Source organism: Falco rusticolus, chromosome 13 (genome assembly GCF_015220075.1).
Source record: "Falco rusticolus isolate bFalRus1 chromosome 13, bFalRus1.pri, whole genome shotgun sequence".
Taxonomy (NCBI): Eukaryota; Metazoa; Chordata; class Aves; order Falconiformes; family Falconidae; genus Falco; species Falco rusticolus.
In genome coordinates, this window is record NC_051199.1 from 6,863,423 (window position 1) to 7,129,020 (window position 265,598).

General features: G+C 47.5%; 7 protein-coding genes and 4 long non-coding RNA genes across 37 annotated transcripts; 8 read left to right on the plus strand and 3 right to left on the minus strand.

The window, feature by feature from the left end:
* Window positions 1-438: 438 nt before the first annotated feature.
* On the plus strand, window positions 439-7,472 carry LOC119156414. Of its 2 annotated transcripts, none has more exons than XR_005107127.1 (5): window positions 439-1,496; window positions 1,982-2,114; window positions 2,876-3,042; window positions 3,498-3,934; window positions 4,347-7,472. It is a non-coding gene; the product is annotated as an uncharacterized LOC119156414 (long non-coding RNA). The 2 variants fall into 2 exon arrangements; XR_005107128.1 differs by having other exon boundaries at window positions 7,292-7,472.
* Window positions 7,473-9,838: 2,366 nt separating this feature from the next.
* On the plus strand, window positions 9,839-57,162 carry ST6GAL1 (ST6 beta-galactoside alpha-2,6-sialyltransferase 1). Of its 12 annotated transcripts, XM_037406669.1 has the most exons (9): window positions 9,839-9,957; window positions 24,433-24,593; window positions 27,338-27,438; window positions 40,980-41,106; window positions 42,243-42,923; window positions 46,698-46,795; window positions 51,936-52,037; window positions 53,206-53,380; window positions 55,643-56,006. In XM_037406669.1, the coding sequence occupies exons 5-9, from the start codon at window positions 42,293-42,295 to the stop codon at window positions 55,882-55,884; spliced, it is 1,248 nt and encodes a 415-aa protein (XP_037262566.1). In that variant the 5' UTR covers window positions 9,839-9,957; window positions 24,433-24,593; window positions 27,338-27,438; window positions 40,980-41,106; window positions 42,243-42,292; the 3' UTR covers window positions 55,885-56,006. The 12 variants fall into 12 exon arrangements, with proteins under 12 accessions (XP_037262566.1, XP_037262561.1, XP_037262563.1 ...); XM_037406664.1 differs by lacking the exon at window positions 27,338-27,438 and having other exon boundaries at window positions 55,643-57,162; XM_037406666.1 differs by lacking the exons at window positions 9,839-9,957; window positions 27,338-27,438 and adding an exon at window positions 10,481-10,501.
* LOC119156629 lies at window positions 56,575-69,999 on the minus strand. Its single transcript, XR_005107251.1, has 2 exons — window positions 68,523-69,999; window positions 56,575-66,780 (listed from the first exon to the last, which is right to left on the minus strand). It is a non-coding gene; the product is annotated as an uncharacterized LOC119156629 (long non-coding RNA).
* Window positions 70,000-77,162: 7,163 nt separating this feature from the next.
* Window positions 77,163-82,645, minus strand: LOC119156630. Its single transcript, XR_005107252.1, has 2 exons — window positions 81,992-82,645; window positions 77,163-80,111 (listed from the first exon to the last, which is right to left on the minus strand). It is a non-coding gene; the product is annotated as an uncharacterized LOC119156630 (long non-coding RNA).
* Window positions 82,646-83,161: 516 nt separating this feature from the next.
* Window positions 83,162-118,599, plus strand: LOC119156628. Of its 12 annotated transcripts, XR_005107242.1 has the most exons (10): window positions 83,162-83,175; window positions 83,466-83,471; window positions 92,534-101,756; window positions 102,522-102,679; window positions 103,957-104,076; window positions 111,707-111,775; window positions 111,905-113,727; window positions 114,141-114,348; window positions 114,896-115,056; window positions 117,406-118,599. It is a non-coding gene; the product is annotated as an uncharacterized LOC119156628 (long non-coding RNA). The 12 variants fall into 12 exon arrangements; XR_005107239.1 differs by lacking the exons at window positions 83,162-83,175; window positions 83,466-83,471 and adding an exon at window positions 84,105-85,188 and having other exon boundaries at window positions 85,555-101,756; XR_005107247.1 differs by lacking the exons at window positions 83,162-83,175; window positions 83,466-83,471 and adding an exon at window positions 84,827-85,188 and having other exon boundaries at window positions 98,638-101,756.
* A 9,647-nt stretch (window positions 118,600-128,246) lies between these two features.
* Window positions 128,247-129,431, plus strand: LOC119156863 (G-protein coupled receptor 35-like). Its single transcript, XM_037407262.1, has 2 exons — window positions 128,247-128,272; window positions 128,477-129,431. The coding sequence occupies exons 1-2, from the start codon at window positions 128,247-128,249 to the stop codon at window positions 129,429-129,431; spliced, it is 981 nt and encodes a 326-aa protein (XP_037263159.1).
* A 1,930-nt stretch (window positions 129,432-131,361) lies between these two features.
* On the plus strand, window positions 131,362-137,340 carry LOC119156627 (G-protein coupled receptor 35-like). Its single transcript, XM_037406677.1, has 2 exons — window positions 131,362-131,661; window positions 133,342-137,340. Exon 2 carries the CDS (start codon window positions 133,354-133,356, stop codon window positions 134,302-134,304), a length of 951 nt encoding a protein of 316 aa, XP_037262574.1. The 5' UTR covers window positions 131,362-131,661; window positions 133,342-133,353; the 3' UTR covers window positions 134,305-137,340.
* A 4,012-nt stretch (window positions 137,341-141,352) lies between these two features.
* Window positions 141,353-144,671, plus strand: LOC119156814 (G-protein coupled receptor 35-like). Its single transcript, XM_037407153.1, has 2 exons — window positions 141,353-141,624; window positions 142,987-144,671. Exon 2 carries the CDS (start codon window positions 143,013-143,015, stop codon window positions 143,946-143,948), a length of 936 nt encoding a protein of 311 aa, XP_037263050.1. The 5' UTR covers window positions 141,353-141,624; window positions 142,987-143,012; the 3' UTR covers window positions 143,949-144,671.
* Window positions 144,672-171,388: 26,717 nt separating this feature from the next.
* Window positions 171,389-173,016, plus strand: GPR55 (G protein-coupled receptor 55). The gene has a single exon (XM_037407267.1). It carries the CDS (start codon window positions 171,389-171,391, stop codon window positions 172,310-172,312), a length of 924 nt encoding a protein of 307 aa, XP_037263164.1. The 3' UTR covers window positions 172,313-173,016.
* A 25,874-nt stretch (window positions 173,017-198,890) lies between these two features.
* LOC119156915 (lysophosphatidic acid receptor 6-like) lies at window positions 198,891-200,686 on the plus strand. The gene is made up of 2 exons (XM_037407348.1): window positions 198,891-198,945; window positions 199,615-200,686. Exons 1-2 carry the CDS (start codon window positions 198,898-198,900, stop codon window positions 200,563-200,565), a joined length of 999 nt encoding a protein of 332 aa, XP_037263245.1. The 5' UTR covers window positions 198,891-198,897; the 3' UTR covers window positions 200,566-200,686.
* A 16,791-nt stretch (window positions 200,687-217,477) lies between these two features.
* On the minus strand, window positions 217,478-243,255 carry ITM2C (integral membrane protein 2C). 4 transcript variants are annotated; one of them, XR_005107323.1, is made up of 7 exons: window positions 242,792-242,948; window positions 227,668-227,805; window positions 225,589-225,777; window positions 225,168-225,278; window positions 221,162-221,312; window positions 219,227-219,863; window positions 217,478-219,049 (listed from the first exon to the last, which is right to left on the minus strand). XR_005107323.1 is itself a non-coding variant. In XM_037407425.1 (6 exons), the coding sequence occupies exons 2-6, from the start codon at window positions 227,740-227,742 to the stop codon at window positions 219,772-219,774; spliced, it is 618 nt and encodes a 205-aa protein (XP_037263322.1). In that variant the 5' UTR covers window positions 227,743-227,805; window positions 243,165-243,255; the 3' UTR covers window positions 217,478-219,771. The 4 variants fall into 4 exon arrangements, 3 of the variants coding, with proteins under 3 accessions (XP_037263322.1, XP_037263320.1, XP_037263321.1); XM_037407425.1 differs by lacking the exon at window positions 242,792-242,948 and adding an exon at window positions 243,165-243,255 and having other exon boundaries at window positions 217,478-219,863; XM_037407423.1 differs by having other exon boundaries at window positions 217,478-219,863.
* Window positions 243,256-265,598: the final 22,343 nt, after the last annotated feature.

Below are 265,598 nucleotides of genomic sequence, written 5' to 3' on the forward strand. Positions count from 1 at the left end.
CCTTATAACATACTTTTCAAATATTTTATTTGGGTTACTTTGATCAGTTCACCTGCTGATGTTTCAAAAGGGAAGCAATGGGTATCTGCTGGGTCTGTGCTGCACCAGTTGTGTGGCATTAGTGGAGCCCCACTTCTGAGAGGGGGGGTAAAAATCTGTCTGGATGTGCTGCTCTTCCTTTCCCCACGCTGTTTTTGTCACCTTCTCTTCCCCAATTTTTTTCTGAGAAACACAGCAGTCATACAGTAACTAGTACTATTGGGTGAGTCCATTGTAAACATGGTGAAGGACAGCTACTTCTCTGAAAAAAAATGCCTGCTGTGAATTTTAAAGAGAGAAAATTTTCATTATCCTTGTCATATAAGTGGCAATGCTGGGGAATTTTCTGGGAGCAGCAGGCAGGAGGGGCAGCCCCTTGCAGCAAAGAGAAGCCTGTTCCTGCTGGTGTAAGAGAACAACAGGTCCTGGCTGCTCCCAATGGCACCAGCCAGGGAGGTTGCAAGACCCAAACTGGCTGGTGATGCTGTGATGCTGAAATGCTGTTGAGGCTAATGCTGTATGCCTTCTGCTGCTGGTAGAGGCTGGAAAGGAGCAGCCATCGGCTTGGGGGATGCTACTGCCTTGTGCAAATCCACTGCCGTTTGTCCTGCGCTCGTAATTGGCACCGTGCAGGCAGCGAACCCCGCAGGGCAGGTGGGTCTGTGTGTGCTGAGGTTTCTTTCCTACCACCAGGCTGGGGCTGCAACATGGCTGTGGCCACAGGGCACTTCTTCTCAGAGATGCAGGAGTCGTGTGGTTGCCAGTCCCTGGAGCAACAACTGACTTCTCCCCTTGGAGCGTTTGGGAAATGAGCCCCCAAAAAGGGTAGCTTGATGTTAAATTATAGCAATGGACTGGCAAGCTGTCCTGACAACCTCCATGCTGTGCTTCTAGTAGAAGAATTCTAGCTGTTGTATTAAATCATGAGGCTGTGGGGCTCAGGGTGAGCATGGTTTCCCTCCCGGTCCCCAGTTTGTCATATCAGGGCTCGTTTGGACTAAATTCTGCCGTGTTGCTACAAGTGCAGGCAAGTGTGACAAGCACGGGTGTCCTGGCGAGTCCTGTTGGATACCTTGCCTTCCCTACTCTACCTTCTCAGCTGAGGTTTCAAAGTCCTTGTCATCTTATGCATAGCATCGGTGCAGGACATGCTGTCATCAGCATTTCCAGCACCCTTACAACAACCTCTTCTTGCACTTTTTTGGGAAACCAACATCAAGACTGAACATGAAAGAATGTAATTCATTGATCTTAAAATCCCCTGAATAGCAGACTCCAGAATCTGAATGGAGTAAACTTGAGTTTCCAACATACCATCATAAAATGAGAGACCAAGGACCTCACGCTACCCCACCAGTTCTCGCGAAATCTTAAAAAGGCAAGATCTATGGCATATTGCTGTGTTGAGCTGGGACTGCGGCTGAACTTCTCGCAAATATGAAGGTGGATCAACACAGGTAAGGGCTGTAAAATCTGTCCACATTTGGAACTTGAAAATGCAGCTATTTAGTTTGCAGATCAGTTCAGGATCTCAAGGTGTAAGCATGTTAAGGATGCAGGTATATGTGCAATAGTAAAACTATATCCAGGAGAGCCAAGGGGGAATTGCTAACTTCTCATGTGAACAGCACACGGCAAACTCATCCTGCTGCCTCCCTGCTAGGGCTGGTGGAAGAGCCATACCCTCTCCAGGGCAGCATTGCACAACATCATGTAGCTGATTTCTTCAGAAAGAGATTTTACACTTTCACAAACTGAAAGCACTGTTCTGGATTTAAAGGAAAGAAGGGGTCGTAGGGTAACCTAGATTTTGTAGAAGCAGGCAGGAATAGCATACATTTGGACATTTTAAAGTCAGTTGGCTTGTCATGAGTTTGCTCAAAAGGAAGGTAAGCAATTGTTTCTTTTCTTAAAGCTTGTCTAATACATCCTTTAATTTCAGCCCTGCTGTAGCACATCAGGCAACTCAACCAGTCAGCATGAGAACACCCTACAGAAGTATGCGAGCCTGCGCAACGCCCTTCATCGCTGGCACTCTGCTATGGACAGGGAACGGGGAGAGCCGATGCTCTCTGGTAAGCAGAGCCAAAATCTCTGGTCCAACCCAAAGCACTCCTGCCATACCCGGTGATTGCATGGTGGGTACAAAAACACTCTGTGGTCCAGATGAACCTGGAAATGGTGGTTTCTGCTGAGGCTGCTTTTCTCTGTTCACTGTGTGCTGAGTTTTGATGTCTCTTCAAAGGTTTCTCAGACTTACTGGGTGGAGTTTAGCTCAGGTGAGCTCCTAATTCTTCAGCTCTGCGCATACATACACCAGGTAGAGCATGAAGTAGCTGTGCTGGATCCACTGTTTCTTAATTCTGTGCTGGGCTGGAACACCTCCTCTACAGGAGGAGGCTTGTAGAGCCTTCTTGCATTTGTCCGTGACTCTGAGGAGTTGTATGTCTTGATGAGATCTGCTTGAAAATGTTTTGTTGTTAACAAAGTATTTTGCTGAGGATGTTCCCCCTCTCCGCCCCCCAAAAAAACCAAACACCTTAAGAAAAATATTTTTATTAAATTCCATCAAGGAAAACACTTCAAATTGAGTGGTTTCCATGTGGAGTTCTTGGTTTTCATCACAACATTATGTTACCACTAATGGCAGGTGCTGACAGGATCAGCTGCGGTGTCTGATGTTATTTTCAGGTGCCTGACTCTGGGTGCCTTATAATGAAATGGTTTAGTGCACACAGTCTAATTACTATAGACTGACAATCAAACATCGTGACTCAGCCAGCTCCGGACCAAGCACATTTGCTTTTTGAGCCATGTGGTTTGTTTGCATTTACAGGGGACAAGAGAACAAAATCAAAACTCGCCTGTAAAAGCTTCTGGCTCAGAATATTCCTCTGGAAAAGAAAAAAAATGATGCTGCAAAACTTCTGGCATGGTCACGGGGCCCTGATGTACTTTCATCTCTGACCCACGATGGTTTGCAGTACAGAGAGGAGAAGCAAGGTTTGGTGTGTTACTATTTTGGGGGGGTGGTGTGTGTGTGTGATTTACCTTGGTGGGGAAGACTGTTGCCTTCCACCTTGCAAAAAAAACCCCCATAAAACCAAACACTAAGGAAGACCAGAGCCTGTGAAAGCTCTTCACTTAGTTCAGTGCAAAGTCAGGCAGATTTGGGCTGATTTTGCACAGAAGCAAACTGAGGGCTGCTCTCCGGGCTGGCCCAGATGGGCAGTGGTGGGTGCAGGCAGGCTACCGGCAGCTACTTCTGCAGCAATTGCCTGAGCATGGCCTGCTGCAGCAGGGAGCAGCATGGGTGACTGCAAAAATAACTATGTTATTGGTCAAAGTCTGGATTATTGTAGGAAAAGTGAATTTTGGGGCTAGCTTCAACCAAAGTCTGACTGGGGACCGCTGACGGTCACATCTCGGGTGTGACAGCTGTACTCCCATGTTTGCAGAGTGAAGGGCAGCTCTTCTGCAGGCAGGAAATCTTTAAAGGATGGCCACCAACTTCTGCTGACCCAAAGGAACGAATACTGACCATGTAGCAGCTGCAGGCAACCACACTCTTCATGCTAGCCTGAAAAAACAAGCATCCATGAGAAGTAGAACAGAGCTCTGCAAGGAGGAGGCCCTTGCCCGTGAGCCTGGGCTGGGGAATGCAGCTCTCATCCAAGGAAATTCCTTTTGCTCATCCTTGACCTCCCAGACTGTTGGCTGCGATCCAAGGAAGACATCCTCCTCCTCCTCCTCCTCCTCCTGAACACTGATGAGGCTGTGGTACACCTCACCTCCGGGAAGTCTGAGTTTGTGAAAATTACTAGTCCTCCCCCATTCCTTTCTGCTCGTAACAGCTACGCATGGGAAAACCCAATTACCGCCTGCTGCTGCCTTGGTAGGTTTATGGCCTGCAGGGTAGGTGGCACTGCACTTTCTTGTAGAACTATGATATTGCTTTAGATGTTTAAGAGGTAATTTAAAGACATTTCAGTCGCATTTTGAACTTAACCAGTCTACAAATGGTTTTTTGGAGGACAGCAGCTTCTGTAGCAATAGGAAGGACCGCAAGTTCCCCTGTTGAACTTGTGTAACCTGTGTGGTCCTTTTCTACAGAAAAGGAGTTCCTTGTTTACTTACTTAGATAGGCTAACTTACCTTTTTTTTTTTTTTTTTTTAACATAAGGTAATAAGGGGTGGGGGGAAAATAATTCATATAATCTGGTTCTGATAAGCTTTAAAGTATATTAATTCCTCTCTTTTCTAAGTAATGCCTAATGCCATTTTCTCCCCCATGTTATACTTGCAAGGAGCTGAAGACATCAGCAGCATACACCGTTGTGTTAGGATGCTGATCACAGGAATCATTCTAGGTGTTAATTGTTGAGACTTGAACCTTCTCTCCAGCGTGAAGAAAACAAGGAAAATGCTACCTGCAGTTGGTTAGTCCCTATTTTTTAGCTTGGCTGGAACATAACACCAAAGGCAGTGGTGTGATTTTTCTCATCTGCATGTTGCTGTGCATCACGATCTGGCTTTGGAGCAACCTCTGCCTGTGCCAGCTGGAAGAGCGCGGGGCTGGGCTACCTGTGTCTGTGTGTACTCCGCTCCACCCCACTGCTGTGCCTACAGGATAGCTGAAAATTATAATCACGGACCCGTGAGGTTCTACAACAGAATACATGGGGTTGTGCCATGCCCAGGGCATGGCGTGGGACCCTGGAGGCAGAGGACCAATGTGGTCAGTAACCATGACCAAAGCCAAATCCGAGCAAGCCCAGCTCCTGTGAGCTGCCACGCTGGGCTTTGCTCATACCAGTCACTAGGGCCAGATCTTGCAAAGAAATCCAGCACCCTGCCAGACCCCGGTAAAACTCGGTGTCTGGACAGAGTGAATGCTGCCTTTAATACATTCTGATACTTCTCCCCCATGCTTTGATTCCTTCTGCCATGCACAGAAGCGAACCTGGACCACTCCCCACAGCAGGGCTGGCAGCAGGTGGCTGAGCAGGGGTGCATCCCCGATGCGCTACATCCCAGCTCAGGATCCGGCCCCTCTCTGTCCTCTGATAGATGAAAGGAAGATACAAGTTCACAGGCTGCTGTACCCATCCTCAGCTCTGTATTGTGCAGATAGAAACTGGAGGAGAAAACATGGCCCGTAGGCTGCTGGGATTCCTGCTAATCCTTTCACAGGCAGAATCCTGGCTTCGAGTAAGATGTTGCTTTCTTCCATGTGTGGCAACTCAGTGACACAGAGTTTTCCAGCAAAAAAAATGGAACCGCCTTTTTTAGCTCAGGCTGTGTGTGGACTTGCATTAGTAACGTTGTCTGGAACTGCAATCTGAGGCAATTGAACCTGCCTAATTGTTGCTGTGTGTATATGCTGCATGCGTGCCAGTGGGAATTACACATCCTCCCTTCTCGGTGCTGTTGCTGCCTGGGGTCTGCCATTTCCCTACCAGTTAAATGTGCCATATTTTTATTGAATAGCAACGTCCCAACACTAAAAGATAAATACAACATGGGCATAATGAATCATGGGCTCTGTTAGACTTCTCCAGCCCCAGGAGACTGTCTGGAGCCAGCCAAGGGATGAAACACCATGGCCCAACTCCTGTTTTTCTTCACTTTTGCCTGGAAAGGGCACCCACGGGAATTCAGAAAACAAGACTCATCCTGCCTGAGCAAGAATCCAGAATCCTGAACAGGCCAGGAGGAGGAACATGCCTGGGAGGGCAAGGGTCTGGGTGGCATCGTGCTCTGCTCTGCCCACCACCCCTCTCCAGACTGGGGGCTGGCTGCTGCCCCTGCCCAGGGAGGTCTGGCACGGGGCTGGTCGGCCACTGGTTTTACCAAAAAAGCCTCAGTGAGTGCAGCACGTGGCAGGCTGGGCACAGGCTGGTAACAGCTGCCCGCTGTGAGAAGAGCAATGAAATGGAGAATATGGGTAGAGGTGCACGTGTAGGCACCATGCAACCCCTCCCTCTGCTCAGGGCAGGCCAGGCTTCAGGGCAGACATCGGAAATAAAGCCTGACTGGGGAGGAACCAGAGGTGGGCAGCAGGGAGGGCTTGGGAACGTGACCTGTGAGGGCAGACTGAGCGAACTGGCTTTGGTAATCCAGAGGAAGGAAGGCTAGGGAGATTAGTTCAGCCTTTAAGTATATATAAAACTACCACAGAGTAAGGCAGTAAATCGGTCTCCCACTGGGGACAGGGGAAAAATAACAATAATAGTTTTGAAAAGACCTTGAGAGAAACTTTCCAACTGCAGTATAAACAAGCCCTGAAAAGGATACTGGTTGGGGTATCTTCACCAACAGACGTTTTTAAGATCAGAATGCAAGTCAGTTGTCAAGAATGCAGGTTTGGGCAGCAAGGATGGACAATGTGGGGGTTCGGGGTTGTCTTTAATTTCAATATTTTTTGCTCAGTTGGTTTCACTGTGCTGAAGCCAGAAGCTTCAGGAGAAAATTTCTGTCATTGCACGCAGTGAAAGTGTCCATGCACATCCCAAGTGTTATGGGACTTCTGCGCCACTGGTCTGCGCAGCACGTGTGGTTTCCCTGCAATTCAAGGTCAGTTAGGTTAGGACACTGAGGAAGTGGCAACTTTTTGTCATAAAGCTATTAAAGCTTTAATCAAAGAGTTAAGGAATTTAAGAGATGATGAAATAGTTTTTTCATGCAAAAGCCACTCAAACCTACCTTTACAGGCTGCTCAATAAAGGAGTCTTTGAGGAAGATTCCTTTTAACAGCCCCATAAAAGCATTATTTATCATTCCCAAACTTATAATATTATAAGGCAGGGAGCACAAATACTAATCTCTTTACTGAGCACTTGTCTGTAACATTTCTAGTAACGCACAGGTGAGTGTGCCCCCTCCCTCCCGAGACAGTCATGACCAGAAGTTGCATGAATATAGATAACCATGGGGGCAAAGCTGTCTGCCAGCAACCTACAGACCTGCCTGCTTCTTTCCCCTAAAGCCACCAAGGGCACTGGGCACTGAACCCAGTGGAGAATCGGTCACGCTGGGACGTGCAGCAGCAGCTGCAATGCTGGGGGTGGTACAAGAGTCCCTGAAACGGGTCTGGGATGTGGCTGGGACAGGGCAGGAACAGGCTAGTAGGACAAAAGCCTTCTTTTTATGCTGTTCCTCTTTCAAGGCCGCCCATCTCTTCAGAGTGACAAATGGAGAGGAGTGACTATGACTCCCAGCTCTTACCCTTTAACTGCTTGTTCGTCTGCAGCGTAGGAAAAAATTACTTGGATGAAGATGCTGACGCCGGCTTTGTTCCCCAGAAAGAAGCACTGCCGGAAGGTAGGAGTCATGAGCCTGAAAAAGCCAGCACAGCTCAGCACATCCTTCTGGAATTTGGATGCTCTCCCTCACTCCCCCTGTGGTCTCCTCTGCTGCTTGCCCGGGGGCATGGCAAGGCAAGTGGGTGAGGTTCACCCCGAAGAGGCTCCCAGGCTTTCAGTTATCTGCAGGTTTTTGTTAAGAGTTTCCAAAGGTAGGGGAAGGTTTCCCTCCACCATAGGTGGTCCCTCTTTCGGCACCGTCATGGTCTGAAACCTCGTCACAGCAAGAAGGTAGGGATGAACAGTGTCAGGAGGCGAGGGAAGTGCTCACAGTGGTTTGGGGATTTCTGTACCATCCAGGCAAGTAAACTTGCGAAGTTATGCTCCTTCCTGCAAGCAGCGCAGCATGAGGGGAATCTGAGATGGAGCCCAGGACCCGTGAGAAGGGGACCTCTGCAGGAGGGGAGTGGGTGGAGGGAGAGGCAGAACGTGACCCAGCGTGTTACTGACCTGCAGCCCGCGAGGGAGAGTGCAGGAGGCTTTTGTCCAGCTCCTTGCATTGACAGCAGGTTCCTACTTCCACACAGTCTTAGTGCAAAAAAGACAGGGAAGATGCTCGGTGAAGGATCTCAGCCCAGGCCAAGACCTTTCTGAGCAAACATCCACATAAACATACCACAATTAGTGGTAAATGTGGGCTGGCCAGCTGCCCATCTCACTCACGTCCCTACTCAAAAGCCATGGGAACTCATCTGCCTTCAGGTTCAGCACAGTGTAAGGTTTAACCAGCTTTTAAATGCTGGGAAGTGCCCTAAACCGCTTTGCCTAATGCAGTTAAGCGCCTGCCTGCCGTGAAAGCCCAGCTCCAGTGCCCATGCTCCAACAGCATGCTCAGCCAAGGGTCCTGAAGGGCACGGGGTGCTGTACAGAAACCTGGCCAGGACCTGCATTCTGCAATAGCTCTGCAGGTTGTTTCTCCTCAGGAGGGTTATTTCAAATTATTTTATGTGTCCTTGCAGATGTTCCATCTCTGACGTAAGAGGGCCCTTGGGAAGACCTTACTCTGGTGGGAGGGGAGAGGTCTTGCATGCGAACATCACCTTGCTGCTGAAATGGGAGTAACGCAGAGTGAGATGCTGAGGTTGGACACAGACTTGGAGGATGTGATCCCAGAGCACAAGCTGACCCATTTTGAGGTGGAAAAATACAAATACATCCCAGAAACAGCTTGCTTGCTCTTTCCAGTTGAGCAGGGGAAGCCAAGGTAGGTACTGGGTAGGTACGTGTCCCACAGCCCCACTGCCCCCCCATGGGGAATGGTGCTGATTTAAGCAGGACCCTTGTTCTGCTTTGCATGGGCGGGTCTCTCCTGTTCCAGAGCTCAAGCTTTTATGATGACAATAATCATATTAGCTTGCCTGGAGCCTAATTAGCACAGAAATTGGCAAAATGTATTTGCACACACTGAGCCCTGCTCTTGCGTGGATATATAACAGAAATAGAAGAGCTTGAACGTGGTTAAAGCCTGAGGCTAGTTGAAGCCACAAAGTAGCTGTGACAGCTGCACATGTGGGGTGCGGGGGCTGGCCCCCAGGGAGCCGTGGGGTGCAGGCTCCCCCGCTGCAGCCCTCAGGTGGGGTGCTGGGGAGGCTGCCGGCCTCTTCCTAGAGCACCATCACTGTGGCTGCATCGCATCCGCAATAAGCCTGTTGTAACTGAGATGGGTGGATGGATGGATGGATGGATGGATGGATGGCAGTGTCACTGGAGCAGGGCTCTGCATTTGTAACAGGGGTACGGTCGCTTTTGGGGTGTTCCCAGGGAAAGCTCCCTAAAGGCAGGTGGGCAGGGGGGCGCTCTCAGTGCTCCCACCCCAGGCTTTCTGCAAGGGGATGGGGAAACTTTCTCCCAGCCCCGAGCAGGACACCAAGTGAGACCCCCCAGCCCCGAGCAGGACCCTGAGCAGGACCCCCAGCCCCAAGCAGGACCCTAAGTTGGGACCCCCAGCCCTGAGCGGGACCCTGAGCGGGACCCCCCAGCCGCGAGTGGGACCCTGAGCGGACCCTCAGCCCCGAGCATGACCCCGAGCGATACCCCCAGCCCCGAGAAGGTCCCCAGCCCCCAGCGGGACCGGCCACAGCCGTGCTCCCGCCCGCGCTTCAGCCCCGCGAAGCGCTGCCCGGGCTCCGCGGGGGGGGAAGGCGGCTCTGGGGCAGCTGCCGGTCTCGGCAGCCTCGCCACGGCGGGAGGAGGAGGGTGATGCTGAGGAGGATGCTGAGGATGCTGCTGTGCCGCGCCGCTGCCCCGCTCTGCATGGCCCGTCCTTTCCAGGAAAGGCCGCCGTCCTGAGCGTCTGCCCAGGCTTCACCGGTGCCAGCCCCCCCGCCGGACCCGCTCACCGCCCGCGGCCCGGCCTGTGCCCGGCGGCGGCAGCGGGGCTGGCGGCGGCACCTCCCCAGCGCGGCGGCCCCGGCCCCGGCCCCGCCGCCCCGCCTCAGCGCAGCGCCGCGCGGGGGAGCGGCGCTTAAATGCCTCGGTCGTGGCGGCGGCAACAAAGGCGGGCGGCGGCGCCGGGCGGCGGCGAGCGAGCGGTGGCGGCGGCGAGTGACCGAGGGTGAGTGCCCGCCTGCCCGGGTGCGCGGCGGGCCGGGGCGCAGGTGCCGCGGGAGGGCGGGGGGGCCGCGCCCAGCCCACCCCGGGGGGTCGTCGCGCCGGGCCCGGGGGGTCACCCCAGCGCGGAGGGGGGACCCACGCGTGGCGGGCGGCCGCGAGTGACCGCCGCCTTGACTGACAAGTGCCAGCTCCGCCGCGGCGGAACTTTATTATCGCGGCGGCGGGGCTGGGTTTGCCCTGCCGGGCCGCACGCACCAACTCCCAGGCGGTGGCTGGTTGTGGCCGGGGCTGTGCCCCCCGCCCCGTCTCGGCCGGCCCCTGCTCCGCGGGGGGGGACGGTCCCCGGGGGGCATCCCGGGCCATCGAGGGGGGTCGGCGGGCCGTGAAATCCGCAGCGGGTGCCCCCAGCCCCTTCCCCTCCTCGCTGTGCTTGCGGGGGGGGGCAGCGGCACACGCGGGGAGCGGTGTCAGGAGCGCTGTGCTGGGTGTTCGTACCCCTGCACGGCCGGTTCCAGGTGTGTTGTAGCCACCTCGCACCGTTCCAGGTGTGTTGTGCGCTGCCATGTGCGGGGTTCGCTGCGGGGGGGGGCCCGCTGTGCTTGCGGGCAGCCGGACGGTGCGGGGGGCGCAGGCTGCTGCTGCCCGGTGCTGAGCCCCTGGGCGCTTGCTGCAGCCACAGCATCAAAACAAAAAACACCCGAGAGGGGAAAAGGTGCCACAGGGGGCGGCTGGTTGTAGCAGATTTTCTTGGCTGTGAGGGAGCGAGAAACCAGAGCTGCCTATTAATGTGCGAGGAATTAATCTAACTTGCAGCGTGCACTCGGTCCTTGGCGGCACGCTCGCCAGACTGCGCTTCCCTCAAATGTTTCTAGCTAACGGGATTTTTGAACCCTCCTGACACAACTGTGGAATGATTTCCCTGAGCTGGGATAACCTTAAATATTGTGGGAGCTCCATGATGCATGCCCTGCTGCTCGCAGGGGGGTGGTGGGTGGAAGGAGCCCCCTGTGATGCTGTGGTGGAACAGGGCTGCCTTCTGTCCTGGCCTTTGCTGTGAGACCTGGTTGTCGGCCGTGGTCGTGCCTCTCGGGGAGTTGTTCTTATCTGTTGGGGTCCAGGACACGGTAAGGGAACAAGCACACGTCCTTTGTGCTTGGTAACCCTGCCCTTTTGCCTGGGTCACTGGGTCAGGGAAGGCTTTAGTAAAGCTTTGAGTAAGTGAGGAGTTCAGCTGCAAGTGATGCTGAACGTTCCCTGGGAGGAAGAATATCCCCGGGAAAAATCTTCCCTAGAAGGCCCCTGGGACAGAGGCCAAGAGCGTCTAATGAGGCAAACTTTTCCTATTAGCTGCGGCTTCTTGCTGTTGGAGAGCGAGGGGCCGGAGCCGGCGACAGGCATGGGGACCTCAGAGGGCAGGCAGCCCATCTCCAGGTCTCCTCTGCTCTGGGCAGCCGCTCTCCTCACCTCAGGATAAGCCGCTGCTTTGGAGGTGATGCAGTTGCTGAGTCTAGGCAAGTCATCCGTTTTCTTCTAGTTCAGCTGATAAGTGGCTTTGCTGCTGGAGGGGATGGTGCCGCAGAGGCGAGCAGCTCCACGGTGCCCAGTGGGTGCGTGCCTGGGAGGCTCCAGCACAGCCACCACTGGTGCTGGGACAGGGCAGCCGTGCAGGGCTGCAGCTTGGCTCCAGATAAATCTATCGCCTGGCTTGCTTTCCTTCATTTTATGGTGGCTTCCCTTAGGTTGGCGAAATACCGTGGAAGGAGCTCTGTTCTGGGCTGGGTTCGTATGCAGCAGTGTTGACTTAGTGTGGGCTTTGTGGGCACATGCTGAGGACCTCTGCCTAAGCGTGCAGCTCTGGCAAAAGTGGTGGCCGGCCTGCAAATGGAGGTGGACACCCCGTGCAGTGAGCTGCCACATTGTCAGCAGTGCTGTGATGCTCAGCTGGGCATGCATGCAGCTCTTGCAGACAGCAAACGTGAGGTTAAATTTCCAAAAACAGAAGGCATACATCAGCATCTGTAGCTTAATTCTTGTGCAAACCAATATTTGTTGATGAGGCGCTGATAAGCAGGCTGCTGGCTCTGGTGGCTACTGTTTGTTTGCAAATACTCTGTCTCTTGGTTAAAACCGAACTGCATAAATGGAGGTGCATCGTTGTTCACAGAGACTTAGTTTTTGAGGGACAAAATAGGCAAGTACTTAAGTCTGGATTTGAAGCGATGGCTGGCCGAGTCCTCTGTTGCAGCAGCTGGAATTGCATGGGAGGAATTAGAGCTGCTAGTATGAGGTGGCCAGGGGTGGTGTAATGAGTGGCAAAGCAGATGCAGCCAGCAGCGTTGCATATCTTTATCTCTGTCCTTGAGACTGGTGCAGGAGGAACTCGGCTGCAGAAGCAGATTACTGTATATTCAGAGGCTTATTTCCTTGCCTGCCTCAGTCAGAGGACAGACGGCTTGCTGAAGGGCAGCGCTCTGCCAAAGGTAGTGCGTGCACGACACCACCCGTGCAGGCATCTCAACCACAGGCACCTGGGAGCACGCGTCCTCTCCCCACTCCTGCGTTGCTCCAGGCTGGAGGAAGCGGAGGATGATAATGGGTGCTGGCCAAAATCCCTGTCAGGCTGTCCTGCCCTTTGCTCTCAGGCCGGCTGGCACGGAGGAGATGTTTGAACTCAAGTTCTTCCACCTCCTGTGCTTCTCCTGACCTGCTCGATCTGTTGCACTGGCAGCTTTTGGAAGGGCAGCACTGGTGCAGCAGAGCCGTGGTCCAACTCCTGTTCCACATGTGGGAGAGGCTCAGCAGCATGCGCAGCCCTCAGGGGGCAAGATGTCATTTTCCCTGTTCTCAACTCGACATTTGTAAAGATCATGATAAAAGATGTGACAGAATCATTTTGAATGATCCTTTACAAAATGCATGGACCTTTTCTATAGCCCTTGGATTTTCCTAGAGTAATGTAAATCACAATTCTGCACAGGATTAGCAATCAAAGAGCATTATGAATCAATCTGATACTTTGTCTTTGCCTTCTTAGATTGCTGACCTAAATATTACAGCTTTTGCTGTAACTGCTTTGGTTGAGGACAGGCTTTGTCTCTGAGTGCAAGATGGGCCAGCTGCTGGAGATCTTTGTGTTTGGAGAATGTTTTCATTGTGGTTATGCAGAGATTGAGTAGAACTCCTGGTGACTTCAGATGTGTTTGAAGTCTGTGCTGCTTGGCTGGTAACTTGTCTACGAAGAGTGAAATGTAAGTGGTTCCTTTGAATGTTCTTTTAACTACAATTGTGCTGATTAAAAAACTAGAAGATGAAATGAGATGCTTTCAGTGTGAAGTGCTCTTAGATGTCTAGCCAGCAGGAATCATTGTTATCAGACGCTCAAATTACTTGCGTGATTAAAAACCTTAGAAAAACTTACCTATTTGAGCCACTTGCTTATAGGTAGAAATCAAGGTTTGTCACCTTTCTGAAATGCTGCAGTTCAGCCTTTAGTGAGATGTGAACCCAAAGCTTCCCCGCTAAAATCTCGCACTGAGGTTCCTGGTGGTACTGATGCAAGTGCACGTCTGCTTGTTCCACTGGCAGGTGAGTTTTCCTTCTAATTCCTGGTGGAACAGGGTGGATGATAAAAAGGAGGGTCCAGAACTGGGTCGGTGAAGCAGTGACTTGCTGTTTTAAACCCATTCCTACCTGTCAAGATTTCAGCTGTGCAAGATAGATCCCTTGGTCTGAAGGATGCTGGGAGGCAATGAGAAGCACGCGTAGTGGCGTGCCTGGGCTTCCCAGTAGACTGTATGTGTGCTGCTGGGTGTATTCACTGGTGTCAGGGCCGCCAAAGGTCCTTTCAAGTGGAACGTGTGTACAGCAGCATGTTCACCTGCAGATCTTGGGTATGAGAACTTGCTCCTGTGAGCTGCTAGGAGCTCATCTGTGAAGCTTGCCGGCAGGACCAAGCACCCCTGTGCCAGGTAGGAGGTCTGTCCTCTAGTTTTTTTGTCTGGCTGGGTCCCAAGTGGACTATTTGCCTGGCTGGGTTTTGCCAGTCCTTCAGCAGCATTTAGAAGCTGCCTGCTGAGTTTCAGCCCTGGGTGCGTGGCTGGGGGTGTCTCTGAACTTACAGCTCTGGCAGCAAGTCGTCAGATGATCTTAACTATTTGCTCGTGATCTGTTGCTCCCAAGTTACTGCAACCTCTGTGCTCAAAGGTTGCACAGAAAGCTGCAGCACAGCATCATGCTTATCATTTCTTTTTTTCCCTAATAGCTCAAAACCGGTTTGTGAGATCTTTATTTAAAATAGAAACATTGCACAGAATATCCCTTTGACCAACGGGATGCTGAAGGGCAGGGAGGCCTCTGCTTTTTCACATTTATGCCTGGGCCCCAGCTGCCTCTGCCGGGGAACGGAACGTCTGCACAGGCAGAAAAGGAGAGCTCTTTGCCAGACTGTGCTAACATTTCTGTGTGCTCCTGACGGGTGTTTCCTCCGGGAGCTGGCAGCTACTGAAAATTTAACTGAGCAAAGCTGCTTGCTGGTACATACCTCTGTGCTGCTGGAGGAAGCAGAGAACTTAAACGCGTCCAGCACAGGATGCCAATCCGTCTGCCTGGACGCTGCATACTGATTTTCGTTCAGTAGCTCCCATGGTGCTGGCAGCCACGTCTGTCATGGAGCCCAGGCTTGTGCCTGGGATTCCTGGGGCTGGGAGAAGCTAGAAAGAAGCTAATGCTCCCCTCATAAATATTGCATCCCTTCCCGCTTATGAGGGAGAAGCAGTTTGCATTTTCAGCTGTAAAATTTTGCAGAAAAATAGTTGTTGATGGTGGTGATTAATATTTTTTGGTTTGATCTGCGTTATGGCTTGCCCTTTATATCTTTGTAATACAGCATTTGCTGATCAGAAAATCAAAGGGGTTCAAACCAGCCTGGCCGCGTTCACTAGATTTTCTGCAAATACCCTGCGTGTGCCAGCGGAGCCCCTAGTCTGTGGGGAGGGTGCGTTGGCACTTGATGGGATGACAACAGAATTTATTAGCAGCATCTTGCAGCAATGATAGCTACTTTCTAAAATTGGTCTCCTGGGGGCTGAAGGAGTCCATGGTCATGGGTTCCCCCTGCAGATGACTACTCTCAAAGAGCTGCTTTTTATCTTGAAATAACACTTAACTCCTCACTACCAGAGTAATGGTTTTTTGGTTTGCTAAATTTGTACAGCAGAATCCTTGGCCAGTGCTGCGAGCAGAGGGTAATTTAGAGCTCCCTGTGCCTTCTGGGCAGAGTGGCTCAGGCACAGAACATCTCGGAAGCAATTAGTTTGTATTTTAAACAAATAAATAAAAATCTTCTCTGTTGCTCAGAGAAGATACCCTCATGCTATGAGTTGCATTGCCCTAGCAAGACGAAAATTTGAGCGTGATCCCTTGATTAGTTTAAGTTGGGGATGTTACATTTGGTTGGGGTTTGAGGGTTTTTTCCTTCCCCCAAGGTATAGGTGTGTATAACTTGATTTTACTTTGGTCCAGGGGTGGATAATCACTGTGCTATTATATTTATATAATATTTGTATATTTGTAACTATATATGCTATATATGAGGCTTGATTGTCCCTATAATCCAACTGTAATCCTGCACTCAGTTGTGCATGCAAGAGGTCTTTAAGGAAATTAGAGATTTGGGATGTACAAGGATTATAACTGTTGGGATCAAACTATATTTTTTGGTTTATGTACATTTTTATATAAATTTATGTTAATACTCCACCTAGCTCTTATGTCTCCAGCAGAGATCTGGTGTAAAGAATTGTCAGGCAGTTGGGTGCTTTGTGAGTGAGGTGTGCTAGCAGAACTGGAGCGAGATGGAAACACGTGTGTTCTGGCTTCTCTGTGCTGATTGTTCGTGGGCGAGTCTGATGGAAATACTGTGTATGTTTGATGAGAGCCTGGGTCTGGAAGGTGCTGGATGGATTTTGCTGTCATCCAGATAATGGTGTCTGTGAATTTGAAGTTTGTTTCCTATTAACAGTTCTTGCAATCTTGAAATTCACTTTTCACAAATACTTATGGCTGTGAAGGACTGGAGCTTTCCTGGGAAGATCATAATCGAGCGACCAGTTGCACCTTCACAAATTCCTTCCGGAGCATGATATCATATTTTATGGAGTCTGTAACTCTGCTTAGGAAGCTGCCTTGGATCTTTCTTAATGTTGTGAAGGAGAACCTCCTCTCCAGTAAGTGACGTGCTATGAGGCCCGCCAACAAGTGCTTCAGGGGCAGGTTTTAGTGGAACAAGTGATGGGATTCAGGCTGAAGGAGTTGGGAGCAGAGATGAAGGAAGTAGCCCCAAGGATGTGTTGGATCCCCTGGAGGCAGGGGGATTCTTGAAGGCAAAATGGGGTTGATAGAAACAAATGTCGCTTGTGCCTGCAACGTGAAAGGGTATTTGAGAGGTGAGAGAGTGCCCAGCTGGAAAAAAAGCTGGGCAATGCTGGAAGGGTGCTTTAATTCAAGAATGACTTGTGTGATGGGTTAGTCAGGCTTTCCACTCATGATACAAAGCGGGGACTGAGGGGTCATTGGCATTTTCAGGCTCTTCAAACTTAATTTAACGTACATTTCAAGAACAGCTGTCTCGAATCTGGCAAAATGAGCAGCTCACCTGTGGATTGAGGAGTTTGAAAAAGTGCTGGAGGCTTCGTGCTGAGCTGTGCTGAGTGCAGGGATCACTGCTGCGTGACGCCGAGCCGGCGGCAAGGCTGCCTGCTTTAACAGAGGGGTCTGAAAAGTGCAGGGAGGTGGGAGAGCTGCGTGGAAGGGATCTCGCTTTATTTAGATTTATCTGCTGTTTTTCAGAGCAGTCGCTACTTGCTGTCTTCTGTTTTATTCTTCTACAGCGTGGGTGTGGACTGGGAATATTTTAGGTCCTGTGGACGTGGCTCAGCAATTTCAAGCATGGTTAGAGGTGTCTTTTCAAAAATCGAGGGGAATGCCTGCAAGCCTGCACCTGGGGTAGAAATCAAGTTCATTTTCCAGTGTGGTATAACTCCCTTCTGCCTTTCCTCTCTCCATTTTGGAAACTTACTATCACTTTGTAAATCACTTTGCAAAACACCTGTCTCTTTCAGACGGACAACATTAATGCATTTCAATGCACTATGTGTTCTAAGGTTGAGAAATTTTCGTAGTTGTTAGGGAGTGCAATCAGATAAATTTTATCAGATGTTCATGGACTGTTTAATTGGCTGGATAGATAATCATATATTGCAATCTAAGGAGAAAAATTCAGAAGGTTAAAGATTAGTTGTAAGATTTGATGTCAGGAATGGTGTTAAATTGCAGCATGGACACTGTTAATTAATTTTAGTTTAGTTCATGCTGGAAGTGAATGGAAATGAAGGAAATTTAAGCTTACCGTAGCTACATGTGTGAGGGTGTACCAAGGTCATTAATGCATGTTAACTCATACTTTTAAAATTCATGCCTGCCATTAATTTGGCTTGATTTTTCCCATCTGTCTCCATGCAGACAACGTTCTGGAAGCCTAACTTTTTTTAGCAGTATTGCAGAAATGCCTTCCCCCCCCTTCCTTCTTTTGCAACCGCCAAGTTGAGATTTTTACGCTGGGTGAGGACAGCGAGTAAAACCCTGCAGGTAATATTTCCAGTACTCAGTTTTGCACCTAAACGTCATCTGGCTGTTGCCGGCACTTCACATGTGTGGAGCGTTCTCAGGCGTGAACGCGGTGCCCTGCCACGCGTGCGCCGCGCGGGTCGGTGGGTGGCTGCCGCAGCCAGGGCAGGAAGGGAGTTGCTCTAACGTGGCCGCTGCTGCTCACAGCTCAGCTCCACCGTTGGCAGGTTTTAAGCCAAGTCTTAGACCACCCACCTGCTGGAGCCAGTACCGGGCAGCGCTCTTGCTTTCGCAGCACCTCCGCAGTGATCTGGTCAGTGGCAGAGCTGATAAAATTGCTGCTGTCAGGAGGTCTCAGGTCTTTCTTCCCAGCTTCCACCCATGTGGGTCACCCCTGGTTGCTGTAACTCTCCTCGTCTGGAAGAAAATAAACCTGAGGTGTGATTAAACGCTGCACAGGTCTCCCGGTAAGCGGAGGGAGCAGCTGCATGCTGCCAGCCCCCCCGCATTCCCTCGGTGTGCAGCCCCACCATGTGCCGTGCTTCACTGGCTGGTGCCAGCAGCTGTGGGATGGTGACAATGACTCTTGGAGAACGTGGCCCACCATTTCGCCATAAGATCACTTGTCAGGTTTTCGGTAACCGCAGGCGTGCTTCTGGTGGGGTTTTCGTGGCTAGCTATTTCCTCACTGGCTGTTTTTTTTTAAAGTGAAAACATCAGGCTGGGCAAAACGGTAGTCATGTCCTGCTTCTCCCATCTGATGCTGCCCCGTGGGCTAGTGCGTTAATGGTGTGGTGTTGGCAATCTTGCAGCCATTTCAAAGCATTGCCTTAGATGGGCAGCCTGAAGAGCATCTTGCAGGCATGCCCAAGTATCGGACCTACACACCTTTTCCTCTTGGGCCCGATGCACTGGCTGACCTTATGCTCCAAGAACCCTTCATCCTCCTTCCAGTATCGCTCCTTCTAGCCCCTCTCAGCCCCTGCCAGATTCCTAAGCAGCCATCTTCTAGAGAGCTTTGGGTCTTTCTGGTCTGTGAGCGTCTCTGAGCACACACACACACACACCCCCCACACACACCCCTTTGCTTCCTTTTTTAGGTTTCACGAAAACAAACTCGGGAAGTGGGGAGAAAAAAAAAACAACCCCTAGAACTCCTCCAAACGTCTGGATATATTCTGCCTTGCTTCCTTATTTTTCTCCAACTGAATTAGCTGTTGGGTGTTATCAGTAGTTCTAATGAAAAATTTATAGCTGGTTACCAGACTAGGAGCTGTGTGTTTGTGTCAAAAAGTAGGTGTGTGCAGGGGCAGATGAGCTGCAAAAACTACTCCCTTAAAACAAGCCTGGGGAAAAGGTACTTTGGTCTGCTCGCTGAAAAAGAGCAATTCTTCAGCTCTGGTTGGGGAGGAGGGATCAAGGAAGCTGAGCTTATCTCAGGCAAGATGGTTTTGACATGGAAATGTTCATGCTTGCAGTACCTTGTCCGGGGAAAGTGGTGAGGAACTTTGGAAAACAGGTAGGTGTGGAAAAAAGGATCCTGCTGGCGTATTGCCTGGTGATGCTGCTGCCAGCTGGAGAGATTGGGGTTAGCCATAATTCGCACAGGTAGTCATTCTGATGGCCATGGTGTAGCTCCTGCTTGAACCATGGCTGTTTGTGTGGCTTGGCCGTTTCTCTGTTACTGCACGGTGGCCTGGTGAAGGGTAGGAAGCAAAGTCCTGCTTGAACTTGCCTCTCACAGATAAGCTCCTAGCTCTGTTCATGTGAAGGCAGTGTGACAGCAGGGGATTTCTTGCTAGAATATCCTGATAATGTCACAGTTTGGGTGTGCCTTTCCCCCAGTGCAAGGTCAAGACAGCAATCGCTAACTGGATTTTCAGTTCCTTGGGTTTAGCCCTGAGGGGTGTAACCCCTTGCCCAGGTAGCACAGGTTGAGGTTGGGCAGCTGCAATTGCATCATGCCCAGATGCTCCAGCCGTTGCCTCAGTGCTCTCTGAGCCACCCCTGGGGGAAGGAATGCCGGTTGGGCTGCTGCTGTGGCTTCTGAGGGTTGAGTTTGTCCAGTGTTCACAAAGACCTGTTGCTCTGAGACGATGCTCGTTAGGCTGCCTAAGCACAAGCTGCCAAACTTACGTCTGTAACTGGAATTAATTGCAGCAGTCCGCAGTAGCCCTAGCCTTGTCCTAGAATTCACTTTAATAAATGGGAGAGGGTCTTTCATTAAAGTGGAAGGGACATCTGTATTCCCCTAGAAACTCCTGCCCTCTACTCCTCTAGCTTCAGCAGTGGTTGGTGTCTGAAGTCTTTTCTCCTGCAGTGTCGTGAAGCAGTTGAACTGAGCAAGGGTGAACGGTAGCTTCTTGAACTGGAGCATCAAAACCAAGCAAAGCTACGTCCCATGAAAATGAACGCAGGTGGTGGAATTCCTGTATATTCATGCCTTTGATTATTTTTTTGTTGTTGTTGTGATTATTTATAAGAAGGTTCCATTTGTAGCAGAGGTGGTATTCAGTAGCATCAGCCACGTCAATAATTTATATAGACATGCAACGGTTTACACTGTGGTAATGGCAGGCTTATCAAGCATTACTGTGCCCATGTAGAATTGTTAAGCCGTCAACCTGGACCTCAGTAGCAGCAGGAAAAGGCTGCAAAACCAGGCTCTCAGAAGGCAGGATAGCATTTCAAGTGACTTACACAGCCCAGATTTGGCTTGTGTGGGCACTATGGCTTCTGATTGTGTGGTTTCACAGCTGCTTCTTGGCTTGATGCTTGCCTTGCTCCTTCTGCAAAACGGATGTGTCTTTGTGGTTGTTTTTTCTTTTTTTTTTTTCTTTTTCTTTTTGCTGCTCTGAAACTATGCGTTGCTTGTTGTGCACTTAAACCTTGCCCCAAGGACAGAAACGTAAGTTCTCTAGTATGCTTTTCTGTGGTGCTCCTCATAAATGTCTGAGCATCTGCAGTTTGCAATGCGTTTGTTGGAAGCATCTCCGTATAGATGAGGACCCGAGGCATGCACAGCGTACCCAGCAGATCTGGGTGCTCTTCTGTCGGAGATTTCCAGGGCTTTACTTCTCTTAATAATTTCTGATGTCTGTGAAATGCAAGTCTGGTGCTGAGGACTCAGCCTATGTGCAGACTTGATGATGGGTCTGACCTTGTGGCAAGGGGCTGGTAGTAAGAGATGTGAAAAAGTTAAGATGTTTCTTAGGTTTCATAACAGTTCTAACAGAAGCAAGGAAGGAATCACTCGGTCAGCTTTGATTTGCCTCGTCATGGTGCTTTATTTGGCCTTTGTGCTTATTTACTACACTTTTTTTTTTTTTTTTTTTTAATTTAGTGGCGTTAAAAAACCCCCTAACAGGTAGAACCTAGCATCAGTGCTGTCATTCAGCTTGCACTTCTGCTGCGTGAAGGAGGTATGCTGTGACAAAATGAGGTGCAGGATGATGTCTTTTCTCTGCGTGTGTTTTGTGATGTGTGGGGAGAGGAGAGGGGCCATTCTGCCAGGAGCTGGGCTCCTGCATCCACCATGTGTACTACTGCTGCTTGGGTGATCAGCAGCGTGGTGATGAGACATGTCCTCTCTGTGGACCATCAGTGGAGAGGACAGATTGGTGTGGAGAGGGTTTGTTGGATGGCTGGCACTAATGACCTGGGGAACCGCGGGCTCTCAGTGGCCTGAGGGGCAAGTAATTGCTCCAGCCATTGCCTCTTTCAGGCTTGTTCCCAGCCCACCTCCAGGTCCTTGCCTTAGCCGTCTCCACGGACTGGTGCTGGCCTGAAGCTCCTCAGCATCTCGTTCCACTTCTTGACTTCACATCCCACCCCACTGCACGAGGGTAGACCTGCTGTATCCAGGCTCCTTCGATCCTCACATCTTCATCTCCGCTGGCTGACAGGGACCAGAGGGTGCAGCCGTCTCTGCTGGTGGTGGCGTGCGTTTGTGTCCTTGCTTCCAGGCAGGACACCCTGCGGCAGGGTGCCTCGCTGCCCTCCCGGCTGTGACAGCACCCGCTCCAAGCCATGGATGAGAGGGAGCTGCTGTTCTGCTCGGCCCGGGGCGCTCCGGGATGGTGCATGTGGTTTAATGATTTTCTATTTAACCCTAATTAACTCTACAGGCATGCTTTGATTATTATGTTGTAGAAGAGTGTGTGTGGCAAGATGTCTAATTTTGGGAATGAATATGCATTAACAATAAGCAATAAACAATCCATTTCTTTTACAAGAACACAGATGGTGGGGTGTTTTCCTCTGCCAGAGCAACCATCAGGCAGTTGGTTGTGTGCAGCTGGGTAAGGTGGGAAGGAGAAATAATTTCTCACTTGTAGAAAGAATGTAAGCCAGAAGCTTGTGCCAGCGGGAGGGCTGCTGAACATCAGCAGAGGCTTGCTGCCTCCTCTCGCCTCCTGGTCCTGCAGCCTGTGATTACTGGCTAACTGTTAGCGCACGTACCTGCCACGCTGGAGCCTGGGTGTTACTGCGGTGTTAATTCATTCCCTTCAGGCAGAGAAACTCACCTGGGTTGGTACCCGGTATCTTTCCATACAGATCCTCTGTCTGAGGAGGGAAGAAGAATAATTAATAGTAAACTAATGGTAATTTTTGCAACACTGTGTGGTGTGAGGGGCTAATTTTGGGTCCTTACTTCACCTTGGCATCTTCCAAGGTGTCTTCTCTTCCGGTAACTCTGCTAGTATTCCTGGTGGCACGAATGCTTGTCCTGTAGAAATGCTGTGTTGATGAACTTGTCACACTCAGGCGTGGGCAGAAGGCAAGGGGGCCTGACCATTCTGTGTTTGTGGCTTGTGGGACAAGTGCTGAGGACTGGAGGGATGCTGAGCGATGCTGCCCATCCCGCAGCTGGTGGCTCTCAGCACCCAGCACGGGCTCTGTGCACATCTGGAAAGCACCAGGATGCCAGAGGTGCTCCTGAGCCGGCAGTCTTGCAGTCCTGCTGTGGTGAGGGGCACACATCCCCTTGATCCTCTTACCCTGTGGAGATGCTGGGGAATATTTCTGAGCGTTGTGACCTGTTAGTGGGAGGGAGTGGGCAGACAGCCTGACCGCTGTGCCTCCTCTCCCAGCTCCGTGGCTGCCACAGCAGAAGCTGCGTGCCTCCCAGGGCATCTCTGGGTTTGCTTTTCAGTCGTGTATATCGGCAGACTTGGGCAGGGAGCGGGGAGCCAGAGGCTGATTGTTGGACGTTTTTAAAAGCAGCGTCCCTGAAGAAGTGCTGCATGGCTGGACAAGTGGCGTGCAGGGCTTGCTTGGTCACCTGTGGCCCTCTGCATCCCTTTTCTCTCCTGTTTGCATCGTTCCCTCACTCACACATGCCTTTCTGCAGGCCACAAAGCCTGGTGTCAGCGCAGCCTGCAGCAAGGGGATCCTGCTGCTGTGCTGCACTTGCTGGCCGGGGATTTCCTAGCCCGGCATGTAAATGTGCTGGGGCTCGGGCTCACCATTACTCATCCAGCCTTTCTGTACTGCATTACAGCTCCCCGGTGCTCTGCCCATCCGTATTTCCTTGCTGGCTGTCACTGCTTGCTGTGTTAGCTCACCCCTCACTGGGTGAGGTGGCTGTCGAAGGTGCAGCGATGCTGAGGTGCCGCTGCTGGCTGGGAGAAGCGGAGAACGTTATTTCTCAGTCGAGCAGCCAGCTCTGGCTGTTTTCCTTCCCTTTGACCTTACCCTCAAGTGTCGTTCTAGTTTCATTATTTCTCACCCAGCAAGAACCTGCACCAGCCAGTGCTGGTGGGACCTCAGCGCTTGTGGTAAGGCATTGCATGCCAGTGTGTCTCTGCACCGAGCAGCACCCCTCTTTCTTTCCATCTTCCTCTCTTGCTTTTTACCTCTTCCCCTCACCGCCCCCCACCTTCCTCATTACACAAACTTTGCAGAGCCCAGGCTTGGCTTTTTCCCACTGCTTTCCCTCGGCTGCTGCGGTATGTTGCAGTAGGTCCTCGGATGGTTCAAGCTGGCAGTAATTTGGGATATTGGCATATTAGGACTTCTCCTTAAGCTGTGAGCACTTGGATTCCCTGCCGGGTGCAAAAAGCTGAGCTGCTGGACTCAGGGGTGAAACATATGCCAGGCCATGCACATACACTGGAAACTTGCCCAGGACAGGATAATTATGGGAGGCGGTGTTTTTTGAGCAGACCGTGTGCTCTCACTTGCTGAACAGTCTTGTGATTAGTATCTTATTAAAGAGGATTTTAGGACACGTGCTGTAGCTACACTGAGTTTCTTTTAGAAGGTGGGGAGAGGTTAGGAAAATAAACTCTACAAAGGCTCTTTTGTGTTTCCAGGAGGGGTCATCACATAAGTGCAGTGCATCACTGCTCTCATGCATCAGTGTGGGTGGTGGGGTTTGCTATTAATGGTTCAGTGGCAGAGGGATCTGCAAGAGGGGCTTTGCGCATACATTTGTACAGGCTGTGTTGCTGAGATCTCCTTAGGGATCCAGAACTCCAGTGCTGAGGGTGAATTCTTCTGCCCTGATCTCCATATTACCAGCTCTCCCTGATCCTGGCTCCTGGTGTTAGACTCTGGGGATTTCTGCAGCCAGGAGGTCTTCACAAGCAGATTTTGCCTTAAAAATCGGGCTCTGTGCGCTGTTTTGCTCAAGCACAACTTATGTTTAAAGGTGTTGACAGCTCAGTTGCTGGTCTCACCAAAGTCACCCTTGCCTGTGCTGTGGGCGCAGCAGCATTTGCAAGTGCGGAGTGTTTCCGTGTCACTGCTGACTTGCAGTGGGGTCCTGGCTGGGGGCTGTAGTCCCCGGTCTGGTGGTTTCTGATCAGTCTGATGTGGCTGTCTAACATCTCCTTACTTTCTTTCCTAGGTTAGAGAACACAATTAAAAGGGAGATGGGAGCATGAAGATGCAGAGCACGAACGTGCTCCCTGTGGTGGCATCTCCTACAGCTCTTACCTGGCAATCTACTTCTGCCTTGAAGGGTTTGACAGGAACTGCTGTGGACAGCGAAGGAACCTGGAGATGAAGGTGACGACCATGGCTCTTCCTTTCTTTTCACTGTCCCTCTTTTCCCTTTCACATGCCTGCGGCAAGAGCGTGGCTGCTGTCAGCGTGACGAGGCCACATGCATTCAGAGGTGCTGCTGGTTTTGCACTGGGGCTGTCTCATGTTCCATGCAGAGTTGGGAGGATGGTGAAGAAAACAGGAAGGGTTCTCTGTCATTCCCCTTGCAACTATCCTATATTTCTCCTTTAAAGAAAAGGAAAACATTTATTCTGCTTCTTGTGGGAGCCCTTGTAGGTGTTGATGTGTATCGGTTGTGCTCCAGAGAGACATGTCAAAGATCCAGTGATTATTCTGACTTACATAAAATTAATATAAGGTGTGTGCTGGGGCTCACTTCGGTTAGAGCTTTCCACAGAAATCCTCTGGGGATATTGCTGGTGGTGCTAGCTTAGTTAGCTGACTGCTTTCACAGCTGACCTTGGAACGTGCCTGAAGTGCTTTTATTGTTGGTACCACTACTTTTCTTTTCTGTCACTCTTCCCCACCAGCATCTTGCTCCTTATTGCAGCACTGCAAGCCTTCGGCTCCTGCCTCCTGGGAGGATGAGCTAGTCCAAAAGACCCATATCATGTATTGAATATTCACAGAGCTCTGCGCTTCAGCTTTGGACCTTATCAGTCCAATAGTTGCGTGAATGCTGCTACTGATTGGCATACAAATAGCATACACCATAAGGTTTTCATCGTGCAAGGCAAGACTCCTGGGCAGCCTGAGCCATTGCAGTGACTGGGGAAGGTGGTGATGCTGGGACCCCCACCTTTTCTCTTGTGCATGGGAAAGCTAACTCGGTAGGGGGCATTTTTAGAGGTGACTGCAAATAAAGGTTTTGGGTTTACACCTGTTTTCACGTGTGAAAAAGTTTTGGGACGACCTTGTTGTATAGCTGTTTCTTTGAATCCTCAGCTTGCTGGCATCAAGAGTGCTAGATGTCGTTCCTCACTTGCTCCTCTGCTGGAAGCATGCTCATCTCCTCTTCCTCTGCTTAAAACCTGAATCTTTAATATGGAAAATGTGCCACCCTTTCTTCCTTTCTGGCCAGGGAACGCTTCTCCCTCCCAGTGTTGTATTACCTTTAGCATTGCAAACTGAAACGCTTGGGCTAAGGTGGTGGAGCTCCAGCAGCCTGCCTACCCAGGAGGCTGCTGGATTTCCATCCCCAAAGAGGGCAGAGAGCCGCCAAAACTTGCGTGGATGTCAGAACGGAGCGATACGGGGCCTGGGGAGCACTGGCAGGAGTGGCAGCGCACTGCTGGAGGTAGGTGAGTGGGAAAGAGAGAGTGTGGCACGTTGCCTTGGGCATCTTTGGCAGCTGCTCTTTTGATGGGGAAAGAAGGAAATTAAGCTTCAAACAGCTCAAGTTCTGGCTGGGTGGGATTTGGGTATAGAACAGAGGATCATAAAAGCGAGTTAGCCGTGGAGCTCTGCCCTGTAAAATGTCTTTCTGTTTTTTTTTCCCCCTGCTTGGCAAGCAGGAGGCTTTTTTAGTTTTGTTTTTCTTCCTTGTTCCTCTGTGGAAATGCTTTGCTGGCCAGACAAAGACACGTCCTGGGGTGTGCCCCCAGATGGGCTGGTGAGATAGCAGGATCTTGTGCAGACACGGGAGCCGCCGACGCTCGGACACGTGGACGTGCGGGCAGCCCTGGTGCCTGTGCACGGTGCAGATGGGCAGCGGTGCCCGCTGCTGTTCTGGCGGTCCCTCGGTTTGGTGTCGGTCTTTGGGCCAGCCAAAGGCCAAGGCCAGGCCAACCTCTCAAGCACAGATACCCTTTTAGTGCAGAGATAATCCTTCTCTTACCGTGCTTTGGGAGCACTGAACTGAAGAGTTCCTTCCATATGGACCAGGACATCTTTAGCCCCTCCTGAAACACTCAGGTGTGTTCTGTTGAACAGCCGAACCCAGTCCCCTGTTACTAAACACCATTTCAGACGAGGCAGCCTGGTTAGGCCTGGCTCGTAATATGCAGAGCCTGCTGGGGGAGTTGAACGTTTGAAAACAAGCAAAGTGATGCATTTGGTTCATAATACCTGTGTCTTGGCCTGCCCAACCCTCTGGTCAGCAGTTGCGCTGTTTAATGTGTTAGTAGCTGAAATGGTAAAGGGCCTTTTCTTTTTCCTCCTTTGGGTGCATCTGAAATAGGGAAGTAAAACCAAAAATAGGCACCCGCCACCCCCCCTTCACCCCCCCCAGGGCTCGGTGTAGCTGTGTGGGAGCCTGTGACCCCTGCCGGCGTGTGTCGGGGCAGAGCCTGCGCGTTGGGGAGAGGGGCTGGTGACGCTTTAGGGCTAGATGTCAAAGGCAGAGGGTGAGAAGGACAGGGCTGTGCTTCGGTGTGTTGCATCCAGGTTTAGCAATCGTTCTCTAAGGTGCTTGTCCAGACCAGTGGAGCATGCCCGCTAAACCTTGGATCACATACTAAAATACAGTTCCCTTTAATGATAATAACATGATGCATATATAATTATATTGTGTAAGATTAACAGTGTAATTAGTTCCGTGCACTCGATGCTGAAGTGGGGTGCCAGCCCATGTGCTTGTTTTCGCTGCAGTTTTGCATGTGCTTTAGAGGAGACTCTGTCAGCACTTTGTCAGTTTGGGGCAGCTTTGTCGGGATTGCACGGTGTGGTTGTTGGTGTGTGTGGCTCTGGCTGCTCCGCTGTCAGCCTCTTTCTGTATACTGAGGCTTCTACCATCTTACATGCACGAGGTCCCTGCTGCAGTACACTATGGCAGAAGACACCCGTCTCGGACATTGCTTTGCACTTGAAGCATCCTGTGGGACTCATGCATCAACTCTGAAACGTCCTGGTGAGCAGAGGACGTGAGCCTGGAACAGGCACTGCATGTATGGAGTCTGGGAGGGATGGGGAAAAAGCTGACCAAAAAGGCAGATAATGATTTCCAGCCGGGAAGGTTTGTGGAGGGTGGGAGGAGGGCTGGGGTGGGGATGTGGATCTCATCAAGGCAGGAGGGCAGCTGCCTCGGCTGTGCTGTGGGGAAGGGCCACGGAAGCTAAGGCAGCCCCTCGTGTGGTGCCGGTGCTGGAAGGGGTGTGAGGGGCCTTGGGGAGGATTTCCCAGGAGGAAGAGGAGAGTCCTGGAGATGCAGGCACAGTAGGAAGGCACCCAGTTCCTCACGGGTAGCGCATATGTCCATCTCCAGCCCTCCTCCCTGCCTCCGCACAGTGCTTGGCATCCTTGGTCTCTTAAAACAGCTCTGCTAAGCACGGCTGCAGCCAGAGGAGCGGTTTTGCTAAGCACTAACCGCCAGCGCTGCTGTGCGAGCGTTTGATCTGGCAGTGCAGGGCCCGGTGGTTTTATCTCCCCAGGCAGCACCGTGCCCCGGCGGAGTCGGAGGGTTCAGGGGAGCCAGGGCCTCTAGGCAGGCGCGTGGGAAATTTCCGCTCCGCTTCCCTGCCCTCACACGAATCGTTTTTCACCTCTTGGGGCTGTAATCTGCCGAGATCTCTGATCGAGCTGTGATGTTCGGTCAGCTTTTAAAGACCTCCCCAGAAGGGCAGGGGAAGTTGGCTGCAAGTGTGCTCGTTTCTGAAGTGCTGCTGCTCCGTCCTGTTTGAGATTGCTACAGGTAAAGTCTCAACGCAGATCCAGACAAGATAAGGCTTTATAAGCAGCCCAGAGCGAGAGGAACCTAATAACTGGGGCAGGCTTACAATTTTTAGCCCTGTACTTCGGGGGGAAAGAAATTGAAAATTGTTGTTCCTGGCAGACTTCAGAAAATACTCATCAGACTGATGCATTTGTTTTGTTTTAACTGGTGGTTTCTATCTTTAATACTTCCGAAGGAGGAAGAAATGTTCAGAGAAGATAACTTGTAAGAGGAATTTCCCTTGGTGACATACAACTCTGGCCCATATCCAAGTTAGACAGCTTACACAAAAGCTTTTATTTCAGCAATATCAATTTTTACTGCGTCATGAATGCATTATTTCCTAGTGCAAAAATAGGTGGGGATAGGTATGTAAGTATGTAAATATACGTACTTGTTATATATCCTAGAGAGAGGTATGCATTTCAGTGGAAGTAGAATAACCTTAGCTAAACTGGCCTGATTCTTGAAAATTAAAAAACAAACAAAAAGACCACTGAAATACAAATTAATAATCCCAGAATAGTGTGAGGGGGCTTTGCTAGGCTTCTCCGTCATTTTCCTTTGCTTTGTATTGGCGTGTTGTGTCTCCTCGTATGTGAGAGGAGATGCTCTAACCGGCATACCCAGGGCTGGGGGATTCGCTGCCACTTCAGCCTCAGGGGCTACTGGTGTGATGGCCCAAGGATGGAAAAAACCCATGTTGGGAGATGGCCAGGACCACGTAGCTGCAGATGCCAATGCAAGCTCAAAGCACGGTGTGGGAACAGCCGAGCTCCCATCCTCAGAAGCCGGAGGGGGAGATTGCGGAAAGCAGCGTGAGGTACCCCGCTGGTGAGGGTCCCTTTGGCAAGAAGAGGGGGGGAGGAGGAGATGAGGGGTCACCTAGGATCTACGGTGGCATTCCCAAATATGAAACTTAAAAACTTGTCCCTTAAAAGCACACTGGAGTAGAAGTAGGCAGATTTGTTTAAATAAAATGAATGAGTAACTTTGAACATAAAGCTTGATCTGAGCCGGATCAAAAGTCAGCTTTGTTTAAAGTTCAGTCACCTTTTTAGTTTAGTCACCTAGGGTTAGGGTTAGCATTTCCACTTTGAGCTTGGGTCAGATGTTGAGCAGCAAGAAGTGGTGGCCTTGTACTAGAGACGTGACTAGACCTGTGACCGCCCTTGCGGTCTTGAGCACCGTGCAGGATGTCACGGCGTGTGAGACCACTGCTGTGTGGAGACACCCCAATCTAGAGCGGTTAGGCACGGTGTATGTCCCCATCCTGCGCACCCTGGCAAGTGGAACATCTCGGCTGGATTTTACCAGGCTCCTTGTCGGCACAGGAGCATGTCTGCTGCTGGGATGTGCATGGTTTTGGCCCTTGTACTCACCCATGCAGTCTATCAAGGCATGTTATCGTAAGAGGAGGTGACTGTGAGTAGCGTTGGCTGCACAGCCTCATCTCGGAGACGAGTTCTGTGATGTTCTGCCCCTTCTGCCTGGTTTGTGAAGGTTTGTTGCAACCAAGCATCGAGTGTTTGATGCTGCGGCAGGTTTCCTTCTGTGGGGCTGGGAGAGGCACTCTGGCCGCCTGCGTCTGGGCTGTTGGGATGTTGCTTGAAAGAATTGGGTGGATTTTTGGATTAGGCTTCCTGAGTGAGAGCGGTGCAGTGTAGATTTGGTTAACGTGGAAGTTGAGGGCATCTGCTTCAGTGATGTCCCTTGGGTCTGGTTGAGGGCATCTGCTTCAGTGATGTCCCTTGGGTCTGGTTGAGGGCATCTGCTTCAGTGATGTCCCTTGGGTCTGGTTGAGGGCACCTGCTTCAGTGATGTCCCTTGAGTCAGGGTTGCACCACCAAAGCTGACCTGCTTGTTGCCCCTGCATGGACTGTGTTTCCATCCATACTGGGAAACAGTTTCTGATCGGAGAGGGCTGGAGTCCTGTGAAACCCAACCAAAAGAAGCTTTCCAAGCCAAGAGTGGTCTAACATCTAGTGCTTGCAGCAGTTCCTTGGGTTACTACATTTCCCAGAAGCAGGACACCAACAGAAGCCATAAGGAGCACCTCCTCCCACCCTCCTGCTTTTTCACAGGCGCTTTTTTTGAGCTTCGGTTTAGGATTTACTTAGTGGAGAAGATGAAGTTGGGGTTGGCACTGCTGCAAAATGGCTGACCTGAGGGCAGAGCTGACCGATACAGCGAAATGCTGGAAGAGCTCCAATATTTGAACAGAACCGATCGGTGATGTTATAAAAAGAAAAACTGCAGTACAGATAAATTTGGGGTCTTCTTGGGGCATGAACTCTGCAAATCAATGCTGTTGTATGTGTGCTCAGCTCAGGGCCCTCCAGCTCTTATGGGCTAGGAGCTGGCTCCATTTTTAGCAGATACGTTTAGAAAACAGGGTGGGGGCGAGGAGTGGAGCGTTGTAGCAGGTAATAAAAATTATTGGTGGTTAAGAAGGGTGTATGTCATGCCTAGCATGGATGGCTTCGGAAGAGGCCCAAGTTCTGTGTTTGTAGGGAGTTTCCTTCGTGAAAGAAGAAGTCTGGGCTCTTTGTGGCTAGGTGGCCCTGGGTGGATGGGGAGAGGGCTGTGTGCTCGTGGGCAGGAGTCGAGCCAGTAACATCCTCCTCCCATATCTCTCCCAACATTTCATCCATTCTTCCAGTGAAGTGCTGGCTGGTCCTGGGTGGAGGTAGGGATCTTTCGTTGCTCTAGGAGGCTGGAGAGCTTTTTGAGGTCAAACAAGAGCTCTCTAAGGCTGCTGAAGCGTATTTTGCTAAAAGCAGTATGAGAGCCAGTGCGGAATGGAGGAGACACAAAAATGTCTGGGGCCTCCTTTACTGCTTTAGGAAGTAACTTATGTTTTTGTTGGAATTATCTGTCTAGATCTCTTCCTCCGTGCTGTAAGTTGCTACCTGGCTTTGATGAAAAACACATTTGTGCTGAGATTCATAGGTTGTCTCTTTTCCCCCATCCCCCCTCTGCTTTCTCTGCTACCCCGTTTTGTTTTGTGCACCTGGTTGTGCCCTCTGCAGCGAGCCCTGCACACCCAGCCAGCCTGCCAGCGTGCGAGGCTTGCACGCCCAGCTGGTCTGCCGTCGTGCAGTGTGCGAGGCTTGCACGCCCAGCTGGTCTGCCGTCGTGCGCCGTGCGAGGCTTGCACGCCCAGCATGCGCTGTCAGCACGGCTGTGCCCGCAGCGCCTTCAGGGTTGCGCACGGGGGGCGGCTGGCTGTGTTTCCCCCCTGTGCTATGCACACCCAGGGAAGATGGGCCAGCGTTGGTGACACTCTGGGAAAGCGATGTCCTGTGGATTTCAGGAACTGTTGCTGCTGCGAGTAGTGACTGAGTTATTCCCGTCTGCTTGTGCCAGTAAGGCAGTGCCAGGGGTTGGCAGGATGGGCTGGCATTCTTTGTAGTGGAGGCACAGACTTGTGTGTGTGTGAAGTTTTTGTGGCCTTAAGTACCCGAGGGCAGGTGTGTGGTCCAGATCCATCCAGTTGCCAGCTGCCACCGGACTTATTTCCAAAGTGCCGACCGTAGGAAGCCAGTGATGTGTTTAGGGACAGGAGCTGGGTGGTGCTTCCCAGGCTCTACACCTGGCTCTCTGCAAGAGGGACAGGCAGGCTAAAAACGTGCAGAGTAGGAGATACATAGAGTGGAGAGACACTAAAATGACCTTTGTTGCCTTTTTGGCCTCTCTGAAGCCAAGTAAAATTTAAACATGTTTCAGTTTCACAGGCATGGTGCCTTCCTCCTTCCAGCAACTGCGTAGACTTGTTGTGCCTCAGATCACTCAATATCATTCCCATAGCCACATTGATCCATCACCGGGGTGCTGTCAGGGTGTGTAAGCGGGGAAGAAAAAAGGAATTCTTTTGGGCAGGTTGTTCCTGGCGCCACAGAGCTGCCAGCTACATAGCACGCTGTCTTGGGGAACTTGGAGCTGGAGCTGGCACTAGACTGGGCCAGGTCCTCCATCCCCCCGGGGAGTGGGCATCGCACGCCGTCTTGAGAGGCTCCTGGTGCTCCTGCAAAGCGTTCTCCGTGCTGGATCCTTAAGCAGAGGGCATACTCTTGGGTTTGAGTAGGAGGTACCATTAAACGTGGTTTTCGTTCAGAAGAATCGGGGGGGGGGGGGGGGGGGGGGGATGCTGAAGGAAGAAAATAGCAAGGAGGCTCTAAAGGCTTCATCAGGAAAGTTTCATTAATGTTTTCCATTTTTATAAATAGATACGTGAAACTTTGAGGGGGGAGGAGTGTCTTAAGCTCTTTAAATGTCTTTTAAATATATCTAGGCGCCCGGATTTGTGCTATACATTCATGTTGCCTTTGACTTAGAAAATTTAATTTTATTCAGGCAAGGTCACTCCCCTGGTGGTGTTCTTGTGGGCTTATGGATGGCAGACACATTTGAAATGATGCTACAAGGGGATAGTGTTACCAGATGAATAAAAGGGACTTGTGTTTAAAAAACAGAGCAGCAGCACTTGCTGTTACGAATGTCTGAAGTCCAGCCCTGCCACGAGCTCCCTGCGCGAGGACGTGGCTCATTGACGTGCCTTGGCAAAACGTATGTTTGACATCTGCTCCTGCAAATACTTTTAACTTCCGAGAACCTGGCTGCTGCCTCAACAAGGAGCGATGTTCGGGACTGGGGGTATACGGATGGCTGCGTATCTGCTACCTCGGCTGCGCCGCAGCCTGACACTGAACTTGAGCCGGGGCTTCATCAACAACGGGGGCTGCATTGTGCCTGGCTTTCTTCTGGCCATTTCAGTCTTGGTTTAACCGGTGGAACAGATGGTGCTTGGCAGAAGTGTTATCAATTTAGCTTACCCAGCACAATGGCTATGGAGAGCGAAAGCAAGCATTTTTAGTTAGTGGAAAAACATCTGATTGTTGTAATGTGGTTTTTTTCAACCTCATTTTCTATCAGAAACAAAGCGGTTAACTGCATTTTTGATGTTTCCATTTGTCTTCTGTGCCTCAAGTTCCTCACATAGAAAGGAACTGTTTTGATTTTTGCCAGGTAAGTAATTGAAGTGCTTGTTAAGTAATTTTTCTTATGATTTCCCTGGAAGTCATTTGCGTTGATGGGCTCTAATGGGTGTCCTTTCAGATATTTTCTTTATTGCCATTGGGATGTGCCTTTTTTCCTCAGTTCTTGATACTTTTTGATGAACACTCTTGACATCTGTATGTTTCTCTTCTGTTAGAATGTATGGCTTTCTTAGTGAAAACCAGTTTATTTTAAATGCAATGCAAGAAGTGTTTTGCTTAACATAGAGGGGTTTGAATAGTGCTTTCTGAAGTCAGTGGCCAGAATTCCTGTTTTACTTTTGCTCTCCAGTGAAGTTGGCACGGTGGAGTGCTGCTGTTGAGTGCCAGCCCTGCCATCCTCAACAGGGATGAGCTCTGGGTGTGAAGAGGAAAACCAAACCTCTGTAGTGCTGCTGGACAGAAAGCTAGTGATGGTGGATGCACAGTTCTGCAGGTTTATTTCAATGTCCTAGGTTAAGTTGCATTAAATCCTTTTCTGAGCAAGCTGTGAAGAGTTACTGCCTTGCCCTTGAGGAGACGGAAGGACATCGCACCCACCTGCAGAAGGCTGGTGTCAGAGAAATATTATCCTGAAGGGTAGCGTAGCTGCAGCTGGCACAAAGTGTATTTATTGTCCTGGGGCCACGGAATACCAATTACGTGTCTTGGCGCACAGTGATATTTGCAGAGGCATTAGGTGTTGACCTGCCACATGCTGCTAATTTAAAATAAAGAAGCACTCCCCTCTCATTCTGAAAGATAAATGTCATAGAGAAACACATGATTGGGGGGAACAAAGAAGTGGATTGTTGGATTTGAATGTGTAATGTTCCATGTAAAGTAAGTTGTCTTAAATGAGTGATTGCATCCTAGTCTTTAAAGCTGGGGCAGTGGAATTTTTGCTGTTGGCTTCAGTGTGGGAATGGCTATGGTAAAGCTGACTGATAATGAAAATCTCATTTGTAATTTCATGACTCTGGGGGGTGTGGGTATGGGAGCGGAAGCAGTGCTTTTGGGAATTGGTGCTGTTCATGCATGGTATGATACGCTTTCTATAATTTCTTCAATTTGAACATGAAACTGGCAATATTTAAAAGTGCCAAGGCTTGTTACCAGCAGCGGTCTCCAAATACGTTACTGAGCAGGGCCGCCACAGGCACATGCCCATCACAAACTGGCTTCTGGGTTGAACTGCTCCCTGAAAGCTCTTGGGTGGCTGGTGGACCACGTCCGAGCAGGAGTGTGCTGCCAGAGCCCAGCGCTCCCCCGGGGCACGCTAGCACCCCGTGCAGATGGGGTCTCTTCCCTGTCCATTACTATTAACAAGGAATATTCAGCAGCTGTCTGCCTGTGGGCTGGGAAGTGAGGTTTTGTAATGGAGAGGTGCCAGTCCCACCAGCGGAGAGCTTGGTCCTGTTCCAGAGTCTGTAAACACACCATCCCTCTGGGCAAGGAACCTACCAAGCAAGAAACATGTATATGGCATTCTTCACCGTGCCTTGATAATTATTTTTCCCCCCTGTCCTAAAAGTTAAATTGTCCTTCCATCTTCACGCAGCTGCAAAGGACTCTGAGGTAGCTCCTTTTTCCCTTGGCCAACAAGGTCAGGGACTGTTACTGCTGGGCCAGGGTGATGGGTAGAGCTTGTGGCTTTGCAGAAGGAGAAGATAGGGGGTTTGGGTGTTAACTGCTTTCCTGACAGTGCTGGAGCGAAGGGCGGTGATGTGATACACATGTCCGAGCTGAAGGTCGTCCCTCTGTGGATGCTGATCTTTGAACAGGTTGACAAAGGGACAGGAGGAGCATCCCTTTGGCAGTCACCAGCTCTTAGAGCAGCATGGCAGTTTGTTGAATCCCTGCCTTCCTCTGGTACGTTGGTTTGTGCCTGGACAGGAGCACCGCAGCAGCTGGAGGCTCCCTGCCTGGCGGAGCTGTGGGTGCTGCTGGGCACGCTGCTTCTTGCTGCAGCGGTAGCTGCTGGCGTGTCCGTAACTGCACCGGTCACCTGGTTCAGATGCTCTGGAGTGGCTTTGTCATCCTGTCTGCTGAGCTCCAACAGCTCCAAACATGCACGTCATTTCAGACCGTGCCCTGGTATGGGCTGGTGCATGGCCAGAGCTGTGCGAGCGTCCTGCTGGGATGGTGGGAGCTGGAGATGGGAAGCCACAACGGTGTGGGTCACCTCTTGCCCTGGGTCTCGGTGGCCTGTGGTGACTCTGTGGTTCTGCAGGTGCCTGGTGGAGCATCTGTGGCGAGTGAAAGAAAAACTGCTGCTTTTTAATTAGGGCAGAGGGGAAGCGCTGTGCTGCTGTGCAGAGCCACCCTCCAAAAACAACACGAGACCTCAGAAAAGGGGGGGAATAAAGGGCTGACACAGCCAGAAACGAAAGCTTCTGCCTTTATTAAATCTCAGTGTTTGTTGACACGTAAAACTGAAATGAAACACATGCTTAAACTTTCCCCTGTGCCTCCCCCCAAACTCTGCCTTTCCTATTCTCCTGGAGGATTTTTTTCAGCTGTGACAGCAGCATATTTTTTCTGGCGCATGCAGAGTTTTTCAGTGCAGGCAGGACTAATGGAATGATTTATTTCATTAGCAAGTGAATTGTATAGCTCCTCAATGCCTCATCTGAAATTTAACCATGTTCTTCACTTAAAATGCTTCTTTTCCTCATTTTCCACCTAACAAAAAAAAAATGGAGAACGAGGAATTTTTCTGTTTGGTGGCATTGGAAGCACTTACGTAAATGTATGGCTCAACAGATGTTTTATTTTTACAGCACAGTGATGTCTTGGAAAAAAACCCCCAAGAATTGCTAGAAGCGAGTCTTCCCTGTTTATATGTTTACAAAACCGAATACACAGTGTTGAATTAACAGGCCAGGCTAAATAAAGTATTAGAGAGATCTGCTGAAACTTTGCTCCCGAGGGACAATCTTTAGCTTCACAGATGTATTATCACCTTTCATCTAGTGTATCAAATATATGAAAAATACCACTTCTTCGTTTGCAAAATGATGTGATCTTAGTTGGTTTAATACTATAAAGGCTTTTGATTATTATTTTTTTTCCAGGACAGGAATAGGGAATTTTAAGAGCAGATGTGGTTTCAAGGTTACTTCTTGTATTGCATTTTTTTTTCTCCTCCTCAATTTCCTTGGGTATTTTATTTTATTTTGAATGGAAGAATTCCTGCCCTACATCTCCATGTCTTTCCTCTTTCAGTATCCCCTTTTTCACACACTTTCATGTGAACTTATTCTGCCTCTCCTGCTGGCCACTATTCTCTTCATGGGTGCTTTACAGAAGGTGCTGGGTGGAGGAAGGGGTTAGTACCAAGAATGTACAAAATAGGAATAAAAAGGTGCAGTTGAAGTATAAAATGTTCGTATGGGGGTGCATAAAAACATATCAAAAATACACCAGCAAAAGCTGGGAGCAAAGCTGTACTGCTTTGTATTTAGGCATGGCACAGTTGTGGGTGCAGATGGAAATGCATAAATGAAGGAAGCCTGGAAAGAAACGTAAATGCTCTAAGTTTAAATATGAAATTGTTATCACATTACCCAAAAAAAGACTGAGGAACAACTTGCTGAATTAAAAAGCTTTTGTGCATGCAGCCGAGGCAAGAAAACCGCAGGTGAATGATGCTGGTGTGTGAGCAGGGGGACCAAGGAGAGGCTTAGCAGAACAGGTGGAAGTGATCCCTGCATGTGCCCGTCCTCAGGGATTGCATCTCTCAAACCATCGTTTAAATTAAATTAAAGGTGTTATTTGACATGATTGCATTTCAGAGGGACTCTGGTGGGATCTGTGGCTTCAGACCAGTAAACATAATAAAAATAAAACTAACACCTGCATCAGTAAGAACTGATGGAGGAGTCTCATCAACTGTTTGCAGAAGAGTCGTGTTTCAAGTCTCTGTGCCTCTTTCCTCTTCTCTCATTTTCAGAAGGTAGCAAACCTGGAGAGAGGGGAACAGCACGCTCGGAATTTTCAAGGGTTTGGTGAGGTTGCTTCCCAAGAGTCTCAGAAAAAAACAAAACCTATGCTGTCATGGGGTGAGAAGGTTTCTGTCCTGGATTAGTGACTGCCTAGTGGGTAGGAAACCAAGCGGTCGGGTTTCACAACACCACAGAAGTCCCACGGGGATTTGCTCCAAGATCTCTGCTGTTGAACAGTGATAACGGATCCGTGAAGGCTAGGAGGAAGGGCCAGGTGTGGGGTTTTGCTGGCTTCGTTTGCAGAGGGCTGCGGGGACCAGAGGAAACACCAAGCAGCTGCAGGGGGATCCGGTGGTCCTGGGTGGCCGGGCAGCACAGCAGCAAAGGAAGCCCGTGCTAGCGGGGTAAGATAACGCTCTTTTGTCATATTTTATTCCTGCCCTCTGCCCTGTGCTGGGGGCAGCTCAGTGAGTCAGTCCTGCTTGCAAAATATCCAGAAGTCATTACCAGCAGCCTAGAGCTCAGGGCTTAGTGATGGTCAAGGAGGGAAACAGAAGTGGAGGAGGTTTTGGAAGGAGAACGAAGCCAGCCCTGTTATATTGCTGCTGGGCCACGTGTCCCGCGGTGTGCAGCTGGGTGTCCCGGTGTGCCGGCCTCGAGGGATGTTTGTGTGCTGCTGATGGTGCTGGGGATGGTGACCAGGAGAGTCGGAGGTGCGGAAAAGCTGCTGTGCAAGGAGGGATTGGAACAAGCGGGACTCCGCCTGGAAAAGCAGCGAGTGGGGTAAAGGGGGGTGTTAGATGGTGCAGCCATGAAATGACCGTGCGGAGGGTGAAGGCAGAAGGATTAGTGTCAGTACGGTCGGGTTTGCGGTGTTGAAGCGGGGAGAGGAGGGGTTATCTTTGCAAGGTAAGCGGTTGCAGAATTCATTGCCTCAGGCTGCTTGGGAAATGCAAGTGGTTTCAAGAAGCAATTAAACAAATGTGCAGAGGATGGGCATTGGTACAGCTGGTGGCGCAACTTTTGTGGAATCTGTGTACATTTACTGAAAGATAAATGTATTCATACATTTGTCTGTATTTATGCAGTTTCTCTGCTGTCAGTCACTGTAGGAGACAGGTAAAGGGTTGACAGGCTTTCAGTTTAATGAGGTGAAGACCCTGTTGTTAGTGGGTTTAGGGTAAATCTGGTGGGTTGTGGAAATGGGGGTTGCCTGGTGTTCCCTGCCAGGGCACTGCTGGCTGTAGCTCCCCGGGACAACAGCATTGCCCAGGACGTGAGCAGCCACAGGGCTTTTGTGCTCTGCTGTACTTCGGTGGTTAAGACCCGAGTCCAGCGAGATACTCGGACACCAGAGGTTAAGTGTAAGAGCGTTTGGGCAGGGTATAATTCCCTGACTGCCTTGAAGATGCTTCATCACACGCCTGTTCTCTGCACAGGATTAATTTACCCCCAGAGGACCGGCTGTGTGGGCTTAGCCTGCCAGCGCTGCACCGCGCAGCCGCCTCGGGCTCGAGGTTTCAGGAAGGCAGAAGCTATTTGTTTAAGTGTTTTCATAGGTTGGGGGAAATTTTTTTTTTTTCTGTCCTTTCTTAGTACTCATAGCTGACGCCTTGTGCTTCGTGTAGATAAGTTTCTGTCACCTCTGAAGAGCCCGTTTGTACTAGCTGCTGCGATACAGGAGTGCACGCAAGTGACTTATCTAAAGGCACGGGAAGAGAGCAGCGCTTGTGGGCTATCCTAGCGTGCCTGGAAGAGCAGCTGCCTTCCTGCTCCGCAGAAAAGGTTCCATGGCAGAATGCTTGAGAGGGACCTCATGTCAGGACGCTACTTGTGCAAATAAAATCATATCACGTGAAGGAGTACTAATAACTGAACTGAACTGCGGTGAATCCACAGTGAACAAAAGGTACCTTGGAATGTTGTGGCTCTGCTAAAATATCCTGGCTTGCAGAACCTACTTTGCCAGCTCACAAACCAAAGCAAAATAACTGCTCACGTTGCAGCAGTGTGCACAGTCATCAAAGGCAGGGATTGTGTTGTGCTGAGTGCTAAAGGTGAGTTTTCCAGGTTCCTTTGCATGGCCCGGGGAGGAGAGGAGGGACTGTGACTCGGTGGGCATCCCCCGCTGTGCAGCACTGGGAGGAGTGTCTCTGCAGGAGCCTGCAGTGACCCGTAAGGTTGTTCCACCACGATGAACCCGCTGCTCCTCTGGATTATCTTAGCCCTGGGAAACAAAGGCTGCCAGCGCTGAGACATGCCTGCTATCGTCTACACCTGGAAACCCTTCAGGAGACATGGCAGAGCCCGCAGCAAAGAGCCGGGCTCGGCAGGGCGGCCGGGGCACCTCCCGTGGCTGCAGGCTCCGTCCTGCCCACGCAGAACATCTCGGTTGAGTTCCCTGGATGCCAGACACTTCCTCTTGTGTAAAGAAGTAGAGCGTGAACAGTGGGGTTGGGTGCTGCATGAAGTGTGGTCGGAGGGAGGTGGCTCCGAGTGTTGTCCTAAGCTGGCCCTTAAGTCTATTTTGGTGTTTCTCGATTTGGAAAACGTTGCTGTCCAAGTGTGTGCCTGCAGAGGCTGGGCAGCGCGGGGGCTGGCTCGGGGTGCTTTCCCCTTTAGCAGATGCTTTTGCAGGCTCCTGCCTTGGCATGGCTCCTGCTGTTCCTGCGGGCACCCAGCAGACGGGGAGCGGGCGGCCGTGGGGGTCTCCAGCTGCAGGGTGGGGGGGTGGGGGGGGCAGGGGGGAGCAGGACAGAGGCCACAGCAGAGGAGGAACTGCAATGGCGAACAGCTGCTCCTGGCAGAAGAGAGCACAACGATGTCCCGCATCCCCTCCTGACACCCCCCCCTTCCCCAGACGGCTGTACCTCTCCATCTGAAACTGTACTTACTGGCCAAAAAGGCACCAGTGTGCTGTACTAGTGCCGGCGTTTCCAGCAAGTGAAAAGTGAGGTGGTCTGCTGAGGCAGGGGAAATTATTTCAGTAAAAGGTACAGTTGCTTGTGCTTCTTGAATCTTGTTGTTGTTTAAGAACTGGAAGGAAGACGGTGTTTGCTTTTCATTTGTGGGGTGCTCTGTAAGAAATAAAGTTGAATTCCTTAGTAGAGTTAAAAGAAAATGTAAGTAGTCAGCAGTAGGATGCTTTAATAATTTAGTATTTAATCCTGTGAAGGGTAGCATTTGTAATGTAGCTTATGCGGCATCGTACCGACTCAGAGCTCCTGCAAAAGCGGGAATTGTATAACACTGTGAAATCCCTTTTTCTTGCTGCATTTCCTTGGTAGAGGGAAACTGTAGAGTCTAAAATAGCTTTGTCTATTTTGTGAAGACCTGTGGATGAAGACACATGTTATAAAGCAACTTTTCATACAACTCGCTTGCTCCAAAAAAGCGGAGTCTTCTCTGCCACTGCGTTCGAGGAAGATCGTGTGAATTTCCCAAGAATAGGCAGGAAAACATTTCCCTAGGGAAAGTTAGCTTTTTCTTTCCTTTCCCTTGTAAAGCATCAGCACTGGGGTTTTTCCTTCACCGTATTACGAGTGTATCCACTGCTCAGATCCTTCTCCCCGGGGAAGGCTGTCGGTCGGGTGGGAGCACAGAGCAGGCAGCTGCCAGCCAGCTCCTCCTTCAGCTGAGAGTAGATTTCAGACCAAGAAGGGAGATGCCCATTCTGAGTGGGCATTTAAGCATTTAAAAGACTTATGTATAGTGGGTGGGGGTTTTATCTTGTTTGTTTGTTTGTTTGTTTTTGCAGGTGTTTCTTGAACTCTTCAGTGCATCACAGAACTGTTGTATTTTGGGATATCCTGCTTAAACCCTCGGAAGAATATCTGCCGACAGCCAAAAATGACTTGAGTTGGAGAGCCGCTGCTTTATCACAGGTAGGGAGCCTGTTGGTGGCTCAGTACCTTCTCGGTGCCACAGCTTAGCACCGCTTGCTTTCAGCACGTTGCTCAAGGAGGCAGGTGCTGCTAGTGCCTCTCTAGGGTGGGTAGTGATCCGCGTGTGTTTGTCTCCCGAGGAGAACTGGGACATCCACCTGGTGTCTCCATGCTGCTCCCACGTTTTTGGAGGCATCCCGGAGCAGCCATGTAGGGAAAGGAGCAGCTGCTGCCCTGCCTCCTGTGGTCCTGCGTGCCGCTCGCAAGGTGTTTCTGCCTCAGCATGTGTTTCCTACGCCAGCCCCTTGTGCTGCCTGGGTTGAGCTGCCCTTTGGGCACTCCTGCTATCGAATTGCCCCCTTTAGTAACCTGATGGGAGCTGGAGGGTGTCCACTGATATGAGGTAGTGCAGAAGAGGACGGGTAGTGCTGTACAACATGGTGTTGGCTTGGCTTTCTGCAGGGGTAACATACCTTGAGTAATGTTTATCAAAGTGCATTTATGAACCCAAACATGCCTCAAACCCTGCTGTGGGTGAAGTGGCTCCCAGCAGCTGTGAATGAGGTTTGATGCTGGGAATACCCCCAGCCCACTGCAGTCACCATGTGTCAGTACCAGGCTGTACTCCTGGTGTTCGTGAACTCACAGGTCTTTTTTTTTTTTTTCTTTTCATTTTTTTTTCCCCCACAGTTACATGATTTATTATGTGCTTCACTAGCGCTTGTGCCTACGGTCAAGTAGAAGCTCAATTCTGGAAATGCTAGTGGTAGGATTTGGATGTTGGCTGGGATGGGAGATGAGGGAAAGCAAGGTGGAGACTTGCCCTGCTGCTGGTGTGATGCTGGCAGCATTAAACTTGACTGTCACTTATGGAAGGGAATAGGCAAAAGGTTTGAGCGGCAGTGGCCTCAGACCACAGTTACGTAGCCTGTGGTGGCTAACAGCCAGCTCAGATCTTACCGTTTGGGGTGTGAGGTGGTGGACTTTGAAAGGAGATCTTCAAACAGCCTGAATTGTTCAGATTACTCCTATGTTCTCCCTCTCCCCTCTGATTGCCCACACACTGATATTTATAAATTTATATATACTCATGCCTGTGCATGCAGCCCTGACTGAGATGTGTTCCTCTCTCCTAGGACCAGCTCCCTGCCCCGTGTTCAGGTCCCATTTGGATGCACCGTACACTATGGTTCACATCAATGTGTTGAAAAAATTAATGTGTGTTCTTGTGGTGGTACTGGTAGCACTGACAGTTTGCCTGTGGAGAGAGACGAGAAGAAGCTACTACATTTCTTTCAAGACTGGGAACGATGATTTGCAGGTTCACAGGACTCTGGAAAAATGGAACCCACTTAAATCCCAGGGCTTTTTCCGTGAAGCAGCTGGTGAACTGGGTGAGATGCCCAAAGTGTGGTTTGGTAACCACAACAAAGTAAAAAGCAGCACCTCTGGAATGGCTGAAAAATCCAAGAAAGCAGCAGACAGCGTGAAGGTATGGGATAAGGACAGTTCATCCAGAAATCTCATACCCAGGCTGCAGAAGGTCAGAATGAACTACCTGTCCATGAACAAGTACAACGTGACTTACACCGGCAAGAGGAATGCTGCTAAACTCAGTCCAGAGAAGCTGCTCTGCCAGCTACGGGACAGAGTGAATGTGACCATGATACAGGGATCGGATGGTCCTTTTGGCACCTCTGAATGGCAGCAATACCTACCAGGGAAAAGCCTCAATGAAACAGTGGGCAGCCTGGGTCGCTGTGCTGTCGTCTCCTCAGCAGGATCTCTGAAATCATCTCATTTGGGACAAGAGATAGGTTGGTATCGTTCTATTAGCATAGTGTTAAATAACATTGGGTTATAACTTACGCTGAATACAAGTAACCTGCTGCCATGCTTTTGCCGGTAAGTCTCTGGTGTGGTCACAAAGATGTTTAAAGTAAATTTAAATATTATTCTTAAACTTCTGCTAAAGTTAGTGAACATTACAGCATGGGAGGAGATGGGAGCAATGATCAGATTCGCCCGTCCTCTCTGAGCGCGCACACCGTGCGGTGTAGGCTGCACTGTGCTGCCCTAGAGCGCCGTGTCTGTGAGCCTTGGACCTTGGGCAGAGCAAACCAGGCCAGCCCCAGGGGAGTGGAGGCGTTGGAGGGAGCTGAGAGGACACGGTGTATGTGCAATTAGTTCCGTTCAATTTATTCTATTCAATTATTTCTTCTATTCAATTATTCTACTCCTTTCAATTTTCACGATCACGTTGGCATCACTAGTGTAGCACTAACACTGAGTACCAGAGTGTGGTCTTGGTTCCTGAAGTGTTTGCTTATTGAGAGGGTTTGGGGTGGGTTGGGTAATGCCAGTGTGCTCATTGCAGTGTTAACAGTCAGAAAATTTTCGGTCAGAAAGACTTCTTCAGGGAAGAAGTAAAAGAAGACAGTGATGGGGACACCAGACACAGCCCTAAGCAATCTTCTGCAGTTGACCGGGGGCCTGGGCACAGGCAGTCTTCAAGGTCCCATCCAGCCTTTAGTGATGCTGTAATCCCTGCTCATGGCTTTCCAAAAGTGGCACCGCTTCATTCTGAGCCATAAGGCAGTGGCTGAGTTTGAGTGGCCCAGAAGACCGCAGAAAAACTTTACAGGGCTTTATTTTACTTCTTTAGACGACATTTGGTTACGCTTTGTAAAGTCTTACCTGGCTGTATTTGTCTTGAGGTTATTGCATTAATTAATAAATGCTGAAGCACTGATCTCATGCTGTGGGTTATAAAGCAGCATGTTGTGATACCAGAGCATTGTGTGTCTTTTAAGAAAGCAGCATGCAGGGGAAACCAGCTCACCGGGCTTCAACTCGGGTTTTTGTGCCTGGCAGAAAATTCTCCTGTGCCTGTAGCTCCCTCAGCTTTCTTCATTAATTGTGGTTTGAGGCTCACTTAAAATTCACACTTCGCTAATGCCCAGGAGTTTTCTCTCCAGTGGAAATTGTTTGCAGGATTTGGTGTGTTCCTGAGCTGTCTGTTGGATCAGGTCCCTTTGGCCTAAGCTGCAAGGAGCCTTCGTCCTCTGAAACAAGTAGATGGATAGCTTTTAATATATTATTTAGGGACAGGAACTTGGGCAAAGCTTTCAGAGTTCTAGTCCCTGGATGCTTGCAGGAGGGTCAGGGTTTTGTTCTGGTTCTTGCTCAGAAGTTCTCCCCTGAACTCCTGTGTGCTCCACAGGGCAGGTAGGCAGGTGCTAGGATGAGGTTGAACACTGGAGTGTGTTTAAAAGCTACGAAAAGTGCGATGAACACAATAGTGGTGGTATGAACCAGGACAGCATCGCCTCTGGTAAAAATTACAGGTGGGAGCTGGTTGATGTGTTTCCACCTCTTGGGAGTGTTTGAGGCCAGGTGGGGCAAGACGTGGGAAGCTGATTCTGATTTTTTCCTTGGAGTACCTGTCTTGGCTTCTTCAGGTGCCTCTTAAAGTTCAGTAGCTAAAGGTTTCCACAGCAGTGCCCTTCTGTTGGAACACCCTCCCCCGCCACAGCTTGTGTCCAACGGTGTCCCCGTTAGGCTCCAGCATATTGACAAAACCACTCGCTCCTCTGCGAGGAGACCCTCTGGAGAGCTGAGGGCGATGGCAGTGGTGTAACGTGGTCCATGCCCGGGTTGGATTCGGTGCGGGAGCAGAGAAGCAGCGCCATGGGCAGCGCTCCGGCTGTGGCGCAGCTGGGAGGACGTCAGAGGTGGGAAGCCATTCCATCATTCTGGTGGCCGGGCTCTGAGCTTGTCCCCAAAGCCGAGGCACTGCCGTTAACCCCTGGTGGTGTCCCCGGTGATGTTCCTCACGCCTGAGTTGCAGACTTCAACCTTCCTGCTCAAGCAGTCACCTCTGCTAGCGACTCCGCAGCATCTGGGGCACTTGCAGCCTTGAAACGTCTGGGGTGAATATCGAGGGATTTGGGAGAATTCCATGTATTTATGTACATCTTTTTTCCCACTTCTGACCTGATGTATTTCCATGTCAGAAAAGCTGTGGTTTTGTTGGAGGAAGGTGCCAAAAAGGTACTAAATCTGACAGGCCTACAATGAATCATTTGTGTAGATAAGCACAATGGGTCACTCAATTTCCAGGAAATATTTGTTCCGTGTAATCAAATGAGCAGTTAGTCAATGGACAGGAGGCTGGCAGAGCAGAACAGGGAGAAGCTTGTAAACAAGCAGCTCATATCTTACAGGGCTCTCGGTGTTGTTGGAGGTTACGAATTGCCAGAATCAGAGTTCTGTGATACGAGAAGTAACAAGTGCAGCCCAACCACCTGGAAAAAGTGCTTCAGAGAACCAGCTACTCTGCCTGTGCAGTCATCAGATGCCCTTTTTGAAAGCAAATTTAGGGCATCATAACACTTGATGTCTGCCTGAAGTTAGTTGTATGGGGAAATTATAACCCTGTACTACATTGATGCAAGGTAGGATGTGGAGGTGAGGGGCTGTAGTGGTAACTACAGAGCTGCTTCTGGGCGTGGATGTGGTTTTTTGGGAAACATCACCTTTCTGGGTTTTGTGTGCTGATTTGAAAGGGCTCTAAACAGTATCTACTTGTCTATGAGAATGAAGTAGCTGAGAAAAGAGTCTTCACTGCCAGTGATTACTGATCCTCCAGCACTGCTTGTGAGAACACCTGTGTTTTCCAGAAAATGATCTTGAAAAGACCTGGTTCTGGACCAGGAGAGCCCTTCTGCCCTGGCAGGGGACTCAGCAGTTCCCCATGGACCCCGGCTGCAGATGCCATGAGCTTTGGTTGTGTGGCCTCAGCTCAAAGGCAAGGAAGGTGGTCCTGCTCCTCTAACAGCACCTCTGATCACATTAAAGGTTTCCTGACCAAATCTAGCAGGTAGGTATGGAGGAGCAGGGGTGCCAGGGTGACAGGCACAAACACCCCCTGTGCCGCAGCAGCAGCCTGGCTCTGTGGCATTACAGCCGCCTGGGCAGCTGGACCAAGGCAGAGGAGGGTGCTGGAGGAATGCTGTGCTATCTTAAGAGATGATGCCAGCAGGGGAAAATGCACTGAATCTCAAGGCATATAACAAGCCTTGCCTGTTAAATGCACAGCAGTGGTTTTATTTCTGTAACGTGGGAGGTACGCTGGCAGGCTGAAGTCAGCTTTGCTTTCCCCTGTGGTTATTACACATGTTTCTCTGGCTGGTCAACTGCCAGGCTGCAAGAGGACACTGGCTGGCCATTATTTCCTAGTTACTTCATTTGCAGCCAGCCACATGGTAAATTAATTGTGTACTGGTCTGTCTGCTGGTAAAGTGGAAAGAAAAAGAGGGAGGGTGATGCTGTGCTCCTCTGTGCGGAGCAAATGCTCTGAGAGGGCTGCTCTCTCAGCCTGCCAGTTTAAGAAGTGGATTTTTAAAAATGTATTGATCATAAAGTTAGACTAACAACTTCTGCCACAGAATCTGGCTTGGTACTTCTCACTGTTACATGGAAGGCTAGAAACAGCCAGTTTGTATAGAAGTGCAAGTGAATAACCTAGTACACGTTTCTTCCATCGCTCAGTTGTCAGCTCACAGGCTTTCACTCCCTTTTGCTTTCAGACACCCACGATGCCGTCTTGCGATTCAACGGGGCTCCTATCAGCGGCTTTCAAGAAGATGTGGGGCAAAAGACCACAATTCGTCTTGTGAACTCCCAGGTAGGTCTGGCGAACACGTGCCAAGCGTGGCAGAGCTGCGTGCTGCCCCTGCACCCCGGGCAGCTGGGAGGCAGGCTGAAACAACAGCATCCGCGGGGCTTCTGGGTTCATCTGCTGCTGGGACGTCTTTGAAATGAAGTTGGGGAGAACAGGGCTTTCCATCTGATTTCTCCTGTCCTTAGCAGATAGCTGCAGGATGGGAGCGTCTTTCCTTGTAAGAGGGGACAGTTGGTCATGAGGTTGCCGCAGTTAAACTAGCATGTGCTATCGGACCTGCCATAGCCTGCTGGCGGTGTACAGCGGGCACAAGGTGATCTGATTTTTGTCTTGGCTTGAAATGTCTTTGTTGGAGAAGGAAGGCTGGCTGCTTGCTTGCTGCTGTGCTTTGGGAGCACAAGGCAGGAACGACACCACGGCTCAGCTAATGCTCAGCAAACAGGGGTGTGCCAAGAGATGAGCTGTGCCCCAGAGATGGGTGTGAAGAATGAAGGAAGTTTATTTGGCTTTTAATAAAGGAACAATACTTCTTTTCTGCCCAGCGATGACAGACTGTAGACAACGTGTTAACCAGGGCTGTTAAATGGCTGAAGGCACTTTTAGAGCTGTAGCCTGTGTGCAGCCAGGAGGGGTGTGGGCTCTGGTGGGGGAGCCGTAGGGTCCAGGACCTCATTGCAGAGCACGGCAGAAAGCACCTTCAATGCAAGGCATTGTGTACAGAGTTACATTTTTCCCGACTCTTCAAGAGCTCTTTCTAGGTATGAGGCTGTCCTTCTGCTCAATTTCTTTGGACTTCAGTAGGCTTTGAAGCAGACTCTCGGTGGTTAGGGCCATGTCTAACAACATGCTAGCAGGGTTAGTGTGCCACCCATTCAGGAGCAGAGTGAGACCTGCAGAAGAGACCATCACTGCCTTAGCTATGTCTGAGACTGTGCCTTCTTCCACATAGCTGTTGCCCTTCGTGTTTGCCCATCTCAGTGCAGGGTGGAGTTCAAGTGCAGACATGCAAAGAAAAGAGGATATCACAGCAGCATGTGCTGGGGAGGGGATGGAGTGGGGCAGTAGAATACTGAATAGGCCAAGAGTCGCTGAATGAAAGACCTGGTGCAGCAGTGCAGCACAGGGTGTGAGCACCCAGGAAGAGGAGGAGGAGGCTGTAGGCACATCAGGGCTGAGGGGGAGAGCGGAGAAGAGATGGGGGACTGAAGTGTAGCTTTTGTACTCCAGAACCAAAAAAGGCCATTCCCTTTCCTCACCCCAAAACTAAGATTTTACAGGCGCAGAGTTTTCTCATCTGTTCCTCTGTGAGGAGTCCATACATGCTGCCCTGTAACAAGGTTTGAAGTTTCTCAAAGCAGCAGCAGGAGTTTGGCCATCCCCTTCAAAGGCAAGACACGTAGCTAGCTTGTAACCAGTTTCTCTAGTTTGTTTTGTGTGTCTTTTGAATTATGTTCTTGCTTCTTGTGCAAATGCTGTTTCTACCTCCTCCTGCTCTTGGGTCTCACCTTGTCCCCTTGCTACTGTGCTCTGTTCTCTGCTCGCTGCATCTAGGTTCCTCTGCGTTAAACCACCAGTCAGATGTGGGTCAGTTTGTCCTTTCTGAACCTGTCTGGTTTTAGCAGATGTATCTGGCTGCTGACATCTTTTTTCCTCTGTCCTCTTTGACCTCTCTGGGTTTTTTTTAATCTGTCCCTTCCATATGCATTTTTACTATGCCAGATAGGTGCTATCGCTTAAGAAAACTTTCTCTGGAGGATGTGCTCATTGCCAAACTTACTGTGATATGAAGTCGTTTACCAGCAAAAACATGTACATGACCCATGTGATACCAGGGTTACCCGCACAGGGAGGAGGCTAACTCTGTGATTGTACAGCTGTAGTACAGCAGTAATAACTCTCCATGTGGATGCTCTTGTTTTGGACCAAGTGTAGTTGTCGTCACGTTGTTACAGCGCTGCTGTTCTCCATGCAGATCAGCCTGTAGCCATGGGTGATGTTTTTCATCTGCCACCATCCCCTCTGAAAGGAGACACCAGCTTAGAAAACTTCAATTACAGGGAGAGCAAAATTGTTGGGAGCTTTTAGAGCCTCAGGTTAACTCAAAATGCAGCATTGACCTAGCTGCTGAAAGGGCAAAAGATGCTCTCATGTGAATAGCACAGGAGTCTCTCTTTTGGAGTTTCTAAGGTGAAGAGCTCTAATTGTGGTCCCTGTTATCTTCAGGGATCACTAGATTGAGAGCCTGGTTTTCTTCTGTGGTTTTATTTGCACTTTTAATGGTGCTGTTCTAGCCACGGCAACATCATTTGAACCTTCTTGTTGGTGGGGTTGCCTGATGGCACGTTGTTTTTCCGTGCTGCAGCAGCTGTGCCGTGCCTTGCAGAGCTCTCACAGGCATCAGGTGCTACTGGACAAGCTGCAATCTGTTCTTGGTCTGTTGGGCTTTTCTTTTGTTAGAAGTGGTCACTGGGAACCAGGATGGGATGGTGGCTTGGCTGCTCTTATTTTGGCTCTTGCCAAATATGAAGGAAATGGGATCTCCTGAATCTAGTCTGCCAAAACAAGTCTGTATTGAATAGTATCTCTTCGGCATGTGTGGCCGGTGGCCCTAAGTTGTTTAATAATTATTTTAAGCTATTTTTCTGTAATTTGCTGACCAGTCTTTAGCACATATCTGGGGATGGATGCTTTCAACAGTAGAGTGGGCTATCTTGTACGTGGGTGTACAGGGAAAGATTTGCTACTGGCAGGAAGGGGAGAAATTTGGGATCCTCGCTAGGATAGGCTTGTAGGTCCCCAGGCTCGGAAGTTGTTCTCAATAAAGAAATTCTTTTAACACTGCCTTGCTTATTTTTTTAAACCTTCACTAGGTCATCAGTATTGCTTCCTTTAATGGCATGTTTTCCTGCAGCCTTACCCAAGGCATCAATTTGCCCTGGGAAAGCAGTCACGTCTTGCAAAAATAAGGGCTGAACAGCGTGCAGGGGGAGTGCCAATGTCATTGTGTAGGACAGAGCTCCTTTCTAGGAGAACTGACCAAGGACCAGAGTACCTCCTTCCTCCCAGCCCTTGTTTACAGTTCTTGGCTGGCTCCTGGCTGTCACGGAGAGCGCAGTCTGCTTTGGCTGCCTTTGCTGTTATTGCCACTAATGAGTCTGCAGGGAGGAAGGGAAAGGAGATAGCACATCGGTGGAATAGAGTAATATTGTGATGGGAAAGGGGAGCGTGTTTAGATTACCAGGGCATTGACTGTGGTAGTCGGAGAGAAGGAACTTGTTTTGATGCGGTCAGTAAACATACCAGGAGGTTAGGGGCTGTATTAGCAAGATGCTTGCTAAACAGTGAATTGGTTAAAGGACAAATAAACTAGGAAATCAATAGATCAGTTGACTAATTAGGATGAAAAAGCTGGGCAAGAAAAAGAAGTCATGTAGCAATTCAAGGGAATTTAGCTGCTTGGAAAGACTGGGTCGCTACTGGACAGATCAGGTAGGTGAGATCTGGGGAGCCAGGTTCCTCCAGCAGGCAGGTTAAGTGACTGATAGATAATTAGTAGTGCCAAGAGCCAGCTCCGTGGGGTGGGGGGGATAGAAACAGCAAACTCCTTGTGGCTGTGGAGGGGCTCCCCCCAGGCTGCTTATCCCTTGGTGGCTTCTGTGCCTGTCACAGCTCTCTCCAGGGGTTTGTGTGCCTCTGCCAACTCACATGGCTTTGCTTGGCTGACCTTTGCTTTTTCTGATGCACAGCCTCTCTCCAAAGCTCCTTTCACGTGTTTCACATCAGAAAAGTGCCTGAAAGATTTCTAGCCTTTAAATAGAAACACTGAAATGAAAATGAAGGCCCTGTGCCTGTCCCGTGGCAGCGCTCCATCCCGCTTGTCCCTGGCGAGGGGTGGCTGGTGCCAGCAGCCGTGCCCCCTCCCTGCCGCCGCAATCCTGGAGCTCAGGCTGGAGTTCACACCTGCAGCACCGCATGCTCCTGCTAACAAGTGCCCTAGATGTCGTAGCTCCTCCGAGGAAATGAAAGCAGGCAGTACATATGGTCCAAGCCAGAGCCTAAACCCGTGGAGTTAAGAACAGATGTGAGGGAACCCTTCTCGCTTTTGGAATAATTCACCTCTGGGCTGGCCAGTGTCCTTGTGCTCTGGTTGGGGGGATGGCCAGCGAGGCTGGGGGCAGCTGGGATACTCGAGGATAAATTGGCTAGCTCTTAACTAGATCCGTGGAGAAAATCGAGACAAATGGGAGCTGCTTTTTATGGTCATGCTTTTCTGCAGCAGATGCTTACAAGCTGTCCCTGTGGTGGTTATGCCTTTGGGTGGGGAGGACAGGAGAGCAATCCCTGTCTTGTGTGATCCTGCCTGTTTGCTTTTTGCTGCAGACCTGGGTTCCCCTCGGGTGTCACAAGCTGTGGCGGTGGTGTGCAGGCTGCAGCGGCCACCCTCTCTGTGTGAACCACTGGGTTGTGTTCACTTGGGAAAGCCTCTGGTGGAGCCGCCTCTCCCCACTGGTGCTGCCTGCAGCCCCCGTGCCTTGCTGTTGGGGTGCTTCCCTTCCCGTGGCCGCTCCCAGGAGATGCAGAGCTCCCTTGCCCGAGCTGCAGCCCCCCGCTCTGGGGAGGCGAGGGGGGCTCTGGGGGGGCTGGGCACGCCGTGCTGTCCTGCCTTTTGCACTGGTGGTCCCGCAGCAGGGCGGCGGGGCGCTGAGCCCTGGCTGCTGACTCCATGCTGCTCGGGAGAAATCACCCCCGTGCAGATGTTTTTTGCATCAAGTGACGTTTCTTGATAAAGCCAACCGTGTGTTTGCGTTGGGCTCCTCCTGGACTGTCCTGGTGACTGGTGGCAGTGACTAATGTTCTCACATGCTTCTGGTAGCTGGGGCGATGGTATCCTACGTACCAGGGGGTCGCTCTGCAGGTCCTGTCCTTGTTTTATTATTGAAGATGGATAGAGGAAGCCTTGCAACGGCAGTTTTCCTTGTGAGCCTCCGCTGCATCCTCCGCTGGTAGATAGGGCGTCACTTGGGGGTCGTGTCCCTGCCTGCATGCGGTGGCTGTGGCTGTAGTCCCCTGTGGTTTAGTGCTTGGCTGCCTGCTAAATCTGACAGCATGCTGTACGTTATTGTATTTCTTGTTGTTATTCAAGCTTGTCACTGTTGAGGAGCAGCAGTTCCTGAGGGAAGCACTGTATAACACTGGAATCTTAATTGTCTGGGATCCAGCACCATATCATGCAGAAATTCATGAGGTAAGGCTGAGTTTTCTGTAAGTAAAATCAGATTCATATGCTTCAAAGTGTGTCAGCCCACTTCCTCTTAATGCGGGCAATCACTCATCTTTAAGGCCATTTTTCTTTGATATCATGGATGTATCTGTACGTGCTTCTGAGAGTATCCTGTGCGCGGGTGCTCCTAGGCAGACCCTTGCCTGTTCCTGATGCCGGTGAGGGCCTCCGACCAGGTGTAACAGGTCACCACCTTTACTGTCCCCTGGGCTGGTGCTGCAGTGAGGAGGTCACTGCTGGCTGCAGCAGCTGTCATCTCATCAGAGGGTGACCTCCTCTTCCTGACAGTCGCTGTAAGATTTGCGGATGGTTGATGCTTGCGTATTTCAAGCCCCAGTCAGACATGAGATACACTTGATGCATTATGAACGGATTGGGAAACCCTCTGAAGATCTTAGCAAATGTCTCCTCTCCGCATCAGCTAGACTTTCACTTGTGGGTGTTGCAGTCCTTCTAGCATTCTCTTTTCATTCTGAGTACAAAAGAGTGTTATTTGATGGGTGATGAGCTTTGGAAGCGCAGGGTGAAAGCAGGTAGAAGTGAATAGTCCATTCTTAGCTTTTATTTTAAGCTCTGCCTGTAACTGAGAGGTCTTTGCATTCCTTTCTCTGGGCTGCATTTCCTATTTTCTCACTGATGTTTATTTTTGTGTTTTGTCCCACACCTCCAGGAGACATGAGGGTGTATGTACAGCGTGTTCAGGAGTCAGTAAAACCAGGATGGGATATTCTTAGCATGGGAAAAAAAACTTCAAAATAATTTTAAGAAAACATAAACCATTCCTAAGTGTTTTTACTGGAAGGGAAAGCTTTAGGATGCAAATCAGTTCAGCCTGGTTTGGGAGGCAGTGCCTGCAGAACTGGATGCTCCTCTCCAGCGTGGAGAGGGTTCAGGGCCTGTAATGTTTAAGACTGAGCTCTCAATGTCATCTGCTCTTGGGAGGTGCAGAATGAAATTATGCAAGATGCTGATTTCATTTAATGGTCCTTCACTGAGATCTGGGTTTTCCTTGCTCTGTGCACCAAGTCAAGTCATTCATCCTCGTTTCCTGTTGGTTATAGGAAACAGTGGGCTAGGAGTAAAAACAGTGGGCTAGGAGTAAAAAATCTGACTTCTTGTTTCCATTTTGCAGTGGTACAGAAAACCAGACTACAACTTTTTTGAAAGCTATAAGTCATACCGTAGTGCACATCCAGAGCAGCCTTTCTATATTCTGAATCCAAAAATGCAGTGGCAACTTTGGGATATTCTGCAGGAGAATTCTCTGGAGCATATTCAACCTAATCCGCCATCATCAGGAATGCTTGGTAAGATAATTGCCCTCTGAACTTCTCTTTCAGTTTGCAGGCAGGAACTCCCCAGGATGCCTTTTTTTTCAAAGGCAACTACAAATTTATGGTGCTTATCAGAGTTATTTTTACAGTGTTTGTCTTATGCCAGAATTTAAGCTTCCTGTCTTTAAAGTAGCAGCTCGGTTGTGTTAAAGTAAGCAGTTTGCAGCATCGCTCTGAAACAGCAGTTACAAACATGGCCTGGTTCCATGTGAAAACAGAAGAGCAGATTGCAACACTGAGATGGTCTCGAGAATTCCTAGCTTCTAGCACCAAAGCGGTTCCCATAGGGTGCAAGAGGAAGGGTACAGCTCCTGCAGCCTCACAGCTTGTCAGGCAGATAAATCTGGTTACTGCAGATGAAATCTAAGTGCCTGCCTGTTTATGCTTTCCATATATAAATATGGAAATGTGTGTGTATATATATATATATATATATATATATATATGGAAAAATATATACAGCTAAAGACTTACTGGGGGGCTGGGGCTGGTCAGACTCATTAGTTGCCTTGAAAAGTTCAGTGATATTACTCCTTATTCAGCATGCTCACGTCTTGTTTGTCAGCATGCTAAATCCAGCCTGCTGGCGAAGAGGCTCGTTTTACATTCTGCTGTTGCAAAGCTTTTCCTTCTTACTGGAGAGCAGATCTCATGACCAGCTGAATAAAAGGGAGTGAACTTCTTGGGAAGTTCACATGTATTTGAAATCACAGCGTTAGACGTGTGGTCATCTTTGCCACATGGATGTCCAGCTTGCTGTGCTTCAGCCCCTCCTCTGCTCCCATCGCTGCTGGGACACAGGCACCCTTCTACCTCCGTGTAAACAGAGCCACTTCTTATTTCTGCTGGTTGGGTGTCTAGTTTTCTTCCAGAACCTTGCTCTCACCTAGCACCTATGGCATCACTGCTGGGATATATGTGCAGAACAGCTGTGTAACAGCATAGTCGATGACTTCAGCAGCAAAATCGCTGTTCACTGGAGCTGGGGGCTTGAAGGCAGGCGCCGGGCTGTGTCAGACAGCAAATTCCTCTGTCACTTAACTTTGGGCCATGTTACATGCTTTGTAAAACAAGCCACCTTGCCAGGCTCAGGGGCACTGACACGTTCCAGCTGGCAGCTCTGGGTTTCCTGGAAGGCCTAAACACGAATGGAAACTGTCATTCGAAAAGGTGGATGGAAATGTGTTTAGAATGCACCTTAGTTAAACAAGTGGTTTCATGGACGGGTTCTTCTAATGTTTTGCAAACTGTGTTCATCATGTCACAGTCCCTCATGTCTCAGGTACTGCATGAGTTTTTGGTGCTGTTATACCTTTCCCTAGTATATTTTTGCTATTTCTTGCACTAAAAGAAAAGTAGCCAATACCCTGTGGCTTCTGATCTGGCCAGAAGGGTGGTCTGTGCCCGGCACTGGCCGTTGTGTCCCCTGGTGTTCGTGTCCCTCGTGTCGGGACACAGGAGGGCAGCACCACTCTGCTGCGGGGCGGCGGGGGTGGGGGTGGGCCTCCATACCCTCGGCACCCCCAGGGGCAGTGGGGGAGAGGGGCAAGGTCTCATCGCTGCTTACCCGAGCAGGTTTGAGATGGGCTGCTTGGATCACCTGGATCATAGAACACGGAGGTTGGTAATGACCTCTGAGATCATCAAGTCCAGCTGCTAAGCCAGGGCTGCTGAGCAACCACTACACCACGTCCCTAAGAATGGCACCTACATGTTTTTTTAAACACCTCCAGGGATGGCAACTCCACCACCTCCTTGGGCAGCCTGTTCCAGTGCTTGACCACCCTTTTAGCGAAAAAAGTTTTCCTAATCCCCAATCTAAACCTCCCCTGGTGCAACCTGAGGCTGTTTCCTCTTGTCCTGTTGCTTCTCATCTGGGAGCAGAGCCCGACCCCCCTTCCCCGCAGCCCCTGTCAGGTAGCTGTAGGGAGCAGTACTTGCAATGCACGTTGGCAGACACCTACGTTTCCACAAAGGTTGTGGAGAATGGTGGCACTCCTAGAAACTGGCCATTCGACATGGCTGTCACTGCAAACAGCCTGCTGTGATCCAGTCAATCATACCTTGTGCAAGAAAGGGCTTCAGAACACAGCCCCATCTGGCCAGGCGTGTTTTCTCCCTGCCTCGTCTAAATATTCAGCCAGGAAACCCTTTCCCTTGGAGCTGGCTGCTCCTTGCTGACCACCCGTCTCGCTGGAATGTTTCATCGGTGCTCTGGTTTTTTTCCCTCCCTAGGCATCGTGATCATGATGACGCTCTGCGATGAGGTGGACGTGTACGAATTTCTCCCTTCCAAACGGCAGACGGACATTTGCCACTATTACCAGAAGTTTCACGACCGTGCGTGTACCATGGGAGCTTACCACCCCCTCCTGTTTGAGAAAAACTTGGTGAAACATATAAACCAGGGCACAGATGAGGACATCTATACTCACGGGAAAGTTACTTTGCCCGGCTTCCGAAAGGTGCATTGCTAGCGGACCAGTTTTTAGCGTGTTTAGGGATTTTTTTCTTGACCGTCAAAGCACTTTTTAAATCAGGGTTGTCAGATTTGTTAGGTCTAAGCACTGGCATGTTTTGATAGCTCTTCATCTTGCAGCACTTGCTCTTAAGACTTGATTGCCTAACTTCTCCCACCTGTAAGGCAGCGTTAATACAGTGCGGTACGTCCACGCGGTGTCTGCATGAGCCACTGCAATAAATTTACTCCCGCTGGAGCCAGGCTCGTGCAGCAGGTGGATATCTCTGTCTTCATCTCAGCTGGTGATAGTGTATGGGAGATGCAGGAGATGCTTTCTGAGCAGAGATTGCATGAGTCACGATCGAATGCCAAATACTGTTGGGTTTGCTTCAGAGGGGTTATGACAGCCGAGAACCTGGTCCATTGAGAAACTGGAAAAATAATTTAAAACTTGTTCCCATAGTCCTAGGAGCTCTTTGGACCAGGGCTGATTTATGGAAACAGTCGAAGCTGTGTACTGATAAGCTAAACTCCTAGTCTACAATATTTGATTTTATAAACACTTTGAAAGGAAGTTGCCATGGTTATTGTATAAATTGTAAGACTTTTGAAACCATTCAGATGGTATTTTTGGCAAAGGAAGAGGGAGGCAACTCACAACTTGGTGATTCTTGCAAGACTTTTTAATCTTCTTACCTTTTTCTGGTTTTTTTAATAGCTTAAAATAAATTTTAGTGAACATTTACTTCTACAGTACAGTGCTGTGCTTGGTACAGAAGAAGCCTTATTTCAAAAATGTTTTGGGGAAGATGCTCTGAGACACAAATGCTCCCGTTTGGGAGTACTCACTGGAAGTCGGTACCTCTTTCCAGCTCTCTGCTGATCTACTTTTGCAACTGTTGGCAAATTACTTGCAGGCTCGTCTCCAGTAACAGAAATACCACATAGCTGCTGCTAGATGAGTTCCGCTTCTCCGCCAGCTACCTGAGGTGATCTCTCAGCTGCTGTGTGCTTTTTCTGAACAGGTGGGGGGCAGACGCATTGCTTCCGTGCTTCAGGAGCGGTGGGGAGGGAGAGCATGCTCTGCTTCTTGTACTCAAACGCAGACGGAATTGAGGAGGCACCTTCTTTCTGCTCGGGGACTCCCCCGTGGCAGCATGGTGGTAGTAGCAGCTCTGCAGCCTCTGTGTGTTGGTGAGAACACCTTCCCTGTCCTCTTCTGTACTGATGTGTTTCATGATGTCTGTAAAGAAAGCTTTTTCTTCTCCTGTTTTGAATAAATCCTGTGAAGTCATTGGCCTGTTCCTGCCTTGGTGAAAGCGGTATAAATGTTGCTCGGTGACCCTGCGGACTTGTACCAGCCTTGCATCAGCGCAGGCAGAGGTGGGAGGGAGCTGCTCACCAGCTGGTTTCACTGAGCCCACCACTCTTGTCCCATCTGGGTGAGGGGGCCGCTGCAGGGCTGTTCTCAGCTCTCAGGCTGGCTTTCTGCACGCCCGTCTGTTGGGATGGATTGGATCTGTCAGTGTTAATGAATTGTATTTGCAGTGTGTATTCTGCAATTGTATTTGTGATTTGTGTTTGTATTCTGCAGCGCTCCTGCAAGAAGAAGATGTCAGACGGGCTCCCCAGGGTCTTTCAGAGCCCTCGGTTACATGTGGGCAATAGTGTTGCACTGGGCATGGAATTTCAAACAGTATGCTAACAGTTTTAGCTAGATCCAACGTGTGATCCATTTGCAATCTAAAGAGAGTCTTACATGACAGGAATTATGACAGAGCTTAAAATAGGCCAGTGTTAACTCTTTTTTTTTTTTCCTCCTTGGCTGCATAGATCCAAATCTAATATACATCACAAGTGATGACAAGTCTGGTGTTTGGAAGAGCCAAGTTTAAGTTAGTGGGCAGTAATAGCTAGACTGTAACAAAAGCCTTATCCCTCCTGCAGTTGCTGTTCCCAGAGTATGAACGGCTTTCTACCCATGTGGAAAGCAGGAAGAGGGCAACAACCGCCCTTTACAGTGAGCCACTGAAGGGCCAGATGCTGGGAAAGATGTTCTGTAATGGTATGGGAAGGGTGTGGGGCAAGGTCAGCAAGTCTGGGGAGGAGGAGAAGGAAGGGGTTATTTTAGGTTTTGATGTAGGAAAGACCACCACAATCAAAAGGAGAGATATTTCTGTTTATTGGTTAGAAAGACTCTTCCTTAGCTGTAACTTCATAGCTCCTCCCTGCAGTATAAACTAACTTACAGCATTGCAGAAGCTCTGGTCTTTGAAGTGCTGAAAGGGATGGCAATTTTAGCTTCATTTCGGAGAGACACAGTCCTGAATTGTCTTCACTTCAAGTTCAACCTTTGCATTATCCAGTATTCCACCTATTTCTGCAGCTGTGCTGGTTAATTGGCAAAAAGTGTATTTTAGTATGACAGTGGACTGGTCGATAGGCTGTCAGGGTACCTCGTTTCTAAGTGTGGGCTCTTGGGAGCACATACTGGTCCTGTCTTGCCATTTTGAAAGCCTAGCTGATCCAGATTGTAAAAATAGCTTTTTAAAGACCTAGAATTGCAAAACCAGAGAGAGTTTCTGGAGGAAATAGCAACCTTTGATAGGACTTGTGGCAATAAAATATTATAGGTTATTTAGAGAAGGCAGTAGAGACCGATTTGTGATGTTAAGGAAGTGAAAGGGGTTTTCTCCACGCTATGAATATACCCGTCTTACAAAAGAGCCTGGTCTTAAATGTTTTAACATGCAATATGGGGCAAAGATTGTTCTGCTTTCCAGCTGGAAACCATTCCTTCCTCTTTGCCTTCAGGTGTACTGGAGAGCCAGGGGCGGGGGTGTGGAGGGGGGTCTGGTAAGATCAGAGCCCCAAGGAGGGAAGCGCAGCTGTCAGGGCCTCATGGTTGGATGAGGAAATATCTGGGCAACGCAGAAGCCATGACAGTATGTTACTGGCAGAGGAATGTTGGACTTCATTGTCTTTGAAGGAGAGCTTTCATTGTCTGGGCTGACAAGATGGCCTGTGGGTTGGTTGTTTGGCTTTCACTGAAGAAAAAAAAAAAAAAAAAGATCCAGAAATCCAAATGGTATGCACCTGAGTCAACACACCCTTCCTCACCTCCCCAGAAAGAATAGAGTGGTTGGGTGGGAGCTAGATCTGACAAGACACTAGTATAAAAAACCCCAAAGAAATCCATGCTGGCACTTCCTGGAGAGAAGGACGAGCCACCCCAGCCACGTATTCCTTTTGTTCTCTGTGCACGCACCCAGCTGAAGGTATGGGTACAAGACTGGTGGCTTAGTCTTCTCTGTTGTGTACCACGAAGTCTGATGCTCTTGCTCAGCACTGTGGATATTTCTTTTCAATTATGAATTGTACCAGCCTGGCAGGGGAGCACGTTCACATGCTTCAGGTGACAATACAAGGCACAGTGCAGAAGCATCAAGCTTCATCTTGGCACAGATAATTTGTGTGCATGGCCATATATGTATCTTAGCTCCTAGGAAATGCTTCAGAAACCATATGTCATGGAAATTCCCTGGTGCATTTATAGGGGAAGGTGGGAAAGAGCTTGTGGTGGGGGTTTGGGCGTGTTATTGGGTGTCCTGAGAAGAGAAGCTGCCTGCAGCCATCGTACTCAGCACAGCATCACCTGGAGCTAATGAGCTCGCTGGGGAATGGTGGGAGTGAGCTGTGACCCAGCTGGCTTTGTGCCTCGCCTGAGGTGAGAAGGAGCCACAGGTCAGGACTGTTTCCTGAAGGCAGAACTTGCAAGGAAGAGGATGTGCTGGTTTTTAAAACACGGATGAAGGAAGACTGGTATGTAGCCCTCTCTGCTCTGTAAGCAAGTAGCTTCTCTTTTTGTGCTAAATTCGGTGAGCTGCTTGGCAGCCTTGTCTTGTGAAAGGTATGGAAAATGGGTTCAGTATGAAAGACTGGGACTAGTCACCCTGATAACGTGACGGAGATCTGGCATCTCCTGGCAGTGGTAATGCACAGCTCAGGTCATGCACAGCTTGCCTGCTGTTCTGGAGCTGGGTGTGGAGGGATCCTTTTGGGGGGATTGTGTTAGAGGGTTGCAAACTCAGCAGCCTCATGCTATCTCCACTGAAAAAGGAAGGAGCCCTTGTATGGGCCAGCTTTCACACTCCCTGTTTCATCCAAGTCCTGTGAACTGCCTTCCTCCTCTAGAGAAGCAGCCTCTGCTGCTCTTTATCCTGCAGGATGCTGGCTCTGTGCTCGGGTGGCTCTCGGGCCGCAGTCCCACTGCTCCCACAGGGAGAGCTCTGCAGCTCGCAAGTATATCGTTCCTTCGCCTATTTGCTTTTCTGAGTGTGTGTGCTGGCAGGCATCCCTCTGCCTGCAGGCAGCCTGCGTCCAGTGGCAGGGCAGGCACTGCTGCCTGTGTCTGGGAGAGGCTGAGGTGATGCCCTGGGGTGTTTGTGTCAGCCTGTTTGCTTGCCTACAGCTATCTTTGCCATTTCACGTGTGATGAAGGGAGAATTTCATGTCAATTGCATCTTTTGACAGCCAGCTCAGGCTTGAAGCTTAGCACTCTACCCATAATTTCTGTTCAATGCACAATGAACAAAACTAATTTGGAAAGAAAATGTAAGCAATGAGTATTTGGAAAAAACCAACCACCCACACCTCCGTTCAAGGTATGTTTTGGGAAGATACATGGGTGCTTGCAAAGGCAGAATGGAAGGTGAACAGGGAAAAACTGACCCTGGAAATGGTTTGGGAAAGCACGTATCTAGTGCAGTTTGATCCAAATAACTATCTGAAAGTCAGAGAAGGGGAGGAGCAGAGGGAGTCGACTGAAAGCGGTTTGGTTTGGTGTGAGTAACTTCTGGCAGAAACCAGATCTTAAACAGAAACAGATACTTCCCCAAACGCCCTGAGCTCGCCTTCCTGCCTCCGTGCCAGCGCTGAGCATGCTGCTGGGCTTGAAGGTCAGCGTGCACTGAACGCTGCGCTCCTGGGAGCAAAACCAGCTTGAATGTCTTTATTTCCATTCATGCAAATGTCTTGCGGTGTTTTTCCTGCCTGGCCCTGGCCTCCTTTACAAATCCAGCAGCAAGCACTTCCACAAGCCGACGCCGTTACAACCTGTGGGCAGCCCCTTTGCAGTAGATGCCGGTGGCTGTTCTGCATGTCAGAAAAAGTTACAATCGGATCAAGTTACGATTTTAGTGTGTGGATGCGTACTTTTCAGTTTCAAGGAGTTGTAAAACCTTGTGTGGGTTTGCGAAGCCCCTGTGGCGGAGGGTGGTTTGCTGTAATAGACCACCAGGAGCGTTCAGCATCTCCGTCTGGGCTGGTCGCTCCGTGAGCAGGGCAGCAGCTGCCTCCACGTCCTCTCTGAGGAGGTGGCTTTGGGAGGATTCCTGGAGTTACGGCTGTCGGCTCGTCAAAGAGAAGGTGACGCTTCTCAGCGGTGTGAATGGGTGTGTTGGGGAAGGACGGGTGGCTGCACTGTGCCGGTGGTGGTCCCCTCCCCGCCGCGGCTGTGCCTGCCTTGTGGCATTGGGGTGAATGGGGGGAGTCACCCCCTTCAGTGCAGGGGCCACAGATGTGGTCAGGAGCGGTGTTAATCTTTCTGCATGTCCCCTTGTATCAATGCAGACCTCAGAAGGAGGGTCCTTGTAACGAGGTGATTAAATCAGCCAAGGTTGTGCTAATCCTGCTGCAGAAGAGCATCCTGGTGTGTGGTGGTACCCATGCCAAGCCTTAGCAATTCACGCAGAGCCCTTGACTTACCTTGTGCTGCTCTGGTGATGCTGAAGTGCCCTGGGCCACTTCAGTTCTGTAAACCTAACCTGCCAGAATGTGCCATGTCTGAGTCCTTCTCTGATGCTGAAAGACTAATCTCTGACATTGAAAAACTAAAACAAAAGGCAGGGTCCTGGCTGGTGGAAGTGGTACTAGCATTTGTAGCACTTATTTCCATTCTGAAAAAAAAAATAAAATCAGGAATATGTGTGAAAATAGGTTGTATTTGTGAAAAGCCAGTTGCAGGTATGTCCAGCAACATAAAAATAGGAGAACTGAATTGCACGTTCACCGTGTGGTTTATATATCACAGAATCAGTCTTATTTATGGTGTCTGAAGTGTTACATAAACACAAACCTTAACGAGTATGCAGAGGAGGAACTTTGCTTGGCTGAATATTCCACGCCTATTCAGAAATGCTGAATAGCTGCAATACTGCTTAAAATACTTCTCAAAAATGGAATGGAGCCAGACCTTTAACTGGGATAAATCAGTGGAGTATCCTGCGTTCAAGGAAGCTGTAACTCGTTTTCATGAACTGAGAATCTGTTTCCTCTCTTGGTTGCCTGGTTTTTCCTTGGGTATCTTCATAGACATTATCTATTTGATTCTTTCTTGGTTTATCAAAGATAGATGAAAGGCCCACATTTCTTAAGAAAATGTGTGTGAGGGGGCATTTGCAATTGAGTTGAGGAAGAAGGCTGAGCGAGGAGTTAAAAAAGCTGGACCTTCTGTGTCTGGGTCAAACTGCAAAGCAATTTGTTGGTAGGGAAATGGAGTGTTTTACGTAATTTAGAAAGTGCTGTCCTGTCCCAGCTGCCAGTTCAAGGCTCTTCGTAAGGGCTGGGTGAACTGGGACTCAAGCTGAAGAACTTAACGAAACGGTGAAGAAAACTTACTGGTCTGTTAGGGCTGAGATGTTCAAAGCAGTTATGACAAGAAGGAATTAATCTTGCTAAGTCGGACTGTCGTGGCAGATAATTGAGCCTGCCCAGGCTAATTGTGACCAACTGTTTAGATAAATGCTTTCCTTATTTTTAATGATGAAGAGTTCTAATTTGCATAAATGAGGTAGGAGGTCTCTTATTCAAATTCTAGGCATTGTTTGGTTAGGAAGATGGGTGAGTGACTTGGCCAAGGCAGTAGCGATTTGGCATTCCTGCTTTGGAGTGGCGTGAGGCAGCGCTATGGATAAGCTGTGTACCCTGTGTGTTCAGCTGCTGTCCAGCTGTGCAGGTCCACAGCTGCTCCAGGGGTGCCAGGCGTGCGGAGTGCTTTTTCTGCCCCGTGATTTCAAGCCTTTCATAGTCTTCCTCAATAAGCTTTGAAGCTTGAGCTGTCTTTGCACGCACCTCACCCCATCGCCTCTGAGGTTCCATCCTGAGCTGTCCCTGTGCCCCAGGGTTGAGCACAGTGCCTCTTGGTCTGAACCATTTTGGTCCTGCCACCAAGTGGAGGTGACAGCTGTAGCCAGGAGTGGCTGCTTTGCACGCCATGATCCGACTGCAGATACTGGTGTGGGATGCCAACAAAAAGCCGCAAAACAGGTACGTCTTCATAAATGAAGCTTACCCGGTCACTGTTGGATTGACTTCTCATTGACCCTACCCAGGTTCTTCTGGGGCACGGGTGCTGGGTGGGGACGGCTGGCTGGGTGCTCTGTGCAACCTGTATTACAACAGTGCCAGCCTCTGGGTGTCTTTTTCTCACGACCCTGAAACTCAAGCACATCCCCTCTGTGCCAGCCCAGTAAACCCATGTCCTCCCTCGCTGTGTCCCACACAAAGGGAAGGCTGTCTCTCCAGACGTCAGTTCTCAAGATGTTTAAAGCAAACAAGGGCAGAGCGAGGGAATGTGGGTGCATCTGGGGTACGTAAGGACACCTGCAGCTGGAAGCTGGTCTGGGGTGAGGGTTTGGTGTGCTAGGCTTCATGGTGATGGTTTCATCCAGCTCTGTGTGCCAGTCTCTTGCCTCCCGACATCCTCCTGCCTGCGTGCCCCACAGCGGTGCCCTGAAGGAATTCTCATTTACTCTGTTTTAATGCTAAGCTTTTATTTAATACTGAAATGAATGATAGTGCTGTAATACAGCATTGTCACGTGTGGCAGAGGATGGAAAAAAAATAAATGGTCTGCGTGAAGAAGGAAGTGGTATGTCAAGTAACCAGCTATTTTCATCGCTGTTTGACATAAAACGGACAATAGAGGAAACTGCCTAAGTTAAATTCATTTTCAGTTCTGTTATAAAGCTACTAATATTAAAAGGAAGCTTGTGTTGCCCCCTGCTTCCCCTCCCATTCTGACTGCCCCCTGTCACCCTAAGTGTGTGAATGGCCACGCTGCCTCCCACAGCCCCTGCAGGTCCCTGGGGACTCACCATGGCGGGGCTGTGCTGCACCCCGCAGCGCCTTTCCCTGCCCTGGAGGGTCTCTGGGGAGTTGGACAGGGATGGTGATGGTTGTGAGTGTGTTTCTGCTTTATGAAACCTGTATGCTTGTAGCGGTCTCATCCCATCATCGCTCGCTATCCATCCTATCTCGCAAGCAGATGGTTTCTGTCGAGCTGGATTTGGTATTTCCATAGCCTCAGCTTTAGGTGGGTGCTTCATTCAGTAGTCTTCCAGCGTAAGCAGTAAAGGATCTTTGGAAAAGCTGATACACAAATTAATAGCAGCTGAGCTGCTACCATCACCTGAAGTCATGCTTTGTTTTTGTGAAGGGCAATTTGCCAGCATACCCCTCTGTTAGCCAAGGTCTTACATTTCCCCCTGTGCCCAGCTGTAACTGAGTGGATGGTCACAAGGGAGATGCTCAGAGGAAAAACAATAAATAAATACAGAAAAGTTCTAGAAGTGGGTCCAGGAAAGGTCGGCCTCATGGTTTGCTGAAGCAGATGAACCTGAGGTAATGCAGCGAGATCATTAAAGGGTGGTAAGAGGGATGTGACCGTAAATGGATTTTAAAGTACTGAGGAAGAGGTACCAGGACTGCACAACAAATATACGTGGGACCACATGCACCGCGCTGCTTTCGGTACAAGGAAACTGTGCCAGGGCAGATTGTTTTGCATCTCCGGTACAAACGATACGGAGGTGAATACAGCTGTTTCTGCCAAGTATTTTAGTACAAAAGCCCCATAAGGCAGAACCATCATTAGCTTAATCACCCCAAACTCCCCAAAGCTATTGGGAACACCTGAGTATCCTGCTTGAGTTTTTCAGTTGTGAAGTTGCATTTCAGAGGTTCTCTGTGCATCAGCAACTACCAGAAATGTTTTATATTTTTCTTCCATGGGGGGCTGAGGCTGCAGGGGTTTCTCAGTACAAGGCTGAGGATTGCAGTGCTTGTGGAAGCACCATGGGTTGGTAAAATCTATTTGACCCTATGCACCGGAGAGACTGGGAGTCACATAGAGTTTGCTTGCTCAAAGGGTGCTCTGGAGAGTCCCTCCTCACCGCTTGCTGAGCTTCCCTCAAGTTAAATATTTCCTCTATGTTTATTTGCTAATGTACCTTTTGCTTTGATGCATGAAGACAGTGATCTGGCAGAACCAAATACAGCGGTTTCCAAGAGCACAGCCCTTAAAAAGAGATCTTCCTTTGAAGTTGGAAGGTGGTTATTCCATGGAGGGCAGCGCTTGGCACTTGTTCATTTGTCAAACCATAATAAAAGCTTAATGATCAGCAGGGAAAAAAACTGGAAAATGGCATATTCAGTAAGAATGGGAAGAGCTGTGAAGTAACTTTCAGGAAAGCTTTTATTTGTTAAAAAAAGAAGAAGGAAAAGAAAAAAGTCCCCCATCTTGTCAGCCATATATCTAACAGGCAAAGTACTTGGCATGCAACTCCATCACTTGGTACTCAGTCCCAGCAGGCAGTCATGAGTGTCCTCATGTTTTGCTGCAGTATTAATGTTTTAAGGTCCTCTACTGAAGCAAATACACGGGTGCTCATCAGAAATCCTGTAGTCCAGAAACCGTCTCCATTTGCAAGCCTGAGCAAGCCCTTGCCTGGTGCAGAACCTGGAGCTGTTCCCCTTGCGTGGCTGATGGTGAGCACCCAGCGCTCCACCAGCGGAGTGCCAGAAGTGAATTTGTGCCAGTGTGCTGGGTTGCTTCTCAGCCAGATATATGCTGTTCAGTGTGATTTAAGGAGTCTGTTCTTGTACTGTTGGGACTCTGCAGGCTTTTAGTGCCATATGAGATGTGTTTGTTGTGTATACATACACATATATATACACACACACACGTACACATAAACTTGCACAAGGGGAAGAAGCAAAGGTGCAGAGTGAAGCAATGGTGTTTTAATCAAGAATGGCTGTGAGGGGCACTCCCGGCTCTGGGGATAACTTTTGGGGTCTGAAGGGCTCTGCTCTCGTACATGCTTCCTGAGCACAAGTTTACCCATAATATTGCCATATGTGGCCAGATTGCCCTTCTGTATTGTACTTGTGATACCTGTTAGTCTGGTGTGTGCTTATATTTTAATTCTGAAGTTGGGAAAGGTCATGAATCTGCGCTGGTAACAGATGACTGCCGGTGTGCTACATGCAGACCCGCACGCTGGAGGGCTGTCCCGGGCTGAGGGTCTCTGTTTGTTATGGCAGTGTGTTGTCGATGCAGGAGAATTTCTATTTTTGCCATGTGTAGCCTCCTTTTCTTGTCTTTTGGGAGAGGATGGAAGTCTCCAGGTACTTTCCTCGTACGTACATTGCAGATTCAGTATTTCCAACAGTACAGCAAGATCCATTAAGAGGATGGAGCACAAGCTGGAATTTGGGTAGTGGAAATGTTTGCATGTGCTCCGAAGTGTGAGCAGGTGTAATCAGGGGGTATTTTCACACTTACACTAAAGGACATGCGTAAATGAAAATCGGTTTCTTTCATTCAGCTACAATTTAATGAATTTTGCCTGCCTTAATTGAGTTCCCAAGGTCAGTGCTTTCAGGCATTCAGGTTGTCGTAGGTTGGCTGATGCTTTCGCTACTGCTTCAAAGACTGCTTAATTTTGTAGCATGTTGAAGTAATTAAAGTCACTGGTGTAGTCTAAAACAAGCTTTCTAATGCCTATTACCACAGCTGTTCCTCAGTTTCTCTCTCAGGATTAGTAATTTGATGCTTTTAGATATCTGGCTGGAAGAAAAGAGCAAAAAATAAAGCCTAAATATATCAATTTGGATAAAACCACAGCCCTCCCCACCCCACCCCCACCCGCAAATAGATACGTCCCACAGAGAAAAAATAGTATTTAAAAATATATATTTTAATTAAAGCAGCTTTCGGTATGCATCATGAACTTGCACAATTGCAACTTTCTCATTAGAAAACTAAGGAATGAAGTATTTAAAACGAAGAGTCACTTGCATTGTTTGAGATTTGAAATTTTTTTTGTTTGAGATTTTATTGAGCCTTGAAAAATGTGGAGCCTGATGGTTTTTTCCTCCAAAGTCATTTGGCATCACCTCAGAACAGCAGTTGTACTGGTTTGGGGAATATCCCCAGGTCATTAGTTCTGGTTTGGACACCAGAAGGGCTGTGTCCCCGACTGCCTCGACGTACGTGGAGTCAGCCAGGGGTGGTGCTGCACTGGTGGGTGAGCTGGACCATAGGTGGTGGGAAGAAATAACACATGAAGGATTGCTCTGTGTCCCCCTGCAGGCTTCGGTGTGAGGAGGGGTTGCAGCTGGGAAGGGGTTGCCCCCAGCCCCACCAGCCCCTTCTCCCCAGTGCCACTGGGCAGGTGGATGGGGCAGCTGCTGGGGCAGCTGGGGCAGTGGTACCAGGTGGGGGGGGGTCTCCTCTTCCTGGCTACGAGCATATGGGAGATACGCTGCTGGGCAGGGTCAGGAGTCTCATACTCCTATCTATTTTTAATAAATTGGGAGAAAATTTACACCATTTTAGTATTCATCTCAGCCATTTAAATATGTGACTCCCCCCCTCATGCATGTATTTTTTTTGTCTAATTATAATTTTCTGACATACTTTCTTCCTGGAAGCCAAAGTTATTAGCGTTTATCCTCCCAGGACTGAATGCCTCAGTTAATCTCTGAGTCATTCTTCCAATTACACATTAATTTATCCAGTATTGCTCTTCGCTGCTAGGAGCAGTAATGAGAAACACACCAGTCTCGGACTGAAATTTGCTGAAGGGAAGGAGTAACAAGTCTGTGGTGTATCTTTGGGGGATGACTCGGTGAGAGGTATACTGAAACACACAGAGTGTTTGGGAAGGCAATTGGGGGAAGTGTGATGACTGATTTACTCCATGGAGCTTTGCAGTATGCAAGTGGGTGAGGAGGAACTCCTCAGGGGTTTGGTGCCTGCATGTCTTCTCCCCCTCGCTTTCCCTCCTGACTCTTGGGATGCCAGCTTCTAAATTAGCCTCAGCTTTCTCCCTGCTAACCCATTCAGGAGAAGATACGGATTGCTGAAGGCATCTAGTGCTCTGGTTTGCAGATCGACCACAAACTTGCGAAAGAAATGACTTGTCATCTGGGCAGCTTGAGATCACTCTTCCCCAGGTTTTCTTGGGGGGTGGGGGAAAGGCAAAAAAGCAAATACTTAGCTGTTTATGTTATTCAAAATAGAAAATGCTCTTAAAGTTATTCTTGAAAGATGCAGGTGGAAAAAATGGAGGCTGAAATGCTTCAGCTGTTTTCACTGCAGTGCAGCCTGCAGTGTCTGTAGCCCAAGCCTTGGACTGACGGGCATAAAGACCTGTTTGAGCAACGGAGCCAGTTGTCCTGAAGAAGCCGGTGGGGAACCTGTATGACCGAAACATGGGGAAATGGTATTTACACTGGTGCTGTCTGCAAGACAGAGAAATCGCGTGAGTCAGTAAGTCGGTATCTGAAAGGCATCGGCACACAAACCTGCTGTGCAGTCGGGGCTGTCGGTGAAAAGCCGTAAGCTGAAACCCCTTTGGGGTGATGTGAGCTGCAGCGAGGACGCTCCCACAGCGTGGTTGTGCATCACCCAAAGGCAGAGCTGACATCTGACCTACGGAGCTGCTCATGACAAGCTAATGCTTTAAGGAGCTGTAGTGTTGCTTGCCTGGATCTCGCGGTTGATCTGTAACTGAAGCTCTGCCTTGACAGATGGGTCAGACCTGGACTCCTGACGGGGGGGGGGTGGGTCCCTTCATGGGGTGCACGTGTTGGAGCGAGGCACAGCCTTGCAGAGCATGTTAGCTGCCGTGACCACTTCACTCTTCCGATCTGTTCCAGCAAGTCTGGATGGATTTTCTCTATGCCCCATGTCTTAATTACTTTGTTGTTATCTGGAAGCAAATTCTGAGAAGCACAACTAAAATAAACATCCCCTCTCTCTTCTTGGAAACGCAGACGCCTGTTTGTTGGGCATGTCTATGACCTCCCAGGTTAATGAGCAACTTTCTGATGCAGTGTGGGGGTAAACCTCTCCTCTGGTTTGGTGTCAGATGGAAAGTTCAGTAGATAGAGGCATTTCCCACTCAGAAATGTAGACGGTGATAAAAGCCTTGATAGAGATGCCTGCCTTTGGGGGAGCATGTGCGGCACGGTACCGCAGTGTGGGGGTTCGGCCAGGGATGGGGTCACTCCAGGAGCAGTGACCTGGTGATGCTGCTGAGCTGGTTTGTGACACCAAATCAGGAACCAGTGCTTCTGGTTTCATTAGCAGTGACAGGCTCAGCTAGAGATATTTTGGCACTGAAAAGCCTGTCTTATAAACCTTATTTGCAGTGATTTATTAGTGTGTCCTTTTTCTTTTTTAATGGACAGTCCTTTTTAAAAATTTTTCTTTTAATAGATGAGTCGACTCATCTATTTAGGCAAATTATATTAAACAATATGTAGAAATAAGATTGCATGGAGCTCTTACTGTTGCTTTGATTAATCAATCTTCCTTTGTTCCATAAACATATTTTTATTCTGTCATCTTCTGTGCTTTTATGCAAAGTGAAATTATTTTATGATAAAGTGCTGTGCTATGTTAGATAATTCTGACAATAAAGAAAGCTTGGACTGTTAGTCCTCCTAACTGCATACTCTCAAACGTTCTTGTTTTCCCTAGACCTTACATGTCTTATGATACTCTTTTGAGATGTATCTTACATATGTTCGATAGAATAACCCACTAAATTATAAAAGATGTGGTGTTTGTGCTGCATTTGTACAGATCCAGCTATCGAATGCAACGGGGGTCACAATTGCCCTCCTTTTTCATGCTGTGTAGTAAAAGAAACACGACTTTCATTTAGTACGGCGAGAGATAATAGGCTTCAACTCGATCATAAAAAGACTTTTCCACTGAGAATTAGCTGCACTGAAGGAAAGGGTGGGAAATTACGTGGATAACAAGAATATATTAAGACCTGAATAATTTTATTCCAAACCTTTTTTACTCCCTTTTGCTTCAGGAAGAACAGGAGTGCCTGGTAAACAGGAATTAAGAAGGAACTTCCTATAGGGTTATCTCGTGTGGTGATGGCTCCCTACAGGGTTTCTCCTGCCTTTTCCTGGAATTGTTAAATTAAATCTGCCTCCAGATGAAATCAGCACTACCGAGTGCCTTGCTGCTCTTGAGGAATGTGGCAAGTCAAGTGCCAGGCTTTTAATACTGTACCTGAGCCCAAACCTGAGCCCGCTGGGTGGAGAAGTCCCGCTCCCGTCGAGATGAGCGGGGTCTCTGGAAGCCAGGCACGGGTGGGGCAGTCTGGTGGGCAACATCCTTTCATATTCGGAGCCTAAGCCCAACAGTAAGTTTTAGAATAAGCCTTAATAAAAAAATCCTTCCTATTTTCTGCTTCAGCAGGTGTTGATCAGATGAGGCTGTATTTGCCATTATATGTAGTAGATTAACCTTGTGGTTGTATTCTGGTATCTATAACTGAACGTGTTCCCATGTTTGGATTAAACCAGTTTTATCTGAATTTACCACAGTTGACTGGCAAATAGAGTGGCTTTGGCTTGTAATTGCTTTAACGCTGCAGTTCCACTCATTTTTAAAGAGAGTTGTTCTTAACTGGTTGAAGGAAAGCAACAGCTTTTGTTATATTCATTAATCACATGCTTGTTAAAATCCAGGGAGCCTCTCTAGTAACAGCACAGCGCTAGTTATATTTCAGTTATTCCTAGGATTGTTAACAAGGGGAGAGAACATGAAAGTCTTGCAGCATTTGCATTGTCACCAAGCTCAAAATAAGCATTGATGAAATTTAACGTGACCCTTTTTCGGTGCTTTTGTTGTAGTCCGTAGATAGTTACCTTCAGCCACCTTTCATTTCCCCCCAAGCACAGCTTATTTAGAGGCGTTGCAAACAGCTAAGCCCTTGTTCTCAAAGATCACATAAGGAGAAATCCTTTAAGATTTTTTTCCTTCCTATTTTTCAGCCTGTGATAGGTTTTCATGGGTGTCTTAAATCCTGCTGTAAGAGTTTGCAGCAGTTTAAAGTCTAATAAACTGCTTCCTAACTGCCTCCTGGGGTGTTTGGACACAGCTTTAACAGCATCCCCAAAAAGTTAAATAGTACCAGGGATGATTTTACCAGCTCAGGAGCAAAGTAATTATAAAAGCCTCGTATAAGATGTGATCATCCTATTGGGAGGAATGACTCAAACCTCAGTTTCAAAAAAACCTAAAAGTCTCATCTTTATTTATACTAAAGGTGAAGTGGTTGTTATGAGACATTTTCTACTGCTGGATTGAAAGGAACAGTTTTGTTATTTACCAAATTTACAAATGAGTTATCTTGGCTTTTTCTTTTCTGTTTTCCTCTACCTCATTTGTATTTCAGTTGCTAGATGGCCCTTTTGAGACTAAAACCATGATTGACATTGGGGCTTTTTGCCATGGAAGATCCTGATGTGACTAGAGAATACCTGCTATCCCCCATGTGATGCACAAAGGGGTCCTTACTCGGACCCCTACGCATCATGTTTGTGGCTGAGTTGGGTACTCAGCCGCATCCCAAGCGCGATGCCGCTGCTGGCGGTGCTGTGGCAGGGTGCTGCGGGAGCGAGGACCCTCAGCTGATGGAAGGGGTCTCTGGGGAGTGGCTGTGGAGAGCTTGTGGTAGGTCTCCCCACGGAAAAAGATTGTGAAACATTCTGCTGAGATTATTTGAGATCACAGTGGCTTTCACGCTAATTTTAAACTTTAAGATGTTTCTCATGGACTGTTCATAGTTGGGTTGGCTCTTCAAAGGTCCGCAGGGACAACTTCAGGCCTGAGAACTTCACCCAGGGAGGCTGGCCAGGAACCCAAGTCTTTCATCTTTTTTATAGTCAAACGTACAGCTCGCTAAACAGGCTGGATCCTGCACAGGCTTAATGCAGCTTAGCTCAGACTGCCCATACTGGTGCTGAGGGAACGGCTCAAAGCCTTCAAGTGAAGCCTTGTATGTGTGTGAGGCTGGGGCCAGAGGTACCGAGAAACTCCAGAACCCCAAAATCTGTACCTTTTGAAAACTAGGCCACTGGGTTATTTCCCAAGTGAAGATCTCCAGCTGGCACACTCCTGACAGGTTAGGAGGAGGCCACATACATCCTCAAGGACCAACTTTTTTTGGAGAAGTCAGTTTCTGTACCTGACCTGCTCGTTACACAATTGTTTCTGCCCTGGTTTCTGTTATGCTGAAAAACGTGCAACGTGGCTGGATCTGAGGTTTTGAAGCTTAAGGGTGAGAGTTAAATCCCTCTTCTCGGTAGCACGTATGCAGTGGTTCCATACTGGAAGCAAACGCCTCTGCATGGTGAGGATCAACATCAATGGGCACAAATAAACACGAAGGACCAGGCAGCCCGTTCTGGAAGGTTGTTATGGAAGAACTTGTGCAGGAAAACCTCAGGTTACTGGCTGCATTTGGGTTATGTAGATGTGCAAGACGGCATCTTTTTCCTCTCTGTAGGAGTCACTGCAGTTTGATGTGAATGAGTTACCAAACCCAGGCAGGTCCCCAAAGCCAAGGCATGTAAATTGGTTCATATAATGCTTGTATAAATCTATTTCCAGTTCTCGGGATGAAATGGGATTGTGTGCACTTTCACTTTAATCCTGTTGTATCTTTTATTTTACATCTTTCTTTTAATAGATACTGAAATCCTTGCTCCATTGGGCATCTAGTTTGGGCTGTGTAACTGTGTCAGCCGATGATTTAGAGTGAGTGAAACAGGACCCTCTGTATTCATTCCTCCCGTGTCTCCTTTGAAAGGATGTTTTTCTTCTGGGATCACAGTGACTGCTGCTAGAACTTGTTGGTGGCTGGCACTTAGTGCATTTTTACTACCTTTAGATCATAAGTGTGACACTTGAATGAACCCTCATTAGTGGAGCTTTTTGCAATGTCTTTGCCTTCAGAAGCACTCCAGGCTCTTAAAGCTTGTACGTGGGAGGTACTTTGCAAGGGTCTGTTAGGCATGAGCAGTAGGCTTGGATTTATTTGATGAAGACATGGTTATGGTGTGTAATGCTGGCTGCTCTGGGACAGAAGGCAATAAGAAGTCTCATCTTTTAGCAGCATCATATGTGACATGGCAAATGTGCTGCCATTAGGACGTAGCAGCAAGCATCCTTTGAGCTTGTTAAGCTCTTTGGCTTCCATCAACAAATTTGAGGTGGTGCCTGGTAAAGGCGTTTGAGGTCTGGAGCATCTGGAGAGGCTGGGGAGGCCACTTGGCAGCAGGGGCTCTCCTGGAACACATGTGCCAGTGCCGTCACTGGTGTGTGGCTGGTGGGGGTACATGGTGCTGGAGCCAGTTCAGAGCTGTGGGGGCAGGCACTTCCCTGACTCCCCCAGCCCTCTGCTCACAGTGGTCCCGCTTCCAGGCATCTCCTTGGTGCTGCCCTGCAGCTTCTGTTGAATAACAAACCCGAATAAATACAGTGGTGTTCACCTCATGGGAGGCATAGGAAAGAGCTGGCAGGAGCAGAGGTCCGTGATGGATGCATGCCCTTTGATAGCCCGCGATGCATCCAGAGCTGTGGTGCATTTTGTGGATTAAGGAGTGGATGCCAGGGCTGGACCCAGGCATTGGCAGGGCAGGGATGGACTCTGGCTTTTTGTTGACAACCCAGTGTTCACTCTTTGGAGGCCTTTTGGCTACACGATGATATTCACGAAAGCTGATCTGAATTAACTTTCATAAAGCAGGTTGTTTAACTTGCTTTAAACCCTCATGGGGACTTGGATTTCAAACAGCCTCACTTTACTGTAATTTACTTCACATTAATTATATCTTAAAGCAGAGTAAAGACCACTTCCTTGGAATTAAAGCAACTTAATGCAGACTGGCCAGTGAATTTTAGATCTGTACCTCCTAGCTAGCTCGGACCGATCCCCCTCTGTGTCTCTGAGCAGGCAGCTCCAGCACCCCGGTGCCCCGTAACATGGCACTCCTCTCCCAAGCAGAAGCAGCTTTTAAATGAAGGACTTTGATGGCCTAAAACTGCCTCACCTCTATTTTTATCCCTGCTGGAAATAACCTTCCTCCCTGCTGAGGAACATACATCGGACGTTACAATTAAAACCACCATTGTAATTAAAAACTATCTACAAGACACCCTCTGCTCTGCTTAAAATTGGAAAATTCTGTGGAAAGACCTGGAGAAGCTCTTGGTCTCTGTTATCTCAGTGACAAGTTTCACTGGCAGCCTCAAGGCTGCTGCAAATGTGTTCTTTTTATGTTTAAATCACAACTGATAGCTTACATACAGTTTACACAAGAGACGGGGGATCCACGCTTATCTACCTGTTGCCAAAGCGCATAAAACTAATAACGTATTTTAAAGCAAAATGATGTGTGAACACTGTGGCTAGAGCAAGAGCATTTGATGCTGCTTCCTCGCTGCTTCTATAGAAAGATGATAAAAATTCTGCAAGGAAACTTAGGGGGAAGAAAAAGGTGCTGTGCAAAAGTCAGCCATGGCCTGTGAGTCTGCTGGTGTTCGGTGGTTTTGAAAACAAGGCTTTTTTATTCGTGTTATGAAAAGCAAAGGGGCCACCTGGTATATTCCCTCTGCTCTGGTTGCCAAACCAGCACAAAAAAATGACAAAACCCTTTACGGGCTGGTTAAGGTGCTGGTGTCGTTCTGCTGTAATTTGTCCATCTGCTATCAAGCGCGCTTCTAGTTTGATAGGAAAAAACCCACTAAACTCAGAAACATTTCCTGGGGGCTGGGTGTTCTTTCATCTGCCAGCCGTGTGACCAAAAAAGCGCTGCTTTTTTTGGGTGATGTCCCCTAAGGCCTGGAGGAGAAACTAGCCATCTATCCCACGCAGGAGACAAATAAAATCGGTCACTATAGCAACTGAAGTAAATGTTAATCATGCTAAATATAGTTCTCCCCTGGCGCTGCGCTGTGTAAAAATAACTTGCACGTTGGGTCCCCACCTTTCAGGGTGCTGTGCTGCCGGATTCCAGCCCTGACCATGGCTGGCCTGCTGCATGATGAATGAGACCCTGCGGGATGACTCCAGGCTGAGAGCTGGCTGTTCCCTCCTGCAGGTGACTAGTAACCCCGAATGTCCTGGGGAGTTACCCCCCTGCCTCTCCTGCAGGTCGTCCTCCTCCCGAAGGACTTCTGCTTGTTCTGCTTCTAATATGGGTCTTTTTAAAGCGCAGCTTGTATTTATGTTTAATTCGCAGTGAGGGAGGGGGTGGCTGAGAACCCATCTGCTTAAAACTAGGTGTCAGGCTATGAAGCAAGCCCTCATAGCTGGGGAGAAAATTCCCATCGGCTGAAGAGACTTTAGCTCGGACACCGTGTTTCTTCCTGAAATGGGGCCAACGCTCCTTCTGGATATTGCAGGAGAGAGTATTTGAAAACTCTTCCAAAGTGCAATGTGATGTATGCCTCTGGTGGGTGACAGCCGACGTGTCCCATGGGTCAGCGCGAGGCTCCTCCGCGTGCACGCTGCCAGCATGGTGCCTGTGCGGCAGGTACCTGCTGTAATCCTGCTGCATCCTTTGGTGTGCTTGCCCGATGCTTCGAACTGTTTGAAATTAATTTGCTGTCTTGTATCAGTTTAGCGTGACCCTAAACCCGATTCTTGGATTTGCACACGAATACTATGCGGAGTCTCTCCTGGGATGTCCTAGGGGTTTACAAGGGCTTCTGTGTGCAGTGAAATGCCTGTTTTCAAAGCTAGGTGGCTTTTCCTTATCACCAAAAAAAAAAAAAAAAAAAAAAAAAAAGATGCTAGGAATGAATTTTGAGTCATTTAGCTATTTTTTTCAGGTGTCAAAAGTGCTGAAGAGCAGGCAAGAGAAGGCTGAACGCTTGCCTGCTTGCTGAATGCCCCACAGTACTGCTGGTTACACTGCTACAATGCTTAGTTTTGAAAAAATTCCGGTAAATTGTTATGAAACGATCAACTCCTTTAATGACAACCATTGCAGATAGCAAATTTACTTGCTGAAATTGAATGATGAGCTGCCCATAAATATCAGAACGTATAGGGCTGTATACTTGTTGAAACAAATGGGAGCTGTATCCATTCGAATCTCACCCCAGTTTTGGAGGTGTAAGTTATAATCTGGGGGGTTGGTTTGTGTTTGTGTTGTTTTGCTTGTGGTGTTTTTTGTGGTTTTGGTTTTGTGGGGTTTGGGGGGGGTTGGTTGTTTTTTTCTTAAATAAAATTGATATCACCTGGATTGTATCATCCAGCAAAATGGTTGAAGTATCCCAAAAGCAACTACAGGGCAGCACAAATAAAGCACAGCCACCGTCTCCCCGGTGTCGTGTGTCGGGAACGGTAGGAAGGCTACGGCAGGGAATTATGTGAAGGCTTGGGTGCACAGAGCTGGGCTGCTGCTGGGTTTCTCGTGCTGCTTCACCATAAAACCATCATACCCAGCAGCGCGGGTGCTGGGCACAGCCTGCAGCCGCCCAGTTAAACCGCTCGGATCGGCAGTGTTGAAAGCCCAGCACGGCCCTTCCCGTGTGCTTGAAAACCACGAAGGGCAAAGCAAACGTGCTTAAAAAAGTTTGTATGGTCACTGGACTATGGGCTTAATGCATTTTCTGCTGAAGGGGCGTGTGCAGAAAAAAAACTTCCAGTAGCTCTTGGAACAAAACCCCCTTGGACCTGCTGTTAGCCTGGATTGCCCCTGCCTGTGCTAACTAGCCATTAAGCCCAGTGCCATCCGTTCCATAGCCATGGCACTGCCTCCTCCTATTGCAAGGCGAGATACCATTTGCTATAGTAGGCTAAATTAATGCTAAGTGCAGACAGAGAAAGCTGAATCCTTTTCTGGAAGTGGATTTTTGTTGTTGCTGTTACCTCAGCCAGCAGTGGGAATTTATTTTTGCCTAAGCTTTGCCAGACTTTTTGCCTGGGAAGAAAGCTGAAGCCTCCCAAATGTTTAGGAAGGATTTGAAACCCTTTAGGGCTGCAGTATTTCACAGGTGATCTTTCTGGAGCATGCTTAATGGTGGCAATCCCATTTCTCAAGTTGCTTTGCCTGCTTACTTGTGAAAGCATGGAGAGTCCAAACTGTTTTACTTGCACATAGGAAATAAGGCTAGCAAGGTACAGCACGGGAATATTTTTATTTATTAACATCCTGCATGTTTCCAAACAGCATTGGGGCAGTTACAAGCCACTTGCTGGAGCAGAGATACAGGTGGTGTTTGCCGCAAGTTACAGGGTTAATGGAACAGAAACTAACAATTTGTCTTGAAAACATAAGTATGTGTCACAAGCCACAAAATATTTAACACCTCAAAGACATGCACCAAAGCCAAATCTGTATGCTCTAAGACAGAACAGATTCTTGCATATACAAAAATCACCAGTCATAGAGCTGCAAAACTAATATTAGTGTAGAAATGCGTACTGGAATTGAATAATCCACCTAGAGACAATATCACTGAAAGGATAAAATGAATTGAAAAAATCCTGGTGTGCTTTGTAATCTGAAAACAAACCGCCCTTTAAAAATTGTGTGCTTGGGAATAAATAATTGATGTGTATTCATTAGCAATAAGTGCTTCCATTGCTTTGATTTCATCCGCTAATACAACCTCAGCAAAAGCCTCGCTTCATGGGTTCAGCTTCTCTATTTGAAACCATTTGGTGTTATTTAGGTTATTACTGCAATTGTGGCTTGGGGATAAAAAAAGCAATGGGTGGCGCAGTAATGCGTGAGTATGGGAAGGCTTTTGGTAGCATTGCAAAAAAAAAAAACCCCACCACCAAACAAACCGCATCCCTGTAAGGAAAAGACAGCTTACGATCACCTGTAAAAATAAAACAAAATATCTATTTGGAACAGAGACTCTTGTAGCAACGAGCACAATGTGCTGCGTGGTGGTGCAGAGGTGGGGATGGAAACTGCCCCGAAGGAGGTGGCTGTGCCTCTGACGGGGCACGCGAAGGGCTTTGGCGTTGGGTGGTAAAACCGAAGGTGTCAGACCTTCCAACAGGAATAACTTGTGGTAGCTCCGAGCGCGTTGGGCAGGCTCAGTGGATGAGGCGGGTTATACAGCGTTTGCATCGCCCTGGAGGGAGGTTTGGAGACACCCAGCGCAGGCTGCTCGGGCAACCTGCTGATCCTGTGGAGGTTTTGTGGCAGTCGTTTCTCCTCGGCACTGCCGTCTCTTGAATGTAATGCTGGGTTTTAAGGTTGTTGATGGTCTGATCTGGGGCTAGATGTTTTTACTTCCAGGAAAGAATTCCGGATAGGTTGCTGCATCCTCACTCCTGGGCAGCTGCAACTGGTGACTGTGCCAAAGCCCGTAGTGGTTCGGTTATTCCTGAATGTGACACCTGTACATATATATAGGGAAAGATCTAACATGGGCAATTTGAAATGGGTCCAACTCATGCAGCAATCAAAAACATCCAATTAACTTTTTCCTCCATGTTACTCAGCCACCTGGACCTCTGCGTGTCGTGACTGTGGCTCAGCTCATGCCAGGTAATTAAAGCAATGTGATACCAGTTCTTGATAGATACCTTGGCACCGCTGTGGGCATGCTGCAGTGTGAAGCTCATCTGAAAGGTGGCATTTCCATGTAGTTTGGGATTTGAAAAGTAATTACTCACAGAATGCTGCTATTTCACGGTTTCCTTTCCATTTGGGATGACAAATATTGTCATAATATTGGGATTGTGCTCGGAGTTAATGAGGGAGAAGGTTGTTCCGTGTTTGTTTGTTTTTAATTCTTTCTCCAGCTGTACTTCTGAGGCTTTCCAACACTTTTCTGTTTGTAGAAGATACCATCTGTCCCTTCAGTTTCCAAAAATGGTCCAGGAGGAAGATCCTGTAGAAGGTCCCCAACCAGCTTTCCTGATGGGGTCACAGGGAATATTCTGGGTAAAATTACACGATACAGACTACAGCTGAATGCTGCGGGGTTTCACCTGGTGTAACTGAATGCAGCTGCACTGCTCACAGCCTACACGGGCTGGGCTGGCCCGTTTGGCTCCACAAATACTCAGATAACCACACTGCTAAAAATTTGGAATCAGGCTTGCTTTTGTCTTAATGCTTACAGACTGGAAGGTTACTAGAGGTGAGGGCTTTGCCCAGCTGAGTGCTGCATATTTAGAGAGTTGTTTGTGCACTGGGTGTTAGGAGGAAATTATTCTTTGGTGCAATAACTTTGTAAGCTGATAAGTAAAATAATAATAAAAAAATTATCCCTGAGATGCTTGGTTTCTCAAGCTTCAGCTGCAGTTTCCATACTTTGAAACACATCCAATATATGCACTTAAAATTTTAGTAGAGCTTTAATTCATAACTGCTGTTCTTCGTAACCTCTTCAGGGTTGTACTGAAAAGTGAAGTGAGATGTTTAAGGTACAGCGCAATCCAAACTAGAGAGAGACCGTCTGCAACGTGGAGGATAACCTCTTGGCAGGCAGATGGTTTCTTGGAGCTGCCCTTGGCAGGGTGCTCTGGGTCTCTGTTCTGTTATTGTTGGGGTTGGGTGGGTGGGTGGGTTTTGGCAGAAAGCCTTTAGAACACGGGCTTTTGTAGCGTTGGGGGGGGGGGTTGTTGTTTTGGTTTCCTGGGGTTTTTTTGAACCTATTTGTAGAGGCATCTGTGGCTTTTATTTTATTTACTTCCAAATTATATTACTTCCAAAACTCCCATCAAAACCCCCAATGTTTGATTAGGGAAGTTTTTGAGAAACAGAGAAATGGCTTATTGGTGAAACCACCTGTGAGGAAGCAGATGGGCAATTCTTCATGAGAAACAAAGCTGCAAACTGAGGTTATTTGGCAAAACTCTCGATGTCTGGACTCAGCCTCCCCAAACACAGCAGCAGCCTGCAGTGTTCCCCCGGCAGCCTGGCTGAGCTGTGGCAGCGGGGCACCAGCACAGCTCCCCTGGCTGTTGGGGTGTCTTCTGGAGGGACATGGGGGTCCTTGGGGGGCTGCTTGGCCGCTGCAGCATGCAACAGCACCAGGGCAAGGACTTGTTGCTGGAGTTCGTGGTGGCTTTGTTCCATCCCAAAAACATCAAAAAGCCCCTGTAAAACAGTCACATGTACATTGGGAACAGCAAGTTAGGAGGAGTTTTAGTCCTTTCGCTTTTTAGAAGATGAGTTTCATCTTACGGTCTTTATACTCACTTAAGCTCCTGGAACAGTCTGGAAAAAAAACCATGGATGTAATATTTTGTATTAGAAGTTGAACTGTTTTGTAGAAAAATATATGTCCTCATACTAAGTGGGAACTGGTGCTGAGATCAGAGTGTCTCTATAAGCTAAAGTGGGACGGGGTCCTGGGGAGCAGAGCTGGGGAAGCAGCTGGTTGCCTTGTCCCTTCGTCTGGACATACAAACCAGGCACGTCAGTGAAAGAAGACTAAGCCCAAAGAGCGTAAAAGAAGTCGCTTTGGCCAGTGTTCCGTGAACAAGCCACTGCAATATCTCAGCACTCCAGGGGACAAGTAAAGTCCAGACAGGGCGTTTTGCCTGCTTGTGGTTTGGATGCTGTATTTATTCTGGGGTGGTTGGGTTTTTCCATTAATATTTTAGATCAATTTGTATTTTCATTATCCCTAGATTGAAATGTAGTACAGAGGGGAGAGAGCCAGAAAGGAAATGTTTGGACAGCCCTGTAACAGTCATCCTGTGTCTTTATTTAATAGGCTATTACTGACTATATAGTAATACAGAGAATAGAAAGGAGCAAATGTTTTTCAGCCTGTTTGCAGGTTTGTAGGAGCATGTTACCCGACAGAGCTGGCTGCGTGCTGGGACGCAAGCACAGCCGGTCTGCTGTGGCACAGAGATTTCAGGGAGCACTGGTGGATCACTGCTGCCAGCCTGCAGTCAGGTTGTTGATATATCCCATTATTAAAAGCATGGTAGGGATGGAGCTAACTGAATTGCCAATGAAAGCGATGCTGGCTGCTTTGATTTGTGCTTGGCCAGGGAAAAGGTGAGAGGCTGTGCAATGTGCTTGGTTTAAGCGCCCAGGTGGGGTTGGCTCCCCATCCATGATGTGAGGGATTTGTTTCAGCCACATGGCAAAGCACACTGTGCGGCTGGGAGTGGAGGGAGCCTCTTGCGTGAAGCCAAGGAAACTGCCTGGAGCAGCAGAAATATCTATTTTAGATCTTACGGATTGTCTGCATGACCTCCTTGCAACGGCAGAGTCAAATACTGATAGCTCACCTCTCTCAGGTCAGGAGCCCAAACGGCTTTACTGGTAACTGTACAGCACAGCTGATGGCAACAAGCTCGGACAACTCTTGCTATCAACAGCCAAGTAAGAAAACATGCAGCTTTTTTGTCGGCAGCCTTGTGCGCTAGGGAAAACAGCTTTGGAAAAGTTTGACACAATTTTTGTGTCAGCTGAAATATCTTTTTTTTAAATGAGAAACTGAAATTTCTCAGGAATTAAAGCCTTTCTTCATAATAAATAAAAATATAATTTGTTTTCATCAGCCTCTCGCCACTGAGCATTGAAATATTAAGCAGCTTGAAAACTTGTGGGGAAAACTGTCTGGTTTTCTGGGTTTTGCTTTTCTGCCCCTTCCCCTTGTAGTCATGTTCATGTGTGTGGGTGAGTCTCTCGCCAGCCATTTTTCTATAGTTGCTTAATCATCAGTAAATTTCTGTTACAGTCTAAGAGTCTCTTTTGTCAGTTTAACCTTCACCTACCCCTTTGCCTGCAGGCATTTGCTCGATGGGAATGTTATTTTATCTGGCTTGTTCTCTGATTTTTATCTAGCCTGATTAGAGGGGTTTAAGCGTTTACAAAAGCAGGGGGGGGAAGCCTGGACATAGAATTGTTTCGAAATACTGTGAAATTAGAGGGAAATGAAAGCTGCATCTGTTATCAAGGTATCTCCCATAGATTTCCATAGCATCAGGAATGCTATCAGTGTTCAACATGGTTACCTGGATGACCAGCATCTTCTGTTTGCACCATGAGCCTGGTGCTGCTGGGTGGTCCCGCCGGACCCGGGAGGGTGGCTGCAGCCCTTTGGCCCTTCTCAGCCTTCAGTCTGGAAAATGCCCCGTCAGGTTTTTTGCACATCAAAAAGGCAACAGGGGTGCTGCTGGAGACAACCACCCTGGTCTGGATGGAAAGGCAAGGGGAGGTTCTGGTGCAGGTCTCGTGGTACCAGGCAGGCTGTGTCTCCTCGGGTGCTGGATTGCTGCTGGCAGACGGATTTTCCTGCAAGAACCTCTCTTGCTGGGAGCTGGCTGGCTGCCAGCTAGTCTGTGCTCCGGCGCTTGGCAGCATAGCTAGCTGTTATCCCAGGGGTCAAGGAAAACTCCGTCTCAAAACAGGAATAAAAATTCTGTGACCAGCACATAAACCCACTGTGACCAGTGTTAGGTGATCCAGCAGCCAAAAAGGTCAGGCATCTAACATTTATATATAAATAAATGCCAGTGTTTTGAGTGCTGCATGAATGAAATGCACTGGCTCCTGGGAGTTCCTCTTGTGCCCATAGCTGTGGGGCTTAATTTCTGGATACAAGAATAGACTGGCCTGCAGTGTTAGCTAGGAAGAGCGGGCTGTGCGAGAGCATGGACGTGATGGAGAGGGTTGGGGGGGGGGGGGGGGGGGGGGGGCGGAACGGGTGGAGGGAGCACTGAGCTGTGCTGAAACATAACCTCAGCCAACACAGGTGAACTTGTTTATCTTGTGTGTTTTGGGGTTGGGTTGGTTTGGGGTTTTTTTTGTTTGCATGGTATGCTAAGGAATAAATCCCACTTTATCTTGCTCTGTCCATCCCTTCTCCCTCACTTTTGAATGAGTTTTGGAGCCAGATCTAACAAAGGAATTGGCAATGCCTCTTTCCTAGATGAGTTTTATGAGGAGGGGCAGCTGGGCAGAGGTGGGAGAACCAGAACGAAACAGCAGGATAAGCCCAAAGGACCTGGCAATCCTCACTGGGTGCTGCTGTGGGCAGAGCCTGCAGGCAGGCGCTTGTGTGTCCGTGGCTGTGCTGCTGGCGGAGCAACAGCTGGGCACGTGTGTGTGCATGTCCCTTGTGTGGAGCTGGCTACGGCCCCTGCGCTTGCACGAGGGCCAGAGGTGCAGCGAGCTGCTCTGTTGGGGGAGCAAAGCTGTCAGCCCCTGCAGAAGAGCTCAGTTGGGAAGGATTTCGCATGAGTATGAAACATTAAAACCAACTGTGTCGGCATTTTCCGATCTGAGGTGCCCCTGCTGCCCTTAATCGTGAGTGCAGTGAAACTCGGAGTATGGACTTGGTTGCCTGCCCTGAGTATGGAAACCTGAACACTGGTCGCAGCCAAAATACTCACTGAGCAATGAAAACCAAGCAGGGTTTAGAAACAAAAAACTACAAAACAAAGCGCATATGTAACCCTAGTAGTAAAAATTTATGGTGAATTTAAGGGATGGGTGTTTGATGTGGATAAACCCAGTTTAATTTGTGTTCACCTGCTGCCTCTAAGCAACCTATTTAGTGAAGAGATTAATTAAGAAAGCATCTGTAGAAAAGATAACTCCTCTGCACAGTCTGTGTTGTTTCATAGAGTGACCCTTCCAGCCCATGAACGTGTTAAGATTAGCCTGTCGTGTTTTCAACTGCCTCTCTTGGTTTGCTGGAGGTTGTGTGTTTGAAGTGATGCTCAGTTATCTCTGTGGGGCAGGGAGCCTGGCCGGGGAGCAGGGCAGGCACAGAGCAGGCTGCTGAGTGCTGAGTCAGCCAGACTTGATGGTTCTGCGACGGGATTTGGGCTGGGATGGCAGTTATCCGTTACTGCAATTAGCTCAGGGCTTCCATCTCTCCCCTGGGTACCAGGGCTAACAGGTGATGCTGCTGCAGTTTATAAAGGTGGCTCTGGCTGGTGCTGCTCCCGGGCACAGGAGCAAGGCTTGGTGGGGTGTAACAACAGTGAAGCGCTGGCGGACGTTGGTCTGTTTGGGTGCTTTTCCCCTGGTAGGGGATGGTAATATCCTCTTCCATGTTCCATCACGAAAGAATATATTTTTAAAAATAACTAATAAAGGAGAAGCAAAAGAATTATTTGTGTCACAGGGAAGAAGCCAGGAGTTCTGCAGGAGGCTGAGCACGAGCAAAGAAAGCAATGTACTCACCCGAGCTTAGTGCAGCAGTGAGCAGACCTGATGGACAGTGTCACAGAAACTTCTTCCCCCCCCGGAATTTCTCATGCCCCAGTGAAAACAGCCACAGTTACTGCCAGACTTCAAATCAATCCTTTACCATCATAATTTGTTTTCAAGAGACAGTGATTTACTACTTGCGCTTCCTAGCCGCTTCCAAAAATAATTTCAAGTAGAGGGTTTGCTGGGCTCATGGAAACAAATTATCCACCTGTTATAAAACAGGCAGAAATGCAAAGATCAATTACATGTGCCTGACTTAGTGGAGCTGAAGCTGGTTGAGGGACTGGACTAGTTCTGATGCTCTCTGCTTGTTCTCTGTAGATCTCTGTTCACCCCCCCTCCTTCTCTTCTGCGCGGTTATTCTCTGTCCCTGCATGAGGGGCTACCCCAGCTCCTGCCCCTTCTATGCTGTGCATCACCTTTTGCGTCTTTTCTCGTGAACAGCACCGCCTTCCCTTAGCTTGCACAAGATGATGTAGCCTACTGGGAAGGGAGAGGGGAAAGTTTCATGATTTTGAAACATTTCCTGGACTGAATCATGAGTTTCCCCTCTGCTGGGTGTAGGACTGCAGCTGGGACCAGGACACGGTCCTCCACACACACGCAGAGTGTGGGGAAGGGCTCTTGTGAAACCCAGCCATCTCCAACCTGGCAGCGGGGTGGACACATCAGCTTCCCTCTGCTGGGGTCACCGGGTGCAGTTGACACGATTCATGGAAATCCTGCGCGTGCTGATTAAGGGAGAGTACATTTTCTGGTTTGGCCATTTCTGGGAACCTTTCAGACAAAGTACAACTAAGTGTACCAGGGAAAAAACTTGCTCTTTGAGCTCTAGGGACTAATTAGCAGCAGGAGGAAGGAAGAGAAGCAAATGCAAACAGTACTGCAAGAGGCACGAAGCAAGGAGGAGTCATAGGGCCCGTTTTTAGTGGGTTAGGAAAAAGAAGGGAGAGAAACCTTTGCACAGACTGAGTGGCAGAAAAAGCAGGTAGATGGCCTTATAAAGCTTCTTCTACTCCTTTATTTTATCTGATGAACAATTTTCTTCTGCAGAGATTAGACCCTGACAGCCTCCTGACTGTATGAGCCAGAATCTAGTTGAGGTGTATTAGCTGAACAAATGTGAGCTGATGCTGTGAGTGTTCCAGGGGATGCAAACGGGGGTCAGCAAGGGGGTTTCAGAGCAGTTGAACAGACACAAATCATCATGGGAGGGTCTGTCTTTTCCCTCATGCTACTGTCAAAGGGTCTGGCATCCTCCCGAGCAGGCTGTGGCATGGCTGGAAATGTGGCCCCAGCTCTGCACAGCACCTTTATTCTTCACCTTGCCTCAGCTCACCGTTTCCATTTGCAGGACTGGGAGGGACTGGAGACTGAAACTGGCAGGGTGATCAAATCCCAGCTGAGGAGACTACTGGTGTCTGTACCTGTACTCCAGGTATCTGTACTTGGAGTCTCCAAGGAGAGAAAAGCAGGGTCAAAGCAAAACTCTTGGGCTGAACTGACAGCTGCATGCTGTGATGAAGCACTTCTATTTTGTGTTGACTATAGTTAAACCCCACGTTCTCTGGCTGCTCATTGTGGAGATGAGGACGATGTTCAGAATGTGCTGCTCTGCTTCCTGACTCATGGGGCTGAAATTCATCTTTTTGGATGAGTAAAAGGGATCGTTTGTTATGCACGCAGCAATTTTTTTAGAGGAAGTTTCCAAAAGGTATGAGTCAGTACATGACGCCTATTCTGAGATGGAGCTGGGCAAGGTCAGGAATTCGTGTCTTGCTGGAAGGGTATGGAGCATGACAGTTACTCGCTTGCTGTGTGCAATGTTTTGAAGATATTATAGAGCCTCTGTCTTGTGTTCACCACCTGTTGAGGGTAATCCTGAGTCCAGCCCTCTAGCTGGAAGTAAAGCCCTAGGTACATCTAGAGCCCCTTGCCTGGTACTCTCCTCCCATCTATTTTCTGGCACTCTGCATGGCAAGAGGAGCAAAACGTGGGATTTGAAGCAAGCTGTGCTGTCCCCTGCTCCAAGGTCAGGTCCTCCGCAGTGTTTTCAGACAGATCCTCGCTGGTCATGGTTCCTTCCAGCTGTTAGGAGGGGTAGAGTAAGACAGAAGAGCGGCTGAAGGGTTTGGGGGGCGTTAAAGAGTAAATTGGGAAAGGGAAGGTTGGTGTTGCAAAGCAGAGGAGTCAGTGTGGGCACTGCGCTGTGCTGGGGCATGGCGTAGGGTAGCAAGGGTTCACGTCCTTACAAGTTTTCATGTATCTGAATCAACTTCAAACAGTATCTGGTGCCTTTACACTTGCCAGAACATTGATTTCTTCTCCTCCATGTCTAACTTGCTGTTCATCAAATTGTGTCTGGAAAGGAAGGCCCCATCAATTGCTGTTTGGACATGTGGGAAGCTGGTTATCCAACTTCCAAAAGCCCAGGCTTGTCAATTAAATTTGCTCCTTGTAGCCCTTTTTCTGTGCTTCCTTCTCATTTGGTTTTTCAGTGATGTCACCAATACACTCTTGATTTCCTCTCCCTATTTCTGTAATTCTCGCATACATTGAATCTGAATAAATGCAAAAGTAACATTTTACTTACCCGTTTGTTCAGAAATACGTAGATGATGGGCTTGTAGGCTCTGCTGCTTTTGGCAGGTTTGGGTGGGAGGATGCTGGCTGCGGGAGTGATGAGACCAGATTCCTCATTTATAGCTCTAAGTGCCACAGCTGCTTATGGCAGCCAGCAAAGGAGAAAGCAAATTGCCATTGTCACCACCACAGCGACCGGGATGCGCTGCTCCTGGGTCCGTCCCGTCCCTTTGCTGCTGCCGCTCACCTGGGTGGGAGAGAGGCACAAGTCTGCTGTTAGCACCGCTTGTGCTGGGAGCAGGTGGTGATGCACGGGAGCTCCTGGAGTGGCTGTGCTAGGGGCAGGGTTGGAAGCATCATCTGGAATGTTGCTGGCTGGAGAAGAGGCAGCTGATGTGGGCAGAGTTTGCATGTAAGGTACCCAAAGCGTGTGCGGAATAGTTGGAATAGGGTTAGCGATAATGCTGTTCATCTAGAATAGCCTTCTCCAGCTTTCTCTAAATCACAGCATCTAATCTGAGAATCCTGGGCAGGAGGGGAGAAGGGGAAGCCTGCCTTGGGCTAACTGGCTCTGGAGGACAGCTGGACCCAGTGCTCCCAGAAAGACTGCTTGTTCAAGTCCTGCTGGGAGTGATGCACCCAGCCACGGATGAAATGCTCCATACCCAGGGGCACTGAGGCAGGACAGGAGACAGGCAAGACCATGAAGATCAAGGGGTTTGGAGAATTTTCTCTCCTGAATCTATTGGAAAAGTCAGCAGTTGAATTCAACTGATTTATAACAGGCTCCTTCTCCGCACTTGGGGCTCATGCGTACTCCGAAGTAAATCACACCGTGTATAAATATAGCTGCGTCATCCCTCACCCTTGTTTCCTAGTTTTCAGTATGTTTTGAAAATTGGACCTTTTACTGATCGCAGTGCAGATATTACACAATAAAGTGCTGCAGTAAGCATGAGAAACTAACCATTACGAGCAGTTTTAGGGGGAATCCAGCGGGATGTATTTGTGTGCTGGAAGTCACCTTGAGACTAATTAAAAAACCCAACCAAAACTGTTCAAAAAGTAGAACATATCTGTAATTGCCTGCTGAGGGAGCTCGAATACCAAGTACTTTATAAATTTCCTCTTAATGTGCAAATGAAATCTTTTATGACACTTGTCTGATTTAAAAGAAAAAAAAAAAAAAGTGGTATTTGCCACTAGGCAAATAAAGTTGTTAATCAAAATATTTCTATTAGTGAGAAGTGAATATTTCACTCGGAGACACCCACAGGCATCAGTAGCTCAGATTTATTCGCAAACATCTCCGGCAGAAAGCTCACATTTATCTTCTTGTATTGTATTTTATGGAGTTGATACGAATTCTGTATGACATCTTCCTTGCTTTCGGATTTTTTCAAAAGTCTGCCATGGCTTGGTGTAAAACTTTACAGAATGCTCAGGCTGTGTGATAAAGTAGAAGCAGCTGGGTTGGGGCACACGCATATGGGGATGGAGGTGAAAGAGTTACATTTTGCATCGTGTGCACCTGGTTTTTAGGCTCCTGAGAAGAGGCAGAGAAAGGCATCGGCAGCTGGCTGCCAGCGTCCTTTATCCCCACACAAAATCACAGTTTCTTTGTGCCTTCCTGAGACCCTCCTGCCCGCCCTCCCATGCCAGGAGACACCCAGGCGGGTGGTGGGTGATGGCTTGCGAGTGGTGCCCCTTGAGGAAAACCAAAGCTCCTTTTTTTCCGCCCCCCACCCCCCCCCACCCCACCCACCCCCCATTGATTTCTATTGATTTTAGCAAAAGCAACCCAAGAACCCTTTCCTCTTCCTTCAGATAGGGTCAGAGAAGACAAATGCTTTCTGGATGTTTTCCAGATAAAAATCAGCCTGGTCGGAGGCTGGCCATGAGAGTAGGGCTCTGGAGGTGCTTCATGTCTGATAACCTTTAGGAGAGCTCAGTCCCAGGGCAGCTGCTATGATGCCTGGGCTCCAAATCTCTTTCTGAATATCCTGAAGCAGCGTGAGATGCAGCTAACGGGGGAGCTGCTTTGTGCCGCTGGGTTGAACGCTGACGCCAAGCCAGTGGGGTACTTCTGGTGGTGCATGTTCTAGCAGCGCTGTGCGCCCTTCTCAAGCAAAACTGTATTATGTATTACTCTCTTTACTTCTAAATATTTTATCCTTTCCTAAAAAAAGAAAAGCTTGCAGTTCTCAGACTGATGTTGCCAGGGAATGGCTTCACAAGTAAGCAAGGAAAGGTTTTAATTTCCTTGCCAGCAGTAGGAAATTATTATTTTCATCCTATGAGGCCAAAAAGTTTGAATATCCTCCCACTTCTGTAATTCTCCTTGAAGCATTTTTGCTTTCAATTACGAGGCTCCCCGGTCAATGAAGGAAACCTGAGCCCTTGATATTAATATTCAAGTCGCATGGCAGAAAACTTCTGCAGAACTAAAACTCAGCAACCTTGAAATTTATTTTTTTAAAATCTTTAGGAATTTTTTTTCCTAATGATTTCAAAATAAATAGAAAATCATTGAATTTTGAAATGTTTGAAATCATTAGGAGATGACGACTTATATATACCACACAGATCCAGGGCTGCACCCAGACTTGCCACCAGATCACCTCCTGTGCATGGACAAAAGCAAAGAGCTGTGTGATGCTGATGAGTGGTGCTGTGGGCTTTTAGTTTGATTTTTGTCCTGATAACTTCCAGGGAAAGTCAGAGCACAAACCTGACCCAGGTAGCTTGTCTGGAGTCGCTGGCCCGGGGAGGTTGGGACGTCAGCCCAGGTTGGTTCTGGCTCGGGGCTGAGCAGCGCTGCTGCTGCGGCAGTTCAGCACAGGGTTACCCTGGCAGTGCACCGAGCTGCTGTAGAGTGTGCTTCCCTTCTGGTTGGGTCAAAAATCTAAACCTCAATCTGCTGTGCGAGAAATAAAAATAATAACAAAAAAATTCTCACTATTTCCGTAGGTTTTGGTACAGAAAAAAGCCACAGAAAATGTGCTTTTATAGCTTTATGTTTTCTTTGCTGGAAACTGAGTCTGTTTCTCCTAAAAATGATCTTTTCAGTTTTCTAAAATGTATGATGTCTCTGTATCACTCATTCCATATGTTGCACATGTGTTCCAGTATACCGAGTTAGCAGGATTGGGGGGTTCATCTCCAGCCTAGCTGGACGCCCCGGTCACATCTTGCTCTTCCAGTGGTGTTTTCACATGCTTCCCGTAGGTGTTCATTTTTACATGCAAAAAGAACAAAAAGGTCAGGAATAGCTGGGAATCTCTGCAGACACCTGCCATACCCAGCTAAGGTCCTGATGACCACGTTTCTCCTGGGCTCTGTTCAGCGCCCGGTCCCCGCCAGGGGCAGGCGGTGAGGGCTGGCGTTGGGAACCATCGCTGAGCGGTGGAAAGGCAGTTTCCTGGTGGGCTGGAGTCACATTCCATGGCAATTAGGTGAGCAGAGGGAAGGTTAATGTACTGGGAACGTTACTGTGCATTCGTTTTGCCTGTAAGCTGTCCTTTTTGTCTGAGAACTTACTGCAACAGTCTTCACCGTGCCATTTCCAGCTAAAACTCAACTGAAACCTGATCACAAAGATGCCCAGCGCTGGGGCCAATGAAGTATTTGATCTCTTACATTATACAGGCGTTTCTATATGAGCTGGTGGAATATATACTCTCCTAATGCAGCCCATTACTTCAGGGGTTGCTGGATGCAGCAGAAATTTGCTCTGCCTGTTTGCCTCTGCCTGGGGTGTTATAAACCATGACGTGCCTGTGCTGTGTTTAACTTCTGCTGTTAGACAGGGTCCATGGCAGAGATGGCTGTAGACGCAGGAGGACAGTCCCTGTGCTGAGATCTATCACTTAATAGCTAAGTAACTTCATGTTCTCTACTCTAGAGGAGCAGCTAGGAATAGTGATTCAGTCTGCAGAAGTGATTATTAATCAGTTGGTGGTTGGGGTTTTTTTTGTCCATTGACCGTAATGGGAAACTTACACATCCATCTTCCTAGCGTAGGAGCAGAAATGCTCACAAGTACAGTGTTTGTGTAGTGTGGCACTGGGTGCCACGGACAGGGTAGGGCATGGATGAGAGACTAATGCAGCAAACAATAAGAACAGGTTTAAATAGAGGTCACTGTGGACACAGCAAATTCCTCCTGGCTGATATTGCTGACGCACACTGTGCAGAAATAATGGAGTCATCACATTGCTAGGAAAGTAAAATATGCGTTTTCAGCAATGGATATGGAAATGGCTCAGTAACATCCAGGAGTGGAGAGCACAGCTGAGTATACCCATGGCTGCTCGGGAAGTTTAGTCACCAAGCTCTCACTCATTCCTGCATCCCCAGGATGATCTGAGGATCTCAGCTGAGTGACTGACTATGTTTTCTCTTGCTTTTTATGAAACCACCACAGTATTTAGGGCTTGGAGAGGTGACGAGGACACTCACAGGACTAGGAGGATGATCCTTGTGAAAAGTTGCAATAAAGGGAGATGGGGGCTTGGGGAGGAAGCAGTTAACCAGACTGGGTATGTGATGGCCTCAGTGCACCAGCTGAGGCCCCTGGCTTGTGTGAGCAAAGCTGCCAGGTGGCACAGACCCCTCTGAGCTGTGGCAGCGGCTGCTACCTTCGGACGTCGCTGCCTGTTCAGCAAGAAATAGTGCCTGAGAGCTACGAAATCAGATATACCCAGTTATACTCTGCCCTGGTGAATTAATAGCTGCAGTTACTTGAATACATACTAGAGAACCAGACTATAACGTTATCAAGTTGCAATTAAATTGCCTTGTCTGGACATTAAAGGTCAATCCAATTTCTTCTAAGGTGGATGGGTAGACTTCCTGATGGTCCCTGCACATCACTTTATGCCCTACTTTTACAAAGTGATAAATGGAGGTAGTGGGTTTGCACTGGATATGTTGAGTGCTTCAGGGGAACCTCTGAAGTGCTCCTGTGCTGTCTGTTCTTGGTTGATGCTCATAACTTGGGTCAGGAGATCTATGGATATGCACATTAATATAGCTGTGTATTGCTTGGAAAGAGCTATGAGGTGCTTAACATGGCATCGGGTGTATCCTGTGCACAAAGCAGGCTCCCAGGGGAGTCTGGCGTGTGGGGACAGGAGGTCCAGAGTCCATGAGAGCAGCCTAACTCTGCAAGCATGGGCAGAAGAAGAAATGGAAGCCCAGCAGAAAGCTTCAAACAGTAAGTCAACCAACTTACAGAGGAAAGAAGTAAGCCTTGGAAGCTATTGCTGGGGCTTAATGAGAATTTTCTTGAAGGTCTGAAACAGCGGGCAGTGATATGGTAGCTGGTTTAACAGCAGCTTATGGTTTCTCCAAATAATAAAAAAAAGTTTTGCTTGGAGAGGAAGTACTGTTGTTTAACAAGAAAAATAAATGGCTGATGCTACCATCCAGTAATGTTGCAAGATCAAGATAGTTATATAGATCAAGTTCCTTATTTTTAAGGCATTTTTTTTCTATCCCTTTTAACAGCTGAGGCTTTGAATTATGCTTAAAAGCTTCTCACTGCAATCATAAAAGATAGAAACATTACCCATATTCACAATGAAAATATTTTCATATAATCTTAAATTCAGAGCTTAGGCTTTCCTAAATTCCCATGCATCCAGTGACTTGTCATGCAAACAAGAGTGAGAAACGCAAGTTGCCAAGTTTGTGTTGTATTTCCATTTTAACGCTCATCCATGAGAGGAGTGCTTTGCTCCTGGCAGACCTTGTGCTTTTACTCAACAAAACAGATTTTACATCAGCGTAACAGCCTTGAACCCAGCAAGTCAAACTGCAGCACAGCCCAGGGAGAGGTCGCGGAGAGCAAAGCTGGAGACAGGACTTATAATTTGACTTGAGGCAAAAAGCAGCAACAGTGCTGGTTTGTCACTTGGAAACTTCTACCTCCCTGATTTCCCAGTGTGCTGCTTATCTGGTCTAGATGCAGTAAAGTAACAAATCACGAGGCTTAGCAACATCATTGTCCTGATGGCAAAAACCCAAATTCCTTCACCTGAGTCAATGACAAACTTTTTCTAGTGCCCCTTGTGCAACACCACCCAAGAAAGGTCCCAGCTGGTTGGGCTTGTTGGGGTCCAGGTCTTTCCTATGTGCAAGAGGGCAATTACTAAGCCCCTCTGAGATTTATATACTTATATTTCTGGATGCTGGTTCCTTGGGGGTGCGTAATTCCTTGTAGAAGCTGTGACATGGAAGAGGTTTCTCAGTCCTCTGAAAGTCACAAAAAAGCAGAGCCTCACCGCTCTGCCTGGGGTGAGACTGGGAGGCTCCTCTGGCTCCTGCTGCAGCCCGAGCAAAGCTGTGCTAGTGGTGGGGAGCGGAGATGGAAAGTGATTTAAAATAGTTGGTATTAGTTTCAGGAGCAAAAAATGGAATTATTCTCCAGGTTGGGAAACCTTCCCCGGGAGTTCCAGGAAGGAAGCGAGCGTCTCTGCAGGTGGCAGGTGGAGGGCTGCAGACTCTCGCAGTAGCAGTTGCACGATTCTTCCATGACCGCAGCATTCTTGGCACTTGGTTTCTTGCCTAAGTGTAATTTTTATGGATAATGGAACACCTTGTGCACAAGGAGGAATAAAACATCTGTAAGATATTGCTTTTGCCTCAAAGTGCTAATTAATTTCAACCGGAATTCCATCCATTTTTTATTTTGCAAAAGAGATGTAGCCTGAGGGAGCTGAGCCTCGTGTTTGCATTTGCTTGGGAGGTGCTCTGCTCTCCCGGCTCCAGGTTTCCAGTCTCACCTACGCTGCCCCTGTGCCAGCTTCTTCCCCAAAGCAGAGATTCCAGAGCGAACATCGATGAATTACGCAGCTGGAAGATGGCACCCTCTCTTCCAAGGGCATGAGAAAAAGAAATCTTCAACCAGATGAACCCATTTTTTTATTACTGAAGTTTGATAATAGTTTGTGCAAGTGATCTATTTTTCCAGCCAAACATTGATTTTTCCGCCTCCCTTGCCTTTTTCCTATGCTGTTTTACCTTTTGCTCTCTCAGTTACTGAGGCACAGCTTGGGCTGACCTGAGCATCTCATCCTTTCTGGGATGCTGTTGAGACTGCCACCTCACTTGGCTGGGCTACAGGGGAAGGGAGCCGGGTGACAAATGTTATGACCATTCATGATGTGCAGAATATCTTGTGCTCCTGAATCCAACTAATACTTATGCATCAAATAGTATTTAAAACCACATAACTTTGACCCTAAACGCAGTGGACTATATGCATCTTGTATTTTTTATATATACATATATGTAGCAATATATAACAATATATAATTATATATTATATACAATATATAATGATATATAATTCCTTATATTAAACGCATGTACTTTAATGAGTTTGGTTTACACCAGAATATCCCCAGTCTGCCCGTTTGTACGGAGGGGATGCTGACAGCTCCCTTATGGTGGGTCCAGAGAAAATTTTTGACCCTGGGGCTGTGCTCTTGGTGCTGCCCAGCTCTAAGAATTGGGTGATTTGTCTCCATAGATCATCTTTTTTCCAGTAAATGAAGGCTGTGGAAAAATCTCCTGTGGTAAGTGTATTAACAAGGATGATACTATGGAAATTTGCTGAAAAGCACTTAAAGCTAGCTGTAACCAGAAGAAGGTGGTCTCGGGCTGTGTGGTGTTGGAAGGGGATCACACAGCCCCTGCAGGGACCTTCACGGTGCAGGCAGACGGATCTGGCCCCACCGTTACAGAGCACCTTCTGGAAGCTGTGGTTTCCAATATTAATGCAGACCTCTGGCAAAGCTTATAGGAAGGCAAGAGGGGAGAGAGAGAAGAAATCCATTTCCAGCTGCTGTGCTGGGGTCTTTCACCTCTGCTATAGTAATTTTGTCTCATCTCTGAGGGGGTTTGGAGGGTCCCAGATGAGTAATAGTAAGGGCCTGTGCTGTGCAAGGCAGAGTGCTCTGTGGCTGGGACGTGCCCGCAAAGTTCTCACAGCATCACCTGATTTCAGATTAAAATGTAAATCTAAATTCAGGTCCTCACTGGCTTTTGTAAACACAGAGGTCTCCATAACTGTCAGGAGAGGCCTTGTCATCCTATAAAAGGGGTTCATTATTCATTTTAAATATCAGAATATTAAAACAGTTCCTCGTGGTTGATGTTTGCAAAAGCGTGTGTACAAGCGCAGGTGCGGTGCAGTGCTGCTGGGAGGTTTCTGGGCTCTACGTGTGGCCTCGTCCCTCTCATACTGAGCGTTCTGTAACACAGCGAGTGTGTTTCTAGGCGGTGGGGCTGTGTAAAGCAGAAAATATTTACAGTTTGAAGGAAGCATGTCCTTTGGAGTTATTAATCTGCATACCACATCTGTCAGTGAGAATAAATATTAAAATACTTCAGCACTACTTATGTTGGCACTGGTTTGGTTCCCCTCCTTCTGCATCTTTCTTTGATGCTTTGTATCAGCAACGACTGCGGTGAGAGCATGTTCTTCTCATTGAGAGTGGAGGTTTTCTGAAACACTACGTGATTTCTAGATATAAAATCAGCTATTAGCAGAATAGGAGACTCAGGATATGTCTGAGACCCAAGACTGTCTGGAGTGTCCTTGGGGTGTCCAGGTGGGCAGGGTCAGTCCTGGCATGCAGCAAAGCCCAGACCTGGTGGCTGCTGCCAGCCATGAGGAAGGGTGACCTGGTCCAGGGGAGCAGGAGACCTTGTGCTGGTCTTCCAAAGAGCACAGGCAATAGCTGCGCTCCAAGATGGGTGTGTTTTAAAAGCAAATTAATTGAATTAATTGTACTGACTACTGCAGTACAGTACCAGTGGTGCTTTGATTTGTCTGCAATAACAGCCAAGTATATCTGCGTAGCAGCTCTGTGCTGATGTGCACTCTTAAGTGGGACCTTTGCAATTGCAGAGTGTCTCAAATAAGACTCTTGGGCTCCTCTGTGTGGAGTATTTTCAGTGCTAAACTTCTCCCAGGGAAAAGGGAGCCCTCTCTGTGAATCCAGAGAGCTGGCAACGTAAGTACCAGGACCCTGGTATTTGATCCTTTGGGGGTGAAACCTGGCTGCTGGCATGGAAAACCCACGGTGTTTGGGGTAGAGCTGCATCGGCTCGAAATGGCTCTGTGCTCTGGGTTAGTGGTCTGCTCTCCTTTCAGTCCCCTGTGGATCTACTCGTAGTTGTCTGAGCTCGAGGAGCAAGTGGGAGCCCCTTTGGGTGCAGCTCGCTGTCAGGGCAGGGAGGTCAGTCACGGTTCTCCTGTAAGGGCGAGCGAGTGGGGCTTGCTCCCCAACTAGAATTTTTGTGATATTTTTCTCTGCTAGCACTAGGAGAGCTGTCATTAGACTGAGGATTGATGTGTGAGGGTGCTCTCCCAAGGCAGCTGCTCAGCAAGGGCTGCGGCGAGGGGGCTTCTGTGGAGGGCGATAGGTGGGGTTTGCTTGCTGAGCATCCTCGTTAATTTTTGGTTCTCCTAGTGATAAAATGCCTTCATCCTGGGCGCAGGTCTCTCCCTTCTCTTTCCCACAGCGTGCTGTCCCTGCAGGTGAGGTGGTCACAGGGTGAAACCCAGGGCAGCGATGGAGCAGAGAACAGGATGGGCAGGAACGCTGCCTGGTAGGGTAGCACAGCAAGGGATGGGAGCCTGGGCTGGCCCTGCAGCCCCGTGGTACGCAAAAGAGTGTCACAAATTGCCAGTGGAGGAGGAAAACGTGGTTTCTGGCGCTGGTGGGTGCCTGCTGTGGGAAGGAGAGTGCAGCTCAGCCCGCGGGGCACGGCTGCTCCCTGCTGTCCTGCTGCCTGGAACTGCTCTGCAAAACGGCTTCCCCAGCTGCAAATGGCTCAGCGCTTGGCTTGGGAGTTTGTAAAGCAGTATTTGAGTTAGAGGAGGAGAAAGAAAAAAAAAAAAAAAAAAAAGGTTATTCACTGGTGCTTTGTTTTCAACTAGAAAAAATCCTTGGGGTGTTAATCAGGTAAGTGACTGCTGTTGGACAAATCTCCATGGTGCACATATGCAGTGGCAGAGCACAAGGTATCTCCCCTCCAGCTCTTTGGGGACGCTGAGGACAGTGGCTGTGCCCTCCTTCAGAGCAAATCCCACAGGGAATCACAGTGCCCAGGGGTGGAAGTGTTACCCCTTGTTTCAGAGCCACTATGTGGCCTGTGGCCCTTGTTCTATGTGTATTTCATGTTCACGTAAACATCTGATATTCCAGTGCCTGTGGTTATTGCTGCTGATGGAACAGTTGCTCCAGCTCTGAGAAGGAGCACTTACTGCAGGGGGACCTGCAGCAGAGGTGAACCAAGTGTGGGCAGCATTAATAATGAAACAAGTACCAGCAGCTCTAATGAGCAGAGCTCCTGCTACTGTTCGAGTGGGGACATGTAAAGGCATCCCAGAGTTATGTTTTCACTGGGCTTGAAATCAAATGAAGCAAAGGAAACCAACTCCTTAGTTATTTTCTGCACGGGTGGGATTTTTGTCGTTTCTGAAGGTGATTGCTCTCTTCCATCACCAGGGCTGCACCATTACTGCAGGCTCCTCTGGGTTCAGCTGTCTTAAGACTGATTTCTCTTATCTGGCATCTGAAGTGTTTCAGTGCTTAAGCTTTAATGATTCCTGCCTTTGGGAATGTGTCTCATGCCCAGTTCAGTCTCATTTTGTTCTGGGTAAGCACTGCAACAGCGTTAATAATTGTCTAGATAAATGCTTGAGGACCAGTGTAATTACCCTTTCCCCTTCTTGCCAGTGGGAGGGAATTGCTGGAAAACAGTGCTGTTTTCCCCCAGTTTCCTCTGCCCCAGCTGTATGAAACTATTTCCCTAACATTAGAAACTGTTGGACTTGCTAATTGACATAATGAAATTAATATGTAACACATCAAATGCCTTGCTGATTTTTTTTTTTTTTTTCCCTTTCTGGAACACTTCAGGAACCAAGGGGACAGAGGGCTGATGGAAAGCATGCCTAGATGCTGCTTTTTCCTGCCTTGCCTGTGGTTGCTGCCAGAGTGAGGGGGCTCAGAGGGGCCTGCAGTGGGTGGTGAGGACCGTGCAAGCCTGGACATGCTTTCCGAGCCCACATGTGGGTATTTCCACCGCACAGTCCTTGACGTGCCTTTGGTCCACGTAGCCAGTGTGTCTGGGAGGTACAGGGGGAGGCAAGCCCCTCCTGGGCTCTGCCCGCTCGCCCTCCCCGTGCCGGTGGGCCAGCCTGCACCTTGGCATGGGTGCTCATGGTTTGGGCATGGATTTGCCCTGGGCTACTGCTGCTGGGTCCCTGGCTGGTGTGCAAGTGCCAGCTGGAGAACTGGAGATGGGGCTGCAACCCTGCTGGAGAACCTGACCGCTGGCAGGCTTTGCTGCTTCACTGTGCTTCTCCTTTTCTCCCTGTGAGGAAGGATGCTCTGGCAGGGTGGGACAGGAAGGGGAGCAGCAAGCCTGGAAACTGGTCAGATTTGAAGGCTGAGGTGAAAGATCTGCTAAACCTCCCTCAAGCCTCGGACCTTTGTGTCACTGCACTTAGGGTGGGTTTACACTGGTGTAACTCAGCCGGGGACAGGAGTCTGCACGGAAGAGCCGAGTATTGAGCCCATGCACTAACCTACTAGGATGAACGCTGGCAGGACTTCGGGGTCATTTGTCAAGGAGATGACAGAAGAGTAGCCTTCTGTCAGTGACTTAAGGGAAAAAATCCAACCACACTGTAATGCAGTGACATAAAAGCTGGAATCAATTATATTTGCATTCTGACAATTCATGTAAGGGGACTTTGCCAAGCTTGTCAAAGACTCTAAATAATGACTTTCTAATCCCTGTGCTCAAAAAATGATTTATCTGTTTCCAGTGAGCATTTTTAAGGTTTCACGTGCTGACTACAGCTATTCTGAAACCTGGTAGCAGAATGGTTGTCTCCTGCAAGTTCCATGGATGCAATACGGGAATCGCTGCCTGTGTGTCGCTTTCAGTGAGTTGGTTAGTTCCGCCGGGGCACTTGGGCTGCAGACCATGTTTGACGAGATGGTTTCACCAAGCAGGTACGTACTTGGCATCTTTACACCCCATGCCTTGGGTTGTGCGCACTGCTGAAACATGGGCATGGCCATAAAGACCTCTTGCTTCTTCAGGACATCCAGGAGCTCAGGGTGAAGCTGGTGCTGCCTATCAAGTATCTGCTAGAAGAAGTCCCCAACTATCATTTTTGGGAGAGCGTGGATTGTTTGCATCACTGAAGTTGTCTCTGAGAGTCTTGTCCATGCACACCCTTTCTGTTGGCTAGAACGGTTTTGAAGCAGCAATGTGACAGACACGACTGAGCTTTTCAAACCAGCCGTGGGGCTTTACATGGAGGATGCATCCAGCTTTCCTGCGCTGCCCAGCCTCGTGTCCCAGAGGGTTTTCCCAGCTGCAAGCAGCTGCCGTTGTGCTTCACCCTGAGCACTGGAATGGGTTAGCCCGATGCCCGCTAACCCTGCTTGGGCTGCTAGGACCTCCTAGGGCACTGGGCTAGGCGAAATAAGAAGCAGTTGTTGGATTTGCTTTTCTGCTTCTTGCAGCTTGCTCAGCCTGGTTGCTGGCGGTCTCCCAGGCTCTGTTTCACTTCTGTCACTCTTAATTTCTAAGTCGATCTGAGCTGAGGGATTACAGCTTCCCTGCTGTGGCATGTAGTGTGGATGAGATCATGTGTACTCATCTGAAAATACGTACTCAGCTATAGGGGAAATAATAACATGCTCTTGAGACTCTGCTAACAAAGCTAAGGAAATTACAAACCATCCTTGCTCTTCGCAGCAGACCCCAGTCGGCAGGTTTCTGCTAGGAGCTCCCTTTTGAGAATGGGACTGAGAATTGGGCAAGGCAATGCCAGCTCTCGCCCTCCCACTGAGGCGCTGCTGTGACATCCCCCATGCAGAACGTCAGGACGGAGATGTAAACCCTTGCACCCCGCTGTCTGCGTCTGCACTGCATCGTGCTTTTGCAGCACATCAGCCTCCCCCCGGGTAAAGCAGCAGCCTTTGCTTTCACTGGGGTCCTGCGCAGTGCTTCACAGGGGAGGTATGAAATCGGTATCCAGGCAGATAGACTTCTCAGAAAGGAGATAATTAAAAGGAAAGTTCAATGTTTTTGGAAACCTAAACCCCCCTCATTTTCTGATGGTTGTTTTCAGTAGTCAGTTTAGTTGCCAACAGTGCACTGCATATGTTCAGGCTCCTTTGGTACCCATTTGAATGGCTCAGAGCGAACCCTTTCCTCTGGCCATTGCCTGCCAGCCTGAAATGAGACCTGGGGGCAAAAATGGGTCTGCTCTTAGTGATGATAGTTTTCTTCAGGTGTAAGGAAACTGAGCTTGAAGGAAGGCAGTAGGATCTGCTATCTGCTTGCAAGCAGCACAGGAGAACATAAGAGCCTGACCAGATTTCCAAGATTTTAGGCATCCCTGCATATGTCCTGTGATGACAATCATGTCAGAAACCAGAACATGAAAATGCAAATGTCAAGCTAAAGGACATAGTTTTTCATGCCTGGCTGAAAGCAAACACCCCAATCTCCTGCCACGATCCTGCGAGTGGTGCGGACAGCCTCAGTGATGGGCAGCTGTTCACAGCAGGAGTTGAAAGCGCGATAAAAGGCTTACAGAGTATTGCCTATAACCGGGGATCTTCTAAAGCACCAATGTGTGTTGTTCAAATCCTTAAATATTTAGCTTGCGTATGGAGCTTATTTTGTTCAGTCTTTTTTCCTCCCTCTTACACACACCAGGGATTTTGCTGCTTCTGCCCCTTGCTGCCATGGGGAAGGCTGAGCGGCCGGTGAAGCCGGTGTCAGCAATGGGGCTTGGTGCCCTGCACGTCCCCTCCCTCCCACCTTCCCCTGGCTCTCCCAGCTTCCCAAATGAGCCCAGGCAGATCTGGCAGTACCAGCTGTTTTTTTACTCTCCCTCTTCATGGAAAATCTCCCTTCATGCAAGGATAACTGATCCAGACGGAGGTATGTGGCTGGTGAATCAGGTATGACGATTGTGGGAGAGGCTGAGCCTCAGAGCCAGCTCTTCTCCCATGTGCTGGGGCTTCAGGAGCCCTGTCTCGCAGGGTTGTGCAGAAATATAACACATTGCGCACACAGACTTTGCACAGACTGCAGAAAAATGGCTCTTCCTCTTCTGAGAATAGTTTTTGTATTATTTTCCTCTGTTTTGAGGTCCCTGCAGGACCAGATAGCCCAGGAAAGGCAGCTCCCGACTAGTCACCCCAGCCCAGTCTCACAGGGGCTGTAACAGCCCCCCACCACCCTGACCCTTTCCATGCCACTGTGGTCACTGGAGGAGCAGTTTGTATCACTGAAGGGACCCTATCACTCGCTACGCCTGCAGAGGGCTGTGCTAAAGCCGCTGAGTCCTGCTGCTGCCTGAACTGGTGGCATGCTGATGCTCACCCTGACAAGGGTGTCCAAAGCTGTCCTGGAGATGGGTAGCTCTCCTGAGCCTAAAATTCACTTTTCATGTGATGGATGCATCGGTGGGAAGAGTATTTAACATGAAAACATCCACCCCTCATTGCTCCCACCTAGGTGCAGCCCCAGCAGAAATGAAGGCTCTGTCTGCCCTGGAGAGGACAGTGCCGGGAGAGCTTGTCTGAGCTGCAGGGACCACTCCAACGTGTTGGGTACCACAACCTTCCTGCAGGGGACAACGGTCCCACCAGGTCCTCTTGCTTTTCTTGCCCATGGAGGAGCTTCGGGGAGGAAGAGCCTCTCTTGGAGGCACTACCTGGTCCAGCCTCAGCTGCTGTGAACAACTTGCAACAAGTAGCACCTCTAAACCAGTATTTGCAGTTTCAAGAGGTGGAAAAACTGGAGCCAGCCCACACCTGCACTCAGGGGACAGGTCCATGGTGGTGCAGGAGCAGCTGCCATTCCCAGCGAAGGATGACCAAAGAGGACTGAGCTCGCTATCATGGGGAACCAAAGGTAAGGAGGCAATCATCTCCACTGATTTCATTTAATACTGCCCAAAGTCCCTGAGCAATAATAAGCTTAAGTTAAATGTTTACATCTGCAAACATGGCTCATAGAGTGATGTTCATTGAATTCCCCCTTATCTTTTGGGTGCTCGCTGCACGAGCTGGGACAAAGCCAGACCTTGCAGCGCTGATGGAGTTTGTGCCCAGCCTGGGATGGCTCCTGGGGTGCAGGCACCAAGTGTGGAGCTGTGTGGGGCGGTGAACACTGCTTTGTGCTGGGGGAGAGCAGGTGGCCCAGCCTGAGCTGCCTGCTCCTTGCCTGCCTGCGGGCTGGTCCCAGACAGAGGGGTACCATGCTCACGGGTCCTCTCCAGCATCACCCTGCCATGAGCAGGCACCAGTGGTGCATCACTCCCTGGGACCCGTGGCTAAATGCAGATGCTCTTCACAACAGAACAAAACCATTTCCCTGCATCAGCATTTCCAGCTGCCTGATGGGGTTCAGTACTGAAAGTTGCTTCTAACAGTGCTAACCCACCCAGTGCAAACAGCCTTTATCTTGGGAATAAAAGCTCATGGTAGTTTATGTTAGGGGAATAAAAGCTCATGGCTTTGTTTTGTGTGCAAAGAATAATGTTTTGTGTGCAAAGGGTAAGCTTCATGCCACAGGACTGCCTTACAGTTTGTATTTGCTAAATTCCTCCTTTTCTCTTTGCCTGGATCCTGCCAGCATCTAGATTATGTATGATTTTTTTAGCACTTTTTTTTGCAGAGTTTGCTTTTAGGCTTTCAGAGAAGAAGCACTGATCTTCGGAAATCACAGCCCCCACACTCTCCACTAATTGTACAGCCTCAGAACCTGCAGGGGATGCTCTCCTCTCCATAGGCTTGCTGCAGATTTAAATCCCAGGAGCAACTTCATCAAGGTAGGTAAGTCCTTCCTAGTTTTAATTAGGGGTAATTGGGAGTATCTTGAGTAGTCTGGCAAACTTCTCTCATCTGTGAAGCTGTCATAGGGACTTTCAGCTGTTCACACTTGAGCGTGACTTTCAAAGCCCTTGTAGACTGGAGCCTGTCACCAAGAAAGTCCCAGAAGAACCAGTTTCCAAGGGCTGGAAGTACACCTGACAGCAGAGAAGTTACAAAAGTGGAAAATGGTGGTCACTGGTTTCTGCTTGATTTGGGCTCACATTAAAAATGCAGCTGAGGAACCTACTCGCTTGCTTAATAGCGCACAGCAGCTTCCCAAATGAATAAATAACGACCAAAGGGATTACAAGGCAAAAGATGAAGAGACATACAATGCTGAATGTGCTGTTAGCATCCTTTGAACGCCAGTTCACAGAGCGCGTTGTCCCTGGTCCTTCTGGCCCATTGCTGCTCCAGCCAAAAAGCGGGAGCAGGGAGCAGCACAAGGAGCACATCCAGGACAGGGCGATGCCTGTCCGTGCTTTCCTGTAGTCTGCAGTATCAGCCTCTGTTGTTCCCGTCATGGGACTTTAACCTTCATAAGAAAGCACAGGCGAGCAACGTGATGTCTGTATCAAACCAGATGCTTGTATTAGCAGAAATGTCTGAATCAAGGCTTTGATCTATCTCCCGAAGCAATGTCAGGCTGCAGGTGGGACTGATGGCAGTGGCTTTGGAAACCCCGGGGGCAAGGACTGGGTGCTAGAGGTGTCCCCCTAAGAGCGAGGGGTGCTGAGAGCCTGACCTCACTCACCAAAAGCCAGGGAGTGTTTAAACAAATATCCAGCCCAAACAAGTCTGTTATAAAAGCTGATTAATAATTAAGCACATCTGTCCACATGAGTACATATAGCTGTGTGTATGACCTGCAGCAAAATCCTGGTTTCTCTATCAGATGTGGTGTCTGGTGCACCCGTAAGAATTAAGGATTAAAGATTAATAGCTGTATTTGTTCAGAGCTCTGGGCTTATCCAGCTTCACAGGCTTTCTTAAACATCACTGCTTCTGCTTGAAATTACGACACTGGCTCTTTGCTTCCTGAGATTCACGCTTTCTCCCAGATGCCTTTTTTATCTTCCCTCCCACCATGAAAGATGTGGGAGGAACAATAAATGGCCATCGCCATCCTCTGATCTCTTCACTTTGCCACCACTTTCCATGGACATATTAAGATGTTGAAACACACGCAGATAGTGAAGAAAGCAGGAAAAAACTACCCTGTCCTTCCCTCTCCCCAGACATCATGGTCTCCAGGTCCTTCTTGGATGTTTTCATGGAGCTATATGAGTGCTGGAGACTGGCACCAACCCCTGGCCCTGTGCTGTGCTGGACCTCGGGAACATGGCATTGTCACACAGGTATGTGAGCAGGGGCAGACACTGCAGAGGAGCAAAGTGAGTTTAGTTATGAAATTTTGGGGTTTGAACCGAAAAACCGGTTCTGTGAAAGTGGGAAGAGGGTGTGTGTCACTGGAGGGACCTGCTTAAATAAAGCTCCTGGTGAGAGCCAGGAGAGATTCCCCTGCAGAGCATCTGGAATTCCCAAGGAAATCAGAAAGTCAAAGTAGAGATCTGCGTTCCGTGCTGTTTGAGGGAGCATGAGGAACGCAGGAGCTTTGCTGCTCAGGTTTGAAATCTAACTTGATTCCAAGGGCAAGAATTGCAGCTGATTCAAGCAACGCATCTCTTATCTGAAGCATGAAGACATCTGTAACAGCTAGCAAAAATCCAAACGCTCTTCGCAGGGAAGGCACCTCTCCTGAGATGGGGGAGATGCAAGGTGCCCCCCTGCCAGCTCGGAAGTGCAGGCTGAACCCCTCCTGGGGAAGCGCAGCCCCCCAGGTGGTTCGCAAGGATTTAATGCTGTGCTGTAACAAAGCCATGTGGATTCAAACCATGTCAGGAAGCCTGCTGTGCCCTGCCGTGCCCTGGCGTGCCTCAGCGTGGCTGTGCTGGGTGCCTGCAGCTCCTGAGCCCTCCCAGAGACACTTGGGGGTCTCCTGCAACTGGGGTGCTGCCAGCAGATACAAATGGGGCAAGGAAACCACTCAGCAGCAGATCAGAGGTTCCTTCTGCATCCAGTAATGTTGGGGGTGGGGGGTGGGGAGGGCTGTGTAATTTCTAATGCTGATGTTAGAGTTTGTCATTTCCCCTACACACACACCTCCCAGGCTGCACTTGGGAAGTGATGCTGGCAGGTCCAGCTGAATATAGCTGGGGCTGCTGGTTATGCTGACGTACTCTGTGCAACTTCCCTTGGCACGTGAAGGTTTTGCATAGGCAAAGCTGGCTTGCTACCCTGTATAACTTTATCAGGGAGAGAGGTGGCACCAAACATCCACACTGCGGCTGCAAATGTTGTATGTCGTTTACAGTGGGTGTAAGCAGTGTGAGTGCCTCCTAAAGCAGCGGTGTGCAGCCTGGGTGTGATGCTAAGCTGTTCTCCTCTGGTGGTTCAGGGCTGTTACAGATGGGCAGAGGGATGAGTCTACTGGCAAAGCTTCTGGTCCACATGAGCGCTAGCTGGGGCAGAGCCCCGCTGGTGTGTGTCAGTGCCCGGAGCGTTAAAGCAGGCTGGGAGACGTTTTCAGCGCTGGGAAGCTTGAAAATAGGAGATATTGTTCAACTCGGCTCAAAGCGCTGTTGCTCTAAGCTTCTGTTTCTATAGTTCAGGCAACACCCCAGAGGTGGGAGGGTGATGCAGGGGCAGGTCTGTGTGCCTGCTGTCCCCGCAGCCCCCTCCACCACCCCATGGCTCTCCCTCCGTGGGCGGCAGGGATGGGCAGTGCTGTCCTGGTGTGCCCAGCGCTGCCCCTTCCCCAGCCGGGACCCGGGGTCAGCTCTGAAAGCCATGAGGTTCGGAAGGGATCGCGGCACTGCCTGCTCCCTTTGCATTCGTTAAAGCTTGTGGGCCTCTTCGGTAACCTCTGCAGACATGTGCTTTGCAGCCTGGATAAGGACTCCTGGGCTATGAGCTTTTTCCAGAAAAGCAACGGCTGAAGTGGGGAAAGCTGAGCCCCAGGTCCTGTGCCTTCTGCACGCCTGGGGGGCTGCTCCCCACACGCAGACAGGCGCCCTGTCCCCCATGCCCTGCTCTCCTGCGTGCACGCCCTGGGACCAGCGCCCACATGCAGCACCCCTGCATTTGGGGCTCCTCACTCTTCTCCCCTGGAGCTGCCGGGACCATCCCATCCCCCTTTCCATCCCCACCGACCGACACTTTGTCCTCCCTGCGGCACAGGGCCAGCTCCACTCCTTGGGTGCAGACCCCGCAGCCTCCCCCCGGTTCCTGGCTGCCCCCCCGCCTTGCTCCCTGCAGCACCTGGGGTGAACCTGCACCGTTACCCTAAAGGGGAAGGGGCGCAGGGTCGGTGCCCGCCGCCAGCCACCAGCCGCTGGCTCCTCTCCCCTCCTACCCCGCAGGCTGAGACCGGGCACAACCTCATCACAGGTGTCCGGGAAGGGGCCTGCAGAGGCTGGTCTGGGGCATCCCACTGTCCAGCAAGGTCTCACAGTTCAGGGAGTAGCTGCAGAGCTGGGAATATAAGTACATTCAGACCAGAACAGTCTCGGCTGTGTTTAGGCACTGAGCTACAGAAAACGCAGAACGTACATCGCTGTAGCGCTCAGTGATGTCTCAGCTTGGGCAGACAGAACCTTCCAGAGCAAAGCTGTAAAGAGCACGGGCTGATCCAGATGCTCCTCTCCCTAAAAGTTCCAGGTATGCTCCCTGGGAGCCTGCAGCTTACTGATTTTCAGCTGGGTGGAAATATCAAGGTGCTGAAGTTCCTTGAAGGAGCAGGTTCTTGGATTTCGAAGGCAGAAGGAAGGTATTATTAGCAACGTTAAATGGGTTTATCTCAATGACAGCTCTTCGGGGATTTTTCAGAAAATGCAAATTCTAGTTAAAAAAATTTTCAAACAGGAACAGCCAAAAGGGAAATGTCACTTGTCCACAAAACCCAGCTTCTGCTTCTGGCTTAACAGCAGAGTTTCACCAGCTGAGGCATGAAGGACAGGCTGCAGCCTGGAAGAGCTACTTGGAGCACCAGTACCTTTTGCAGCCCTAAATTCAGTGAGATGTGAGGATTTCTCGACTCGGAGGCTAGCAGCAGCTCTGTGGCAGCATGCAGGGATCACTCACTCTACAGGACCTTCTGCTGGGGGGGCGAGTGGGCGCCAGGGAGGGCAACTAGGGCTGGGGGGGGGCACAGCTGGCCAGGGGCAGCCCTGCTGCTACTACCAGTGGTCCTTTCCCTGGGAAGCAGGTGGCAGCACTGGAAGGGATGTGAATGTGGGACAATTCATCCCTTTTCCAGGTCTCCCCTACTCTGCAGGGACAGTGTAATATATAATTTTTACAAGGCATATTTATGTTTCTGAGCTGGGCTAACTGGCAAGGAGCAGGGTGCCACTGGGGCACTGGGGGAACAGCAGAAGGGCTTGCTGAGAGCATAAAAAACATTTTTCACCAGTATTTCCTGGGGGGGGGGGGGGAAATATCTATATAGTCCCAAAGGTCTCTCCCTCTGCTTCATTGCTGATCTTCTGCTGGAGATCTTTTCCATCCTTCCTGATGTGGCTAAAGAAATAATATGTTTGTCCTGAGATCTCTGCAGTTCTTCACCTTAATTTAGGATTAATTCATGTATGAGAACCCTGTGACGCATGTGATGGGAGAGTGTGTGTGTGTTGCTGGCGATGCCGGGCCGCGTGCCGGGCGGGAGCAGCTCCCACCTGCTGGGGGCTGGGGGCTGCCAAGTGGCAGTGGGCGCTGGGGCACCAGGGGACACGCTCACCCCTTCCGATATGGCCTGTGGTGCACGCCTTCAGGGGTAAGTCAGAGGTAAATTTAGGACACAGTTTCAAGCAGAGGCGCATCTGATTTCACTGCACTTTTCCATTTTATTAGAAAAGCGCCTGTTTTGTTGCTGGGGTGTCGCAGCAGTGGGGTGCGTGGAGGTGGGGGCCAGGGGCTGGGGCTGGGGCAGGGGCTGCAGCCAGCAGCAGGTTTTTTCTTGTTTGGTTAAGGTGACCTTTGATTTAGCGATGGCCACAAGATGGCACAGGGCCCCTCCTAGTAAAATGTCTATGTGCTCAGCGGAGAAATGGGTTTTTCAGGTTGCCTGAATCCAGGCTTGAGCAAAAGCTGCTTGGAAATGAAATCCAGCCACAGGATACCCGCGAGACCTGGCCTTCGAGGCGTTTCTGGGCTGTGCCAGGCAGAAGGCAGCCTGCACCCCACCTTGCATGGCCCATGCGGAGCAGCCCAGCGCTGGAGGGCTGCAGTGATGCTGTGGGGCCAGCCCGAGCTGGGAGGAGGTGGCTTTCGGGTCAACAGCTTGTTCGAGGGCGTTTTTTTTCTGGTGCCCCAGCTTATACCAAAGGGATGGGTGAGTTCTTCATCAGGCTGGGAGATGCCTGTATCAGCTCTTGCAGGCTGGCTGGTGCAGGCGGCGCGGTCGCATCCTCGTGGTCAGAGGCTGGGCAGCACAGGGCATGCAGCCGCTCGGGGAACCCGGAGGAGAGTTTTGTGGGGCAGCAGAAAAGGCCGTCGCCAGGGGTTCTGCAGTGGGCTCAGGGGCAGGATCCTGGCCACCCAAGGAGATGACATATTTGTCAGTGGACGCACAAGTGACTGGTAGCCGGGTGCTGTGCAGGCAGCTTTGCTGTTGTGCCACTCTGTTGAATAATAACAGTGTGCAGCATGTATTAAAAAACCATATTTTCTATGCAAATATCTTGATAATATCTGGAAAGGGATCCAGCCAATTCCTACCAGGTTGTACACTGTGGTCCCTGCTGGCGTGTGTCCTGTAAATACCTCGTCCTGCTGGGGAAATGCAGCCTGTGTTGTGCGTGCCCTTGGCTGGCATCGGTGGGTCATTAAATAGGTACTGGGCTGCTGAACTGGTTTCACCCAGAGGGTGGAAAGCTGCGAGGGTGATGTGCTGGCAGCTCCAGGTGGCTGTATGGGAGCCGGGGCTGTTTGCTGGGAGGTGTGCGGGGGGGTTGGCTGGCGGAAACCCAGGGGAACCTCCCGCAGCGCTGTTTGGAGCCGTTCAACACAACACCAGGTGGCAAGTCCTGCAGCGATGAGGTGGTGGCAGTATGGCACAGGGATGGTGGTTGTGGGCAGCACCCAAGGACCATCCCCTTGCTGAGGGGACCCCCGCCATGTTCGGCTCGAGGGGGTGAGTGAGACCCTTGCAACCCCCATGATCCCCAACGGCCCTGAACAGCAGCAGCTGTCGGAGGCAATGAAGTCAGCAACAGTGCGGCAAATTATCTTTTCTCTCTTATTAATGATAAGAGAGGTAATAATCCTCCTACTGGACTAATTACAGCCAGTGAAAATATGGTAATGAAAATAACTCCTATTGCCAGCGTTTGAAGAGTTACAATTTACGTGAAAGAAAGAGGCTTATGCGAATAGCGTTTATTATTTTGTACATGGCTTTCTCTTGTCCCATCTATCCTGATCTCAGCAAATCACAGTGTCATTAATCACAGAGGATTAAATGCTGCAGGGGAAGGACTGGGAAATAATGTAGAAGCAAAACTCTGGTTGGTTCTGACTTAAACTTGGGCTATCTGTCACAAAGAACGTATTGCCTGCTCTGCTTCCTACCTGCCCCCTCTTCTTGCTGCCGTCAGAAATCCGTGCCATTCCCCCAGAGGCTTGGCCGTCCGACTGCGCTCTGGGTGTCCCCCTGGCATCGCACGGCTGGATCCGTGTGGACCTGGAGGCAGCTCCCCTGTTCTTTGGGACACGTGTTGGGAAGGTTGAAGCACTTTCCTGCCTTGTCCACCCTTGCTTGCAAAATGCTGGTGGGGGTCAACCAGCCAGGTGCAGGTTATGGCCAGCTATCTGCTGGGGTCAGTGACAGTAACGCCTACAGTAATGCACTTGCCAGAGCGGTGCATAGTTGTCTGCAAGTAATATCCATGATAAAATCCTCTCGCCATTAATTTACCTGTTCCTGGATGCCTGAACTCTGTAATTCCAATTACTGCATGGGATTTCTTGCCCTCCGCCCTTTGGGTTTGGCCAAAGGCAGTAATGCAGAGATGTTTTTGCTGGCAGATCAGCCTAAGTGCCTCTAAAAGCCGCTCCTCTTACCTCTCACTGCTCGTAGTTGAACATTTGATATGTGTGAAGGATAATTTGCTATCTGTCTTTTTGCTGTTGCAGTCGCCGATGATATCTCATCTTTATTCCCTGAAATAAAGTCAGTTAGCTAATGAGTTCCCTAATGATTATGTGAGTAATTCCTGTTGAACAATTGTTACTCTTTGCTTTAAACGGGCAGGCTTACAACAGGCTTTTCTATTGATGATTCTCATTCTTGTTTGAAATTATGGGTTCGTATTTTTTGTTTCTTACATTTTTTTATTATTATCTAATTCTCAATAAATCATCATCTCCTTGTAGGGCTGTTAGCCCTGAAGAATCTTAATGGGACTTGGTGAGTTTGAATAGTAGTTATGCTTTGCAGTGAGTTGGGGTAATCTCTTTATTTTGGTACAGACCATCATAAATATTAGTGATTGCCATTAGGGAGCACCATGAGCATTTTAGCGAGATGCTGACTGCCTAGAATTACCTATTTTTTTTAAAGGACCCAAATGCTTCCTGTGGGATCCCTTTGGGTTGTTCCATCAAACGTGGTTTGCTGGTCGTCTGCAGGGAACTTGGTCTCCAAACTTGTTGCTGCTGTGAGCGCTGCAGCCTTGGTCTGTTTACCCTTTTCTAGACGGTAATAAATAGTTATCAGATTTGATCCGTTTTAACTAAAACTCAGACAACAGTAGCCACAGGTAGTATCGAAGCCTTTAGGAGCCCTATTAATTAAGAGCCATTTCCCCCCCCACCCCGATTACCAGGAATGGTTTGCAGTGTGAGGACAAACAGCAATAGCTGGAAACAGGTTACAGGCAGCAGAGCTCTAACTAGATGCTCAGGACAAGCTTTGCCTGCAGCAGTGCTGTCCTGGGATGCAGCTCCAGGGACGCTGCTCCCAGGGGTGCCGGTGGGGGGGGCGAAGTGCTGGCCAGGTGAAGATGGGGGCAGGCAGGAACAAGCGTCTGTGCTTGCCCTGGAGCTCCCCAGCTCGCACGGCTTGCACCCAGCCGTCCTGCTGCCCAGCAGCGTGCGTGCACGTATGCACACACACACACACAGAGTTTATCTGATTGCCATTCGGATGAGACCTCCGCTGGGCTGCGAGTCCCTCTGCCACCCCTTTTCTTTGCCTGTTGCTGGTTTAGTGGTTGTTCTCTAAATAGCCCCTGATGCTACGTGAAATCTATATGGCTTCCAGTAGTGGCTCTGGTCCAAGCATGGTCGTGAAGAGGAATGAGAAAGTTACACTCTCTAGCAAGGACGTATTCTGAGGTCTGCTTGGTTATACTGAGTTCAGAGAAGCCTGGTGTACCCTAGCCCTGAGCTGCAGGCTCAGCTCTTGCCACAGGCTGTGAGCAGCCTGTACCACTCTGCTTCCCAGACCACAGTGTTTCAGATGTCCCTGCAAAATGTTGCTCTTGGTAGTGTCTGTCAGTGCAGATCTGTAGTCTGTACGTACTCCTCTCTAGGCTTTCAGCTTCACAGCAAGACGAGGCGTGGTAGAAATTATGAGTACAGCACTATCATCCTTATAGAGCCAGCAGAGCTGAGAGATAGCATCCTCCTCTGTGCCAGGGAAGACATCTGGGGAGGAAAGTGTGACTCAGGGAGCCTGGCAATTAAAACCGATGGATATCAAACTGGAAAGAAGGTTTTAATTTAGCACTGAGGGCAATTAGACACCAAAAAGACAAAGAAAAAGCAAAAAAAATTCTTCATTGCTTGAGATCTTAGAGCCAGTGTCATCTGTCTGGAAGAGGACCTGGTACAGAAACGGGGTGTTTCCCATGCAGAAACCTCAGCTGGAATCAGGGAAGGACTTTGGCTGGTTGGAGTCACTGACCCCCTTCCCTCGCCCCACAGGCCAGGCAGGTGAAGCTCGAAGGCTACAGCAGAGCCACGACATGAAAGGGATCCCTAGGATGCACCGAGGTAAAGAATGTATCCTGCCAGATTGGTCGCTGACACATAGATCCACAAATGCCGTTGTCTTATATGTTAAAAGGGTTAAATCTTACTTTCTCCCGTTTTTTCTTGTTTTCTTTCTTCTTTTCTGTACAGGATTAGAAAAGTCATGGTCCCAAAAAGATTTCTGGTCTACCACCATCCTTCATAGCAAAAGGTTCCTGAAGAGCCCCCCCAGTCCGTCCTCTCCCCCAGTGCCGCAGCAGGACTTCACATAGCAAAGCATTTGTCTGCTGCGAAGCCACAAGTCACATCTTTGCAGTGACAGCTGTGTATGTTTGGGGATGCAGCAAGTGTCGATACTGGCCTCTGGGGGGGCTGGGGGAGCCCAGCGTGGGCAGCAGGGCTGGACTGGCGCACAGCTGGACACATGTGGCTGGCTGCCCTCCTTCCCAAGCAGGGGCTGAACCCTTCCCTGCCAAGGGGCTCGAGGCCGCGAGCTGTAAGTACCCAAATGTCAAAAGGAAACATCACTCTCACGGGGACCTGCCCATGCACTGTGGTGGGGCTCATCCAAATTTTGGACAGGGTGCAAACTTTTGCACTTAAAGACCTGTAAATCATGACACACAGTTAAAAAAATGCCCTTTAGACACTTAGTTCAGACACTACTTTCCCCTGAATGTAACCTCCTGGTAACCTGTGTTGTTATAGCATCCGACAGGATGATTAGAAAAATAAGTAGTAGTAATTCTCCACAGAGCTACTGCAAAATAGCCTGCAAGCAAAATGAAGATCGATCGCTGTTTAGGGGAAAAGCAGTGCGATGATCTGAAATCAGGAAAGCAAATCAAGCAGAGATTTCCTGTGACAAAAGGTTTTCAATGAGATTAATGTAATTGAGTGGAAGGGAAAGGAAGAACCACAACGTTCTGAATTAAGCATGTAAGCAAGTTCAGCAAATAATTTCTGACCTGTTGAAGCAGAGGACGTGGTTTTGCTTGGATTTACTGCCCCCAGATATTTCTGTATGAGGATCTAGGTCTGTCCAGCTGCCGAAGTGTCACTCTGGATTTACGCTAGCGTAAAAGGGAGCAAAATACAGCCTGCATCTGGTGTGAGGTGCGTGAATTTGGAAAGGTAAAGAAAAAAGTGTGCATGGAATAGTCCTGGAGAAGAGGGCTTCCCGCTAGAGTGATGGTTTCTGCTGGGGAGACCAGTCTTCTGCGGCTCAAAGGCAGCTTGTGCCTTAACCTTTAGCAATAGTAAAAGGAAGCAAGTAGTAAAAGTACTGCTTGGCAATGGGAAAAAAAAAGACGAAGGGATGCGGGGGCTGTGGGGCGGCAGGTGGCAGCGTGTGGGGTGCAGGGCAGGAGGGCTTGGGGCAGGTTGGTGCTGGAGGGGCACATCGGGGCTTTCCCACCCCGCTATGCCCAGAGCCCACCTCCACCCACAGCCTGGTTTATTGGCTGCTGCTGGCTCCTCGGCACGGGGCACGGGATGGCTCAGGCGGGAGGGAAGCCCGTCTGTGCGGCTGAGCCCACGCAGGAGACCCTGCCACCGTGTCGCTGCTGAGGGCCATCCCACTGCTGTACGCACGGGTCTCCATGGCTAAGGGGGACAGCTCTGCCCTCGCAGCAACGTAGGATCCGTGTCCTTCTTCCTATGACGACCAAAGGTTATGGGCACATCAGTAGTAGCTGCGTTTTAGTACCCCAGGGTTTCAATAAAACCATTCTATAACTCTGCCATCTTGTAGCAAAGTAGAAAATTGCTTTTAAAAATAATAATTATTTCCCACACCTGCAAGTTTTTAAACTTGAGGGTCTAGGAGGCAAAAATAAATATCACATCTCACTTTGTTGTATGTCTTCTGGTAATACCAGCAGAAGAGGTTGGTTTTTTGCCTTGACCTTTTACTTCAGGGAGGAGAGGTTTCATCTGCATGCGAGACACACCGAACTGTGCTCCAGGCCACGGTGAGTAGAGTGATTGCACATCTTGGTCAAAATGTCAGAGAGATACAGATGTAGTGAAATGAATGAGGCACGTTTGAGGGGCTGTTGGAAAGAAGCAGTCATCCAAAATTGCAGCAGCAACTTGCAGCTGCACATGCATCCCTGCAGGTTCCTGCTGCAGCATGACCCAAGGGCTCATGGGTTTGCTCACTGTGAAGTATTGCGTTGGAGGGTGAATTTTGAGAGTGCATTTTAGACAGTGCCAGATCTACCCAGAAACCTCAGGTTGCAGGTGGAGATTTCTCATGAGCTTCTGCGTGTGCAGCAGTGTTGGCAGCAGCAGCAGCAGCTCCCAGCAAGTAACCCCAGAATTTTCCCTTAGGAGCGGTTAGCCCCGATCTGCTAACAGATCCATCTGTTATCCCTGATAACAGGGTTCATTGCTGGGAGAGGCGCTCGGTGCCGTAACCCACCTCAGGTCCCTGAAGCAACCCGACAAGTGCGAGCAGACTCGGTCACATCACTGCGATCCGGTGCCCGGCACTGATGAATAAGGAAGTCAGGAGATAACGGAGATGTTTCCTGAGGACCAGCCTCCCACAGGAGGTCTTGCCTTCTCCAAAAACACCAGTACTGTACTAAGTGAGTATTTTTAACCATTAAAAATACTTAAACCATTAAAACTTGGGAGAGGTAAAGGGGCAGGGGGGGGACCCAAATAAGAGGTTGTTGTGACTATTACAACAAAACTTGAGCAGGTCCAGAAGTCACTTGACAAACACCAAGTGAAACCCGGCCCTGAGCAGGCAGAAGATGGCATTGTAGTGGTAAGAAGGTGTGTGTTTATCTGCAGGCTCAGGGTCCATATCACCAGCACCTGAAAAATGCCCTGTGGTCACAACTTTGCACAGAGGAGCCATGGGGAAATTTGCACAGAAGAAATGTAATGGGGCAAAGCACACAAAGCCCCAGCCAACAAATGAACTTCATAGTTCAATGGGATCTGGGACAACTTTATGGGTTTCTTGGTTTTCCCTTCCTCCCACGCTCCTGCCGCCTGCAGCTTGCTGCTCCACGCTGCCCCGTGCTCGTGAGCGATGACGAGGGCTGGGAAGGAGAGTGGCCACCGCCACGGGGTGGTGTCTTTTTGGCCAGATCTCCTGCCCAAGTTTTGTTTCTTTTTTTCTAGGCAACATGGAGTTCTTCAGGTGGGAAGCCCACCTGTATGTTGGAGAATCCGGTGTGTTGTCAGGCCTTGGGACGAAAGGGTGCCTGTGCACGAGGTCAGGGGCTTTTAAGTGTTGTGCTGCGTGGAATCCTCACCAGTGATGAGCAGTTGGATAACACAGAGTGAGTGAGCGATCAAGAGTGAAAGTGTCTTGGTGCAAATCAGTGGCTTTCTGTGGGTGCATTGCTTTCAGCTCCTCACCTTCGCACGCGTGTGTTAACTGCGAGGTGCTGAAAGCCAAGATGTGCAAGCTCAAAATTACAGTCCAGTGGCAGATCCTGGAGCTGAACTTCCCAGACCACATTTGCCTTGATTTGTGTCCGTGCAAGGGGAAATGTGCCAGTCTCCCAGGTTCTGTGCTCATGGGCCATGCTCATTGCTCTTCGGTTTTATTCTCCGAGCGTAGTATGTCAGCACAGCTCCAGAAAAAGGAAAAGTTGACACTTACAGGTATGCTTATATGCTTCCCTGTTCTGAAAATCAAAGCAAACATGAACAACTTTTTTAATCTAAAAGGCAGTCCTGCAAAGGTTACCAATTAATCCAGCCACTGACATATTACACTTTCTGTAAATGCACAGAGAGATCTACAGCTCACACCACCCAGCAGGCTCAGGGTAGCATCGTTTCCTTTAAATCCTGTTATTCCAATTGCACAGTTTAATTATATTGAATGCTCTGTAGCGTACGCAGGGGAGGAAAAACCCATTTGTCCTCGTTAGCTGGTGTGCCCTGTGGCCCCGGTGCTCTGGAGCTGTGTGATGTTATTGATGGATCCGGTGTATCTCTGGTAAGAAACGAGGATTTAGGCACTTGATCCTTGACGAGACATTGATCTGCGCTGGGGCTGGGACAGGTGCTTACACCGCTCGTGTGGTGCAACGCTCATGCAGTAGGGATGAACACCGTGCCTCAGTCCTTCAGCAGAGTCCTGTCACAGCCACCTGCCGCTGCCAGCTCCCTTGGTTAGCTGGGCACAGCCTGTGCCTCATGTATGGTTTGGAAACCGGTGCTGTGCTTGAGCCCAGACGGGAAGGACTTCACATGTTGGGTTTTGCAGTGACACTGGTAGCAGGTCTGCTATGGGTCACCCGTGGTGTTTAGGGGACCAGGACCAGGTGGAGACCACCATCCAGTGACTCCTCCGTGCCAGCCTGCCCTGGTGGCAGGGGCTTTCCCTGGCTGCTGGTGCTCCGAGGACCCTCAGCAAATACTCTTTGCCAGGTTTCCACCTCCCCCTCGGTGCAGCCCCTTGAGGTCACCAGCCCAAGCCCTGCTGAGCAGCTGTGGCCATGTGCAGGCAGCACCCGGTGTGACGCTGTGCCACAGATGCTTTATCAGCCATCGCCACCGTATCACTAACAGTGCTGACATGTTGTATGATGCTTTTTTTTTATATGGTTCTGCAAATTTTTTTGCTGATTTGCTACCTTCCTGTGCATGGCTTGCTTCACCAGCAGCAAGACAGGTGGTTTACTGGTATGTAGGAACAAAGAAATTAAATTATAACTCTTTGGTCCCAGTAATTTCTGCTTAACCTCCCTCTCTAGAGTCAGTTAGCTTGTGGCCAACTGACAATGTTGGTAAGAGGGTCAGGTGGAGAGGAACCTGATGAAGTTCCACAAAGGCCAGTGTCGGGTCCTGCCCCTGGGCAGGGACAGCCCCACGCACCAGCACGGGCTGGGGCTGAGCTGCTGGGGCCAGCTCTGCGAGGAAGGACCTGGCAGTGATGGCACACAGCAAGTTGCCCATGGGCCAGCAGTGTGCCCTGTGGCCAGGAAGGCCAGTGGGACCCTGGGGAGTACTGGGAGGAGCGTGGCCAGCAGGCGGAGGGAGGGGGGGATCCTGCCCCTCTGCTCTGCCCCGGTGAGGCTGCGTCTGGAGTGCTGTGCCCAGCGCTGGGCTCCCCAGTTCAAGAGAGATGGGAACTGCTGGAGAGGGGCCAGCAGAGGCTACTAAGGTGATGAGGGCATCACCCTTATGAGAACATCTCCCTTATGAGGAAAGGCTGAGGGAGCTGGGCCTGTTTAGCCTGGAGAAGAGAGGGGATCTTATCAATGCATACAAACATCTCAAGGGAGGGTATCAGCAGGACAGGGCCAGGCTCTTTTCAGTGGTGCCCAACGACAGGACAAGGGGCAACAGGAACAAACTGCAACACAACAAATTCCTTCTGAATATGAGGAAGAACCTCTTTACCTTGAGGGTGATGGAGCACTGGCACAGGCTGCCCAGAGAGGCTGTGGAGTCTCCTCTGGGGACGTTCAAACCCACCTGGACGTGATCCTGTGCAACCTGCTCTAGGAGAACCTGCTTTAGCAAGGGGCTGGACTAGATGATCTCCAGAGGGCCCTTCCAACACTGATTCTGTGATTTGCCTTCTGAAAATATTGAATGAAAGGGCGGTAAATGAACTATTCCTAAATCTTCATTTTTTTAAACTGTATTGCTAATTTTGTTTTCCATTTCAGTAAATGGAAACAGATCAGATGAAACAGCAACTTTTTGGGACAGAGGCACCATCATCTTTCATGAATGATGCAAGATGGATTTGAATCTGATTTGTCACCTCTCCTTTGCCAAGTCACTGCTAGTTCGTAAATGATCGGATAACCTCCTTTCTGAAAAATCCAAGTTTATGGAACACTCTTTCCCCCTGCCCTGTGCCTCTGTGAGCCCCCTGGCTGTTTTCCTGTCTCTGGTCTCCCACAGAAGTTTCACAGTTTAATGATTTATTTGGGTCCATGTGGCAAGGTATGGCCATTTGTCCATAAAGGCAGGATCCCTTGAGGACATGGGACCCAAAGAGGTGACTTTGAAAACGAGAAAATGGCCCTGTATCATCACTTTTGACTTTTTTTCTGGGCTGTTTCTAGCTGTTCCATTTTGGTGCCTGTGGGTGCACAGTGCACCGTTAGCTCCAGGTTAGCCGATGACTTGAGCAGTGCCGTGCCGCAGCCACCAGCCACCCCGGCACCCAGGAAGGCTGGTGACGTGCCAACTCGCCAGCTCCATGCCCCGGACGGGGTGGCCTGGGGGTGATGCCGTGGCCCCTGCTGGCTGGGGCGGAGAGTGGGGCTGGATGCAGTGGCAAGGGCTGGGGAGAGCTTCCCCGTACGTCCTGTAAAAAATGCCACCACATGGGGCAATAGAGCCATTGCTGTAGGGGAAAAACTCTCCCAGCTAAACTGCATGCTCTCATCTGCATACATAAAAAACCAAGCTGTAATGTAGTTTAAAAGACAAGTGGAAAAATAAACATGGGGTACGCAGGGCAATGAAACAAAATGGTTCTTATATTTATATAAGAGCAAAAGGTTTTTTTCAGCTCAAGAAATCAATAATGTGATATTAATGAGGCTGAACAGGCTGATGTACAGCCTGAAGAGCGCTAATTATCTGTTCCACACCATGTGTGCAGGACATAGGTAAAATTCATTCAAAACAGAGGCACCTGTGTGATGTATGGCTACAGCACGGTAAGGTGGGGAATTGCTGCAGCCGGCCCTGGCACGAAGCACTGCTGGCTTTGCAAACAATGCTGTCCTCATGTCGTCTTTGTTTTCTTCCTCCTTAGACACATGAATGTAAACTGTAAACAAATTAAACTTTGCATCTGGAATTTTAATAAAGGTGAAGATGTTCCACACCCAAAGGACAGCACAGCAAAGTGACCTTTCAAATTGATTAACGTAAGAAAGAGATGTTCATGATTGAGGGGTGGGAAGGAAAAAAAAAACAAACTACCCAAGTTAGAGTGTTTTTCCCTTGCTGCCATGGAAAAGGTGGTACCTTCAAAGGTCACCCAGACTGTCTTGCAAAGTTTTGCAGCATCCCACGCAGGCGTCTCACACCACAAGCAAAACCACATCATCATCTAGTCCTCTTCACTGTATATGTTTTATCAACACACAAACAGATGTAGTCTGTGTTAGATTAGCATCCTCCAGCACTGACATTTGGTGGGAAATGGGTGACAAATGCCAGGAAAATACACAGGCCCTCAGGAGGACCCAGCAGGCACAGCCTTCTCCTGTCTTCCTTGGGGGAATGAATCCCTGTGTCCAGGCCAGACAGCCTGCTTGCAGGCAGGTGCCACTGGCCTTACTGGCACAGACCTACATTCCCGCAGTGCTGTTTGGCTGCCACCATCCAAGAGGTCCTCTCCTGCCACATCTCTGTGTCCCCTGGCCACTTCCAGCCTTTGCACAGGGTGGAGCACATCAGTCCTGCCTGTACAGCCAGCCTGCCCTCATCTCTGTCCCCACATCCATCGTATTGTCCCCCGGACACCTTACCCTCCTGGCCTGCATCCCTCTTGGGGCTCTTTCCTAGGCCACCACATCCCAACTAGATGCTTCTCACCTGCACCTCCAACCTCTGCCACAAAACACTCCTCCCTCCCTCCCTTCTCCCTCCCCCCCAGCTGAGTTCAGGCTGGCGCTGGCACTGTCAGCCACCACCGCCTTAGTCCCTTCTGCAAAGTGCAGCCTCCTGCACGCCTGCAGAGGCACACGAGGCTGCACCAACACCATTGCACCACCACCTCTGCAGAATCTCACCTCCTCTGCTTGCCAAAGGCTGCACCCTGCAATGCCAAATCAGCCGCAGATGCTGCACCCAGCACCGGGCTGGCAGGGTCTGTCCCCTGGGGGACACTCTGCTCTCGCCAGCCCGTGGTTGGGGCAGACCTCCTGGACAGGAGGAGGTGCATGTTGGTCCAGGCAGGGATGGCTCCCGCCACATCTCCCTCAGCCGGTCCTGGGGGCTCAGGGCTAGGACAGGTGAGCCACGACATCCTGCTGTCTCCGAAGCGGCCAGCACACCATGTGGGAGCCACTCAGGGCTTTCTGCCTCACCTAGGGGAGGCTGGGCGGCCTGTCCTGCTGGCAGCAAGGCCAGCGAGAGGTGCACGTCCCTTCACAGCTTGATTTTGGACTGCAGCACCCACCCCATCTCTGTCTCTCAGAGGTGGAAGGATGCATACTCAGCCATCTCTCTCACCTGTCCTCCTAAGATCTGCCCATGGATGGCAGAGCTTGGATGGACCCTGCTGACAGCTTGCTCAGTGATGACTCAGGCTATGGACAAACTGTCTTCCACAGGCTGCCCCAAACTGTGCTCAACTCCCCCCTCAAGGAGACCTCTGTGATCTCCCCCCCCCTGGGCTGCACCACCCTACAGAAGCTCCCTGACCCCCACCATGCTGCAAGACAACCACAGCTGCATGTAGGTGGGTGACAGACAGGTGACCTGTGAGCCTCGCATGGCAGGTTCCATCGCCACGCTTGCATGTCACGGGGAGGGTGGGCACCACCGGTGTGGAGACAGCCAAGGCTGAGGGCTTCACTTTCCCTGCAAACACAGGGAGAGGAGAAACTGAAGCTCTTGTGCCCACCTTGCTGTGGAGGGGACCTCTTTGGAAGTGATGGGTGGTGGGCACAGCTGCCTTGTAATCAGCGGTGTCAGTACGCAGAGGGGCAACCTGGGCTCTGCAGCCGGGTTTCGCTGGGCTAGTGCTGGCTGAGAGCTGAACGTGTTCGCACGCGCGTGTGTGTGGCACCCTGGCTGCTTCCTGGGCCCATCAGACACTTCCACACAATGATGGGCTGTGCTGTCCGCCTCGACTGTTGCCCCGGGAGGGCTTATCTCAGCGCCACGGCACACTCATCTTGAGGGAGAAGTGCCCCTGCACAAAGACACTTGTGTCTAAGTGGCAGGTAGGATTGGAAAGTGAGCCGCCCTGTGATGAAGAGGAGGAAGAAGGATGAGGTGAGACACACTGCGGCAGTAGCACTGGCCGTGTATGCCATGGGCAAACTTGATCTGAAACACCTTCACACCTGCCTGTCATGTTTCACTGGGAGTGCTGCCTCAGTGTGGCAAAAGCCACGCTCAGCCCGTCCCGCTACACTCGTGATGCCGCCTGCCCGTCTCCCTGCCTGGCACCCTGCCGGAGGGGGCCCCCCTTGCAGCCCACCGCGTGGGGCTGAGCTGCCACCTTGCCCAGTGCCACAGCACCACCCGATGCTGCCACTTTTTCCCACCTTGGTGCCCCAGTTCCCCCTGCAACAGGGTGCAAGGCAGCCACTCCGCCGGGGTTCGGCAGGCTCTGACCCCCAGCTCTGCCCGGCTGGCAGCCCACCCGCACGGCCACGGCAGGGGACCAGCCTCTCCCCACCCGTGGCTGGCCCTGTCACGGTGGGGCTGTGGGCGGGATGTCCCCACCAGCGGGCTCTCGGTGCTGACAGCTGCAGTTCTGCAGAGCTGGCAGCCGTGTGACTCATCTCAGTGCTGTCTCACACGCTGAGGACACAAACACACTTATCAAGAAGTCTCTCCTGGAAGGGAAAGCACCATGCTTTTATGGTTTCCACTGCGTCATTTCCATCACACCACACCATCAGATGCTGAAGCATACTGCTGCCCTGAAGCATCACCCCTCACCGAGCCCCAGGGAGGTATTTGCTCCCTTCCCCACTGGCCTGTGGCTTTTGTTCACTTAGCATTTCAGAGTTCAAAGCCTTGTCTTCCCATGTGGAAGACGGGCATCCCTGCCTCTCTGCTGGCCCTCAGCCAGCCATCCACTCTGCAGTTTCAATGGGCTGCAGCAAGCACACTCGGTGAAGGATTTCTGTTTGTAACTGCTCCTGTCCCAGGCACTATACCCAGATTTTTGGACAGCAGCATGTAGAGGCAGAGCTGGCATCTTCCATAGAAAATCTTAGCCTGATCCTTTTACCTTCTCTGTCCTAAGTAATTTGCTGCTGCTGCTGCTCATCTCCTCTCCTTTTACAGCCAGATCTGCATGGTGAGCTGGCACTCACGGTGTGCTCGTCCCTGTAACAATGCTGACTTACTATCTTCAGAAAAGGTAGGAAGGAACATCGAGAGGACTACAGGACAGCCAGTCTCACCTTGATCCCCGGGAAAGAGGTGGATGAATTCCTCTTGGAAACCATTTAAAACCATACTAAGTACAAGGAGGTGATTTCATTTACAAAATCATGTCTCATCAACTTGTTAGCTGCTTCTAAAGGATGCCTTTTCTTGGTGAATGAAGTGAGAGCAGCAGGTGGTGTTCACCTCAACTTCAGTGTTGAAAGCCGTACTGTCTCCCATAATACCGGCAGAGACAGACAGCTGAAGTATGAGCTGGGAAATGGACACTGAGGTGGTCAGAAAACTGGCTGAACCACCAGGCCCCAAGGGCCGTAGTTTGCAGCATGAAGTCCAGCTGGAGGCCAGTCCTTAGCGGAGTCCCTCGGATGTCAAGACTGGGGCGAATGATGAAGATGCCAAGTGGTACCGGCCTGGCGCTAGGGCAGAGTGTGCCCTCTGCAAGTCTGCAGATCGTATAAAACTGGGGGGCGGCTGATACACCAGGGGGTTGTGCCACCGTTCAGAGGCACCTTGACAGGCTGAAGAAGTGGGCTGACAGGGACCTCGTGAGGCTCATCTAGGGGAAGTGCAAAGTCCTGCACCTGAAGAGTAATAGCCCCATGCACCAGTACAGGCTGGGGCTGACAGGCTGGAAAGCAGCTTTGCAGAAAAGGACCTGGGATCCTGGTGGAAACCAAGCTGACCATGAGCCAGCAATGCAGCCCTGTTGCAGCAGAGGCAGGCAACAGCATCCTGGCATCCTGGGCTGCATTAGGATGAGCATTGCCAGCAGTTCAAGGGAGGTGATCCTTCCCCTCTACCTAGCACTGGTAAAATACATCTGGAGTGCCGTGTCCAGTTCTGGGCTCCCCAGTACAGGACAGACACGGACTTACTGCAGCAAGTACAGGAAAGTGCCACAAAGGTGATTAAGGGACTAGAGCATCTCTCATATGAGGAGAGGCTGAAAGAGCTGGGACCGTTCAGCCTGGAGGAGAGAAGGTTTGCAAGGATCTTATCCATATAACATTGGGTATAAACACCCAGTGGAAGGAAGTAGGGAAGATGGAGCTCTTAGCAGTGACAGTGAGAGGACAAGAGGCAATGAGCACAAACTGAAATACAGAAAAGTCCATTTAAACGTAAGAAAAAATGTTACTCTCATGCTGATCAAACACTGTTGCCCAGAGAATCTGTGGAGACACCCTGGAGATTTTCAAACCAGACTGGACATGGCCCTGGGCAATGGGCTCTGTGCAAGGGGTTGAGGTAAACCTCAAGAGGGCTCTTCCAATCTCAATCACTCTGTGAACAAGACCATCATCCTGGGCTCTCAGTCAAAAATAACTCAAAGTATCAGCCTCTGTTTGGGATATGCAGCTGCACCTACCACAGGCGCACAGCTCCCACAGCGTTTCCTTTGTGGCTGTCCTGACACGTGTCTTTCCTGGCCTTAAACCCCTGCAGTGACCCTCCCACCCCTCTTTCACGCTGCAGCCCAAAGAGCCATCGCAGCCTTTCATATCAGCACGCTTCCCTGCCTTCTTCCACCACAGCACCTCACAAATGCCAGATGGTGTCTGAGGGTCTCACCAGTGTGTGATTCAGAGACATTTTATGTGGCTCCTACCTTATGCACTGACGGTTTGGTCTCTGCAACAGACGAACATGGGGGCTTTGGATGCCTGGTTGCCTCCTGAGCGCTGTGATCAGCACACACATCTCTGTGGTTATAGTGTGGCTGCAAGGTGCGAAAGCCTTGTGGTGGAGCGGAGCGAGTGGGTCTTATCTTCAGGATGTTCTGTCAGGTCCTCTCCCCTGCACAGCCTTGCTGGACAGCTGTACTGCAGCACTTCCTCTGCTTGATGTCACCTGATGCCTCCCAAGCCAGGGACACCTGGGCCACGTCAGCATCCTGCCAGCCTTTGCTCACCACACCAGTGCCTGTGTGCTCTTTGCCCCTGAGCCCGAGCCAGCAGGCTTCTCTTCTCTCACAGCTCACCTAGCCAGGAGAGCACTCGTTGTCCTGCTTTATGAGCAACCAATGACCATTAGCACCTCTGCAACGAAGAAGTGTTACAGCTGATCAGGTTCTAAGGGTAAGTGGGCAGTGAGACAACTCCCCGCTAGCTATTTTGCACGCTGATTATCATCACCAACTAAATAGCCCACCACTGAGCCCTTTGGAGCTTACAGAATGCAGGGTGTGACCAGGGAGGCTCTTTGCCAGCCACGTGAGATGCCAAGGCCTTGGTTCAGTCATCAGCCTGAAGGTCTTGGGTGCTTTGGCTGTACCTGTGCTCAGAGAGGAGTGCACGCTGGAGCCCTGCTGCTGGCCCCACTGTGGCCATCTCCTGCTCCACCCCTGCCCCAGGCACTAAACCCAGGCCAAGGGGCTGTTTGGGTACAGTGGCCTCCACCTGAGGAGGGCTGGGGAGACCTTCTCCAGCCCAGAGAGAGCCTGTACTACGTGCCAAGCTGCTCAGTGTGCCCACCTGCCCAGCATGGCTCTGTTCTGTGAAGGTATCGGGGGACTACTGTCCAGTTATAAATTTCATGCTTCTTATTTCATTTTCTGCAATACGTGTTGGACTTCTGTAAGATACATTATCTCTAAACTGCTAGTGTTGCACAGCAGTTTAATTTTATTAGATCTTAACTTGCAGAATATTTTTTTTAAATAATTTTTGCAGTTAATGTATTGGCTTATATTGTGGTGGATTTGGTGGTGTTAGGTTAATGGTTGGACTCGATGATCTTAAAGGTCTTTTCCAACCTAAATGATTCTATGATTCTACAGTTCTATGAATTAATTCAGCACAGGGTGATCTAATACCATATATCACATCTTCCTGGCCTTGCTTAACTGCAGGTTTCAGCACAGCATTTCAAATCCACAGCTGCTGAGTACCACTGTTAGCCCTTGAACGCATCGTTTTAGAAAGTGCTGAATTCCAGTGAGGCACCAGACCTCACTGGAAAGTATTGCCACCGGTTATCTGGTTGGCAGACCAAACTGACATGAAATCTCCTACACAGGAGGAGGAGGTGCTATAGAAACCTTCAAGTACCAGCCAGCTTTTGGTGCCAGGTACCTGCCCTGCACATCCAGCTTGTGCCCACCCTCCAGCCCCACCGGCTGGCCCTGCTCCTCCTGGCCAGGATGCGTGGCTGCCCTGCCTCTGTCAGGACCTGCTGCTGATTTTGTGGCACTAAACCTACAGGTAATATCACTTTGTTTTATTCTCTCTTGCTTTTCTGTGAATTGCTGCTCAGGGTCCTGCTGTGGCTGGGAGGAGGGAGAGGAGGCTTAGGCGCCCAGTTTCTGCAGGGCAGGGCAGTCCTGGCCACGCAGAGGTCCATGCAATAGGTTGTGATCATTAAACCTTGTGTTAAGAGTTTCTGCTCTTATTCCAAGGTATTCTCTGGGGTCTTCGCACACAGCATGTTACTTCCTAACAGCAGCTGGGATCTGGAAGCTAAATTCATCCCAACGTGGGAAACAAGTGATTCCAAAAGTTTTCTTTTTTCTCTAAGCAAACCCTTGCACTCCTTTCCAGGGTCTTTCAAAGCAGCGCTATGGCTATGATGACTACATTACTGTTTTCAAAGGTGCGCTGATAGATGAGCCTGAAAGAACACAAATTGCAAACACCACCACCACCACCCCCCCCCAGAAACCAGCAAAAACAGTGCTGTCCCTTAGATCACTGCGTTTGATAGAGCTGTGAATGACAACAGCAAGGTCAGAGCAGGCAGTTTCCAGATTTCTTTATGCTATTTGGAAACTAAATAAAAGTTAAAGTGCCATGGCAGGGCCCTCGCTTAGGGCTCTTCTGCCACGGAAGCACTTTGCCTGGTCGCTCTTCCTGGCTGTGCTTCCCCCCCCAGGTCAGCTGGCTGCCCGGGGCTTGGCTAACACCCCTGTGAAGTACTGCCCTGTCCAAGTCTACTCTCATACCTGTGTAGCATATTTATTAAATCTTTGCTGGCAGCTACCCATTCAATTTATGCAAATGTTGGTGAAAATCAGGGCAGCTGCCATGGAGGTGGCAGGTTTGAAGGCGGTTGATGCAGAAGATGCTGTACTGTACCACATACTTCCCACCCCGTTTTTCTTCTCCCTCCCCCTCTACTCAGCTCCAGGTCCCTTCCCTCACCCACCATGGCTCCCATGCTGTCCTTAGCCATTTCACCCGCCGCATTCACCCTTCACCCCTCTGGTACCTGCTCACTTCTGAGCTCTGCTCCCAAGGAGGGAGGAAGATTTTATGCACCAGACTCCCCCTCCAGTGCAGCTGCTTCCACAGTGGCCACCCTGCTGGGAAAAACCACTGGATGTTTGCCATCATGGTGCTACTGCAACACCCACTGTACCTTCAGTCTGCCTTGCTTCTCCCCCTCCAAGCTCTCTGTTAAGTGTCTGGAAGAAGCCTGCTACTCCTTGAGCTGCTGCTGGAGGAAATGAGCCCAGCCCCAGCTTTCCTCCCCAGCCGGTCACCAGCTTCCATGGCAGGGCACAGCTGCTGACTGGCCCTCCCCAGTCTATTATGGTGGGGGGAAAGCAGTACACACCCCACCTTGTTTGTCAAGCCCCAGCCTATTCCTGGTCCTCCAGCAACAGCAAGACACTGTTATACAGTCATCTCCATCCTTTTCTCACAGCTGTATGTTGCTGCCTAGCCCCTCTGATGCTAGAGCCATCTCTTTTGCCCCTCCTTAAGCATTTCCAGCAGCCACAGGATATGCTAGCTTATCAAACTGCATCTCTTTAAAGACATTTTTTTGCTCAGCCATACTCTGTCTGTGCTACGTGGCCTGCTTTGACACCTTCTGCTTGTTTCCTTCCTCCTCTCCACACCGGTCTCTGAGCTGCCTTGTGGCCTGGAGCACTTGTGAGCCACCTCCAGCCCCAAAGGTGGTGTCCACCAGAGCCCTTCCATGCTGCAGCTCACACCAGCACAGCATGCCTGCGCCATACCTCAGCATGGGGTTGCTGCTGGCACCGCACACCGGGGCCACTGAAAAGCAACCTGGGCATCAGCCATGACAGCAAAGAGATCTGCCTCGTACAGTGAGTGAGCATAACAAGGTGGCTTCAGCCCTTGATGTAAGACATTTTCCTGCTACTACTTCCTCTGGTTCAGCAAGATTTTCCCAAAGTGACAGCTGTGAGCTTCCTTCCAGGGTGCAGGCAGGGAGCCGCAAGCCTCTGCTGGGAAAACCAGACCTGAGCACTTAAGTACTGGGAGAGAGCTCCATGCAGGAGTCACAGTAGTGTCCGTTGGTGCCCAAGACACTTGCATATCCCCCCAGCAATAGTGTTATTTGTGTCTTTATTGGTTACTTCAGAACTGGAGTCTGGTTTTGCAGGCAGTGCCCTCACCGCCTGCACATGATGCCTGCATTGCTTGCAGAGGCAACTGCTTAACCAGGCATGTCCAGCCATGGTGTCCCTTCCTGCACCTGTGAAAGCTGTAGGATTTAACCACATCCCTCAATACTTTCCTGTTAGGGTGGTAAAAACCTAATTTTAAATTAAAAGGTTAAAATTCTTTCCAAAGCACATTTAGATGCAAGCAGACATTCAGTGACACAAACGCAGAATTACCGGTTCAGATAATTCCTCCATATGCACGTCACATAAAGCCACTTTGCCCAGGATGGGGTCTGCTAAAAGCTGATTGTTATCTGCCCACAAAGTCACACTCTTCACACAACCAATACTCTTGTGAAACATCTAGCAGCTGGTGTGACAGAGGCTCAGTTACTACTACTTACATCTCATGGATTTCCCTGGGTGGCAGGGCGCCTGCCTTGAGCAGACCTTAATGGCAAGTTCCCTGTTTTGCACCAGTGTTCCTTCTTTCAGGTGTTCTGTCTCCTTTACATCTGCAGACTCATACTCTCTCCTGGAACAAATGGGCTTGAAACCCTTCCACCCCCATTCCCCTCCCAAGGATGTGGAGAGCAGCATGCCTCACCGACTCTCTTGGGGTTTCACATGTGCCTTTGGGATGCAGGAACGCAGAATCAGCTCTGTTTTCCTCTATGTAGCAGGAGCTCTGGGCTCAGAAGGCAGCCCAAAGGCTCAGAAACCTGCCCAGTTAGAGCCAGAGCATGAGGATGTCTACTAAGGAAAATCTGCTATGCCCTTTCAGCCCGTCGCTGCTCTAGTCTGGCTCCCAAGCCAGCACAACTGGTAGAAGAGCTTTTGCTCATGGGTTGCACTGGGCTTTAGCTTTGGTTGCTGCAGTCCCTGCCTAGCTCAAAATCAAGCTAAGCGCAATTTTATCTTATTTGCACAGCCTGGTTTAAGGAATTAGTGTTCACATTGTGACAGGATGCCCATGCTATCTATAGGAGCTCTTCTAAGTATTATTTCACACACCCCCATTCATATCTCCCTATTTAATAAAGGCTGTCTGCCATGTCCTATTGGAAGTGTACCTTGAGGTATTTACTCCTAAACTGAGTAAACATAAACAAAGCTTGACAAAGGATGTATCCCAGTTACAGGCTGACTGAGAAGGCCAGCTCCGTAGCCTCAAATTCACATGCATAACAAAATAAATACTTACTTAAATACCCTTTTTTACAGGAGCCATGTATCTGTTAAGAGGTAGGAGGAAAGTCTTACCACGTCTTTTCCTATTTCAGGTCTCAGAACATCATACAACATCTACACATCAGGACCATGAATGTGTCCAACAGCTGCAATGTTGCAAATCTAGAACTGTATCACAGTGTTCGTCTCATTGAATTCTGCCTGTATAACCTCATTTTCTTTTTTGGAGCACTATTTAATGCCCTTGCCCTCTGGGTGTTCTTCTGCAAGATAAAGAAGTGGACAGAAACCAGGGTGTATGTAATCAATTTAGTCCTTGCAGACTGCTTTGTCATCTGCATCTTGCCTTCCATGGCTTATTTGCTCTGGAATAAGGCAACCCGAGATGAGCTCTGCCAGTTTATAGAGGCAATGTATTTTATCAACATGGTAGTGAGCATCTACATAGTTTCATTTATCTCCATTGATCGATACATTGCCATAAAGCACCCCCTGAAAGCCAGGACCTTCAGGTCTCCATCAAAGGCTGCCTTTCTCTGTGGGCTTCTGTGGGTCTCCGTGATAATCGGGGCCACCTTTCAGTTTCAGCAGAGACACGCCGTGCTCTGTTTCCAGAAGGATACCACTGCGCCCGCTGTTCTGAGCCTGCTTTCCATTTTCTTTGTTTTCACTCTTCCATTAGCAGTCTTCATTTTTTGTTCCACAGAAGTTATCAGGAACCTTAAGAAACGCCTGAACACAAATTCATTAGAGGACAAATTAACCCAGAAAGCTGTTCACGTTATTTATGCAAACCTGATCATATTTTTGATATGTTTTGTGCCAGCCTACCTTGGCGTGTTTGCCAGGTTCGTATTGGAGGGCATTGGAGTTACCTGTTTCCTGCTCCAGGTTACAAAGAACTTCTCCTCCATGACAAGGTGTATCGCCACGTCCAACTGCTGCCTGGATAGCATCTGCTACTACTTTGTGACCAAGGAGTTCCATGAAGCCCTTCTATTGCCCAGACCCAGCACTGAAAAAATAGAACAAATCCACCCCTTGTAGACACACACTTGCTAAAGGAAGCAGAGGGTGGGGTGGTTGTCAGGGGTGACAAAAAACATCAAACCCAACATGCACCCCCCCATATTTCTGTAAGATCAAGAGAAGACACAGCTTCAGTGTTATTGGGGTAACTATTGCTCTTTCTCTTTAGGAAGTTAGGTTTAGCATGGCTAAGTTAATTGCAATTTATACTCTATGTTTCTGTTAAATGAGTAAGTTATTTCAGAGGTGTGTAAAAGTGAGTGTGTAACTGCTGGTTGTTAATGTGTCTCCATCCCACCCTCCAACACCTACTTGTTACTCTTACAGGAAGACAGGTGACCTACATATGTCTCCCTGTTTTAGTTCATTTTACAGCTAAAGGCAATTGATAATTATTGCCAACACGTACAAAATAATACATCATGTTTTACCTCATTGTGCATTTTAGGTTGTTTGCATTATTAAAATAATCCAGGTGTTTTTTGGTTTTTTTTATAGTATTCCTTTGGCGTGCTGGGGGAGGTTCAGGCAGTACGAGCATATTCTGAAGTACCTGGCCTTCCAAAACCAGCCTAGACTCTGCTGCCTGCCCTTCCCCTTCGGGTCAATGGGTCAGACAGATGCGAAGGAACACTTTGAGGATGAAAGCAAGACTTGTCCGGTGCCATAAAGGCACAAAGTCCAGGAGATTTCAAAGCAGAGTCAGTCCTTCTGTCAGCTCCCCCTCTGCTGCACTGCTGAGCCCTGGCACAGAGACACATCCCTAGAGCAGCCACCCCCAAGGGCTGCTGCTCCCACCCGTGGGGAAGCCCTTTTAACCCTACCTAGACCTTTGCCACCTGTGCATTGCTGTTCCCTGGGTTTATGTCGCAGCAGGAGGCTGGCCCTCAGGTTCACACTCCTGGCTGCAACTCAGGGTCAGCGTATCACGCCACGGCTGACCCCCACGGCTGGACACGGCTGCGTCCATTTCTGCAACCTGCCCACGTTGCCATGCCTAACTTTTCCATGGGGGAAATGCATTTGTACATGAGTCAGCAGCCTAGAAAAGTCAGGGGAGATGGGGAGTGGGTTGACCCTCTATACGTTATTCAAATGCTCCCCAGGACTGGGTGCTTTTTTCTTTCTAAATACTGAAAAATCTCTGAAATGGCCCCCAAGCTCTGCCCAGGCAATGCTCAGAGCACTCCAGCAGACAGTTCGGAGGAGTCTTCCTTGCCCACTTACACAATTTCCCTTGTGACCTACATCTGCTTTCAGGGAGCCCACAGCTGCTGCTTAATCTGCTGTTGTCACCTTTGGGGCCACAAGCTAGGGAGACATGAAGTAATGGGACAAATCCCAAGGGAGTCAGCGCCTGATTCCCATCAGCTGGCTCACATAGATGGGACTGTGACTGCTGCAGCCAACAGACAGCAAAAGCCATCAAAATGACTATGAAATACCACTGGGACATGTTCTTAAACCTGTTTCTAAAGTCCTGATGCTGATGGTGTGCTCACTGTCACGCCGGTGTGTCTCACCTGTGTCTGGTTGGCAGCGACTGTCATTGCTTGGGCTTTCCAACGATGCCGATGAGAAGTGTTGGACACTCGACTGCTTTGCAGAGGATAAGCAGGGCCGTATCATCTGTCACCTTTGTTGTAAAGACTCCAAAGAGAAGCATGCTGGGTCCCCTCGTCCTGGGCTCACTGTCAGGGGGTGCGTGAGCACTGAGGTGCCCCCTCGGAAAGGCCACCAGCCCCCACACTGCCACCCGCCTGGGGCATGCTCTGCAATGCCGCTGGAGACGTCTCAGGCTGCTGTGCTCCCTGGGGGACATTTTGCTGCCAGAAGAATAATTTTCAGCCATTATGGGTTTTATTTCAGAAATTGTTTTGTTTTCCCAATGACTGAAAACATTAAATTTTAATGGCTGGTTTGTGTGAGGAGGGTGGGGGGAGCGCAGGCTGAGCGGAAAAAGTGATGGTGAAGCGCTGAGCTGATGGGAGCGGAACAACAGAGGGCACCAGAGACTCGACCGTTCCGAAAAATAGGTGATAAATGAAGCACTTTGGGGAACAAGAGTTCATTGCTGTGTTTTCAGTGCTCCTGAGCTGTCAACGCAGGCTCCCAGGCAGCTGTGCCCCACTCCGAGCAGCACCCAGCACCCGCGGCGCCAACAGACCTCCTCCCCTGCCAGCATGCCCGCAGCTACACCGCAGCCTTTCTGAGGACTAACCCCACCTGACGGCCCCACAGGACTCAGGTAATGTCTTTTCGTTCTTCCCACCCCGGTGCGTGGCAGTGTGCTCTGCCCAGGGCTTCAGGGTGTGCTTTCTCACCTCCTAGCTGAAGCGTTAGCTAGGGCTGCCTCCCTTTTAGCCTACGGGTCAACCCTCAGCCCTACGCGGATGCCTCCCTTTCCTCCTGCTTGTACAGCTGCTATACCTCACCGTTTTGCAGCCACGTGTCAGCCAGGGGAGGTCTTCATCCCTCGCTGTTGTTTCACACCAGTGCTTCTTACCGCACTGAGCGTGAGCGTGCAGACACCTGGCTCCAGGCACGCGGTGGCGTGGGACCTTGGGAACCACCGCTGGCTCCCTGCTTACATGGGGGATTCAACGGGGCTGTGGTGCTCAGCTGCTCCTCCGGGCAGTGCTATGCATGCAGAGTGGCTTCCTCACCGCAGAAGGATCCTAGCAGGCTGGCAGGGAACAGGGAACGGCTGCAGGGTAGGTGGTACCACAGTGCATGAGGCTAAAAGCCCAAGAGAGCCAGGAGACCAGCTGCATGTTAGCTCCTCCATAAACTCCACCCTAAAACTGGCTCAGTTCTGCAATGCCATGCCAGTGCTGGTGCTCGGGCAGGTGCTGTGGTTTCCTCCGTGGCTGTTAGAAACATCTCCCAGTCTCAGAGCTAAAAACAGTTCACTTAGTTCATGCAATCGGATATTTTCTCTACAGTTTAGATGTTGATGCTTAGAAGTTGCTGACTTATAAGGCAATGTATTTATAAAAGGTTGTAGGAATCTGGGTGTTTTCCTTTCCTGCCTCACTGTAAACATTTCCTTTATAAGCTGCAGACTAAGCTTGATCTACCCTCCGCAGCCTCCTTGCTGGTAGCAGATGCCCTGAAATATTTAAAGGAATACCAGGAGATAGCCTAAGACCTTAGGTTTGTGTTTTCTGCTCTAGCAACATTTTGGCTTCCTGTCTTCGAAGGCAGAGATCAGAGACATGCTCACTTTCCCTTCTCTCTTTGGAAACCTGTTATCAGCTAGGGCTGGTGGTACCCACGCTGAGCTATTCCTCCCCAGCATCCTGCAGAAAGAGAAGCGGGTTTGTGCTTGGGGGCAGCCTGCCCACAGCGGGCACCCAACCACCAGCCTGCAGCAGTGTTCCCACCACCCCCAGGAGTGGAGCCACCTACCACACCTGGAAGGGCTCAAGCCCTGTGGAGCTTCACAGGCCTGGCAAGACCCACAGCTAACCCAAGGGGTGGCTTCAGCAGCAAAGCAAGGACCTTGGAGAGCAAAGAGGGAACACTGCCCAGCTACCCTAAAGCCAGTGGCTCTCTGATAACCACAACAGCAGCAAAGATGAGAGACCACAGAAACCATCATTCTGCTTTGCAGACCCTTTGCTATCACCCAGACTGTGCAAACCAGGGCTAGATGCAGGGCAAGGCAGGTTTAACCCTGTAATAGCTGCAAGACAGTGTTGCCTCTGTGGTTTTGTGTTAGCTGGTGGTGAGTGACAGCGTAACTTTGATGGCTGAGGGACGGATGGTGCTGATGAACCACTGAGCCCCAACCCTGGGGGCTGCCTGCGTATGCGACGCAGGGGAGTGAGGTGCCACAGAGCCGGGAGAGCAGGGCACTGCAGAGGATGCAGCCCAGAGGACCCGTCCCCCAGCTCAGTCTCATGCCTGCACCCTTTCCTTGCAGAGACAGCCCAACATGGGGAACTGCACCGAAGACAATGACACGCTGCAGAACAGCATTGCGCTATTTCAATTTATCGTCTACATCCCAGTGCTCTCTTTGGGGATCCCACTGAACATAATTGCTTTCCAGGTCTTCTGCTGCAAACTCAAGAGGTGGACCGAGACCCGGGTGTACATGATCAATCTCATGGTGGCGGACATTTTCCTGCTCTTCGTCCTGCCTTTCTTGATATATTTTACCAAGTATGACCATCCCATAGACAAGCTGTGTTCCATCATACAGAACATCTATTTTATAAACATGCCTATGAGCATCCTTATCATCACCCTGATTGCGATTGATCGATACATTGCGATCAAGTTCCCTCTAAAAGCAAAGATTCTTCGATCCCCGCTGAAATCGGCTTCTATCTGTGGGTGTTTTTGGATAATGCTGATAATTTATTCCTACGTGCGTACAAAATTTCATGAAAGAAAGGAACAATTCTGCCTTCGGAAACAATCTATTCAACCCAGTTATTTGTCATTATTCTACACTATCTTTGGATATTTTATTCCCTTAGGGATTGTGATTTTTTGCTCAGTACAAGTCATCAAATGTCTCAAAAAGAAGATGGCCACCAGCTGTCATGAGACCACCTTAATCCAGAAAGCAATCCACATTGTTTCTGTGAATTTGTGTGTTTTCATCGTATGCTTTTCACCTTTCTACATCGCACTGCTCTTGCGGTTTGCAGTTGATGTTGCTGGAGCTTGTTCTCTGGTCTTGAAAGTTAGAGCCTATATTCAGATCAGTGCATGCTTAGCAAATTTTAACTGCTGTTTGGATGCATTTTGCTATTACTTTGCAGCCAAGGAATTTCCAGAATTTCCTTCTCTGTTCCCCACTTGTATATCATCAATGAGGTCCAAGATGAACCAAAGCCAAGAGTCACAGCCACCCACAGATCAAGTCACGACATAAACAAGGTGTACTGCACTATAGGTGTTAAGAGCTACAGTGCTGCTGAAGCTTCAAGGCAGAGGGAATGGGACCACCTACAGTATTTGCCATCATTGTAGGTAGAGGCATGTCTGCAAGAAAGGGACAACACCCTCCAAGGGTTCTGATATTAACTTGAATTCTGTCCTCAGTGACTTGACTGCAGTTCTGACTAAACTCAGCTAAACATAGGAAACCGAGTACCCTTACAGCAATACGCAAATCCACTTCTAGTACCATAATATATATACATATGGTCACTTAAAAACAAGAAAAAGCCCCTGTACTAACAAGCCAAACCTAACAGATCCGAGCTGCTCACATCAAAGAATTTTTTTCCATTTAAAAATCTAAAAAACCTACATAATTTTGAAGCTTGCAGCTATTGCTGTGTATGGAGTAAACTGCAGGAGTCACAGTGGCCTGAGACTATTGCCCCATTCCTGCCTTATAACACTTGATTTAGCTTGTGGCAATGCCCTGGCATCTGCAAGGCTAAAATCCTTGTGGGTATAAATAAAGCCATTACTGCATGGGAACACTGAGCTACGCAAAGCGTTGTGGACTACAGAACAGACCCTTAGCATTGTGCGTATCAAGCGTAAAGCTGTGAAGACCTGATCTCACCCAAGTGTCTACCATAAGCCCTGGTGACAGGTTTGTTGTACTTCCATGTGATCAAATCTTCAACGAGTGTCCTGTCCAGTGAGAGGTCGCATCTGCCCAAGTTGTCACTGCCTCACACTGCAAGTGTGTTGATGGTCAGAAAACAGCAGTGAGCAACACGAAGCTGATGCAGCCCTGATCCCTCCCTCACCATCCATGAAGAGTTTTCAGGGGAGGTTTGGTGACAGCAGGGTGTGCAAGGCCCTTCTGCAGATACAGAGCAAACCCATGGCTGAGGGCTTCTCGACATTGTCCTGGGTGATGAAGCACTGCTTTGGATTTGGGGTTTTTTTTTCCTCTTTCAGCTGCTTGGACAGTGCACAGTGAGGGTTCAACAGCAATTCTGCATCTCATTTTGAGACATTTAACTCTTTCCATGCATTATGCAGAGAGCCTTGATCTGTTCTAGCTGGATCCCAGACCAGGCATCAGTTTTAATGTCTAGCTTTCCGGGTACCACATTCCTCTATAATACCAGTGCTTGTTGCCTGTGCAACATGTATCCTCTCACCTCACAGGGAAGTGAAAAGAGAGCAGCTCAAAACAGTTAAGCCACAAAGGGAGGTCTTGGGGCATCGGAAGGAAGCAACCCATAGAGAAACCTGAGCTGAGAGGGCAGACCATGCCAGAGTGTGACTACTTTACATTTATCTGCATAGAAATTTAATCTAACGTTTTACCACATAGTAACTTAAAGTCAGCATGAGAAATGTTACAGGGTTTTTGAAACGCATGTGATAACTGTATCTCAGCTGGCTACATGGTCCTTGACTTTCAGTGTCTTCTGACTTGCAAACCTCTAAAAAAATTCCTCCAGGGAATGCAAACCCATACTCTATTCGTTTAAACCTAGAGACAATTAACTTTCTTAGTGACAACTTACAAATAGTTCCCCTACTAGTGGCCTATCTGTCACCTTCTAGTGCTTGCAGACCCCATGCTGAAACCACTGCCTGGACGTTGGCTACACAACATAGCAAACAGCCATTCCCATCACGGGAAGTACTCCCCATCCAAATGTTAGATCTACCTGCCCTGTGTCAATACTTTGGCAGAGCTCGCAGCATGATGGAAGCTGCTGTGAGCAACTGTGGCCTAAAAATGGAGGAAACTACTCAGGTCATTCAGTTGATCATTTATGTCCCAATTTTCTTCTTCAATGTATTATTTAATGCTTTGGCTTTACTGGTATTTCACTGCAAGCAGAGCAAAAGGGCCATGTATGTATGTGACCAACTTAATCATTGCACACTGTTTGGCTCTCATTCTGCTCTTTAAGGTCTCTTTTCAAAGACGGGAAAAGATACATGAGACAAATAGTGCCTGATCTTAAAAACTATCTGTTGCCTAAGGAGATGCGTGAGTGTGGTCACCCTTGTAGCTGTCAACAAATACACTGCAATGAACCACCCTTGGAGAGCAAGAGGCTTAGGGTCCCCATGAGCCCGTTCTTCTCTATGGTGTGTCATTGACCTTCACGACAGGCATTGCTTACGTGGCCAGGCGAGCAGTGTTCAGCAAGGAAAAAGACTTCTGTTTCCAGAAACAGCAGCAAAGGCCTTCAAAAACACTTTTGGCTCTGGGATCTCCTTCTGGGATTTGGCATCTCATTGGTTATAATGTCTGTCCAAACAGATAATTATAAAAATTTTTATTATTCTGAAAAAAGAGGAATGTCGATTCATATCAACCTGTTATCCTACTGTTAATCCAGAAAGCAAACAACTTACTTTTTTTTGCAAGCCCAGTCATGTTCGTGTTTTCACCCTCTGAATATGGGGCACCTTGTTCAGTTTACAATGGGCTTCAATTAGGTTGTCTGCTCTGAAATACAAAGCAGCAAAGCTTTTGTGCATGTGGCCTCATGTATAGTCCTCATAGTACAGTAAATACTAATTGCTGTTGCGATGTCCTTTGCTACCGTTTTGCAACCAAAAAATTTCAGGACATTTTCTTCTTACCCAAGCCTATCGTTTTTAAATCAAGGAAGGATCACAGACAAGGCACTCTATTAAACTACACAGCTGCTGCGTTTTCAGCCCAGCCAGCAGCTAAGCACCACACAGCTGCTCACTTACTCCCTGTCAGTGACAAAACCAGTACAACAGCTGTGCTAAATAATTTATAGTTGGTATTCCTATACGTAGCCAAGCTTACTGCATACAGAGCTGTATAAAATGAATGTGGTTTTTTTCTTGTAGGAAGCTGAAGTCTCCTACTGTTCATGTTCTAAATTTCAAAAATAAAGTGTTCCTTTTTCTTATTGTAAAGTGGAAATTTGTTGACTTCATAATCCCTGTCATCATTAAGTAATATTTTTTGTTGTTTGTACTGAATGCTATGAAAACAAGAAAGGAAACATTATTTTGCAAATGAAAATAAAGCTATCTCATAGTAATATATCTATAAATAAATATTCATTTTTTACCATTATACATCACAGTCCTCTATTATTAACATTAAACCTATACTGGAGATTGTGAGAGGACACTTAGCTACCATGGTATAAGATCTGCCTTACAACAGGATATTTATAGTGCAACCCAAAGATGAGCAAGGCACTTTCTGTTTACCTGAAGACGTATGTACTACTTTGGACAAAATTGTTGTCTGGTTTATGTGTCAAGTTACAATGATGTTTATGATGGGTTTATGATACTCTTCTTCAGTCTGAACAAAACCTCAGCTCCCTGAGTCCTCCTAGTAAATGGAACAGATAAGTCATCAGTACTTGGGCCCAACAAACCACCAGCCATCAAACAACACTGGAATAGAAATCCATGAGGACAGTGACATAGTTATCCACAAATCTTTCCCATTTCTTAGCACAAGAGTCTGGCTGATGACAGTGGGGAGCACCAGCTGCAGTCCATCAGCAGCTCCAGCAAGCAGGGCTGCACCACTGGATTCTGGTACCATTTCAGCAAGATATAATCTCTCTGTCCCTTAAAAGAAAAAGATGCTAACAGTGGCTTAAGCTTTAAATGAGCAAATGGATGCTGCGGTCAAAATTTAGGCTTGAAAGAAACAAAACCAGAAACATTAAAAAACCCCAACTAAACACCACCAAATCAAAATAAGACAAAACAAAACACAACCACAGGGAAAAGCCTACAAGTAATCCAGAATCTTGCTTCTAACTGAGCAGCCATCTGATTTAACATTTTTGGCCCTTCTAAACAGGGAAGGCAGGTGGCATTTCACAGTTTGGCTGCATTTGGGCAGGCCTGAAGTCTGAGTTCTCACCAGAGGTTTGGGCTCCAGCAGCACTCCTCTTCTGGGGCTGAAGGACACATACCAAGTTCTGCATTTTGGTGAGCCGGGTGCTGCTTTCAGGTTTTGGAGGTATCTCTGTGTTTTCAGTTTCCCAGTGCAGTGCCGTGTCCCAGTCGTGAGCTTTGCCCAGCAGTCTCCAGTGTACTGGCTTTGCCATGCCCTGCCCAGTATGTTTGCAAGAGACACATGGCCAAGCCCTTCAGTGCTGATGCTGCGGCAGTACCGAGCGGGCTGTTGTGCAGAGCGCCCTGTGAGTGCCTTGCCTGCGGTGGCTGGGTTTCTGAGTGGTGCTAAGCAAGGGGAAAGGGGAAGCAGTCTCAACACCCTGGCTTGGTCACTGTGAGGTTGATGCAGTTATTAGCACGACACTGCCATTTCAGCAGCTTTCCATGCTAAAAGAATACTGATACATTCTTCTCCTAAGCCTGTGGTTCTGTTTCAGCCAAGACCTGCTGTTGCAGCATCACGTCTCCCTGTGAGAAAGCCAGGAAAAAACCCACACAGGGCAGAGAAACTGCAGAATCCAAATGCCGCAGGGTAGCACAGCATCCCATGTCCCCCTTGCACACGTGGAGCAGGTACCAGTACCTGTCTCACCTTGCCAGAGGCCCTGTCCCATCGTGTTGTGCCAGTGGCTGTAGCCTGCAGGGCACAGCCTCTGGGAGGCAGAAGAGACCAAGACCTTCGCTGGCAGGGAAAGGAGGCAGGAGCCCATCAAACCGGAGCTGTCCTGTCTGTTAGCAATCTGTAATCTGTACCAGGAGCACGGGAAAACCTCATGAGAAGAGCTTTCTTTGCCTGGGACACAACCTCAAGCAGGACATCATGCAGTGCTTACAAGGGAAAGAAATATGATTGTGCAGAACAGAAATAAGTCTTAGAGATCAAGAGTGTAAAGATCAAATGGGTCTCAGCAAATTCTTGCCTTAGATATGAAAATCTACCTACAAATTACAAGCAAAGAAGTGAGATTACTCAGTACTGCTGCTGATAAAACCAAGAAAATTGTCCAGGTATGTCCTGAAAACTGATTATTTTTCACAGCTTTCACTTAGGATTAGGAACACAGGAAGTCCAGAAATTTAAAGGAATTAGCACATGAAATCTCACACCAGCAACAAGGCTTTTAAGTAAAGTCAGCCAAGAGAGGATCGGGGGCAGAGACCACCACAGTCCCTTCTCTAGGATGGGGGAAGAAAGGGAAGTGTCTGGCCAGTAACAGCTCTGCTATGCTCAGATCTGAAACTTCTGCAGATTCACAATATGCCTGACTAAAATTAAATGGGAGGGACACACAGAAAGGCAAAGGTTAAGTGCTGCTTCACCTTGTGGGAATATTTTGCTTCACTGGCTTTTTCCACTAAGAAAATTACTTTTCCAGCCAAGGTGTGGTATACACTGGTGTCAGTGGAAAAGGTCCTTTGGAGCACTTTGCAAGCAGTAATGCACTTTGTACAGACACTGGTACTCAGTGATGCCACAGGCCCCCAGACTACCCTGCCAGAGAGCTGCCACCAAGGAAATGAGAGTGTAAGTGTGTCACCTGCACTGCACCACATGGTGACAGCACTCACAGGGCTGAGACAGGCTGAAAGCTGCAGAGGCGGGGGAAAATACCAAGTGAGCATCATTGGTCCATGGCAGAGGTGATAATACCTGGAACTGGGTGGAAGGGGCCATAAGCAGCTGCAAAAGCCTTGAGGGTGAAGAAGAGAAGCGTGAGGATTCTGACCCAGCGGTGTCCAGAAATCAGAAAATCCAAGAGCAACACCAGGAAACATGTAAGTTCTCTACATATAACACTTTATTGTAGCTTTGCCTACTGGTAGCTGGTGCTGAGTTTCTCTGACATACCCTGGTGAACCTGCTGATCACAGCCAGCTCTTTTGTGCCTAATGACATGGTTTGTTCCTCCTTTGAAGCCTCACCAGCCTGACAGGAGAAATATCTGCCTTCATCTGGTGACCACAGCACCAAGCAGTGGATGGTAAGCCTCACACTGAAGAGATACCATGAGCTAAGCTCCCTGCAGGCTTGATTTTGACTGCTCATGGTTAATCCTGGCAGTGATTGCCTTGATACAGACAAGAGAAGTTTGTGGATAATACCTGAGGATGCAAAGTGAAGTGTTTTCTGCACAGTGGTGAAAGTATCACAGCCCAGGAGCTGGATGACTTTGAAAACTGAAGTACTAACAAGGACTGTGACATGAAAATGATGGTGGTAGGGGATCAACAGGCTGAGCGTACTAATAGGTCAGTAGCTACTTGTAAGCATTCACCAAGAAGCAGTCACAAGAAAGGCAAAAGCAATCCCTGGAAACTCAGGAGCATTTAAGCTAAGCTCTACGCTGACTATACAGTGGCAAGGAATTAATCTCAAATGCTGGTTTGCAATACGCAGATAATGCAGAAATACTCCAGAAGCTGCTCTAAGATGACTTGAAAAGTGGGAAGGGGAAATGTGTTTGGCCAAGACAGCAATTCAAGGTACTAAGAGCGAGACCCTTGAGCTTGTTGATCAACGTGTTTGGACTCTTCTTGTAAGCAGGCTGCAAGGGGCAGCCAAAAAGGAGCCCCTGCCCAGCAGGTGCCTGCAACTGTAGAGCAGTCACCAAGTCAGCAGGTCAAAGGGTCACGGTGTCACATTTTCTCAGAATTGGTGGTTGATGAGAACTATGGAAGGTGAAACAATTACTGTGATTCAGAGTGAAACCCAGTTATAATAATCGCAAAACTGTCTGCAGAGTGCAGCCCTCACCTCTCCAACAGCTCTGTGAATGGCACTGGGGGCCTGCCAGGGCTGCTCTGTGCTGGGGGTCAGCAGTGTGACAACAGGTGGCAGTCCCCCCTCCCTCCCCAGCAGGAGTGGCGGTCTAGAAGGCAGAGAGAAGACCTCAGGACACTCCAGGCCAACAGGTCCCCTGCAAGCCATGTGCACAGCCTGTTGGGCAAGAAAGGTCAATGTGCATTGCCCGGTGGGACATCACGCAATGGAAAGTAAATCAAAGTTAAAACCCAAAGCCCTTCCATCAGCAGAGGAATCTGCCGGGCCACACGGCAGACAAGCATTTCGCCTTGCTGCAGGGTATTGCAGGCTTCTCAGTCAACAGGGGGTGATTACGAGCCACCACGCCAGTGGTGACAGAGGAAGCTCAACCCCGGGGAAATGCGTTGAGGAGGGGTGGGGGTGCTTCCTCGACCAACATTGCTGCTGTCACAACCACCAGCAAGCGGTCATCGCAGGACACCTTGCTGGTCACATGCCAGGACCACTGCTACAAGGGCTCATCGTGCCTGCACATCGCACCGCAGCTGGTCTGGAGGAACATTCACGCTTTCCGAGCAAGCAAGCAAGCAGGTAATTCTTCCTGGCTATTTGCTGACCTGGTTATTTGAGCTCTGCAAGACACTGCCTTCCCCAGACATGGTGGGACACTAAAATGGTGGTGGAGAAGCTGAGAGAGGGCTGGAGCCTGTGTATTTTCTAAGGCTCACTTTGATACTGGCCACATTAGACATGTTTTGGATGCTTAAGGGCTGTCTCAGCCTTTGCTAGATCCCCATTTTCTATTATGATCTACCCTTATACCTTCTGGGTTATAACTCATTCCTCACATCCAAAGCACAGAGCTGCCGCAGGTAGTGGCTGCAGCACGTTCCTTCACCTCCAAAGAGGTCTCTGGCCTGATTCCTTAGCAGTGTGATTTTCAGAGCTAGCCCAGAGCTGCAGATGCATGTAGATGCTGCAGTGCTGCCCTATGGTTTGCTCACTCGGGATGCTTTCGATCCCGGGAACCTGCACCCATGGAGCAATGTTCCTCTTGCAGGGAAAATCCAAAGACATCTCAGACCTCCTTGGTCTCTATCCGTGAACGGTTGCACCTGGAATATAGTCCTGCATTAACTCCTCCGAAGCAGGAGTGCCAGCAATATTGCCCTTAAATCCAGGGTGATAAAACCACCCACTAGATCAGATACAGCTCACATCTTTATTTCACGTGGCTGCTGTGAAATTTAGTGCTGTGGCATTGGTGGGTTTTTGGGGTGTTGGAATCATGGCAGATTGCTGTAATACTTCTGAGATGAAGATCAACTTTCATGTTCTTTGAAAAGTACACGCAGACCACTAAATGCTACCACTGAGTACAGATTCAATGGCAGCTAAAACTAACGAGAGATATTAATAACTGCTGTTACCACTAACGAGAAGTGGTGCAGACACAGCTCAGGACTGAAGGAGAGGACAGCTTTCTTTTGCTGCATATCTCCTGGAATATTTTGAGCTATGAGGATGTTGGTTGGCTTCTCCTGAGCACCATTACAAGGGAAGGGATGAGAGCTGGGTTTAGGCATCTCCTTCTCATTGTCAGATTTCCATTCTCAGATGGTTGATAACAGCTCACATAACTGCTAGCTGCAGGATACCTGCCACTGCCTGGTCTGACTCTGGCCCAAAAGGGAGGCCCAAGCATTTTCCCCTGCTGCCTCCACGAGCAGTCTTCCCTCCATGGGACCCAGTGAGAACCTGCACTTTTCCCCACAACTGATCAGGCTTGTGTCGCACTCCCCTCTTTCCCACAAGGTACCCTACAGCCAGCTCTGCTCTGCAGAGTCATCTCCACAATCTGGTTTCCACTGTTGCTAAAGCCCTGAACTATCTGGATTAATCACTGATTCAGTCAAGAGTCTAGCTTCTAAAAGGTTTAATCTGCTTTTTCAGGAACTGTGCATCTTGATAGACCCAAAATGAACCCTAGCAGCTGCAATATCACAGCCTATGAAAGCTTTCCACTTGTCCAGCTGTGTGTTTACATCCCAGTTTTGCTTTTGGGCATTTTGCTGAACATGTCGGCGCTGTGGGTGTTCTGCTGCAAACTCGGCAAATGGACAGAAACCAGAGTATACATGGTCAACTTGGCTGTGGCTGACTGCTTGCTGCTGTTTAGTTTGCCTTTTAAAACTTTATCCCACTTCAATCAGCTAAAGGTAGGTAGCTGGTGCTTGGTTCTTGAAGGTGGCTATTTCATAAACCGCCTAATGAGCATCGGTATCATCACTGTCGTAGCAGCTGATAGGTATCTTGCAATCAAGTACCCATTGAAAGCCAAGGTGCTGAGGTCACCCCTGAAGGCAGCTTGTGCCTCTGGATTTCTCTGGATAGTCGTCATCTGTGTGATGTCCCTCATTAAAAAGTTAGAGGACAGAGGACAAGATGAACTTTGCTTTGAAAAACCTTCCGTTAAGCCCTCAGTGATCACACTGTGTGCTGTTATTGTAGGGTTTTTCATACCATTGATCATCTTGAGTTATTGCTCCATACAAGTCATTGCAGAACTCATGAGAAAGAAGAATGAATATTGTCACAAGGAAAAGTCAATCAGGAAGGCCATCTACATCGTGTCTGCAAACATGGCTGTGTTCATCATATGCTTTTTACCTCTTTACCTCGGGCATCTCCTTCGCTTTATAATGGACTCCACCAGCTCCAACTGCTCTGCAATACAGTGGGTCAATAATTTTGTTCACCTTGCCTCAGTCCTCGCAAACACAAACTGCTGCCTGGATGCTATTTGTTACTACTTTGTCAACAAGGAATTTAAGGAAGCGTCTCCCAAGCTAGCAAAGTCCAAATTTGAAGCCAGTGAAGAAGCTGACATTCAGCTCCCACATGTAATGCATTAATGCAAAACCCATGCAGCTCACATTTGATACTTGCTATGTTCAAGTTCAACTGGGACTCAATAGCAGGCTTTCCCACTTTCTTTCTGTGAGTGGGATTGAGGGACTTTCTACTAATGGGAATGATTTAGACACATGAAAATTAGCCCTGATTCAGACAACCATAGCAGTCCAGATCCTGATGTAATGATCTAGCTTGCTATGGATAATTCTCTGCCAAAACAAGTACAGCCAGTGGTAAAGGTTTTTTTTTATCACTCACCCTCACATTGGATCAGCTTTTATACAGCTGTAGCTGTGACATATAAACAGAGGTTATTCCAAATATAAAAAGATTTTTTAAAAGTCTAAGTGAAACCACTTAGAAGAAAAAGAAAGGAGGATGTTTTTATAAATCACAAACATCTTGTTTTTTAGTTGGTAATAATGCATAGCCACGGTAGCAGAGACAGTTTTAGCCTGCTTTAGATAGTATGAATGGTTTTGTGAAGCTATGTAACAGCTACAAAATGGTCATCAATTTCAGTACAAGGTGATAAGAAATTGCAAGTGCTTTGACTGGGGAAAAAAAATTTACGTCAAAAGTGTTTGAGTAAAATGACATTAAAACTCCTATCCAAAGAGTTGAGGTGGGGCAGTGGGAATAAGGACCCCGTATTAGGGGTTTATTCAGCCTTATAATGCAAAGGACTGTCTAAAGAAAGTGGCAGCAAGCTGTTCCAAAGAAACCAACATAAATAAAGTTGTGTTACTAGCACAGAGTTCAGTCTCTTAATGAGTTAAATGGAAAAGGTGGGAGATAAGGACTTGCTCTGCTGTCTGTCCCCAGGAGGGACAGCTCACCTCCCCACTGTCCAGTGCAGGGCGGGGGGTATAAGCTGCAACGGAGACTGGGATTTTCAAAGGCAGAGCGGTGCATACCACCTTGTGATGCACTGACCCACAAACAGCTAAGTAGGTAAAACCACTAACGTAGGTAAAGCCACATGCCCCTGTATGGGACATATCAGACACACACCTCCATTCATGCCTCCCAACCCCAGGCTGGGCTTCCACCTGCCTGGGTGTGCTGGGCCGAACCCTGCCACCACGTAAGCAGCTTTACAGCCCCAGCATCCAGCTCAGCCTTTGCATCTCCTCCTACTCAAGGCACATGCCATAAGGAGGAAACCCTTCAAGGAGAGGCTCTGCTGCAGACCATAGTTGAGCAGGGCCCTCCATACACTTGGGCAGTGGCTGTGCTGCTGCTCAAAGCCTGTGCCATCTGCACGGGACAGTAGCCAAGCCCTGACAGCCTCCCGAGGGGATGCAGGCTTCTCACCATGCTTGCCAGAGATCCCCATAGAAATTAGGGGTATCTGCTCTGTCATCACCAAAATCTGAAAGCAGGATCTTGCCTTTGCTCACTGCACAGTGAGGAGGGAGAGCAGGAGAGGCTCTGACTGCAAAAAAGGCCTTTTAAGGAGGTTGGTCTCTCCCCTTTTAACATAAGCATCTTAGTGTCTTTAACCTGATGGACTGGTCCCCAATAAAGCTAAATACACCTTTAAGATTTCCTCCCCGGTATGGCCTTTGTGTGCCGAGAGCAGAGTGATTTCAGAGATTACCTGACTGCTGGTGTGTTTTTTCTACACAGTCTCACCACCATGGGTGGGAGCTCCTCAGAGGTGAAAGCTCCGAACAAAGCAAACTGCTATTTCAGATGCAGATAAAAAAATACTTCTCCTTCAGTAATCAACCACTGATTAAATGGGTGGAGGAGATACAAAGCAGCCTACAAACAAAGCATTTCCGAGTAGATTCTGCTGAGCGGTCTCACTCCGAGTAACACCCCTTCCTCTAGCAGCCATTTGCCCAGAAATACACGAACGCTTGGCCAAAGATGGCCAGAGGTCCCTACCACAGAAGCCTCACACCAAAGCCTCTGCACAACCATGAGTTCTGAGATCCTTACTGAGGTTTGGAGACAGGGGGGAGCCTTGGAGGGGCTGTGGAGGAGATGGTTGGGTTGTGCCAGTATGGGATGGTGCTGGGCAGGGAGTGCAGGGGTGGTCCTCACTGCCCCAGCCAGCCTCCACGATGGCTCTGAGCGGGACCACCACTGCTCCGAAGGACTGCACAGGAGGAGCTGGCTAGTGAGGGCAAAGAGGCAGGAAAACATGTTTCACACTCAGAAAAGAGATGCAATAAACTGTCACTTTGACACAGGACCAAAACCTCTGTTTTTCACCATTTGAGCAGGGTCTATCCAAGTACAGGGCAGTCAGGGGCTCAGATGTGCTGGGGCTGAAATATGTGGGACGAGGACCAAGAAACCCCCTCAGGCTCCCTAGCTAGAAAACTGAATTATGCTGTTCTGTGTACTCACTTCTTTTTTGCTTTTTCCACCTGGAGCTTTTGAGCTGATTTAGTGGAAGGAACGTCCTCTAAATTCATACCTCATCTAGCCAAGCTCTCCCATACCATACAGCGAAGAGCTGAGGGATGCATTAAGCAGTGAGCAGACAGCCGCAACCTACAGTAATAGACATTTCTTGTGGGTTCAGCCACCTCCAGGAGACAAGAGGGATCTGAGTACTTGCTCTTGTTGGCAATACCAATTCTTCCACCACTGCCTGGAAGGCAGACTGCCCCACCCCATGCACAGAAATACCGTAACTACCCAGGTAGGGCAGGCCTCTCCTGGCTTGCTTTGATCTTGCTGCAAAACCTAGCTATCTCATCACACCCACCAAGCTTTTGAATATGTGCAACTTGACCTTTTACCACAGGACGCGCTCTGTGTTTCAGATGTCCCAGATTTCTCTGGAGCCAAGTTTGGGCAACAGCAACCTCATGCTTTGCAGGTGATGAGGGTTGGAACCTACCCCTCCCAGGCTGGTGGAGCCAGGTATCTCCCACCATGCATGACCACATCCTGCCCTCAGCAGGCCACACTGCCCTCCCAGCAGCTGCAGGACACAGGCAGGCACAAACATCTTGCACTGGCATCTCCCACATTATATTAATTCTAACTCTATGAACTGATGAGAGCTGAACACAAGCAGTTTGATACCCTTCACAAGCACTGAAGGGACTTGTTAAAAAAACAGATCACTGGAAAGCACGAGCGGACCTCCTGCAGCACACTGGAGCTGGCTGCAAGGGCAGGACACACAGACAGAGTGCAGGAACACATCCAAACTTCCCTCTAACTTTCACACTGTCGCTCACAGGTCTAGTAACATCTCACACAGTTTTCTTGCTTGGGGCTTTCCATTTGCTGTTGCTGTCACATTTTAAATGAACGCTGCTGCCAAGTACTGAACCAAGGCAGCTGACCGAAAAATGAGAGTTCAGCTGAATGTCAAGTGTGGGGGGAAAGTGTGAAAGCTGTTACCAAAAAACTGTGACATACTGCAAAGATGCTTTCATCAAAGCCAGAAAGAGGGCACTTCTGGGGAAGTGAAAATCAGGGTGGCTCATTATTATCATCGATAAAAACATTCCTATATCTCTCAGTTTCTGAATGAAGGCTCAGAAACATCACTGAGTCACTCCACAACAGGATAAGCTGTCCTGTGTGGGCACTGCATGCCCCAGCCGGGGACAGCATCTGACACCATGCACTCCTCATCCTCGGAGGTGCTAAAAGGCTGCGGCACCTGCAACCCTTTTGTTTTGTCCATCACAAACCCCAGCAGCAGTCTGCCAGCAGCTTTACTAACTTCAAAACTCTCACTTCACTTCTGTCTGCTGACATCTTTCTATCAAGATGAACACTTCATACTTCTGGCCCTTGGCCTCCAAGCCAGGCTCCCTGCTTTGGTTTGGTAAAAATTTGGCACGGCTATTTCAAACCTGACTTTTATCAGCCTCAAAATTGCAAGAGTCTGTAGGTCTCTTGCTGTTGGTGGATGCCACAGCCCACAGTCACTTGTTTAATCCTTACCCTGTGTTGCTGCATAAAAACAAGCTCCAGACATATCACATTTCCACCAAAAGTCACATTGCACCCACCAGGGACTGAAGGAACGGCATTTCTCAGTGCTGTATTGGTTTAACAATCATCGCCCACAACGCTGATTCCTCTGCTTTTGAAGTTGCTGCCCATGGTCTCAGGGTTGTGTTGTTTACTCGCAGTATGCACTCCCTGTTGGGCTGTTTGCTGTCCTTGGGGCCTGGGCTAAAGTTATCATTGTGTTGTACTATATCGTACTGGTTGATGATGTGATGGGCTTGCTGGTCGTAAAACTAATCTGGTGGGTGTATTCAGTATTATTGTCACCACTGTACTGCATGTGGCCCCGGTGGGAAATACCAACAACTGCACCTTTGGCTTTGCTTTTCTGGAGAGCCAGCCTATGGTGGGGACTACATTTCCCCCTTCTCCTCAGGGCTAATTACTGAAGCATGTAAGATTTTTGGAAATTCTGAATATCTTTGGAGCGTTAGAACCAGCATAGACAGCTGTGCCCTTCGACATCACTGGGATCTTTGCCACTGCAGTTACACATTTTCATCTCCAGTGATAAGGCTATATTCACAGTGCTTTAGCAATTTTTATTTTTTTTTTTTTGGGGGGGGGGGTGAGGCGGGAGCTGGCTTCTGTTTTGTTTTTTAAGAACAAAACTTTGAAAAATTTCAGAGGTGCAATAATACATTTGACCTTAATAACATACCTGGAATTTTTCTCTTTTACCAGCTGGCTGGACACAAATGGTGGATTCTAGCCCTTTGGGCAAAGCAGGTGATGTTTTCAGTAGGCAGAGAGCAGCAAGGGGGAAACCTCACCTCATGCCTTCCGGAGGGATGGTGGTCTGTGCCGGTCCCAGCTCCAGCTCTGGAAGAAGAGACAGGAGAGCTCAAATACAACAGCACTGCTCTAGGTATGCATGTCTGTGGCTTTTTTTATTTTGTTTTTTTAAGAATCCTCTGTTCTCACCTCTCACATCAGGAACCTCAGAGATATTTCAGTCCCAGCAGGGAGGTCTCAGTGGACGCAGATGGCTTGACCAATTTCCCCGCTAGGTAAAGCACAATCTAGGAAACAGAGGCCCTGCCAGAGAGTTCCCACAGAGGGAATGCACTCCCCGGCATCCAGGGTCCAGGACCACCCCAGCACGTGCCTCCCTGGACACCCACTGCCTTCCCCTGGTAAAAGGGAAGTGGATCCCACCACCTGCCTGCCTGGGACATGGATCCTAACCAGGCAGCTTCCCTCACCGGTTTTCAAAAAAATAAAAGTTTAAAAAAAAGAGAGAAAAGGCTTGCCATGGTGATGAGAGCATGGCAGAAAAAGCACTCTGTTTCAAAAACGTGTTTCCCAGATCTTGCATTTAAAGGCATGCCCCAGGTTCAGACTGCGCTGACGGTGACAAATTTATTCATGTGATCATTGCAAGGTACATTTGAGGTAACGATACTGAAACCAGTTATAAAATCCAGTACATTTCTGTTTTTTTATTAATTCACATTGGCTTTTTTTTTTCCCCCAGTAAACTCCAGGCTTATTTATTTCCACTGGTGTCTATTTCCACTTTCCTTTTCCTCATAAACACACAAACCACTCAGTTCTTGCTCTAGTTTCCCTTGAAACATTTCCCTATTTAACTTGAGCAACGTTTTTTTTTTTTTTTTGTAAAAGCAACCAAAAGAGGAATTGCTGTTCTGCTTTCAGATAGGGCAGCGTAAGCCAGATGCTGAAGAGCATACATCACTTTTGTGCTTGGCCAAGTTTCCTCAGTTTCCAGCTGCACAAAGGCACAGCACATCAGTCAGCATAAACAGAACAGAGAAATCACAACAACTTCTTTTCATGCACTTAAAACCTCCCCCATAGTGCTGGCAAATGCCCCGATGGTGTGAAGGTTTCTGCTGCTGTCAGAGCAGCAATGGGGACATGCAGCTTTCTGCTGCAGGTCACACACGTGTGACAAAACAGCCCTTTTTGCTCCATCGCCTTCTGTGCTGGTGGTGCCCATTTGCAAGCCCTGTCCGCAGTGCAGGGGCTGTCCTGCCCTCTCCCCCTGCATGCTTTGTACCCGGATCTGCACTGGAGGCATCCCACAAAACTCTCGCCATGGAGGGATGTGCCGGGGAGCTCTAGGAGTCTTTCAGGCCTGTTTGTGATGCAAGAAATGCTCTCTCCCTTGGCTCCAAGAGGTGTGCATACACCTCCGCTTCCTCCTCCAGACCCTCTGGCATGGGAATCCCCCACCCCAGCACTACTGCCCATGCCCAGCCTGCCCCAGGATCCTGCTGCAGCTGGAAACCCCCTTTACTCCTTACGTGACTGTGACAGAGGAAACAAATGGGGGTAACAAGACTTCGGCAAAAATCTAGCTTTAGAAATGTCTGTATTGCCAAATTACCCTTTCCAGACGGTGAACTGTGCCGCACAGCTCTGCTTTTTACCTTTCAGAGGCTTTCCTTCCTCAGATGGCTCCACCCTCAGCAAAACGCCGGGCTTGGCAGGGTCCCCTGAAGCCTCTGATTGTCCAGTGTCACTGCAATATGCCACCAGCTGGACCCTGCAAACAACCACGCAGGGTTCCAGCTGCTCAGCAAAACCACCCAGCTGCAGAAAGAGCAGGTTTCCTTTCCCCTGGGGAAGGCTGGACGTGGGCAGGGGGTGGCAAGGAAAGAGGACAGGCTGCCACGGCTGGAGAAGGCGGGGAAGGTCCCATGCCTGCAGGGCAAGCTTCTTCCAGAAGCTCTATGATATCCCCCAACCCAGCCTGAGGGTACCCGGCACAGTGAGGAAGCACATACACCACAAGAATTTCCATAATGCAAGGAAAAAAGGGAAGGAAAAGAGGGAAGGGAGGGGGAAGGGAGGGGGAAGGGAGGGGGGAGGGGGAAGGGAGGGGGGGGGGAGGGGGAAGGGAGGGGGAAGGGAGGGGGAAGGGAGGGGGAAGGGGCTGGGAGGAAGACAGAGAGGGAGAACAAACAAACAAACAACAAAAAAAATAAAAGGAAAACACCAAGAAAACAAACCCCAAAACAACACACACAGCCAAAAAAACTCAGCAACAACCAAATTAACCAATCTATCAGCTATAGAATAGTGACAAATTCTTGGGTGTGCAGAAATGTGTCCCCAAATGGGCAGGAAAGAGGTGTGCCTTAGAAAACACACCACTCTTTCCATGAGCCATTTGGACTCATCCTTTCCAGGTCTTGAGGATTTTTTTTTTTTCCTTTTTTGTCATCATCTTCTGTACACGATCCCAGAAAGACTGCAGCTCAGTCTTTCCAGCAGTCATAAGGGCACATTATGATGGCCAGAGCTGGTTGCTCCCACTCTGAGTTATCCTGACCAGTGCTGAGAATCCAGCTCCAGTATGGGCCAGGCGTCCTTATCCAGGCCTACAGCAAAAATGGTCTGATAGGAAACCTAAAAAACCCCAACCCCTAAAAACAAGCAAACACACAAAAACCCCACAACCAAAAAAACCCACCTTTCTGCAAGAAATACCCAAATCTTACCTGTCTCCGAGGCATTATCTCATTCACATTCCTTTTCCTTTCCTTTTTTAAGGAAACCTGTTCCTAATCTGAAGCCAAGATGCAATGGTCAGAATACGTTTCTTACAAAAAGGCGCACCAAAGTCAGGGATCTTTCATAAGACCTGGCTGCCCTGCATATCTACCACCCCAGCTGTATGAGCACTGACAGCCTGAATCATCACAGTGACTTTATGCCAGGGCAAGAGTTGAAATCACAGCATGAGGACTTTTTTTGTTAGCTGTGAATCTGCAAAGTGCTGAGCTGTGCTTTTCCTTTTTTTCCATTTCTTTCTGTAGCACCTTTTGCTGCCCACCCACCAGGTGCTCCACTGCTGCTGTAGATTGTGGCACTGCTGTGAGGTAGGGGCATAATGAAGGATAAGCAGCAGGCTTGGCAAACAGCAATGTCCGAGGAGAAATGCATGCAAGTTAAAAACATACACTTTCTTTCATCAGCAAGGTGAAATCATGGATAAGAGCAGTAGGTGCCAGAGCTTTTCCTCAGGCTTGTATATTTACCCTTCTGTTGTTAAACACATTTATATAAGCCATGCTGATGCAGGTGATAGGGAGCCTTGATTTCATGAAAATCCAATGCTTTTCTCTAAAAGCAGCATTTACTGCTAATTCTGCTGCAACCTCACCCACCCCTCCAGTGGCAGCAAAGGCCAGTCTAACGCCTCCCAACAGGTCCCAATGCAGGGCCAGTGGGGTTTCGCAAGACCATTAATCACCCTTGGTGCAAGCAGGTACTGGGAAAGCTGGGACTGGGAAATCAGGCTGCCTTCGTGCTCAGTGAAATCCCTTCACTGCCATAGCTTAACAAAACAGGTGATGACTGAAGAAAGACAGCCAAGAGAAGGCGAGTGGCTAATAGACCCCAAGCAGCAATCCCCTTCTCCAAATGGAGCAATGATTATTCAAGGTCTGCTCCTCTAACCCTTCAGCATGGGAGTGACAAGCCCAGCAGGAGAAAGTCCCTAGCCCCAAGGGCCAGGATCACCCTTCTGCACCAGCAACCCTCACTAACCCATTTTATTACCAAGCTCCATAGACAACCTGACACCAACCTGCAAAATGCAGGAGGAATCACCTTTCACCATCCTCATCTGACCTTTTGCTTCTCCACCTTGTGCCAGAGTAACCTGTCTCTGATCAACAAAGTCTACACCATCAAATGATTTCTAGCAGATCTGAATCAATAAATGACCCACACAAGAGCAACAAAGCCTAGATGTCAGTAACTTAGGGAAGGTCAATCACACAAAAAGCTGTCATAAAAAAAGGAAGGAAGAAGAAAATATTTTAGGATTCATTTTAAAGCAACAGCTAAAGAAAACTCTCCATGAGGCATCCTCTGTAATTTCTAAAATCCTGATTTGAGAAGAAACATTGTGGATACAGCCCTCAGTCTCCAGTTGAAAAGTAAATAGCACATCAGTCAGCACAGACAGAAAATACTCCCTTTTTCTGCTTTCTTCCTGGTGATGGTGACAAAAAGTAGCAGTGTGACATAAAAGATATAAGGGGAACAGAAAACAAGCAAGCATCTAAGAGAGACACAGCAATGGAAAAAATGGCAATGCTTACGGTATGCAGGTGGGGAAAACAAAAAATTCTGTGTAAATTTAGTTCCTGATGCATTAGGATTGTAAAACTAGAGAAATTAGGAATTTCCCATGACTAATATTTCTGAGCAGAAAGCACAGGTAGTTTACTATACATCTTCTTTTGTATAAACTGCTTTATTTTTTGAACTCCTGATTCTAAGATGTTTAGCATGAACCAGAAGGTTTAGTAAATATTCTCCAGGTGGGATTTCCAGGCTTAAAGTAGGCTTTTTTTATTATTATTATTTTAAGTACAGTGATTAATCTCTGTGCTAAGATGTCTTTTCAAGTGTCTGAAGAGTTATGGTCCCACTCTTCTCTGAGTCTTTGGGTCTTTTGAAAACAACTGTCTTTGGTCACTGGTAGCCAGAGCTTCTTCCTTTGGCTCAGATTTAACTCTCTGCACGGTATTAGTGATTTCTGTGAGCCCCTGGGCTTCCCTGTCAGTGCAGAGGTCTTGTTTGTAGGCAGCCAGAGAAAAAGATCAAGCACATGAACTCACTGCCTCTCCCACGCACCCGGAGGAAGAGTCTCTCGCACGAAAATCAGCCTCTTGCAGTACAGGTTGCCTGCCCACAAGGGTTTTTCCAGTTACAGTCAGGCTGAGAGGAAGCAGAAATCCAGCACGCCCCATGGTGGCCCAGTCCCAGCTGCAGGGCTGTCTATCTACGCAGCTGAGCCCAGGAAACGTTGGATTTGCAGGGCCCTGGCACTGCACCGCAAAGCTGGAAGACCATCCTCGCTGTAGCAGGCTGGAAGCCCACCAGATACTTTTCCAGGTTACTGCAGCCTGTAGTTTAGGAAATTCCTAAACAAGAGATTGCTTCTTTATGTAAAATGGCCCATTAGGGGCTTTTCTGCCTTCTGTGAGCACACAGAATCACTTTTTACACCCTTGAAATTGATTATAAAATTAAAAATCTAATTGCACTATTGACATCTAGCTTTTGCAGCACAGCCTGTTACTGCAGCACTTCCCTGTTACTGTCAGCCATGTGGCCTGTGTAAGCTGTTAGAGATATTGGGGATGTTGGAGTTATCAGAGACAAAGACTTTGAAGGTAATATTTTAACCTGGTTGTTCTCCTCAGCTGAAAGCACTGCAGCAAGCTGAAGTGATGCATGCAGCCCTCAGCTGGCACCTGCAGCAAGCCTGGACCAGAGGCAACAGCACTGGCTCTGGACCCACCAGCCCCAGGCACCTCTGGCCGCAGGCGGGTGTGCTGAATTGCAAAAGCTCGTGGCCACAGGGCTGTTCTCAAGAAACTTCACAGGATGAACCACTCAAGCCAGTGACATGGTATCATCTCCTGTGATAGGGTTAACACTTGACAATGCATGTTAGATCTGCTTTCATATCACAGTCCATAAGGGTTTTCTTTTTTAAATAAGTAACCGAAGGTAGGCTTCTTCCTTGGCTCCACAAGTTAACTGGGGAAACACTGGCAGGGATGTTTCCAAGCCCACCGAGATGCTGGCTTGACTTCAGACACCTGAGACCCTGGATACCCACCTCAGCAAAGTGGCAACTCCCTGTGAGCTGGGACATGCAGGGGCGCAGCCTCAGACAGACGGACAGATGGATGGAGACGTGGACAGGCAGACGGACAAACAGACGGATGGACAGAAGGACGGACAGACAGCCGTCCTCCTCAGCCTGCCTGCAGCCGGACCCCCACCATCCCTGAGAGCTGCCTAAGCCACCGGGCTGGCGATGCAGCGCTGAAAGAGGCGCTTCAGGAACTCCACCTGAGAGCTTTCAACCGGGAGCTCTGCTGCCTTGGGTTATGGGAGCTCTGCTGCCTTGGGTTATGGGCTGCTGCGTGCGCCAGCCCTCAGCGCTGAACCCAGTGACCCCTGCTGACAGCAAGCCCTCCAGACCCTACCAGCACCAACACAGCCTCTGCTGCTGCCCCTGTCTTTGCCCAAGCACCCACCCAGCCCCAAGCCTGGCTCTCCTACACACTTGCCTAAGAGCTCTTGTGCCTGCAACACAACCTCTAAATCTGAGGGTGTAGTGAAGATGCTGCTGAAAAGCTAGAAACACTAGATGAAGGGAAAACACTTAAAAGTAATGCTCTGATCACTGTTAATTTACTTGCAACGCAAGCAGCACACTGGGGCAAGCTCTCATCATTAAATTTCAGTACAACAGAGCAGAATCTCATGGTGTTTGTGGTAAGTGATTCACCTAAACAGTAAAAATAAGGCGTTCTTTCACTCTTGGGCAGATACCTTGTTTGTATCTATTTACTAGATTCTTTTCCATGTAAGGCAAAATAAGCTGCGGAAAACTAGTAGAGGAGTGACGTAGCCAACAATTACTAGCACCAGGCTTGTCATCTATGCTAACTGCAGCTGGGTGGTATTTCTACCCTTTTCTTTCACAGCACTAGTGATTTTGGCAGCATAATAATGTATTTAAAATAATTTAGACATTGTTTAGTCAAATGACACAAAATTATGTACAAACGATCTACCTTCTTTTGCCACAGATCCATGCAATGCATATTACCTTTTTTAATATCAAAATTAGCAGTGAAACTTGGAACACCCTGTAGCCAGCTCCTAAAAATTATAAAATAAGACACAAGTTCCCTTACCTCTATTTCTAGCCAATAATCCAGGAAGGACAAGCTAGCTCTTGCCTACAGATGGCAGATGGCAAAGAAGCATCTGAAGAAAATGACACTAATTCTTTTCACATTCCTTTTTCTTTTTTCCTCCTTTTTTTGTAGCTATCTGTTGCTAGGTTTCTTTTTATGGAGTGCAATGATGTATGGGGAAACTCCTGACTTTCAGTCAGCTGTAGCCACTGCTGAGATCAGGGAAAAAAATCTGTGCTAAATTAGGCATGGAGTAAAGCAATCTAGTGTTCATTCCACCTGATAAAGGGCTACTGTCAACCTACAAAAAATAAGGACAACTCATACCAAGGTAAGCGCTTATGCCACTCTGGGATTACATTGATTTGTACTCCAAGTGTGCAGTTAGGGTCTTCTCTGCTGCCCTCAGTGCTAACACACATGTAGCTGTCACATTATCCAAGGTGATTTCTAATTCGCCTCAGTCTTTTGCATGTGAAAGCACAGGCAGGAATACACCACCTAAAGATAGGCCAGCTCAAGTATTCCCACATTATAACTAGCAGAATTTTGTCTAGGCTGCTATTATTAACACCTCACACCAAGGGGTATTTCTAGTTTCATCTATCTTCAGCATTAGAAGGGTTTATTTTAATTTCCAGGCAGAGCATTTCCAGCTGCAGTGTAAATCCATTATTTCTTTTCCCATCTGCAGTGGATATAGCAAACTACTTATTTCCTTCCCCTTCATAGCTACCATTCATTATTTGAAGACCTATTTACACCCTCCACATGTCAACATCTGTGCTCTAAATATACCCAGCTGCTTCTGCACTTCAGATGTAGCTCACTGTGTTTGCTCCTGTTTTCTAGGTTTTCTACACTCTCTCTTGGATTGACCGGGGTTTTTTCTTTCTTTCATTTTTAAGACAGGCACCTAAGACTGAATATAGCTCTTTTAAAACCTTAAACAATTGCATATCCCAAAATCATGTTTGCTTTCTTCTACAACAGCATAATCTTCCATTTCATTTCCAGTCATATTCCATTTGTAGTCCACCCTAAGACCCAGATCCCTTTTTTCAGATCTGCAGCATATCAAGCTCACCCACATCTCACATCTGTGCTTACAACTATTCCTATGTATGTGCAAAATTTTGCATATGTCTTTATGCCTCATCAAATACTTTCTTTTCTAAACCATTTATCCAACTTGTCAACACCATTTGCAATACTAAACTTCACTTCCACTGTCTCGTAGGCTCTCTAATTCCTGCAGCAAATAATCATGTTGTAAATAGAGTTAAGTCTTAGGTCAGGAGACCACAGAGAATCACTTCTCACAACACTTACAATAATACAGGGAAATATCATTCCAAAAGAGTATGTTCATAAACTACAGCCATTTGCTTTATAACATTCTGAATTACTCTAGTCCCTGTTAGTTGACAGCCTACATAAAAATCTGGAAATACTACTGCTTTCTTGTGCAAGAACTCTGGGTTATGCACCAATTTCTTGACTGTAAGTTGTCAGAGATCAAAGGCAGCATGAAGGTAAAGCCTCTTCCCACCGGCTGCAAAAATGAGGTGTTTCTACTCGCAACTGTGCAAGGTCAGAGAGACATGACAGATGCTGCTCCTCTACAAGCTGCGAGCTATGCAAGCACAAAGCAATACTGCTGCCATGCTTCAGAACACCAAAGCTGAGAGGCAACACGGTTTAGTTTTAAATTAAACTCAGTTGAAGACTTTTTTGTCGAACAATGGGGAGCAACACCCATCACAGAGATGCAGTGTAATGTCACAGCCAGGCACCCTGGGACCCATCAGGTGGGTTTCACCCCACGCCTGACAGGATAACTCTGCCAGGGCTGAAGTGATGACCAAGTCATGGCTTTAGCTAGTGACTGCTTAACTTAACACATCCCCCAGGCTGCTACTGCCCTCTGCTGCTGAGCACCGATGGAGGCCCTGAACCCTCTCCCACCATGGCCCCACGCCGAGCTCTGGGGGTCCACCACACTGGCCTTCTCTGGCAGCACTACAGGCTGCAGCTTCATCCCGCAGGAGCAGAGGATCTGGCCCCGGGAAGACACCCAGCACCCATTCTGGCAGAGAGGCAAAGGCCTGAGCTGTGACCGGGCGCTGGTGGGCTGCAAGTCCGTCACCAGCTGAAGGCATCTCCAGGGAAGTTTTGCGCTTCCAAGCTGGGAGATAACCTTCAGGCTGTGATCTCGGAGTGGGTGAAGGCATGCTGCTTGAGGAATACTGCAGATTTAAGGTGGAATTGGAAAAATATCTACACATCTGGCCAGTTGCACTGTTCATCTGAGTGCTCCAGAACAATCCTAATTGGAGGTTTAGGTTCAGTGAAATGATTTGCAAAGGAAGTTTCCACTGGCCTAGAAAATTTAAGCTCAGCATCGCATTTAAATCCCCTTTCTGCAAAGACCAAAATAGGTCACGCTTGACATGTGCATGTAAGGTAATCCCTGGGAACACTGGGGAGTCCAAAAGCACAAGACTTCAAGGCAATGGTATCATTAAATTCCTACAGGATAACCTACCTTCACCAGTTTCTCAGTCACCTCAGTACAATCCCTGTATGACTACCATGCTCTTAGCAAGCACCCTTCCCACCCAACGCAGGAAGAAATGAGGTTTATTCAGAGCAAGCTGTTATAACAGCACGATCATTATTTTAGTAGAGGCTGGCACCTGCACTCGGCTCACACACCCTTTGTCCCCTTCAAGGATGAGGCAGTCCTGGACCATCCTGGTTTGTAGCATAAAAACCAGAGGCAGTCCTTCTTGGAGAAAGCTAGCTAGTCATATATTCATATCACATATTTGGGGCCTTTATCTGACTCCTCAAAGGCCCCCATGCCCAGGACACTGCAGCACAACAAAACCCTGCACAATATACAGCAAGAGTCATCCCTGAGAGCAGCCATGCTCATGTCTGGCCTCCACACCTAGCACAGGCCAACACACCTCTAGCCGGATGCAAAGTGAAAAAAGTGCATTTTTAAAGTGCAGAGCTTCCTGGCTGCCACAGAGACAGACCCACACACGCCCACCCAACCTCTGCAGGCAGGCTGGACCACTCTGGGCTTCAGATATTTGCTGGATCATTCAGAGGGTGGACCACAGAAATTCAAAAGTTGTCATCCCAGGATGATATTTCATTAACCTGGTAAGGTTACTTGCCAAAACTTACGTCCGTTAACATTTTTTAAAAAAAAAAAACCTTAGCTTTTCTCTTTGCTCAAAAAAACGACCAAAAAAAGTCTGCATCTGATTGTGTGATAGTTTCTACCATTCTAGCATTAGTTAATTTGAGAGCTTTTCATGTTTGAGGTTTTTCACTTTCCTGCAGATTGCTTTCTTGATACCTTTCATGTTATGAGGCTTTTCAATACAGGCTATTTATAGGAATGCACCTGTGCTAAAGCGAAGGGACCTTTTCAACATTTCAAATAGATCTCTAGCACTTGGTCTGAAGTGGAAAGCTAGAAGATTATCATTGTAGGTGGCATGATTATACTCAAATGAAGTGCAGTTTTATTTCCAAAGCCATTCATTCGCTCTGACTTGTGTGTAAAGACACTTGGCTATGGCAGGCAGCCAGAACAAAGACAACCATATCGACTCAGCTACACTAACATTACACATCAGAAGAAAGTCTAGCTACCGTTAGGCTCAAACATCACAACCTTTTTGCACACAAAGGAGGATGAATTTCCACTCTCTGTGAAACAAGCCCGAGTGCCTTTGCCCCTTGGCAGCCAGCTGGGCTGGCAGCATGTTGCAGCATCCCCACCTTGCTCTCCCTTCTGCAGCCTCCAAGACTCTGAGACCAAGATCCACCAGGTTTTAAATCCACATTTTAAATACTAACCATATCCCGATAGCCAGGGCAGATAACCTACATGCATAGAAGAAACAAGCTACAGCTGATTGAACTTACCTCCATTACTGTCCTCTTCAGATTCCAGATTCAAGGATGGCCAATTCTCGTCAAGGCAGAGATGCCTTCTGCACTGGAATAAATAAGGAAATTTGCTCAGTTGCCCTTTCCAAAGGAGAACGGAGAAAACCATGTTTTCACAAAGAGACATTTTTTCAGCAGCATAACACAGAGCTCTCTCTCAAAGGCTGGCTGTCTTACTAAAATAAAAAGCAGTCAGCCAGTACAGATTAGGAGAGATGAGAACAAAATAAAGCTCATAAAGTAAGTGTGCACGTAACCCACATGTAACAACATAATGACTGTCAATAAGTCATTACAATATCGATGCACACACAAATATATACACATACGTTGTTTTAGATATATAGGGCGAGAGTGTACCACACAAAGGCAAACCAGCTCCATCCACCCTGACGCCTCATGTCCAACTCAGATATAAATTGCCCCAAGATGGCACTGTCGTGTAGCATTAACCTCCACCAGCACCGCAACCACTCAAAACTATGACTGAAGTAAATGCAGGTATCCCTGTAAGCATTTTATTAAAATGTCTTCTTTTTTTCTTTTTCTTTTTTTGGTTTTTTTTTGGGTTTTTTGTTTTTTGTTTTTGTGTGCCTGTGTCTGTGTGTGTCTCTCTCTATCTGGCTAGCTCTTCCTGGGCATTTTCTATTTCTTAGCAGCACTCACTGCATCTCCACGTTAAGTTACTCCATGATCCACGTTAAGTTACTCCATGATTCAAGTTGGGACTTTGGTGCCCTGGGATCTGTCAGGACACTCTTAAGGCAGCAGTGAGGCTGACAGCAGTTCTCAGAACCTCGGCTCTAACTGCCACGATGAGGGGACACAGGCTGGAGAGTCTACACTGACAAGTGAACCCTGCCACTTCAGAGGCTGTGATGGAGCAATTTGTGCTGTAGCCTGCAGAAACCTCAAGAAAAAACAAGCTAAGCAAACACAAGAGCCATGGGCACGCTAACTGCCATTGCCCAGGTCAGATAATACAATGAGAAACAATCCTCCACAATCTCAGATGAAACGATCTCAGATGGCCTTGTCCCTGAGACAGCAACGTTCATTTTGGCCTGTGAGCGGTCAGATCTGGTCCTGCTTCTCTGCAATCCTTGGAGCCATGCTTTGAGCCATGCCTTGTTAATGCACAGCTGAACACACACTGATCTGAAAACAATCAAAAAGTAGTGGCAAATTGGCAACACATAAGCTAAAATGGGAAAGATTCCAAGTGCAAAGACAACATGCATTAATGAAACAGGGCACATCACAGATCTGGAAAATAATACTTTTAGGCCAATCTGTGATTTTCATTTGCCTCTAATTCATTGCAGCCACAGGCTTGAGTATGTAGCGCTTCCTTTCCAGAAATATCAGTCCCTACACTGAGGAGAGATGGATGAAGAAAAGATAAAGGAAATGGAAAAAATGCAGTTTCCACATGTCAGCTTTTTTTCAGTCCAAGCCATCCGACAGAAGTGGGTCTTTCAGAAAGTCATAGCATTAAGAGCACATAAACCCTGCAGATAAGGCAGCTCCTACCCCTTCTTGCAGGGCTGTCTGCATGAAGGTATAGGAATGACTGTGCAAGACGCAAATGTGCTGTGTGGCTGCTGTTGCTTTCCTGCGCTGGCATCCGTCTGTGCCAGACTGTAGTGATGGTTGTTGACTTCCATCAGTTCAGACGGAAAAGGGTGATGGTCCAGTCAGCAGTGTAATACTCCGGTAATACTCAGTATAAAGAAAATTCAAAGAAAATACTGTTCATTATGTTGTCATTAATTATCTATATTATGAAATATGTTCATTATGTATTTTGTTACCAAATGCAATGCAAAGGCTGGGAAAAAAATATATCTAGACATACCATTTATCAGATTATTATGTTGTATGGTATAGATGGGTGAGCAGAACATGGCTTTCTCATCTGATCGCTGCTTGTGTCAGGAAAAAGAATAGCGTGCAATAACCACACACTGCAACTGGAGTGGCAAAAACGAAGGGAAATAGCCTATTTCACTGCAGTATGATGTTATAGCCCACAGGAGTCTGAGCGCTCGGGAAGCCTGCTAAGGAGCCATGTGGTATCCCTGCTCAGGTCCCAGGTTTGTATCCACACTGCTGCTAGTCATTAGTTCCTTTTACTGGATGATTGTGAAATTAGCCGGTGGTTTTGTTTGAAACCTTAGTTTTGTGCACACATTTCCTTTGGCAGTGCCACTGCTCAGTGAGCATGACACCTTCATTAAACAAAAACTTTTCCTTATTTTAAAAGATTAACACAGCAGCCTTGCATTTTTCCCTTTCCAGAGGGCTCCTCACAAGATACAGTCTGTATACATCCGACAGAAACGCCTGTAAGAATTGCATGTGTCTTGGTGGATGGCAATTGCTGTGGGCTGTGCTTAACCAGCACAAGCTCAGCTATGCTGAGCAACCACAAACCCTCTCAGCTGGCCAGCTGGCACAGGTGGGGTGTTCTGGTGAATCTTTTGGAGCAGACTGCAAAGCACATTCATGCAGGAAGCTCTGTGTCTATTCTTACCCAGTTTCACTAAAGCTGAGCCCACAGCTTGACTAGTTGCTCCTCAGTGGCACCTGGCTGACACTGGCCATGTCTAACTGGCCTTTTTGGCTCTGGAAGACCAAATTGAACTATCGTGAATTAGATAAATTCAGCCCAGATGTATACTGTGGGTCTCTGAAGTTAGGAAGGAGATGCCACCCTGCATGCATCACCTGTTGGTGAATTTCTGAATTGGATACAGCTGAAGATACTCTGTACCTCAAAATACTACTCCCACTGTTCTGCTCACTCAACCATACTAGCATGAGACTGGCTGCACACCAGACTAGCTAGCTCCTTTCATCTCAACATGCGACCCTAAGAAACCTTCGTAAGGTTTCTCAAATGCAGTCAGAAACAAATCTACACTCATCGCTGGCTGGCTCCAAGAACAACTGCACTGTTTGCTCTGTCCTGGGCTGCCTTTAAAGGTCTCCGCCTCATTTTGGAGAGGCTGAATGTGGCTGTTCCCCATAAAATAACAGCAGTTGCCAGGTTTCCTGATTTCCAGTTTTGCGGTCTCCTACACTTGCTGCAAAAAAGTGCATGAGAAAAACAAAATGCCCCAGCCATCCACAGCTCCCAATTGTGCAATTAAGATAATTCAGTGTAAGTCAGACTTTGATTGTTACGGAGATGAGGAAAAGAGTACTGAGCAACCCAAAGAGTACTAGTGTGAAGCAAAAGGCCTCCAGATAAGAAAATGGTGTTTGTACTCCAACAAAGTACAAACAACAATTTCTAAGTCACCAATGAAAATTGAGTTTGTTCTTCAATTTGTCTGTTCTTTAGACAGAAAGAACATCAAGGTACATCTTCGGGTAGGGGATAGCATCATGAGCTCTTTGTGTAATTCTCCTTTCCAGGAGTGTGCTGCTCAGCTGGAGTTAGATTAAGTCCTCAACATCTCCCCTCTTACAAGAAGGAGGCCAACCTCTTTTGGGGTAGCAAGCTGTGGTAGCCTGCTCAGAACAAGACAACTTGTAAGCTGAAATCACTTTGGGCATCCAGACTTTGAAACCTTTAAACGCATACAAAAGTGACAGAAACCAGTCACAGCACAACACAGAAGATAGCTTAGACTCAGGTCTTAGGCTGACAGGCCTTCTATTTCCCCGCTGCATCCAGCACTCTTCACAAGGACAAAGACAGACAGTTTTTAACTCACCTCCTAGCTCTCTACTGAGCAATATCTTTTCCTGACTCTTTTTGCTCTGGATGATTAAGTCTTGTTTTCTGAGATGATATTTTATAGCTGTCTGGGAGAACAAGTCACAGATGCTTTCAGACTGGCTCAGAAACACATTGGACCCCACTTCTGAAATTTGATTAATTTGCAGCTGAGCATCCTACTTGTAGATCTGACACCCAACTGCCTCCATTCTGGCCATTAGGTAGAAGCAAACACATATTTTAGGCATTTGTGAAAGCTGGACTGCAAAGCTGCTTTGATATATTTTCCACTAAAAAAGAAGAACAGCAGACTTCACAGTGCTGTAATGCAAATGAATGTGGTTTTGCACTGTACAAATACGTTTTCTTTGAAACATATTTGGATTCCTTGAAAATGACAAGTGCTACCTGCTGTTACCTGACTTAGCAAGAGCAGCATTTATTGCACCTAGAGGTTAAAAGATGGATAAGGCTCACCAACCTCTAAAAAAACCCAAAAAACAACAAAACAAAACAAAAATTTAAAAAAAAAACAGAAGGAAAAAAACCCCAGAACACAAACCCCCCTACTCGTCTTTGCCACAAATGTTATAAATCTTTTGCTCATACACTTTCTTTTAGTTGCTCAGTTTGGCTAGGTTCTTCCAGCCACTATTTATTCATTTTCTAGGTGAAATGCCACATTGGGAAAGGATAAGGTTGGTAAGATTGTTGTCTCTAGGCAAGACAAACAATATACATCCAGCACATTTCAGTGGCTAATTAAAAAAAAAAATAAACAAACTGAAACAAACAAAGCCCTTCTTTCCGTTGAAAACCTCAGAGCCATGCAGCTGCCTGGGTCCCTGAAATTCAGCATTTCACAAGCAACAGTTCTGGGTGATAAAGGCACCAGGAGCACAAAGGACTCACTGAAATAATTCCTGCTGAGCATATTCATGTATAGCATCTGGTGGGAAAAATTACAAAAGCAGTCACCAAAGGCAGGGAGCAAACAAACTCTCATTTCTCAGCCAATAACCTGTCTGCAGGTATGGGAGTCATTCATAACTTGCCCTCATTATATATACTCTAGATTAAAGTTGTCCTAATTCAAACCAAAAAGGCCAACCTTGATTTATATGCACACCAACAAATGACATGCTTACCTACAAGCGATGAACCTACACATACCACAAGCAAATTGCCAACTTAGCAAGCATGCGGTTGATATGTACAGAAATGCTGATACTTTTAGCTTTGTTTAGCTCTGCTGCATCAAGTGATACTAAGTGGGAAGTTGTTCATAGAGCTACAAGGAATGAACATAGTGCTGGAATTGAGGGCAGCCCAAAGTACTAAAATTCATTTTTAAGCTGAGTCTGGAACATGCCTGTGGCAAGAGGATTAAAGAAGCAACTCCCTTTCAGCTGCAACGTGACACAGAATAATTGATTCAAAAGTCACACATAATTGTAGGGTATTTGTTTTCTGCTAATATTTAATTGCACTCTTAGATTTCTTTTTGTGACTCCAGATTCACTATTGTCCATTGCTGGGACCTGTAGCTAGCCCACAGCTCTGAAAAGAAAAAAGTTGAAAAGCCCTTGAAACTTCCCAATTCCATAATGTATTTCCCAACAGATATGAATCATGTTGCCTTCACTTCCCCTGCCATGCATATGATTTTCTTACGAGGTTTACACCACCTTTGTTTGGGTTCTGCTTTTCTTTTTTTTTTTTTTTTAAATTCAAATCTCATTTTTAGATGAGATGGGGACAAAAAAATGTGTTAAGAAATTGTTAAGAAATCCAAGTTCTGTGGTATAAATGCTGGTGCTACTCTTTCTTCAGGAAGGGCAGAATTTCCCCAGAAAGACCAAATTACCTCCAAAGCCAGGTGGCAATTTGAAAAATGTCACTTAGAGCTTTCTCACACACACACCCGCCACAGGAGAGGGTTGCAATATGCAAGGTAAAAGAGCAGTCCACAAGTCAGAAGAGTGGCACTAGGAATTGAGTTTCATACTTCAGCCAGAGCGGTTCCAGAGACAGACTATTTGTACTGCTCCTTACAAAGTGTCCATATGACATACACAGAAGAGCCCCTACTCAGGGTTCTACACTGCCAATTCTGTTGCTTGGAGATAAAATTATGATGTATGAGAATGTCACATTGTCATCAAACAGCAATGAACTTTTTTTCAGTAAATTATGTCACTTTATGTAAGTATGAACATCCACCTGATGTCTGTCCGAACCAAGCCACAGCTGGCCAGGACCTGAGACCAGCAGCTCTGGGTCCTTTGCTATGTCCCACCCTTGTCCACTATCTCCTAAAGAGAGTAGTAGATGAATACCCCCAAATTCCTGCTGTTCCCTCTTTGCAAGCGTAATTACCTTTCCAAAAGGCTTTGCATGACACCTCCCAGAGCAGAGGAAAAGCTTCAGAGTCCATCAGGGAAGTGTTACTGATGGAAAATCGTTGGAAGCTCATTTCAAGAAAAGCGTGTCTTGGCTACTATATAAGCCACATATAAGGCACTAGCTTAGTACTCCATATACCTCACTCCTCTTGCCAATAAGCATTTGTTTGCTGACTTGCAGTTATGAATCCAACACCTGAACTGGCTAAAACTGGCACATTCCCTTTAAATAGCTTAACAGCTGCTTGCGTGTAAGTAGCTGTATCTTTCAAAACATCTGAGTGCTAAACTACTGATCTCCAGGATGCAAACAGCAGAAACTGGGGGAAACCCTACTTCTATGACAGTCTCTCCTACAACTTCCCAGCTCCTCATCTCCCCTCCAGCTCAAGTAATAATTGGAAATTTGGAGGTAGCCACCACAAGCCCATGAAAGCTCTCAGTTGCTTCACAGCAGGTAAAGTCCAGCCCAAAACCAACCCTGGCTTCGGAGACAAACTGCTCCCTGCCCTACCTTGACTGAGTGGAAACAGCTGAGGACTCAGGTCTTTACACTCTTTCACCTTCACTTGTCTATATAAAGAAACACAGAGTGCTTTTGAAATATGGGAGAGAAAACTAAAGAAGAAAAGACGGATGTGGTTATGCCATTTAGTAAGAGTACTGTTAGGGTATGGGCTGTAAGCAAATGCTCTCATGCTCTGTAGAACAACCTGGTCTGAAGCAATGCCACTGATCTGTTTGCTGAGATTCAGGTAAAGTCATTCCTAGTTCAACTAATAACTTATTTAACTTATTTTTTCTATAGTTTAATAGCAGTGTTGATTGTAGAGCACTATTTTTAAGCTGGCTGGATTATTTTTATGAAGATCAAACAGTAAAATCAAATATGTAGTGTTACTTAGCTTAAAGTAGAAATATTTCTGCTTTAGTATTAAGCATAAATATATTTTCTTATAATCAAAATACTTAGAATAAAATGATAAGAAATTATCCAGCTACAGATGAGATATAAGGCAGATAAGGCTCTTCATTGCACTAAGCCATCTTACTCTTCTGTGCATCCACAAGAGAATAATACATCTAATATGAATAATGTTCTAGAAAATAGATACAAACAAACTCTGCTTCATAGCAGTAATATTACTTGGTTAGTATTGATTAGAAGGGTAATTATGGTAAATGCTGGAAATGTCTTTGCTGAAGCAGTGACCTGAATTTTCCTCATTCCTTTTTTGTAGTATAGCTAGATTAAGAATTATCAGTTTGCTGTGTTCTGTCATGTGATTATCATTTCCTTACTATTAAAGCTACACCTACATTTACAGTAAGTTACAGCTTTTATGATGAGGATGTTTCTGCTAATGAAGCTTTCATAGATTAGAATATACTTAATCTGTCATCTCCAATCTGTGCTAACATAGAGACTTGGGTGAGTCCCAACTAGAGCCAGACGAGCTCAGATCTGAGCTACAAAGAGGAAACTATTCATGCATCCTGCTGCGCTACAAAAAACCTAGCGAATCGAATACTGTTAAACCTTGCTGTTCCATTTCCTAGGTCAGTATGCCTTTGCTGCCAGCTTAGCCAGAAACTCCTACTGTCAGTAAACCCAATTAACATTTAACTAGTCCATAGGAAGTGGAAAATCCTCACTCAGGAGGAGAAATTGAGAACAAATGAAGCAGTGATGACACAGGGTCTGGACTAGCTATAAGACACACTTCCCTGAGTAGTGTTAATTACAGGTCCTTACGTTACCTTTTGGCTTCTCAAAGCTCTCTGAAACAATCCTAGGGCTGCAGGTGATTCCTTCAGGAAACTTGTGGAGGACTGAGGAATTTTCTTCAGAAAACTGGAAAAGAGCAAACATGGTGTCCATCTTTTAAGAAGGTGGAGAAGGAGGAGCTGGGAAATGGTAGAGCACTAAGCCTGGCTTCAGTATTTGAAAAAATATTGGAATCACCCACTGAAGAATCTGTTTGCAAGCACCCAGAAGACAACACAGTGGTAAGTAACAATTTGCACAAATTCATCTGAGAATGACAGAAATAGAAGTAATTTGACTTTCTTCTGTGACACACTGGCAGCACTGGGGGACAGTGTGTAGGAGGGGGAAACAGGCTTCTAACACTATCTTTCACAAAATTCTCATAAGTGAACGAAGGAAACATGATCTGTATGAAACTTCTATATGCTTAGTGATTACCCACCAAGATAGTAATCAGTGTCTACCATACAGGAAAGATGTATTTGGTACAGTTCGGTATTTTTCAGGTTGAGTATTGTCAGTATTTTTTGTAATAATTTGGACAATGCAGTAAAGATGATGCTTATGAAATGACCACAAGGTTATTTGTCAATGAAAATCTTCAAATAATTTCGAGCAAAGATGTTACTCTGTGCGGCCTGTGTGCAAACAATTCCCTTGGATTACTCAAGGTGTGAAATTTAAACTTGAGGGGAGCAAAATGATCCAAAATACAAGGTTTTTGAGAATTAGGCACTCCATCAGAGCACCTGAAATTACCAGTTTAAAGGCTGGTGCTGGGTTCAGCTGAGATTGTTACTTTTCTTCTTACTATCTACTACAATGATGTGTTTTGGAATCAGTATGAGCATAACATTGATAACACACTGCTGGTTTAGTTGTTGCTAAGTAATTCTTACTCTAAATCAAGGACTTTTCAAGTTTCCCATTTCTGCCAGTGAGCAGATGCACAAGAAGCCAGGAGAGAGCAGAGCCAGGACAGCTGACCCAAAGCAGCCAAAGGGATAATCCATACCATAGAATGCCATGCTCAGTACATAAACCGGGGGGAGCTGGCTGAGGCCAGCTGATCGCTGCCCAGGGACTGACTGGGCATCGGTCAGCAGGTGGTAAGCAATTGTATTGTGCATCACTTGGTTATTTTTTTTCCCTTTGAGTTTTATTCCTTTCTCCCTCTACTTTTTATTACAATTCCTTTTACCTTTTTCCCTGATTCTCCTCCCCATCCTGCTGGGGGTGGGGGGTGGCGGGGGGGACACAGGGACACTGAACAAGCAGCTGCATAACACTTGGTTGCTGTGCTGGCTGGGGTTAAACCATGACAGCTGGCTAACACTTTCTTGAAATCAACAATTTGCAGGAGTAGTGCTACATGGAATTTGGTACTCATTCTAAACAAAAAGCATTCAGTGAGATAGAAACTTGACGAAAGCAGAAGCAAATCTCGGACTTTTAAGAGACATCACAAGCAACTTTCTAACACATTTCTGAAGCACATAAAGTGTTGGATTAAGAGGCGTTGTTGCTCCCCCAAAATGTTTCACATAATCAGGTTTTTCCCAGCTAAATGGATGCTTTTGGTCATAGGACACCCATGCTCACACAACAGCACAACACTCCTATATCCTATTTCCTCTTACCTGTCCTGTTCTCAGGTGACAGTAACATCCAGCTACAATAAATCCCTTGTACATGTGGCACTAATGCATCTCCACCTTTAGTGGAATTATCTCACCTCTCATGTACCACAATCACATAATTTTCTAAGCAGCTGCCACACTTTGCTAGCTCAAAAGGATAGGATTGACTCAATCTCAGACTGACTAACAAGTCAAGATTGTCTTTTTGTTCTTATTTATGACAGATAAATCCACTGATAACAACCAGATTTTGTTTTGCTGTTTGCTAAGTTCACAAAGCTGTGACAGTCCAACACATGTGGCTCAGTCCAGTTCTCTGGAAGTAGCAGTCAAACCCAGCCCCTGACCAACAGCACCTCCTCACAGATCACACCCACTCCTACAGTGGGGTCACTGGGGGAAACACTGCCAAGGAGTATTCTTGGTGAATTTGTGCATTCCCCTAGTAACCTGTATCCAGCCTGTTCGTAGTCCTCATCAGCTCGCTTGCAACCATTTCCTCACCTACTTAACAGCCCTTGTTCTAACCCCCAGTTTTTTCTAGTACACTTTACTGAAATGCAAGTACCTTCAGTCTTCAGCCTTTCCCTTATCTGAAAAAGCAGACACTTCAAAGCCCGATTTGGCAGTTTTCTTGAAAAACCTGTGTGAAGCTTTGATTCAACAGTTACAAAATTGCTTTAATTACGATTGACACTCTTTCCTTCAATGGATAAACTAGACTGATCCTTTTCCAGATACACTAATAATATGCATACTTCGTGACAATTACTGGGTTGGACCTTCATCTTTATGTGCCTCTTCTTTCCATAATCTGAGCTGGAAATAAACTGTTTTTACTAATATGAGCATGTTAAGCTCTGTGAGCATTCTGTGTTCAGATACAGTTATTTCCATTCTCACTCAATGATTCCTGTAAGTCAACCCACCTCTGACCTCCAGCACAGTACCAGCATCCCTATGAAAAGCAGAGGTATGTGATTTGGCAAAACCCCAGGCCACCTCTTCAGTTAATATTTAGCAGACCTACTTGTTCTTCATTTCTCTCTCTCTTTCACATTTTACTTTACCGCGTAAATAACAACAACAAAAATATCTTTATCCAATTGGTTTTTGGTTTCTTTAGCAAAGTTCAGCTCCATTTGGTAGTGCTTATGAGCTACCCATTGCTTTTTGTCTTCTTGATCAAGTTCTTAAAACCTCTTCGCTTATTCCTAAATTTTTTTTGAGCTACTTTGTTGGCTGAGCTGGACTGGGAACTTTAACTACCAATTTCTTCTCCTACAATAGGATTTTTTGTGATTTTGATTTAAAGAGGCTATAAAAAAAGCACTTTTAAGGCATAGCTTGTTAAAGCATATCTATATATATATGAATGACAACAATGCTTGTTACACACAAATCATACTTTTTTAAAAAACAGTATTATTAAGGTGTCATGCCTTCCATTTGCTAATAATAATTTGCTAATTGATAATCTTTGTCAGATTATCTAAGATTATCAGTTAAAACTCTAAAGTACTTGCAAACCCAAAATTTAACCAATGCTGAAAGTTTAACACAGCTAGAAAATGTGCTTACTCAGTTTGCACCTAGATAAAAGATCAGTCTTCTTAAGCTGATCTTCTAAAGAACTGCATCAGATACAAGCACTACATGAAATTAAAATATTCCTAGAAATGCAGGTGTAGTAAAAGCACATCAGCAAAAGCTACTAATGCATAAGGAATCATGGATGTCAGAGTAAAGTCCCAGCTATCAGTCTGACCTGCCTTAATACGGAACAATAATTTCACTAACTTCTGCATAGCAAAGGAATCAAACGTAAGTGTTATGGAAATTTTAATAGACATACAAATCACTAGAGACAGCCAGTACACTTTACGGGTTTTGAAAACTTATGTTTGAATGGGTCAGTCTCTTCAACATCTGAAAAGGATTATTTTAAAGGGCATGGTAGTCAGTGGATGATGACTACCTGTTATCAAGGATCAGGCTCCTTTATAATAGATCAACCCACTCAAATTGGAAACTGAAAGCTCTGTCCTTGAAATGAGGGTTCGCTTCCAATAATAGCCAAAGATTTGTGAAGTGTCTAGCTCAAAGCCAAAAAAGCCCAGAGTTGTCTTTGAAAGTATCTTGCTCTGATATATCAAGGCATTAACTGGGAACCCTACACATTTCCAACCCATTCTCTCTTTTGTTTTAGGGGAGAAATGACCAACAGCAGCAAAGAATGCAATTTTACTGATATCGACAGATTAGCAAAGACACTGCGGCTGGGGATCTCCATCCCCACCTTCATTCTTGGGCTGATTCTCAACACTCTGGCCCTCTCCGTGTTCTGCTGCTTTTGGAAGAAACAGACGAGAACCTCAGTGTACATGATCAATCTCGCACTTGCAGATGTCTTGCTGCTTCTCTCACTCCCGCTCAAGGTGTACTACTCTATCACAGAGGCGCCGGGACTTTTGTGCTCATTCATAGAGTCCCTCTATTTTGTCAACACGTACGGCAGTATCTTCATCATTGTCTGCATTACTGTTGACAGATATATCTGCATAAGGCACCCATTTGAAAGTCGAGTTAACCAATCCCCCAAATGGGCTATCCTGATTTGCTGCTTCATCTGGGCAGTAGCTTGGCTCTGCAGCAGCCCAATGTACGTGTTTCACAAGAAAGATTATTTAAAATGCTTTTACAACATGTCAGAACAGGCATGGAGCATCCCCCTCATTGTTTCTGTGGAAATTTTTGGATTTCTGATCCCGCTTGCAGTGATGGTTTTCTGCTCTGCCCAAAACATCTGGATTCTGCTGAATCACGAAAGCCAAGCTAAAAAGAAAGCAGACGGCAGTGGCTCTTCACGAGTCATTATCAACCTTGTGGTGTTTTTGGTGTGCTTCACACCCGTTCACCTTGGGATCTGCCTACAGTGCCTGGTAAGACAGCATGTGATAGTGGACTGTAGTCTGAAGCAAACCATCAGCCTCTTCATTCAGGTGGCAATGATATTAGCCAACCTGAACTGCTGCCTGGATGCCATCTTTTATTACTTTGCCGCAAAAGAATTTCGTGAGAAAACACACCTGAAAAAGGTTATTGAACTATGTCCTGTCTTTAAGCCTTGTGCCACATGATGGGACTGCCAGCAGTGGAAAAACACCTCTCCCTTGGCTCCCACTTGCCTCACAGGACACTGACAGCATTATTCCTGACACAGCAGTAGCATCACTTTGGCCGTAGCAGGGAGGGTGCAGGAGGGAGAAGACCAGTGTTTTTCCAGTGAATGTGAGTCTGTTCCATATTTTTCTTCCCTTTAAAGATGAAAAGGGAAAAAATGTTGGAAAAAAGAACCAGCATTAGCAAAGTGACGAAGTGACATCAAAAGAAGCATTAGACTTGACAGTATCTACTAAATGTGAAAGGCTTGCCAGAGGAAAACTACCCAGATCACTGGAATGCCACTTAAAATCAGCCTTTGTCATTGCTGCACCAGTTTTCCTTTTGCCAATGTGATCAGAAAGCTGTTGCTAAGGGCCAAATATAGAAATAACTATTCAAAACCTTCTTTCTAACTCAGAAGAAATCTGAGCATTAAAAGGCAGTATCTGGCCAAAAGTCTGACTCTGTTCTTTCCTTCTGTAAATTTTACAAAAGGGCACTGTTGGAGCTCATTTGCTTTGAACAGCTTTGCCAGCCCAGGATAATAATGAATCCTCACTCCTGTAAGCTTTACACACTGGTCAAGGTTGCTACCCAGGACAGCAGCCCCTGCTCTTTCATGGAAGACAGGCTGCCCAGTGTACAACCCCAGCAGGGTATCTTAGGTACCAGCACTTCCTTGAGCAACAAACATTTCTGATTATCTTTGCTGAGGAATCAGCATGGTTTTCTCCTGCAATTTTAAAACTGTTCTTGCACATGAAAACCAGAGGAACCCCTTCAAATACAGCATTTAGTGAAAGAGTGTATATGATGAACTGTATTTCTATATAACTGTATTTCAATCAAAGATATAACATGACACATGTATGAAATTCTTCTGCCTGTCTCCACATTCTTTCTGGGAGGAGGGGAATTAGGGAAGCAAGCCCTGCATCACAGAAAAATAGAGACCACCTGTCTGATACACTCCTCCCTCCCAGCTGGAAGACTGGACCAGCTTTGTCCACCTCATTCCTTAGAGAAGTCCTTCTAGCCTGTGCCGTACACCTCACAAAATGTGTCTGGGCATGCCTCAACCTTTCTCAGGCAAAACTCCTGGTTTGTCACCATCCTTACGCCATTTGCAAGTTTGGTTCTGAGTCTGCACTAAAGGTTTCCTTGTTGCAATTTAAGCCTGCCATTTCTTGTACCATTGTATTGGCATGGTTTATGTTCTTAGCCAGAAACACTTTCACACCAGGGAAACCATTTCTGTGCCTTTTAAAAACAGCTGTAAAAATGGTCTAACATTGCTTGTAATCAAGTCTTCGTTCTGGGGCAGATGTTCCCTTTCTTCAAAATGCGAAAAGCAATTATCTTCTGTCTGGAAGAAATTAAAAAGGGGGACAGTTTTGAAAACACAATTTGCTGTTAACTGATTTCCATGGAAATAATTGATTGTGCAAGTGGACACCTGCACATATCTAATACTTGGCCTAATAAAGGAACACTTTAAAACTTGTTAGTACTAAAACTATGACCACAGCTGAGGCACGCAAGGAGCTCAGAGGCAAAGAAAGGTTTTTATCATCATCTTCGCCATTATCTGCAGAGGAGCAAGAGGAAGAGCTTTCCAAAACAGTAGGTTTTCAAAACATTATTTGCTACTGTCTCGATCATTCAGAAACTTGCACCCTTTTCGATATGAGTTAACCTTTCTTTTTTGCAACTTTCATATTACTTTGCATATGAAATATGTGTGAGAAAGAACGTGTTCTACCAAATAAACTGTATATACGAAGTGTATGATTTGAAAATACATTTTAACTCCCCAATCTGACAGCAACGTATGGCTCTCATCTACTTATTTAATCACAAACTTTTACAATTTTCTCCTTAAAACAGCTTCAAGACTAAGTTTTTCCTTCCCAGGAACTACTTCAGGTTTGTAACTATGACAACCAAGAACTGAATAAACTAATAAACAGAAAAACAGAAAAAGTAAAAACAAGAAAGGTAGTCACACCCGGAAGTCTGGATAATTTAATAAATTTTCTGGGAAACCCTCTCCATAAATTCTTGACAATCCCCTACTAAATCCCCTACAAATTTTGCTCAAAAATACTCCGAGCTCTTGCTCTTATGATTAGCTGACTATGTGAAAATGTACTTTATCACTGGTGCAGTTCGTGACTCTGCAAGAACACAGCACTTTAAGGTACAAAGTGTAACCCTGTCATTATTTAAAGCTTTTCAGGCAGATGCAATAGGTGATGATAGAGCGCACACCCTCTGCAAGCCTGTGCACAACACTAACACAGTGGTATGGCTAAGATGGCAAAGCCTCATTCCAGAGGCCCTAGGAACTCCAGGACAGGGGAGAAGAAACCTCTTGCAGTGCAACAAGTAGTTGAGCACAAGAAGTACTCAGGTACTGCAAATGTACTGTACCCAGGGCAGGACAATGCTGTGTGCCAGCACAGGCTGGGAAAGCAGGGCTGACCCCAAAAAAGCAACAGGATGCACCAGACATGATACAAGACAGTGGTGCCTTCTTTGTGTAAATATGGCAAAAATTATACCAGGACTCACTAAAAATGATGTCAGTGAAAAAAAAAAATAATAAAGGAAATTATTAACCTCCTCTATGTGAGCTGGTGAGGCTTCACTGGTATAGGATGTCCAGCTCTGGGCCACTCAGTTCAAAAGAGATGCAGAGAAACCAGAGAGGTTCAGAAAGATGGTTGGTGATCTTGGGCACAGGTCTGCAAGGAGAGGTTGAGGGAGCTGGACTGGTTTCATCCAGCATGCTGGAAGGTAGTGACAGATGACGGAGCCAAGCACTACCTAGTAGCCCCCAACAATATAACAAGGAGTAATGGCCCTTGGCTGAGGTTCAATATTGGCAAGAACTTCTTCACCAGGAGGCAATTCAGCATGGGAAGGGGTTACCCAGAGAAGCTTTGTGTTATCGACTTACAACAGTTTCCAAGACATTGCCAAAGTCATGGCTGATCTGATCTAGTTTTGGAGAAGGAAACTGGCTCCAGAGGTCCCTTTCCACTGCTCCATGACTCTCAGCAAATACAAATTTGTGTATTTTTTTCACCTCCATGACAAAAAGCCACCTGTTAGTGCTGCTGATGTTATGACAGTGGTTGTCAACAGCTCTATTGCAAGCACAGTGAAAGACCAAGGAAATGCACTAGCTGCCTAAGCAACTGTGACCCATCACACAAGGCTAGTATATTTAAAGTCAGGACTAATGAAGCAGTACCTTTGTCTTCAATTCATTTATTATTAAGTATCTGGAAAAGATCATATCCTAATCTTCAAAGAAATACATGTACATATGCAGTAGGCAAAGAGGAAAAGTGTGTAGGGACTCTCGTATGTGTGGGTGGTGGTGAAGTTTGATCTGCCAGGGCTGGGGAGACAGCATTCACTCATGCTGATGCTCAGTCAGTGGTAGCGTCACAGCACACTCAGGCAGGGAGAGACTTCCACTTACAGGAAGAAATCAATGTAATTTTTTCAATGAAGAAAACAGAAGTCAGTTGATGAAAAACAGCTGTTATAATGGGGAGTGGTGGGATCCACTATGAACAACTGGTCTACAGATATAGTCTGCTCATGTCAGACATGGCAGCAAAGTCGGAGCTCAGACTCTGAAGGTTAAATTAGATACTTCCCATTTATTGCCACCACTGCCACTTCTTTGTTGGCCAAAAGTGATTTATATGTAACTCCATTTGTCTAAATTTTGCCTGTTATATATGTAAATGACAGCAGCCTGACTAAGCATACTTGAAATTCCTGAAAAAAAAAAAAGGAAGAGAGCCCAGCTGTGTTAGTCTTACAGGGCTATCACAATAGTCAAATGTTTTAGCACAGAAGGAGCAGATCTTTTGAGAAAGAAGGTGTCACTTTCAATTCACTGCTCTTCAAAACAAACTTATACTTAAAAAATCCAACTAAATTCTGTCTTTTACCTGCAGCTAAGATTACAGTTCTTTCTAAATCACAATTTTACATACAGTCTCCTCTAAGAAATTTACTGGTAACTCTGGAGAATCTCCAATTTGTTCTATTTTTATACCAGGACAAAAGCAATGAAAAACCTCATGCAGCTCGAGATGCACAACAATTTTGTTGATGAATAAAACTGAAAAGTATTTGACATTTTAAAAACAACAACAAAAGCTTCCTGAGTCAATACACAAGTTCAAATTTCTATTTTCAGACTGCATAACAGAAGAGGTTTCTTCTCTCTTCATGTTATTCTTAACACACAGAAAAATGGTAGGAACCTGAATGTGAACTCCTTACATACCCAAGGACTCAGTTGTATTGTAAAGCCAAAGCAGAATTGTCCTAGTGGGGAAAAAAATAAATAAAGTGCTAACCAAACCCACCCAAAATAATGCCTTGAAAAATTACATTTTCAGTTCTTCTCTTTCCTGTGAATTGAACAAAACCAGATGCAATCAACCACAGCCCTTAAAGAGCAGCTGTCTTTAACCTTAATTTTTCTGGACAAGGTTGTTTCAGGACACCTAGGTAAGAATATTCACAAAAAGCAATTCTGTGTTTATCCAGTCAAGCTTCTCCAGCTGGGCGACATCCCACAGGTCTTCACAACACTTCTTAAAATTAGAATTTGTTCAATAGTGAATGTGATCCCCAAGCTGTATTTTGTAGACTTATGCAGTAATGGAAAGATTGTAAAGCATAAAAGTAGCTTGGCCAAAAGGGAAAAACCCAAAACCCTATTAAAAACAAACAAACGAACAAACCAACAAAAAAGAACAAACAAAAAACCCCAAAACACACAAAACCACACAGGGTTTGTTCCCCAGACTCTTTTCTGATCCCTTTGCCTGATTGGTTATATCACCTTCTGTTTCCCAGGCCTGCTTAAGCACTGAACTTCAGATCAGTGCTACTCCACTAACTAAATCTAAAATTTCATAGTACTAAAAAGTACTGTCAGAATAATGCTGAAAAGTAATATTGCCCCAGAAGTCCCATTGGTATAACATATCTAAGTGATTTTTAACAAAACAAAAAATTACGGAAATCCAACTGGTTTAATAGCAAGTAGAGAATCTAATATGGAGCTCCTTTTTATAGCCTTCATAAAACTGTTTTTATGATACTACATGATTTACAAGCTAGAAGGCACCTGAGGGAGGATCCAAGACTAGATTGAAACACTGATAGTCTCCTGCCTTTTAGCAAGGGGCTTTAGTCGGCGTAGGTGGACACGCACCCTGTAGAGGTGGTCCAATGTAATTTCATTCTGATTAAACACATTAGTTAAAACTCAAAAACCAAACAGTTTTTCCATGTGAGAATGATCAGCCACTGTTTGTTCCAAAGTTTATTCACAAAGCCTAATAAATGTCACTCTAGCAGTATCCAGTAACTTCAGATGTTCAGAAATCTGCAGTGAGAAGAGCAGCCGTCTCACTAAGGCAGCCTCCAGATCACAAAATGAAGTTTAAACGGGTTTGAAAACTGAAACTGATTTTCAGACAGATATCATCCTAAACCTCAACACCTTTGTCTGCTGCTCTAAGCAATATTTCACTCAAATGTTATTCTCCAACACCACAACTTAACCTGGCCAAAATGCACGCAAACAAACAGAAGATAAACCAGTGCTTCTCAAAGGTACAGACTTATGCCTCTCTCATAAAAATGGGTTTGCAGGGTTTTCCCCCCTCCTCACATTTGGGACATTTTCCACTTTAATTCCTTCCTACAAGTCTTGGGCACGCTCTCCATACTTCTACCCAAACACAAGTAGAGGAGCTGTGGAGAGGCAGCACCCTTTGAGGAACTGGCACGTCTAGCAGAAGAAAAGAGAGAGCCCACCAGCCCGGTGTACAAACCTGCTGAGATGGCTCCAGCAGCTGCCACGAGAGCCTGAAGGGACCTGCTCAGCACCAGGAATGGCAGTAGCTCAGACAACCCCTTTATGAAGCCAGGAGGACGATGAGACCTCGGCTGCTGCACACCAAAAGGGACTTTATTTTTCCCAGAGGAACCATCTTTACAAAGAGGGCAGAAATGTGCTTGCCCTGAGTAAACTGAAAAGAAACCTGCCCGTCTTTGTTATTTACAGGACAGTACAAATGGGAGAGCTGGCTTGGTTAGATTTCAAATTAGCATGCTTGCCAGGCATGTGAAGAAATTCAGAGACACGCTACACACACCCGCTTTGTCTGGCTTCTCTCCTAGCACTGCCAAAATACGGACCATGGGGAGAATAGCTCAAAGGCTCAGTTACCAAAAAGGTAGCAGCTTCTTCTCTTATTCTCTTGTTCACTGTCTCTGTGTGAGGGAAGGAAGGCCCGGAGGAAAAAAGGATGCTGCAGCATGCGGTGGGATGTGGTTATTGCAGAGGGTGAGCTAAGCCTGCTGCCGTGGGAAGGGTCTGCCTGGGTAGCCCACGGTGGTTTCAGTCCAAAGATGCAAACCTGCTCCTGGAACAAAAACCACAGGAGGTACAGAAAGCCCCTTCAAACCCTCTTCCTACCCAAGGCAAGATTTTGTGTATCTCCCCAGAGGTGTCTTTAAATTGCTGTGTGTGTGCCCACCCAGAACTCTTAAAAGTCATGCCCTTTGCCACTGCATCTCACAGCACAGCTCCCACCCAGCCCCTGCGCAGGAGGCAGACCCTGTTCCTCAGGCAGGACATGGCAGAGCAGGACTGGGTGCTGTGCCCACCTTGCTACTCAGCAAAGGCGGCCACCGTCATGGAGATGGATGTTGAGACGGGTCTGCATAGGCTGTGACATCCTTCAGCTACAGAGGTTTTGAAAACGGCTAAAACTATTTCTCTCATAAAGGTGTGTGGGAGCGAGAAGAAAACAAAAACAGAAACCACCTATTTTTTTTAAGTTAGGAAACATTACTCTATGGAAAATATTAGGTGAGGGATCCTGTGCTGCATCTAAACACATAACTGAAATGAATTTCTGTTGGCAAGAGAGTTATTTGCATCGGAATATTAAGAACTGCTGGCCACAAAATATTACTGCCTGATGAGCTTTTGCAGTTCTGTTACCTCAGTTTTAGCTGAGAAAAATGAGCCCCAGAGAGCTAAAACTCACCCCTTCAGCACAGACATGTCATGTTCACACAAGCAATCTCTTTATCTTTTCAACATCAGGCCAATACACAGACTAAAGCAAGTGTTAGCACTGAAGCACACCTTACTAGACCAAGAATAGTCGTATTTATATAACGTCTTTCATCTGAGGAAGTCAGAATGACCCACTGCACAGACTGCTCTCCATCCAGTGCCAGAAACATGGGAAGCAAAAAGGGTGAACCAGTGAGGCAGCAGCTGACCAGCCAATGTAGCTCAGGTCCTGCAAGGTAATTCTGTGTCCTTGGAGTGGCACAAATCATTGCCTTTGGCCCCGTCAGGAATTTTGCTCTCATTTATTTCACCTCAAAATATCTATAAAACAAAAGAAATGTTGGCAGCACTCACTACAGCATACTGTGTGACAGAGGGATCACCACAGCCAAATTTATGCTGGAATCGTGGATTTTTAATTTACTTATTTTTTAAATCACTGCCATTTCTGCTTCGCCAACATGTCATAGGGATGGTGCTGCCTTCCCCAGCATCCATTGCTCTGGGGTGAGGACTCATCCTCCCAGGAGTGACCTCAGCCACTTCTGGACTGCACACACCCAGGTCGAACAGACCCGCAGTACATCAGCTCTGGGGCAGCAGGATGTCATTTGCATTCTAATATACACTGTATGACACACTTCATTGCAAAAAAAAAAAAACAAAAAAAAAACAAAAAAAAACCAGTCCCCTCACCCAGCATCTGCCACCTCCTCCACACCATGCCCCATTGCTTTTATACATGCTGCATGATGTACGGAAGGTCACAGTGCTTACTCATTTAACGCACGAAAGGCAGCACCACGGGGAGGCAGGACATGCTTGCAGACCTCGTGACAAGCCTCAAAGCTTGACCAAGACACAGGTGTTTCAAAGCAACCACGTCCTGCCATTTATCCTCTCCTCACCCCAGCTCACCACTTCTGCAAGTCCTCTATTAGCCAGCGCTTTGGGCCCCAGCCCTGGACCCACATGTACTGGCCAGTTTCCCGTGGGGCAAGGAGCATCCCACAGGCACGAGAGGACCTATCTCGCTGACGCACACTGCCACCATGGCAGCCCCCTCACAGCCTGCTCCATGGCATCCAGCTTGTGCCCAGAATATGCTTGTGAGCCATAATGTCTGTGGAAAGTCAAAGAAAAATAAGTTGGCTTTCCCCCCACTTACTGAAGCACAACAGCTTCAAGGACAGGCGGATTTCCATGTTAAGAGAGTCAGGGAAAAGCTGAGGTTTTGTTCATTTTTAAGGCCTTAGGCTACTGCTTCCTTTTTTGTATTTCCTGAGACCTGGCAAACTACACTTGTGAGTGAGAGACATTGTTCCACAGTTAATCTAATTTACCTCATTCAGTGCACAGGTGAAGTCCTGTTGCAGCTGTGGAAATTGCAGGCTGCAGCACTGATGCACACAATCGCCACATCAAGATCACACACCAAAAACACCATTATCCTTTTAAAAAACACAGCTTTAATTAAACACATGGACATTCCAGATAGAGCTAACAGAGAGATCAGAGAAAAGCTGCAGATTGTCTGGTCATATGACATACATACATATATATATATAAAATCTTTTGCACAATGTACTGAAATGAAACCAAGGTTTCATTTTTGCCCCCCACTGCAGTGCCAGGGCTCAGTGTCACTTCTCAGTTTCCCAGAGGTACTCTCAGCAGCTCTATTTCCTAGCTGCATTTTACCACACCATAAATGTGCCCTGACTGAAACAGCTGCTCCCACCTCAAGCAAAGCACACTCCTGCAGTGTCAAATAAAGAAACTACTGAGGCTCCATCAACAATCACTGAAGAGCTTCTGGCATCTCCAGCGAGCAATTCAACTTTTTAACATCTGGATTGCCCTCAACAAAACCCAGTCCATCCTTCGCAAGGCCAGAAGTCTGTCAGGACATCTGGACTCTCAGATCACCTATCTGTGTATTCCACATCTGTTAGATACTTGCGTATCTGTATCCTGCAGATGAAACCATACAGCTGCTTATTAAACATCTCTGCTGCCCCAATCAGCTCATTACTGAAAAAGATGCAGCGATTAATTATGCCAGAAGCTATTTGAGTTCTGGAAAAGGAGACAATGCATGGCTGCCCTTGTAGGTTAATAGGAGTCCAAACAGTCATTAGTATCTGTATTAAATCTACTAATTGTCTGGTGTTACTGGAAAAAATGAAGATTCTGGAGTTTTTACGAAACCTTTGATCTGTTTATTTAATGAGTAAACATAGCTATGATTTTTCTCCCCTTTGCTCAAGTTTACGTTGGCTGGGGAATTTTCCTCAGTATTTCTCAGAATCGTATCAATGCATGTAGAATATGCCATTTCTTTTAAAAGATCCTAATACCTCATCTTTCAACCTTTTACAGAACACTGCCTTTTCTCTGCTCCTACACCAAGTCTTTTCAAAGGCAATTCCAATCCAATGAAAGCAAGGCTCACTCCCAGTTCCTACAGCAGTTGAGAAAAATTTGCTGAAACAGTGTAAAGTCATCAAAATAACTGCCCTGAATTCTTGAAAATCTCTTTCCCTCTTTTTCCACTGCCCTGTATCTTCTTAAGCATGCCCAGCACATTAACAGTTCCAGTAAAATCAGTGAACTCTGTGTATCTCCAGCTATCTCCTTCTAACTTGCTGAGATCATACTGCAAAGCAGGGCCCTGTGACATGATTGCCTTGAAACTATACAAAATCACTTGACTGGTTAAAGTACCAAAATCTGAGCTACAGCAAGCATAATTATTTTTTATTATTATTTAACAACAAGCGCTAAATGCAATGAAGACAGTCACATTACTACAGAAAGTATTACCTTCAAAACCTGTTTCTCTTCAGGTTTTTGTAGTAGAAACACAAAGACATCCTGAGAATGAAATCTTTTTTTCTTAAAAAGAGACAGTGTGATTTGTTTTGAGTCACAAACTTCTCTGAATGAATCTAAACCACATTTGTACAATTTACATAGCAAAACGTTCTGTTCATTCTCCTGTTTTGACTTCCAGTGCTGGAAATTCAGCTTGGGGAATTCAGCTGGATCATTTCTTATTTATACATCCCTGTCAAACAAATTCTGTGCTGGCTAAACCTTGTAAAGTCCATTTCACTGCTCTTTTCTGGCAACACACCAAATTAAGAAGAGACCAAAGCCTATGCTACAGCCAGAGCCTTGCCTGCAAGGACGTCGACAGCATGTGAGAGCAAGCACATGCTCCCTTTCCACGCTTCTGCTGGAAAGCAAATACCTTCTCTCTCTTACACCATTATTCATTTAAAGCACAGCCTAATCCTTCAAGTGTCATCACTTGCAGATTTCAGTCTAAGTCAGAGGGAATTGCCCCTGTGTTGGCTCAATACTGCAGACAGGAGGAAAAGAGAAGCAAAAAAGTCTTAACATCAAATAAAAATATGCTGGTATCTCCTAACTGCACCACGTACCAGGTCTATTATGTGAAAAAGGTGTTCAGGTTGATCTTTAGGATAGAATTCATTATCACCACCTTCAGTCTTACTCCAGCAAACCAACCAGTGAGAATTCTCCCTTATGAAAAGCTGACAAGGTTTAATATAAAATTTTTTAAACAGGAAACATAAAACATGCTTTGTCTCCCAGACCAGTAAGTGGGAAATAACAAGGGGACATCTCCTTGATTTTAGCCTTTAGCTACATCTTGCCTCTAGCTTTCTGCCCTTGAAACACCCTTGGTCATGCAGCCATGGCTTGTTTTTTTGTCTCCTGCTTTTAAGCTGCCTCTTGCCTTTCTGCTGCATTCTTCCTATAATTTGACCCCTGTACAAGAGGTGTGACCAGATAAATCTTTCATCCTGTTTGCACCCAGTTCACCCATTGATGGAAACCTGTTTCAATGCCAACAGCAAATGTTTTTTAAATTAATTGAGCTCAGTGTGGCTGATACCATCACCAATCTCGGCCAATGCCAGAGCTGGCATCTGCATCAGGGACTCACCATCAGTAAGTTAGTCTTCAGGTCCCTGTTTTTTCTAAAAAAACCCCAGTTGTCACTAAAAAAGGAGCAGTCAGCTGTTCCCTCAGTTTGTTTGACTGCAAGGTGAAGAAAGCTCCCACGAGCTTCAGTGAGATCTGTAAATGACTAAAGATCAGAGATATATTAGCAGAAGGCACATGAGCTTCAAAATAATTTCAGACTATGGTAATTTCTGAAGTTTTAAGAGTGGGTGCCTACAGGGTTGGGCTTTTTGCTTTTTCTTACTGCACCTAGAACTCAGGAACCAAAAGTCTAGCCCAAAGAGGTACAAATATCACCTACCAAGATCAAAGGTGTCACTCAGCTTTTTAACCTAGCTGGACATGAAGTCACAGCCAAATTTTAGGCATCATCATTAAATGAGCAAGTTGTTTCCTTTCTAGCAGGCTGTCAGAAGCAGCAGGGCAGCACCTGGGAGCATCAAGTGGCCATACCCTCCCCACAGGGTGCATCCTGTTGTGCCTGTGCCAAGTGAGCAGAGCAGGCAGCCATGGGGACCCTGTGTCAGCCTGAGCCCCGGTGCCCTGGCAGGTCTGCAGGGACACAGCCAGGCCAGGGCTGGGGCTGTGCCCAGCAGTCAGGGCAGAGCCAGCAATGCAGGAGGCTGGATGCAAGTGTCCCCGAGCTCTGCTTCATGTTGCTCCTCCACAGCAGCCTGATTTTGGGTAGCTCCTCTCAGGCACCTGCTGCCAAGCCCCATTTGAAGAAAGGTTTGGAGAAAAGGAAGATGTTATAGATCCCCTTGGTGCACTCGGGGCCATGACAGTGACACTCACAGCTGAGCCATGGTCCTTTTAAATATGCCTACTAGCGCATCACATACAGGTGATGTTGTCCATGACTCACCTCTGTGGCTGGAAACCTCTTTAACAGCAGGCTCTCATGAATCACAAGGTATTGAAAAATTTTCAAATTATTAAAGAGTTCAACTCCAGTCTTTTTCTGTGATGTGCTTGCATACTTCTTTAACACAAGCACAGCCTGGAGAGCAGCAATGAAGCTGAGGCATGTTGAAAGCTGGTTCCTAAAGGACAGAGCGCGTAACGCATACTCGCTGCACTGACAAGACCTGGCACACAACTTCAAACCAATTCTTTTGCAAAGGTCAGTAAATCAAAAAACACATATTATAAACCAATATAAATAAACCACTGTCTGCTCTCCATTGCCACAGGCAGCCGAGCTACCAGCACACACTAGCAGAGTGATCCCAGGAGCACTTTCAGTCTTTCAACAAGTGCAGAGTTTCCTATGGGACAAATGAAGAGCTACGCTCTTCAACCAAAATTTATTTCATTTTTTTAAGTGGTTGCACCATCTAGAGGACCAAATACACCACAATCCTCCTCCGGGTCCTAAGGTAGCATGAATTACTCCAATTTTTAACATTCTGGGCAACATGTTTCTGTCCTTGAGCATGGCCTCAGCTGAAATGCAAACCCTCTTCCATTCCTGAGCCTCACACCTAAAATTTGGCTCAGCCTCACATTTCAGTTCTCAAAACTGGTCTGTGACTCTGTTCCTTAAATTGAATAAGGTTCCTTACCAAACTTCCATTTTGCTTGTCCTCTAAACCTCCATCTAAGGTAGGAAGTTATCTCCCAGGCCAGGGAAAAGGACAGCTATCCCTCCAGCACCCACAGTGGTCACAATGAGCAGTCATCCTCATGCTCCTCCTGCTCCACGGGCATCCTCTGCCTTCTTGTGTTGCCCATTCAGTGAGCTGCTTGTCCATGGGGCTCTTTACCCAGGCTTGACACTTGCTAGAAAGCCACAGCTGGGACTCTTCAGAGAATCTGCCCCAGATTTCCCTCAGCAATGAGAAATAGCTGCTTTTTCCTGTACATTAAAAGGCATGGGGTTGAGTCACCTTTCTTTTCATTTCTGAGAGCTGGAAGACCTGAAGGTCTTGTATATTCCTGGGGGTGGAGACCATGGTGCTATGTAAAAAGTGAAGAACTGGGGGTAATGAAATGACTGGTGTGCAACATGAAAAGAACACGAACATGAAAACTTTTCCTGGGTTTCCTTCTTGCTGGGGGGTTCACTGCACAGCACCCAGACGCTTCTCAATTGCTCACCCAGGTTTGCCTTCAGCAGCACCACACAGCCCAGGTGTCTCCTGTAGCTTGGTATAGGAGACAGACCTATCTGAAATGAAATGAAACTTCTTTAAATAATGAAAACACCTTAAAACACAGCACTTTACCACAGGCAGAGAGATTTCTGAAAAGGAGATCGCCCATCTCTGAGCATGGCCCGCCAGGAGAAAGGTGCAACGTGGCAATATTTAGGCTACCACAGAGCCAGCGCTGGGGGCCTGCCTGCTTTTCCTGCCTTTCTGTTGGGCACCAGCTGGCCCTTGGACTCCTGCAAGCTGGAGGGGAGCTTAAAGACAAATTGTGCTTCCTCCATGCCCACACGCCACAGCAATGCACGACCTGGCTGTAAAAACTCAGCTGAATGCAAAACAAGAGCCAGCACTCACGTTCACTCGGTGGTTCCAATATGTACAAAAAGAAGCGGTACAGTGTAACTAGAATTGAGTTAACAAATACAAATGGTTTGGGTTTACAACAGCATTGTGTACCTCTGGTTTTTTTCCTAGCCTGTTGCTTACTCGTTGCTAGGACCAGGCTGTAAATATCTGTCCTGCTGAGTAGCAGCTGACTCTAGCAGGGGTCACTTACACATTGGTGTGGAAGGTGCTATTGAGCAGAAGAGTGGTAAGCCACAATTATATAATGCATGCATTTCTTTGTAGGGGAATTGCAATTAAATTACCGTGCATGGGTTTTCCTCCAAACATGTATCTTCACCTCAATCCAGTATCATAAGCAAGAGTTCTCTTATGCTGAAATGGTCATTATTTCTTAGTTTGATAAATCAGGTCAGGTTAAAAGAAGAAAGAAAGCAAAACCACTAGTAACTTTAGTATCGTTACTCTTTTTTTCGTACTCAAGTGGAACACATTTTAAACCACTAGTTATAGTTCCAGTAAGAGATTTGGCTGAATTGTGGCTGGCTATATATATATGCTGCTAAACTGCAGTTTTAGAACCTTGGACTCATCTTGATCTCAAATTTGATCTAACTTTTCACAAGTTTCTGAGATACAGAAGGAACGAAAGAAACAATATTCTGGATCCTGGCACAATTTACTCAGAAGAACCAGGTGTCAACACTGCAAAACATGAACCAAGCGTCAACTCCGCAAAAAACTGAACTATGGTAGGAATATTTTTTTAAAAAAATCCTATAGTTAAAGAAAAAGATATTCTAACACTTTCTCCCCCTCCCCCCTTTATTCAGATCACAAGCCTGACTGCTAAATCAAGCCCTAGTTAGTTTTGCTTCAGTGGTTGTGGTTATTTACAAAGACATGCTCAAGACCAAAGAAATTTTATGCTAAAATGTTTAAATACTTGACTTTAGAACTGCTTACTGGGAAAACAACAGGAAAAGGATGTGGCCTGATAAATGCTTGTAACAACTTCATCAGCGTTGTATTTATTCATATGAATTTGATTTCACTAAGAATTAGTAAGTGTGAGAAGTCTGAAGTGTACACTGTCACGGTACAAAATTAGCCATTAAATAAACTCAATTTTCAGGCAGGCAGACATTTTCAAACTCATGGCAGCAAGTGCTGTCTGCTAAAACCCTTTAAGCCTTTCACTGAAGGTGCGGAATGGTGCAGCCACAGCCCCTGCATACCAGCCCTGTGAGGAAAGCAAGAGATGGCCAGTGCAAAGACGAGGGGGGAGAGATCATGAAGGAGAGAGTAGGAGCAGGGGCTCTCCCTTTGTTTGGTTGAAACCCAGGTTGTGGTGCCCTGTGGGCCTGTTTCTATAGGGACTACATAGCTAACTATACATATATAGTGTGGCATATGGTTACATACAGATACAAAGCCTACCTTAGAGTACAGGTGGCATGAACCTCTCCCTACCCTAGTTCTGCAGGGCAGGCACACCCTGCACACACCTGCAGCAAGGACAGATGGAAAAAAATACAGAAAGCACATGAGGACAAAAAAAGCCCTCACCATTTCAGCTGAAACCCTGAGAAAAGGTGAAAAGACCATCAATCCCCTTTCCTCCGTCTTTCCTCTCCCTCCCATTGTGTTCTGTCCCTCCCCATGAGCATGCACAGACAGACAGCAAGCAGGGGCTCCATCACCCCTGTCTGCATCAGGCCCCTACAGCTCCCTTAGAGTTCTGTTTTAGAAGAAACAAATAGTAAAAAGTGACCCTAAATTTGGCCTTACTGAACAACTAGGGGTGCAAGAAACCATAACAGAAATATCAGCTTAAGCAATAATATGGAAAGCCCTTACTTGCAAGCGTGATCAAAACCCACCACTTCCACAATGTACAAAAATCCAACAAAAAAACCCCAACCCCTTACTCGTATTATATTAAACTGCATTTCTTTTTGTCTCAAAGCCAAGAACTTAGTAGGATTCAACGGAAAAATAGAAAGATGCAAACCAATTGGTATTATGCAGAACTGCTTCCCTTAAATCAGGTAACAACTTCAGGTAATAACTTACAGGTTATTTCTTGAGACAATGATTGAACCTTTCTCTCCCTGGACTCTGCAGTCTGAGGGGCCCAGAGGATTAAACACGCCACTTGCTGAGTGCTTTTCTGAACAAACTTTTAAGTCTGTTCATTGTGTCCTGAATGTGGTTCAGCAAACGCTTTTCTAAGGACAACGTGAGAGCAAAGCTATTCTGTACATATTGCCCCACAAACATTAAACTTCACATGTTCTTCAATTTATAGGTAGACCAACACCAAGGGGATTATTACGCTGTTGAACAACAGGGCTGCTGGTTGACTGGCTTCTTCAGGCACTTTGGTCCACTGCTTTGGTTTGCAGGCAGCACTGGTGCCAGCCTGCAGGACGGGAACAAACCAGTGACCACTGCTCAAACAGTCTTGCAAAGTCCTGGCGAATGCACATGCCAGGGGCCCTGGCTCCTGTCCTGACTGTCCCACAGAAGAGCCCCTCTCTGCCCCATCCCACAAGGAGCTCTCCTTCCAGCAGCCTTGAGGCCAGACAATAGGAAGATCTCCACAAGGTCATCGGCAGCCAAGGTGCTGCATTCTGGGGTGCATCAGGCACAGTACAACCAGACGGTCAAAAGCGGTGATTATCCTGCTCCATTCAGCATTGGTATGGTCTCATTTTGAACACCATGTGCCCTTCTGGGCCCCACAATTTAAGAAGGATGCGAAGGCTCTTGAATGCCTCCAGAGGAGGGCAACAAAGCTGGTGAAAGGGCTGGGGGGAATGTCATACAAGGAGTGGCTAAGGACTTTGGGCTTATCTAGCTTGGAGAAAAGGAGGCTGAGGAGTGACCTCATTGCTCTCTACAGCTTCCTGAGGAGGGGATGTGGAGAAGGAGATGCTGATCTCTCTTCCCAGGTATCCAGTGATAGGATGCATAGGGATGGTTCAAAGCTGCACCACGGGAGTTTTAGACTGAGCATTAGGAACCATTTCTTTACCAAAGTGGTGGTCAAACACTGGAACAGGCTTCCCAGAGAGGTGGTCAATGTCCCAAGCCTGTCAGTATTTAAGATGCATTTGGAGCATGCCTTGGACAACGTGCTTTAACTGGGTCAGCCCTGGAGTGGTCAGGCAGTTCGACTAGATGGTCATTGTAGGTCCCTTCCAACTGAAATAGTCTATTCTATTCTATCAGTCAACTGCTTTTATAAATAGGGCTGGAAATTCAGAGTTCCCTTTCTGCGCCCAAATGTAGTTATTGCGGAGTAGCTCTTCTAAGAAGAGAGAGCATCTCAGAAGCTAGTTCCTGCAAAGGTACCTAATGCCAAATGGTAACAATGACAAGGGACACAAATCTATTAGAAGTCTTCCTCTTCCTCTGCTTTTCACCTGAACATGAAAGGAATGATGGAATGGACTTCCTTCTGCATAAACTTCTCACTGTTAGCGACCAAAGCTATAAAACCCAACACCTCAAGAAAAAAAGACACTTTAAAAAGTACTATCTCAAAGGTAAGTAAATTGCAAATGTGAGAAATGGAAACAAAAATGCTCAGACTATTTTCTATGATTCAGAGACACATGGGCTGCCACACACATGTTTGACACAGGAGAAACCAAGCGCTTACCACCGCTTAACAGTAGTCTAAAAACCACCAGCAGCACTGCAATAGACTTTAGTGTAACCAAACAGGCGTTTCAGCTAGCACCTGTGACTGTTGTGAGAAAAATTGTGCTGGCAAGGCAAGACAAGGCATGAAAAGAAGAAAGCCTTCTGCTAAACGTACAAGAGATGTTTGGACGAAGAAACCAATTATTTAGAAGTACAGATTCTTTCTCTAAGCTGTATCACCTTAAAAAGAGTAATAATGGAAAAGAAATGATGAATTTTGAGCGTTCAGCAAATTGCCGTAATTTAGGTGACTAAATGATAAGTGCTTCTGCTCAAATAACATACTGACAACACTTGCACAACAGTGCAAGATCTGCTTGAAGGCCACCACTTCCTGAGTTCAGCTACAGAAAAAAGGAGGGAAAGAAAGACATTCTTCTCTTAATCCTTGCTGAAATCTGCACAGACTATAATTGCAGAGACACTATGCTTTTATCCCATTATACACAGCCTCACTCTAACTGAAGCGTTATTGAAATTAAATAGAAAGACTGAAAGATTTAAATGAGTGATCACATTCTATATGGAAAATTACATGAAATACATGTTGTCGTACTCTTAATTACTTCTTTTGCATGTTATTACACAGTTTCAATACTTACCAACCAAGAATAGTTAACTCCAAATATGAAAGCGCAGATATTCAAATTATTTCTGAAGAACATATGAATTCTAGAAGGATTGTGAAGATCCAGACACGACTGAGGCAATGCTGTCTCTCATGGGCTGCAGACAGGGAGCTCAGTCCCGGGAAGGAACAGGCTAAAAATAGTGTATTGGCATTGGGAGGGAGATACTGGGATCTGGGAAAACACTGCAGGTTTCTTGTATCACCTTTGGAAAATCCTTTTGTTTATCCCTGCTTCAATGCCTCACATGCAAAATGGAGAAGGTAACGGACGCTACCTACACCACCAGGATGACACCAGAACAGTTACATTTAGGAGAGACATTTAGACAGAAAACCGCACACTTGACAGCACCAAGCAGGCAAGCCTGCCATGGCGCATTGCCATGGCCTGTGTAAACACCCACATCACCCTGAAGTGCTGTAGTTAGGGACAGCATACACCACACCTCATCAGCACAATGCTTTGCAGAGTTAATATTTGATACAGAGGTTGTAAGGTTAGTGAAGCGCCAAACTGACATGTCCAACCGTGCATACAACAAAAGAGAGGGATTTTCATTAACAGCCAAATCCTCTGCGCACTCTACCCCAGTGATAGCAAAGTTAAATCTTACTAGTACCTCATGATATAATAAACAGATGCATTGCTGCTGGCCTGTTAATGTTAGAGTAGACCATGAGCTGACAGCACAATAGTGGTAGACACAGTTTACATCGTGAAGTAATAGAGCAGAGCACAAAAAAAGCAAAATGAGTTTCAAAATAAGTTTTTTTAAGTTGTCATCATCCTCCCATCCCCCCACCCCACCCCCAGTAAGTCTTTTGGAAATGTATCATTCTGTAAAAATATTTCCTTTGAGGAATATGTTATCAATGTAAATTCAGGGAAAAGTAGCGCTGGCAAATTCTGACTGCTGTCGCTGCACTTCTAATTAATTCATCTCAGTGCTAATTATCTCAGCTCAAGAGGTTTGCTGTCTTTCAGTTTCTGCTACCTTGGGAAGACCAGAAACCATGATTCAGCTGGCAATCTACCTGCTTTTTCTGTTGAGCAATTCTAACAAACAAACTGCCTCTACTAAACACTGGAAAATTTAAGTTGCAGTATCATACAATTGGGATGTTGGGATTTGTTAAGAAATGTTGCTGAAGCAGCAGTTGTTAGGTAATACAGTGAATCAATATTAAACTGGTTCCCTAAAATACTAAATATATATGGATACATCATTTCGGTATTTTCAACAAAGATGCTACAATTGTCTGCTAAACAGACACATGCATATCACGTTCAATATATGGCATATATCTGTAAGGCCTCGGTAGAAAAATGCTGTGGGATATGGGAAGAGGAAAGTCTGGAACCTAAGGGAGCCTTTATGATCAAGCTTTGCTTATTTCCTAAATTGCTTACTGCTGGAAGCATTGTCAGCAACGGGAACACAGTTTCTTATGCTCTTCCCCTAACATCCACTGCTGGCTTCAGTCAAAGGCAGGACGCCACATTAGAAGCGCTTTTTCTTTCATTTGAAATGACTCATGTTCTTCTTTTTGTTATTTTCTCGCAATGACATCCAATGGAGTTCCCTCCCTGCCACAAGGGCTGCCGTAAATATGCTTAACAATTTCTCACCCACTCATGCTGTGCTATTACACAGGCCCCAGAAACGAGGCAAGGAAAACTGACCTTTCCCATTAAGAAGAAATGGAGCTGTGAGCCATGTGGGGTCTGGTTGAGACTCTCCTGGTTACTATGGGATGCATCCCAGCAGGATGCAGTTCCTCAGCCATATGAGCTGCCCAGTTGGCTCAAAACGTGTACAAATGACTTTTGGAAAGGAGGTCCAGTTACACAGTTACTTTCCCAGAGTTGTACATGTGTTTCTGCGGTGTGAGAAATAAAATGAGATCTCTTTGATCATCTTCAGTAAGTGATTTTTTTTTTTTTTTCACCTTGCAAAATTACAGCTGAAGTGCCAGTCTCATGATGCTGGGGGAGGGGTCTTACGGTTTGGAGGTTGTAAGATCTGTTAGGAAGTAGCTGATTTACGAAAATGCTGTCTCGAGTCTTTCAAAGGCAAATATGAGTTGAAGACCAGTGTAGCTAATGGTTTGAGTAGGAAAAAAACCAGACCAACAAAAATACCTTAGAAGTGTCAAAATGACTCAGCCATTAGGCTGGAAAGAGGCATACACTCTCATGGGGTATGTAGGGCCCTCAGCCACGGTGCCTGAGTCCCGCATGCATGCCTGCTCCGTAGAGTCTGAGAGTAACTAAAGGTGCAAAAGCTGCAACACAAGAGACAGATCTCCACCAGGTTGTTGCCGTTGGTGCTGCAGCTTGAGCGTTAGCAGAATAAGGATGTAGGGGAATGAATGCCTGAATTGCCTGGGCCTTAGATTAGAATGTAGTAGAAAATTTCAGAAAATGAATTTATTTTCCTTTTGGTATATTCAAATGTCACCAGTCTCAAATTTCACCAATCTCAAAGCACTGACACAAAAAATACCCACCTTGCTGACCTGGCCTCAGGAGTCCCACAGGAACATCCTCAGCTGATTTCTCTGTGGAAACTGAGACACACCTCTCCACAAATACTAGATCACTTCACAACTGAACATGTCAGGGCTCAAAGGGAGAAAGCACCTTACCTGCTCTCCCAAGCAGCAGATTTAGCTCCCTCAGCATTGAAAGGAACCTTCTCCACTGGAACACTCTTGGCCCTGGTGCACAGCCAAGGTTTGGTGGTGCCTCTCTCAAGCTGTAGAGTCCTTCCAGAGGACATTGAAGACCAGTGAGAAGACCATCGCCTGGGGTCAGACCTCTGTACCAGCACAGCACCTTCCTGGCCCTGACCTCTCAGCTTTACCAGCAAACCACAGGTAGTACTTATGATCAGTTCCTCTACAGAAAAGCTCCATTCCAGCTGTTTCTGTGCTTCAGCTCTCCCAGCCCATCACTGTCAGACTTTTGGCTCTCCCTTTTCTCATCGTTCCTGAGCTGTCCATGATGTGGATGGTGAAGCAAACACAGAGGCCAGTGAAGACAGGGCAAACAGAGAGGCTGGTGAGTCTAGTGCTTGGCTGATGGAGACGAGTTGGGGGATAAGCTGTCTGAGCTACAGGATAAGCTGTTCCTCCTGGTGATCAACCACAGATAGAGACAGAGACATAACAGAGCTGAAGCTTCTCATTTCCCCTGTAGCCACGAGATGGAGTAACTCAATAACAAATGGCTCTGCAGAGCCACCAGATTTAAGTGATGGGACATTTCATCCAAGTTCTGGCTCACACAGAGGCTGCAGGCAGCCCTGGTGGTATGCTGCAATGACCTAAGGCGAGTACATGGTCCATGGCCCTTGACAGGCAGGAGCTGGCTCCAATAGCCTCCTGACCCACATGCCAGGTGGGACACAAAGAGGTTGGCATTCCTGGGTGCCACCCAGTGAGGCCTCATAGCAGGATCAAGGAGCTGTCAGCACCTCATGGCAACCCCAACCAAGCACACTCCAGCAGTAAAAGCTTCTCTGGGACCATCCACACATAGCTCTGTTGCGGCCTCCATTGTCCAACCTCCTGCTGTTTCCTTCTGGCTGGCTTCTGAATCCTCCTCCCCAGCACAGAGCTAGAGCAGACCTTCAAGAAACTAAAAGCAGGGGCCTGGGGACATTGGAGAGGTGAACGAAACTGAAAAGTGGAGAAGACTTGAAGGGCATCTGGGGGAAATCAAGGAAGAAAGCAAGGGAATCACAGCAGTGGATGCTCTCTCCTCTCCAACAGAGCAAATATTTTTCTCATTGGTTAGACTCTGATTTAGATCAAGAAAAAAACACTATGTCTCCACTGCACAATCCTGTCTGCTGCAGTGGTTACTGATTTAGCTCCTAAACTGGAAGGATGTCAGCAGCACTAGCCCCATACTGACACTTCTTGAAAGCCAGGCCTGAAAGCTGAACAGCCAGGACCATGGCACTGCTGTCTGTAGTGCAGTCCAGTGTCAGGGCGCAGCAACAAACTGGCAGCGCCTTGGGATGACTGGCACAGCAAGGAGGAGGTCAGCCCCAAGGGCAAGCACAGGGAATCCGCCCAGCTTCAGTGCCACCCAACAGCACACACATGGCCTGAAAGGGAGGTCTGTGTGGCAGCAGTGATATGGCAAAGTCCTCAACACCAGCAAAAAAAATGCAAATGACAGCTCCACTGCCAAGAAAAAGGAACATGATGCATTCAGCATCTGAAATCACACAAAGCAGCAGGTGCTTCACATGCTGATGGCATCAGTGACATACACAGAAGTGGCAAAGACAGAGCAGAGTTTGCAGGACGTGGTCCTCCTCCCAGGTCTGCAAGAAAAGGAAAGCACGCTTGGTCTTAAGGACTTTGAGAAGAGTCACATCCCATTAGCACAGAGTACGGCCTGCAGCAAGAAAAGGTACCTTGGCTGCCCGCAGCTTTCTCACCCCTGCATCACAAGAAAGCTATTAATCAACAGCCTGAGTCCTTCATGGATTATCCCAGTCTTTCCATTACGCTGCTCGCTCAGTTTCATTTTCCCCTCTCCATCAGCCCTCAGCATCATCCTTTTTCACCCTTTCAATTCTGAAGGGAGAGGAGCCTTCACACCTCATCCCAAGTGCATTTATACCCCCTGCATGCCTTCCTGGTCATTTCTTCTCAGATCCCTCCCTAAAAAAACTCACAAGGGTGTTTCCTGGGAAAAAAAAAAAAAGCAGACCAACCACTGGTCACTGGCAGTGGCTAAACTATGATGTGCCAACACTGGCATTGCTACTTCCTCCTCCTCCCCTTTCCAAAGCATCTTTCTGCAGACATGTAGCCACATAGGATTTTGTGCAGTGAGCACACCCAAGGAGGCAGGCTTCTGGGCAGCCTCTGGCAAGGTGGGCAGCACTTGGGTGGCAGGAGAATATCAGTATCAATGAGAAAATGAAAGAGAAGAGAAAGCTCCAAGTGTGTGAAGGGAAAACTTGAATGCATGTCCTGGTTTCAGCTGGGATAATTTTCTTCTTAGTAGCTGCTGCAGTGCTGTGTTTTGGATTTGGTGTGAGAACAATGTTCATAAGATAGTGATGCTTTTAATTGTTGCTAAGTAACGTTTATACTAAGTCAAGGACTTTTCAGTTTCTTAGGTCCTGCCAGCGAGAGGGCTGGAGTGGCACAAGAAACTGGGATGGGACACAGCCAGAACAGCTGACCCAAACTGGCCAAAGGGATATTCCATACCACAGAATGTCATGTTGAGTATATAAGCTGGGGGGAGGAGGAGGAAGGGGGGTACATTGGGAGCGATAGCATTTGTCTTCCCAAGTAACTGTTACATGTGGTGAAGCCCTGCTTTCCTGGAGATGGCTGAACACCTGCCTGCCAATGGGAAGTAGTGAATTAATTCCTTGTTTTGCTTTGCTTGCCTGGCTTTAGTTTTATCTATTAAACTGTTTTGATCTCAACCCACGAGTTTTCTCACTTTTACTCTTCCAATTGTCTCCCCCATGCTGATGCTGGGGGAGTGAGCAAGCAGCTGTGTGAGGCTTAGCTGTGGGTTAAACCACGACAAAAGGGAAGAGAAAGCATCCTCTCTGAGCATTGACGGCAGCATCAGAACTGGCACACGCAAACCCCGAAGCGGGGCAGGAGCACAGAGAGCCCTCAGGCAGCTGAGCTTACGTCGCATGCTCACAGCAGCTTCAGTTCCCACCACCCTGGCTGATTCAGGCCCCAAATGCCTCTTCACGCTCGTGGTACCTGCCTGTGTTGTGGGGTTTTTTTGGTAACACTCAAAATGCAGTCATGGTCACAAGACCACCACTGGATACCCAGAAGTAAAACACAGCTGAGGAATGCGATGAGGTATTGTTTGCTTAGACCTTCTATAATGTTTTTTCCCCTTGATGGTGTTGCTTTGGTTTTTTTTCCGTAAGTAGAGTAACTTCAACTAAAATACCATGGGGAAACCCCAAGTACTATTTCTTCCCTTGTCTCCTATCCCATATCTATTTCACAAATGCACAGTTTGAATTCAACCAATATAATCCTCGGTTTTGATATTTAAGGGGTTTGCAGAGAAATAAGCAAAACTACCCCTCTGGCCTTTCTTTTCCCCTTTGGTAAGAAGATTGCAAACATGCACACAATGGTGGAAAAAAAAAATATTCCCTTCCCCCCTGAACAAAATCAGCACCAGACACTCTCCATGGGTACATTCACTGTTCGCTAGTAGTATAAACAGATTTAGAAGTGACCTTTGTCTTTTTTTAAAATACCAACCTGAAGTGACCGTATCAGATTACCTCTGAAAATAAATTATCTGTTTTTCCTTTTTGGTATGATGAAAAGTAAGGGAATCAACGACATCTCAGGATTTAGCTTAAAGCACATTTTGACAGATAATACTCTACCCACGGATGTTACATGCAACCAAAAAAGTCACGTCTTGTAGAAAAAAAATCAGAGAAAGGTCTGTAGGGTCAGAATTCCCTTCTCTGTTACTGGAAAGTATTTTAGATGGGTGACTCACAGAGACGCTAGCCCCACAAAGCCATGTATTTACATCCTTATACGAGCTCTGCGTGACATACTATGTACATAGTATGCATATGCAGACACAGTGTGGGGAGACCGATGTTGTAATGGAAGTACGTCATGAAACGAAAATCAGAAGCACTCCACACTTTCAGACATCCTGTACAGAAGTTATTTTGCATGCAGCTCACTCCACTGCCTTAAAAGAAAACACAAGACTTGAGAATTCTACAAGCTGAGGAGAAAAAGTACAAAACCAGAGCCAGAGACAGCACAAAGGTAAGATGCCAAGAGAGAATATTTCATTGTAGTGAAACCTTGCCTTAAAAGCTTTCCTCTTGCTACCAGATATGAAAACTAAGTATATTTTACATAACTTGTTTTGTTTATAACATATCTACTTCTTTTTTTAAGAATGAACAGTTACCCTTTGCATTTATGCTTTAATTTTTTTCTGTTTTGTTTATAAATCTACACAAGACTCTAGTCTAAAAGGTCTTTGAATCATAGCTAGATTTTTCAGAGGTAAAAATCTTGGTAAGAAGCTGCAATTCTATTTCTCTAGACCCAGAATTTCCTAGACACACTATCAAAAAACAAAACAAACAAAAAAAGACTGAAGAAAAAAAAAGGAAAAAAAAAGACTAAAGAAATCTCTTACAGACGCAATTAAGAACTTTGTCAATATTTATTACTTTTCAGTAATTCCTTAATTAACTTTAAACCTTTTGGCTTTCAGTAGTGTGTTGCCTCCCAGCGTTAGGCTCACAGTGCTTCACTGGCCACAGGGGACCCAGCATACTAGGTTGCCTAGCCTGGGCCACCCTGTATGTAGCAGTAGCTGTCTGAGGGCAGTAGCTCTGTCCAGTTCATCAGTGTAACCCCCTCATATACCACAGGCCACCTGAATGACCCAGTGCAGCTCCCAACAAACTCTCCAGCCCCATGGCTGCAGTGGGGTTTAAATCCCAGGCAGCGAACAACCTGCAGCATAACAAGGAGTGCTTCTCCCCTCCAGCCACTTGGATCCCCAAGTGCTTCACAAACTCAGGCTTTCCCATGCTTTTTGTTTTATTTGAGTGAGGGAATTTCATTATTTCCCCTCAAACTCCCCTCAGTCCCTCACAGACAGCAGCAAAACAGGCTGCCCCAGTGAGCCATGTCCCCTCTCATGCCTTACAGGCAGCGGTGCTCTGCAAAAAAAAAGAGCCTAAGTGCTTTACACAGCCAGCAGCACTGCCTTCTGCAAGGAACTGAGTAAAACCTACACCTGCCACAGCAGGACAGAAGCTGTGGCTGGATCCCTGCACCTGATGCTGCCGGAGGTACACACCCCGCTGCACCCACAGCCCCACCAGCACCCCATTCTCCTCATCATACTGGGTTTCTGGAGCTGGTTTTCTCACTTCTGTAAATTAAACTAGTCACTTAAAGAATCATTCACCTGGCATCAGTGTGTCCCTAAGCAGCAAACAGCCAACCTGCTCTAGCTTCCTAACAGTAATTGCTAGGTTTTAAGCAAGAAATAAATTTCCTTTTTGCTGATCTGAATTGCTCTCAAACCACAGCACGGGAGAGCTTACCTCTGAAATACTCGGGGAGTGACTTAATCGGCAGAACAGGAACTCTTACTGCACAGTTGACAATCAGTTGACAAATCTGAAATGAAACAGAACGCAGGTCAGTAACTCGTGTAGGAAAGGCACTAGGTCATAGTAATAACAATTAGAGAACAGTAGGCAAAAATAATTTCTGGGTGCTGACAGAAAGATCTCTGAAAGGCTTTATTTACAGGTTACATTTGCTGTGACGGAACTGGCTGGAAGAAAGGACCTGTGGCGTTTGCATTTGTAAGCTGTTCTGGCTGAGACCAGTGTAGCAGAAACCAATGAGAGCCTTCCTGCTTCTTATCAGGAGAGTCTGAGGGCAGGATCAAACCAGCACCCTTCTTCTAAAGAAGAGAATTACTTCATGACCCCTGCTCAGAGGGTGCGGTGCCTACCTCGACGTTTTTTGTCCCCTCTTTGTGGAGGAGAAACCAGCTGCATGTTCTCTGAAATCTCTGTCTCTGCAGATGCAAATTTATCCGCTGTGGTAAGTCTGGCTGGTTTAGACAAAAGCTTATGTTTTTAAATTACATTCTTCTTCTAAAGATTTAACCTCTGCTGCGAATAGCCGGTTTGAAACTTCCTGCCTGCTGCTTTTAGCAAGCTTGTCAGAAGGGGCAGAGGTAATCACAGCCCTTCTGTGCCCAGTGGTGGTGGGAGAGGGTGCAGGATGGCAACGACTGTTTGGGAGCTTCACATTAATAAACACTGGGGACCCTTGTGCTCTTGGCTCCCCAAGGTCTCTTACAATAGCTTGAGATTCAAGAAACCTGACCCAGCTAATTGCTTCCATTGTCATAATCCAAGTAACACTAAAATCAGGGGCTGCTACCCTGGCTCTGCAAAGAGATCGCATCACTCCAAGGGGATGGTGCAGTCATATTTATACTCTGTCCAGCCTAAATTATAGGGCAGCATTGTCTGGGGTAACAGGTAATAGTGCAAGTAACGTTTGGACCCCAGAAAGCCTTGCTCCTCGAGCACAACCTTGCCTCAAGACCCCTTGCCACTGAGCAGCTCCATGTTACCGAGAGCTCCAATTTAGCACTAAGCAGCACAAGAGGAAAAAGCATCTCCAGGTCTGTGGACACATAGAGACCTCATCAGCATTTGTACCATGTCTTAAATGTGATTTTCATTCTTCCTTATGGGGAAGGTGATTTTATTCTCTTCCAGCACACCTGGAAATATGAATGACACCCATGGCAAGAGCAATATCAGCACTATTGTGGAACTGTTCCAGCTCATCACATACACCCCCACATTTACCCTGGGATTGCTGTTCAACGTGATGGCTCTGTCGTTCCTGTTTTTTAAAGTTAAAAAGCTGTCAGAATCTACAGTCTACATGATAGCCCTTATTTTCCTGGATACTTTGCTGCTGTTTACTCTTCCTTTTAAAATCATTTCCTATCACCTTCAGGACCACTGGAACTTGGGGTCTGTATTTTGCTCCACCTTGGAGAGCCTTTACTTTGTAAACATGTATGGCAGCATCCTCATCTCCTTCTGCATCTGTGTAGACCGATACATTGCTATCCAGCACCCTTTCACAGCTCCCATCCTGCGATCCACCAAGAAAGCTGCTATGGTCTGTGCTGTCATCTGCCTGGGCACTTCAGCTGGGACGGTCTGTACTTTCCAACTGCATGGAAAGGGCCAGAACATCTCATCCTGCTTCCATAATTTCTCCAAGAGCACGTGGGAAAATGCAGGCCTGTTAAGCGCCTTGGAGACCATCTTCTTTGGCAGCATGGCAGCCATGACCTTCTGCACTGCTCAGACCATCAGGTGCTTGAGAAAGCACAGAAAAACAGGCAACCCCCAAACACATATCACTAGGGCAGAGAAGATAGTGGTGACAAACCTTGTTGCGTTTTTGGTCTGTTTCACACCGTACCACGTGGCATACTTGGTGTACTTTTTGGTGAAGAATAACATAATTCACACCAGTTTTCAGCAAGTGTTACGAGATATCATTCAGATCACCCTTTGCTGGGCAAACCTGAACTGCTGTCTTGATGGGGTGTGCTATTATTTTGTTTTAAAGGAGTCCTTGGAAGACCCATTACAAAATAGTGAAAAAACAGCCACGCGAAAGCCTTGATCCATATGCTGCATGTTAGTTACTTGGGATGATGTGTGGAGAGGTTTTTGTGGGAAGTACATACTTCAAATATTCAGGTCTGAAAAGATTTCATAAAAAACAGAACTGCCCATTCCCAGGAGACAGGTCCTAACTTTTTTTATTTCCTTCCATAACGTTTTGTGTTTGCATTTTCAGGTAAAAAGAAATTGAATTGTTCCTATAAATGGTGATGCATATCTCTTTGGATGTGATTCCTCTTTACTTTGAAAAAAATTATAAAATAAATTGTTCACTCACATGTGGCAGACTTTTTCACCCTCCCTGTCTACACCACACCTGGAAACATTCCTCAGGGCTTCAGTCACTACAGACTTGGACTGCCGAGACAGAGACTTGGAACTTATGGTAAAAGGCTTCAGACTAAATTCTGTTGCCTCCCCTGCCCTGATCATGTATGCCCATGCTCACATACATGCACACATGTCAGGCTTATTTAAAAAAAAAATTATTAAAAAAAAAAAAAAAAGATTGTAACTAAATCCAAAGGCAGCTTTACATTAACATGGGTATAGCAAGATTTCTATGCCATTCCTCCACTGGCTGACTTGCTCTGCAAGATGCAACACCTGTTTCAGCGGCAGGTCTTGTGCCCACCACATCGTACTTCTAACTAATATGGCCACTAGCTCAAGTCCCCAGATAGCTCCGATGAATTGACTATCCCAGTTCCAGGCTTTCTCACCAGCTCCTCTTCTACTTGCAAGCTTTTATCTGTTCCTTCCTGCTTGGTTACAAACCTAATTTTATGAACAGAGCCAAACCAAACAAAAGCATGAAATAAAAAGCCCAAGTCCAATGTAGTGGCAAACACAGGAATCTGAAGGAACATCCCCCACCTTACTGGGGGATAAGGTAACAGCAGCCAGCACACAGGAGGATCCCAGGGGGGAAGCAACCTTTCAGACCTTGGAGCAAGCTGAGCACTACCACTTCCCAAACAAACAAGGCAGTAAAAAACAAAAACAAACAAATCCACCAGCAAGAGCTTAACATGCCAGTTAGTTACTTCATATCAGTGCTCACAGGCATCTAGATAAAGTGAATGACAACAGACATCCAGCCCAGAGAGAGGCAGCTAGTAAGCTGGGGGACCCCCATCACTGCCTCTGCCACTACCCCAGCAGCAATCTGCCACTTTCCTGAGTGGTGAGGATGATGACAACCAAAACAACTGGGTTTGATATTCACGTTGAGCTGGATACTTGCCACACCTCATCTAAGCAGGCAGGCTTTGAACTGTCTTTTCTCTGTACGCTTTTGAGAAGGATAATGCACAAACCATGTACTGATTTCTTCCCCATGCTGGCAATTTTTCATGTGGAGATTCCAGTCTGTAAAGTGAAATTTTCTGAAGTTGCTACAGCTATGTACAAGACTGTACCAAAGAAGTTCAGCTGCTGAGGAAGCAAACACTGTCCCAACACAAGATGTAATGTGTGCTGCTGTTTACAGAGTCCTTTTGGTGTTCTGGTGATGAACCATGCTTCCAAGGATATAGGGACTATGTGTTTACACTAGTCATGTCCTGGTTATATTCAAGTGCATGAAAACAAAACCCACCAGGATATTCCAGCAACAATTCCCTCAGTAAATTGAGAATATCTGACTAGCTTCCCTTCCAGCAAATACTGAATCTTCATCATCTCCTTCTCGTACCTTATCTCTTAACTAACCTTACTTCGGTAGACACAAAACTTTTACCACTGAGACTTCAGGCTCCTTTTGGCAGCAGAGTTAGAACAAATAATAGAACAAAATATTGCTGATAGAGAAGATTTATTTCAAAAGCAGTGGGCCATGCCAAGAGGGCCTCCATTTAGCTGATAATGCCTGAATATAGGCATCAGGGATTTTGTCAGTACCTCAGGAGGCAGAAGATACCAAAGCATGAGAAAACTGATTGCAATTGCTTTTCTATAGCCTGAGGCAGCTCCATTAGTTTTACTGACATGACGTTGGACTTACAGTGCTATAACTGAGACTAGAAGCTCACCTGTAGTTTTATGCTTCCTCTGTTGCTCATCTTTTTTTCCATTTCTAAATATGCTTGTTCTTCATTGTTATCCTGCTGTCCTTGGTCCCACAGATCAAAGTAACTCGCACTGTAATTTCATTCAGAGTACCGGTAGACAGCAGTGTGATGAATAATAAATTTAGGAATTTTCGGCTTCTTGCTTACCTACCTATTTCTGAAAATAACATACTGGTTAAAAAAGGCAGGGATGCTGACCAAATTAAGCATAGTTAAAACCGTACAAAGGACAAGTTAAAAGTGCTTGAGGCATTTCTTCTTCTCTCAAGCCTCTCCCCTATGTTTCTACAGCGTTTCTGGCCATTGATTTTTCTAGAAACAAACAGGCTGAGATGTAGAAAAACTAGCATCTGCCCACAGATCTGTGGACACCATCTGAGCTCTACACATGGCTCGCAGTGCTCTGCCAGCTCTAAGGGAGCACTAATTATCAAGGCAGGGTAACAACTTTTATTCTAGATTCCTGGGGAAATGATAATTTTGTAAAGGCAAAATTTTCTACTCAAATGTTCTCTGCTGAATCTTATTGCTTCTAAGCCTCTGAACATTCACTTTCCAGGTCAAACCTGGTGTGGTCTGAACCCTCCCCTGCTCAGCTGGGTAGCTGTAAGAGCTTTTTCATTTGTACGGCTTTATATCCAAATCACGACACTGGGTAACTAGCAAGACTACAGAGGTTTGTTTGCACCAAGACGATATTAAAGACATAGGGTCTTTAATAGCTAAGAAATATTAAAGACATAGGGTCTTTCGTAGCTAAGAAATAAAAGGAGAAAAAAAAAAAAACCAACAACCCTGAAAGTCTGCAATCTAAAGCCATCACAGGCTTCCCAGAATACAGGTAATGATTTATCTAAGGGAAAAAAAAAAAAAGCAGACCCAAGGATTTTGACTGAGGATTCACTCCTAACACATACAGTTCTTAGCTAAAAATTGTTAGAATGAGAATGGGCCACAGAAAGCTGTTATGAAGCACTTCTTCCACTTGCATTTGTTTTTGTATTTGGATAGGGAAAGGGAAAGGTTTTAAATCAGCACTGAAAGCATAGCAGGTCATGGGAGATGGTGAAGCTGCTCTGCTGGGGAACTTCACCCTTTGGACAAGCCAAGCCATTTCATTTGAGAGGCTTTTCACAAAATGCACCCTGAAACTGCCAGATTTCTTGCCAAGAGATTTGTCTTGCAGACATCCATGCCTGTATCGAATTCACATAAGTAATTTCCCTACTCATTTATTTGCAAGTTTCACTAAAAGGCTGGGCATGCGTTTCAGCAGCTTTGATATTTCACACTTAAACAAGCCAAGTGTCCCAGTTCCTGCAGCCTCACTCACCTGGGAAAGCAGTGAAGCTCAAACTTAGGTATCCACTCTGCACATCTTTCCTTTGATTTCCAAATTTCTTCTCTTCTAGTATGGCTGTTATCTTGTGTTTTGGGCTTAGGAAGTATCTGCTTGGATTGGGAAGGAAAAAGGTTTATAAGAAAACATCACTGCTGATATTTGCATATAACCACGGAAATCCCAACCAAAGTATTCTTTTCCCAAAGAGAAACAATCAGCACAGGTACCAGACACACAGTATCTCCTACAGATTTCACTATTGCCTTTTATGTTTTATAAAAGATATCCACATACAATGAATGAAACAAAATATTTACCATGAGCAATGCCACATCTGTCATCAGTGGTAATGAGAAAAATCTCAGAAAAGCAAGTCTCAAGCAAAACGTATAGGCTTTTATAGAAATCTTCATGTGCTTACGCTCCTCTCAAAGTGTTTTTAACATTTCTATTGCAACTAGAGAGCTTAATTGTCCTTTGTTTTCTCTGCAGAAAGACAGCACCATGAGATAAAGATGAATTTATAGCACTCTGGATACTAGGTAGAAGCCCACTGAGAAAACCCTCACAGACAAGTGTGAAATAGTTATTTTTGCTGTGAAAGTGGAGTATTACAGACAGGCACATGCAAAAATCACACCCCAGCTCACTCCACAGGTATTTCCCCACAGGGGAAAGCTGTTTGTGTGCTCTTTTAATCTGCTGCATTTACTGGTGGTATGAGATGGAAGTCTCATGAAGAAGCAAAACTGTCTTCAGTGACACAGTAAAGTGACAGAGCACTCCCATTACTGACCTTGGTATGACAGAGGCATGCAGCGTCCTGAACATGTCCAGTTTCGGTGGGAGGATACTCTGACTCTCAATCCTGACCTGAGCAGTTTGCTCCTAGATTTGCAACTGGCCAGTGCAAAGCAACAGTACAATTAAATGCTTCAGCTTCCCTTACTCAGCTCTGTTAAATTCATCCTTCCTTCCATTTCACATTCCTCTGTTTTCAGCTTTTTGGAGGCACTGAACTCTCTAGAAAAGCTGAGACTTCCCTCCATTGGGTTTCTTGCTTACTGAGAAACTTCTACCATAGCAACAAAATCTAATGAAACAATGTCTTTAGCTTTAGTGGAAAGCAAAAGACACCTACAACCTCCTTCATTTTATCTCAGTTATTATTATTCTAATTTTTATATACTGTCATTCCAAAAGAATGACATTTACCACATTATCTAATGTGATAAAAAAGTTGCTGTGGGATACTGATACAACCAAAAATCTATGAAGAATCAGAAGCATTTCCTAGGAAGAAAAGCTGAATCAGTGCCATTTGCAGACACCAAAGGATGTGAACCCTCATGTCTGCTGTATGCTACAGATTCCAATTAATCCTCCTCTCTATTCCAAGACAAAAGAGGCATTAAACTGGGATTATATTTGAGAGCAAGTATCAGCAGTTTAGAGCAATAAACACTGCCAAGCCATTGTTAATCCAAAACCAAGCATTACAAACCCAAGAAATCCAGTTTAGATTACACTTCAGAGTACACCAACACAATCTTGACCCTTCCCTGTTAAGTACTAACTTTTTACCTAGAAGTAAAACTACCTCCCAGAGATCATCACCTAACCTGGTCCCACTCAGCCAGTCATAGTATCTGAGACAACAAAGGACAGTGTTTGAAATAGCTTTACTCAGTCTAAAAAGGAGCTTAGGAAAGCATGAGAAGTTGCAGACCGTAGAGACCAGTCTGACTTCATTTTTGCTAATAGGAAGTGCAGGGGCTTGAAAACGTCGCAGCTGGAAGGTGCCAGAAATAAAGGAATGGGACTTTTGACAGACCAAGGTTGGCATGGCTGTAAAAGCCCTGCAGATAGATTTGTTTCCCTCATGCAGAGTAAAATAACTTGGTGTTAATAATAAATATGTTTATGTAGACCGTTTTATACAAGCAGTGAGAAGATAAAAGAAACCCTGAGCCAAAAAAAGTTCTCATCTCATTCTGAGTTCAGTCTCTTGCTGCCGCTTCCGTCTGCGGCTGTGCAGAGACCTCTTGGGACCTTGGGGCAGGATCCTGCTCTGTGACAAGGGGTATTTGCTCCCATTTGAGGTGCCCTGGGGTCTTCCATCCAGCCTCCAATGATGAATCGAATGGGGATGGGCTATTCCAGGCCCTTCTCACCTCTACCTGTCTCTCACTGCAAAAATCCTATGAAAGGAGCCACATCACACAAGTCAAACCCACAGCCTGACCACCTTGCCTTATGGTTCCTCAGAAGTAAAACCATTCAGGCTACTAGGAGATGGAGGAGGTAAAGCAATGGGCTGGACACTTTTGCATTGGAAAACAACTATAATGGCAAGGCAAAACTCAAACCTGATAGCAATAACAAGACCTTTAATTGCAAAGTCTTTGCAATTAGGTCTTTGACTCACCTTTGCAACACAAAACAGAGGCAAGAAGAGTTATGTTTCATTGTTTTGGAACAACGGGGAAAAAAAATCAAGCAGTATCACTGAGTCTTATCCTAGATTTCATTTCTGGACATAATCACACCATCCACATAATCATTATACTTTATTGTGCTATCAAACTAGCCTGCATCACTTGCCTTGGGATGTCCACATACACCTATCACAAAACATCTTTAAAAGACACCCCAAATCTTTCTCCCACTTTCTGGCAATCAAAAATGTGATCCTGCGGGTAAATATACTGATTCTAACTTCTAGTCTATGAGGTTGTCCAACTTGCACAACACAGCAGCCAGACTCCCATACTGAAAACTGTTTGGTTTGCGTCAGATTGTTTGTTTTTTCCAGAACTCCACTGCATACATCCGAGAATCTTATTTTCAACATTCTTCTTAGTTACATTAGGTTTACAATCCAACTCCCACCTCGTGTTTACATGTCCTTTAAACAGAGATGTAAACAGAACCACATAGGTCACAAAATCTCTCTTACCAAAGTTTTGGCAATACTGTTCAGGGTACAAATTATTATTTTCTTGGATAAATACAAAATGTCAAAGCAGCAAAGCTTGAAGGTCATCCTGACAGAGAGCCAATATGAAGGAAGCACTTTGCTGGTGAGTTCAAGGACACCTAGGAAAGTTTTGTGATATTTTGAGTATGTCGTGGTTTAACCCCAGCTGACAACTAACCCCACACAGCTGCTCACTCACTCCCCCTGCTTCAGGATGGGGAAGAGAATCAGAGAAGTGAGAAAAATTGTGGCTTGAGATGAAGGCAGTTTAATAGGTAAAGCAAAAGCTGCACACAAGCAAAACAAAACAAGGAATTCATTCACTGCTTCCCATCAGCAGGTGTTGAGCCATCTCCAGGAAAGCTGGGGTCCATCATGTGTAATGGCTACTTGGGAAGACAAATGCCATCACTCCAAACGTTCCCCCCTTCATCCTCCTTCCCCCAGCTTTATATGCTAAGCAGACATCTCATGGTATGGAATATCCCCGTGGTCAGTGGGGCCAGCTGTCCCGGCTGTGTCCCCTCCCAGCTCCTTGTGACCCCCATGTCCCCGCCGGTAGGGTGGGGTGAGAAGCAGAAGAGCCCTTGGCTCCGTGTGAGCGCTGCTCAGCAGCGAGGAAAACATCCCCTTGTTATCAACACTGTTCCCAGCACAAATCCAAAACACAGCCCCACACCAGCTTACTGGGAAGAAAATTAACTCTATCCCAGCCAAAGCCAGCACATGTATTAATGAAGACAGCACAAAGTACCATTCCCAAACCCAACAAGATGAAGAAGGGGCACCACAAGCCTATGGCAGGTGACAAACCAGCTCTGAGGCAGAGATGTGTTGCAGGTGGCCCACTGGAGCAAAGGGGCAGCCGATCACGCACCTACAGCTCTAGGATTCACAGCCTCCAGGGAAGAAGTGGGGTTTCAAATATTGCTGGAAACAGAACATGCAAATTTCAGTTCTTTTGCTCCTTGGAGGACTCTGGGAAAACATCCCTGTCAGAAAGGTAGTTCACTGCTGTAACTTACATTTTCTGTATTACTGCACCCCACTCTCCATTACAGCCACGTTCACTTAACTTCTGCTGCATACTTAATCCACCTGAGGTTAGAAACCCTTTTCTATATCACAATCAGTTGCTGTGGAAATGAGCCCGGTATCCCAGAGGATTAGAGTCTGGAGGGTCTGATTTAATTGCTCTCCCTGGACACACTCAGACTCCAATGGTCAATGTCCAAATGAGGAATAAGTAAGGGGGATGGATCAGCTCCTGAGAAACAAAAGGTCCCATTTTCATGCAAAGGGCTTTTGCTAGGAAGAACAATGAAGGAGAAATAAAGAAAAGTTAGAGACAAAGCAACAGAATCATTCTGGGCTGAAGGTTTTTCAAGAGGCATCAGCTGCTCCTTAAACTGTAAGCGAGATTTCAGACCTTTTTTAGATTTGCTTTTGCATGCCTAGATGGGAGTTGGTAGATGCAACCAAAAACAAGTGTCTGATTTGCTTTAACTTCCTTTTTGTCACTTTGCTGCTATTCACACCCTTAGATGGGAACAATTTTCAACATCTGTTACCAGATTTCTGATGGAGAAAGAAACTTTAAGAAAGAAAGAATTAAAAAAAGAAGGAAAGAAAAATGCAGTAAAAAGAAGAGCAGTAGCAAACAGCAGCAGCTCTCCTCAGCAGGTGCTGGCTGTGAAAAGCTCCTTTGGAAGATCTTGGCAACAGCACCCTTGACCCAAGGGGAGTGAGTGTCAGCAAAGGCTGGCAGTGGGAGATGACGGAGGGCTGAGGGAGCGTCTCTGAGCAGGCACAGTGAGCTCACAAGCAGCACGGCAGCAGTTGACAATGTCTGCAGCAGGTGAAGAGCATTGAAGGCCTTGTGCAAAACACTGCTACATTCATGGGGAAAACTCCTGCCCTTAAACTGCCCTGAAGGGAAAATGCCAAGAAAAGGCACATACAACCACAGCTCTTTGAATAAATCATGCATTTTGCATGCATTTCTCTCAATGGCCTTGCAAATTTTCCATGTTAAGCCCTGGTGACATAAGACAGCTTTTCTCCACTCTCTTTTTTTCCTTTCTTTTTTTTTTCCCCCTTTCTTTTTCCTTTTTTTTTTTCTTCCTCCCCTCCCCCCTTTTTTTCCTCTTCTTTTTTTTCTTCTTTCTGTATTTTTCCCTTGCAAGCTACACCATTGACATCAAAGCACAGCAAGAGCAAATCACATCCACTACCAACACCACAAAGAGCTCGCTGCAGCCCAGCATTTGACACTGACCATGCTAGCTACTTGCTTTACCACATTTTTTAAAATGACAAAGCAACGACAAATGGCAAAGGAAGGCCGCACAGCCCCCAAGAGCAGGCTGCAGCACCAGCCCTTTCTCCTCCTGCCGCCCTCCACCACAGCTAGTTTACTTTGTTTAAAAAAACAAAACAAACCCAAAAAAACCCCAACCGTCCGCAAATGCTTCCCTAAATACACTGCCACAATTGGGATTTGGTCTCCACAAGATGTCCTGGGGCTCCTGCATTTGCGATGGCCCCTGACAGGGGGCCAAGGGCCTGGGGGGGGGGCAGGCCCAGCTGCAGGCAGCTGTGCCTCGACGCAGAGGCCCAAGGGTTTCTTTTAAATATGGACTGCAAAGGATTTAACTTCTTTCTCCTCAAATCTCATTGCCAAATACAAAAAGTTGCAGTCAGAAAAGCGGTATTACTTTTGAAAATTTCCCATACCCAGGGAGGATTTTGCAGAGAAACACTCACAGCTCCAGTGATAAAACACTGCCCGTGGAGCCACCTTTCTGTGAGGAAACACCAAAGTTTTCTGCATTAAACTATTTGTTTAAGCTTCCCTCACTCACTCTGTGTTTGAGCGTGCACCAGGACATGGACACAACGAATATAAACCCAAACGTGAGGAGGTTCAAGGCGCAGGGCGTGCAGGCCCCAGCCGGCAGCTCCCTCCCTCAGCGCCGCCATGGCTGCCAGCCCAGCCTGTCAGCTGGCTGAGGCGAGGCACAGCCAGGCAACCTGCTGAATACCAGGGGTCATTTGATGAGCTAATGGCACGCTAATTTATGCAAGCAGCCTCATACACTAACGGTGCAGGTGCTGAGCAGCCCTCAGCCCCATTTGCTGCTGGGAACCAGCGCTGTGATGGTGGCAGCCACCAAGGCTGCAGAGGCAGGCATCAGACACGGAGAACCTTCTCCTTGCCCAAAAAATTCACTGTTTAGCCAAGCCAGTGGCCACGAGCAGAGGCCACCCTGCCCTGCTACAGCTGCACAGGACTAAGGTGGCACTGCCTGCAGGTTTCGCAGCCAACAAACTGCACGGGCTGAGAGGTGCAAATATTAAAGGCATTAATCGATTTTACAGCTTCTGCAAACAGCCCCGCACGGAGCTGCCCTCCCAGCAGTCACAGCATAAAACCAGTCAAGCACTTGCTGTTAATGACAGATTTGGGGAAAGAAGTGAACCGAAAATGTAAAGACCCACCAAGCCCCTACAGGCAAGCTCTGGCAGGAGCGATGTTCCAGGAACAGTTATGCTGGATGGATTCAAATTGTGAAGGAGACTGACACCAAATATTTACCTTTTAGTGCAATTAAACCACTTCATCAAAAGCACTGAATGAAAGCAAAGTGCATTTCCTTTGCAAACCTCATTACAGAACTGACATGCCTTTCTCTCCCCACTTAACGTTTCAACCAACCAATCTGGCATTTGGTACCTGCTGTTATAAAGGCAGCTAGGTTTGCGTTCGTTTGTTGTTTGCTCATGTATTTCATGGGCTAACACTAAAATACTGGGGTGGGGAGAAGGAGAAAGCATTTATATTTATGACATCTTAATTGAATCTTTCTTTAAGGCTGCTATAAAGCTCAGAGAGAGATAAACCAAAAGGCTTATTGCAAACCTTTCCCAGGTATCAGAGGGACTCAAGCTACGTTGCAACTGTTCATACTTCTGTAGAGCTCGTTTTCCTTGGAGAGGTGGATGAGCATCAGTTTTAAATGTCTCCTTTCCAAATGCTGCAAAATGCTTCTCAAGCAGTTTTATCAGGCAATTTTTTTTCCACCGCTCAGCAACCCAGCCTGCTGCTGCCGAGAGAGGAGCTCCTCCTGGCAGTGCAGGGGACCTGGATGTCTTCAACTGAACGGAGAACAGTGACCAAAGTAGGGCAGGAGAGAGAATATCCTTAATTGGGGTCCTCATTTCCTTCTCAGGTCCTGGGCTCAAGCAGAGGCGAGATTGACAGCTGTGACTTTTCGAATATGCAGCTGTCCCCAAAATACAACTAAGCGCCTGATAAACAGAAAGACCTATTTAAGGGCCACCCCTGCAGCTGGCAGGCCAGGGAGGTAGCACACTGCCAGCCAAGGCACAGGGGCTTTGGCTGAGGATCAGCGCTTGTTCCCAGCAGTCACCAACCACTGTGACACAGGCAAACCGAAGGGTCTGCCCCACAACGGCTGCCATTTCACCATGGTCATCCAAGCAGGTCCCAGGGGCTAACCCCACTTGCCCTGACCCAGACCCCCAACTTAGGGGACAGTTTCACAATGACCTTGCCCACAAAGGGAAATGCAACATGTTTAAAGAGAGTTACTGCCAGTGGCAGAGTGGGAAACCACCTCTTTGCTGTTCCCAGCCACGTTCATTGCCCAAGGGAGGAGCAGGTGAACTCTCCTGCTCTCTATCTGCCCCATTTACACCACGAGGACCTGTGCACAAACAGGTGCCGCATGTGGTGCCGTGGGATTTTTCCAGCATTGCTCAATAACTGGGTGTGCTGTTAGTTTTTAAGGACAAGGTTGTATTAGCACTGCAGACCCCAGCAGGCAGCCTTGAAAGGCTGCAACCCCTTTGCGGTATGTGCCCTACAAAGGGGCATGAGCCCCCCAGCAAGCTGCATGTATACTATGCTGCATCCAAAGGGGCATTTGAAATATATATCAAAAACTCCTTATAATGCAGGGAGCCTTCAGTAGCACTGGGGAAGGCCAAGGATGGGCAGCACTTTCTGAAGTTTGGAGCCAGCATCCAGCTCGACATACCGCGTCGCTACTCCCTTCCCCCACAGCTAGTCTGACAGCTCTAACTCACCCTGAGATGTTGCTAAAATCATTGCAAAACCAAAACCATTTGGCCGCACAAATGGTGACATGAGCAAGCCGGCAGCATGGGGCTGCCAACCACCAGAGCATCCCCTGCCTCCCCCACTAGGAGCTGAGGTTGCAAGTGGCCACGCAAAGCCAGACACAGCTAATTTCAAAGCTAGACCGTGGGTGTACAAGTCTGTACATGGTTTATTGTATCCTGGGCTTTTTTTTTTTTTTTTTTTTCATTTTTGTAACTACCTCCAGTGTTTAATCTTAGCACGCTCTCTCTCTCTATATATATATATATACTTATATAACAATATAACATCAGTCTACTAGATTGCTCCCAAATATTTGGCCTACAAAATGATCGATCCATTTGGAGACCAAACTGAACTCAGCCACGTTACATAAAATGCTGTCTAAAGTTGCTACTTTCAGCACCCAAACCCAAAACCACAGCTGTGTCAGGTCCAAATCTTCCTCTAAAGGGTAATTCCATCGGTCTGTATTTTTCAGTACTCCCCTGGAGTCTCACCATTAACATGGTGCAGGCTCGTTTAATTACCACAAAGGCCACTATCATTCAAAAACACTGAGCTGTAGTTTTCTTTCAGTTCTCAAACCCAGCTTGCCAAATTTCTTCATGATGTGCATTGCTAAGTGACTGTCTTAGCTGCATGACTGACTCGCCCAGAGGTGCTTCTCAGGCCTCCTCGGTACCATTGGACCCAGCCATGTCACAGAGGAGGGCACCTGGGCACCAGCGGTAGGTTGCACCCCCCCAAAACTTCTGCAGACTTTTTAGAGGGTAACATTCTGACAACACTGCCAGCATCGGGGCGCTTTCAGAAGGAAGCCCCACGCATCCACAGTGCTTATGCTTACAGCTTTGAGTTTTATCATGCACTAACTTCTGGAGAAGGGAGAAAGGCTTGTGAGGACTGACTGTCATTCTACCAGTGGCGACCACAAAATCATCATCTGAAAAGAGTGAGAAATGAGTTGAGGCCTGAACCAAAGCCATTACTGTTACTTTACTGAGAACAAGGTGCTTCATGAATAATAAATAGGGGAAAAGTGACATCCTAGAAAAAAGATGTCAAATTGTAATTTGAGAGATTCTCTTCAACATTAAGTTTCCTTCTTTTTTGAAACTTCTTTCTCTGGTCAGACCATGAGAACATTTCAATCACTGCATAACATTATTTCAATTCAATTTGAATAGAGATCCACAAGTTCAAGTATGAAATTACATGCTTGGCCTTTTAACATTAATTAATCCAAATGAACAGAATAATGTACTGGCTTCCACTGGAGAACATCTTCGTGCTAGTAAGAACTGGCAGAAACACCTTCCACATTCACTGTGAATAGTAATGCTCCCAGAGCAAATAGTCTCAGCAAACTTAAGGGAACAGCCGATTCTTGGATCTTCAACCCACCCATTTGTTTTAAGATTTTAGCAAGAGTGAAGGAGTTAAAAGTGCTGGTAATTGCTGAGCAGCCCCTGCACTGTGTGCTCTTCCTGCATGACTAACGCACCCAGCTCCAGCCCATCCTCTGACGTGACCTGCCTACAGAAGAGGTGCCCAAGCCTGTATAATCAGTCCCAGTTGCAAGGCTGCCTTGCATGTTAGATCACCTCTGCAGTGTCCTCCGGTCGCCTCCAGCAGGCCATGAGTTACAGACCAGTGACTACCAGGCTAAGGGCAGGGGCTGAGGCTCTGGGCTGTGCTGCATATCTCTCCAGTCTGCAGGTGTTTTGAAAGGAGACACCTCTTGGGGATCATACCCCGCGATGGGGCACGGGACATGTGCCACCTTGCTGGGGAGAGCTGTGCCCCACAAGACCCACCTGGAAGCTATGAGGACCCTGTGGAAAAGGGACTATATGTAAGGAGATTATGGGGATGGGGAAGGTCACTTGGCGATCAGCTGAAGCTGCTGTGGAGGTGGCTCCAACTTCAACCTCCAAATCAAGAGATTTTCCTTTAACACAACAGAGCCTGAAAGCAGCAGCCACTAACCAGCACACAGGGACACCCAACCGGTATTTCTGCTCAGCACTTACCTCCTTGGCTGCAGACACAGCAGGTCAGCACCAGCTGCTTTTCCGAGGAAGCCAGTCTAGTCCTCACACAGAGAAGCAAAAGTGCCCAACGTACAAGGGGCTGTGTACGCAGCAGCCAGGAAAAGCAACAGTCAGTATCACCCTGTCCTAAAGGCAGCCTTGTTTTTAAAAATACCAGTCATTAAAGATATCTGACACATGAGGGTGTTCATATTGTCTAACCTGGGAAACTAAGGTGTGCAGATACTCCAAAACTGAGTATAGTCATCCTCTAGAGATTTCCTTACATACTAGAAAGCAAAGGCTCCTAATTTCAGTACAAGTTGGATGGTCCAAATGTCACTTCAAGCTCCAGTTCCCTTTTCACTCTCATTGGGCCCTGCTGGCAACTAAAACTAGATAAGGATAGAAAACAAGGGATTTCTCCTGTTGGCGTGTGAAGTAAATTTAAAAAAAAAAATAATCAGATCAAACCAAATTTAGGTTCTTTATCGCAGGTTTTCCAGTACAGCAAAAAAAAAAAGTCATGTGTTGTTGACATTTTGGTCAACATAAATGCTTCTTTTAACACAAGATGAACAGTGTTTGGTTTATTCCCATATTACTTGACCATTTTAATTCAGCGTTTTTAGACAAAAATTGTTTCAAAACAAGCAACTTAATTACTAAAACATTAAAACAAATGCTTCAGCTTACATCAGGAAGTCTAGATGCTTCCACCCACCTTTTTATGCTACGATTTTAAATTTTTTTCAGCTGAAAATAGTCACTAAAGCTCAACCTGTATTTGTTAGTGTCTCTGCCCCCTCAAACTCTCCTTTCTGTTCATTTAATCCTGAAAACACTCCTTCCTATGGAGCTGCAGCACCTCATTGATTTCACTGGGACATGAACACACACACCCACCCCCATCAGGAACTGTACTTACCAAAAAGGCAAGAAACAGGCATTACCTGAGACCTGGGACACTAATAAGGGAAGCTATTTTTTTAGGTGATACAGCTGCCTAAACATTCCTTTTTTTCCTCTGGGAAGCTGTGACAGCATCCACAATACTTACTTTCATAATGTCCTGGGTGGAATTCAGAACTATGCAGCAAAATGCTCAGGAACAACTTGTATATATGTATAAGAGAGAGAACAGGCTTTCATTAGCTTGGTGTCAACATAATATACCAAACAGCCGTTCATGTTGAGCTAAATGGGCTGTCATCAATTCCCAGTAAGGACAATTGGAAGTCTTATAAACCGTAATAAAATGGGGACTGTCCAATTTTCAGATACATGCATCAGGGAGCCATTTCACAGGGTAACGCTCTACAGATATTTTCATTCTTCACAGCATAAAACTGGCCCAACGATTCCTCTTCATCCCCAACACCAAAGGACGATTTGTGGCGAGCAGCTGCTGGTACCAAACCAGTGACACCCAGGACACCCTGTGGACCAGTCACCCCACATCCGTGCTGGCAGCGGACAGCCAACCCCCAGCAGACCTGCCATGTGGGATGCCTGCGAGCACAGAGCTTCCCATGCCTTGTGGCATCACCAGGCTGGCAGCGGACAAGTGCACCCACTGCCCGTGCTTCCCTGCGCCTTCCTGAGGGACACAGCAGCCCTTCTGCCACCTGCCCAGAAGCATGCCCGACACATTAACAAAATACAGCCATTCCCACCACACATGAGCTCCCCATCATGCTGGTGAAAAACCAAGTCCTTCCCTCCTTGCTGGAATCTATGTGGTCCATCATGGCCAAAGCATTCCTTGTCCCAAGGGTGCAGAAAACCCAATGGGCTGCATTTCATGGGATGGGACTGGACTTTAAATGTAGCTGTAGACTTGTAACAGAGCTCATTTATGTTTTAGAAGAGACACAGAGGTACCTCCTCTTAACTGCTATGTTGATAGACTTCCAGTAAGATTTATTTTTTTAAAGTCCATCAGAGCCTGGAAGTGGATAGTCCTAGAGTCAAACCAAAACTCCAACTTACTGAGCACTGCCTGGTAAAGCTAAACAGCAGCCACTGAGCCATACTGCAATATGCAAGTATTAAAAGCTAAATTGTATTAGGTGCTAGCTGCCATCACAGGGACCATATCTTAGGGTTTCAACTGCATCTCTGCCACATGGTTCTCCTAGAGCAGGCTTTACTGCCAAGCTTTTATATGTGCTACTGTTTGGTCAAATAAAGCAGCCTTCTGCCAGAGTGTGAGCAAGATTAGGAGGTAGAACTGACTTATTTCAAGTCTCCTAAGAGCAAGGGGCAATGAACACAACCTCAAGAAATGAAAAACCGAACCAAGAGTAAATGTTCAAAAGCAAACACAAAATTTCACAATACAAGCTGTGTTTTTTTGCACTGGGCAACTCTCAAGGTGGCTGACTTATCGGTAACTAGACTTACAGAACCGCATCAGTCACGTTCTTAGTATCAGCATTTCAGGCTTCAAAAGGCGAACGTGTCTGAAGGGGTCAGGTTCCCCATGGGGAGATGCGGAGTCGCTTCCTCAGCCCAGTGCCGATGGAAGAAGACGGCCATCAGGCAGAGCTGGCTGGGCCACCCTGGGAGAAGCAGCTTTAGTAAACATAATTACTGCAAGATGCAGCTCCCTTCTCCAGAACCCCAATAATTGAAAAAGCATCCAGACACTAAAGACATAAACTCAAAATGCAGCAAAAATGACTGTAACAAGCAAAATGTGAACTTCCTTACTGACTGACCAGAGACTAATTGTGGAAAGAGGAACAGCCAACTTCAGGAACAATATTCTGACACTACCCTACCCAAAGGATGGAAGAGGGGGAGAGAAAGCTCAGGAGAGCACTAAGGGACCCACGATGCTGCACGCAGCAAGGAGGGAAGCCCTCCAAAGGCCTGCCCTGCAGAACCAGCCAGAAGGCAACAGCAGGGGCAGGCCACACGCAGACAGATTTCCACGCAGAAGCCAGGCAGCTGGAGAAGCAAGGCTGAGCGTGAAGATCAGCCACCCACCAGCCACCCAAGCAGCAGAGGTACCTTGCTGTTTCACAGATCTCAGTCTGGCAGTGACCTCCTCACCATGGGCTGCCCTTCAGCCTCCCAGGGAAGTGCAAGGCCAGGGGAAGAGCCCTGCAGAGTGCAGGCATGAGCAGGCACCACAGCGGGCTGCTCAGCCACCTCCCCACACCGCTCTCCCATGACCGTGGGCAGCATCCTCCGCACTGCAGCATCCTCCCACTGCCCAGCTCCAAGCTGCCGCTGGGCTGGCCCTTCCACAGAGATCTGGCTGCTGCCTCCCACAAGAGACAGCTTCACGGAGGGCCTGTGCTTTTCATTCCAAACAAACACACGCTTTACAGATCAGAGGTAAAAGATTTTATTATCCCATAGATTTTTCCTAAGAAGTAAGAGTCCTACCAGACAAAATATACAAAGCATCTTGTATTTTCTTTCTAGACAACTGCATTCTCATTCTATGAAACAGTGACCACATTAGTTCACCTTAAAGAACCAAGGTTTGTCCTGACAACTGCAGATTGCACAGAGTTAGCATACGCAATGACCAGTTATTTCATGCAGAATCAGAAGGAAGGGGGAAAAGGTCTGTATGCTCACCTGAGTGCAGGCTTAGGTTCCTAGAAATTAAGAGAAAGGCAGGGCTTAAATTTACCAGTTTGCTGCACTTCCATTAAGTGAACCCATTCTCTGACACACTTCTTGTCATCCACTCCGCAATGAAAGGTGAGGGCTAGCAGCAAATTATTGTTGGAAAAACACGCTAGAAAAGCAAATACGCCTTTGGCAGTGGGAAACTTTCCTTACCAACCTGCATGAAGTGCACGTAATTCTTCATTTTACATCAAGCTTAAAGCAGAGTGAAACCAAAGCATCCTCCTCTACTTGTTAAAACCTACTGTTTATAGTTGACTAGGTTTATATATAAAAAATAATATTCTCAGCCTCTAAAGACATACTAATTCCCATTAGATTACATTTTGAGATCCTGGTTTGTTTTCACATAATTAACTTGCAGTATTATTACTTAAAAGTTTTATTCTAAAATATATTCATGTTTTTTGGTTCTGCTGAGTTAATGATTGTACTTGCATTTACTTTATCCTTCCTCTTCTAAAACAACAAGCTCATTTCAACAGATGGTGAACAAGTCCCGATTTGCTGGAAACCAATTAACAAGAATGTGCCAAGTTGAAACTCGCCTCATTCTTTCAAGCCAAAAAACTGCCTGCATTTCAAGAACCTAATTAGGTTTAACTATATTTATGGAACAGAGGGAAGAATATTTAATTACTCTGCAATTCTGTCTGATGATCAATAGAAATGCAGTTTCGTTCACACAATTTCTCCGCAGTATATCGATCAGCTGAATTTTGCCTTGTATCAGTATCTGTACTACAATGGTGCCTGCAGATAACGTGATACATGGCTAGACTACAGTAATTGCTATGAAAACAGCTTTCATCAGAGGAGTTACACAATAATACACACTGTTAAAAAAATAAAAAATAATCTGCTTCTCAACTACCAGTTCTGCTGACACCACTTTGTACGTAGACATGGCACCTGATCTGCACACAGATGGGATCTCCGCAACTCAGGAAGACAGGCCCATGTGAACATAACTCATCTTCCCAAGCAAGCAGAGCTGGCCAGGACACACAGGGCTGGAGTAAACCACTCAGCTCCACCTGCAGCCACGGCCTATAGATGGGACATCGGTGGAGCTTTGGCCCCTTGCATCAAAGATTCACCTCTTTTATTTACTTAGGCAGAGTGAGAGCACATCTGCCCAGGATCCACAGCAGCTGCAACTCTGTTAGAGAAAAGACCACACAGCCTTGCACTTCACCCTCTGCTTTGTGACTGGGGAGCAGGGACATGCTGCGCCATTCATGTCATTCCCAGCCTACCTCACTGCCCCTTGCCCTGGCCTCCCACCCACCCTGAACACCCACCAGGATACCCTGCATTGCTCAGTGGGTCACGCTGAGCCATGCCGTGCTCAGGAGGGGCCAGGAGCCGGTCATAAAAGCAACACACAGTTGTTGCTTTTGATGTTTGAAAATCTGGTCTTCAGGGCGACAGCACACGGCAAGCTGGGGCCACCACAGCATGGTTTGGGCAGAAACCCTCACTCTGCTGGGCTTCCTGAATCACCCTGTCTGTAGCCTCACACCTATTCTTTTCCTAAATGCATCTGGTTATGTATTTCTGATCATTACATCAGCATCAAAATGGTAACCCTCTTCTTATGCATCAACTTTCTGTCCTGGTGCCAAGGCAGCCTCAGAGCACTTCTTTCCAGCGCTCCTGTTTCTCAGCCATCCCTCCTACCCCAAACCTGCTCCCAAAAAAAGATTCCCAACCTGTGGTGTGGAAGAAGCTGCATCTAATCCTAGGTTATCTTTGACCACTGTGTAAATTTAAGCCCAGCAAATGTCTCAGGTAGGTAGCAGGGAGAGAAGAGAATCCAACTCTGAGGCCACAATGGGCCCAAGAGGTTAGAGCTGCACAAGCAGGGGAGGGAGTAAAAAAAGTAAGATTACCATGTCTAAAGAGAGGGCCGAAAGCATGTGTGTGCATGTGTGTGCAAGCAAAGCCAAGGAAGGTTACATCTGGAGAGTGTCTTCATGACTTTTTGCAGATAACAGTTTCGACCACAAAAGTGTTCTCAAAGTGACGAATACGATGACAGTTCCCAACCTCACGTCGACTGATACCTAGAAGTGATTGAAAGAGAGGAGAGGGGAAATTCAACAAATGATAATCTGTAAAAGCTACATCAAGTGGAGGAAGGAAAGCACATGAGATGCAACCACTGAACACTGGAATGCAGGAACACAGCCCGTATGAAAAGCAGCATAATCTGGTCTTTGGAAGAATAGCTGTATTCACTAGGCCATGGTTCTGCTCCAGTAAGAGTTGCCATGAGCTGGAGGAACCGCCTGGAAACAGCTGGTTTCAGCTGGCAGCATCTCAGTGTTATCTCAAAGACCAGAAACCCTCATGAAACTGGCAGAAATCACAGGCTGGTACAGAGCATAGCTCTGAATACAGCTAAGGAGGGCTTAAAATAGCCACCCCTCCGGCTGTCTGCATCCCTGCATCCACTGATCCTGCTAAGGCTTCAGCCTCTCTGGGAAACAAGTAATGCTCCCCATGCCCTTAAACAGCAGCACATCAACTCTGGGCACCTCTGCCAGGCAGCTACTGCCTTCTTATAGCAAACCCGGTGGTGCCCTGCTGACAAACAGGACCGTGCCAGGGCTCCACGAGAGCAGCAGCCAGCGTGCCAGCAGCCCCGCACATAACTGTGCAGCTCCTGTGGGGAAAGCATCCACCAACTACAGCCACGGTGACTTCTGCACCCAAACGCATCCCTAGAGATCCAAACCCAAACCGCCTACAGGTTCATGTTTCAGGTAAGACTTTAAGTACAGTATCTAAAAGCAAATAAATACAAATTATGAAATTAAGGAGTCTTTTGCAGCAATATTATATTACATACAGCAATATGCAAGATACATATCGCTGATTTTCATGAAATCATTTTAAGGTAGTCCAATGTTCCCTCTTCAAAACTTTTTCCATAGTATTAGAAACTTTATTAATTAAAGGCAATTCGCAGACCTAGTCTGCTCCGAACAGCTGCCACTGAAGCAGGTGTCTCCATCAGGGAAATTTTCCAAACAGTTCCCAACAGCACTGCTATTAGTTCAGCCCTGGAAGCCCACATGTAAATGAACTGCTGGTTCCTGCAGTCATTCTCTCCATGTTCCTGTTCGGCTGACAGACAACAGAAACACAGCGGCCAGCACCCATTTGCAGAGCAGCATCCCAGATTTGGATTTAGATGACTTAGATGGGAAACATCTTAAAAAGATCTCCTGTGTGCTTACACCCACAGGGAAACCTCCCCTCTCGCCATGAAGAGGCCAGCATGGCTGTAACAGTAGAAATAACAACCGTGATGCGGGGGCAAAGCGAGTTAGGACAGCTGAATGAACGAGGCTCTTACGTCTCCTCACGCTCCTCCGCTTCAGCCTGTAGGTCTCCTTGCCACTGCAGAGCCGGTAGATGAAGGAGCCAAGCTGCTCCATGTCACTGACATGCTCGGTCGCGATCATCTCCTCCTGGATAATGTACGTCTGAGGCAGGTACGTCCCTTTCTGAAATGACAATTTCCACCAAAATAAAGCACAAATGGTGCCATGATCTCCTCCTGTCTCACACAGAGCACCAAGGACTGCCAAACTGCAGAAAATTCATGGTTTGAAGGCTCAAACTCCACTTACAAGGACCAGTTAATGTGCGCCCCTGTCCTTGCAGTAAACTGTCCCATGCTACTAGCACAGGGCACACAAAATGGATTAGATCCAAAACCTGAACGTTCACATATGGGGTGAAGCCAGTGTAGGATCAACCCTGCTTTTAAACTAACCTCAGTTTTAAAGGAGGGTGTGCAAAGCTCTAACTCTGCTAGCACAACAAACCCATCTGGAGAGGGATCAAGGCTCAACCAAAATGCCAGGAACTCCACTGAAAATGTGCACTTTACATTGACTTCAAAAGGCAAAACCCAAAAACGCCAGCCCTGCTCAGATTCCAGCAGTTTCCTGAGTTTTCCACATTTCCCCCTGCTCGGTCCATTCATCACAGCCACAATGGCCTCCTGCCCTTGGAGCCCACAGGAACAGGGACTAGAGATGTGCCACAGGCACCACATTTAGAAACACTGCCCTGCGTGGTAGCGCTAGGCACGCTGCCATCGCCTCGGGGGCATCGTCCAGCGACTCTGGAGCAGTGCAGAAAGGTGGCTCACGCTGGGGACCAAGCTGAGGCAAAGCAGCACACACGAGCTCCCTGCTGTTGGGGTTGAGGCTGCTATGAAGGGCAGGGTGATGAGTGGGGTGCCTGGTGGGAGGACATGGCAGAAAGCCACCAGGGGCTGAAAAAAACGGGAAGAGAGGAAATGAGGTACCTGGGGGTACATCCCAGGGATGGAGACCGCCTCTTTTTCTACATGAAAGGGATCTGCTTTGCACTGAAGACTCTCTGCAAACTGATTTTTGGGTGCTCAGGGCATCTTGCAGCTGTCTGGGCATCACCGTGGCAATAAGCAGCGGTGTTACAAGTACAGCGTGAGCTGGGAGGCACTCCTGAGCAGACTAAATGCTAACGAGGCCATGAAGCAATGACACACGTCTGGTCCCTTTCCCTTAAGAAGAATCAAAGAAATAAAAGAACCTGGGGCCAATATAAATATAATCAAGGGGAAAAGTAAGCAACAGCAGTTCAATTTCAAATACCACCTCTTCAGTTTCCAGCACAGAACTAGTTATCTCCATAGAGATGTACCTGGAAACGTGCCGCCTTAACTTAGTGCTGTGCTGCTGGGCTGGCATAACCTACCGGATCAATAAATCTCTCCTCTAATGCTGGAGGACTAGGCTATTAGTGGAAGTTTGTACTACACTAACACAACAGTTCTGGAAGAAATTCAATTATTGATTCTCAGTGGGAGAGTGAAGGAGAGGGCATGCGATATGTGCAGTTACTGGCAGGAGCTGTCATGCTAACACCCAGGGCAGGGCTCAGGATTTGCCACATCCTTGACCTAGTAAGAGGGCTTAGAGAAGCACACATGCACACAATCCAGTCTCTTCATTGTTTTAAATTTAAATAGCTGTGGCAGCTGAAGTAGTCTGGAATCATCGCTCCTGCATCATAGGACTGTGCAACAAGGATGACACCTTCCATTCTCCACCAAGACTTTTAAGGGAAACTAAAGCTTTGAGCATCTTGCATTCTGCAAAAGGTGTGGATCATCCATCATTTAACTGGGTCATCTCCAACTTCCCGCTGCTGCACAGGGGGAGCATTCCTCCATCCTTTTCTCTCAGGTATTTAGGCAGCCCTGTTCACTAAACTGTCACACCTATAGAGAATAAAGCCTGCAAGAAGCAGCAGAGCTGCCATTTACAGGCAGAAAATCACACACAAGAGGCCTGGTGATACATACACGGTGACAGCAGGGCCAAGACCTGAGCGGGCTCTGGCGCAGCTGTGCCCGCACACAGCAGGGACTGCAGGGCAGGCGCAGGGCACGTGGCAGCCACACTGCACAGGGGCACCCCGGCACCAGGCTGGCCGGTGAGGAAAAGGCAAAGGAGCTTCACTGACTCCTTGTGCTGCCAAGGTCTGCTGGAGCAAACTGCTACATTATTCGCTGGAGTGAGCTTTATTCCTAGAAACAGGACTGAAGCCACTCAACATCTTCAAAACTAAATTTTCAGCTGGGAATTAGTCTCATTCATTAGAGACTGGATTCCGAGATGCAGAGAAGGCAAAAACTCTCTGAGTCGAAGGACCAATGCAGCTCATCCAGCATCTAAAAAGAAGCACTAATGAGCAGTGGAGCAAGTCAGCAGGTGATGAAGGTCCCTGCAGCAGGAAGAAATCTGCCCTCTCTGCCTGACACAAGCCACCAGAAAGGTCCCACCCGTGGACATGAAGATCAAAGGCTTAAAGGAAATTCAGCTGGGGAGGGACTTCGGCTTTATCCAGTCCGGTTCTGAAAACCTTCAAGGATTCCAAGGAGGCAGCACAACCTCCCTGGACAATCTGTTACGCTGCTTCACTGTCCTCATGGTGAAACACTTTTTCTGAGCTCAAGACCAAGCTAAATGCTTAAAAACAATGTCTTTAAGGTACGTGCTAAAACCTCCACAGACAGACTGGACACTTACCCATCCCAATAATCAGAAAGTTATTTAAACCCACATCTGCTTCATACTCTCTTTAAAGAATCAAACACATAAGACCATTTTAATTGTATTTTTATCCCCTTTTTAAATTAGATTTCTGAAAAAGACAAAGCATAATTTTTATTGACTGTGAGTTTGTATCTGTTATTTTAGGATGTGACCAGCACTTCCAATCTCAGTTTTTCGCTGGGGCTCAGCTGTCAGCTTGTGCAATCCTGCCTTTTCCATTTCCCTCTCCCCAAGAGACTGGTCACCTGCCATGATCAGAAGCTGTGGCCAGTTTGGAGAGTTACAAGTTAATGCGTGTTGTACCCCAGCAGGGTTCCCAACATATTTGCCAGACAGTCACAGTGCATGAAATTACGAGGACTGCTAGGAAACAAACTGGGAGTTTGACAAGAAGTAGAGATCAGGCTTCTCTCAAGGCACAACCTTCTGCCTCTGAACTTAACCCCTACAAAGTTCATCACACTGCATGTACCAGCAAATAAGCAAAGGGAATTCAAGAAAGACTAAGTTAATTTTTTTTTTCCTATTTTCTTTTAAATAGACCCTCACAGAAGGGAGTAAAAGATCCAGGCTCAGTGCTTTGCTTTACCTGCAAAAGACTGAGATAGATATGCTCCTTCTGCAGTCTTAAAAATCCTGGGGTTTTTTCCCCTGCTGTTAAGATTAAATAGTACTCTATTTTAAAAAGACTGCTTTCAGTTACTGCGATAGCGGCATGGGCTTCTGAACTGAACAAAACTGCTGGTACTAAACCCAATTAATGCCGGCTGTGAGCAAAACCACGTGAGCCCAAGTCTGGTGTTGCAGCCCCCAGCACAACAAGGAGGGCAGCACAGATTCCCCCCACAAAAGGGTAAAAGCTGAAGGCCTGCTATTCCCCAAGGGACACTGAGAGCTCTGCAAATGGCAAACAGCACTGGTAACCACAGTGAGAGTAAAAGGAGGAAATTTTTCCTTTTTTCCCTTGATTTTTACAATGAGTAAACAGCAGAGGGAAGGAATCTGCTGCTTATTTATCTGTGTCACCCTGGTCAGGTTGATCCATCATGCCAGTGTTACCGTGCTGTCTGCAAAATTAATATTTCAGCTAAACCCACTTGAAGCCTTCACTCTATGTGAAGGCTCAGCTCTGTCGGGGCCAGGGCTTACTTCCACAGACACAGCAGTTTTTATTTCTCATGAGCTTCCAGCTGGCACCCACAAGCCAACTCAATAAAGTGCGTAAACCAAGCAGAATTGCAGCTGTACCTTCACATTAACTAGCAGCTCCCACAGGTTGCGAGGAGGCATCACGATGGTGGTGTTCAGCTCGATGACGTAGCACTTATCCAGTGTTATGTCATGGTAAGCAGTCAGACCCTGTGTTCCAAGCACAGAAATTGAGAAATTGAGCCCTTCACAGTGAAATGAGGCTGTGAAAATGGGTGAAAAGAGGGAATTTGGGGAACACAGAAAATGGCTTTAAACGACGAACCTGTCCAAGGACCTCCCTACCAAGCAAGACAAGCAGGTTGGAAAATCTCAGAAAAGGCCTCAGGAAGGAGGACAGCTCAGTTAATAAGATCATCGTAGACATGTGCGACAACAGTGATAGTGTTACACCACGAGTGCAGTGCTGGTGTACCCCAGCCCCGTGCCATGCCCCCCAAAGGCCCCAAGAGCTCCTTACTCGCTGGAAATCGTGGATGATATCCGCAGGGTCACTCCCTCCAAACTGGGGCACTGGGACGTTGATTTGCTCATAGTTCTCCTCAATGTAAATCTTCACGTCTTCGTGTAACTCCAGCTGCCCTTTGAATGGCGAATACAGCGAGTCTTCGTAAAGGACGCCACAGTGAAACACGCTCTCACGGGGCAGCTGTGGGGACAAGATCCAGGCAGAGGTACAGTACTCATACACCCCACAACACCCCACTAACAGCTACAGCAAACACGGGAAGAACTGTACCCATACTGGGTAAAAACTACTCTTTTCTAACATGTGCCTGAAGATATTCCAAGATCAGTCTTTTTACCAGAAAACGTTCTTGATGAAGACAGTGTAAAACACCCTTGTGAAATGACCACGTCTCCCTTCCTGCTAGCCAGGTCCAAAGGGAATAAAGGATTCCCTGTGGGATTTCACAAGGAGTAATTCAGAAAGATAAAGTGACTGTCTCTAGACTCTTAAATTTCATGACCAAACTGTTCACATCCCTCCATAGACGTGGCTTCCAGTAACTGCATTTTTCTACATAACACATATACACTTGGGGTCAGCATAGCATCATTTCTAAAGGCACCTGTAGCTTGGATATGGCAGGTGCACCTAAACAAAGCTGCTTTGCCTCACTGCAAAACAAGAGCTGCTGCACTCCAGGGCTCCAGAAGCACAAGGTATGAGCAAGAGAGCTAACACTGGGTGAGCGACCAAGTTTGAGCTCAAGGACCACAGGGACAAACTGCAGCCACTGCAGACTGAGACATAAAGACCCTGTTGCCTTGGTCTCCAAAGCATCTCTGACCATGTTGAACGGGCTTTGCTGTGTAATTGGATATAAACTGCCATTTGGTATTGCAGGCAGGCAGCTGGGGTGATGACAAGTGGCCCTAAATGGACCAGTGGGCATTTCCCAGTGCCGTTCAGCATCTGCCAAGGGTAGGTTATTGAGTGGGTGATGGACTGAATGCTGTCCGTAACGTGGTCAGTGCTGCTTCTCACAAGGAAGCATCTACACCAGGAGCCCTGCAACAGGGGCCGGCACACTAACACAGCAGGGTGAGAGAGGGCTGAGCAGCCCTACAGCCGTCACAGAGTTCCCAGATCAGGTATAGATGAGCACGGGCGATAAAGCACTGATGTATCTTAAAACAAAGATTGCAAATTAATTTGACAGCAAGAAAATTTATGGAGCAAGGGAGTGTATAAAAAGACGATACTGCTGAGTGGATAAGTGCTGGCTGCAGAGATGAAGGCAGCTGGCCGTCCTGGGAGAACTCATTCACTAATAGCTGCTCTGCAGCAGAACGAGGGCTTCAGAGCACATCAATGCTCTGGGGTTTCTTGGCTAAACTCTCCGCAAGCCACAGAGCTCAGCAGTTCGCTCCTTAAAAAGCAGCTCTGCCCTGCCTCGCTCCCTGCGCTCTGACCCACCACAACGCTGCCAGCCCCGTGCCTTTGCTAGGCCAGGCTTTGCAAAGACTATGCGGAAGAAAAGGTGCTGAATTTACTGGAGGCTGAGGGCTCAACTTTCCATACCATCTCCCACCTAATTTTCACTTCTCTGCTTGCTTTATTAATAGCAGCACCTATTTTTGTTACACCTACAGCATTTCGCTGTGCTAGGGCCAAAAAAACCTACTGCAAAAAGCTGTTCCCTTGCCCGTACCTTCCTGCTCTCCCCAGGGCTTGTTCTGCCCTTGCGAGCCATGCTTTTGGACGGCCTTACCCCTGACAGCAGGGACACTGGGTTTAAAAGGTAGAACTGGCAAGATATTTTTATGGAGTTTAAAAAAAACAGAGGGGCAAAACAAAGCCACGTGGGAGGGGAAGAGGAGGGTTTCTGGAAGACCCGTCCCAGCAGCTGGGATGGAGGTGAGCCTGAGCCTACCACTTAAGACAGGGCTTGCCTGCAGTGCCCAGAGGAATGGCTCCTGAGCTCCCGCAGTGCAAAGCAACAAATAACAGCACCGCCTCTTTCAAAGGTTGGAGCAGCTTGTCTGGCTGCTACGGTTGAAGAACCAGAAGTCCTTCCTGACTCACCCCTACCTGGGTGATGAAGAAGTATCTGTACACATACATCGACGCAAAGACCAAGCCCAGGAGCAGTACGAGGAGACCCATGGTCAGGTAGCACACCCCGCTGAGCGATGACCTCCGGCCTTGCGCCACGGGAGCCGGCTCCTCCTGTGAGATGAAAACGAGAGCGTCCGTCAGCTGCCACTGCAAGGGACTGGAAAATCAACCATGTTGCACGCAAAGGCCACACACGGGTTTGTGGTACGCAACTGCAGGCAGCAGGCACTGCCCTGCAAAGTGACTTCACATCTGAGAGCATTCTGGCAAGAGTAAAACGCTTCTGCATTTTGCTCTCCCACCCCTCCATATAAATATAATCTTATTTATATAAAAATATATGGGTGTGTGAACATACACACATATATGTATACTCTGCTTCCCACCAACCGCTCAGAGCAAAGTCAAGCTTTGTTTCAGTGGGCGATGAGGACTGACTGAAAAAAAAAGGAAATGGAGAACCAACAGTTCCTGGCTACTGAATGTAACATTTGTGTATTTATACTCAAAAATTTGTGCTGAAATGCTGCTACTCCTGCACAATTTTTTCAGGCCAAATTTTTGAGATGGAAATTACTGGTCTCGGAGAGGTACCTCCTGGCCCCCTGAACTTACCCAAACAGCTCAACTTCATTTTCAAACAGATTTGTGCACACCTTCCAGGAGCATGGTCAGAGCATCAAAGGAAACACACCTGCCGGTTTTAGAGTGCTGCCTGATCTATATAGGCAGTAGCCAGCTCACCTCATTACAGCCCTCGAGAAGGAGGGCAGTGCAAAGGCAAGGCAACCTCCATGGGACGACTCATCCCAGCCTACGACACTTTTTTTTTTTCTACCAAAATAACCCTCCAAAACGTTAGGCAGGAGGAGGTAAGGCCTTTCAGAGGCAGATGAAAGAAGGTGGTTCAGAGATGCCCTAGTTTCCACACGGAAGAGCTGAAAGCTGCCCTCAGCTGAGCAGGCTGGCAGGGGAGAGAGGCACCAGGGAGGGCTCCTGCAGATTAACTCCCTCTGCACGCTACATGATCTGCCGTGTTTGATCTGAAAGACTCCACGGATAGCCAGAGACCAGTATGAACTGGAGGGACAGATTTAAAAGCAAACAGCCGCCTCTCATTTCTAAGCAGCATCACTTTTTAAAAGAAAGATGCTTCTTCAGGGTAACATGGCCAAAACCTGCAGGGTGGTGCAGGTGCTGAAGCCCCAAAAGGAGATGCCCCTCGGTCCCTGCCACCCTCCATGGCGTGAGACCAGCTCTGCCCAGGGGACCCAGCAGCAAAGACCTTTCCCTTTGCCCTGACATGAAGCAGCCCGCGCGAGAGCAGCAGTTCAGTCCCAGGCTTGGAGGCAGCATCAGGTCACTCCCACCCTGAGACTAAAGCACCCCAGCACCCCTGAAGCACCTGTGGGGAGCCCACCAGGCGGGGATCCCTCCCACCTCCCCAGCATTTGGGCTCCAGCGAGGCAGATCAGGGGCAGAGCCAGGATCCTGCAACCTGCTCCACTCCCAGCCAATGCGGGATGCTCCAGCTATCGATTTTTTCTTTCCTAGCCACATTCAGACTGATAACTGCAAAGACCAAATTGCTTTGGGAGAGCCACAATTCCAGCACGCCTCCAGAAGAAATTAATCTATATTTATTTCTCCTTCATCCCAGCTGTTGAAAGATCCACAGCACCTCTATTCACCACCAGCTCCCTACACAGAAGGATCAGTACCATCAGTCTGTCACTGCTCCTCCAGCCAAGAAAGGGATGAGCAAACTGAAAACCACCACATTTTAAAGTTCATTTCCAATCTTTCCCTTCGTCTCCTTCTGCAGACAAGGGGCAGCAAGTGTGACAAGCCACAAAGAAAAGAAAAAAACCTCACAAAACCCAACACTTTCCTAGAGGAAGTTTAAAGGCTCTCTGACAATGAACTGCTAGGACAGGAAAGTCATGCTCTATGTCAAGTGTTTCACAAAAACAGATTTTCCCAGATACTTGTCATCAGAAAAAGTGCAGGCAGTAGGGGTGAAGAGGAATTAAAAGATCTCATGCTACTGACACTGAAGCATGGCTGAGAAAATGCTTAACGCTCCGTGAGTGAATCACATCTGAAAGGTGCCAGGTTACCGCGATGGATACTGCACTGCTCGCTTCCTTGGTGAGCTGCAAGTGCTAACTCCATGGAGAGCTAGGGGAGAGGGCTCAGAAGGACACAGCAACTCAAAGAGGAAAAAAAAATACTCCCACTAAAAAGAAAAACTGCATTTGAAGAATGGTAGGGAGGGGCAAATAAGACCTCACTGGTTTGCTATTTTTGCTAGAGCAGCTCTGTGCTCTTTGCACAGCCAAAGACAGAGCAAGACATCCCACTTCTCACCACCAAAGGAGATGAGTTTGGCTCCCTACAAAACATTCCTGGCTTTGGGAAAAATGCCTGAGCTTTGTATTTTGGGACAAGGTGGGGAAAGCAAAGCAGAGCTTTGCCCTGGGATGTTACAAAACACCAGGAAAAAAAAAAAAAAAAAAAAAAAGAAAAACCTCAAATTCTGAAGGAGGAAAGAAAAACTCAACAGCAACCATTCTGATGGAGCGGAGATTAAGGCAGTGAGGTTGAAAACGCCACCAGGCAGACCAAGGGGAATAATTAACCACAGTCCTGCAAAACACTGCATAAAAATCACCTGTGCAAACCCTCACTAAAACACACATCTCCACCCCCCAGCTCAGCAGATTAAAGGCCACCAGCCTTTGGTCACTATGAATGAACTACAATTTAAAAGCAACTACAGGTGAGCTGGCACCTCGGCTTCTGGCTGGAGGCTTTCTCAGTGCTGACGGGCCTGTAGACAGAGCAGTGCACGGCCTGCTTCAACAGCATTTCACCCAGGACAACAAATCTTCACCAGGTCAGAAAAATCAAAGAAGCTTCTACCACAGGCTGCTGCCCGCTCATGCCCCAACATCCCTCCTTCCCACAGACCACCACTCCCTGCAGTAGGAATGTGGCTATTTTTAAAAATGGGAAATGCATCGCAGTTCATTTCCATCTGTTCTTGCCATGGGAATGCCTCGCTCCCCAGCAAGGGAGCAGTTTTCCCCTAAGCTAACCTTACCATAAAGAGAACCAGGTGGTCCCAGCAGCAGGGTGCAGGAAAGCCATCCCCGCCAGAAAGACCCCCAGGACCAACCAGCAAACGAAACCATGCACTGTGTTCACGCTACACTCTGCAGATCTGGCAGTATTGCCAGTCTCCATCAATTTTGGTGGTGGGAAAAAGAATTAGACTCAGCAGCGGTGTTTTCCTGAAGAGCAGATTACATCTTTGAGATGCGCATTTCCACTGAAGACAAAATCAAAATATTAACACAAAAAAAATGCTGTACGTTCACCAGCTGTTTAGCAATATTCTGTAAAAATTCATTAACCAGGCACTCTTTCTGCAACAAGCCATTCTACTAACTTTTTGCCTCAAACAGCTATGGATTTTTCTGCCAGAGAGAAACGGGAAAGGTAGGGGTCAAAACCATCCCTGGGCAGAGGTAGGGACAGGTATTTCCGTTCAGCAAATGGGCCTTCCTTTTCTTTTTCATAGTTTTAAACACAATATTCCAACACATGGGCATATTTTACACAAATATCAACATAAGGCCCTTCCTCCCCTCTCCACAAACACTCATTTGCTTCTCCATGAATGAACAGATGTAAAAGCAACAGTAGAGGGAGAAAAGCATGATGTTCAAGGTCCAGACGCTAAGGATGTGCATGCAAGGAGGATGCACAGACAGACCCACAGCGCCGCAGAGTACCCCACAACAATTTCAGGACAGGAACACCCTGCTACTCCATGCAATGATCCTTTCTTTGCTCCGCATTTCTTGGCACCACTACATGCTCCAGTGCTGATGCAAACAGCAGAAGCCACCACTTTGCTGACCCTACAGTGGGAAAACTGGAAGAGGCCACAGGTAGAGCTCCTTGCCTTGTGCAACCCGAAGGGAAGGTACAGCTCACTCTTCCTCCGCACGGGCAATGGGGGAACGCATCCATCTCAAGAAGAGTGCCTGCATGTCTTGGGTTTTCAGCCTACTAACACTTCATCCCACCAGGCGAGAGACAGAGGCAGCTCCAGCACACAAGCCTGAATAACCAGACATGCTGACTCTGCTCTAGTTTGCAGGTGTGACAGCTTCACAGACACTCAAGCCAGCGCCTGGCAGCAGACAGGATACTGGAATACAAAAAGGAATTCCTTTCCTTGGATAAAACAGACTCTTGACTATGCTTCAGCACCCTGCCTGCTCACAGGCAGGACATAGCACAGGCAGCAGACATCCAGATGGGAGAGGATGGCGTTATGGTACAGACCATTTGGTAGAGGAGGCTTGAAATTAGCCTGAGGGGGGAAAAGCATCCTAACTCAGTCTGTGGATTTCATGTCTTCAGGATTTCATGTCTTGTTAAGGACATGATGAAAATGGCTGGTGTCCCGTTATCCGTTTGTTGCTGAATGGCTAAGGAACATCTCTCCTTATCTTTAGGCATCTTTAGGCATTCAGACCCCGGGGGGCTTGGTGGTGAAGAGCCCCCAGGGCTGGCCAGGAGGAGCAGGGGGGCAGCCAGTGTTTGAGACTGGAGCACTTGGCAAGCTAGAGCTCTGCAGATGGAAAGTGAGAAACTATGCACAGGGAAAAGGCGGACGAAGGCAGGCAAGAAGGGGGAGAGGAATGGTGAGAGATACACCACTGCAGGGGAGAGGAATGGAGAGAGAAACCACTGCAGCAAAGGCGGTTCATCCTTGCAGCCACCAAATTATCTCCCATCTCATGCAAGGGGGTGGGGTACAGAAGCCTGGCTGTGCTTTACAGGTGCTATGTCTGGTCCGTAGCATGGAAATCAAGTCCAAAGGCCACAGTAAGAGCAGGGGAAACATCAATGCCTGCCAGGCACTGCTGAGGGCACCTACTGCTGAGCAAACCCTCCTGGCTTAGCCCTGAGCCTTTGGGGACACACCACCAGCAGCAGCTGCTAGCAAGAACCATTCCCAGTGAGGCACTGCCTTTGATATTTCTCATATATATATGTACAGTACAGCATTACAAAAACCCAGATGTTTGATACTATCACTCCTTCATCACCAATGTCTTGCTAAAGATGACAGAAGTGAGGAAATTAAAGGTGTCATGTCATGCCTTGCTCCTTCCTGAGTCACACACCACCTCAGCAGAGACGGGCTCAACTCACAACCTTTTCCTGCCTATTCAGCTTTGGAAACAGCTCCCACTTCTCCACAAACCATCTCTCCTGCATTTCTGAAACACAGAGATTTGAAATCTTTCATTTTAGGTGTAGCAGAGCCTGACAAACAGGGGACACAGCTCAGCAAGTGCCTAAATATATACCCCCAACAGGCAAAGAAGCTTGGGGCAACTAAAAATAGTAGATGTGATTTTGACAACTGACAAATGAGAAGAGAAATGTGATGCAGAGTAAATACTCAAAGGGATGCAGTTTGGAGAGGAGTGCTACCTGAAAGACGTCACCCCTCTCTGGGATGGAAAGACGTCACCCCTCTCTGGGAGCTTGATTGTTTCAAGGGAGCAGCAGCGGGAGCTCTCGACACTGAAGTTGTCCTGATGTAACTACAGATGCTCACAGGCAGACATGGCTTCCTCAGAAGACACAGGTTCGAAACTTAGGAAACTCACATCAGAAAATCTAACTTATCTCACTTTTTACTCATTTCTGGTAACCAAAGGACAATATAGACTACAGGGAAAAAAATAAATCAGTTCAAGGTCTCTACCTCCAGCGCATCAAGTCCCATATTCACTCTCAAAGTCAGTTACTGCTCTACAAAACCGAAGGACTTGCAACAGCAGCACCCTCCATTGACTCCGTATGGAAAAACCCCACCACTGACTGCTGGAAAATGGCAGTGCTGCAGCAGTGGGTGTGAGCTGGTACGGACTGACCTCTCTTCTGATGTGCTGGGCTTGGCTTTGGGTGGGCTCTCTCAGGAAAGCAACCCCCATGTCCGTACCGACACAGCCCGCTCCTCTGCAGGCGAAGCAAAGCCTTCTCACCCCCCCACCCCCCAGGCAGCGCCCCTACCACCTGCAGGTGCTGGGCACTGCCTGCAATTGCTACGTATGAGAAAAAGCACCAGAGAGTTTGTGGGATGATCTGTAGAGCAATGAGATCCAGACCTGCCTCCCAGAGAGAGCCACTCCCATCTTTAGGCATTCAGACCCCGGGGGGCTTGGTGGTGAAGAGCCCCCAGGGCTGGCCAGGAGGAGCAGGGGGGCAGCCAGTGTTTGAGACTGGAGCACTTGGCAAGCTAGAGCTCTGCAGATGGAAAGTGAGAAACTATGCACAGGGAAAAGGCGGACGAAGGCAGGCAAGAAGGGGGAGAGGAATGGTGAGAGATACACCACTGCAGGGGAGAGGAATGGAGAGAGAAACCACTGCAGCAAAGGCGGTTCATCCTTGCAGCCACCAAATTATCTCCCACACTCCAAAAAAGGTTCCTCTGCCAGAGGAGCAAAAAATGAGTCCTGTCCTCAAGAGCAGTTATGCTTGGAGAGAGGAGAGGGAGTGAAATAAGGAGAAATACCAGGTAACACCAAGGGGAGGACAGTGCCTGGGCCATCGCCCTGGCAGAGACTCACAGGGGTCAGTGCTCAGCACCAGCAATGAGAGGCCTCTGAATGAGTCCATTACCTGGAAGGAGAGTCCTTCCAGCCTGAAGAGCATTGCTAATGCTTTAGGTCAGAAAAGAAAATAATGTGTGCATACAAGGATATATATGTGTGTGTGTGTATATATATATATGTGGCACATAGTTTCCAAGGCAACCAAACTCCCTACACGCAGTACTTGAGCAACGCTTGGGCAGGGCATGCAGCAGCATTTCCATGGAGAACACAGCTGATGGCTTTTGGACTCAAAGATGCCTTGAAGGATAGGGGGAAAAAAAAAAAAAAAAAAAAAAAAGGCCTGTAATTAAGAGACTATCACAGCTGAAGGCAAAAAGGTTGCAATAAATGAATCTAATCGCATCTTTAAACAATACCACAGCACGTGACTAGCAACAAAGCCACCTGCCTCAGGAGTCACTTTGCAGTGCTGGAAATTAGAATATCAAAAACAACCACTGGCTAATTAAACCCCCCAGCTTTGTTGCTATATGACAAAGACAGCAGGACGTTAAAAATGCAGCCTAGCATGTGGGAGCTCCTAAGCGTTCAGTGATATTTTCCTTCTCCCTCGTCAGCGAGAGATATAAACCCCCGTTCTTTTCTCCTTTTTCCATCCCTTTCTGGAACTAAGGGGCTGTTTCTCCTCCCTCTTTGCACAGGGGTGAGGAATTCATTTCCATATATTTTTTATTTATTTATTTTTTGGCAAAGGCACAGCTTCCAGCTGGGTTTTTTCCAGCCTCCCTCTCCCCTTTCCCAGGAGTAAAGCCATTCAGAGCATTAGCAGAGCCAACAAAGCCCCTTGTAAAAATAAGGCTATTCTTACCAGGCACATAGCTAAAGCCCCAAGCGTCACACTGAACAGACAGGCAGGCAGAGAGAAAACAAACAGTTGTGATAAAGAGGCAAAAAATGTCTCAACCTGGATGCTTAACAGCCTGACTGCCAAAACGCAGGGTCTGATAAATGTGGCCTGATTTCCAGAAATCAACAGGAGCTGCAGCCACTCACCCCAAGGACAGGGGGAATCAGTCCCTGCCCCAGGGCAGCTCCACCACCACAGCTAAAAGGTTTTGTAGGACCTGGGCAGACCTCACCTGGGAGAGGGAAGGAGCACACTCAGCCAAGGAGAAGGCCAGGGGCTCTTTTGCAACCCTGAAGCGGGAGGCAGCACTAAAAGAATGGGAATTTTCCCCAGAAGAAGAATGAAGGTTAAGCTTTGGCACTGGGTCTCAAAACACCTCTCTAGAGCAATTACAGAAAAAAGGCAGCTCAAGCAAAAGCGAAGCAGAGCAACTGCTCTGGGAACAGGGGAAGCTCTTAAGGTGGGGGTTGGAAAAGTCAGAGACTTGATTCAAGGGTAAAGACATATGCGGGTGGGCAGACACCTGACTCCTTAAAAGACCTTTGACCAATGCCAAAAATATTCGAGAACATTAAGAAACTGAGGCAAGGAAATGCCAACAGCTTTCAGCTTGTTCTTGGTGTAGCTGAGTCCTCCTCTTCCTCCGCCCAGGCGAAGCGAAGCTGCTACCAGCTGCCCACAAAACCAGTCTGCTCGCTCCACCTTCACCCGTGGCTTGGGAAGAAGGAAGCCACAAGCCTGACTGACCACCGAAGTGACAAGCTGTTCCGTGACAGCGGGACCACATGCTTGGGAAGGAGCTGAACATACTTTCCTTTCAGCAGCCACACTCACCTTTTCCCAGGCTAGAATCGTACAATTGCTCCAATATAAACCAAACACACCTACCAACCTGTGCAGAGCTAGACTGGTTTTGCAAAAGGTGCAAAGGATCGGGTGCTGTCTCAACACATTTGATAGCAGAAAATGTTGACAGGGAAAAGACCACCACACACATCAAAGGGTTTCACACTATTTCACCTGAGGTTGCTCACCATCAGTGATGGCTTTGGGTCCTAATGAAGCACCAGAGCAGACCAACAGTTGGGCTGAGGACTCGCTTTAATACTGTTGCTGGGCTCCAACCACTGCTTCCCCCCAGAGAGCTCCATGCCCAGATAGGTTTGGGATCCAGATGACCGTACACTTTAAAACTACAGCACCCACCTCTGAGATTCTACAGTCGGGCAGGCGGAGATGGTCAAAAGCAAAGTAGCCATTCTGGATGTCGCCAGGGGCAAGCCAAGCACTGCTGATCTGATTGTGCCCAATAAAGCCACTGCCATCCCACCTCACTCTTCCACTATAGATGACGATGCCCAGCAGGCCGGTAGAAAGGAGCAGGCAGCATGCCCAAGATGCTTACGAGCTGCAACAGCCAAGCTGCTGCCTTCTGCTGGCTCTGCAGACGAGAGGCAGCATCAAAGCTGTAAACCCATACTGTTTGCTCCGAGCAGAGGGGTCACAGTCCAGCATTTCCCAGAGTTCCAGCTCAAAGCATCTTAACAAGGAACCAGATTTCAGATTACAGCATTTGCCTCTTCCCTGAAAATCAGGGAAGTCACACCATAAAATGAAGTCACTGCTGTCTTTCAGAACAATGACAGCAATTATGTCTTCTCCCAGCAGCAGCGTAGGAAAACCCTGACAGTCAGCCCTACACTCAAAAATTCACTGCAAAGGAACAGTCTCTAGTTTAACAGCAGCAAGAGAGAGGCGGCAAATTTACCTTTCTCAGCTTTACTGTTCAAACCGACTTCAACAGTAGGGCATGGCAGCAAGAAAAACAGCTCAGCAAAGCAAGTGTGGAGGGAAGAAGTAAAAAACCAAAATCCCTCAACACTGTCCTTCTCAAATGGTAACATTAAAAAACAAATGAGAAGAAAAAACTCCCACACCTAGGCTCCCACACATCACCTGGGAAGAAAATACCTAGAATTGAAAATGCCTTTTCCATTTTCTATAAACCCATTAATGAGCACAGATTTGGTAGCGCAAAAGCAGGAGTTGCAGAATGTGAACAAGGACAACTCATCCTCCCTAGATGCTCCATCTCTCTAGACCTGGACGCGGTGCTCTGCTGCATGCGGGCTCCCCTCTGAGCGGTACACAACACCCGTCAGGCCACCTCTCTCCGAACAGCCATGCAAACAGCACGATGCAACGACAGGGTGAAAACCAGCGCTCTGCTTGTCACTGCACAGCACCGGGCTTCTTACAGCAAAGCAAAGAGCCCCTGTACTACGGACGGAGCCTACAGTGCTGCAGCATTACTACACGCAGCATATGCACAACGCTTCTGTCTCATACCTACATTTGGTCCATTTGTACCCTTTTAAACTGCTTCTTTTTAAAGCTTTTTCCCTTGGTTTTCTATGTTTTGCAAAAGAAATGCTGCACCCAAAGCAGGTAAACACAACAGATTCTTCCCATGTAAAGAGCACCTACGTGCAAAGTTGCGTTGGTTTCGGCTCTTCTCCAGCTTTGGGAGCGTGCACACCCCTAGACAGACATTTCAAGTTTCTCCGTCTCCAGCTCTTCAGTCTACATCTCTTTGGTGAAAGACAGTTCCGTGTTTGCAAATTCAGTTGCATTTTTTGCTGCTAGAAATAGTCATTCCCTCTCCTAATCCTCCTGCCAGTTTTAGCCAGATCCTTTGTCATGCTCAGCTGGAATATTAAATATTCATGTCTGGAGTCCAGTAAGATGCTGAAGTCTAGTATTTCACTAGAGCAGATCCTGTAAGGGTACGGAGACATTTTTTTCCAATTCAGCTGTCTTCCTCCACTTCCAAGGCATCCCTAAACCATGGAGAACCAAGAACCAGCAACGACGCTTCTTTTTAAGCTGACCACTCCATACAGGCCACAAAAAGAAGTCATCACTTTGGCCCACATGGATATGGAGAGGGTCGGGCAAAGGCCAGGAATAATCTTCTGTCACAGGAGGCAGCTTCTTCAAATTATTATCTACCACGTTTAGATCCCTAAATCAAGACCTCAACATGGGGAAAATACCCACAGCTCAGGAGCACCAAGCCTGGACTCAAGCCCGCAAACATGTCAATGAGCATAATCAATCCGCAGCGCTGCCAGCTAGTTTTTCTCCCTCTCTCTGGATTTACAGCTTGCTTTGTGAAAAAGCCTGTTTAAAAGCCTTTTCCTCACACCCCCTTCCTTCACCATCTGTCTTCCACCTCGCAGCCTTCTGCAAGGAATTTGCTCACAAAACCCAGCACTGCACTGGCACAGCAGCTTTCACCAGGCTGGCATGACTCCGCAGTAGAGGGCCAGCAGAGATCCCTGCATGGCCAGCGAGAGCCACTTCTCCCCCACCTGCCCCACACGCCAGAGCCCAGCTCCGGGCATCGCTGCTCACGATGCACCGGTACCTCTGGTGAGGCCAGAAGCAGCGTTGCTGCCTGTGCTGCCCTGACCTGCTGCCACCTGCCCAGAGCACACATCCCCTCGGGCTGGCTCAGGCAGCAGTCACAGCTCGTCATGCCTGCCTGAGGGCCAGGAAAGGCAGGGGAGCGGGGCAACACAACAGCCCCCGCAGCAAGACTGACCGTCTGCCAAGAGCTCCGCACCCACACCGGACCTGGTCCTCACTGGGGAGTTTGACAGTGACAGGAAAGAGAACACCAGAGAGGCCACACTCCCAAAGGGTTTCAGGGCTTTTCCCTGCTACGTCAAGCTGCTGCTGGCAGCCCTGCAGCCCGCAGGCTGAGGCACCCCACCAGGCAGTCGTGCTGAGGTGCAGCCTACAGAGACCACACAGGGAGACAGAAGGGTTGGATGGATCCAGTGCCAGGCAGCCAGCGGCTCCTGGTGGGAAGCTTCTCCCTGACCAGGAAGGGCATGACCTAATGCCCACCAAAAGGAAGAGTCTTGTTGAGTCTTGGAGGTTGTGGATGAGATGAAAGGTGTGAAACCAAAGCCTGGTTATTACTGCAACCAACTAAGAGCAAGACACCAGTCGCACCCACAGGGCACCATTGTGTGCACCCTGGAAAGCCCCTCGCAGCCTCCGAGCCCATGAGCCACTGCCAAGGTGTTTCCAGAAGGCTTGCCAGGCCTGCGGGTACGGAGAGAGCTCTCCCAGTCCTCCGGCTTTGCCCATAAAGCCCTTCCCCCCCACCAGCCAGACCTAGAAGTCATAGCCTGAGCAGACACCATCTCCCCTCGACTTCGATCCAAAACCGAACGCGACCACACACACTGTCTCAGCACAACCATTCCCAGATGCAGGACAACCGGTTCTGCTTTCTGCTTCCTCTCCCCAAAAGGTTTCTGTGAAAGCAGCCCCTGGTGCACACAAGCATCTTCCCGTTGTCTGCAAACCATCCCGGTCCCCATGGACACCCAGTCTGCGCTGCAGTGTGTGCCATAAGGCACGGCTCGCCCTGCGCCGGCAGGGAGGGACATCTGGCAGCGCCTTCGGCCGGGGCAGCTGAGCAGCCAGTCTCTGCTACTTACAGAGCAAGGGGGATGAGAGACACCTCCTTCCTCCAACGTTTGCCATTACACCTGGTGAAAGAGAAGATTTTAATGAAACCCCTTTTCCTCTGGCTCTGGCACACTCTGCCAGAATAACTAGCTGCAAGTATTAGAGGGGTTTACAAGGAATCAGCCAAAAAAATAAGCCCCAAACCAAATTTTGACTGGAGAGCTCCATCGAACCAGTTTTACTCAGTTCCTGTGGATTTCCATGTCCAACACAAATGCAAGGAGCGTATTTCCCAGAGCAGTTAAAGACACAGCATAGGTATGTATTTATTCCTATTTCAGGCTGTAAATCTGGAGTTCAATTAAAACTCACTGAATATTATTTTTCATCTGAGAAAGTATTTTCCAATGAACACAACAAATTATTTTACTGACTGTATAACCTCAAACTGCCTTCTGCTCAAGGCCACTACAGCCTCCCAGCTCCTACTAATAAGAAGAAGATAGTTTCTTTTATAAGCCTTTAAAACGTTGCAACTGCCTCAAAATTCCATGGATTTTTCTGACAAGAGTTCAAATTGCATATTCTTTCTGATTCAAACTGAGCTGCACAGAAGAGAAACAAGGCTCAGCACATACGAGCTTGCTGTCAGGACTCCTCACCTACCACTTTTCAGGACACATTAGCATCACAGACATCTTCCTGCCTGCCACATCTTTGCATTCAGGGAACACCTGCCAAAATTCACAGGCTGCGGAAGCCTCCGCTGAATCATTTCCCAGCTCTGGCTCCTATCACTGGGATTGAAGTTGTGAGATCAAAGAGGAAAGGAATGCATAGCATCTTGTTTGCATGTCACCAATGCCATTTTGCTGCAAGGCAGCTACAGAAAGACACACACAGACAGGAATTACTGGCAGCAGAAGAGAGCGCATGGCAAGAAAGCCTGGCTATGGAAAGACCAACCCCAGAAGTTGGGTGTTTTACAAAGCAACACGCTCCCTCAGTCCAGCTAAGTACAAACTACACCGAAGAACCCAGTGTCAAAGATACCCTGAAAAACAGCATCAGGAGAAGGCCACCTGCCTGTCAGTGGATGCGCCGCTCCTTGGACAGCCCCATGCTGCACTGACTCACCGCAACCTGCTCCTGCCCTTGTGTCACAGGTCTTAGGCTGATTTTCTTACATGTCTGCTGGAATTAAGAGACTGACCAAGAGCCTTTGTTCTAAATTCATATCTTTAAGTTCCTTTGTAGCTCACACAGGCTTAAAAGAACAACATCACACCCCCCAGGAGTCAGAGAAAAGCCCAAGTCAACGTAAAGAACCCAAAACTTATTATTTGCTACCTATGCCAATTCATTCATCTGGCAGGTCCCAAATTGGAATAATTTCGATTCCTGGGACCCGACAGCAGTAACGATGGAAATAAGCTTCTCTTACTTTCATCTTTTATTTTACTATATCTTAAACTCCTTTTCTCACAGTGCTGAGAGAAGGAGATGGATCCTGCCTGACCTCATGCAGGATCAGCAGAACAAGCAACTTCCCAGCTGCAGAAAGCTAGTTTAATGGCAGCATGAGCTGGAATTCCAGTGCAATAGTCAACTTTCGGGGTTGGACATCAAAGGCGAGATGAAACCTACCACCTTGTTTTCTTTGTAATTAGAAAAGGTTAAGTCTGGAAATCACCGAGACATCACAGCTGGCCACATTCCCCCATTACAGGTTTCTATACGGCTCCTAGGCATCAGATTAATAGACGCAATCACGACAGACTGAGCACACTCAGACACTGACAGCACAGCTGAGAGATGCAAGCGTATCCACCTGTGACGTGATGGGAGAGATCATTACGATACAACCTGAACTCTGCAGAACTGAGCAACCCCCTGAAGCCCCTGCTCAGAGCAACCCCCCAGGGCAGGCAATTCCCACTTGCTGGTAAGGCACACAGGAGGCACTCTGCACTGCTGCAGGAACGGAGGAAAACCACAGCTCCCCCATGGTACGTTGAGTCAGGGAGATATTAGGGTCTGATAAACGATCAAACCGTACAGAGGGTCTGAGGCATACAGAAATGCCACTTAAGCCTCCTGCTCCGACACAGTAGTGCTGTAACAAGGCAGACCTGCCACTATGGGTCAGACCCACTGCTCTGGACATCACCCTCCACCACCGTGTGTGGTATGTACCCCAGCGGGCCCACCTGGCCAGAGAACCTCCAAGCTGGGAGTTCTCCAGCACCAGAGACTTCAGGAACACTCAGCTCCTGGCCAAACACAACGGTGCCCGTTCCACCTTCCCCTCCCCGAGAGGGACACCAGCCACACCACCAGTGGTGCATGGCCAGCACTGCCCGCAACACTCACAGCCCGGACGGGGCACACAGCTGTGCCCCGAGGCCCCAGCCACGCTCTGCATCTGCCAGGGATGCCCCAGCGCCTGCATCCACCTGGGGCCTGGCAGGATCCCAGCCTCGCTCCCCTGACACCCACCACCTGAAGCCAGCAGAGCAATTCAACTTCAGCAGGTCAACTCCCACCTCGAAAACTGAGCATTTCTAGACACAAAGCACCTTTTTTTTGCACCTACTTTACTCACAAAGTAGAGCCGCGCGCCCTTACCCCCATCCCACCTTGCTCCAGCCCCAGCCATCTTGTTCCTCGCGCCTCTTCTCCACCCCAACCCTAAGCCTTCAGAGATGTCGGAACCTGAAAACCACCCGTGTAAAATCAGTGCCGAACTACCTTCCCCCGGGCAAAACCACCTAGAGGCATGGGCCGAGTTCTGATGCCACTTGTCGGCGCCGGCCATTCCCTTCAGCGCCCAAGGCCGGCCGCTGCCCACCCGGGACCCGCTCCCCCGCACTTCAGGTGCCCCGTGCCCCCCCGCCCCCGAGCCACATCCATCGCACCGCTGGCTTCTCCTTGCCGGGGCGCCGCTGTCCCCGGGACCGAGCCCCCGGCCCCCCCTCGGCAGGGACCCCCGGCGCGCTGCCGCCAGCGCGGGGGCACAGCCCGGGCCGGCCGCCCCCCCCCCCGCACTCACGGCGCCCGGGGGCAGCAGCACGGCGCCCGCCGCCCCATCGCCCCCCGCCGCCGCCGCCTTCTCCTTCTCCGGCTTGAGCGCCGGCGGCTGCTGGACACCGATCTTCACCATGGCCCCGCACCGCCGCCCTCCGCGCCGCCGCCGGCACCGGCACCGCCCCGGGGAGGGGCCGCCGCCGCCCCCGCCCCCGGCGGACCCCCGGGCCGCGCCACTTCCCCCGCCCGCCGCCCACAGCGGGGCGGCCCCGCGCCCCCCGCCGAGCGGGGGTCTGCAACCCCCCACCGGGCACCGGCGGGGGAGGGCTGGGGGGCGAACGCACCGCCCGAGTGCCAGGGACCGACCCCCCCCCCCCCCCCCCCGCAGCCCCCAGCACCTCTCGAGCCCCTCCTCAGGTTTAGGATATGGGGGGGACACGGGGCCAGCGGCAGCCCCAGGAACCCCCGGCTGCTGGCCATGTGGGGTTTTCAGTACCGCAAGCGGCACTGCTGAAATCTGGTCAGCAAATGGAAATTTTAAAAAAATAATAATTGAAAAGGAAACAGAATTTAAGGGACCCCCCCAAGCCTGCAGCTGCATGTGCCTGGAGCAGATGTGCAAGAGAGCGGAGGTGCCACTGGGGAAAACTGGGGGAACAAGCCCAGCTGCTGCTCCTTCAAGGCCTGGGACCAGAATCCCTGGAGGAACAGAGAGTGTTCAGCTGGTCGCTCCCCCAGGATCAGCTCTGGGCAGCAGAACAGATGGATCCCCTTCATCAGGGGGGCAATCATCTAGAAAAAGCCCTTCCTGACAGAAGCAGTGTGGCACGAAGAAGAGAATTTGGGGTGCGTGTGGTGCTTTTGTGCCACTGGTTCTGGTCCTGTGCCATTGGATGCTGGCTGGGGAGCCACAGATACGAAGGCGCTCTGCACGGCCGGATCGGCGGGGCATTACCTGGCTGTACGCAGGACTCACCGAAGCACTTGCACAGCAAGGAGGAAAGAACACATGTTGACAGTTTTGTTAAGGTAACAAAAACGGGGAAAAAAATCATCCACAAACCCCTCTCTGCCAGCCATCGGTAGCAACGAAAGCAGCAAACTGTCAGTGGAGAAACACAGCAATACCCTTACATTGATTCGGTCCACTTAAACATAGTATTTAAAGTCATTATGAGCATTTTCTTTCGATCCGGAAGGATTCATTATGTACCGAGTGCTTTACATCATGTTATGAACTAACCCATTGATAAATCAGTGCTAAATTTTATTTTCAAAAGGCATATTTGGCAGGGATACAACACTGACTCACAACAACAATTGCTCATAGTGCTGACTTGCCATTGTTCAATATTTAGAACCGTTCAGTCCTTCCGGCATCCCGCCACGTGGGTAAAAGTTACATCAGGATTGCAAGTTTTATCTCACACAGAGACAAGGGGCAGCATTTCCAAAACAGCCCCCAATTTTAGGAGCTCAAACTGAGACAAGCTGGTCCCGAGTTTCTGGTGTCAGGAGTGCCTACAGCCAGATCCAAACATCTCCCACTCAACATGCAAACCCAAAGACACCATCAGGATCATCTGTGACAGCAGCTGTACGGCAATTGCTAACTACTCTACTAACGTCTATCACAAATGACATGTAGCCTTAGAGCAAGGAAGTGTCCAGAACAGGCGCAGGGGGGCAGGAATCCCTGTGCCCCAGTTCTCTCAATCCACCAAGCCATCCTGCTTTCTATCCCCTTCATCACTTCGGGGCGTAGATTTGTCCCTGCCTTTTTTCAGGTTGTTTGGCTACACCCTTTCCTCGCACGGAGCTATTCTGTACGAGAAAGGCTGTGCTGCCTCCTCTGCCTCCGCTCCGACAGTCTGCCGGGCAGCTCTCATCACAGAAAAGAAATCTAAAGCCAGGATGCCAGCTGGGGAAAAGCGATATGAAATCTCTCAATATATCTGATAAACAGCAGAGAAAGCCTGACAGGCAAATCTCTAGTTTCAAGGCAGAACTTGCAGAAAAATTGGGGTTTTTTCTTTCAGTTTGGGGCAAACATGCCTCCACCATCCCGTCCCCAATCAGTCTGTGGGACTGGTGGGACAAGCCTGCAGTCACAATAGCAAAGGATCTTCTTCTGGTACTTAAGTCATTTGTGAAAAATATTGAGAGAAATAAGCACAAGGCTCCTGATGTTCATCCGGGCTCCTGACAGAACTGGTCTATTGATTTTCAGAGGCAAACAGACCAAAAGGCAGCACCACACCACGCCAAGCCAGCAGCAGAGCACCAAGCAGCAGGGACAGTGGCTCTGCCAGGTGCCAGCCTGCCAACTACCGAACCGACCTGGGTATTCTCTGGAGTACAGCAACTAAATTCCTGTTTCAAGTGGAAAGTAGTCTTGATCAAATATGCCAGACTGACATCAGAGTGTATGTGGTTGGGGAGTCCCCTGTCCACCTCCAAAGCTGCCCCCTCAGACCAGGCTAGCTACGCCACACCAGGGAGACCCACTGCCCTCCCTGGCTGCTGCTTCTGCAACTCGTGCCCAGGCACAGCTTAAACATCACCACGCTGTAAAACGTGAACTGGCCCCCAAAATCACCTGCAAAGCAAAAACTGCTCCCCATGAGGTCAGGAATCCTGCAGGATGCCGTTAACGTTAACATGCACTTTTGCAAAACACTTTTTTAAAATTACTTTTTCTTTTTTTTTTTTTTTAATAGAAACATGCACAAGTGCCTCAAACAATCTACCACTTTCCAGTATTTGTGAATACAACTGGAACGCTCATATTAATTTTGCTGTACCACTAAAAAAATTTGCAGGACTGGCAAGGAAGGCAAGTTATTCTCAGAAAAAATGAACCCAAACCAGGTACTTTAAAAATGTATATAACACCCAAATGATTACAAAAATGGGTCAACATTACAGGTCTAAAACTTTAAAGCATCCTTATTTAATGTTTCAACATTTACTGTCAGTCACAGCCATGTCATTCCAAGGCATCTCCTGATTTCAATTATATATCTGGATAAATGGCTCTGCAAGCATTAAGAAAAATCACCGTAGTCATCACATGCCTAGTTTCAAACTAAAATAGTTTTTCAGTACGAAATCTCCTCCAGCTATAGGTCCTTCAGTCTGAGGCTTAGAGGATAAACACTGGCAATGAACTTAATGTTTCTTGTTAATGCAGCTTCCAAAAAAAAAAAAAAAAAAAAAAAGCGTCTCTTGCAGTGGAGAAGTGACATGCTCCTTATAAAACATCTTGCTCAAATCTACTGTCTTTTCTATTATTAAGCAAGCAGGTTTCAATTTAAAACTGCCACCTTACTGACTTCATTAAAGCCGCCTGGTATTTTATTAGTCTTTGATAACAAAGTTTCCATCTCTTGCATGTAATTAAGTTGAATCCCAGGAACAATTTACTTGACTGATCTTTCATTAAGCACAGCAGCATGATAGCACGCTCAAGTAATGAATCGGTGAGAACTTTATAAACCTTTCAGAGAAACTGTCTGCTACCTTGCCAATTCCCACTTCTCAAAAAAGTACCACTTTTTGTAGAAAAAATAAATACTAAAAAGAGTGCACAAGATAACTGCCTTAATATATTCTGAGCCAAGCAAAATGTGTTTGTCATTTACAGAGCTGCATCTATTTCAGAGGTCTGCCTGGTGTATTTATAGTCCCTCACTATATCAGGCTGGAAGAAAATGTGAATTTTCAAGTCCTTAAATCATTCTGCTTTTCCACTGCAGTTCCCATAAGGACTTGTACTAGACAGTGTGCTGCAAGAATGAGCCGAGTTCAGTAATATGCTGAAAGTATACTTCTATTTTACCTTCCTGTGCCTGATCAGTTGGGTAGAAAGCAAGCGACAGGCTGAGCTAAACAAAAAAAATAAGTAAAAAAAGTCATAATCACTCTTAAAGGAACAGATCACAAATGCAGAGGGATGCACTGATGGTTTTTCCTGTGTAACCTACTTCTAATTACCCCACATAATTGCAAGAAGCAATTACCTGTAGCCAAAGGTAGAGAATCAATCCAGTAGGTTCCATGGAAAGTTACAGCACTCACCTGCAGCTGAACTTAGCTGAATTTCTTGTCACTCCTGGGTGTACATGCCACCCAGCCAGGCTAACATGCCAATCCCTACTACAGCTATCAAGGATCGAGTCTTTTGTTCCTTCTTTTCTCCTCTTTGAAACAAAACTGATGGTTTTGCAGCAGCAGGAAAGCCTGGGCCACCTAGGAAGGTAAATGGCAATCTATTACCATTATGTACTTCAAAAATAACAAGTAATTTTCTCCTAATAATAAGAATTACCCTGGATTAAATCTCCCTTCTGGAAAGTAGCATGCTCCAGGTACCTCTATTACCTCTCTTCTATAAACTCTAGTCTACAAATGGCTAGCACTTAGCATTCTTTGGTCACTATTAAAAAAACAAAGTATCTACGTTTCAAAAAGTACACACAGACCAGATGCACAACAGATTTGACCTGAACCATTATGTTCACTGTTGGCAGGACGGACCGCTGCAAGCCAGAGCCAGAGAGCCAGGACGCTTGTTAACATTTGGTTGCCTGCTGTGGCACCAAAAACCCTAAGAGGTATGTGTGAAAAAATGGGGAGGGATGGTGAGAAAGGGAAGGAAAAAGGTGGCTTGGAGACAGCACCCTAAATACCCAGTCTGTGGGTTTATGTCACAGGATAAGCAAGAGAGCATATCAGAGACTGCAAAATTACCTGAACTCTCGTACAGTTTATACTTCCTCTGATTTAGAGGGAGTTTTTTTTTCTACATTTAACTGGGAACATGTCAGGGGTTCCACAAATCAAAGTATTGCAGAAAACTGCACAGGGTACTTTGTATCACCTCTGGAAAGGCTGTGAGCTGCAGGGAGGGCATTCCAGCGGGTGGGAAAGCACTACCGAAAAGAATGGGAAACAAACCTAAAAGCCAAGAAAGCCCAGGAAGTGGGAAGGGCCCTATTCCTCACCTTTACATATGGATGCAGGCATTAAAATACAGATTAGGAACAAAAGCAGGAGAAAGTGAATGAAGAGGAGATGCTGGTTTAAGAAAATAAAAGGCATGAGACTAGGTTTAAGTAGTTCTGGCAGAAGGTGAGTGGGAGGACTCCACCCCACAGAGTTCAGCTGCATCCTTCCCCAGTTTCCACAGTCCCAAAGAGGGACCCCCAAGTACAAGACAAGATGCAGCCTGAGCTCTTACTTTCCCTTCTGTCCCCTCATTTCTAATTCTGTATTCAAGAACTGGACTTTTTCCTCTACCTGCTCCCAGCCTTGTAATATTTCGCTTGTCTGATGTTGAAAGAGGCCAGCTGATGTGGAAAAGCCCAGGGCATGTGCCTTCTCTGGAAGCAACAAACTGAATGAAAGCACCGTCCTTCCTGCCAGGGTCCTGCAAACCAAAGGAGCAGGAAGGGATTCTGGGAGGCTGGCTGATATCATACCTGATACGATACCATAAGGACTAACATCATGAGGTCATTAGTCTTCTGACAGGTGCAGGCAAGCGTCCCCTCATCATGTACTCTGCCAAAACAGTGTCTGAACCAACAGGCTCATCACATGAAGTTTCTTAGGGCAGATGTAGCATAGCATCAGTCTTAGCTGTGGGGAGTGAAGCACCAGTGACTCCAGTTTCTATGGTGTCAGGTGCCTGGCTTCAAGAAAACGTGCCTGCAATTCCAGTTCTGAGCACAAGGCACATTTTAGCCAGCTACAGAAAAGCTGGGTAGTTTCAAGAGGTGTCTACTCGCTTACACCAGCAGCCCACAGTTTTCACCAGCTCATGCCCATCCATCATGCAAGTAACATACTGTGAGCAAAGGCGACCCCACCTTTTTCTTATCTCTCAGTTTTCCTCTTCTTCAGGGCTTGCTAAGGGTCAGCAAGTGAGTACGCTCAGCCTGAATAAAATGCTTTCTGGCAAGAGCAAAGCACACTGAAGAGAAAGGAGTGTAACCTGTTCTCCAGTAGATTTTATGCAGGGATGGAGGAAAGAAAATGTTGTCTCTTTCCAGGAGTTTCACTGTTGAAGAACGGGTTTTCAAAGCTCAGAGATAATTGCTGTGGTGTTTCATGACAGCCACATCCTCTAAATGACTCTGCTGTCTCTTTGATTAGCAGATCTTGATGAACATCTCTGGGTTTTATGTTACACACTTAGAAAACTAACATTACTTTGAACCCAAGGGGGATGAAGTATCACAGGACACTGTAATAATACTAATAATCTTTAGAAGATGGAGAGTTCAATGTTAACTGGCTGCAGGACGGAGCAAGAAGCCTGAATCTCTTCTCCCCCCTTGCCCTTCTTCTGTCTTTATTGAAATTTTTGCCTGGTGCCCAGTCATTGCCCAAAATATTTGTACAGTAGGCACCACCCTTCTTGCCCTAGTTCCTTAGATTTGGCACTTTTCGGTGCCTTGCCATTGAACGCAGTACTGAAAATACACACCAAAAAGAGGAGAAAAAACAGTAACAACAAAACCAGCATGTTAGACAGACACGTAGACAAAAATGTGTCACTGAAAACCCAAGCCAAACAACTGCTTGAACATCCTCAGTTTCACCTTCTTTTTGGGAGGGTGACTCAGTGAACAACCCTTTTGTTCAGACACTCTCTCATACCAAACCTACTGCAAACTGGGTCACATGGAAAGAATCTGCCATCCCTCTTAGCAACACATGGCATCCTATACATACCCGCAACTAACAAAATCTCAGCGTTGCATGGTTGAAAAGAGTTTTTGGTGCACGAGACAGAACTGCTTTTATTTATAGCATCAGCACATATTATACAAACTCACACAAGCTCGGAGTCAGCAATTGGCAGAAACCAATCTAGCCTTTGCTACGTAAGTATTCTCTGCTTTGCAGCCCAAATGAAATAAAAGCCAAAGCAAGCAAATTCAACCACATCTAGTAATTGCCATACTCCTGTTCAGACGGTCCCACGGACAACGGAACAAAGATGACATCTAAGACCACCTTCACCAAAAATAGTTGTTGTTCAAACCCTGACTGCAGGCATCTGTATCTAGGACATCTGACTTCTCTAACCACAGAAGCTTCTTTTAACTCTGAGGCCAGCTACCTTTACAAAGCACCGAGCATGGCCTCATTAGTGCCACCTTCACCCCCCCAACTACTCCCACCAATTTGGCTGGCTTGGCCCAAACACCCATCAGCTTTTCTGGTGAACAAAGAAAACTGCTTTGTTGGCAGATGTGTCCACAAGCCACTACTCCAACTCTAAAAGAGGAAAATTACCTACCAAGAAGAAAGAGGGTACCAGAATTTATTCTTGGTCTTAAGCGATGGGAGTGATCTGCCCACTTCCCCTTGCACTCACCAGCTGAAACACATTCAACGTTGAAGGAGCTAAAGGGAAACATGTGGGCTAGAAGCCTTCAGCTTTCCCTTGCTTCAGCCCCATGAAACTATAAGCAACTCAATATAGGGCTAGAAGCATTACCTATTCCTCCCTGTTATATATGCTCCCTCTTCACTTGTTACTACTATTAACTATCCTTGACAACTTTAAGATACGGAGTAGAATTTGAAATTCAGCTGATGACATGAGAATTGGGTTTATCTTCCAAGGGATAGAGGAAAAGCAGCTGGCTTTCCTTTGGGGAAAAAAAGGGTTGTAGGTACTCAGTCCTATTTACAGTGTCTGGTACAGTCACGTGACAGGGCTCTGGCTTCACAAACGTGGCAGCAGCACTTCAGCCTGGTGACCTTACAGACCAGGGACTGAGATCAGGGCCCCTTGCAGAATTCAGTCACGAACAGTATTTTTCCAGGACTTTCATCCTCACCCAGCTTGCCAGCCGCACGCAAATTCTTTCTGCCAGAATCACCTCCTAAGGGACTGAGTAAGAAATAATATTGAATGGTGAAACACTTAGAAGAACAATCTTCTATGAAACCTTTCTCAAACACACATACTTCACTGTTGTTTCTTTGAAAACTGGCCTAATCTCACATGACGCAGAGGGCAGCTACGCACTGATTAAAGAGACTGCTTCACGGGGCCAACTGGACTGCACCGCAGTAAGAAACCAATAGTGCCAATGGACAAGCAATGAAAAAACGTAATTAGCTCTAATCCAGCTAATTACATGGGCCTAATAGTCACACGGCTAAAGCAATCTCTCTGTACTCTCTTCTTGTCCCCCTACACTGCTTGACACCGTTCTGCCCAGGAACAAGGGCAAGTAATTAGAAGCAGATGCCCCAGATTACAATTGGATGCCCAAACTACGCTGCCATCTTTCTCTCTCCCCTCTCTCTTTGTAGCAGAGACACAGTAAGTCCAGATGACTTTACGTACGCAGCACCCTCCAACGGGAGCCTCCATTCCCCTGTGTTTCCATCTTCAAGGCCTATTAAATTGTATCCCTCCCCCCCCCACAATTACCCCTGTTCCCAAGAATGTGTATTCTGCTCTAATCCTAAATATAAGAAACCACCAGTTAGTAGATCATGTGGACACAGCTAGTCCTTGTTCTGCCAGTGAAGATGCTGGTCAGCAGAGCATTTAAAGAGTCTTGTTAATGCTCAGAAGCAACATTTTCAGGTTTATGTTACAGCTGGAGATGCCATGAACATATGTTCTTCCCATATTTTTTTTTTTTCAAAAAAGCACAGCTGCATCGACACAGTTGGCTGTGCCAGGAGCAGGCAAAGATTCAGCACGGCAGGGTGGGACACCGGAGCACACTCAAGGACATTTCAAGCGTGACTGGGGTTAGCCTTTGGGGTATTTCCACAGGTTTGCTTCTGATGAATGGGCTGCCCATACACATGGCTCCCCACTTACATTGAGGTTTGTCTTGGTGAAGCCCTGGGGTGTGCATGCTCCTCCTTCATGGTAAGCCTACAGTGCCCGGCTTAAATGGGACAGGAAGTTGTTAGTTTCATTTTTAATCGCTCGTGGTTCTCATTTCGTTAGTGTTTTTCCAGATTCGTATTTATCCCCTGCATAAGTTTCCAAAAAGCAGAAAGCCTACTCAGCTAGGTCAGACTGTGGAGGATATACCAGTTTGGCCCTCTGCAAGTCACGAGGACATATTCCCCTTGTCCCACCCTGCTCTGCCAAGAGAAATGTAAAAATCTCTCTTGCATTAAGTACCACCATACAGGAATTTATTTTTTTTTTAAATCTCCTACGATCTTTATTGTCCCAAGTGAAAAAGACAACACACTGCAGGTAATAGAGGACATATACAGTAGGACTCCTGAAAACACACATTCAGTTTTTATCTAGTCACTGAAAAGAAAAAAAAAGTAGTCTTATGAGCTGATCTCCCACTCTGTGCTCTTGTGACTTCTGAATCATCTTTCACAGATCTCGGTGAGACACACCAAAACACAGAATCACAGCATCATTTAGGTTGGAAAAGACCTTTGAGATAGAGTCCAACCGTTAACCCAGCACTGCCAAGTCCATCACTAAACCATGTCCCTAAGCGCCATGTCTACATGTCTTTTAAATACCTCCAGGGATGATGGCTCCACCACTTCTCTGGGCAGCCTGTTCCGATGCTCAACTACCCCTTTGGGGAAGAAATTTTTCCTAGTATCCAATCTAGACCTTCCCTGGCACAACTTGAGGTTGTTTCCTCTCATCCTATCACTTGCTACTTGGAGATCGACATCCCACCTCCAAGAAAATCTCTTAACCTGCAGGCCTATAAGCTTGCATCCCTGAATGCACATACCATGCCGTTAATGAGCTGAAAGAACCTCATATATTCAAGTCACTTATTTTCTGGGTCAAGAAAGAGAAGTCAGTGTCCTACAATCTACCACAAACTATACACAGAATATCCATGTTCCAGATATGACCCTGGAATAGTATGGGGCTGCAGGTACGCGCCATGGCACAAGTATATGAGAAGTCCGCGTGGATGCCTAAAGACATATACATGACGAGTTGGCTCAAACTCCTCTGGATACAAGCCAAAATATCAGCTTCCTTAGTGAGGGGCAAACGTTCAGAAGGTGATACACAGCAGCATTACTTTTCTTCAGAAATCTCTATCCCAAGTTCGATGTTTGGGCATAAACATGTCTTTTGCAGGACACACAATTCCAAAAAAAGAATGGAAAATAAAACCTTTACTTGCAAGTCTCGTTTTACAATTCTTGTAAATATTTCAAAAAGGGCAACAGACAGTTACAGGGGACACAAGATACAAACACCTTAAAACATCCCTGTTTGTTAAAATTCCTACTTGATGAGTAATATAGCCTCCAGGTTACTATAGCAGCAGGATCCATCACCTAGGTGACCAAGTATTAATGATGTCAACATTAACCTATCCCTATACACGCTGACACACTGTGCACATGATGAGACCTTAATTTCTTGCAAGATGTTTGTCTGCTTACCGACAGACGGAGAGTACCAGCCCATATGGATGGTCTCCGTGAGGAGTGAGCTTGCCTGACAGCATCAGCCTGCTCTGTTAAGGATTGTTTTAGAGGTCATCACCTGCCTAAGATCTGGGCACCTTAAGCATCCAACACATGGAACTTGATTTACTACCAGTGTAATAGGTAGCAACAGAACTTACATAAAAGCTGTCAGGAAAAGCTTCTGATGGACAAAGAGGTCACTTAACATACTAGAGGGTCTGAAGTATAAATCCACACAAATCAGCAAGAATCTGTTAGAAAATGCATTGGCAAGATCTTCCCCCAAATAAGCATTCCTTTTGGGAAGTCAAACTTCCACTAAGGAACACCAAATCCAATAAATGTAGTAATTTGGGAATTTACTTAACTATTACATACTATTCCAAACCAACCTGTGCTTTCTGTCCAAGGCTTTGAAAGCAAGTCTTCACAGCACAACAGAGCAGAGCAGTCCATGAGCTTGCCTTGAACCCCCAGCTGGGTGAAGGCCAGGAGAGCTACACAGGGTGATCAAACCGCTGATTCCAGCTCAGAGGGAGCCTGGGTGCCTTCGTACAGCACTGCACGTGGGCGAGGACATGCCCTCAGCTACCTGGTTTCACTAATGCTGTTTAATTCGGGATATATTTGACACATTCATGAGTACAGATGTGTTTGTTTACAACTAAGGAACAAATCACTTTGATTACAAAGAAAGATTAAACCCAAGACTCCTGAAAAATACAGATTTCTTTGTAACAACATTACATAACTGGTAACTTCCATAATTTAAAGGGATTTTGGTTGTTGGGTTAAAGGGAATGAAACCGAATTGGGATTTTTCCCCCCCTTTTGTTAAAGGCTGCCTTTATATCCCACAGAGAAATTAACTGAGACAGAAATCTCTTTTCCTCCACTACAATAAATGAATATGATTCATTATTTCCCCACTTTGCTTTAAATATCCCGTCATAGTTGTGGTTTGCTTTGTTCAGCTACTCTCTACTTGACCTGCTGCGATGGCACAGGAAGCCCTCTGTGGTTCTCCTGCCCTTTCAGTACAGCTCTCTCGTCAAGAGTGCTCTGACCTTTACGCATCACTCACGTCACTTGCCCAGCAGATACCTGCAACCCCCAAAGACAGTTTCTTTGATCACACTTTCCTAGATAGTAGGAAACTGTTGACAGAACCAAAGAAACACGCCGTACTTTGTCAAGCCTTTACCCTTATCGAAGCACAGTCAGACTTTGTGCTGCAGTTTAAATTTTCACAAGCAGAGTGAGCTGTTACAGCTTCGCTGACCCTTCAGTAGGCACGAAAACCTCCCAAATCAAATTTATGTGTTTGAAACCTAAGTGTTCAACAGGGCTCAGCGCCGGGCCCTGCCCGTGGGGCACAGCAGCCCCCGGCAGCGCTACAGGCTGGGGCAGGGGGCTGGGAAGGGCCCGGCGGGACAGGGCCTGGGGGGGCTGGCTGGGCTGGCTGGGCCGGAGCCCCCCGTGTGCCCAGGTGGCCAAGGCGGCCAGCAGCGGCCTGGCTCGTGTCCCAGGCCGTGTGGCCAGCAGGGCCGGGGCAGTGCCCGTCCCCCTGCGCTCGGCACCGGTGCGGCCGCCCCTGACTCCTGGGCTCAGGGTTGGGCCCCTCAGGGCCAGAGGGACATGGAGGGGCTGGAGCGTGTCCGGAGACGGGAACGGGGCTGGGGAAGGGTCCAGAGCACAAGTGCTGTGAGGGGCGGCTGAGGGAGCTGGGGGGGTTTGGCCTGGGGAGGGGGAGGCTCAGGGGGGCCCGTATGGCTCCCTACGGCTGCCTGACAGGGGCTGCGGGGGGGGGGGGGGGGGGGGGGGGGGGGGGGGGGGGGCGGGGCGGGCTCTGCTCCCAGGGGACAAGTGACAGGACAAGAGGAAACAGCCTCAGGTTGCACCAGGGGAAGTTTAGACTGGGGATCAGGAAAAATTTCTTTGCTAAAAGGGTGGTCAGGCATTGGAACAGGCTGCCCAGGGAGGTGGTGGAATCACCATCCCTGGAGATGTTTAAAAAACACATAGATGCCATGCTTAGGGACAGGGTTTAGTGGTGGACTTAGCAGTGTTGGGTTAACAGTTAGACCTGATGATCTCAAAGGTCTTTTCCAACCTAAATGTTCTATGATTCTATGTCTGCTTCCTTATCTTTTGACTGCCTATTGCCCCGTGTTCCTTACACTGAGTAAATACCATGCTGTCTTCTACCTCTTTATCCATGCACGGGTTGAGCAAAGACCATAAGAAGCCAAGTCCTTCGTCATTCTGGAGAACAAAAGAATAACTCTGTTCCTGATAAAGCCAGTTTTCTTGTCCATCTCTCGCTGGCTGACGATGGGATAACACCAGCAGTGGAAAACAAGATCAAAGTAGCACTGGATCCGAGAAGATAAAAGACAGAATTCACAGAGAGGGCAACCTTGGGCAGATGAGAGAAATAAGAAACATTTTCTACAGCAAAGGATATTTTACACTGAGGCTAGACAAGGGCAAAAGATGCTAGGAGAAAACAGGGCCTCTCTGTTTCAGGAAAGAAGACATCTGCTGGCAGAGGGCTACTGGGCCCTGAAAGGTTCAACCTCAATACAGAGAACACTTGAGCACTGGCAAACAAGAGCACGGAAAATGAATAGAAGTTTTATTGTTTGCTGAGAACTGTACATTGTCTGTTGTGGATAAATACAGCCTGAATTTTGCAAAGCTTTTGTATCTGCTTGCTTTCATCATGAAAACACCCTTCAGAGGTGAGCCACTAACCAGGAAGGCCCAAGGGCTCCCAGCCCGGTCAGAGGAGAGGCTGGAGCTGCCGGGGGGCTGCGGCTCAGCCCTGGCTGTGAGAGCCAGCTAACAGCACCAAAGCCCGGATTCTGTGAGAGAGACACCAAAGGACACGCAAACCCCGATCTGCTGATGTCAGGGAACCGTGTCACTTTGAAATTGTCAGACACGTTAGCAGAGGTGAAAAGTATGCATCTATTGTAGTTAACTGACGAAGAAACTCTCCATGGCTTTTTATGTGTGAATTCCATGAAATAATGTTTTTCTAGTTCACACCCCTAACAGCCCTCTTCAGAGGATTGTATACCCAAGGTCAGCATGTCTTTCTGGACAGCTGGGTGCCTTTAATGAATAACTGAACTTTGAATAACTGAACAGTGAATTTAATTAAAATGCATCACTTCACTAGAGAAAATATTCAGCACGGGTGACATCATGGAATACTGCGCTCAGTGCAAAGATACAAGATAAACAAGGAACATTTGGGGTTTGCATATCACCCTGCATGACTTAACCTCCTATTACTTTCTACATTTTTCTTTGGAATATGTATTTATATATTTGCAGGAGATATCAGGCTAACCGAACATTTCAGAACTGCCAACAGCTGCTCAGATGAAAATCTTACCATTATGAGATTACAACCATGCTCAACTCTCCAGAAACAAGACTTTCTTCATTAAGCCTTTGGTTGGTCTTTCCTGGAGGAGCAGTGAAATGCTGAGTGCTTCTAACTCCGTAATTGTGAGAAATCAAACGGGTCCTAAACACTGTCATATCATTTTGACTTTCACTTTTATTGCTCTCAAAACTAAGATGCAGTAACACAAAAAGCCAGAAAGATTCTGTCTGTTGTTTCAAAGTGCAAGAGCAGCTCATGACAGCACCTGAAAGGCAGTAGCATAAAGCTTTGTATTTTACATAACAAACAAGAGAAACATTACGTATCTGTTTCTTTGTGGGGAAGGCTCACACCAGAGAAAACCCAAAAAACAGGATAGAACTGCTGGAACAAATCATAAAAGATCTTCAAAGGAAGGGGGCACAGAACCTTTGGACTATTCTTCCCTTTTTGTAATGCACAGAGGACATGAAAGGGTTTTTTTGGTAATTCTTTCTCATTCTGAAAGGATTTTTTTCTCTTTTACATTAAAAATGCAAGTCTTGCCTTGAACAGAAGGCTCTGAGGCAAACTGCATAAAAGACATGCACAAGTCAGGATGAGGCACGCTGGTAAGGACATTTGGTTAGTGCCCATCCTGCATTTGATTCTCAAGGCTGCAGGTGAAAGTCAATAAATATGCAGATTCAAAACCGAAACTAAACCAAATTTAGTTCAGCTGCCAACAAATATTTTTAAAAGCGCAAAAATTAACATCTTTAAATTGCTAATTTTAACTTTGAGAAAAATAACACCCTCCATAAATTCACAGCTATCTTTGGGCAGAGGAAACCTGTCCTTCATACTTGAAGTGCAATTAGTGATAAATAAAATGCCTTTTGCGTTGCCTTTGACAATTTATATTGAAGGTCAGTGGCTGGATGTTTACTGCAATCTGGTCTGTAGCCAGTCTCTCTAGGTGTGTCTGGAAGAAGTCCCCCTTAAGGAAAAGGAGTAATCAGTTTGCTAATCTAGTCAGATCGCCTGTGCTATTGGGACTTTCAGTGAGCAGCAGCAGGACAGCGACTGTGTAACAGCCTGGCCTGTTCCCAGGCTCCAAGAAATGCTTTAAGCTGACTTGCATCCACGTATGTTTCAAAACAGAAGTTCTATCCCTAAGCTGTGCTGACAGAGCAACGCTGGACTGCTGCTAAAGTCCAAGTGCTGGCCGTGACACCATGTACCCAAACCAGAACCAGAGCCACTCCAGCAGGCAAGCCAGCAGTTTATACTGAAGCTAGAGAATGAAAAGTACTCCAGCGTCTGGACAGGCTTAATATAACACTAAAGTCCATGTCTGGGACACGAGCTTGAGACACTTGAGCTCAGCCCTAAAAAATGAACCTGTATGGTTCAGACTAAAACAAGAGACCCATCAACGCGCTATGGAAGGACACTTCAGCATTACTTCATCTTGAAGCACTTCACCTGCTTTTCTCCCTCCTCTCCTCTTCCCAACATGATATTGTCTTGCACTGCCAAGCCATTTCTTCTGTCCAGAAGCCTGCTTTTTTTCCCCAGGATGTGTGCTAAATTGGGCAATGCTTCCCTAGATAGGCTTTAAGTTACCTTTTGAGACAGGCTTGAATCCCAAATTCTTTTTCTGCTGAAGGGAACAGTACTTTCTTAGTCAGGTGGTCTCTTTTCTGAGTGGAAAAGCAGCAGAAAAACTGGAGAGACTTACTTGTGCATCAACAGAATGAACTTCAACACTGAAGTCTGCTGTGCCTGCAAACATGCCGATAAATTTCTCCCCAGCATACTTCTAATAGGAGAAGGAATCCTTTTTCTCTCTCATACTGGCTGATGGTGAAACTATCTGCTAAAAACACAAAAAGGCATCTTATTTGTAAAGGGAAGATGTAGAAGTCAGTAAGAGGAAGCAGATACGGGGCATCTTATGACATTTTAGCAGCTTCTTTCTCAGGGTAGAACTAAGCTTTCAAAAGTGAAAAAATTACAACTTTTCCCCTGTTCTGCTGATGTGGTGGTTTTGGTGGACTGCCTACTGCATGTTGAGCTAGGGATGCTGAGCGCCTGCTTGTGTTCTCAAATTCATGTGGCTACGTTGCCCTAGTTAGGATTAAATGATACGTTACATGCCAAGTCACCCTCTGCTAACGCCTGCTAGATGTTTTCTGGCATCAAGTTTTAGAATTGGAGGCGGCTGGGAATTTTCTATAGGGGAGATCTGAAAGAGAATTCTGTTTCTGAGAAAATGGAAATTTTCCATGAGGGGAAAAAGGTTGGTTTTGCCATAAAATTTTTTAGAAGGTTGGTTTGTAAAGAGGATCCAAAACCGATACGTAATTTTGAATTGGCCTGGACTACCCAAATGGTTATGTGGTTCTGTGGAATGCCCCAGAGGATCCTTATCAATTTTGGATACTTTCAGCTAAGACAGGCCAGCCAGAGAGCCCAGACTCAGACAATGCGAGGGCTGTGACTATGCTTTTCAGATGGCCCTGTGCGACTGCCTCATTTCTGACAGCTGTGGCCACCAGTATCAAAGGTGCCTGCAGGACAGGTGGTGGTGTTCAAATAATCCTCCCCAGTTACAAAGCCTGGTAGAATGTTACAACAGCCCCATGCAGGGATCTCCACCTGCAAGACACGGACCCAGGCACAAGTTTTCCAGTAATGGAGGAGGCACTTCTCAGTAATCCCCAGATGCCTTCTGAGCTAGCATTTTCATCTCCATGTCCTTTCCTCTCTGCTGGAACCACCTCCTCCACCAGAGAAGACAGCATCCTCATCTCTCCTATCTTCTCTCTGCTCCCATCCCTTCACCCCTTGTACCCCGACTCCCACTCCAGAGTAACATCCCTGCTGGCTGGTGCCACTCAGCAGCTCCACATCGACACTGGGAATGGTTGTAGCTATCTCCTCCTCTCCATCCCACTTCCTCTGCTGGCTGCCTTCACCTCAGAGGCACAAACTCCGCCTGGCACCAGCAAACCGAGCAATGCACACACGCAGAGCCTCAGCGGCCACCCCATGGTGCTTCCTACCTGTAAGCCTGTCACAAGGAACATGAATGGGAGACAAATCCATTGGGAAGCAGACTCCCTCCAGTCCTGTGCTTATAGAGCAAGAGTTTCTGCTACATTTGGGAACGCTCTCAAGGGTTGGCTTTCATTTGTTTCTTTTTGCATTATAAACAAAAATAAATAAAAACAAACAAACAAAAAAAAACCCAAATAAAAAAAAAGTGACCCCTTGCGCTTGGCTAAAAGGAGGCCCTCCTCTGCCCGCTGAGTACTGATCAAGAATGCCTTGAGGCCTGGACTGTCCTACAGGCCAGCTCTAAAGCCCTCCAAGATACCCACAGTCGTCTTTTACATTTCACTGGGCTCTGGATCAGACCACAATATGCACAGAAACATCAAGGAAGACAGATCCAAAACCTGAAACTGATGCAACCATGAGCAGCCAGTTTCTGGCCCAGACCTGCTTCTGCACCCTCTGCTGTTGTGGAGACAAGAAGGGATAGGAAACTGCCCACTTTGGCGCAGGGGTTTCTCTGAGGTGTGGAGAACCTCAGATCAGAACTGCCAGTACTCGTATCTGGGTGGAGATGCCTTCTCATGTACCTTCTGCCTCCTGGAGTTAAAGGCCACGCTGTAAGATAAGGACAATTAAATTAAACTCGCCTCCTAGCTGTCACAGGACTTTTGACACAATCTGTGGACTTTTATTTTTTTCCCCTCCAAATAAAGCAAAACCTCCCCGTACAGTGAATGTAAACCTGCAGACATTGCTGACCTCTCAGAAGCAGACCACACATGTCCAGAAGCTCAGCCGCTGCAGGCTGAAGGACCTCACTCCAGCAGAGTGCTCCAGACACCATTACTTCCAGCAGCCTTCAAACAGCTCTAAACCGTGCTAGGGGATAAGGTTGGAGAGATGTGGAAATGGTGCAAAACAGTGACACGAGTATCATCGTGCAGTGCTCTCCAGGAGATGCTGCAGACTAGTCCTGAGAACAGCCTTCATGTTAAGCTACAAAGCCATGTCCAGGCAATGTTTCGAGCTCATTTGTCCCTTTGGTGTACCAATTTAAACACCGCTTGATTTACAATTGACTTTTCTTATCCTGAGTAAGACAGACAGCAGTGGAGGGAACCAGCATCTGGTCAAAATACTGATGCTGACTGCAAATTGCAAGGGTCAGTCTGAACCTGGGCACTATGGGCATGCGTACCTGTCACTTCTGGCAGCGGCACAGCAAATCAAACCTGCTGCAGCAGAGAAAGTCTTTTTAGGACTGATGGACTGAGACAAGAGGAAATCAAAAATCTGATCTCCTTTGCTGAGTTGAGAAGATTAAATGCAGACTGCTGTCTGGTCACAGGATGATGCAAATACAGTTTGACTTTTTGGAGAGCAAGGTTCACCTGTACCAACACCTTGCCAGCTAGCTTGAGATCAGAAGGAGACTGTCCCAGTCACCTACCTACAGCACAGAAGTGACAGGAAAGATTGCAAAAGCTCACTTTACTGACAGAGCCCATTGCTGATGCTAGGAACCCAAATATACGGGTTTATACAAACAGGTCAGCATTTTGAAAGCAGAGGTAAAATTCTGGGTGCTTTATAAATCTGTTATCAACTCCAGGTATTGCGTGCCCCACACAGCTGTGTGTGGGTGTTGGTAGCACCTGGCTTCCTAACATTATCTGGTCAACCAACCCCTATGCCAAACCTGAGGCACCTCAACTATTAGTAAAGATCATGGTGGTCAAACATGCTAGTGCTGCTCCCATCCATCTCCACATCACATCAAATTCTCCTGTGCTTGACACAGTGCTGTGAGCCCCATATGTGCTGTACTAAATCTACTCTCACTTTGCGTGTTTGCTGTTTCCTAATGATATACAAAGAGTGGCCTATAGGAAACCACATGTTGCCTGCAGCAATCATACTGGGTGATAAACTCTTTACAACTGCAGAAAAAAATCATTAGACATAAATAACTGCACTACTTACACGAGATTCAGCAATTACAGAACATTTCCCAAAACATCCGTAAGAGCCCCTTGGAAAAAGGACTCAGAAGACAAATAGCAGATATCAGAAGGGAAGTGCAAGAGTGGAACAAAGTGATTTGCCAAGAGGATTGGGATCTTTTAAGTGAAAAATCAAACTCTGTAAGAGAGGGATTAACTAACAAAGCAGAGCTGCAGAAAATAGCCTTTGTGAACTTGGGAGTTCTGGTGCTCCCACTCCTTGCTTCTGAAGAGATAAGGAAGATTTACAAACCCAGAACAGAAACAGCTCAGCTCACATGGCTGATTAAACACAATTATCCGAGTCCAAGACAGGTAACACAACACTGCTCTTCACACTGCAGCGCTGTGTTACAAGAACACCGACAAGGCTCCAAAACTGGAGCTTTTCTGACCCTTTGCTTCATTGCCCTATCTTCTCCATATTCATTTTCCTGGAGTATTTTATCTAATGGGAAAGAGGTCTGGGGGATGAGGCAACTGCCAGGTCAGCCAGAAGACTCGCAGAGAGCTGACTCGGCAGCCAGGGGCAGCTGTACCGGCAGCAGTGCCAACTCCCTCCTGCCCAAAGCTGGCAGCAGAGCCGGTACAGCTGGTGACAGCGAGCTGAAACCACAAGCCACACAAGAATATTTCACCTTGAGTGTTACCTGCCTGGCAGGTGTTCTTCAAAACTGAATTGTGGTTTACTGCTCATCCTGAAGAGCCATCAGCCAACATAAACATCAATACAATTATTAGCAATTCCTAGGTTTTGCACATCTTTATTAGTAAGATAAGGAGGACTTTCTTTTTGGAACTGGGATGTCTAAAATGGTCAATAACTTACTGCACTTATGAATTTAGCCTACTAGCTTTTCCCCTTATGAACCTTATACTAGAGAACACTACAAACATTAACACTACCTGTGCACAGCTGTCACGTGTTACCAGTTACCAAAAGCACAAGGTACAGTCAAGGGAAATTTAATTTACAACAGTCAAGGCCAAAAGAAAAAAAAAACAAAACCAAAACATAGCTCAGAAAAAACATTCAGCTAAAAGAAATGAACTCACAACTCAATGCTCTTTTACAAGTTTCTGTACAGAAGTTCAAATTACCCCATACTACCCTTCAGTTTATATTCATATCAAAGATATAAAGGGGAAACATTTTAAAATTGCAAAGTAGCAGTAAGGAATGAGAACACGTGCTTTCCCCTGATATTTTAATAATTTCTTTTTTGTCACCATGCCTCTCCCCTTCCACCTTTGCAGGTTTCACCCAAACCAGGTGAATACCCAAGAGAAGGGAAGACTGGCATTAGAAATTGGAGAGCTGGGCTCCAGCTTCCCAACTAACACCAAGAAACAAGTATACTTTCAGCCACTGCCCATCATAGCTCTTTTGCACTTTGTTCTTTGTAAAATATCTGTTTCTTATATTAGAAAAACTGAAGCCAACATTCCAATTCTGTCATATAGCATGTACCATATTACTTATATTACTTTCTGGTGGCCTACAGCCAAGTATGGCCAACCATTTAAACTTTTAAATTAACTAACAGATATTTAAAAGCTATTCACAACTTCCAATGAGCTCATCCTATGCTGCTCTGTAAGTCTGTAACTGTTCCTGCTATGTTTGCTTTATCTGTTTTTTCTACAATACAGAATCTTTTTCTTTCTACAATATTGCTCTAATGTGAGTTACAGCCAAGATTCAACCCTAACCTGCATGTCTGTATTTCATAAGGGCTCTTCGAACACGAAGCGTGTGGACCATCACAAAGTTAAGCCTAAAGGATTTCCCTATGGTTCTAACAGCCTGAAGAAACGTTACAAGAACCTAGCTCTGCCAACGCGCTGCTTTTGTTTGCGAAATCGTTCTCCTACTTCATTAAACAATTTCTAGGGCAAATACATTTATTATACATAAAAAATGTAGTATTACTGTAAATTCTTAAACGCTGTTTTCATGTAATTGGATATTAGCTGGCGTAACCCTGCACTCTAATTCCAGAGACAGAAAAAGATGAGGAAATTCAGCTGCTGCAAGCTCATTTTTACAGCCAGGTGAACCTTTGCACCTTTTAGTCTCTCCAGACTCTATTTCTCAAGCTGTCTGGATGCCTACAAGTCTGCAATACAGTCTGATTTTCTCTTAGTGACACATTTGCCTTTAATTCCACACAATCTGTAGAGGCTATTAAAGAGCTGAGAAAACTTGGCCTGCTCACACCTCAGTTGTTTAAACACTATACTACACATACTGCATGCCTTATTTAGATGCTTCAAATTATAGTTATGAAGGCTTATTTATTGTTGGAATACACAACATTCTTAAACTTTCCCAAACAGCTTCTATTCTGGTTTTTTGCTCAAATTAAATGCAAACCTAATCCTCTCCTGCAAGTCTCTAAATAACACTAAACAATATTAAACTCAGTTTGGTATGTTTTAATAGAACCTTGTTAAGTGACACTCACATTTTTATCACTCTTTCTTCATGGTGGGATGTGAGACATTCCAAAGGCTGCCACAAAACGAAGAACTGTAACAGGATCCTCCATGACAGCTCAGTATAAGGGATTTGCTGGGGAAGAAATGGAAAAACACCTACTGTTGATTTAATTTTAGGCAAGGAGAGTGGTTAACTCCCTTTGTAATAATTTATCTTAAATATTACATACATAGCTGTTTCAATAAAAAGCAGCATATATATATTTATCACTTTTTTCCAAACAGACCCACCCCCACTAAAACATATCTAAACTGTATCTTTGTATTACAGCATATTGTTTATCTTCCTTCACTCCAAACATGCCCTGCGGATCACTCCTTTAGCGTTACCATTATCAGGAACCTCCATCATCACCTCCAGACACATGATCCCATGTACCGGAGTTACACTCAGCCCCATACCACAGCTGGAAAACTCCTGTGATTTATGGTATGGAAACCTTTAGCATAAAGGGTCCATCCATGAAAAGTGACGGAATGCCAGTTCTGAACATGGCATTTCTGAGCAAGTAAACAAAACATCCTTCCTTTTGTTGCATAAACCAGTATCTCCAGTGTAAGCCCACTAAGTAAGAGCTTGCCTTTGTATTTTGTTGTGAATACAACACACTTAATCTAACTATAATTTGGCTGTGTAACTCGGGATCTTGTGGTTGGTGGTTTTTGAAATACAGAAGGGAGAGTCAACAGATCTCTTGAAATAGGAAGCAGAACAGGTCTTTTTTCTCATAAATTTCCTTCAAAAAATGCAACATACTGAAGTGTCCCTCTCCTCCCTTTTAACTTATTCCCGTACTTTTTGGTTTTTGATATTTTGACTTGCCTCCAGTCACGTGATATTTAACTTAGACCTACCCAGGTACACTTGTAAATACAGATTACATACACTGGAAACAATCCTTCACAAGCTCAATGTGCTCAGATTAAGTTGAAAGAGATAACATACAGAAGAGCAGGGTTATTTTTTCCTCATTATGATACTAACCATCCACTTGAATGATAATATGCTGAAAAGCTAAAAGAAACATCACGTGAAACGGCCTTTGGAGAAAGGGGTACAGACGTATCATGAAAATAAACAAAATGATGACAGGAAATAAAGGTACTGCACCATACAAGATGGCATCAACTCAAGAGAACAGCCACATAAGGGAAAGCAATATGGACAGCAAAATTATTTAACAAAAGTGGTCAGCAAAGGTCTAGAATAAAGGCGGGGAGGGGGAAAGGGTAGCAGCAGCAGAAAAACTGGTGAAGTTGCCTGCTAGGAATGACTTGGCAGGATACGAACAAAAACAAACTTACTGAAAGTAACTTTGTCCACGACCTGTTCCCACAGGCTCCAAGGGCAACTTTTACTCCGGTTCCTAGAGATGGCAGCTCCTACAGCAGGTCCTGCTGATCAGCTCTGTAGATAA

Excerpts from the sequence above, each read along its gene's own strand:
- ST6GAL1 (XM_037406664.1), top strand. The coding sequence starts at position 42,293 with ATGGTTCACATCAATGTGTTGAAAAAATTAATGTGTGTTCTTGTGGTG. Across the intron at positions 42,924-46,697 it reads TCATTTGGGACAAGAGATAG|ACACCCACGATGCCGTCTTG; the intron begins GTTGGTATCGTT and ends TTTTGCTTTCAG. Across the intron at positions 46,796-51,935 it reads TTCGTCTTGTGAACTCCCAG|CTTGTCACTGTTGAGGAGCA; the intron begins GTAGGTCTGGCG and ends TTGTTATTCAAG.
- LOC119156863 (XM_037407262.1), top strand. The coding sequence starts at position 128,247 with ATGTCCTATTGGAAGTGTACCTTGAG. Across the intron at positions 128,273-128,476 it reads TATTGGAAGTGTACCTTGAG|GTCTCAGAACATCATACAAC; the intron begins GTATTTACTCCT and ends TTCCTATTTCAG.
- LOC119156627 (XM_037406677.1), top strand. The coding sequence starts at position 133,354 with ATGGGGAACTGCACCGAAGACAATGACACGCTGCAGAACAGCATTGCG.
- LOC119156814 (XM_037407153.1), top strand. The coding sequence starts at position 143,013 with ATGAACCCTAGCAGCTGCAATATCACAGCCTATGAAAGCTTTCCACTT.
- GPR55 (XM_037407267.1), top strand. The coding sequence starts at position 171,389 with ATGACCAACAGCAGCAAAGAATGCAATTTTACTGATATCGACAGATTA.
- LOC119156915 (XM_037407348.1), top strand. The coding sequence starts at position 198,898 with ATGTTCTCTGAAATCTCTGTCTCTGCAGATGCAAATTTATCCGCTGTG. Across the intron at positions 198,946-199,614 it reads ATGCAAATTTATCCGCTGTG|GTGATTTTATTCTCTTCCAG; the intron begins GTAAGTCTGGCT and ends CTTATGGGGAAG.
- ITM2C (XM_037407423.1), bottom strand. The coding sequence starts at position 242,902 with ATGGTGAAGATCGGTGTCCAGCAGCCGCCGGCGCTCAAGCCGGAGAAG. Across the intron at positions 225,279-225,588 it reads TCATCCACGATTTCCAGCGA|GGTCTGACTGCTTACCATGA; the intron begins GTAAGGAGCTCT and ends CTTGGAACACAG. Across the intron at positions 219,864-221,161 it reads GCGGAGGAGCGTGAGGAGAC|GTATCAGTCGACGTGAGGTT; the intron begins GTAAGAGCCTCG and ends AATCACTTCTAG.